Raw genomic sequence first — 266493 nt, forward strand, 5'->3', positions numbered from 1 at the left:
ACAGTACTGCATAGGCTTCTGCAGTGAAGATACTTGTTTCCGGGTTCAATATATCACATTTAGAAAAAGAGGGACCAACAGCAGCATAAGATACACCAGCATGTGATTTTGACGCATCTGTGTAGAATTTTGAGCAGGAGTACTTCGATTGAAGTTCACGGAAATGCATAGCGATTTCGAGGTCAGGTGCGTGTTTTGTGACCTCTACAAAGGATACGTCACAATCTATCACCTACTACTCCCAGGGCGGTAATAGCTTAGCTGGAGGCATTAGGCGATGTTCGAGAATTGGGACATCCATTTCCGTGCTAAGTTCTCTGGCACGCAGTGAGAAAGGAAGTCTCATAGAGGGTCTATTCCGAAAAAGTGTTTCACACGTCAAGTCGTTAACGGTTGCCAAACACGGATGTTCCTTATTAGAGCGAACTTTGAGAAAATAGGTGAAGCTGATATATGTTCTCTGAAAATGGAGTGACCACTCATCTGACTCGACGTACAGACTTTCGACAGGGCTTGTTCTAAATGCGCCAGTGGCCAGGCGGATACCGAGATGGTGAACGGAGTCTAACATCTTAAGCGCGCTAGGGGCGGCAGAGTGATATACTACAGCACCATAATCTAATCTTGATCGAACTAGGCTCCTGTAAAGATTCAGTAAACACTTCCTGTCGCTACCGCATGTTGTGTGGGATAGGATTTTAAGTAAATTCATTGTTTTTAGACATTTTGCTCTGAGACATTTTATAGGTGAGATGAAAGTAAGCCTCGAGTCAAGTATTAAACCTAGGAATTTGTGTTCATTGTTCACAGGTATTTGTCATCCGCCCAGTTCTACGCAAGGATCTGGGACCAGGCCTCTCTTTCTTGTGATGAGAACACAAGAACTTTTGTGGGGCTTGATTTTAAATCCATTTTGGTCTGCCCACTCGGACACCTTGTTTAAACCCTGCTGTACCTGTCTTTCACACATTGTAAGGTTGCAGGATTTGAAGCCTATCTGTATATCGTCTGTGTAGACGAAATAAAAAATGGCTGGTGGCAGTGAAGAACGAAGTGTTCATCTTAACGATAAAGAGAATGCAAATGAGTACTCCTCCCTGGGGTACACCTGTTTCTTGTATAAAAGGTCGCGATAATACGTTGCCGATTTTCACGCGGAAGGTACGATTTGACAAATAGCTTTCAATTATGTTCAGCATATTTCCACGGATGCCCATTTCCGACAGGTCTCGCAAGATCCCGTAACGCCATGCCGTGTCATACGCTTTCTCCATGTCGAGGAATATCGATAGGAGAAACTGTTTATGTATAGATGCATCGCGGATATTTCCTTCAATGCGCACAAGATGATCGGTTGTCGACCGCCCTTCTCTGAAGCCACACTGATAAGGATCGAGCATATTGTTGAGCTCAAGGAAATGTGTGCGATTTATCATTTTTTCGAAAAGCTTACACAGAGAATTTGTTAGAGCTATCGGACGGTAACTTGCCGCCAAGGAAGGGTCTTTTCCCGGCTTCAGAACAGGAACTACGATCGCTTCCTTCCATGTGGATGGAAGGTATCCCGCAGCCCAAATTGTGTTAAAAAGTGCGAGTAGTGTGATTTGTGTGTCAGTATGTAAGTTTCTGATCATGTCATACATGACCCTGTCAGGTCCCGGTGCAGAGCTTTTGCATGTGTTCAAGGCAGCTCTCAACTCGGCAATACTAAAAAGTCGGCTATACGGTTCATTCTGTCTGCATTTTCTTATGATTGGCTTACGTTCCTCTATTTCTCTATGTTTAAGGAAAGATTGGGAATAATGGATTGAGCTCGACACACGCTCAAAGTGCTCCCCTAGGGTGCCTGCCTGCCCTTCTAAGGTACTTGATCGTTCACCAAAGGCAATGGATTTATTTGCTGCCCTTTTAGCTTCCTTACGCCATTCCAAACATTCGCCTCCTGTGTGTAAGAACTGATACCTGAGAGGAACCTCGCCCAGCTTTCTCTCTTCGCCTGACGCCGTATGCGCCTTCCCTGCGACTTTATGGGTTTAAATTCAATAAGATTTTCTGCATTCGGCGACCTACGCAATATTCCCCATGCCTTATTCTGCCTCTTTCGGGCATTTCTACAGTCATCATTCCACCAGGGAACACGTCTTTTAGGTGAACCATCATTTGTTTGCGGGATAAACTTTTCAGCAGCATCAATAATAAAAGCGGTAAAATATGCGACAGCTTCATCTATACTAAGATTGTTTATAACGTCGAGTGGTAAATGAGTAGTTTCTTTAAAATGCTCCCAGTCAGCCGATGCTGATTTCCATATGGGAAACCGGGGAGGGTTGCCATGCTGCGTTATTGATTTTAAAGTTATAGGGAAGTGGTCATTTCCAAAAGGATTCTTGACCACATTCCATTCAAGATGAGGCAGAAGGGAAGCAAAGCCTATTGCTAGGTCTATGGATGAATGTGAATTGTGTTGAAGGCTGTAATAAGTTGGTTCCTTCTTACTATATAGGCAGGCACTAGAGGTCAGAATAAAATTTTCAACAAGTCGGCCTCTTGCGTCGGAACGCGCGCCTCGCCACAACGTGTTGTGGGCGTTAAAATCACCCACAAGTATGTAGGGTTCCGGCAGCTGATTTATCAGGTTATAGAAATCAGCTATTTAGAAGTGATAGCATGGAGGTATATAAATAGAACAGACGGTTACCAACTTATTGAAAATAATCTCTCTAATTGACACTGCCTCGAGGGGTGTCTGTAACCCTACCTGGCGACAAGCTACGGACTTGTCTGCAAGGATTGCTACACCGCCGGACGAAGTGTTAGCCTCATCACGGTCCTTGCGGAAAATGGTGTACTGGCGAAGAAAGCTTGTTTGCGTGCGTTTTAGACGTGTCTTTTGAACACGCAGCAACTTGGGATTGTGTTTGTGTAGTAGTTCTTTAATGCCGTCGAGGTTATGTACAACTCCTCTAGCATTCCACTGTAGTATTTGTGTATTCATTATGCTATATGTGTTGGGTGCTGTGTGTTGAAGAGACGAGGATTAGCTCACGGGCCTCTTTCAGGTGCCGTGACGGGAGTTTTGTCTCTTTTGGATTTATCGAGAGGGCCTCGCCGCTCCTTAGGCGTTGGTGGCGCCGTCTTGCTGGTGGTTGTGTCTATCGCCTCGTGCGAGGCGCTGGACGCGCGCTCTTCAGAGCGCTTTGTTTGGCGTGAAGGCCCTGGCACGTTGGACGAGGCCTTTGAGGTCACCTGCCCGGAGGTAGATGGCCCCTTCTGTTGGGTTGGCGTAGCAGCGCTAGCTGCAGCCGCCGGTGGGAGGGGGGGGGGGTGGATGGCGTCACTGCCGCCTCACTGGGTGTGAGTCGGACAGCCGCCGGAAGCCGTTGTGTCGCTGCCCCCTGACGCGTCACATCGTCAAAGGTGTTCTTGGGCAGGTATGAAACCCGCCTGCGTGCCTCCTTGAAAGTTATGTTTTCCTCGACTTTGATTGTAACAAGTTCCTTTTCTTTTTTCCAGGATGGGCACGACCGCGAGTACGCGGCGTGCTCCCCATCACACTCTACACAATGGAGAGTGTTCTCGCAAACTGCAGAGGTATGTTCATGGACACTGCATTTCGCATAGGTTTGGCGTCCTCGGCAGCTCTGCGAACTGTGGCCGAAACGTTGGCATTTGAAACATCTGAGGGTGTTGAGCACATGTGGCCTAACACGGAGCTTGATGTACCCTGCCTCGATTGACTCGGGCAGGACACTCAAACCGAAGGCGATTATCAATTGTTTGGTTTGGATTTCTTTGTCATCTCGCCTCATCTTAATTCTTTTGACATTTATAACATTCTGTTCACTGAAGCCCTCCAAGAGTTCATCCTCAGTGAGCTCCAGCAAATCATCGTCCGAGACAACGCCGCGGGTGGTATTCATAGTGCGGTGCGGGTTTACTACTACTTGGGTCTCCCCAAATGATACCAGTTTAGGCAGCTTCCCAAATTGCTTCTGATCGCGGAGCCCCAAGAGGAGGTCACCGCTAGCCATCCTCGACGCCTTATAACCTGGACCAAAAACTTTGGTAAGAGACTTCGATACAAGGAATGGTGAGATTGTTCGCACTGGTTTAGCTGGTTTTTCAGAGTGGATCACGTTGAAACGAGGGAAAGATTCTTTTTACCGACCAAAAAATTGGAATACTTCATCGGTGCGCCCTCTTTTCTGAGGTCGATCAGGGAGTTGGGGGGGGGGGGCAAGGAGCAAACCATAAAGATATGCGAGATTTTGGCAGTAACGCCAGCCACCCACCGTGAAGTCCTACAAGGGGACGCTGCAGGACCTGTGAAACACGGCCTGCAAACGCCAGCTGTACATTACCGCTATAACGAAATAATAAATAACCTAGGTTGGCTATTCACACAAAGTTAACCCTTGATGCCTCGAAAAAATGGAAGCAAAGGGGAAGCCAGAAGAAGACAGGAAAGGTGGAAAGTAAGGGAAAGACGAAGGCTGTATGGAGAGAGAGACAGGAAAAGGCAACTACCGGTTTCCCCCAGATGGGTCAGTCCGGGGGTGCCGTCTTAGTGAAGCAGAGGCCAAAGAGGTATGTTGCCTCCGCCGGGGGGCCTTAGAGGTCCGAACACCCGGCATCGGCTCAACTCCCAAGATCCCCCTTTCCCCGGACATGGCTAAGCCGCGCACGGCTACACGTGGGCGGGTCCAACCCTCGTGTGCTCGGGTACGTGGTGTCGCAACGCACCGAACGCCTGCTGTCGCAGACGCCGTTGCGGGGCAGCGGAGCCTTGGACTAGGGACCCCGACCATTAGCAATTGTTTTGATTATTCTTTTAATAAAGTTTATCTATCCTATCCTATCGCAGACCAATCCAAGGCTACCTATCGAGAAGATCCAGCGGTCTACGTTAGGCACTCGGGCTACACAACAGCTTAAATACGTAGTGGCTGCCCACCGTTATGTACTGCCGCCTCCCAAAAAAACTAATACACCGTGCGAAGCGCCCATATGTTGATCCTGAACGACAACGGCTAGCCCCCCCCCCCCAAGCTATGATTCTATATTCTTCTAATCACTTCTCTCCACCTTGCGGGTTTCCGCAGAACTATTACGTCAATCTGCTTCTACATATATCGACTGGGGCACATGAAGCACGGGACATTTAGTCAAACTCATTTTAATCGCCACACCTGCACATTCATACCACACGACTTCAGCTAACCCGCTAACAGTGGCGATTAATCCAGGCCCTGTATCTCTTCGCTTAGTTGATGCATTCCTTATTTGGATGAATCTTCTCCTCAGAAAGAATTAAGTTTCGGGCCAGGCATTCAGGGCAGGACAGCATGGTTCTCCAGCGTATGAGTAGTCGCCTACTTCCTCTGCCCATGCCACTTAACTCTATCATATCTCCCCAAAATTTTGCAAGGTTTCATGAGTGAACGCATGCAGAGACTCAACCGCGCAGATTTATAGTTGCACATACAGAATCATAGTCTACCCAGAGTAACCCACACAAAGAACAGAAACCTGTAAACGCCTTTTACGAAGAATTACGAAGATAGCATCGGAGGCCTCTCAATATGGTATAGGTTCAGCTCTCTGGCAACGTTACGCGGAAACCCATTGCTTATGCCTCACGCGTCCTAACTGAAGCACAAAGAAGATGCTCTCAGATGGAAAATGAGGCGATGGCTGTCCTCTTCAGATGCGAAAAGCTTCATCATTTTGTGTACGGACGCAATGTTGCCCTTGGTTCCGTCTTATTAAACAGGCAGGCAGCTGATGCAAGGACAAAATTTCCAATGCGTCACCCTCCTTCATCGAAACGCGCTTCTCCCCACAACGTGTTCTGGGCGTTCAAATCACCGACAAGTATGTAGGGTTCCAGCAGGTGATTTATCAGGGTATAGAAATCGGTTTTTTGGAGATGATAGCTTGGAGGTATATATATGGAACAGACAGTTACCAATTTATTGGAAATAATCCCTCTAATTGACACTGCATCAAGGGGTGTCTGTAACGCTACCTGGCGACAAGCTACGGACTTGTCTGCAAGGATTGCTACACCGCCGGACGAGGTGTTAGCCTCATCACGGTCCTTGCGGAAAATGGTGTACTGGCGAAGAAAGTTTGTTTGCGTGCGTTTTAGATGTTTCTCTTGAACACATAGCAACTTGGGATTGTGTTTGTGTAGTAGTTCTCTAATGCCATCGAGGTTATGGAGAAGTCCTCTGACATTCCACTCTAGTATTTGTGTATCCATTATGCTATACGTGTTGGGTGCTGTGTGTTGAAGAGACGAGGATTAGCTCACGGGCCTTTTTCAGGCGCCGTGACGGGAGTTTTGTCTCTTCTGGATTGATCGAGAGTGCCTCGCCGCTCCTTAGGCGCTGGTGGCGCCGTCTTGATGGTGGTTGTGTCCATCGCCTCTTGCGAGGCGCCGGACACGCGCTCTTCCGAGCGCTTTGTCTGGCGTGAAGGCCTCGGCACGTTGGACGAGGCCTTTGAGGTCACCTGCCCGGAGGTAGATGGCCTCTTCTGCTGGGTTGGCGTAGCAGCGCTAGCTGCAGCCGCCGGGGGGGGGGGGGGAGGGGGGGCATGGCGTCACTGCCGCCTCACTGGGTGTGAGTCGGACAGCCGCCGGAGACCGTTGTGACGCTGCCCCCTGACGCGCCACTTCGGCAAATGTGTTCTTGGCAGGTAGGATACCCGCCTGCGTGCTTCCTTGAAACTTATATTTTCCTTTACTTTTATCGTCACAATTTCTTTTTCTTTTTTCCAGGATGGGCACGACCGCGAGTATGCAGCGTGCTCCCCTTCACAGTTTACACAATGGAGAGAGTTTTCACAAGATTCAGAGGTGTGCTCATGAGCACTGCATTTCGCGCAGGTTTGGCGGCTTCGACAGCTCTGTGAACTGTGACCGAAACGCTGGCATTTGAAACAACGCAGGAGATTAGGAACTTATGGGTGAACACGAAGGTTGATATACCCGCCCTCGACTGACTCGGGCAGAACACTTGTGCCAAAAGTAAGCATCAGGTGTTTGGTCTGTATTTACTTATTATCACGTCTCATCCTAATTCGCTTAGCGTGGATGACGTTCTGCTCACTGAAGCCCTCCAAGAGCTCAGCCTCAGTCAGCTCCAAGAGATCATCATCGGAAACTACGTCACGGGTGGTATTCATGGTACGATGCGGAGTTACTGTTACTTTGGCGTCACCAAATGAAACTAGATTTGGTAGCTTTTCACACTGTTTCTGGTTGCGGAGCTCCAAGAGGAAGTCACCGCTTGCCATCCTAGATGCTTTCTAACCTGTACCAAGAACTTGGGTAAGGGACTTGGACACGAGGAATGGTGAGATTGTTCGCACGGGTTTGTCTGGTGTTTCGGAGTGGACTACATGGAAGCGAGAGTACTTGCGACGCTTACTCACATTTGTTCCTTTAATCCACACAGGACACGTTCCTTAAACAAACAACCAAACTTGCGTAACTTACGCAACACAGAGGAACCTTTGAACAAACGTGTCTTTTACTAACTAGCTCTGCGCACGCGTACTAGAGAAGTCAGAATACGGCTGCCCTCGACACACACGAGCAACCCAGTCATAAACCTTCTGCTTCCGTCCGTCCGCACAGGACACGCGCTAATGGACCTAAGAGCTCTTCTCAGTGCAAATGATGCACTTACTGAAAACCTACGCTGTTAACCATAGAAAATAAAGAAACGCTTATAAAAAGAAAGGTTAACTAATACACACGCGCGTTACCATAGGCCTCTCAAAGATAACCTTGACACTCAGGTTACTTACACACAAAAAAAGAAAGCCTATTTACTCATTAACTAACAACTCGCTAAACTACAGGTTTACTTAAAACGCGTCTTTCAACTCTCGGAGCTTTTCAAACAAAACATAAACAAAGCTCATACCTTACATACTGAAAGAAACTGCAGTCTTAAATCGCGAAAATTATCCGAGTGCTCAAAAAAAATAAAATAAAACAAAACAACATGGTTTACTTCCACGGAAGCTCTCCCGGCCTCCCGTTCCAAATGCTTACGTCTGACTCATACTTTGAGCCGTACCCGAGGTGGTCGAGGTCCGAAAGCTACTCTGGCTACCGGGGAACAACAAAAAGGCTGACTCACTATCAGCTCCCCCAAGACGTTACAGTCCCCTGCCAATTTGCGCCCTGGCGCCCCGCTTTCATCATGACCTCAATTGACCGCGTCGCTACTCCCCACCTGGTCTCGTCTTGCCACCTTGCGCTTCTTCGTACTGCACGCTGAGCTTCGAAAAGAACGACGGAACGACGAGGAATTTAACTGCCCCGTGCCCTTTGTCCGCGTCCGTGCAGAACATGCTTCTCGGACCCCCTTTGACCGGTGGCTCGAACGTGTTTGATGCGTCAACATCGTCCGTGACGACCGCACCTTTCTTTTCACTGCGCCCTGCCTTTTCGCGCCTGTCGCCGTCTTTGGCTTCGCTACATTAGCCACCGCATTCCGATGTTTTCGGCGCTTCTTTCTGCGGCGCTTTCTCCTCGAACTCTCTTAGACGTTCCCGGACACTCGAAGCGAGCGGTCGCATCGCCCCTCGCTCCGACGACTACGGCTCGCCCGCCACTACTCGCGCGCGCACGTCTCCGCCTTCGACCGCGCTCATGAGCGCAGCCCTTTTCAGGGCTCGCACGGCAGCTGGCACGACCTACTGAGCCACGCTTCCGCACGGAGGCCCCATTTCTTATGGGTGACCCTCCGAAGAAGCAGCAGAGGAAGAGGCCGAAGAAGCCATCTCCTGGCTTCGACGACTCGGAGTCCCGACGAGCCCTGCAGCACCACCCGCGTGGACGGCAGCCGCGCACCGGCAGATCGCCTCCTGCCTTGCGATGGAAGCGCGGGCTGAAGGCACGTACGCTGCGTGCACTGTCGGCCGACTCGGCGAGCTCCACGCCGTCATGCCCACCTTCGCAGGGGAGTGCGACGCCATGCGCGCGCGTTCCAATACCCCTGGCCCCCACTTCGGTTGCCTCCACCGACGACGATGCCAGCTGCCCGTCGACCGGCGACACCGACGAGAGTGCCGGCACCTTCTTCTTGCCAACCGCAAGCATGATTGGTGCCGACACTACGTCCTCCCGCACGGACGCGACCACCTCGCCCGAGGCAAGTCCTGTCCGGCCGGATTTTCCATCATTGTCGTCGCCGACGGCCTGCTCTTCGCCCCCGCTCACCAACACCAAGCCCACTGCACCTGCGGCGGACGAGGGATCGCTCCCGGCGGCGGTGGCCGCTCCTGTCGATGACGACACAGCTGACGGCCCCTCGTCCAACAAGAGCCGGCCGAGAGCGCCTACCCCTGCCCCAGTACCTGAGGGAACAGGGGAGCTCAACCCGCGGAACTCCCCGCAGCTGCTCGAGGCAGCCAAAAACGCCCAACCCTGCCAGCCCGCAGCGTTACAGCCGGAGAAGCCCGCAAGAAGGTTCGTCGACTTCGAGCCGCATTCCCCACCCGCTGACGGCGGTGTCGCTCACGATACCTCAGTCACGGTTCTATACCGTCCCACCGGGAGCAAAGCAACCTTCCTGGCACTCTCGCGGGATACTATCGCGGCCCAACTCTCCTGTGTTCCAGGTGTGAGATGCGTTCGCGTGAACTTTCGTCGCAATGTGGTGGCTGCGGATGTGACGCGCGGTGCCGACTTGGCGCCCCTCCTCGCAGTGTGCGACATCAGTGACGTGGCGGTGCACTCGAAGGCACTGCACAGCAACTCCTGTGTGGGTGTCATTTATGGGGTCAACCCATCCTTCGACGCCCGCACTGTGAAAGAAAACATCGAAGCCCCCGTCGCGGTGCTGTCATGTTCACGGAGTGGCGCTAGCGTCACTGTTACCTTCGCCGGGAGCGTCGTACCCACAAACGTGCGACTCTTCAAGCAGCTCCGCGCGGTTCGTGCCCGTCTGCCTCGACCACTACAATGTGACCGCTGCGGCGTTTTCGGCCACGCCGGCGCCACCTGCTTCCGCGACGCCCGCTGCCTTCGCTGCGGTGAGTCGCACACCACAGGAGACTGCCCCGCCGAAAAGCCACGCTGCGTAAATTGCGGTGGCCGTCACCCCTCAACTGAACCGAGCTGTCCTGAGTGGCAGCGCGAGACAAGGGCGGCCGTGTTTCTGTCTTCGTCTCAGCGGCTCCTATCGCGCAAAAAAGCGCTTGAACTAGCCGGCGCCGCACCGACCGAGCCGCGTACGGCCGCTCCGTCTACGTCTGCTAGCTCCCCGCAGGGCCGATCGTACAGTGACGCCCTGCGCGGCCGCAACAACCACACAGCCGCAGCTGAGCCGTCATGCGGCCCTCCAACCGCTGCGAACAGCGACCCCAGAGACGCGCTAATAGCCGCTCTCGCTGCTGCACTCCGGGCCCTGCTCGTCCAGTGCCCAGCCATCGACGGCAACGTTCGTCAAATGTGTGACGCGGCTCTCGCCGCGCAGGAAGCACTGCTCCGTCACGACTAGGCGCGTCACCGCGCCTCATGGGCGAAAGCCACCGACTTGCCCGCGCACGGCGTTCTAGCCGCCGCCGCCCCTCTATCTATTCCCCTTCCCCCCTGTGCAGCGCGGTTGAGGTGCCCTCAACTGAGAGGCAGTTACTGCGCTGCACTTTACCCCAATTTTCTCCTTCCATAAACAAGAATCTCTATCTCTCGAACTCTCTTTCATGCCGTCATCTCGCGTCTCGTGCTGGCCGTTACACCTCTCGTGGGCCCGGATCGGTCTCTTACCCGCACAGTCTGAATGATCCTTAACTAAATCATTCCTCTCTTGGCTACCTAGACTGGCGGAGAGCCGCACCGATCCCTAAACAATGCAGTTGTTCTATCGTGAGCTACGGAACTCGCCATCCCGAGAACTACTCTCAACTGCATCGTCCAGCTCGCACTTCTCTTCGGCATGCAGATCTGACTCGACATAGGTGCTCGCGTCTGTCAAGTTTGTAGTATTCTGTACCTCGCTAACGACCTTGCTACCATGAGATGCGACGCACACGCGCGGTAACTGTGCCAATTTGTTCGCAGCTGGCCTAACTGTCTCTACAGTCCTCTGTTGGCACAGCACCTCGTCGCTCACACTCCCGCCTTTAACGGCCTCTGTTGCCACTAAGGCATCGTTAGCTGCTAGCACTACGAGTTCACCTGTGAACGTGCTGCCACTCTCACAGGTACTACTACTCTCGGCTTTCGACTGAAGTCTGCTGTCTACTTCCTGCCACTTTCGCTGCGTCCAGCCTACAGATTTTTGAAGCCGCTGTTGACTTTGCTCGGTTAACTGCTCAAAACCTTCAATCCCTATGTTCAGTGCATCAATGTACTGACTCGTAACTTCTGTTAGGCTTTCTTCCTGCGAAATACTTCTTAGTTTCTGCCTAGCTTCTTCCTGTTTTTGTCTAAATTCATCCTGTTCTTGCCTAACTGCTTCCTGTTGCCGTTTCTTACTTAGAATTCGTTTGCCCATTTGTTCTATGAATTTCAAATCATTCTCACTTTCGAGAATTGTCTTGCGAATTTCTGCTTCCGTCAAGTCCTCCGCTACGTCTACCTCGATCTCCTCACACAACCACAACAGGTCAGCTCCCGTCAAACACATTAGGACCATGGTCGCTACTTTAAGCTTTGGCTCTGCTGTCACACAATACTTGCTGCGATACCCACGCAAATCAAAATACAACTAACAGATCCCGGCGAATCAAATTCAAAAACACAGAGAAATTGAAGCCTGGTAAATCTTACAGCCAAAACCAAATGCTTACCCACTGAAGCAGCACCATATCACCAGTCCTTCTCCGCCGTATCCAGTCAGTTACAAGAGGTGGTCAATCCCAAGTCGCCTCCAACTTGATCAGGATACCGGTCGGTCACCATGTGTCAACGTCCGTCAGCTGCCGTTGCTGTCTCCGAGTCGTAGGCCGATTTACGAGCTGTAGGCCTAGGAGCCGTAGGGCGATCTCACCGCTACAATTCAGTTGTAAGAGTTTGCAGTCGTAGCTGTAGGAAGGAGCTTGACTCTTCGTCGGGACTTAGGCGAGCAGGATTTATTGGCAGTATTTACATTTTGAACAAGACATACATCGACAGTCTAGCGTGACTTCCATATGAAGCCCGCAAGACTAACATACAGCAAACAGCTTACGAGCACACAGCTCACGAGTACATTTCTAGCATGACAACGAGCACGCAGCTCACTATTACATTTCTAGCACGACAACGAGCACGCAACGAGCACTCAGCTCACTACGACGAGCACACCCTAGCAGCCGGCAACCGCTGCTTATAAGCACTTGGTTCCCCCCCCCCCTTGATTCCAAGCGAACGGAAACGTTCGTCCAGTCATCTTTTGACATCACCGTTCGACGTCGCCGAAGATGACCCGCCCTTTTGGAGGAGGCGGGCTCACATACACGTGTTGCACAGGTCTCCGTGCCGCACACACCCACAGGTGTAAAGGTCCGGAGCCGACGTCAGAGGGGCTTCGTAGAACTCTGCTCCGTCCCGGGTGGCGCTGGCGGGTAGCACATTCCTGAGCTGACCCCGCGCCACGTGGCTGCCGGTTATTCGCAGTTCTCTGAAGTGCGCCCCATCCGGTTGGTTGGGAACACGTGCAGCGGGCTGAAAGCTGGCACGTTGACACCCCGTACGGCCATTCCTAACACTACTCACACCTTGCTGCCTAGAAAAATTGGAAGCAAAGGGTAGACAGGAGAAGACAGGAAAGATGGAAAGTGAGAGGAAGACAAAGGCTGATGGGAGAGAGAGAGAGGGGAAAAGGCAACTACCGATTTCCCCCGGGTGGGTCAGTCCGGGGATGCCGTTTACGTGAAGTCTAGGCCAAAGAAGTGTGTTGCCTCCGCCGAGGGGCCGTAAAGGTCCAAACACCCGGCATCGGCTCAACCCCCAGGATCCCCTTTTCCCCGAGCACGGCTAAGCCACGCACGGTTAAACGCGGGAGGGTCCAACCCTCGTGTGCTCGGGTACGTGGTGTCGCAACACACCAAACGCCTGCTGACGCAGACGACCCTGCGGGGTGGCGACGTCATAGAGCCCTGGCCGAGCGCGGAGGGGGAATCTGGCGGTGGGCGATGGCGGCGTATGTCATCGCTTCCGGCTCGGGCGAGGCGCTGACGGTCGCACTTCAGTAGCCCCAAGTGATCGCGGAACCTCTTCTTTGACGATGTCGGCGATTGAGGCCGCTTCAGGCTTCCACCATGGGAAGTTCTCTCAGACCATGGACCATGGGATGTTCTCTCGCGAGTCGTCACTGCCGAGTGCTTGAACATGGGTGTAGTTTCAGCGGTTATATTGCGTTGTCCGCTTGTCGAGAGTCTTCTCAATGGCTGAGCCTTCGGAAACAAATCCAGCAACAGTCCTGCGCGGGTTGCGTATCAATCCGGTGAAGAGCTCGTGGCCTACCCACGCATGAGGAACCGAATTCTCTTCTCAGGCATATCCGGATCAGCGTGGCGGAACAGGCGCGTCATCCCCTCGGTGAAGATCGCAATGTTTTCATTGGGTAGTTGTACTCGGACATTTAGCACAGGTTCGGCTCTTTCCCTGCGCACGACGCTCGTAAAAGTCCGCAGGAAGCCGCTACGGAAGAGGTCCATGTTGTCAGGCTCGAGTCCCGGTTCTCAAACCACGTTCTGACGGCGTCTTCTAAGGCGATGTATACACGCCGCAGCTTGCCCTGGGAGTCCAGTTGTTGAAAGTCGAGATTTGTTCTTAGGTCTCCAGCCAGGCTTCTGGGTCTTCAAACGATGATCCATAAGAGGTTGGTGGGTCACGAGGTTGTTGCAGAAGTATGGGGGACTCTGGGGCCACCATTGGGTTTGCTGAATCGGGCTTGATCCCTCTGGTCTTCTCGGGAAGAGGCCCGTATTCCGGCAGGAGCCCTTGCTGCCTACGGTTCGATCACTGATCCTTGGCGACGTTGGTGTCGTTCTCGCGTTTCGGGCTTGGATCGCGGCTTTGCGGGGGCGCTCAGTACATGAACGCACTAACACCTCTACCAGATGTCAGGTAGTAGTGACGGTGAAGAAAGCAGCAAAACTGGGAATGACGAAACTAGCGTTTCATTGAGCGAACATGTACCCTCAAAAACACGCTACACTCAAAGAACGACGATATCGGTCAACGCAGTCGGCGATCGTCGAAAATATGAACTGTCGGTCGAGCGCGTCGGCTTTTAGGCACGAGTCTTCGGAGGTTCCAGAGTAATCGGTGGTGCCCGCGTGTCTTCCAGAGTTTCTACACAATTCGCGTCACACGTGCAATCAGATTACATAAGCTTCGGTGACAGCAGAACCATCGATAACATTCGAGAAACTTCCGATACATGCGTGTGCGTCCTGCGCTGTGCGATAACATTTGTTAGACGGTGAAAAGCGCTCACCCGTAAAAGATAAGTCCACGTGTCAATATTTTTTCACAACGGTTATATTAATCCCAGAAAATGTTATATTTTCACAACGGTTATGTAAATCCCAAAAAAACGTACACAATATACCTAGCTATGCAGCCTCACGAATTTTTATTTTTTTAATAACAGCGTGCGAAACGCCAGTGCAAACCGCACTTTGCCACGCTGTTTTCTTCACTAATGAAAACAACTTGCTTTTGTTATCCTCGAGGTTCCATTGTTCAAACTAAGTTCCTCACACATCACGCAAGCTGATAAACTTTCTGTGTAATTTTCCCGCCGCTAAGTTCCATTATTACGGGGGAAAAACTGGGGCCTGCGTCGCAGATGACGCACTATAGACTTGCACGCAACACTGGATGTAAAGATGTTGTAAAGATGTTGTGTAAAGATGTTGTGAAGATGTTGTAAACAGATATACGCAGATCAAAGCTTGCGGGAAGGGCGTGCGTACTCAAAAGGAAGTGTGGGATCATACAATGGAATGGAATGGAAAACTTTATTGACTTTTTTAAGGTTTTAGCGGGTCGAGGCCGAAGTCTTCATTCTTGAAGCTTGAGTCCTCTTCAGCCATGGATGAGCCCCTAGTCCAGGGCTCCACTGAGCCGGGCCGCCTCGCACGCGTGCGCTATTAGAACTCTTTGAGCCTCTAGCTCGCGGCTGGTGAGCCAGCTCTCCCATTGCTCCGCACTTGGTGTTTTGTGTTTGTGGAATGCCTGGTTTCTTGTACACTCCCATCTAATGTGGTATAATGTTGGTTTAGCTCCACACCACGGACAGGTTGCGCTATACTGCGTGGGGAACATCCTACTTAGTATGTGTAAGTTTGGGAAGGAGCCCGTTTGCAGTCTCCGCCATCCTGCGGCCTCCTCCTTTGTTAATGCTTTATGTGGTGGGGGATATTGATATCTTAGCCCCTTATAGAGGTTTAATAGCTCTGAATAGCTGTTCCCGCAGTTGATCTGTGGCCCCTCTGGGGCAGTTGACGTTCCTGCTCGGCTGGTCATCCCTCGAGCTAGGCTGTCTGCCCCTTCGTTGCCCCTGATCCCTGCGTGGCTTGGTATCCAGATAATGTTATGTGTGGGTTGTCCAATAAAACATTGAGCCGCAGTTTTGTAGATGCGGCCCTTCGCCCGGGGAACAGCGTCGCTCTGACGACACAAGGACGCTCCAGAAGTGGGAGAAATTTGCATTGAAAAACGCATCTCTATGAAATCGCGGCCTACGTTATAGCGTCATTTTTTTTCTCGTTCCCAATGCGCCAACTAAACGAATCTGCCATCTTTCACATAGAGTAACAAGCACGAAAGTACAGCGGTTTAGCTTGAGGTACTTGCGGGAGATGCTCAATATGTTCCCAATATCCGTCCATGCGAGGACCTTCTTGTTACAGTGTTTGAAGGAAAGGTGCAACTTGTTGTAGAGGTAAGAGAACTGTTTTATAACGTCTACGAATGGCTCCGTCAAATGGTCAACAGCTACCATGGTGGCGCAGACGTTGCATTTGGCTTGACGCAGGTGTACGCCTGATGAAAACAAAATGATAACATCACTTCCGGCGGGCCAATGATTGGTTTAGCAGTTTTGCGACCACGGTAGCGCGACTCAAAAATCAAACAGCAAGCGACTATCCCAAAATAGTCGCTTTTCGAGGAAAGTGACCATTTGGGACCATATGCGACTGGTCGCTTTGCGACCAACTTAGTCGCGCCACCAATGTCAGTCGCCGGTGTGAATAAGCCTGACGAGCTGCGCTCTAAAACACACCGGCGCAAATATTCGCAGCAAGATGAGGCATGTGCATGCTACATCAAGAATCCGGAGACCACTCAGCCCATCCTAATGTAGTGCGAAGGTATTCACGCAGTGAGACCCGTAGGTAACGTACACTTTCCAGAAGCGCTTGGAGTTAAAGTGGACGGAAGCATCAACCGATCAGCAGTCGAGATAAGCAAGAGACGTTTAAAGTATTGACGGGAAAAAAGCAGGGAAGAGATTCATGCGACCAGATCGTTCCAGGCACAGGTAGCGGTACGAGGTAGAGAAGTTTTGAGGAAGAAAGATTAAAGAGATGTATACAAAAATGCTAGAGTGAGAAGCATGTATAGCATAACTGAGTAACTCACGCAGGCTGGGGTGACTAATTGTCACCACCCCCTTTCAAACGGGATGCCAATAAAACATCATCATCAGTTGAATCTGTTGTAACATTTCTGTTAACGAGTCGGCCAAGGAATATGTGGACTGGACAAAATAAATCAGGCTGCCCTGTGCACCCTTAAGTTCATTTTATTGCGATAGCAATTATATGGACACTCCAAGCGAATTTTCGCCGCCGTCATCGCAGCTGGCGTCGGCGTTGCCGTGAGGTTCCGCTGGTACTTAAGTATATGTATGCTACATGCCTTCCCTTATTTTTTCTTTTATTATCTGAGCGACAACAGATCACTTTGTGCTAAACAATATTAATACGTCATCTTGCTACTGTCCCATGCTATATGGCATGCTGCGTTTGCGGGCCATATTGCCACGCTATTCGACCAATAAAGTTGATCATACCAGGTCCCACATTTCTGACAAAATTCTTCCTCAGAATTTCGAGCATGTCAACCCCCAAACAAATGTCATGAATCATAGCACTGGCAGTTCACGGCTTTTGTAGTATTCTCACAGAATCAAATATTGCAAGTGCGAAACAATATCAGAGATCTAATCTGAAAGTGATGTAATGTTACTGGGGCAGCCCTTTTTAGGCCTCTCTATCTCGGGAAAAAGGTTTATAACATACCCAATACGGAAAAAGTGGTGGTGAGCACCAACGAAAACTTTGTCTTTAATAAATAAAATTTTCCGATGGCAGGATTCGAACAGACGGCCCCTGGCATAACTCGATCCTCTAACCATGACGCCACGAGCCTCAGCGAGGGGAACAGAACACACGTAAGAATTTCCCGCGTCGAAGCCAGCGCGTTTTATGCACGCTTCACGCAATTTTTCGGCATCATCCGTAATTTCGCAAAAAAATATTGATTCCTTTAGTTTTATTATATTTGCTGAAGAAGATTACTCACATACCTCAACGATTTCCCTTTGCGTCCAAAATTGAACACCACGTGGTGAAAGATTTCTAGGCGTGTCCCAGTCGCAGAGACGGTTCACAAAGTAAGCTGTATTCTAATACCTCAGGTTAGACAACGTTGCTTGCTGGAACGAATTGTAAAACAGCCTACGCAGACTATGCAGACACTGTCGTAGTACACGTTGTGGGGCTAGTTGGTTCATAGCTTTCAAAAGATGAAGCGCTAACAGAAACAGAACAGCAATGAAGCAACAACAAAAACAGAACAAGGCGCTACTTGCAATTATTTATTGAGGTCAAAAGCGGCTGTATAGCCATTGGGGGAGGGGGAAGAAAAAGGAGAGAGCACTGAACATATGAATGCACACGCACGAGAACACATAAGATGTATAGGAAGGAAATCATAAGATTAAACAATATATAAAACCTATCTAAGAACATGCTTTCATTTCTGTATATATATACATTCAGAGACGGGATGTTTCATTCATTGGTACCTGGGTACTTCAGAAGCGTGCGTTTAATTTCGGTGCCTGGCCATAAAGGACTAATCATAAATAAAATTGCAGATTCTCTAGCCAAGGCATAAGAGCATAAGTAGCCCGGCTCTCACTTATTGCCCTTTGACTGCTCATGTTACTTCTGCTACATTTCGCAGGAGTGTCATGCAGGCACTATCAGGCTCCGCAATTACCAGCCCCGTGAATTACCGACATCTTCTGTACCCTTGGCACAGATATTTTTGCCAAACTCGAAAAGTTGAAGCGTCCATCACGAGTCTGCGCTGCCATATACATACGTTGAACTTCTATCTATACAGGTCTGGTCTGGTCCAGTCACCATTATGCTCATTCTGTGGTGAAGCGTAGACAATAGACCAATTCTTGTTGTCTTGCAGGCGTTTTTCTGTTACACGAAAACGACTACTCGAAATCACGCTTCGCAATATTGGCCTGAATTTGTCAGTGCCTGTGATCCTATATTTTGGAGCCGCCATTATAAGGTTCAGCCACGGAAATGTTTGCTTGGCAATCCAAAATTACCTAACTGAAACCAATCAATGTTAGACTGATCGCCTTCCCTCCCCTCCATACCTTTCTTTTATTTATTATCGATTATTATATTTTTATACACGGTTTTATTCTGATTGCTTTTTTTTCACACATACAAATATTACTTTTGAAGCTCCAACGTTCAAACTGTTAATTCCCTTGTTTTTATAGACCTAATTGAACCACCTGATTCACGGCCAATCCCCCACTGTGGGTATGTGCCACAGCCACTCAGAACGACATCATGGAGCCATGTGTTGAGGCCACAGCAATAACGACGACACGGTAAGTTTTTGTTGCAGTTCAGAGTGCACATTTCCGATAACGCTAGTACGATCAGGTAAGACTTTACGCCGCATACGTTACACGCAGCGCGCACTCGTCCAAAATAATTCGACGCCACTCAAAGTGACTGAGTTTATGCCACGCGGAATGAGAAGTGCGAATATAATTGTAGATGTACGTTTATAAGCCTTCAAAGCATGCTTCAAACCATGAGCACTTTCCTGCTCCCATTCTTCGTGGGATATGATTTTCTTATACCCGCTATGCGTGAAGAAAAGCGCATGGCCAACACGTAATTGTCTTGTCTCTTATTGGAATAAAGCGTAGACCAAGCGGGGAATATTAATAAAACATTGATCTTGCTACGATTCTTTAGTTAAGAAAAAAAAAAGAAAATGGCAATTTCTGATGGCTTCGACGCACGGCAAGTGCGTAATGCGGCGAAGCATTCAGTCTATTGCAGTGAAGCGAGTGAGTGAGTGAGTGAGTGAGTGAGTGAGTGAGTGAGTGAGTGAGTGAGTGAGTGAGTGAAAAACTTTATCAGCTCTAGATTCACTGGTCTTCTGCGGTCTTCAGATGGAATCGTCCATCTTCTAGCACAACGGTCGGTTGCCCTTAGTCCAGGGCTCCGCTGGATGCTGCTGCCAGTTGTGCTCGCCGAATCAGACTTTCTTGGTCGACCTGGCGATCGCTGGAGAGCACTCCCTCCCATTGCTCCGCACTCGGGTTTGGTATAACGGGTACCACGTCTATCTTCTGGCATGCCCACGTTATGTGATACAGCGTGGGTGTTTCGTGGCACCAGGGGCATTTGTCATTGTATTGTGTGGGATAAATTTTGCTGAGTACGTTTAGGTTCGGGTACGAGCCCGTTTGTAGCTGCCTCCACGCGACAGAGTCCTCTCTGCTAAGGGAGTTGTGCGGTGGTGGATACCGCTTTCTGCAGCCCTTGTAGTAATTTAGTATCGCCGAATAGTCTTGGGGTACAGGTTCGGTCTCCTCGAGGTCGCCTATGTTGGATGCTCGGTAATAAGTGTACCCTCGAGCTATCCTGTCCGCCTCTTGGTTCCCTGCCACTCCCGCGAGTGAGAATTTTCGCGCATACGCAGTGTAAGCAACGCATTATTATGCAAACTGTAAACCTCACTCGGCCACGCTTCTAGCCTTCATTAATTCAGGTGCTAACCTGAGGCCTCCGCGATGAAGCACACAGTATGTTGCCGTGAAGCGGAGAGAAATTGTTAAAAAACTAGAAACCCCACTGGGCCACGGTTGTAGTCTTTATTATTATCTCAGGTGCGCACGTGAGGCTATTCGTCTACCGGTATTACTGTTCTTTCCGCTTGATGTACAATGTCACCGCAGTACATATAAGTATGGTGGAGAAGCTTTTTAAACCGCATTCGTCATCATGAAATTCGTTTCTTTTTGTACGTTTTTATACGTCTTTTTATACTTTAAATCGTGAAGTAGGCTTGATGGCACAATAACAACATGGAAGTCTACTGTTGCTCATGACGACAAGGCTCTGTAATGTTATACGTTTGGATGAAAGCATTTTCATTTACCGCACTTCTGCGCGCACATATAATTACCTCAAGCTTAATTCAGCATGTCTTGAGAATTAAGAGCAAATTAAGAAGTGCTTCCCTGTCAGTACACTGTTTCTTCTAAGCTAGTCGAGTCATCTCCGAGTTATAAGACCAAGTGTAGATACAATATGCTAACCTTCAAGTGGTTAACCTCTCCACTTGCTTTGTTTTGTCAGATGGTTTCTCCGAGGCCTCTCGTTAGCGTACCAGGTGTGAGACACGTATTTCCGCTTGCGGTCGTCACTGCAAGGCATTATAGAATCCTCTACACTTTTTCAGATTATATGCCTTGTTTGAATAAGCATTGTCTTCAAAAAAATGGTTTCTACCACCGCTACTACCCTGACCTTTACACGGATAGATGTAGATTCTGTGAAGAAAGGGCGGACCTACAACATATTGTTTGGGCTTGTCCTCGTACACCCATACAGAATAAAATAATTAAGACCAGAGAGCAGTGGGAGACCGCGTTGCTCAGCTGTGCACCGGAAGACCAACTCAAGGCAATCCAGCAGGCCGAAGATGCCGCCAGGGCCCAAGGGCTCGAGGCCGTCATTTAGGTAGAGGCCTAGGTCTCAAATCTGCTGTGCACAAATAAAGTTTATTCCTCCTCCTCCTAAACAATGCAATAAAACCAAAACATGTTCGTATATATACAAGATGAGGGATGATTTGTGAAGACTACGCTCCTGTTTCTGCTTCCATTTCATGGACGCTTTTTGCGTAATTTGTGATCAGGTAGGTATTGTTCTAGTATCCTTTTAATTTAGGGTGGAGGAAGGGGGGTTATACGCATTTCATGATGGTGAATGTGCTTTAAAAAGCTTCTCCACAATACTTGTATGTACTACGGTGAAATTGTATAGCAAGTGAAAAGAAAGCTAATACCGGCAGACGGAGGCCTCAGGTGCCCATATGAGATAATAATAAAGACTCCAACCGGGGCCCAGTGGGGGTTTCCAGTTTTTATAACATGCTGCTTATACTTAGTACGCGCGCAAATTCTCTCTTCACTGCAACACACTGTCTGCTTCAGCGCGGAGGTCTCAGGTGAGCACCTGAGATAATAGAGTTTTAGAATAGGGGCCCCAATAGTTTGGGGCCCCGAAGAGCTTTGCGGGTGTTAGCGTTGCGGCACGCAGGAGTGAAGAGCTTTAGAATAGGGATTTGCGCTTGTGGATAGCGCCTTGAGCTGACAGCGCCACTACGGCGTCAAAGAAAAGCTATTAGAAATAAGTAAATAAAGTATACCATTTTATGATAGGAATAGTAATTTTGACTTGCGTGTGTTGGCGTTTAATTGCGGTTTAGAGGTTATTCTGTAAGTAGCAAACAATTAGTTGCGCTTAGTTTTGAGCAAACCAACTTTACGTGCCTTCACCAGCCAAGCTAGCTTAGCCGTGTTAGGCCTACGAGCTCTAATATCCACAATCGAATTCGGAATCAGCAACGTCTAATGAACAGGCACGTACCACGGGGGGGGGGGGGCGGGGGGGGGGGCCCGCCCCCCCCCCCCGAAATCATGTGGCATACCCCCCCCTCCCCACCCACGCCACCACTCCTCACACATTCCTAAAGCGTCGCCAGATCAATGTTGAGACTTGGCAGCTGTTCATCGGTCAGCATTATGCTGCCTTGTTCACTCCTTTTAGATGGCGGTAGTTATCGGCCTCTCTTGCAATGTGAAGGACAGTTTTCTCATAGATTCCGCACCCGCGCAATTAACTCGAGAAGCGTTCAGTTGTCACCGTCTATTCAACCGTCACGCCCATAGCTGTTGCTTTTGTTAGTTCAACCTTCTTTGTTTAGGCTGATCCTGGGACCAGGAGGGGGATGCGGCTGTTACTCAGCTGGTCTGTACTCTCATGGAACAAGTTGCGGCCCGATAAAACGCCAATTGCATTTAACTTTTCCCTTTGCTTCATTATTTACTTGAGTTACGGCTCGCCGCGACGCTGGCAGATGCCCGGAACCATCTACACGTGATATGGGTTAGATAAGGTGGGAAATAAAATAATGTGAAAGAGAGTCCATCATGAAACCCTGCAATAACCCTTAACCCATAAGCAAGATGACTGTCGCCCGTTACTTCGTCTGTTTTTCCCTAATTGTATAGCACTTTTCGTGCAAAATTGGCGACTGGAAAGAAAAATCGCAAGGAGTTGAGAAATTAAGCGATCTACTAAGGGAGAGAGCCAAGGCAACAACCAAACTGCAAGCAAAAGCGAATAATAAAAAAGTTAACCGTTGTTTATGAGAATATTTATGGATCAACATCTTTTTATTTAAAAAGGAAGTAGAGAAAACGCCGCCGGAAGTGGAGAACAATTACTTGTTTTGAATGGTGCTTCTACAATTATCGGTCGAACCGCCTCACCTAGCCACTTCTCTGCTGTGCTTATGTGGGTGTTTTTCTAACCTTTCGCGGTGAGCGCAGTACGTCTAGAATCGCAGAGTCCTGCGCTCTTCGCGGTTGTGTGGGACTGGCGGCCGCACAGCGTTACGCAATTCGCAGAACTGTCAAAACTGATCAACAAGGCGAAAATAACTGATATTCGAAACTATAACATGAGAAAGACTGAAGAAGCCGTAAAAAATGAACGCAGCCTGAAATCAGTAAAAAAGAAACCTGGCATAGGACAAACCATGATGTATGCACTAAAAGATAAGAAGGATAATATCATCAGCAATCTCGAATATATAGTAAAAGCAGCGGAAAAATTTTAAGCTGACCTGTATACAGTACCTAGAGCAGTCACGATACCTCACTTAGAAACAGTAATGAACAGGATACAGAAACTCTTCTATAACTAGCGATGAGGTCAGAAGGGCCCTGCAAGACATGAAACGATGAAGATCGGGAGGAGAAGGTGGAATAACAGTCGACTTAATCAAAGATGGAGGAGACATAATGCTTGGGAAACTGGCGGCTCTTTATACGAAGTGTCTATCGGCTGCAAGGGTCCCAGAAAACTGGAAGAATGCAGACATTATACTAATCCACAAAAAAGGAGACGTTAAAGAATTGAAAAATTGTAGGTCTATTAGCTTGGTCCCAGTATTACATAAAATATTTACCAAAATAATCTCCAATAGAATAAGGGCAACACTGGATTTTGTCAAACAAGGGAACAGGCTGGCTTCAGGAAGAGATACATTACAACGGATCACATCCATGTCATCAATCAGGTTATCGCGATATCTGCAGAGTAAACAAGCCTCTCTATGTGGCTTATATAGATTACGCAAATGCATTTGATTCAGTAGAGATACCAGCAGTCATAGAGGCACTACGTAATCAAGGAGTACAGAACGCTTACGTAAAAAGCTTGGAAAATATTGCTACATGCGTGTGGTATTTGTTTGTTTGAACGAGGCGCGTGGGCGCCATCACTCCAGAAAAGAGGAGGAAGAACGAACTGGGCTCGCGCTGTGAATCTAACCGGTCAGCGCTGCAACCGTTGTTGTAAATATAATCTGTAAATAGCTTCTCGTCTTACTGACTCGTCCTTCGCGTAAGAATATCTACAGAGGTTCTACAGCTACCTTAATTCTACACAAGAAAAGCAGGGAGATACCTATAGAGAAAGGGGTCAGACAGGGAGACACAATTTCTCCAAAGCTATTCACTGCGTGCTTAGAAGAATTCAAGCTATTAAACTGGGAAGGCCTAGGAGTAAATGTCGACGGCAAATATCACAGCAACCTTCGGTTTGCCGATGATATTGTTCTATTCAACAACAATGCAGACGAGTTACAACAAATGATTGGAGACTTTAACAGAGAGAGTCTAAGAGTGGGGTAGAATATTAGTACGCAGAAGATGAAGATAATGATAAATAGCCGGGCAAAGGAACAAGAGATCAGGATCGCCAGTCGGGGACTAAAGACTGTGAAGGGCAACACTGGATTTTGTCAACCAAGGGAACAGGCTGGCTTCAGGAAGAGATACTTTACAATGGATCACATCCATGTCATCAATCAGGTTATCGCGAAATCTGCTGAGTACTACTGCAATGTGTACGTGTACCTAGGTCAATTAATCACAGGGATCCCTGATCATGAGAAGGAAATTCACAGAAGGATAAAAATAGGTTGGATCGCATACGGCAGAAATTGCCAGCTCCTGACTGGAAGCTTACCATTATTACTGAAAAGTAAGGTGTGCAATCAGTGCATTTTGCCAGTGCTGACATATGGGGCAGAGTGTTGAGAGCCAGTTAAGGAACGCGCAAAGAACGATCGAACGAAGATTGCTAGGCATAACGTTAAGAGAGAGAAAGAGAGCGGTTTGGATCAGAAAGCGAACGGGTATAGACGATATTCTAATTGACATCAAGAGGAAAAAAATGTACCTGGGCAGGTCATGTAATGCGCCGGTTAGATAACCGTTGGACCATTAGGGTTACAGAATGGGTACCAAGAGAAGGAAAACGCAATCGAGGACGACAAAACACTAGGTGGAGCGATGAAATTAGGAAATTCGCGGGTGCTTGTTGGAATGGGTTGCCGCAGGACAGGGGTAATTGGAGATCGCAGAGAGAGGCCTTCGTCCTGCAGTGGACATAGAACAGGCTGATGATGATGATGGTGGTGGAGTTGTTGCCCCCCCCCCCCTGAAAAAAAATCCTGGGTACGTGCCTGCTAATGAATCTATCTTCACAACACACGCTGGTTGAGAGAAAGCGATAACCGCACTTCTCCTAGCTTAAGCCGAGACCACACGTACGCTTGCGGACGCGCGTAAGCTCGCGTCCGCGCCCCTAGCGCCTGCCGCGCCTCGCGAGTAATGGCGGTTTGCATCCACAAAGACGCGCTCACTGGGCTCACTCAAAGGGCCGTGTCTGTTGTGCCCGGGGCACAGCAGACGAAAGGTGCCCGAAATGTCTACGTTCACCCATGACGTCACGTCCGCTATAACCCATGATGTCACATCCGCTCATTTTGATGGCGCCTGTCTTACGGAGCCGGCTGCACTGCGAAGCGGTTCGTATTCCGTGCCCACTTAGAGCGTGAGTAATTCATCTTTCCACGCTATATGCGTGTAATAAAAGATTGGGGCTGTGAGCTGTTTGATGCGTTACCATTAGGTACCTTGTGCGCATATTTTGCCTCATGGCCGCGTCAAATTGCAGCCGGCATGTGGAATGGGCCGTGGCATCTTATATGGAGCTGCTCATGTGAGTGGTATTGCCTTCGTCAGGATCGTCAGTGCGTGCACAGAACCATTCAGTAGTCTGATTCAGGGGAGGGTGCGCGTAAGAACGAGGACGTAAGAAAACACTGGCATGACGAGCAGTTCCGTCAGATCGCGTTACATCGCGCTTTTTTTCTAAGACTATCTCGCTCGAGCGAGAGGATCTTAGAACAGCATTACTACTGCTTTTTTACAGCTTTGCTGCGGCTCATTTAATCATCACCTGCATTCTTTTAATAATACAAATGGCATCGCTCCGCGGGAGAGCGTCTCTTGAAGTTTCCAAACAAGAGCCAATGCCGCCGTGCCTGCTGCATACACGCTTACCTTTCCTAACGCAGCTAAGACGCGGCACTAGCTCTGCTACTGCGTGATACAGGGTCACTGTGATAATAAAATTAAACAGAACAAATGAAATTAATGCAGAAAATGTCGAAAGTTGCCAAGCGTGATAAACGGACCTGCCTCGCTAGATGAGTTGAAGAAATCGGCGTCCTGAAGTCAGCTTCGCCGCAGTATACTAGTGTTACGCGGTGAAGCATGTCAGAACTGAAGAGTGACCGCTTTCACCGACATATACGTGTTCCTTAATGATGTACTTGTGGACCTGCCGTCTCCTATTACATTACGCGCGCCGAGGCGCGTAAGTGTACTGGCCGGCCTTCAGCGCTATTTCGGACGTGGCTGTGATGCTTTGAACCGTTGGTTTGTCGACCTCGTAAGCCAGTTAATGTTTACACGGCCATTTTTTTCTGAACTGTTGATTTCTTCTATAATAGCTACGTAATTTCGTAGTTTCCTGTTCAACTGCTTTGGTCATATGCGAGTCAAGGTGTTCTCTTTAGCCGAGCGCAGTTTTCGAAAGCGAAATGACGCTTTTGCATCAGCATATAGTGCCGTCGCCCATTTACAACACAGTCAATCAATGTCATTTTGTATGTCACTGGGAAACCGCCGAACGCAGGGAACTCACTCGCATGCGGGGAACTGCATAACTAGCCACTGGATTAGCGTGCCTCTTGGGAAGCTGCTTTGCATCAAAGGCCAGGTACCCTTGCTATGATTCACCGCAAAACATGTATGTCTAACTGCTTAACATATTTGTATTGCGGTGAAGTTAACCTTACGGAACCGAATTTCGCAACGCTTTTTAGACTCCTGCATCTCTACCAGCCACTACCAAACACTTGTCGGTACGTTTCTTGGCAAAGGTCCAGCTAAATCTCCCCTGTTGGAAGTGGGGGGGGGCGGGGGCTCACGTATATGAAAACTGCCAAGGAAAGCAGTTGCCCTGATGAAGGCACGCTCCCCTGTCGAAACATTTGCACCAGCCTGTTCGACCACCGTTATCACCGCAACATATTTGTGTGTTGCGGTGAATCATGCTGATATTGGGAAAGATTTACGTGAATCTGGAATGTATGGTTTCTGTCAGCGACGAACCTAATGTTCTACTCTCAACAAAGCAGATTTTCGCGGCAGGATGCATCATGATGTCTTGAGAACTTTTGTTGGCTAAAGCCATACATGCCAGGTTAGCTCTTGTCACAATAATACGCTTTACCGCAATACACAAGAGGCCTCGCTGCAGGACACGCCCGCCATAGTTAGCCAAAACCTTACGTGACCGTTCACTGCAAAACACCTCCTGTATTGCGGTGAATCGTAATAAAGCACATTTGTCAGTTTAGAATGTAAAGACCCTTGCCCTTCGCTTTTGTAATATTATGACTCAGTTTAATGAGAACATGTATTCACTGCTAAAAACATCCACATTGAAACAGAGATATGAACACTGATGGCAGCCTGTGTGATGTTTTATCCCTTTACTTTTTTGTGTACCTGTCACGCTGCCATTATTAAATTTTCCTGTACTTTGTAAGGTGCTGACGTACATAACATTACATCACAAGGAGCCACTGTGTAATTAGGGTTCAAGGACCAGTGTGATGGCTTTTCTCAAGAAAGGTTTGGGTTATGTTGTTGTGCAGGTTTTTTTTTAGAGAGGTAGCTTTCTGAGAAGAAACCAAATGTCAGGAAATAGACCTCAGTGGCACAGTAATCTTGGCTGCCTTTTGCTCAAACGTGCCCTAGACATAATTGAGTAATTTGCACTTGCAACTGGACAGCAGCCTTAGCTTGGGAGACCAGTGATATGGCATATTTTATCAAACTAGGTGACACATAGCATTACCAGTCCGAATAGAGACCTGTTTAAATGTTTGTCACCTTAAACACCTAGATTTTCGACCATGAATTCAGAAAAATCTGTAGCACATTTAAAACCTAGATTATAAATGCTGTATAATTTGACTTCTTGTTCACTGCAGCTGTGCTCGGCTTCTGTCCAAACGGGAGAGCACTTATGCACAGCTTATTAGGGAACATTCTGATTTACATACCTTCTTTTTATTTATCTCGCCTACAATAACAATCAAATGTTTATAGCACATGAATGTGCTGTGCATGAATCTTAACTTACAATGCCATGTTCAACAGCACAGTGCATGTAGCTTGCGTAGGTTCATTCAAGCTAAGCATTGCTACAGCCTTTAACTGCAGGTATCATGGTATGAGAGCAGAGAAATGGATATGCAGAGACAGTTGGGCACATTGAGACATCTTTGTTGTGTGTGAAAAGGTGACAGATACACAATATGGGGAGAACGCATGCACTTTCATATTTTCTCGCGCACAAAAAAAGCCGGAGGAATAAGGTTTCTTCACTGTGTCATAGAAACTATATGTTTGCTCTCAAAGGTAATTCTGATTCATTGGATATGTTCCTGTGCTGTGTTTATTTTCTTGAGTGTGCTTTAGTTTTTGCACATTAATGTTTCAAACTCGTTTTTATTTTCACAGACTGAACATCCCACGTCTTGGTTTGACTTCTTGGTACAGGATACTTGCACTTAGCATGGAGTGATGAAGCAGAGCAGTGTACTTTTATTAAATGTGCAGATTTTAGCAGTATAACAGCCGTTCATTAAAAAAACATGTGTGCTGAAAATAAAGTGTTCTTACCCACATTCCTCGTTGTCTATTTATTTATTTATTAATACTGTCAACCCTCATAGAGGGTATTTTAATCGCACCGCTGGTACGAGTTGTTGTGGTCGTACCCGCTGGTACGATTTGTTGGGAACTCGGCGCTGACGCCCGTGGTTGTACCTGGGTCGCAAGCCCCAAGGGTAGCGTTGGCCTGGCGGCCTGGGGTACAACTGGAAGCATCCGAAGGTCCCGGCAAAGCATGAGTCGACTGGTAACAACAAAACAACTTGTTTATTTTAACATCGCAAAGAGTTGGCGGTCAGGTTGACCGAAGTAGAGAGACGGGAGAGCACTTTACTCAACAGAAGAAATCGGAGCCCTCTCCTTTTGGCGTCCGGGGGCAGCTGTTTTTATACTCTCGCAGTTGAGGGCAAGAAGGAACCCCTCAATAGACGAGCACGTGATTGTACAATGGGCTAAGGTGACGCACACTGTCGTAGCGCCGCCGGTCGGGCACAAAGACTGGGAGGAGAAGGTAACTTCGGCTCTCGTAGCGCCTCTGGTCGGGCACAATGACTGGGAGGAGAAGGTAACTTCGGCTCTCGTAGCGCCTCTGGTCGGGCACAATGACTGGGAGGAGAAGGTGACCCCCTGCTGTCGCATCGCCGCCGGTCGGGCACAATGGCACATACACTCACACACGCACATGAAGACACGTGGCATCGGAACATGCCTGGAAACGCCTGGAAACGCCTGGAAACGCCTGGCGGGGAGCGTAGCGGCGACGCCGAACGGGCCAAAATGTCTGCCGCTTTGTTGCAATCGCGCCGGCTAAACCGCGCGTCGTAGGCGAAACGTAACAGACCGCCCCGCCGGGGGAAGGAGATCCCGATGGACAGGGGACTGCATCCGCTGTCCGGAGGGATGTCGCTCGATGATGCTCATAACAGAAGTCGGGCGTCCCTCGACGTTTCTTGAGCGCAGCGCACAGAGAAGGCCTCGTTCTCTCGTTCAGGTTCGCACAGGACACTGCAAAGTGACTTCGGGAGAGTTCACATTCTTGTTCTCGTTCCCGGCAAGCGTTAGAACTACGCTGAAACTCAACCGCTCAGTCAGCAAGCACGGCACAACCCTCACTAAGCCCTGCCAGGCTCTTTCCCCTTTTATACCACTGCCTAGTTCCTTACAGTAGTCTAGCATCACTCAGAACGCGTCCACAAATTGGAAAATTGCACTAGAAAGCATATCATCACTTTGAAACACTAAACAAAAGCAATATGTTAAACAATCCTGCCTCAGGAAGAAAAACATCAGTAACAAACAATTTTGAGGCTGATTCCTACGTTAGGGGCTTCGACTTAAGCCATCGGCGTTACCGTTGAGACTCCCCTTTTTGTAACGCACCTCAAAGGAATATTGTTGCAAAGCGAGGCTCCAGCGCAGGAGGCGGCCATTTTTGGGAGAGATGGTCTGCAGCCATTGGAGAGGGCAGTGATCCGTCTCAATGATAAACCTCGAGCCGGCTAGATAGCATGACAATTTCTGAACGGCCCACACGAGACATGCACACTCTTTCTCGGTGGCGCTATACGCCTGCTCACGACTGGTCAGCTTACGACTAGCATACAGGACGGGGTGTTCTACTTCTCCCTTTTCCCGTTGGCACAGTACAACGCCCATGCCTCGCTCACTAGCATCGCACTGAACGAACCCTTTTGTATAGTCTGGCGATCGTAGCACAGGCTGGCTTGTTAGGGCACTCTTTAGGGCGCTAAAAGCTCTTTCCTTTGTCTCGTCCCAGACGACTGTTTGAGGCTCTGACTTTCTTAGAGCATCCGTCAGGGGAGCCGCGATATCAGAGTACCTGGGGATGTACCACTGATAGTAGCCGGCGACACCTAAGAACGACCGAATATCGGTCTTTGTGCGCGGTTGCGGAAAGTCTCGCACAGCGGCCACTTTTATTTCAGAGGGGCGGCGACGACCCTGACCAATCACGTGACCGAGGTAGACAACCTCGGCCTGTGCTAACTGGCACTTAGGAGCCTTTACTGTCAAGCCCGCTTCGCGCAGGCGGGTTAGCACTGCCCGAAAGTGTGCCATATGCTCAGACCAGGATGCGGAGAATATCGCTACGTCGTCTAGATACGGTAAAGCGAATTCTTGCTGTCCCCGCAACACTTTATCCATGAGGCTTGAAAAACAGTATGGCGCGTTCTTCAAACCAAAACTCACTACTTTAGGACGGAATGTTCCCATTGGTGAAATGAACGCCGCATACCTACTAGCCTCTTCTGTAAGTGGAACCTGCCAATAACCCCTGACAAGATCTAGGGTGGAAATAAACTGAGCGCTACTAACTTTCTCAAGGCGCTCCTCGATGTTAGGGATCGGATAAATTTGATCCTTAGTGATGGAATTAAGCCTGCGGTAGTCGACGCAAGGACGAGGTTCCTTGCCCGGTACCTCAACTAAAATCAAAGGGGAGGTATAATCACTCTCACCTGCCTCAATAACACCGAGCTGTAGCATTTTCTTTACCTCAGCCTCCATAATCTCGCTCTGGCGGGGTGACACCCGATACGCCTTGGATCGTACTGGCTCTGGGGAGGTAAGTTCTATATCATGAGTAAGTACAGAAGTCCTACCAGGCCTCTCAGAGAACAGACCTTGAAACTCTTGTAAGAGCTGGTGTAGTTCGGTTTTCTGCTCAGGCGACAGCGGTGCTGTACTGATAAGGTCACTAATGACTTGACCGGTGTCTTCCCTGTTCGTCACTGAGCCTAGTCCCGGAAGCTCGACCGGAAGCTCTTCAGGAACGTTTACCATCATGCACACCACTGCTTCCCTTTGTCTATAAGGTTTGAGCAGATTACAGTGGTAAACTTGCTGTGCTTTCCGCTTTCCTGGCAGACTTACCACGAAGTTAACGTCCGACAGTTTCTGAACAATTCGTGCTGGGCCCTCCCACTGCACGTCTAGTTTGTTGTTTAGCGATGTGCGCAACATCATGACCTCATCGCCCACCTCAAAACGACGGGCCCTGGCGGTCCGATCATAATAAACCTTGGCCCTCTGCTGGGCCTTTGTCATTGCTTCACCTGACAACTCCTGTGCCCTTCTTAAGCGTTCGAGGAGCTTAAGCACGTACTCCACCACGACTGGGTCGTCGCCCCTGCCTTCCCATGATTCTCGAAGCATGCGAAGCGGAGACCGAAGCGAGCGACCGTACACCAGCTCAGCTGGCGAAAACCCCGTAGCTGCATGCGGCGCGGTTCTTAATGCAAACATCACCCCAGGCAGACACAGCTCCCAGTCAGTTTGATGTTCAAAACACAAGGCTCTCAACACGCGCTTCATGACGGAGTGGAGCTTCTCAACGGAATTCGACTGTGGGTGGTACACTGAGCTGTGTAGCAGCTTTACCCCACACCTTTCGAGAAAAGTTGTCGTCAAAGCGCTAGTAAACACTGTGCCCTGATCTGATTGGATTTCTGCAGGAAAACCAACTCGCGCAAATATGGACAGTAGTGCATTGACTATCTCAACTGAGCTGAGTTCTTTAAGCGGCACTGCTTCAGGGAACTTTGTCGCTGGGCAGATCACAGTCAAAATGTGTCTGTACCCCGTGGCTGTTACCGGCAGAGGTCCCACTGTATCAATAACGAGCCGTCTAAAAGGCTCCGTAATGATAGGTACCAATTTCAACGGCGCCCTCGATTTGTCCCCTGGTTTGCCCACCCGCTGACAGGTGTCACATGACCTCACGAAGTGGTCTGCGTCCCGAAAACACCCTGGCCAATAGTACTCTTGCAAGAGACGGTCCTTAGTTTTCTTAACTCCTAGGTGTCCGGACCACGAACCCCCATGCGTCAAGCGCAACAGATCCTGACGATAGCATTGAGGCACGATCAGCTGATCGAACTCCACTCCTCTGCGGTCTAGATACTTCCGGTACAGGACTCCACCTCTTTCCACAAAACGCGCATTTTTCCTGGCGATACCTTCCTTGACATTGCAGCGTATGTTTTCTAGGCTACCATCCTTCTTTTGCTCGGCTATCAAAGCCGACCGGCTGACTTTTAGCAACCTATCAAGTCCGTCTGACGTAGGCGCGATGAGCAAATCAGTAGATAGCTCTTCTAACTTTCCCGTGTCGGGCGTTTCCTCTCCAGTATCTGGCGCCTTCAACGCTACAGGCTCAATTTTATTCAGTTCGGGCGTGCTCTGAATATCGGCTTGCTGCGCCTCTGACCCTTTTTCGTTGTTTGATAACGTCGGCCCCGCAACTACCGCCTTTGCAGCGAGCTCTCGAACCTTCGATCTGGTTAAGGCCTGAACACTAGCTTCACCAAACAAAAGCCCCTTTTCGCGCAGGAGGTGATCGGACCTGTTCGAAAATAGGTACGGGTACTGGGGTGGCAGCATAGATGACACTGCCGCCTCCGTCTCAAGCGCTCCGAAAGGTCCTTCAATAAGCACCTTTGCTACTGGCAGACACACGCTATGAGCTTCCACGGCTTGCTTGATCCATGCGCACTCGCCCGTGAACATATGGGGTTCTACGTAAGACGGGTGAACTACATCCATTGTAGCTGCGGAATCGCGAAGCACTCGGCACTCTTTCCCGTTCACGAGGAGGTCTCGCATGTAAGGCTCGAGAAGCTTCATGTTCTCGTCAGTGCTGCCTAATGAAAAAAACACAACTTTTGGTGTTGTTTCCGGACACTGCGCCGAAAAGTGACCCGGCTTCTGGCACGTATAACACACGCGCGCTTGCCTCATCTCGAACCGCTTTCTGCGTTCGGCTTCGGCTGCCGCCGTCTCTTTACGTTTGGTCGGACTGCTTTCACTCGCATCCTCACTACGCGTGTTCCCCTTTAATCTCATGGGTGTGAACTTCGGCCTCTCAAACTTCGAGCCAAATTCACCCTTTTGACCGTCCTTAGCTCCGCGAGCCCGACGCGTCACAAACTCCTCGGCTAGCTCAGCGGCTTTAGCCACCGTACAAACGTCTGGCCTATCCAAGACCCAGTACCGCACGTTCTCCGGTAACCGACTATAAAACTGTTCTAGCCCGAAACACTGCAGAACTTTCTCGTGGTCACCAAACGCTTTCTCTTCTTTGAGCCACTCCTGCATGTTTGACTTTAGCTTGTAGGCAAACTCTGTATATGACTCATTCTTGCCTTTCCCACTTTCCCGAAACTTCCGACGGAAAGCCTCCGCAGACAGCCGGTACTTTTTTAGAAGACTCGATTTCACTGTGTCGAAATCCTCTGCCTCCTCTCTATCCAAGCGAGCGACTACGTCGGCCGCCTCGCCGGGTAACAAAGTGAGCAAGCGCTGTGGCCACGTTTCCCGAGAGAACCCCTGCTTCTCGCACGTTCGCTCAAAGTTAACCAGGAACAAACCAATGTCCTCTCCAAGCTTAAACGGCCGCATCAGGTCAGTCATTTTGAACAATACGCGTTCTCCTGCACCGTGTGCCTGACTTCCATTACGAGCGCGTTCTATCTCTATCTCGAGACGCTTCATTTCCAAAGCGTGTTGACGGTCGCGCTCTTCTTTTTCTTTCTCTTTTTGTTCTTTAAGTTCGTGCTCCTGTCTTTTTGCAGTCTCCCTTTCCTCAATGGTCTCAAGGCATTCCGACAGCTCGTCATCCTCAGCTTCTAACTCAAGAATTGCCCTTAGCAGTTCTGGTTTTCTGAGTTTGTCCGAGACATTCAGACCCAACTCTCTTGCAAGCTCCAGCAATTTCGGTTTGCGCAACGACTTCAAATCCATGGCTGCTCTGAATGCTGCTTTCTCTACTGCTTACTATTGTCTTGCCGCAAACTAACCCGGCAGCAACGACAACCACAATTACCAGCTCTGTTTCTAACACTAACAAAAGCCTGGCAAAGCTCAGAAGAAGAAAGTCCCGCACTCACCAAACCTCGCAGGCAGGAATTCAGCGCAGTCGTTCCGCTGCAGGCAACCAGTCATCACACAGGGCTCGTTGCACTGCTCCCGGATCGTCGTTGAGCTGCTCAGCATACAGTCAACTGCATCTCTTCGCTGCTGGCCTCCGTTGTCGCGATCTCACCGCTGGCAGACAGTTATTTGGATCCCACCGATGGCAACGGTTGTTTGAATCGCACCGCTGGTACGAGTTGTTGTGGTCGTACCCGCTGGTACGATTTGTTGGGAACTCGGCGCTGACGCCCGTGGTTGTACCTGGGTCGCAAGCCCCAAGGGTAGCGTTGGCCTGGCGGCCTGGGGTACAACTGGAAGCATCCGAAGGTCCCGGCAAAGCATGAGTCGACTGGTAACAACAAAACAACTTGTTTATTTTAACATCGCAAAGAGTTGGCGGTCAGGTTGACCGAAGTAGAGAGACGGGAGAGCACTTTACTCAACAGAAGAAATCGGAGCCCTCTCCTTTTGGCGTCCGGGGGCAGCTGTTTTTATACTCTCGCAGTTGAGGGCAAGAAGGAACCCCTCAATAGACGAGCACGTGATTGTACAATGGGCTAAGGTGACGCACACTGTCGTAGCGCCGCCGGTCGGGCACAAAGACTGGGAGGAGAAGGTAACTTCGGCTCTCGTAGCGCCTCTGGTCGGGCACAATGACTGGGAGTAGAAGGTAACTTCGGCTCTCGTAGCGCCTCTGGTCGGGCACAATGACTGGGAGGAGAAGGTGACCCCCTGCTGTCGCATCGCCGCCGGTCGGGCACAATGGCACATACACTCACACACGCACATGAAGACACGTGGCATCGGAACATGCCTGGAAACGCCTGGAAACGCCTGGAAACGCCTGGCGGGGAGCGTAGCGGCGACGCCGAACGGGCCAAAAATGTCTGCCGCTTTGTTGCAATCGCGCCGGCTAAACCGCGCGTCGTAGGCGAAACGTAACAAGGGTCATAACAGAGATGACAATACAATTACATAAATCAAATATGGACAATGTCAATGTACGTAAAGTTGCTTAACACTAGTCAATTCACAGTGAATAAGATGTTCACTTGAATGCTGTTCAGCACACTTCTGACATTTATCAAAATACGTACAATGAATATCAAGTTGCACATATCACTTGGCACTTCAAAACTAAATCGAAAACTCCCATAAATATGCCTCAGCAGCATTTTCAAACTCGGTGACATCTTTTAGGCTAACAATAGCGTTTGGCAATTGGTTCCACATTTCTATCGCATCCAGGAAAAATGAGTATAGATATGTATCACTGTTGGTACGGTCCGGCTTTGTGACGTAGTCGTGGTTAGTTCGCGGGTATCGTTTGCCTGGAGCATGTAGATATTTGAGCTTATCAATCTAAAGTTGATCCTGCATTATTTGATAAAGCACCTCCAGCCTATATTTTTTCCTAAGTACCTCAAGAAGACAGAAGTTGCAACACTGTAACATAAGCGTGACCGATTCCTTCCTTTGGTATGTCGAACAAATAAAACGTGCCGCCAGACTCTGTATCCTTTCTAACTTCCTCTTAAGCGTCACTTGATGGGGACTCCAAACAACGGCTGAATATTCTAGTATCATCCTAATGAAGGCGGTGTATGCAATAAGTTTTACATTACGTGATGCACGTTCTAGTTTTTTTTCTCAGAAAATATAACTTTTGATAGGCAGTCATGCAGACGTTATCTATATGTTGGTTCCATGTCAATTTTGCTCGTATTCCTGTATTCTCATCAGCAAAACCACTTATCTGGGGAACTGATCATGATAAGTGCTCATGAGCATTTTAAAGAACAGCCTTGAACCCTACTCATGCACTGGTAAAATGTATAGATGCAGTGAAATTTAAACAGAAGGCAAAATAGCAAACATGATGCAGTATTTGTCAGACAGTTATGTCAGCAATTTTTGCATAAAACAATTTACTTAGAGCATACTAGCACTTCAAAGTACCCATCTTTCTTGTTAGGCATACATTACCACAAGCTCTTTAAATGTGGTCACAAGAGAGATGCTGGCTTTAATGAGGAACTATAGAGGTTAAAGGCAGCCATGAAAATGTATTAAGAAATAATGCAATGCATAGCATTTACTCAGTTCAGAGAGCTTCCAAAGTTGCCATAAGGCCTTGATAGCTGTGGATGAGGGAACAGTTGTAGTCCAATTGGAGTATGAGAAATGAACATTAAGATCGAAACAAGTAACAACTCGTAATGCAATTAAAAAATCTTACTATACCTTTAAAAAGACAGTGAAATGAAATTAGTGTGACAATTTCCTTTTCTTTTTACTTCATTTAGGTTCAACATACTTATTTTAGTAACAAAAAAGCAGAAGCGTGAAGCACATAAGAAAGATGCTAGTCTGTTTTTATATTCTGCCTTCTCTAAATTCAAAGTTCAGTAAAGTTAACTTAGAAAACTACAGTGAAGCCATTGCGTCTGCCTGTATGGTGCATAACAGCAGCAATCGCCAGCCTGACTGCTTGGGTTTACAGTGCCTTATTTGTATTGTATACCTTTTAAGTGCTGAGCTATTGGAAGATTGATTAAGGTGGCCAACATGCTGAACCAGTAGTTTACTCAGTAAAATACATGGAGAAGGGTGGAAAGATAGGACAGAGCACAGGGGATGTATTCCGTGTCCACCTAGTGGAAATGTCCATTTCATCCGCTGCTGAAGTTCTGATTGGCTGGGCTGGGGTATGCATGAGAAGGAGACATGCTCCCCCAGCTAATTCAGAAGAAGAGGATATGGAAATGTCCACAAGATCAATACGTACAAAGCTATTTAATAAAGTACTTCTGTAACCAAGATGCCTGCTATGCCATCCTTGCTTTCAATGTCTGTCTTAGTAAAAGTGTGAAAGAACCAGGTTTGTGCATGAAAAGTCTTCCTGAGGGTGTGTGCCTTGAAGCCCGTAGTAGTGATCACAGGAAACGGGGGTGGATCCAGAGTAGCACCAAAGGGCAAGCCTTCATCGAAACAAATATGGAGGGAAGTGACTGCATGCTCAAACTTGTCAGCTCACAAGTTTGCCAAGACCAAGTGATGTCAGAAGTTGATGAAGCCTACATGGTTAATGTATAACCGCTTAGGCCAAAATTATTTAGATACTTTTTATGAGGACTACGTATTTACTGGAAATCTCAAAATAATTATGTTAGTGCAGAATACCTTCCACTAGTTGTGACGTCCTTGAAAGAATGAAAATGTTTGAGTTGTACTTGTGTGGTGCATGAAGTTACTTAAAAAAAAAACTCAGCGATGGAAACAAAATGCAAAGAGTAGTATTCAAAATAAATTGCCACCTCTTTAGGGCTAGATGAATTCAAATAATAATAATAATAAGCAAATGAAGATCGGGCATACAAGATAGATGCTTCGGCTCCCACTTGAAAGCCTTGTTCGCAAAGATTGTGAACAAAGCTCCAGTTGAACTAGTTCTTATTTTTCATTTTTATGGTTAGCATCTAATTTTAAACTACTTACCGTGCCTCTTTTGACCAAACCAGACAGGCTGCCGTCAAACTCTTCACTACTTCAATGCAAATAATTGGAGGTTGGCAAATACATTTTTCTAATAGGAATAGTAGGTAACGAATAGTCAAACACTGATGCATACAGTTACAACAGGCATATTTATGTTGGAATTAAGCACCATGCTTATATTGCTAGTAAAAAAAGGACAGCTATCAAGGAAGATTAGGATTATGTTTAAGCAAAATCAATTATACCACATATACTTGAAGCAGATGTAGTGCTTCTCAAGAATCACATCCAAACTGCACACACTAAAACATTAAGCTGGAATATTAAAAAAGACAAGTACATGTTTTGCTCGCCAAGTGACTTTTAATGTGTTCAATTATGTAAAGTGTGCTATTATATGATTAATGTAATTTGCTAATGTAAAGAAAGAACAAGCCAAGATCTCTTGCTTCATATATATGCACTGAATCAAGAAAATAATTAAGGAAGAAGAACACCAGAAATAAACACAAATATTTGTGTGCTTTCTGGCATAAAATAATTCTCATGTAAGCCACATAACATGCTTTCCAAAGCATCCCCTACCTTAACTTACAGCTGCATCACATGAAGGCACTTTCTAAGAACACACATGCTTCATGATCATTCACTGTGTTAGTGACTCCCACTGAAGTAGACTGAGAACATATCTGGGCATTACATTCAATAGCTGATGTAAAGTGAAAAAACTGCTGCTTGTAGGTATGAATGAACCAAGTGAATAAGAAATATAAGTTCTCAAACTTCTAGTAGTAAGTGTGGCAGCACTTGAGAAGAACATATCGCAACTAAACATTGCAACACATGATGAAATAACTTAAATAGCTAGGGAGAGTTTAATAAACCAATAAACAGGAAACTGCAAATTCCCAACATTTCTGAATACTTTTCTTCCCATGTACTCACCTCATAAGTATGACTTCCCTTAATGCTCGAGCCTCTGCCTTAATTTCATAATTCCCCATTCTCGCTGCTTCGCTCATGCTGATTGACATCTAGCACAAAGGTTGGCAAAAGTAGCTGAGCATGTACATGTGTTGTGAGGCAAGCTGCCCACATCTGGTAGCCGAATGCCAATTTCTCAGAGTAGATGAAAGGGAAGCCTTGAGGGTAAACCATAGAGAAGACGGATACCTTGGTTCAATGATAACTGAAAACACCAACATGGAAAATTTGGACAGCCCACAGAATCAGCAGAATTGACATAGTTTGGAAAAACTGAAAGGGTGCAGGATGCATTATGATATTTATGTTATGCAGGTTCCAGTCAAGTTGAAGATTTTCACTGTCTAATAAACTTATAAGACAATACATGACCAGCAATACTGTATGGAACCTAAACAACTTTAATGAAGTCACCTAGAAGTCAGGATGGAGAAGTGACTGAATTGAGGATGCTATAATGGATGAGGTGGAGGCAGATTGTGAAGACAGGTCTTAAAAAATTAACATTCAACACACACTTAAGTTGGCAAAGATTGGACTCAATGTTCAAGAAGAAATTGACTAAGATAATTGATTGGTATACATACATGAGAGAGCAGCAACAATACAGCAGAGATAACTGTCATGCAAGAGGAAAGGACGTCAGTCTAAAAATTAACATTTGATCAGAAGAATGGTTATGCATGGGCTCAGGCTCATGTACAATTCTGTATGGTACGCATGATGTCAGAGCTGCATCGCATAAGGAACTGTGGCCTTACATGCCTCGATTATGAAATGATGTGGGCAAAGAGTGGAACAAGGATAGCATCAAGAGGGGGCCTCCTCCAAAATAAGAACGGTAGGGAAACGGGGCGAGAGAGATTTTCTATGCAACAGATACAGAGTTATATGAGTCATAGTCATAGCAACCATGACCCAAGGAGCTGAACAACAAGGTATATAAATTCAAATCTCTATACAGTTAAGCCCCAGTATAACGAAATTCTCGATAAAACGAAGTATTTAACTTTTCATAACCTCTTCTCCATAGAACACCATGCATTTAGAGCCTCAATATAAAGAAGTGTGTTTGTGTGCAATTTCAATATAACGAAATTTCGCTTCTGCCGCAGAGGAGTGTCAAGACAATCAATGGTAACTTCCGCGGACGCAGATAGTCAAATGATTGAATTACAAGCGGCTGCTTGCAAACGCACCTCTCAAACTGCGTGCAGCGCGACAAGAACAACAGCTTGGAGCCGCATCATGTTCCGTATAAATTAAGTCCAAGTGCGATCAGATCCTATCGCGCCCCGCGCACTTGTGCTTTAGGTGCGAGTGAAAGAGTGCGAGGGTGAGACAAGAAAGATGGTGGCTTCGTAAGTGCGGCATTCCCACGCGAGCAATGGCAAAGTGGAGAAGGAAAGCGAGCTCGCGGTAACGCGATCAAGCGCGCGCGAGGGGGCGGAGTGGGGGGGGGGGGTAAGTAACCAAAGTATAACCATAGTACTGATCTCGAGTTTTGATGACCCGTTGAAACGAGAAGCAGACGAAGCATTCGCTCCCAGCTGCTGGCGCTTTTCATGATAGCGTCGTCGCAGTGCGACCGGGCGACGCTTTGGGGGCGGAGTGCACGCGAAAGCATATGGCGTCACTTAATTCGTACGTACCGCTGATGTGAAGATATCAACGAGGCATGAAACCGTATCATTCATCGCTGCACTCCTATATTCGTCAAAATAAAATGTTTTCTCATTCAAACTTGCTTTTTTTTATTGCCCAATAATTCGGAAAATTGCATGGCCCCTTTCCGTGCAACAAAAATCGATCGGCGACTGTACTCATTTGCATAACAGATCGAATTTCAATACAAGGAAATTTCTATATAACGAAGCGAATTGCCGATTTTACCTACTTTGTTATATCAAAGTTTAAGTGTATGACGAAATTTCCTGTTCTCAACACGGGGGCGGCAATGTGGGCTTGTTCGTTGATCATCATGGAACAGCATGTAGTGTAGCGCAGAAAAAACAAGAACACAAGAAGAAATGAAACACACATACAAGCGCCTAATTATGTCTGTGTTTGCTTTTTCTTGTGCCCTTGTTTTCGTTGCATTACACTACATGACATTCAATACTTTCACTGTCACATTCATGAGCACTGAAAACCTAGAATCAACTAATATCTTGCCTGATTTGCCATAATTGAAAAAAAATATGGGTATAGTAGGTCAAATTGAGTTCTGGTGATTTTAGTATCACTGACATATAGCTTTTAAGAATGTTTAATCGTTTCTTCTGTTAAGGCAGAGTACATGCTCAACTGCTACAATAAGTGTGAATGTAGGCAAAAACTACATTCATGCTCTTGCATCAATTTTATGGCATGTTGCTTGATCTAATCAAGTGGTTTCAATTTGACGAAGTTCTCGATTTAACAAAATAAGACCTCACATCCGAATAAAATTTATCAACTAGACTTACTGTACTTTATAACCAAAGTACTGTATAACTATAAGCAGCTACAGCCGCCATGAGTGGCTAGCAGAATTGAAATGAAATTGCTTTAGTCAAAACACGCCGAGCGCTGCTGCTAAAGTACGCGCCACATGCATTGGGCAACTGCGGAAACCGCGGTAACACACGCAGTTATTCAAAGCAGCACATAAAAGTGCCGCGGACTCAAATTGGTTAGTAAATGCATTCGGAACCAGTCTTTCAATTACTCAATTGATATATCAGCCACACACACGCATAGCACGGCCACGTGGCAAACGCAGCCATGCGGACGCTTCACAATGCACGGATCGGCTGGTTGCACTCTATGGCACTCTATGGATGCATGTTTAAAGCACAGCATTTATCGCCTATTGCCTGATCGTTGCGGGTGTTCCATGGCTGAGTGTATTGCATGATACAGAATTGGCCGCAGTACCAAAAGTACACAGGTAGGGTGGTCAGTGTAGACGAAGCGTGAACGCGAGCTCAACATAACCACGTCGTCATTATTCTGTAGCGATTATTTCTGCGAAAGCGTCAAATGGCCCATTGAGCAAAAAAGCCGGCGTCTGTCGTCTCAACGAAACAGCACCTCAAATCCCATTGGCTGCGACCACGTCACGAGCGCCCCTCGACGAAACAGAGTGGGTGAAAGGGTACACCTGCTGTCGCTATAGTGCACCAGGTGTTGCGTGAGGGGAGAGGGCGTCGCCGCGACGCCACGTCATCCTTGCTCTCGCAAGCCGCCGCCCAGTCCGTATCTCCACCCTCCACTGGGCTTAACTGCTGCGCGTGCCTGCCGGCCTTGGTGGCCATTGCTGTATCCTGGTCTCTGGTCATGCAGCACGTCGGTGGCATGCGGTGTTGGCACCGCAGGCTGCTGCTGCTTGCTAGCTCGGGCCCAATGTAGCTCTAGGGTGCATCACTTGCAGCGTAAAACTCGAAGGACTGCTCAGCGGCGTTCAATTGGGCATTAATGCTTTCGTAATCACAACTCAGATAAGACATGCTTTGCTCTCCTCATATGTTTTTCTTTAGTTGCCAAGTGGACGCATCATTGTTCACCATTCACAGTCTTCAATCTGTCGTCATCATTGCAGTGTCATTTCAAATTAGTTGTAATAACACGCCGTCGGATGCTGCCGCCTTCACGCTGTGTAGTAAATACGCAGTCATTGCCATGCATGCACTCATCATCCCAAAGTCGTTATGCCTCAATCGTGATGACTCTAGAATTGTCATCCCATCGTCGATCATGCCATCGCTGTCACCGTATCAGCATCATACTGTTGTCGGCATTTGACAGATGCATTACACAGATTAGCATTACCTTTTCAGCTTCTAGAACAGAATGCACGTGGTGATCTACCGCAATAATATTATGAGAGACACTTTGGCGGAACAATTGCTGGCCTCAATTGCCAAGCCTCCCTGTAACATCATTTATTTCAATCTCCATAATAATCACACAAAACTTCTACAACAAATGTCAACATGGTTTCCCTGCTAATCCCCATCAGCGGCCTAGAGCCGTCCCCTTCCTTAAAATAAAGGCTTTATTCATTCATTCATAAGACCTTGTCTCTCATGAAAAACACAACTATATTGTCATGTTCATTAACTTGATCTCCTCCATTGAACTTAGTTCTTGCGTTGAATGGATGCTTTTAGCGTTTTAAATTCTGCTACTTTGTGCCACTGCCTCCTTCTCCTGAATAAGCTAACTTAATATTGATCCACATGCAATTACTAAAATTCACTGAATGCTTTCTTCATGACTAAACACAATTTGTATGTTAACAACTCCAATTCACAAATCTGTCTTTTGTCACTTCTGGCATGCCACAATGCTGAGTGTTTAGGCCCTTGATTTTTCTCATTTTAGATCTCGCACTGAACTTAACGTAGAAAACTAAACTTTCTGTTGATGACTGTGTGTTTTGTCGTGTAACAACCAAACTCTGGCAGCTCCGTATCTGTTCAAACAGACTAAACAAATGGCCCACTGAGTAAAAAAGGCAGCGTCTGTCGTCTCAGCGAAATGGAACCTCAAATCCCATTGGTTGTGACCACATTGCGAGCGTGCCTCTATGGAGCAGTGCGGGTGAAAGGGTACATCTGCCATCGCTCTAGCGCGCCAGGTGTTGCGTGAGGGGAGTGGGCACCGCCGCAATGCCACGCCATCCTTGCTCTCACAAGCCGGCGCCCAGTCCATATCTTCCCCTCCCCCCCCCACTGGGCTTAGCTGCTGCACGTGCCCAGTGGGGCAATGTCTCCGCTAATGTCTCTCCGGAGTGCCATCACTAGTTAAAAACCTAACATCAGTACCCTAGCAAAAAAAAACTGATAGAAATTTCTATAGTATCTTAGGAATATGTATAGGTTGTACGGGTCCTTATAAGAGTGATATATATTCCCACCTGACCCACGGAGCTCTTTACCAGACTGGCAGGCAGCAGATAGATCTCACTGTGCTGCCTACAAGACCAAATAGCATGATATACGTATCAGTCTTTTAAACCCAGATAGAGATAATCATACGACATACAGAAATCTGATTCAGGCACTGATAAAGCATGTTAGAAATAGCACACATGCCGGTGCCCACACGCCTGAAGAGACGTTTTTAAAATGAACTGAATATACAACCCTGAATGCATTGCCTGCCACGTGAACAGATTAACAAACACAGTTGGGATATAGGAGTATCAAATAAAAATGAAGTGTGTAAACTGTGCAATTATCAAAACTTTTTACAGCTTGTATGCAGATATATTATCCTAAACATGTTTCAACATAAATTAAAGCACACGTTTTCGAAGCACAGCAGCGTTACTTAGCCTGTGAAACTACATTGGGGAAGTTGCATGAGAAAAGTATCAGTCCATCTTTGTAGCAGGTGTGCTCCAGTTCTTTTAATACAAAATTGCATTTACAAATTTTGCGAGACGGATGTGCAACATTTAATGCATATCCAAAACAGAATTACTGTCATCATCATCATCATCATCATCATCATTATATTTATGTCCACTGCAGGACGAAAGCCTCTCCCTGCAATCTCTAATTACCCCTGTCCTGCGCCAACCGATTCCAACTAGCACCCGCAAATTTCCTAATTTTGGCGCACCACCTAGTCTTCTGCCATCCTCTACTGCACTTCCCTTCTCTTGGTACCCATTCTGTCACCCTAATCTACGCATTACATGACCTGCCCAGCGCCATATTTTTCTCTTAATGTCTATTAGAATATCATCTATACCCAGCTGCTCTCTTGTCCAAACTGCTCTCTTTCTGTCTCTTAAAGTTATACTTAGCATTCTTCATTCCATCCCTCTTTGCACGGCCCTTAACTTGTTCTCAAGCTTCTTTGTCAGTCTCCAAGTCTCAGCGCCATATGTCAGCACCCATAACATGCACTGATTGTATACTTTCCTTTTCAATGATAATGGTAAGCTCCCAGTCAGGAGCTCACAATGTCTGCCGTATGCGATCCAGCCCATTTTTATTCTTCTGTGAATTTCCTTCTCATGGTCAGGGTTTCCTGTGATTAGTTGACCTGGGTAGACGTACACCTTCACAGATTCTAGAGGCTGACTAGCGATCTTGAACTCTTGTTCCTTTGCCCGGTTATTTATCATTATCTTTGTCTTCTGCATATTAATCTTCAGCCCCACTCTTACACTCTCCCTGTTAAGGTTGTAACTCATCCGCAGTGTTCCTGAATACAACAATGTCATCGGCAAACCGAATGTTGCTGAGGTGTTCGCCGTCGATCCCTACTCCTAAACCTTCCCAGTTTAATAGCTTGAATACTTCTTCCAAGCACGCAGTGAATAGCACTGCAGGGATTGTGTCTACTTCTCAGACTCCTTTCTTCATAGGTATCTTCCTACTTTTGTAATAAAGTTTATTTACAAAAGCAAAACAAAGCACTTTCAAGACTGTGGATACTAACTGTAGCTCTAACATGTCCGGCTGAGTTTGTGAATGCCATAAGTTAGACACTACCAACGTGATTTCATTAAAGCTACTTTCTGGGCTAGTTTGTGCATACTTGATTTGAAAATTATAACAACGCTAATGCATCCATCCACAAAGGAACAAGGACAAGACACAAACAACATGACTACAAACATGACTAGGGTTTATTTTACACGCCACTATCTAAACAATAAGCAAGCAACTTTAGCCCCATTTAAACAAACACATAAGAGGAAGAACACAGACTGAAGTACCAACTTCACCATGCCCATTTGTGCTCACAGATGCTGTATAGAACACCAGGTCTAATTGGCATATGCTTTTATAATATTACAACTTCATATGAAGCTATTTTCTCTAGACTATGCATTTTTGCATTCACCCCAAAAGTGTTGTGACATGTGACAGAACACAAGTGAGCTTGTGCAAAAGGAACAAACTGGCATGGCACACTGACAGGAAGCAAGGAAACAGGACAAGCATCGCTATTGGTACAAGATCTACAGCAATGTATCCGAACATGACAATACAGCAATATTATCTAAGCAAAAGTGAGTACAAATCTGAGAACTTATTCAAGTAAGAACATGGATTTACCATTTTTAAAACCACATAATCATGAACAAAAACAGCTAAACATCAGTGCACATATTGCAAAATCAGAAGACACAATTCTTCACTGGGTTCTAGTTCAACCACCGCACGTCGAAATGTGTAAAACTAGTTTAACCTGTGCAGCCTTCAGCATGCGAAAGCAAGGAAGACTATCGGAACAGGCTTCATATATAGTGTTTGGAGTCTGATTCAAACCGTAATACACTGTGAAAATAAAATTTCAGTTTGCTTGTTTCATTCAGAAAAAAGATAGTGTCTTAGTCATGCTGCCACAGTTAACGGATAAACTTGCACCAGCTACATTGAGTCAAAGGAGTAAATAAAGTGAGGCATACAGATGCATGGTGTGAAAATGATGCTGTTGTATCAAGTAGCATAACTGCTCACTTAACATTCAGCTGCTTTCCATGCCTCTGCATACAGACTGAGAAGCTTTACCTCTTCACCATCTCCTAGTGAAGCACTGTTTTTTCACTGTGATCACCCACTCAAGGCAGTCACGTGGTTAATTAGGGCCCTTCGCTACATGTAAGGACACTGACCCGAAACTGTGCATAAGTCCTGTAAAATATTGTCATTTTTTGGCTACTGCAGCTGTTCATCAGCAGCTGCATCACTAGTGCCAACATGCAGACCATGCAATTCCCGAAGCACTTAATCAACAAGAGTACAATAATGAAGAGTGGCAAATTGGGCTAGCTGGTTCATTAGGAAAACAAGAAGCTAATGCAAGAAAAAATAAACACTCTAGAATTTTGATGGCTCTGGCTTGGTTAATATATTCAAACATCAAAAAGCTGATTATTACAGAACGCCATAAAGTGTGGTGCACTGTTACCAACTGTTTTTTTAAAGCTATAACCTGTTATTACCAGACATTCATGTACCATGGCTGAAGACATACTGTTCATCATTGCCATGTCTTGAGCATGGGAATTAGTCTCTTTCATAAAGGTTTCGTATTGTCCATTAAAAAATATTGTTGTCTATTTCTATAAACACATCAAGGCGCATAACTTCGCTGGGTGTTAAGTAAACTAGTGGCTCCTCTCTTCTGACGCAGACTGAAAGGTGCTTTGCATGGAGAATTTCAACAGGAAATAGTCTCTTGCATTTCAGAATTAAAGAATTCGCTCCAGTAAGAATTCTACATATGAGAGAAAACGCACCTGAGAAGCTGAAGAATGCACTGTTTTTAGTCTTTATAGTTCAAGTGTACTGGAGAGAGTGGAATGTTTGTTGGTTGATGACCATTCGCTAATATTCAGTGACACTTGTTGAGTCACAGCCACGGTTGTGGACTACAGCCTGTTTTTCACTTTCATCCAAGTTCAGGCACAGCTTTCCAGTGCCTAACAAAACTGTCTGCTGACCAGCTCTCCTCTCCTGTACACCAAAAAAACTCACTGCTTCTGGTGAAAGATTTAAACTAGCTTTAGCTGCCTGTAACTTTCGAGCAAGTACATAACATTCCAATATTTGTAAAGGAACATCATTAGCTCCGCTGACCAATTTCACAAGAAGTTCATTTCCGCCTTCAAATACAAATGAAGAATGCGACCAATGAGGTCCTAGTTTAGCCGCACCTTTAGGAAGATGCAGGATTTGGTGTACATTGTATGTCATTGCACGCAATCCAAACAAACACTGTGCTCTCACAACAATCTCCGAGAGAAGATCAGATGATCTCATTATGGTCATCTGAAGTGACGGTGTCTAGTAGAAGTATATAGACACCCTCCACAAGCAAACTGGAACGTCTCACATACTTATCTGGCAAAAAGCCATGAAGGCATGGTAATGAATAATGAAGAACCCACCACTTCCATTCACTAGCTTTCAAGATTGTGAAGTCTAATAATCTTTGTGGTGTACGTGTGAACCAATTCGGTGGCTTGATTGCCAATAACCTCCTGTTTAAAGAGGCAAACTTTGTTGTGAACCAATCTAAACATCTTTTCTCTTTTAAATGTGATCAATTTTTTATTCTTTTTAAGCTGTTGTATGGTGTATATTTGTTCCAACAATCTTTCCTTTCTGAATCCTGGGCTTCATATTTGATTTATATGTATTGTCTTTTCTGATAATATCAATGCATTATTTCTGACTCATTTTTTGGGCAAATGAGGAAGCTTGCTTCTCCTTGAAGCACATTACACCTATACAACACACATAGATACTGATAGACTACAGATCTGGCAAACTAATATGAATACACTATTACACTAATAAAAACAATACACTAGTGGACTTGTACAAGCAGAATAGCACAGATACGTCCGGAATAGAACTAAAAGTAATTTTATCAGTGTATCATTTGTATCGTTTCATAATGCAATAGAAAAAAAGCTGATATAATTTTTATTAGGTTGCCCTACCAGATTTTTTGCTAGTGATCATTCACTGTAAATGCATATCAACTTTTTGACTAATGCTAATAACTGAACACATGGCTTTTTTTGCTGCAAGTTTTCTTGGACTCTTGCTTCCATTAAACTTATACCGTATAATATGCTTGCAAGATCAAAACTGGAGTTGCTTCATCGATCCGGGATACACCGACAAAAAACACAACTCTCATATTTAGTTGAAGCCATACAAAACCAACCTGTACATTTTATTGTAGCTGCTTATTCCCATACCGCAAGCATATCAACAATTAAAACTTGCCTTGATTGGCCAGGCTTGTCAACAAAAAACTTACGCATTTATTTCACAAATTCTCAATTGAAACATATGTTATTACCTCCTTGTATCTCATTGAGAATGAAGTACATCCTCAAGGTACAGGTGCCAACTTGCCAAACCAATCTTTACTATTCCTGTAAAAGGCAGCCTCAGAACACACACACGCACACACATATATATCAATGAGCTACAAGGAGGTAATAAAACATGTTTCAATTGACAATTTGTGAAATAAACAGGTAAGTTTTCTTGTTGCCTCGCCAATCAAGGCAACTTTTAATTGTTGATATGTTTGCGGTGTGGGAATAAGCAGCTACCATAACATGTACAGTTTGGTTTTGTATGGCTTGAACTAAATATGAGAGTTGTGTTTTTTTTAGGTATATCCCGGATTGATGAAGCATACTCCAGTTTTGATCTTACAAGCATATTATACAGTATAAGTTTAAGGGAAGCAGGAGTCCCAAGAAAACTTGCAGCACAAAAAGCCATGTGTTCAGTTATTAGCGTTACTCAAAAAGTTGATATGCATTTGCACGGAAAGATTATTAGTAATATGAATACCTATGTACAAGGTGCTTAATTAGAACAGAGTGTTTAATTTTGAAGGTAAATGTGTTAAAAGGACTAGTCATGATGTGAAAATCTCTTCCTTTTACTTTACCACCCCACCTTACCACCATTTTACCTTTACACACACACACACACAAATATATATATATATATATATATATATATATATATATATATATAAACCATGGCACCCATTCCGTAACTCTAATGCTCCATACGATAGAAAATACGATAGAAAATTGGGCAAGTTGTTGAAGCTTCATGGCAACTACTGCATGACAGATGCCGACAAAAGTAATAGAATGGGACAGGATACATCACTAACAAATGAAGTTTACTGAAAGAAAACAACCAATATATAACACACATCACGTGACCAACACCCGGCCCCATAGCATATGTAGATACATACCAAAACGACCTTCACATCACCGAATGCACATGTTTTGACGGCAACACACATGTCACGGCTGAATAATCAATGCAATAAAACAATTACTAAGGCACAATGCAACTCAGTGGCTTTACTTAAGATCTAACACGGCAACCTCGCTATCTTGCAGCGAGATGGATGGCTGGCTAACACATAGTGAGCCTTTCTAATGTGATAAGCCTCCATTAATTGATGTGAGAGCTTTTCACAGTGTGTGAACAGCAGAATAGTACTTTCAAAAACTGGATGACGCCCAATGCTGCGACAATGCACAGAAACGTGTGGATGCTCAAAAACCCTTTAAAAAACTATGGTACTTCCGTAGTCGAATGTTTAAGCACCTTCCAGTCTGACTGATATATATTTTGTAGGCTTCAAGAAAAAGGAATCGAATAAACAACATTTCGTGTGCAAGAGACAAACTGTATGCTATATTTCACTTTGCAGTCCTCCCTGCTCAGACACCCGTTGTGAAGAATGTGCTTGTTTATTGCTTCACATATTCCCTTCAGCTTATCTTTAAATGAAAACCCAATCCTCTCCTGGAACTTAGAAGCCACCTTTTTCTGCCTGTGCGACAATTAATAGAGGGGATAATGGCAACTTTGTTCCGCTCTTGCTCCTTAAGCTTCTTCCACCCTGGTCGCACCATAAGTTCCTTAATTAACGTGCTTCAAGATAAAAAAACCACTGAAACTGAATAACCTGCCTCATTAACCCTTGTCACCAGATTCCTTACACTTTCAAGGATAAGGTGAGGATAGCTCTTGGTTGGGGCATCTCTAATTGCATGAGTGGCAATACTGTACTTAATAAGTTTTGAGTGGCTAGACCTATAATCAAGAAGGAGCTTACAAGTTCTCAACTGATATCCCCAGCATACGTGATCCCACATAAAAGTAAGCCTGACATAAGAAGTTGCAGCACATTTTTTTTCTGGAACTTCTAAAGTGAAGTTGAAACCTTGCTATTGTTCTCTATATAGCTTCAGTACTTCGATGACAGCTCTGCGAAAGTTATCATTTGCTCATGAAAAACAAATAATCATCCACGTATCTGAAAATTTTAAGAGCAAGCCCACTCAGGTTTTGATTATTTTCTGGTCAACATAACTTACAATATTACTGAGCACTGGTGCAACACCGGAACCTATGCAGATGCCAGCATTCTGAACACATATTTTATCTTCCCACCAGACCAAAATTGACCTTAAATAGAAATCAAGAAGCCCCAGAAAGTTTGCAACAAGAATTTTACACCTTTCAGCAAATTCCAGCTAACCTGTTTGCTTGTGTATGCAGTCCTTAAGAAACTGCAAGAGACGCACCTGCGGCAAAGAATTGTTTAAATCTTCTGCATCTATACTAAAGCCTGCCCATTTTCCCAGATTATGCTCCTGCAGGAAGTGTACAACAGTCTGAGAGCTGACAGCAAGGAATTGGTCATTGATTCCCAGCCTGTCAAGGTGTGTCTGCAGAAATTCTGAAACATGAAGCCATGGTTTATATTACGACACAATGGTTCTGAAATGGATTCCCTAAGCTTGTGTGTTCTGCACTGAAGAAGGCGCATAAAAGAAGACCTTTTTCCACCTTAACATCATTTGAGACTGTTGTCAAACCAAACTGATTCAACTTCGTGACAGCTCAACATTTTATGTAAGCTATATTGGTATAAATTTTATTAAAATTTATGTCAGTGGCTGACACACCCTCCTCCTGAAGAGTGCTTTCCAATATGACAACACAATGCCCTTTTTTGTCTCCAAGAAACCTCCAAGTTTCTGCCCCATACGTTAGCTCAGGTAGAAGGCAATGATTCTATGCTTGATTGTACACAATTATATATATATATATATATATATATATATATATATATATATATATATATATATATATATATATATATATATATATATATATATATATATATATATATATATACTTTGTATTCACCATCCAGGGCCAGGGAACAAGAGCAGCCAGACACCACTGACCAATTTCTGACTAAAAGAATTAATTTCTGACTTTATACATCTTGTTTTTACTGTACATGTCCCTCACCTCCATCCAGGTTCCCAACATTTTTATCTAAAAAGCTTGTCTATCACCACATACAGGGTCTGTCCTGAAAGTAATGTCAGTAAATTTATTGTGATGTGACTGTATGTCAGAGCGGTCTAACTGGTTGAAACTAGCTAGTAGTGACGGAATCCACCTAAGCAGCGGTCCGTCAGTCAGTGTGCTCCGACCATCGGAGAGTGTCGGACGGGCCCGTCCATGAGAGCTGTTTTTTATTCTTGTGCAAGTGAAAATGCAGCGCTCATTAGAACAAAGATTTGCGATCAAGTTTTATGTGAAACTTGGCAATACCGCTGCGGAAACTGTTACTATGCTCAAGACTGCTTATAAAGAACATGCCTGGTCAGATCGGCAAGTGTTTTGGTGGCACAAGGCCTTTTGGAAGGCCGGGAAGAGGGCGATCACAAGGACTGCGCTGGATGGCCATCCACGACCACTACGACTGACAATGTGACACGAGCGAGGGAACTGTTGAACTCAGACCAACGATTAAGTGTTCGTTTAATGGCCGACATGTTAAACGTTTCGAAAACTCAAGTTCATGAAATTGTTACAAACGATATCGGCAAAAATGGTTCCAAAAGTGCTCACTGACAACGAAAAGTCAGGCCGCGTCGAAACATGCCAAGAAAATCGCAACATGTGCAAATGTGAGCGAAAATTTTTGGACAACGGCATTACAGAAGACGAGACTTGGGTATTTGAATATGACCAGGAGAGCAAAAGGCAATCATCTGAGTGGCACACACACTCGTCCCCTCCCCAGAAGAAAGCCAGGATGAGCAAATCAAAGATCAAGATCATGCTCATTGTTTTTTCTTGACATCCACAGACTGGTTCGTCATGAGTTTGAAGAACCTGGAACCACTGTGAACTCCAAATTTTATGTGGATGTCCTCAAAAGACTGAAACACAGGGTTCAACATATCCGGCCGGACATTGCACACAACTGGAAGTTGCACCACGATAATGTGCTGGCCCACAGTGCCTTCATCGTCACCGACTACCTGGTTAATGCAGTGGGGCCAACGATCCCCCAGCCCCCGTACAGCCCGGGCTTGGCTCCCCCCCGACTTTTTTCTGTTTCCATGCATCAAAACACCCCTGAAAGGCAATCAGTTTGGGACAGCGGACGTGATTAAAGCAGCTAGCACCACAGCATTAAAGGCCATTCCGTAGGAGGACTACCACAACGCATTCGAGGGCTGGAAGTCTCGCTGGAGCCGATGTATTGGCGCAAAAGGAGAGTATTTTGAAGATTTTTAAACTTTTTGTAACAACAAATTCAATAAATAATTTTTAATCGCCTTACTGACATTACTCTCAGGACAGACCCTGTACATATGCACCTTGAAGGTATGTATGTAGAAAGCATTTCAACCTCTGCTTGCTTTTCTGGCATGGAATAAAACGGCCTTTTGTCTCTAAACCACTTACTTTTAAGCTATTCCGTTTGGTTCATTTTTCTAACTTCTGCAGAGTTGCATTCACAACTTTCATAGTTAACCGGCTCCGTTTTTATTCTTGCTTCCTAAAATATGCCCTCCAGTCATGCATAACTTGGAAGGCCTTCTGTTAGCAATGGGTATTGTATTTCAAAACTATCAGTGCAATGTTGCATGAAGAAACCTATTCTTGGAGTGAATTATTGTTCAGCTTGATATCATGATACTGCTGCATGGTTGTTATTTAACTCTCCAAGAGAATGGTCCTGCCATCCTACCAAGAGTGCATTTCATGGGTATTACTCTCTTTCTTTTGACATTAGTTTATGAGGCTCACAGATATGTATCTGTGTCAACTATAACACCTGACATCTAATTTTGTGCAACATGCACTACATTTAATCAGATAAAAGTTGCATGTTCTGTCTCGTGGACCAGTCTGCTCAGTGGTAGGAGGTTGAGACCACAAATGAGAATGGCTGGCCAAGATCTGTGGTGTGTGTCCCGTGTTATGCATCTGACAAGATTTCATGGTGGCAAGAAGACATGTCAGACATGATGTGATCTTTCTATTTATTATGCAGAGTTATCAGCATGATAATATCCTTAATGCTATAACGAGTACCTCCAGCAAGCAGTCTATATGCTTATGCCTTTTTGTTGCTTATGGCAACAAAATCCAACATCCTTTGAAACATGCTCACTTGCTGTCTGATGCACAAAATGAAGAACGCTGCCTTCTCTAAATTTATTAGCAACAAGAAAGCCACTCTGGAAGCATTTATATACATACACAGCAACACGCACTAAAACCTACAAATGGGAGAAAAAACACAAACTAGGCTAACAATTAAAGAAACCTGACACCCAACAAGTGTTACATGTTACTCAAGTATGCACATTCAACCTGAGTTAGAGAGATAGATGGTCGACTCCCGCACTCCTGTGCATGCATGTGGATATGTTAAGCCTCAGCTACTCTTTCTATATCATAACTATCCCCATGTTTGTGAAATCTGGTGTACAACTACAAGAACAATGATGGCTTGACAGGTGGTTCACCTTTCAATGAGTTCTATAAGGAGGATGCATCAACTCTTCCAGCCAATGTACACATTAACACATGAAAGCAGCAGCTTATAAACAGCACAACACTATACAGCACAAATTATACATTTGCCACGTGTTATTAAACTTACATCATTAAAGTACATTAGAATTGGTGCTAAGGCTGGTGCACAATATATGAATATACTTTAAACAATCATAAATAATGCAGGAGCTTGGAATATGATTGACTATTTTCGGAACTGCTTTGATAATACAAAAGTCAAGGCTTTGTTTTTGGCATCACCCACTCCAATTCGTTTTCTTTCTTTTTCCAATTGAAGCATTGGCAAGGTTTGTGCCATGCGCTTCGACCGTGGTTTCTCCTTGTTCGCGCACGGCCATGACCATAATACAAGAAAATCGCCCCAGTAACGCAGTGGTCCCTGCCTACTTTTTCATATACTTTACCGCAATACATTACGTATGCTTCACCGCATAACATCACTGTAATGCGGCAAAGCTGATTTTATGGAACTGACATTATGTAACGGATCTTTTGTCCTTCTGCTGCTCGCATGACCATAAGCTCGAAAAACCACAAAATAAAGACTTGGCTTGCTGCTGGTTGATTTTTAGCTAACATTTCGAGACGTCCACGTTGTTTACAAAAAAAATCGGTGAAGTTTCTCGCGCTCGGACGCGCTTCAAAAGGCAGCGTGACCACCTATAATTAAGGCAGTCATAAGCGGCAACGAAATCCACACAAGGTACATCAACTTCCACAAAGCTACTGGGCAACGCCATCAATAACTTCACAAAGACTTCAGATTTCACAAACATGGGGATAGTTACGATACAGAAAGAGTAGCTGAGGCTTAATATATCCAGATGCATGCACAGGAGTGCGGGAGTCGACCATCTATCTCTCTAACTCAGGTTGAATGTGCCTACATGAGTAACATGTAACACTTGTTGGGTGTGTGGTTTCTTTTATTGTTAGCTTAGTTTGTGTTTTTTCTCCCATTTGTAGGTATTAGTGTGTGTTGCTGTGTATGCATATAATTTCTTCCAGAGTGGCTTTCTTGTTGCTCATAAATTTAGCGAAGGCAGCGTTCTTCATTGTGTGCATCAGACAGCAAGTGAGCATGTTTCAAAGGATGTTGGATTTTGTTGCCATAAGCAACAAAAAGGCATAAGCATATAGACTGCTTGCTGGAGGTACTCTTTATAGCATTAAGGATATTATCATGCTGATAACTCTGTACACAATAATTAGAAAGATCACATCATGTCTGACATGTCTTCTTGCCACCATGAAATCTTGTCAGATGCATAACACGGGACATACACCACAGATCTTGGCCAGCCATTCTCATTTGCGATCTCGACCTCCTACCACTGAGCAGACTGGCCCAAGAGACCAAACATGCAACTTTTATCTGATTAAATGTAGTGTATGTTGCACAAAATTAGATGTCAGGTGTTATTGTTGACACAGATACATATCTGTGAGCCTCATAAACTAATGTCAAAAAATAGAGAATAATACCCATGAAATGCACTCTTGGTAGGATGGCAGGACCATTCTCTTGCAGAGCTAAATAACAACCATGCAGCAGTATCATGATATCAAGCTGAACAATAATTTACTCCAACAATAGTTTCCTTCGTGGAACATTGCACTGATAGTCTTGAAATACAATACCCATTGCTTACAGAAGGCCTTCCAATTTATACATGACAGGAGAGCATATTTTAGGAAGCAAGAAGAACCAAACAGAATAGTTTAAAAGCAAGTGGTTTAGAGACAAAAGGCCGTTTTATTCCATGCCAGAAAAGCAAGCAGAGGTTGAAATGCTTTCCACATACATGCCTTCAAGGTGCATGTGCAGGGTCTGTCCTGAGAGTAATGTCAGTAAGGCGATTAAAAATCATTTATTGAATTTGTTGTTACAAAAAGTTTTAAAATCTGCAAAATACTCTCCTTTTGCGCCAAAACATCGGCTCCAGCGAGACTTCCAGCCCTCGAATGCGTTGTGGTAGTCCTCCTCCGGAATGGCCTTTAATGCTGTGGTGCTAGCTGCTTTAATCACGTCCGCTGTCCCAAACTGATTGCCTTTCAGGGGTGTTTTGATGCATGGAAACAGAAAAAAGTCGGGGGGGAGCCAAGCCCGGGCTGTACGGGGGCTGGCGGATCGTTGGCCCCACTGCATTAACCAGGTAGTCGGTGACGATGAAGGCACTGTGGGCCAGCACATTATCGTGGTGCAACTTCCAGTTGTGTGCAATGTCCGGCCGGATATGTTGAACCCTGCGTTTCAGTCTTTCGAGGACATCCACATAAAATTTGGAGTTCACAGTGGTTCCAGGTACTTCAAACTCATGATGAACCAGTCCGTGGATGTCAAAAAAAAAAACAATGAGCATGATCTTGATCTTTGATTTGCTCATCCTGGCTTTCTTCTGGGGAGGGGACGAGTGTGTGTGCCACTCAGATGATTGCCTTTTGGTCTCCAGGTCATATTCAAATACCCAAGTCTCGTCTTCCGTAATGACGTTGTCCAAAAATTTTCGCTCACATTTGCACATGTTGAGATTTTCTTGGCATGTTTCAACGCGGCGTGACTTTTCGTTGTCAGTGAGCACTTTTGGAACCATTTTTGTGCACGCCTTCCGCATGCCGATATCGTTTGTAACAATTTCATGAACTTCGAGTTTTCGAAACATTTAACATGTTGGCCATTAAACGAACACTTAATCGTTGGTCTGAGTTCAACAGTTCCCTCGTTCGTGTCACATTGTCAGTCGTAGTGGTCGTGGATGGCCATCCAGCGCAGTCCTTGTCGTCGCCCTCTTCCCGGCCTTCCAAAAGGCCTTGCGCCACCGAAACACTTGCCGATCTGACCAGGCATGTTCTTTATAAGCAGTCTTCAGCATACTAACAGTTTCCGCAGCGGTATTGCCAAGTTTCACATAAAACTTGATCGCAAATCTTTGTTCTAATGAGCACTGCATTTTCACTTGCACATGAATAAAAAACAGCTCTCATGGACGGGCCCGTCCGACACTCTCCGATGTTCGGAGCACACTGACTGGTGGACCGCTGTTTAGCTGGAGTCCGTCATTACTAGTTTCAACCAGTTAGACCGCTCTGACATACAGTCACATCACAATAAATTTACTGACATTACTTTCAGGACAGACCCTGTATGTGGTGATATACAAGCTTTTAAGATATAAATGTTGGGAACCTGGATGGAGGTGAGGGACATGTACAGTAAAAACAAAATGTATAGGGTCAAAAATTAATTCTATTCGTCAGAAATTGGTCAGTGGTGTCTGGCTTCTCTTGTTCCCTGGCCCCCTGGATGGTGAATACAAAGTTATATATATATATATATATATATATATATATATATATAATTTTGTACAATCAAGCATAGAAGTTGGAGGTTTCTTGGAGACAAAAAGGGGCATTGTGTTGTCATGTTGGAAAACACTTTTCCGGAGGAGGGTGTGTCAGCTACTGCCATAAATTTTAATGAAATTTATACCAATATAGCTGACATAAAATGTTGAGCTGTCACGAAGTTGAATCAGTTTGGTTTGACAACAGTCTCAAATGATGTTAAGGTGGAAAAAGGTCTTCTTTTATGCGCCTTCTTCAGTGCAAAACACACAAGCTTAGGGAATCCATTTCAGAACCATTGTGTCGTAATATAAACCATGGCTTCATGTTTCAGAATTTCTGCAGACACACCTTGACAGGCTGGGAATCAATGACCAATTCCTTGCTGTCAGCTCTCAGACTGTTGTACACTTCCTGCAGGAGCATAATCTGGGAAAATGGGCAGGCTTTAGTATAGATGCAGAAGATTTAAACAATTCTTTGCCGCAGGTGCGTCTCTTGCAGTTTGTTAAGGACTGCATACACAAGCAAACAGGTTAGCTGGAATTTGCTGAAAGGTGTAAAATTCTTGTTGCAAACTTTCTGGGGCTTCTTGATTTCTATTTAAGGTCAATTTTGGTCTGGTGGGAAGATAAAATATGTGTTCAGAATGCTGGCATCTGCATAGGTTCCGGTGTTGCACCAGTGCTCAGTAATATTGTAAGTTATGTTGACCAGAAAATAATCAAAACCTGAGTGGGCTTGCTCTTAAAATTTTCAGATACGTGGATGATTATTTGTTTTTCATGAGCAAATGATAACTTTCGCAGAGCTGTCATCGAAGTACTGAAGCTATATAGAGAACAATAGCAAGGTTTCAACTTCACTTTAGAAGTTCCAGAAAAAAAATGTGCTGCAACTTCTTATGTCAGGCTTACTTTTATGTGGGATCACGTATGCTGGGGATATCAGTTGAGAACTTGTAAGCTCCTTCTTGATTATAGGTCTAGCCACTCAAAACTTATTAAGTACAGTATTGCCACTCATGCAATTAGAGATGCCCCAACCAAGAGCTATCCTCACCTTATCCTTGAAAGTGTAAGGAATCTGGTGACAAGGGTTAATGAGGCAGGTTATTCAGTTTCAGTGGTTTTTTTATCTTGAAGCACGTTAATTAAGGAACTTATGGTGCGACCAGGGTGGAAGAAGCTTAAGGAGCAAGAGCGGAACAAAGTTGCCATTATCCCCTCTATTAATTGTCGCACAGGCAGAAAAAGGTGGCTTCTAAGTTCCAGGAGAGGATTGGGTTTTCATTTAAAGATAAGCTGAAGGGAATATGTGAAGCAATAAACAAGCACATTCTTCACAACGGGTGTCTGAGCAGGGAGGACTGCAAAGTGAAATATAGCATACAGTTTGTCTCTTGCACACGAAATGTTGTTTATTCGATTCCTTTTTCTTGAAGCCTACAAAATATATATCAGTCAGACTGGAAGGTGCTTAAACATTCGACTACGGAAGTACCATAGTTTTTTAAAGGGTTTTTGAGCATCCACACGTTTCTGTGCATTGTCGCAGCATTGGGCGTCATCCAGTTTTTGAAAGTACTATTCTGCTGTTCACACACTGTGAAAAGCTCTCACATCAATTAATGGAGGCTTATCACATTAGAAAGAAAGGCTCACTATGTGTTAGCCAGCCATCCATCTCGCTGCAAGATAGCGAGGTTGCCGTGTTAGATCTTAAGTAAAGCCACTGTGTTGCATTGTGCCTTAGTAATTGTTTTTTTACATTGATTAATCAGCCATGACATGTGTGTTGCCGTCATATATGTGCATTCGGTGATGTGAAGGTTGTTTTGGTGTGTATCTGCATATGCTAGGGGGCCGGGTGTTGGTCATGTGATGTGTGTTATATATTGGTTGTTTTCTTTGAATAAACTTCATTTGTTAGTGATGTATCCTGTCCCATTCTATTACTTTTGTCGGCATCTGTCATGTAGTAGCTGCCATGAAGCTTCAACATCTTGCCCAATTTTCAATCGTATTTTCTATCGTATGGAGCATTAGAGTTACGGAATGGGTGCCATGGTATATATATATATATATATATATATATATATATATATATATGTATGTGTGTGTGTGTGTGTGTGTGTGTGTGTGTGTGTGTGTGTAAAAGTAAAATGGTGGTAAGGTGGGGTGGTAAAAGTAAAATGAAGAGATTTTCACATCATGACTAGTCCTTTTAACACATTTACCTACAAAATTAAACACTCTGTTCTAATTAAGCACCTTGTACATAGGTATTCATATTACTAATAATCTTTCAATGCAAATGCATATCAACTTTTTGAGTAATGCTAATAACTGAACACATGGCTTTTTGTGCTGCAAGTTTTCTTGGGACTTCTGCTTCCCTTAAACTTATACTGTATGATATGCTTGTAAGATCAAAACTGGAGTATGCTTCATCAATCCGGGATATACCTTCAAAAAACACAACTCTCCTATTTAGTTCAAGCCATACAAAACCAACCTGTACATTTTATTGTAGCTGCTTATTCCCACACCGCAAGCATATCAACAATTAAAAGTTGCCTTGATTGGCGAGGCAACAAGAAAACTTACCTGTTTATTTCACAAATTGTCAATTGAAACATGTTTTTATTACCTCCTTGTAGCTCATTGATATATATGTGTGTGCGTGTGTGTGTTCTGAGGCTGCCTTTTACAGGAATAGTAAAGATTGGTTTGACAAGTTGGCACCTGTACTTTGAGGTTGTACTTCATTCTCAATGAGATACAAGGAGGTAATAACATATGTTTCAATTGAGAATTTGTGAAATAAATGCGTAAGTTTTTTGTTGACAAGCCTGGCCAATCAAGGCAAGTTTTAATTGTTGATATGCTTGCGGTATGGGAATAAGCAGCTACAATAAAATGTACAGGTTGGTTTTGTATGGCTTCAACTAAATATGAGAGTTGTGTTTTTTGTCGGTGTATCCCGGATCGATGAAGCAACTCCAGTTTTGATCTTGCAAGCATATTATACGGTATAAGTTTAATGGAAGCAAGAGTCCAAGAAAACTTGCAGCAAAAAAAGCCATGTGTTCAGTTATTAGCATTAGTCAAAAAGTTGATATGCATTTACAGTGAATGATCACTAGCAAAAAATCTGGTAGGGCAACCTAATAAAAATTATATCAGCTTTTTTTCTATTGCATTATGAAACGATACAAATGATACACTGATAAAATTACTTTTAGTTCTATTCCGGACGTATCTGTGCTATTCTGCTTGTACAAGTCCACTAGTGTATTGTTTTTATTAGTGTAATAGTGTATTCATATTAGTTTGCCAGATCTGTAGTCTATCAGTATCTATGTGTGTTGTATAGGTGTAATGTGCTTCAAGGAGAAGCAAGCTTCCTCATTTGCCCAAAAAATGAGTCAGAAATAATGCATTTATATTATCAGAAAAGACAATACATATAAATCAAATATGAAGCCCAGGATTCAGAAAGGAAAGATTGTTGGAACAAATATACACCATACAACAGCTTAAAAAGAATAAAAAATTGATCACATTTAAAAGAGGAAAGATGTTTAGATTGGTTCACAACAAAGTTTGCCTCTTTAAACAGGAGGTTATTGGCAATCAAGCCACCGAATTGGTTCACACGTACACCACAAAGATTATTAGACTTCACAATCTTGAAAGCTAGTGAATGGAAGTGGTGGGTTCTTCATTATTCATTACCATGCCTTCATGGCTTTTTGCCAGATAAGTATGTCAGACGTTCCAGTTTGCTTGTGGAGGGTGTCTATATACTTCTACTAGACACCGTCACTTCAGATGACCATAATGAGATCATCTGATCTTCTCTCGGAGATTGTTGTGAGAGCACAGTGTTTGTTTGGATTGGGTGCAATGACATACAATGTACACCAAATCCTGCATCTTCCTAAAGGTGCGGCTAAACTAGGACCTCATTGGTCGCATTCTTCATTTGTATTTGAAGGCGGAAATGAACTTCTTGTGAAATTGGTCAGCGGAGCTAATGATGTTCCTTTACAAATATTGGAATGTTATGTACTTGCTCGAAAGTTACAGGCAGCTAAAGCTAGTTTAAATCTTTCACCAGAAGCAGTGAGTTTTTTTGGTGTACAGGAGAGGAGAGCTGGTCAGCAGACAGTTTTGTTAGGCACTGGAAAGCTGTGCCTGAACTTGGATGAAAGTGAAAAACAGGCTGTAGTCCACAACCGTGGCTGTGACTCAACAAGTGTCACTGAATATTAGCGAATGGTCATCAACCAACAAACATTCCACTCTCTCCAGTACACTTGAACTATAAAGACTAAAAACAGTGCATTCTTCAGCTTCTCAGGTGCGTTTTCTCTCATATGTAGAATTCTTACTGGAGCGAATTCTTTAATTCTGAAATGCAAGAGACTATTTCCTGTTGAAATTCTCCATGCAAAGCACCTTTCAGTCTGCGTCAGAAGAGAGGAGCCACTAGTTTACTTAACACCCAGCGAAGTTATGCGCCTTTATGTGTTTATAGAAATAGACAACAATATTTTTTAATGGACAATACGAAACCTTTATGAAAGAGACTAATTCCCATGCTCAAGACATGGCAATGATGAACAGTATGTCTTCAGCCATGGTACATGAATGTCTGGTAATAACAGGTTATAGCTTTAAAAAAACAGTTGGTAACAGTGCACCACACTTTATGGCGTTCTGTAATAATCAGCTTTTTGATGTTTGAATATATTAACCAAGCCAGAGCCATCAAAATTCTAGAGTGTTTATTTTTTCTTGCATTAGCTTCTTGTTTTCCTAATGAACCAGCTAGCCCAATTTGCCACTCTTCATTATTGTACTCTTGTTGATTAAGTGCTTCGGGAATTGCATGGTCTGCATGTTGGCACTAGTGATGCAGCTGCTGATGAACAGCTGCAGTAGCCAAAAAATGACAATATTTTACAGGACTTATGCACAGTTTCGGGTCAGTGTCCTTACATGTAGCGAAGGGCCCTAATTAACCACGTGACTGCCTTGAGTGGGTGATCACAGTGAAAAAACAGTGCTTCACTAGGAGATGGTGAAGAGGTAAAGCTTCTCAGTCTGTATGCAGAGGCATGGAAAGCAGCTGAATGTTAAGTGAGCAGTTATGCTACTTGATACAACAGCATCATTTTCACACCATGCATCTGTATGCCTCACTTTATTTACTCCTTTGACTCAATGTAGCTGGTGCAAGTTTATCCGTTAACTGTGGCAGCATGACTAAGACACTATCTTTTTCCTGAATGAAACAAGCAAACTCTGAAATTTTATTTCAACAGTGTATTACGGTTTGAATCAGACTCCAAACACTATATATGAAGCCTGTTCTGATAGTCTTCCTTGCTTTCGCATGCTGATGGCTACACAGGTTAAACTACTTTTACACATTTCGACGTGCGGTGGTTGAACTAGCACCTAGTGAAGAATTGTGTCTTCTGATTTTGCAGTATGTGCACTGATGTTTAGCTGTTTTTGTTCATGATTATATGGTTTTAAAAATGGTAAATCCATGTTCTTACTTGAATAAGTTCTCAGATCTGTACTCACTTTTGCTTAAATAATATTGCTGTGTTGTCATGTTCTGATATATTGCTGTAGATTTTGTACCAATAGCGATGCTTGCCCTGTTTCCTTGCTTCCTGTCAGTGTGCCATGCCAGTTTGTTCCTTTTGCACAAGCTCACTTGTGTTCTGTCACATGTCACAACACTTTTGGGGTGAATGCAAAAATGCATAGTCTAGAGAAAATAGCTTCATATGAAGTTGTATTATTATAAAAGCATATGCCAAATAGACCTGGTGTTCTATACAGCATCTGTGAGCACAAATGGGCTTGGTGAAGTTGGTACTTCAGTCTGTGTTCTTCCTCTTATGTGTTTGTTTAAATGTGGCTAAAGTTGCTTGCTTATTATTTAGATAGTGGAGTGTAAAATAAACCCTAGTCATGTTTGTAGTCATGTTGCTTGTGTCTTGTCCTTGTTCCTTTGTGGATTGATGCATTAGCGTTGTTATAATTTTCAAATCAAGTATGCACAAACTAGCCCAGAAAGTAGCTTTAATGAAATCACGTTGGTAGTGTCTAATTTATGGCAATCACAAACTTAGCCGGACATGTTAGAGCTACAGTTAGTATCCACAGTCTTGAAAGTGCTTTATTTTGCTTTTGTAAATAAACTTTATTACAACAGTAGGAAGATACCTATGAAGAAAGGAGTCAGAGAAGTAGACACAATCTCTGCAGTGCTATTCACTGCGTGCTTGGAAGAAGTATTCAAGCTATTAAACTGGGAAGGTTCAGGAGTAGGGATCGACGGCGAACACCTCAGCAACATTCGGTTTGCCGATGACATTGTTCTATTCAGGAACACTGCGGATGAGTTACAACAAATGATTGAGGACCTTAACAGGGAGAGTGTAAGAGTGGGGCTGAAGATTAATATGCAGAAGATAAAGATAATGATAAATAACCGGGCAAAGGAACAAGAGTTCAAGATCGCTAGTCAGCCTCTAGAGTCTGTGAAGGTGTACGTCTACCCAGGTCAACTAATCACAGGAAACCCTGACCATGAGAAGGAAATTCACAGAAGAATAAAAATAGGCTGGATCGCATGAGCTCCAGACTGGGAGCTTACCATTATCATTGAAAAGGAAAGTATACAATCAGTGCATTTTATGGGTGCTGACATATGGCGCAGAGACTTGGAGACTGACAAAGAAGCTTGAGAACAAGTTAAGGGCCATGCAAAGAGGGATGGAACGAAGAGTGCTTAGTATAACTTTAAGAGACAGAAAGAGAGCATTTTGGACAAGAGAGGAAACGGGTATATATGATATTCTAATAGACATTAAGAGAAAAAAATGGCGCTGGGCAGGTCATGTAATGCGCAGATTAGATAACCGTTGGACCATTAGGGTGACAGAATGGGTACCAAGAGAAGGGAAGTGCAGTAGAGGATGGCAGAAGACTAGGTGGTGCGCCAAAATTAGGAAATTTGCGGGTGCTAGTTGGAATCGGTTGGCGCAGGACAGGGGTAATTAGAGATTGCAGGGAGAGGCTTTCGTCCTGCAGTGGACATAAATATAATGATGATGATGATGATGACAGTAATGCTGTTTTGGATATGCATTAAATGTTGCACATCCGTCTCGCAAAATTTGTAAATGCAATTTTGTATTAAAAGAACTGGAGCACACCTGCTACAAAGATGGACTGATACTTTTCTCATGCAACTTCCCCAATGTAGTTTCACAGGCTAAGTAACGCTGCTGTGCTTTGAAAACGTGTGCTTTAATTTATGTTGAAACATGTTTAGGATAATATATCTGCGTACAAGCTGTAAAAGGTTTTGATAATTGCACAGTTTACACACTTCATTTTTATTTGATACTCCAATATCCCAACTGTGTTTGTTAATCTGTTCACGTGGCAGGCAATGCATTCAGGGTTGTATATTCAGTTCATTTTAAAAACGTCTCTTCAGGCATGTGGGCACCGGCATGTGTGCTATTTCTAACATGCTTTATCAGTGCCTGAATCAGATTTCTGTATGTCATATGATGATCTCTATCTGGGTTTGAAAGACTGATACGTACATCATTCTATTTGGTCTTGTAGGCAGCACAGTGAGATCTATCTGCTGCTTGCCAGTCTGGTAAAGAGTTCTATGGGTCAGGTAGGAATATATATCACTCTTAGAAGGACCCGTACAAGCTATACATATTCCTAAGAGACTATAGAAATTTCTATCAGTTTTTTTTGCTAGGGTACTGATGCTAGGTTTTTACCTAGTGATGGCACTCCGGAGAGACATTAGTGGAGACATTGCCCCACTGGGCACGTGCAGCAGCTAAGCCCAGTGGGGGGGGGGGGGCGATATGGGACTGGGCGCCGGCTTGCGAGAGCAAGGATGACGTGGCATTGCGGCGGCGCCCTCTAACACCTGGCGCGCTAGAGCGACGGCAGATGTACCCTTTCACCCGCTCTGCTCCGTAGAGGCACGCTCGCAATGTGGTCACAACCAATGGGATTTGAGGTTCCATTTCGCTGAGACGACAGACGCTGCCTTTTTTACTCAGTGGGCCATTTGTTTAGTCTGTTTGAACAGAAACGGACCTGCCAGAGTTTGGTTGTTTCACGACAAAACACACAGTCATCAACAGAAAGTTTAGTTTTCTACGTTAAGTTCATTGCGAGATCTAAAATGAGAAAAATCAAGGGCCTAAACACTCAGCATTGTGGCACGCCAGAAGTGACAAAAGACAGATTTGTGAATTGGAGTTGTTAACATACAAATTGTGTTTAGTCATGAAGAAAGCATTCAGTGAATTTTAGTAATTGCATGTGGATCAATATTAAGTTAGCTTATTCAGGAGAAGGAGGCAGTGGCACAAAGTAGCATAATTTAAAACGCTAAAAGCATCCATTCAACGCAAGAACTAAGTTCAATGGAGGAGATCAAATTAGTGAACATGACAATATAGTTGTGTTTTTCATGAGAGACAAGGTCTTATGGAAACCATGTTGACATTTTTGTAGAAGTTTTGTGACACAATTTAGGATTATTATGGAGATTGAAATAAATGATGTTACAGGGAGGCTTGGCAATTGAGGCCAGCAATTGTTCCGCCAAAGTGTCTCTCATAATATTATTGCGTTAGATCACCACGTGCATTCTGTTCTAGAAGCTGAAAAGGTAATGCTAATCTGTGTAATGCATCTGTCGAATGCCGACAACAGTATGATGCTGATGCGGTGACAACGATGGCATGATCGACGATGGGATGACAATTCTAGAGTCATCACGATTGAGGCATAATGACTTTGGGATGATGAGTGCATGCATGGCAATGACTGCGTATTTACTACACAGCGTGAAGGCGGCAGCATCCGACGGCGTGATATTGCAACAAATTTGAAATGACAATGCAATGATGACGACAGATTGAAGACTGTGAATGGTGAACAATGATGCGTCCACTTGGCAACTAAAGAAAAACATATGAGGACAGCTAAGCATGTCTTATCTGAGTTGTGAGCGAAAGCATTAATGCCCAATTGAACGCCGCTGAGCAGTCCTTCGAGTTTTACGCTGCATGTGATGCACCCTAGACCTACATTGGGTCCCGAGCTAGCAAGCAGCAGCAGCCTGCGGTGCCAACACTGCATCCCACCGACGTGCTGCATGACCAGAGACCAGGAAACAGCAGTGGCCACCAAGGCCGGCAGGCACGCGCAGCAGTTAAGCGCAGTGGAGGGGGGAGATACGGACCGGGCGGCGGCTTGCGAGAGCAAGGATGACGTGGCGTCGTGGCGTCGTGCGACGCCCTCTCCCCTCACGCAACACCTGGTGCACTATAGCGACAACAGGTGTACCCTTTCACCCGCTCTGTTTCGTCGAGGTGCGCTCGTGACGTGGTCGCAGCCAATGGGATTTGAGGTGCTGTTTTGCCGAGACGACAGACGCCAGCTTTTTTGCTCAATGGACCATTTGACGCTTTCGCATAAATAATCGCTACAGAATAATGACGACGTGGTTATGTTGAACTCGAGTTCACGCTTCGTCTGCACGGACCGCCCTACCTGTGTACTTTTGGTACTGGGGCCAATTCTGTACCATGCAATACACTCAGCCATGGAGCACCCGCAACGATCACGCGATAGGCTAAAAACGCTGTGCTTTAAACATGCACCCATAGAGTGCCCCAATATTGCAACCAGCCGATCCGTGCATAGTGAAGCGTCCGCATGGCCGCGTTTGCCATGTGGCCGTGCTATGCGAGTGGGTGGCTGATATATCAATTGAGTAATTGAAAGACTGGTTCCGAATGCATTTACTAACCAATTTGAGTCCGCGGCACTTTTATGTGCTGCTTTGAATAACTGTGTGTGGTACCGCGGTTCCAGCAGTTGCCCAATGCATGTGGCGCGTACATTAGCAGCAGCGCTCGGCGTGTTTCGACTAAAGCAATTTCATTTCAATTCTGCTCGCCACTCATGGCGGCTGTAGCTGCTTATAGTTATACAGCATACTTTGGTTATAAAGTACAGTAAGTCTAGTTAATAAATTTTATTCGGATGTGAGGTTTTATTTTGTTAAATCGAGAACTTCGTCAAATTCAAACCACTTGATTAGATCACGCAACATGCCATAAAATTGATGCAAGAGCCAAAAATGTCGTTTTTGCCTACATTCACACTTATTGTAGCAGTTGAGCATGTACTCTGCCTTAACCTCTTCTAGCCTGAATTTAGCATACTGCATAAAAAAATTATTTTTGCTGTGGCTTTTTATGTTCTGGTTGAGGAAGTTACACAGCAACTTTTATGCGTGTCGGGGTTTTAGGAAGAAAGTTACAGCTATGTCGCGAAAACGCGACAACAGGTCGTAATGGATCAAAAAATGTTTATTTTCAAACACACTTGAGAGCTCATTTCTTTGAGTTTAGCACATTTGTATCTCAGTTCTTATGAAAAGAAATGAAACAATTTGGACTTTTTTTTATACACAGATGAACTTTGCACTTTGTGCAGAAGGAAACAGGTTGGCCTTTGCAGCCAGGCATCTTGCATCGTTGTCGTTGCTGCGACACTTCAGGCCAGTGGCCAACATTGTCTTGACGGACTTCAGCATTAGGTGTTGGAGCTGCTGGTCCTCTTCTTTTCTTCTTCTCAAGCTCTCCTTCCACGGAAAGAGACGGCCGGCCCCTCTTCTTCATCACGTCCTTGTTTTGATTGCACAGGCAGCTGGCTAGAGAAGCCTTGAACGCTAGAAGATCCAGTTGATGTTTCTTTGGGATTCCTAGAGCATCACAATCCCTCCGGTAGAGCAGCCAGCTGCTCACAACAGCCATGTCCACAAAATGAAAAAGAAATCGCAGGTAGAATTTCTTCGACTTCAGAAAAATTCTGTAGTACGCCATGAGCCCATCGAGAAGGTCGACTCCACCCATAAAAGTGTTGTAAGCCTTCACAATGGCTGGCTGCTCAACTTCACATCTTTCTTTCTTTTTGCGGTCATACCGCTGGCAGCTTCCTAGAGGCTGGGCACTCCCGAATGTGCTAGCAATATTCACTCCCCGGCTGTCGTACCACTTCACTACTCGGACTTCGACCCCTTCAATAGTAGCCTGCCTCTCCACGTGGCTTCCTCTACCGTTCTTCTTCATTTCTGCATCGCTGGGCAGTCGGCATCCAGAAATTCTGTTTGCGCGTGCAGTTCCCATTGCTGGAATACCACGCTGATGCAAATTTACCAGCAGTTTTATGGATGTGAACCAGTTGTCAAAAAAGAGCAAGTAGCTCTTGTTCTCTGGGATGGAGCGCGAAAGCTCGAGCACAACATTAGAGCTTGCTCCAAGGTCAGGTAATCCAGGAACAGGGCGGATGTCCCCTGTGTATATAGAGAAGTCAGAGACAAGTCCGTGGGTGTCGCAAAGTACAAAAATCTTGTAGCCCCACTTGTGAGGCTTGCTAGGGACGTACTGCTTGAGTGAGGAGCGGCCTTTGAACGGCACAATTTGCTCGTCGACCACCAGCATCTGTGACTTTGGAAGGATTTGAAATTTGAGCAGCAGATTGTCAATGAGTGGTCGCATTTTGAAGAGCCTGTCTTTGCCAGCATTTGCTTGTAGGAGATTGTTGTCGTTGAAATGAAGGCTGTTCTTTATCGCTTGCCACCTGTCACGTGACATAACTTCTGCCACTTTTTCTACTCGCATCTCGCGGTTCCAGTACATGCGCGATCGCGGAAGCCTGTATATGGACATATACATTGTGGCCCCAAGAAACTGCTCCAGTTCAGCGCGTGTTAGGCACAATGCTTTGTTGGCATTCTTCTGCACTGCATAGAGATTGGACTGGTCTGTAATCTCCTCAAGAAGCTTGTCGTCAAAAAAATACCGGAGGTACGCAATGGGAGCTTTCGGCTCATCTGGAGGGTCTGGAAGACCGTCTTCCCATTGAGGGTGGCATGTCCGCGGATGGTTCACTTGCTTCCAGAGGAAACTTCTTGCGCTTGACGTTGACGGCTCTTCCGTTTCACCTTCTTCATCTGCAAACAAAAAAAGAAAAAGAAATCACTGCGAGGTCGCAAACCACATTTGAGAAGCCACAAAAACCTTGGCTTGAAAAAATTGGCTGGGGCTTAGCTAAGGGCCTGGATATCTCGAAGCGAAAAGCTGCGGTGATCCGCGATAAACACGCGCTTGCGGCGAACGTCAAACGATGACGCATAGCGCGCGGCAGCGTGCGCCTGTTCTATGGGCAAGCGCGCCTTATATACCCCTCCTTTCAAATGCGCACGGCTGCGGCGAAAGGTCAAACGGTGGCGCGGAGAAGCGACGGCGCACATGGGCAGTAGCCTGCGCAGTGCGTGACGTCACTCGTGCTCCGACAAACGCGGTGTTGACTATCGTAGTGAAGCTTTTGGCTTCAAAAGAAAAAGACGCGCCACTGCAATACAACACGAAAGAACGCTGACGGCGTTTCACATTGCAGCCGAATGCAACTCGCCCAACAAACAAAAAATTGCGCACCTGTGTCGCTCCCAGACTGCCCAGATTGATCTGATGGGGCAGCATGTACTGTGTCAGGGCTGTATTCCGAATCGCTGTCGCTGAGGCAGCTATCTTCGCTTTCTTCAACGGGTGGAACCCTGATCCCGTAGAACCTTCTGGTGTCCATCACGAACAAAAAGCACCGAATAACTGCAAAAAACAAAAATTACTAGTTTTTTGACCACATGCCGAGGAAGACGAAGTTGTGCACAAATCGGGACGCTACAGCCTGTTGATGCGAAAACGCGACAAAGCGACACACGCTTGAAAACACAACTAATCTTCAAAAACAAATTATTTACGTGATCTGCGTGCATTATTCAACCAAGTGCCTATCATGCAAAATTTTTTTATATTCAAAAAACTTACATACCTTGAATGGAGACGGATGTCAATGGATGGATAGTGAGAAATGTTCTTCGTCGGCATCAACTGGAGAAATGGCAGCCGTCAGCTCTTTACTGAATCGACGATAGATGGCGCTGCCTTTTCCACGTGTTGCCAGACATCTGTGGATTCCCTCTGAGCGCAGGGGTAGCGGCTACAGATGTTTTCTTCTGGTGGTGCGGCTTAAAACCGGTATGATGCGAAATCGCGACAACAGGTCATAAGAGGTTAACAGAAGAAACGATTAAACATTCTTAAAAGCTATATGTCAGTGATACAAAAATCACCAGAACTCAACTACACCTACTATACCCACATTTTTTTAAATTATGGCAAATCAGGCAAGATATTAGTTGATTCTAGGTTTTCAGTGCTCATGAATGTGACAGTGAAAGTATTGAATGTCATGTAGTGTAATGCAACGAAAACAATGACACAAGAAAAAGCAAAACACAGACATAATTAGGCGCTTGTGTCTGTGTTTCATTTCTTCTTGTGTTCTTGTTTTTGCTGCGCTACACTACATGCTGTTCCATGATGACCAACGAACAAGCCCACATTGCCGCCCCCGTGTAGAGAACAGGAAATTTTGTTATACACTTAAACTAACGTACGAATTAAGTGACGCCATATGCTTTCGTGTGCACTCCGCCCCCAAAGCGTCGCCCGGTCGCACTGCGACGACGCTATCATGAAAAGCGCCGGCAGCTGGGAGCGAATGCTTCGTCTACTTCTCGTTCCAACGGGTCATCAAAACTCGATTGCGCAACCTTCAATACTAAACGTGCGGGAAAACAGCTTACATGATGCCACGCCGTCTTGGCATGCCCGCTCTTTCCACACGAAGCAGATTACCTCTAGAGCAGGGTGCGCGGCTGCATATGCGCTCAGCCGCGCTTACAGCCACGCGCAGTCATGGCCGAGACGCGCGCCAACTTACCCCCCCACTCCGCCGTCTCGCGCCCGCTTGATCGCGTTACCGCGAGCTCGCTTTCCTTCCCCACTTTGCCATTGCTCGCGTGGGAAGGCCGCACTTACGAAGCCACCATCTTTCTTGTCTCACCCTCGCACTCTTTCACTCGCACCTAAAGCACAAGTGCGCGGGGCGCGATAGGATCTGATCGCACTTGGACTTAATTTATACGGAACATGATGCGGCTCCAAGCTGTTGTTCTTGTCGCGCTGCACGCAGTTTGAGAGGTGCGTTTGCAAGCAGCCGCTTATAATTCAATCATTTGACTATCTGCGCCCGCGGAAGTTACCATTGATTGTCTTGGCACTCCTCTGCGGCAGAAGCGAAATTTCGTTATATTGAAATTGCACACAAACACACTTCTTTATATTGAGGCTCTAAATGCATGGTGTTCTATGGAGAAGAGGTTATGAAAAGTTAAATGCTTCGTTATATCGAGAATTTCGTTATAATGAGGCTTAACTGTATAGAGATTTGAATTTATATACCTTGTTGTGCAGCTCCTTGGGTCATGGTTTCTATGACTATGACTCATATAACTCTGTATCTGTTGCGTAGAAAATCTCTCTCGCCCCGTTTCCCTACCGTTCTCCTTTTGGAGGAGGCCCCCTCTTGATGCTATCCTTGTTCCACTCTTGGCCCACATCATTTCATAATCTAGGCATGTAAGGTCACAGTTCCTTATGCGATGCAGCTCTGACATCGTGCGTACCATACAGAACTGTACATGAGCCTGAGCCCATGCATAACCATTCTTCTGATCAAATGTTAATTTTTAGACTGACTTCCTTTCCTCTTGCATGACAGTTATCTCTGCTGTATTGTTGCTGCTCTCTCATGTATGTATACCAATCAATTATCTTAGTCAATTTCTTCTTGAACATTGAGTCCAATCTTTGCCAACTTAAGTGTGTGTTGAATGTTAATTTTTTAAGACCTGTCTTCACAATCTGCCTCCACCTCATCCATTTTAGCATCCTCAATTCAGTCACTTCTCCATCCTGACTTCTAGGTGACTTTATTAAAATTGTTTAGGTTCCATACAGTATTGCTGGTCATGTATTGTCTTATAAGTTTATTAGACAGTGAAAATCTTCAACTTGACTGGAACCTGCATAACATAAATATCATAATGCATCCTGCACCCTTTCAGTTTTTCCAAACTATGTCAATTCTGCTGATTCTGTGGGCTGTCCAAATTTTCCATGTTGGTGTTTTCAGTTATCATTGAACCAAGGTATCCGTCTTCTCTATGGTTTACCCTCAAGGCTTCCCTTTCATCTACTCTGAGAAATTGGCATTCGGCTACCAGATGTGGGCAGCTTGCCTCACAACACATGTACATGCTCAGCTACTTTTGCCAACCTTTGTGCTAGATGTCAATCAGCATGAGCGAAGCAGCGAGAATGGGGAATTATGAAATTAAGGCAGAGGCTCGAGCATTAAGGGAAGTCATACTTATGAGGTGAGTACATGGGAAGAAAAGTATTCAGAAATGTTGGGAATTTGCAGTTTCCTGTTTATTGGTTTATTAAACTCTCCCTAGCTATTTCAGTTATTTCATCATGTGTTGCAATGTTTAGTTGCGATATGTTCTTCTTAAGTGCTGCCACACTTACTACTAGAAGTTTGAGAACTTATATTTCTTATTCACTTGGTTCATTCATACCTACAAGCAGCAGTTTTTTCACTTTACATCAGCTATTGAATGTAATGCCCAGATATGTTCTCAGTCTACTTCAGTGGGAGTCACTAACACAGTGAATGATCATGAAGCATGTGTGTTCTTAGAAAGTGCCTTCATGTGATGCAGCTGTAAGTTAAGGTAGGGGATGCTTTGGAAAGCATGTTATGTGGCTTACATGAGAATTATTTTATGCCAGAAAGCACACAAATATTTGTGTTTATTTCTGGTGTTCTTCTTCCTTAATTACTTTCTTGATTCAGTGCATATATATGAAGCAAGAGATCTTGGCTTGTTCTTTCTTTACATTAGCAAATTACATTAATCATATAATAGCACACTTTACATAATTGAACACATTAAAAGTCACTTGGCGAGCAAAACATGTACTTGTCTTTTTTAATATTCCAGCTTAATGTTTTAGTGTGTGCAGTTTGGATGTGATTCTTGAGAAGCACTACATCTGCTTCAAGTATATGTGGTATAATTGCTTTTGCTTAAACATAATCCTAATCTTCCTTGATAGCTGTCCTTTTTTTACTAGCAATATAAGCATGGTGCTTAATTCCAACATAAATATGCCTGTTGTAACTGTATGCATCAGTGTTTGACTATTCGTTACCTACTATTCCTATTAGAAAAATGTATTTGCCAACCTCCAATTATTTGCATTGAAGTAGTGAAGAGTTTGACGGCAGCCTGTCTGGTTTGGTCAAAAGAGGCACGGTAAGTAGTTTAAAATTAGATGCTAACCATAAAAATGAAAAATAAGAACTGGTTCAACTGGAGCTTTGTTCACAATCTTTGTGAACAAGGCTTTCAAGTGGGAGCCGAAGCATATATCTTGTATGCCCGATCTTCATTTGCATATTATTATTATTATTTGAATTCATCTAGCCCTAAAGAGGTGGCAATTTATTTTGAATACTACTCTTTGCATTTTGTTTCCATCGCTGAGTTTTTTTTTTTTAAAGTAACTTCATGCACCACACAAGTACAACTCAAACATTTTCATTCTTTCAAGGACGTCACAACTAGTGGAAGGTATTCTGCACTAACATAATTATTTTGAGATTTCCAGTAAATACGTAGTCCTCATAAAAAGTATCTAAATAATTTTGGCCTAAGCGGTTATACATTAACCATGTAGGCTTCATCAACTTCTGACATCACTTGGTCTTGGCAAACTTGTGAGCTGACAAGTTTGAGCATGCAGTCACTTCCCTCCATATTTGTTTCGATGAAGGCTTGCCCTTTGGTGCTACTCTGGATCCACCCCCGTTTCCTGTGATCACCACTACGGGCTTCAAGGCACACACCCTCAGGAAGACTTTTCATGCACAAACCTGGTTCTTTCACACTTTTACTAAGACAGACATTGAAAGCAAGGATGGCATAGCAGGTTACAGCATGTTGGTTACAGAAGTACTTTATTAAATAGCTTTGTAAGTATTCATCTTGTGGACATTTCCATATCATCTTCTTCTGAATTAGCTGGGGGAGCATGTCTCCTTCTCATGCATACCCCAGCCCAGCCAATCAGAACTTCAGCAGCGGATGAAATGGACATTTCCACTAGGTGGACACGGAATACATCCCCTGTGCTCTGTCCTATCTTTCCACCCTTCTCCATGTATTTTACTCAGTAAACTACTGGTTCAGCATGTTGACCACCTTAATCAATCTTCCAATAGCTCAGCACTTAAAAGATATACAATACAAATAAGGCACTGTAAACCCAAGCAGTTAGGCTGGCGATACAGCAACATATCAATTATCCAGGCATAGGCTACACATATGATTAGCAGTAACTGTTGGTTGGCTACCTCCTCCTTTTTAAGAAGATAACAAATTTAGTCATGTCTATATACTTAAATATACTGTGTCTGTACATGATGTTTACAGTGCATCTTTTTTTTTGCTTAATGTTGAAGTGAGAAAACATGGATGAGGTATCCGCCACTGGTTCTTCTAAAGTGCTTTTCCTCCTATTGTCAGGAGTTGCAGAAATAAAGCGACAGTAGGGAGCTTTAGAATAGGGGCCCCAATAGTTTGGGGCCCCAAAGAGCTTTGCGGGTGTTAGCGTTGGGGCACGTAGGAGTGAGGAGTTTTAGAATAGGGTTTGACGTTTGCGGATAGCGTCTTGCGCTGACAGCGCCACTACGGCGTCAAAGAAAAACTATTAGAAATAATTAAATAATATATACCATTTTATGATAGGAATAATAATTTTTACTTGCATGTATTCGCGTTTAAGTACAATTTAGAGGTTATTCTCTGTAAGCAGCAAACAATTAGTTGCGCTTAGTTTTGAGCAAACCAATTTTACTAGCCTTCACCAGCCAAGCTTAGCCATGTTAGCCCTACGAGCCATAAAATCCACAATCGAATTCAAAATCAGCGGCGTCTAATGAGTCAATCTTAATAACACACGCTAGTTGAGAGAAAGCGATAACCGCACTCACTTCTCCTAGCTTGCGAACTTCACGCGTTACCGCGAATCGAACCCAGTTTTGTGCTAGGTTAGAGCCGTCGCTTCGATGGGTGCCGCCATGTTTGCCGACGCAAAGCTTTTGGGGCCGCTATTTGGGCTCCCGCTAAATCGGTGAAATAGCGTTCCCAACGCAAAACCCAAACGGAGTTTGCGTCTTGGGCATGCGCAGTGGCGTCGACGCTATTTCTTTGGGGCCCCAAAACGTTTGGGGCCCCTATTCTAAAACTCTCTAGTATGAATTGAGAGCCGTGCCCCTCCGTGCCAAAAATGACGCAGTACTAGCTTTTAACCGCAATAAAATTTTAAGTGAAAATGTAGAGGCAGCTCAAGAAACCTCAAATGATGTGGGTGACAGAACTCTGATAATGACTGTAAGGGGAGGGAACTCTGCAGCACTCCCCCCCCCCCCCCCCCCAAATACCTCGGAGGGGGCTCGGGCACGGAGAGCCCCACGTAGTCGGCGCCTACGGACGCACGGCAACAACGCAGGCAGTGGATGCGCGGTTCCGTGCTCTTTCTTTTTTCTTTGTGCACTCGTTTCAAGTACGACGCGCGCCGCTTGGATAAGCTTTTCGCGTCGCTGCCATCTTATCGATAGCTTTTTTTTTTAATCAGGAATGTGCTATCGGAAAGCAGCTGGGGCACTTTGACGAGAATGAGTACCGCCGTTTCTTTTCTACATCGTGCAGCTGACGAATAGGTTGCGCAGACACACACACAAACACACACACACACACACAAAGAAAGATTTATGTGAAAGACAGACCGTGAGAATGCCTGTGTCTGCATAGGGTGGCCTTATCTTCTAAGCCTTCACAGTTAATTTTAATTCTGGAGTTTTGCGTGCCAAAACCACTTTCTGATTATGAGGCACGCTGTAGTGGAGGCAATTTTGACCACCTGGGGTTCTTTAACGTGCACCTAAATCTAAGTACACGGGTGTTCTCGCATTTCGCCCCCATCGAAATGCGGCCGCCGTGGCCGGGATTCTAAGCCTTCACAGTAGCATAACCAGTTATTCTTTCTTTTGCTTCAAGTAATTACAAACTGGACTGATGATGAGTAACTGTGGCATGTGACACAGGGCCCACCCACATTCACCGTCCTATTACATAAATTACAACTCCAAATTTCTAGTCCGTAGGAAAGAAAAAAAGCGAGCAAGTAAATTTTAAAGCGAAAGCCTTAAAGGGAAGCTGAAAGGTTTTCCAGAAAAAATGAGTGAACATCTGTACATAATGGTTTTCAACCCTCCGAATTCGAATATCGTATCGAAATTGAGCGAAAGAAAGCGCAAATATATTTTATTTCAACGAAAAGTGCAGCAGCGGACACGCCCAGCTCGCGCGTCTCGTTTCCGCCTGTGATTGGTCGGTGCGCCTCGTGACGTCAACTCTGCCGCTGCCGACCGCTGCCGCTACACATGAAGCGCGGTGCCAGGTAGTTTGGTGCTGTTTTTCTGAGACGGTAATGGAAAATTTAGAGAGACTGCATTTTTCTGAGGAGTTCGGCGTTACTCCTTACATGTACGAGCCGATTGCGAAGAGCCGGCCTCTCGAAGAAGCAAACGATGCTGGTGCGAGCAGTGCTTTCGACGCGAACGAAAGCAAAGTCTTGGGATCTCCTCGTGTTGGAAATGCTCTTTGGTGAGTATGTTTTTTGCAAAGCGATCTAGTGATCTCGCCGATCTTTCGCCGATCTAGTGAGCTCGTTTCCGGTCAAACAACTGTAGTGTTGTGTTCCTGCATGCCTCCTCGTGGAACGTAAGCGGGGATGCGATCGTCGGCATTTGTGCGCTGTCCAAAGCTGTCGGCAATCCACAAAGACGGTTTAAACGCGTGAAAAGCTTCCCGGTTCATGCAGTACGTGTAGTGACCTTCATCTGTTGACTACCACTCATGTTGACTACCACGCACGTTGACTACCACTCTACATACACGCAGACGCACCAACAAAGGAATGCAGGGTCGATCGAAGCAGATTACGATGGCACGCACGCAGAAACAAGCGTGGTCAGGCACGGTCGCAGACGCTGCGAAGGAACGAAGCAGAGTTGACGTCACAACACCGCGGTTTCCGGTCTCTGCTCCGCTCGCTCACTCAAAGGGGAGCGGAGCTACAGCGCAATTTCAACCGACGATTACGTCGCTCCTAATTGAAAAAAAAAACCCCAAATTTTACCTACATGGTTTATAAGGTTCCCGCATCCGTATATGAGCGTCTTATTGAATTCGACAGACTCTTCAGCTTCCCTTTAAGTGGCTTGTTGCAATGGCTCATACCACAAAAAAGCGAGGTCTTGTCCAGCGATACAAAAAGGTTGACTGGTACAAAAAATATCACCATCAGCAATGGCTCGTACCCCCTGTTACGTCTCAATGCCACAAAGGCCCCACAAACCCCGTAAGCAAGCAAAGATGCAATGGCTGAATATGAATGAAGACACGAAAGAAAAGGAGAACGAAGGAAAGCAAGAAAGGAAATAACAACATAAGGAATAGTTCATACCGCTATAAGCAAGCAAAGATGCAATGGCTGAATATGAAAGAAACAAAAGGAACGAAATAGAGAATGAATGAAAGACAGAAAGAAACAATGAATGAAAGCAAGAAAAAAGATGGAAAGAAAAAGAGAACGAAATAACCTTTAGATAGTGCTTTAGATGCTCGCATGTGTTGGAGATCGACCTACAGCACAATACGTTTACTTCACACTGCAGCTCGTTATGTCTTGCAAGAAGTCTGACCTATCCGATTGGATAACTTAATGCGTGCAGCAGGCTTTTGTCTTCACATGTTACAGGAGTGTAACATGCTGTCGATTTTTTTCCTTCAGTTTAAAGTTCTTCTTTAAAAAAAAGCAGGTAAGGACATTGATGCTTCGGAACGATGAACAAGGACAGTTTGTACTAAACGTAACCGTGATTTTTGCACACTTGCACGTAGCATGGGGCCTTACATTGAATAATGCAGACAAAATAGTCCAAATCGCACAGTGTGCCCCGAGATTGAGTTTCTTTAGAAATTGAAAAGCGTGGTGTACTCTGCTTGGAGATGGTAAACGTGTGCCAAACTATGGCACTCAACAAAAGCAAGTTTCCTGTGCCTGTTAACGGCCATTATCATTGGGCACTGAGATGATGACGACATCCATTAGCGACCACAGTGTTATTCTTACGAGAAGCCGGTCTGATGAACTAGTTGGTTTTCCTGTTTTACATTATCAAAGCCACCATTTTCTTCTGCTTTCTCTGTGTCCTGGCATGTCTGTTTTACTGTTCATATAATAATAGCAGCGAGCTGCCCTAAGGGCCAAACTAGGAGTTTCAACAGAAACAGAGATTCTGCAATGCCCCTGAAACAATGTTTCGGCCACAGAACACAACTGGCATGGCTGAGTTCAGAAATGCAACCGTCTTTGCCGAGGTTGCCGAGATGTACCAGCAAGCACCTATCGTCTACCGTTACCCTAGCACATAATGTAACTCGTGAGTCATAATGATCTTCTCGTGGGGTGCTCCGAATGAAAAGTAATTACTTTGAAGAACTGCTTATGTAATTAGCACCAGTTCACATCCTGTATGCTTAAATTGTTTCGTGCCAAACCGATAACCTGGTTATTACTTTTTGCGGTTCAGGTTCGGGTTCAGGCACGTTCTAAGAATATTTCGAGTTTGGGTGCCGGTAGAATTCTGGTTCGGGTACAGTTTTCGGTTTGGCGCCCTGCTTATATATAAGACATTTTTGATTTACTTTATTTTCTTTGATTTAACCACAAAGTGTGTGTGCATATGTTCGTTCTTAGCCAACCCTCCAGTATGGGTATGTCCTACCATGATTCTTACAGAAACCTCCATTTCGTGTCGGCTCACAGATATCTCTAAGGCACACTGATTTGTTAATGGAATGGTGAATTATATTTCGCGAATTCATTTATTTACTTAACTTTGATGTATTTAGCCATTAAGTGTGTGCCACTGCGAATGTATCTGTTCTTGGACAATCCTCCAGAAAGGCTATGTCCCCCTGTGACACAAGAGGTAAACAATCTCTAAATGTTGTTTGATACGCGTCATACACACAGGTGCATACACCTGTTATCACAATTCTTCCCTAAACAAGCCCAATACATTGCCTTCATCCATGTAACATTGCCGCGTATACGTCTCACAGTGTGAATCTATCTGAAGTGGAGTTTGCATTTTGGCACAGCTTGTGAACAATGCAGTCTGTAAACTTAAGAATTTCATGACCTTTGTTGTGACTTTGTGGTGGATAAACAAAAACATTCCATCAGGTTACTCATTTCATAGAATGAAAGGAAACGAAATTGTGCACATTGCCGTTAGTTGCAAAACATTTAACCACTTCATACTAAGACTTCACACAGATCTCAATATGTGCGTAGGATCTGCATATCTTTTTATTTATATTAACAACCTAACTAACATAGTTCAGTCATCTTTTAAGCTATTGTACTGACGTCGACGGTTTCTGGACATTTCAGTCTTTATCCGTTTTTTTTTTTTTGTATGCTTGAGTATTGACTACAAGTATAGCCCAAGGAAGACGAGATGGACATGATCATGTAGACACACAGCGAGTCTTGTCATTCTTTCACGTTACCTGTAGTCATTAACCTCCAAGAAGCCTAACTTTCCGTTCTATTGTGCAATAGATTGATTTTATTTTAATTTACTATGTCATCTAAACAAATATATGAAGGCAAAAAGAAATTGCATAATTTCTTTTACTGTTTTAAAGCCGAAACAAGCAACTCCACAAGCCACGAATTCCACCGTAACATATTTTTGTGCTGAAACAAAGGCATGCACAGGAAAAATAGGCTTGGCTTTTTTGTATGGAGTCACTTGGTATGCTGGATAAATTATGCTGAAATAATAATAATAAAAAAATCTTGACTTCTTTTCTGGCATCAGGGCAACTAAGGAGGAGCCCTATTTTTAGTAAAACCTTATCAAACCAGCAAAGTCAAGAGCATAGAACACAGACACACACACAGAAAGAGAACAACAACAATTTAGCTTTTTATTTACTACGTGATGTAGTGCACAGTACATCATAAAATAATGCTCGTCACCACCACAAGAATTTTCAAGAGGAGGAAGAGAGCAGCACAATGGAAATGTGTGTGCAAAACTTCCTTGCAGAATTTCCTGCAGTAATTCTACTGAAGATCACCAAGACATTAGCAGCAGTGTCCACCCAATCACAATTTTATGCTATTAAAATGCATGCTAGGAATCTGCAAAGTACTGCGATTCAACTCGATGACACAGGTCAACCAGGTTGCTGAATCCACTGACAATCTGGCCCAGCCGACCATCAACAAGATCAGTAGTCATCAGGCAAAACAGGTGACCAAAGGTCAAAGCATCCAATTCAGTTGGCCTGCAAAAATCACATTTGAGACAACATTGCACGGACAACATTGAAATATTCAACATAGCAAGACAAAATTGCAATATTTCCAGCAGCATGCTAAAATAAATAAATTAGTCAAATCAAATGCGATGAACTTTGGAATGATGAGTACAGGTGCCTGCATAGCGAAATTTGAGCCATTTCTGTTTCACAAAAAGTAGGAGTGTGCAAATGTTGAAATTTCCAAACAGAACTTAATGATTACAAGCCACAGTAAACTTCCAATAATACGAGCTTTACAGGACTATCGGAATGTACTAAATAATCCGGCAGGTCGAATTTAAACAGACAGAAAATATGTGTGAACAGACTAGTGCTTGTTATGCAAATATTAACCCGATTTTAATCTGCCCGCAAATATAGCACATGCCTAGATTTGAGATCAAAGTAGAGCATCATTGCACTGTTCTATCCTGGAGGATGCCACAACTGGCTTGCACTTCAACACTTCTTTAGAAAAGCAACTGGGGTAAAATCTAACACTCATCCGAATTTAAAATGAGAAAAAATGTAGCATGCCTTTGATTTTAGCAATCAGGAAAGATAAAACCTGCAGAGTTTACCCTCACAGAACATAAATTTATTTACATTTAATGTCTACCTTCATCAATGTTAGACAGCTCTTTATCGCAGTGGGTCGAAACATGCATTCCTTTGGGCAGTCCACTGTGTTTGATCATCTGCATTTCATATACGACCTCCCAACTATCGGGGTGCTGAAAAGTTCTTGGCCTGACCAAGAAGCAACAAACCGAAAATCTTGATACTTGGACTTTATTTCACATTATCTCCCCAAAGCTCACTGCAATTCACATAATGCATCAGTAGCTTTTTAAACCACACACAAAAAAAGACAGAATATTTCTGGGGTACCAGGAGTAACAGGGTATCATTACCCTTGCACATTACTAGGTAATTTATATTTAATGGAGCTGAAAAGCCTTTAGTGGCACTGTATTGTGGTATTCCTAAAAGCCTATAGACCAGCGTAGTTAAATTTACAACCACGCCAAGTTTATTAAGAGTTCCATCATTGTACTTTGCAATGGTTATGCAAGATTCAAATGTGAGATGAAATGGCAAGCTGTGAGTATGAGTGTTCACCTACACTTTCTTTACAGTATATTTCAGCACAAACATTAAGAAAGTGGAGTACGATCATTCAGATCACACTCTAATGCACGAACAAGGTGAATAATGGATATAAATTTTTGTTTTTTACCTGTTTCTCTTTCTTTTTTATCAGCAGCTCCAATGAAAAACATGATGCAGCAAAATCTGCCTCTTGTAAACAATTTTCAACTTCATTACCTATTCCCTCTTTCTTATACGCATTGTGTCTCTCTCAGTGGCAGTTGGCAACCTGCTCCCTCCCCATTTCACTATTTTCCTATTGTATATGTGTGTTCCCATATAGAATAACCGAAGAATAATATCTGTGTTCGGCTAGCATCTTCATAATCCCCGAAAACTTAACCATGCTTTGTTTAGGCTCAAGGGATAATGGCACTATCTCAACCGGACCAGATCTGGATCTTTGGGCCTGGGCTGAGTACGGGCCAGGTTTAAAATCACTAGGTCGGGCTCACCTGGGTCAACACATGGCACTTTTGTGCTCGGGCCCAGCCCAGGCCTAGAAAAATGACTTTTGCAGTGCTCTAGCTGGTACCTTCAGTCGAGATCGAATTAACAGAAGTATATTGTGTTTGAGAACTGGCTTCAAACATCAAATCGAATACTATTTCTCCATTTAAAGAAAGAAGGAATCGTACAAACATGGTCCATGCGAGCCATACAAATATGGTGAAGTCTACCAAGGAATTAAAATATTTTAAATTGAGCTAATTAATTAAAAACAGCTATGGAGAAAGCATCCTCCATTAGATGACAAGTATGAAACAAGATTGGGCAACGACTTTCACTAATGAAACCACGCCTTCCGTTTTTTCTTACAAAATTGGCAATAGCCCCATTCAGAACATTAGTGAATACAAATACGTACCTTGGCCATGTTTTCACACCTAGTATGTCTTGGTCCAAACAACTAGATTTAATAACCTCAAAGGCACTGAAAAAGTTAGACTATCTGTGCCACGCATTGACCATGGCCCCAAGGGATACTAAACTACTGATGTGTAAATCTCTAATCTGACCTTTACTAGAATATGCTTCTCCTGTGTGGAATCTGCATAAGCAATGCGACATTAATCAAATCGAGGCCCATCCAAAAGGAACCGGTACACTTCATAAGCTGCAGGTTCGATAGAGATTTTTCACCTTCCACAGTGCTTCCATCCCTAGGCTTGCAACCACTCTCAGATCGCCACCGGACGGAATCGCTCAACTTTCTGCATTGCATTATTAACTCCACTTGCCAGATTTCATCAGATTATCTAACTTCTGCTAAACCATCCAATACTAGAAGTTACCATCACCTAAACATTGAGTCTTATTTTGCCCATACATAGACTTTTAAATAAAATTTCTTTTCCCGTGTTATTGAATATTGGAATTGTCTGCCTGGTAATACTTGTTCTCTGCCTTTAAACTTATTTTTAGCGACCATTCAATAGGTAGTTATTTTCATTGAGTCTGTATTGTTCATATTGCCTTTGTTATTTGTCATTGTTCTGCTTTTCATACAGACTCCTGCAATAGCCCGATAGGGCTGCAGTATGTACAAATAAACGAATAAAATAGCCTACTAATACACATGTAATAATACAATACCACGAAATGACAGGAGGAGGCATTGCCCTGCTAATTAAAGAATGTATATTGTTTAGTATTCGCCCGCATGTCAGTGATGTTTCATTTCATTTCATTTCATTTTTATTTCCTTAAAGACCCCATGTGGGGGTTTTACTAAGGGGCGGGGTTAACATGAGAAAGCAAAACATTTTTTTTTTTCATGATGACAGCTGGGATGTAACTTTTTCTAGCAAGGTTGATGGACAGGTGATGGCTGCAATTTCATGGGGAAGGTCGTTCCAGTCGCTTGCTGTTCGGAGAAAAAATGACTTGGAAAATGTAGTCGTACGGCCACGTTTGTGGGAAACTTTCAGCAGATGACCAATTCGGTGAGATGTGCGTGATGGCGGTGCGCAGACGTATGGCTGCTGTTTGAGCTGGGAATAATAAAATTTATGAAATAGGCACAGGCTAGAAATACGGCGATGGAGGGAAGGACTGTAATATTGGGACTGTAGCTTGAGAGATGAAACACTAATATAGGATGAGTATGAGCGGTGAATGAAACGGGCAGCTCTGTTTTGCACAGCTTCTAATGAGTCAATGAGGTATGCTTGCTGTGGATACCAGATGGCGGATGAATACTCAATTTTTGGCATGATTAATGATTTGTAAGCAAGTAGCTTTACATATTGAGGGGCATCGTGAAGATGACGTTTAAGAAAGCCTAGTTTTTTTATTCGCAGACGACATTAGCTTTGCTACGTGCTCGCACCATGATAAGTCATTGCTTTGCTGATAGTGATGCCGAGGTAAGTATAGGACGGGACAAGTTCGACAGGAGAATCGGAAATCTTATAAGTAAATAAATGCGGGTTGTGACGACGATGAAAAGACATGAGCTTGCACTTATTGGGATTAAGTGTCATCAACCAGTGATAGTACCATGATTCAATGCGGTTAAGATTGTCCTGGAGGGATTCTTGAGCAGCGGTATTAGTAATTCGGGCATAATGCAATCATCTGTGAACAGACGGACATGACATGGTAAATTTTGTGGCAGATCATTATTATAAATTAAGAATAGGAGGGGGCCAAGGACAGTTCCCTGACGAACACCCAATGTTACTGGTAGATGGTTAGAGGTGTAGTTGTTAATAGTAACGGACTGTGAACGATGTGTGAGGAATTCTTTTAACCACGCAATAATTTCTCGATGCAAGTTTCGTCTGGAAAGTTTCAAGAGTAGACGTTGATGAGGTACCTTATAGAATGCTTTGGCAAAGTCTAAAAAGATGGCGTCAGTTTGTAAGTTAGCATCAAGGTTAGAATGAAGATTGTTAAGAAAGATGGCAAGCCGTGTCTCACACGATAAGCCTTCTGTAAATCTATGTTGGTATGGAGTGAAAAAATTTATAGAGTCTAGACGCTGCATTATCTGGGAGTAAATGAAGTGTTCCACGAGCTTACAAGGGATGCTAGTCAGGGAAATGGGGCGATAGTTGAGTGGAGAGTCTCTGCTACCTGATTTGAAAACAGGAACGACCTTTCCCATCTGCCAGTTTTCTGTGATGATACCTGTGGCGAGTGACTGAGAACACAACAAGCATAAAAACTTGGATGAAGTGTCCTCAGTGTTTTTCAGAAACATTGTGTTAATTTCGTCGGTTCCGGCTGACGATGAAATGTTTAATTTGTTGATTGTGCATGAAATGCCATTTGGATGAAAATTGATGGCTGGCATTGCCAGTTCAGTAATGAAGGGTATTGAAAGGAATGTATCTTCAAGTTCTTTCGTGAATACTGATGAAAAGGCAGTATTAAATATATCGGCACACTGAGCATCACTAACAGAGTCGCCGTTATCATTAGCAAGGGTCATGTCATGCGATTGCTGGTGATTTATCACATTCCAAAATTTTCTCAGGTTAGTTGTTATCATTCTGGGTAAGTTGTGAAGAAACAAACGTTTCACGCTTTTCACTGCTGCTGTTAAGAATGGCCAGCTGCAGTGCAAGTTTTGCCAACCAGTTGCAACTGTGGAGGCAACATTCCGGGAGCGTCGCCACATGCCTCTAGCCACAGCGTGACTACGTCGACTGTGTGTGAACAACAATACATGCGTCCTCGACTCTCCATCGCTGGAGCCAAGTTTGACGAAGTCGCCATTGCAACTAAACAGGCTCGGAGGACCAACTATTGTTACTGAGCCGCGGGAACGTCTACTGACACCCCTTCCCACGCGCTGACCAAGACGCCAGACAATGGGCGGCCGGCGGGCGCGCTGCAGTTTGGGGAATAAATGCCCCTACGGTGCCGGGTCCTCTCCCCTACGGTGCTTCGTCTCCCCTACGGTGCCTGGTCAACTCGCCTACGGTGCTTGGACGGCCGTTTCCATCACCTGAGTATCCGGGGAGGACCGAGTGTTTAAAAACCGCTGTTGTGCGGCTGCTCAGGACACTCTCTCTCAAGCACTCATGTTAGACTGATGTACTTTCTCAAACAGTCATGTTAGACTGATATAAATACTGTAAATAAACCCATATTCCTCGTTTTCGATGAGAAGCAGTCCTTCCCTTTATCAACGTCCTCAGCGTGGATAAGTTGGACGACGGCAGGGGCCAGCTACCTTCTAATTCAGGCTCGACTCCAATCTTGACAACGGATCACGAGCGATGGGATTGAACCCCCAATCATAACAACTGGCTGACAGCGGTGAGATGGACTTTGCGACGTGGTGCTGTGTCTGCGGTGAGTGCTTGGTTCTTGCTTTGACTCTCTAGGGCTTCATTTTGTGGTTGTTCTGTTTAGAACAGTAGGGAAGCTAGATTGTTGAGTGTTAGCTAGGTTGTGTTTTCCTAGCTAGATTTAGCGAGCAGGATCAAGGCAGTCAAGCAGCAATCATGGAGTTAAGGACACTGCTAAGAGACGAGTTGTTGATTGTTGGTGAGGAACTGGGCCTAGATGTACGCAAAGAAATGCTAAAATCGGAATTATTGCAGCTTATCTCTGAACAGGCCAGTGAGGAAGAAATTTAAATGGGGTTTGAACTTCTGAAAAAGAGAGAACAAGAGAGAAAAGAACAAGAGAGAGAGAGGAACGCGATAAAGATAGCGAGTTAAGAAAAATTCAACTTGAACTCGAAAGCAAACGTTTGGAGTTGTCTCAAGGAAGTGAAGGCGCTCTGGGACGATCGAGTGAGGCAGAATCGTACTGCATGGACAGCATATTAAAGCCATCTGAGATCGGGACCGACATAGGGTTGCTCCTAAGCAATTTTGAAAGGACTTGCAAAAAGATTAACTTCGGCCTGAGTACATGGCCACAGCGGTTGCTGTCTATGTTGCCGTGTGAGGCGGCAGAAGTAACCGCCAGACTGAGTGCACAGGACGCATGTGATTATGCAAAAGTTAAGGCTAGTCTCCTGAAGAAATACCGCTTTTCAGCCGAAGCTTTTCGGCAAAGGTTTAGAAGCACAGGCACGAAAGATAGCGAGGGGTATCCGGAGTTTGCATACGATTTAAAGGCCAACCTAGTCGAGTGGTTGAAAAGCGCGGAAGCGTACGACAGCAGAGGCATGATCATAGAATGCATGCGTCTAGCGCAACTTTACAAAACCATCCCCCAAGCTGTGAAACTGTGAGTGCAAGACAGAGGGAATGTAAACACTGTGGAAAGGGCGGCTGAATTAGCCGAAGAGTATGCGACATGTAGAAAGTTGAACGCTGAGGACGGAAACTGGGACAGTCCAAATGGACCGCGGAAACCCTTTCCGTTCAAAAAGGGTTAGCAGACTAGACGATCGGAGCCTGTAGACGTGGAGGAAAAGCCAGCAGAAAAGAGTGAGGAGAAACTTAACGGAGAAACCGCACAAAAAGAACAGAAAAGAAAATTCGAATTTGTTACTAGGCCAATCCACTGTTATAAATGCCACAAACTGGGACATATAGCTGTAAACTGCTGGAAGCCTAGCATAGTTTTTTCCTACGTAGAGGAAAAAGACGAGAACATGGAGCTTGTAAGCCCCTATCTTCATGACCTGCAAGTTAATGGCAAACCATGCCAAGTGCTAAGAGACAGTGCCGCCACTTGGACATTGTCCATCCGTCTTACGTGACGGTAGATGATTTCACCAGAGAAGTAGCATGGATCAAACAGGTTATAGAAGAACACAGCGTGTGTCTGCCCATGGCCAAAGTCAAAATCAGTGGACCATTCGGGGAGCTAGAGACTGAGTCTGCAGTTTCCAAATTTTTGTCACTGCAGTACCCTTACATCTTCTTGAATCGTTCGACTCAGTTACTGCGTGACAAAGGGCTTATACTGGGAGAGGGCATAGTACAGGCATTGACCCGTGGCCAAGTTCGTAAAATCGCGTCGCTTTTGGCTGAAAATGCACAAGCTGTTCCAGCGGAAGCAGAAAAGGGGATAACTTCAATACCCGAATCTGAGCTAGGCCCAAGGGACAAAAAAATAGTTGAGGAGAGCCTGGCAGCTGACCAGCTCAATGAGAGCGTAGCACTAGAGGGTCAAAGTTCAAGCCTGCAGGAAGAGCAAGCTGACGCCATCGCAAGCGAGACAGGGTCGTTATTATCACCGGCCTCAAAGAACTTTGATCAGCTCGTACGTGTGGGCAGAGAGTCACTGGCAGCGGAGCTAAAGAATGATGACAGCTTAGCTAAATTACATGACACAGCCAAAGAAGGCATTGCTGGGCGCAACGTGACGATACATGGGAGAGGAGGATTGTTGTATCGGCACTACAGAGATCAAAAGGGTAGGATTTTAGATCAGTTAGTCGTACCTACTAAGTATAGGGAGGACCTTTTGAGTCTCTGTCATGGAAACGGGTGGTCCGGCCACCTAGGCATAAACAAATCAAAGGAAAGATTGCTTATGGAATACTACTGGCCTGGCTGTTTCAAAGAACTAGAAAACTTTGTAAGATCATGCGACGCCTGCCAGCGCTCTGGTAAACCAGCAGAGGCATGGAAAGCTCCACTAAAGGTAGTGCCCTTAATAACAGAACCTTTCAGACGACTTGTAATAGACACGGTAGGTTCTCTACCAAAAACAAAATCAGGTTACAGGTACTTATTTACCATGCTGTGTCTGGCTACAAAGTTTCCAGAAGCAATCCCTCTGAGAGAGCTCAGCTCCACCGAAGTAGTAGACGCGCTTTTGACAGTGTTTGCAAGAGTTGGGTTTCCAGCCAAAATTCACGTGGATCAAGGGTCAGTATTCACGAGCGCACTGACTTCCACATTCTTGCAAAAGTGCGGGGTAATATTATTACACAGTTCTGTCTATCACCCTCAGTCACACAGTGTAGAGAGGTGGCATTTAGTGCTTAAGCGAGTTTTGCGTGCGCTCTGTTATGAGCACAAGGAGGACAGGGAGAATTGCCTGCCGGCAACATTGTTTGCTTTGCGAACGGTTCCACATGAGGCTACAGGGTTCTCGCAAGCAGAACTAGTGTATGGGAGGACACTCCGTTCTCCACTGAGAATGTTAAGAAAGATGTGGGAAGAAAGAGGAGAGAGTGCAACAGTGGTTGAATACGTGCTAGATTTGCTGTAACGCCTAAGCGCAAACCGAGAACTAGTCGAAAAGAACATGGGAGAGGCGCAAAAGAATGCCAAATTCTATTACGACAACAATGCGAGGCTTCGTACATTTAATGCCGGAGACCAGGTAATGATCCTCAAACCTTTAAGAAAGAACAAGCTTGAAGTTCACTGGGACGGGCCCGTTAAAGTGTTGCACAAACTTTCAGATACTAACTATGCTCTGAAAATGCCCTGTCGCAGGAAGGAGGGGAGGATATATCACTGCAATTTGATGAAGCCGTATATAGAGCGGAGCAGAGTCGTTAACTATACTATCAAAGAGCAGGATGGCACTAGTACCAAGTTTAAGGAGTATAGGGCGACCTCCAACTCTGAAATCGGCCTAGAAGAAGTAGTAAAACATTCGGTAAGCTCGCACGCTCTAAGACCTGAGCAGCTAGAGGACCTAAAAGAGGTGTTAGGGTAATATATCGACAGGTTCAGCGATCCGCCAGGTAGAACCGAACTAATAACGCATGAAATAGAGCTGACGTCAACCGAACCCGTAACATCAGAGCCTTACAGGCTGTCTCCAAGACAGAGAGAAATAATGGAGGTAGAGATGCAACGCATGCTAGAGTTGGGAGTTATTGAGCCCGCTTAGAGTGACTACACGTCACTCTAAGCGGGCTAACCCTAACAAGGCCCCTCGTCCGCGTGTTGACTACAGGAAGTTAAATGCCATCACTAGGGATCAGTTGTACCCGATACCCAACATTGAGGAACGAATTGAAAAAGTTAGCGCTGCTAAATACATTTCAAGTATAGATCTCGTGCAGGGGTACTGGCAAGTTCCCTTTTCAGAAAGTGCCAGCCGCTATGCCGCATTCATTTCACCTGTAGGCACTTTTCGCCCTCTCGCACTCAGCTTTGGGCTGAAGAACGCCCCGTTTAGCTTCTCTAAGTTAATGGATATTGTCCTAAAAGACTTGCCGGAGTTTGCCTTGCCATATCTGGATGATGTAGCAATTTTTTCAGACAGCTGGGAACAACCCGTATCGCACCTCAAACAGGTGTTCTCACGGTTGAGGGAAGCCAGCTTAACGATGAAAGCGGAAAAGTGTAGATTTGGTTGACCAGGTTACTTATCTGGGCCATGTTGTCGGCCAGGGCACGAGACGGCCGGCCGTGCTGAAAATAGCTACGATTGGAGAATTTTCTCAGCCGCGCACGAAAACAGACCTTCGTTCATTTTTGGGACTTGTGGGGTACTATCAACGGTACATTCCGAATTACTCGCAAATGGCAAGTCCATTAACGGACGCCCACCAAAAGGGAGCACCGTGTAGCGTACACTGGTATAAAGACAAAAAGAACGCTTTCCAAAGTTTGAAAACGCTATTGGTTTCTCGTCCTGTGCTTCGGGCGCCAGACTACACAAAGGAATACATAGTTTAATGCAACGCAAGCGACAGAGGTATGGGCTTGGTACTTAGTCAGGTCGGCGACGATGACGAGGAGCATCCTATCCTCTATGCCAGCCGTAAACTAAATGTAAGAGAGGAAGCCTACAGCGCCTTACAGAAGGAATGCGCTTGTTTAGTTTGGGCCGCCCAGAAGTTGTCGTGTTACTTGTACGGAGCGAAGTTCATCTTCGAGACCGACCACTGTCCTCTGACGTGGCTCGATCAAATGTTACACAAAAATGGCCGCTTGCTCCGATGGAGTCTCACTCTCCAAGAGTACAACTTCTCCGTTAGATATAAGAAGGGATAGTTGCATAGCAATGCGGATGGTTTGAGCAGACTAATTTGAATTCTGTGTTTGAGGGTCCCGCCTGAATTTTAGGGTTACTAGCGTTAATTTTATTAAGCCAAGAAGATCCCCTCTCATTTAGCAGGATTCCTTCCATGATTGCTGGATTTGTCAGCACGAAATTGCTTCAGAAATTGGCATAGCGAAATGCAGCCTTTTTTTGGTTCTGCACTTAACGTTTTTTTTTTTGAAGCCTAGCGGGTGTAAAGTCAGAGCCAAGGTACGTCATCTCGGCGCAGAGCCATGTTGTGGGGTTCATTTTGCAGTTGCCTGTCCTTGTTGGATGTTTTGGGTGGTGACATCATTACACAAGTAGTCGCTGCAAGCCAAGGCATCACCCCCTGGCCACCAGCCGTTCTCTTCCTGCCCAGCAGTTGTCAGCGCTAGACAGTCGAGATTTTCCAGGCCATGGAGGCGCTGTTAAGAATGGCCAGCTGCAGTGCAAGTTTTGCCAACCAGTTGCGACTGTGGAGGCAACATTCCGGGAACGTCGCCGCACACCTCTAGCCACAGCATGACTAAGTTGATTGTTTGTGAACAACAAACAATACGTGCGTCCTCGACTCTCCATCGCTGGAGCCGAGTTTGACGAAGTTGCCATTGTAACTAAATGGGCTTGGCGGACCAACTATTGTTACTGAGCCGTGGGAACGTCTACTCACACCCCTTCCCACGCGCCGACCAAGACGCTAGACAATGGGCGGCCGGCGGGCGCGCTGCAGTTTGGGGAATAAATGCCCCTACGGTGCCGGGTCGTCTCCCCTACGGTGCCTGGTCAACTCGCCTACGGTGCTGGGACGGCCGTTTCCGTCACCTGGGTATCGGGGGAGGACCGAGTGTTCAAAAACCGCTGTTGTGCGGCTGCTCAGGACACTCTCTCTCAAGCAGTTATGTTAGACTGATGTACTTTCTCAAACAGTCATGTTAGACTGATATAAATACTGTAAATAAAGCCATATTCCTCGTTCTCGATGAGAAGCAGTCCTTCCTTTCATCAACGTCCTCAGCGTGGGTAAGTTGGACGACGGCAGGGGCCAGCTACCTTCTAATTCAGGCCCGACTCCAATCTTGACAACGGATCACGAGCGATGGGATTGAACCTAATAGCATAGAATCATAGCACTGCCAAGTATGCATCTTCAGCACTGTAGTATTTGTCTGTCGAAGCTATTTGGTATAAAACTAAACTTAATAATCGTACAGCATTCACTGGTGCTATGTACAGATCACCAAACTCCCCAGTGAACGTGCTTAATAACTTAAGAAGCTTTATGGACGCACACCTAAAGCATGAAGACAATATTATTTTATTAGGGGACTTCAACCTTCCTGGAATTAATTGGTCGACACTTTGTATAGAGAAACTTGAAGTCCGTAATTGTGAACAACTACTTGAGATCACTTTCTGTTATGATTTAACTCAGGTCTTCTCAGCTTGTACACGTGTCAGTCAAACTGCTTCCTCAATCTTTAATCTAATATTCTTATCTGGTTGGTTGCTCCCAATTCTTAACATGTGTGAAATTGATGAAGCTCTCTCTGATCATAAGATGGTTATGATGTCACTAGATGTGTATGCTAATATCATGCGTGAGAATGAGAAACTTGTGATTCCAAACTTTAAAGCCGCCAATCACCTGGCAATACTGGAACATCTGGAACAGTCACATTATTATTTTTTGCAGTTGTAAAGATTATCTGGTACTACTGAAGAACTGTGGAAATTTTTCGATGATATCACAGCGTTTTGAATACAACATTGCATTCCTCAGCATACTAAACGTTCAGGAAAAAGAAACCTCTGGGTAACTCGGGAGATAATGCACACTAAATGAAAGCTTAAATGTCTGCGAAAGGCTTGCACCCTCAGTCCTAGTATTGAATAGAAACATGACATTCATCTTTTAGGTAAAAACCTCCGGCCTAACTTGAAGACCCCCATCTAAAGATAACTTTTATAACTCAACGCTGAAATGATTTCTCAAGGAAGCCCCAGATAAATTTTGGAGGTATTTGAATCCAACGGCTAAGTAGTGTAGCATGCACACAGACAAAAGTAGACAGGATCAAGCGGAGGCATTTAACTGCTTTTTTTCCTCAGTTTTTATCATCGATGATGGTATCTTGCCTACCATCAATGATTATGCGGACAGTCTTCTTATTAAAAATAAAGGGATTACAGAAGAGGGCATTTTCAATCTGTTGCTTCACATTAATATAAAAAAGAGTCCCGGTCCCAACGAAATCCCCAATGAATTCCTTTATAGATATGCCGAATGGACACTAATTTTTCAATCATCCATTTCTAGTGGCTCGTTTCGCACTGCCTGGAAACATGCAAAAATTGTGCCCATACGTAAAGGTGGTCCAACCTGTGGCACTAGCAACTAATGAACAATATCGCTCATGAGCACCTGTTCTAAAATGCTAGAACACATTCTATCAAAGCTCCTGCTCACCTATTTAGATGAACAAAAATTATTTTTTCAGATCAACATGGCTTTCACAAAGGATTGTCCACCGTGACTCAGCTTATTGAACTTGTACATGACCTTTCTAGCACAATTAATTCCCAAGACCAAACTGATATAATATTCTTAAGACTTTGAAAAGACCTTTGACAAGATGTCCCACAAAAATCATTTACTTAAAATCAGTGTCACCTTAAGGAATTCTGCCCTTACGCGGTGGTTCACTTCCTACCTTGCACATAGAGAACAATATGCTCAACTGGGACATCAGCAATCTAGTTTATCTCCCATGGTATCTGGGGCCCTACCGGGTAGTGTCTTAGGGCCCCTTTTATTCCTAGTTTCTATAAATGATCTGCCAAGTGACATCACTACCCAAATAAGAATGTTTGCTGATGACTGCATATTGACACGTGTACTTATCTTTATCGGGCAACCACGTTTCACCGCTCAACAAGTGTAATCGCACTGCGCGGGACGCGCCTGCATGTATGCGAAGTTTCTGGAAAGTTATCGATGCTTCTACCTGGCTGTCTGTCGTCGTCGAACCTTGTGTTATCTGATTTCATCGCGTGACGCGAATGGTGTAGAACTTTGTGGAAGGCACGCGGGTCCGAACGATTAGTCTGGAACATTCGATCACTACTGTATAAAAGCCGACGCGCTGGACCCGCTGATCAGATTTCCGACGATCGCCGACCGTGTTCGCCGCTATCGTTGTGCTATAAGTGCAGCCTGTTTTTGTGGGCACAGGTTCGCCCGATAAAAGTTAGCTTTGTCGTTCACAGTATTGCTACTGTGTTCTTCAACGTCACCACCACGTGACATCTGGTGGAGGTGCTTTTCGTTCATGTACCGGACGCCCCTGACAAGCCGTGATCTAAGCCCGGACCGCGAAGAGAACACCAACGTAGTCCCGGAGCACCGAGCAAGCCGCCGTCTTCAACAGCTGCCCCCGGAGCACGGACTTCTACCTGAGAAGACCAAGAAGATTGTGGCCAAGGCAACCCCAATGGCAGCCCCAGCGTCCCCCATCGTGCTGCAGCAACCCAGGGAACCTCCGACGTTCCGCGGATCAACATTCGAGGACCCGGAAACCTGGCTTGAGACGTATGAGAGGGTCGCTACGTTTAACAGTTGGGACAGCAACGACAAGCTGCGGCATGTCTATTTCGCACTGGAAGACGCCGCCAGGACCTAGCTCGAGAATCGAGAAGCCACCTTAACGACATGGGACCTGTTCCGAAGCGGCTTCTCGCAAACGTTTCCAAGCGTCGTGCGAAAAGAGCGAGCCCAAGCACTACTAGAAACCAGAGTGCAGCTGCCAAACGAGACGACTGCGATCTTCACGGAGGAGATGGCCCGTCTTTTCCGGCACGCCGACCCGGAAATGTCAGAGGAGAAAAAAGTCCGCAAGAGAACACCAACGTAGTCCCGGAGCACCGAGCAAGCCGCCGTCTTCAACAGCTGCCCCCGGAGCACGGACTTCTACCTGAGAAGACCAAGAAGATTGTGGCCAAGGCAACCCCAATGGCAGAACTTTTCGCAGGACTTATTCGTAACCCGCCGAAGACCGTAGCTGAGTTTTCTGCAGAGGCATCAACCATCGAGAAAACTCTGGAGATGCGCACCCGGCAATATAACCACCAGGAGCTCATGCCGCAGTACGCCATCCAAGGACTGGATTTTCCGACGACGTTCAGGAGACCATCAGGGCCATTGTGCGCGAAGAACTGCGCAAGGTCCTGCCTTCGTCGCAGCCCCAAGTGGCTTCGATCGCCGACATCGTGAAAGAAGAGGTGCACCAGTCGCTTGGAGTTCCCGAGCTGCAACCACAATTACCACAGCCCCAGCCAGAAGCGATGACATAGGCCGCCGTCGCACGCCGTCAAGGTCCCCCTCCGCGACCACGCCAGGGCCCTGCAACGACGCAATTCCGTCGTCTGCCGCCACCGCCAGCACGCCCACCTGTCGCCCAACGCACCTACGCGAGGAAGACGGACATTTGGCAAGCCCTAGACCACCGCCCGCTCTGCTATCACTGCGGAGAAGCCGGCCATGTGTATCGCCGATGCCCATACCGGGAGATGGGACTGTGAGGTTTCGCCGTCAACGCTCCGCGCCCGCAGCAAGGTGAACGCCCTCGCGATATCGCCGACTACCTCGCCGCTACTCAGTGGAGCTCTCGACGACCATCGCGTTCGCCGTCACCAGGCCGCTACCTCTCGCCGCAGCGCCGACCATACACTGGCCCAGCCCGGGGCCGGTCAGCGAGCCCATATCCGGAAAACTAAAAGCAGCAACCGATGGAGGTGCGGTTGCTGTTCGTCGAACTGACGAAGATCCTCCGCCGCCGACGAAGACAACGAAGAAACCATCTCGACGACCTAATGATGACACACCGCTGTCCCGACGAAGTCAGGAAGCCAAGACTACACCGACGAAAGACGGCTTGACGACGCGACGTTCCAGCTTTAGTTCAACGCGACGCAGCCGTGATCCGACGCCAAGACCCAACTGCAACGCCAGACAAAGAACCACCAACCTCGACATACTTCTCGACGGCCACGCAGTCACTGCCTTAGTCGACACAGGGGCCGATTACCCCGTAATGAGTGGACACATCGCCGCCCAGTTGAAGAAGGTTAAGACTGCATGGGAGGGCCCCCAAATTCAGACCGCTGGAGGACACCTCATTACGCCGACTGGAATCTGCACGGCAAGAATTACAATTCATGACCGGACTACCCTGCCACCTTCGTTCGTTATCCTCCAGCAGTGTTCACGAGACGTCATTCTCGGCATGGACTTCGTGAACCAACACGGCGCAATCATAGACCTGAAGTCAAAATCGATAACGCTGTAGGAAGATCAAGCGATACCGCCGGAGAGCTTTCGTAGTCACCACGCCTTGAGTGTTCTCGAAGATCAAGTGAGCATCCCGCCTCGCTCGAGCATTGTTATTTCGGTCGGCACCGAAACACCCGCTGACGTAGAAGGAGTCATCGAAGGTGACCAACGTCTACTGCTAGGAACCCGACGACAACGCTCAGGAACCCGACGACGACGCTCGACGCCATGCTGCCGCACGTCACCGACGAGAACCTTGACGTCGCTATCTACCTCCAGCGCGCCGAAGAAGCCCGACAGCTCGCCCGCCTGCGGATCAAGAACCAGCAGAGGACTGACAGCCGACACTACAACCTCCGACGACGCTTCGTCGAGTACCAGCCCAGTGACTGTGTTTGGGTATGGACCCCGATACGCCGATGAGGACTCAGTGAGAAACTACTGTGACGCTATTTCGGACCCTACAAGGTCATCCGACGTATTGGCGCACTGGACTATGAGGTCGTGCCAGACGGCATTTCGCATTCACAGCGGCGCCGCGCACGATCTGAAGTGGTCCACGTGGTGCGCCTTAAACCCTTTTACGGACGCTGACGAACTTTCTTATCTTTTTTTTTGTTTTCTGTGCTACAAGTGCTTTTGTTCATTACTTTCGTTTGTTTGCAGCATCGGGTCGATGCTTTTTAAGAGGGGGGTATTGACACGTGTACTTATCTTTATCGGGCGACCACGTTTCACCGCTTAACAACTGTAATCGCACAGCGCGGGACGCGCCTGCATGTATGCGAAGTTTCTGGAAAGTTATCGATGCTTCTACCCGGCTGTCTGTTGTCGCCGAACCTTGTGTTATCTGATTTCATCGCGTGACGCGAATGGTGTAGAACTTTGTGGATGGCACGCGGGTTCGAACGATTAGTCTGGAACGTATGAAGACTACTGCTGGACCCGCTGATCAGATTTCCGACGATCGCCGACCGTGTTCGCCGCTATCGTTGTGCTATAAGTGTAGCCTGTTTTTGTGGGCACAGGTTCGCCCAATAAAAGTTAGCTTTGTCGTTCACAGTATTGCTACTGTGTTCTTCAACGTCACCACCACGTGACAATATTGTACAAGAGAATGGAGTCACCAGGTAATCCAGGCCGACCTTAATCTTGCAGAAAATTAAGAACTGGTGCAATCGGTGGCAAATGCAGCTTAACCTAACTAAATCAGTTTTTATGTCCATTTCTGGAAAAAGAATATTTTAATTTCTCATACAGTATCAACGGTCATGAACTTGCTCGAGTTAAACAATATAAATACCTAGGTCTTATATTTACAACTGACTTGCGTTGGAATCTTCACGTAAATAAGCTTTGTGCAAAAGCTAACAAAGTATTGTGGGGACTGAGATGTAACCTGCACTGTGCCTCCCTTGAAATCAAAATTTTAGCTTATAAAACCTTTTTAAGATTCATAATTGAGTACACAAAAATGGTATGGGATCCCTACACCAAATGTAGCTGTCTAAAACTAGAGAAGGTCCAGCGCCTTACTTGTAGGTTTATATTTAATAAGTACCGCTGTTTTCACTCGCCAACTGAATTATGTAAACATGCAGAGCTTCCACCTCTACAAAAATGTACCGAGTATGAAAGGCTTAAATTCCTGTCCGTAGTAATTCATAACCATATCAAAATAAGATAAGACGAGTACTTCCAAATCAAGAAACAGGAAGCATCACGGCACAGATACAGTATGTATATACCTCCTTCCACAGTGCACAATATCTGCTTCAGGTATAGTTTTTTTCCCAGGGCAATTCAGCAGTGGAACTCTTTGCCTGATTCAACTGTCCCAATAAAATCATTTAATGCATTCTCGGAAGCAATACGTTGCCTTACGTACCCTGATGCACCCTGATGTTCTGTACTAATATCGTGATATAATAAGTTAAAATGTGCTGTGTAATTATATTGTTAATGTGTTTCCTATCAGTAGTGCTGCTTTATTTTCTGTTTCTTATTTTTAGTGCATTGTTCAAGTGCACTAATGCACTTCTCTGTTTATGTAATTAAGTCCACTCCTGTAACTGCCCGTCATGGGCTGACAGTATCAATAAATAAAAATAAAATAAAAATGTTAGGTTGGAAATCTGTGCCGCTGCTAACAACAAATGCAGTAAAAGCTCGTTAATTCACAATCCATTAGATATTTCGGATAATTCGAAGCAGCCACCGCGGTCTGTCCCACAATGTATTGAAAACAATATGTAACACAACCTGCTAATTCACACTGAAATATGCACCGCCACCAGTAATTTGAACTCCGCGCCATCGTGGATGAGGGCGAATGCTGGTGCACGGGCGTATGTTGGCGACGCCCATCGCCTTTTTGCTCTTTCTATCTGCTGCTGTCTGTAGCAGGTCGGTCCTCTCCCTCTCTCAAGACCTTCAAGATAAAAACACGAATGCGAACGCGGATCTACATTTTTCATTTATTTATTTTTTAATTGCGAGAGCATGCGGCGTCACCGTCGCGGCGTGCTCTGATGTATGTGCGAGTGACAGCGTGCAAGGGTATGTGAGGGGCATAGAGTTTCATACAATAATTACTAGAGGGAACTCTGGCGCTGCTGTCGTTGTACCACCATGGGAATGATGGGAAGTACATGGATTTGTCTATCTTCATGCTTGTGGATTCAGACGTTCTTATGGCTTTGTATATTAAGCTATATAGATCTCATTGTAAATTTCAGCGCTATCTATGCTTTTTGAAGTGCAGAAGACGCCGCGAACACGCACAATTGCTATTAATTGCAACGATTGAGCTTGTCCAGATGGCCAAATTAAAGCGCGCCAAGCGTCTCAAGGCACTGGCATGCCCGCGATAAATTCATAAGGGCGCTTCATTCGCTTGTCGATACATGCGTCCGTGGCTTAATGGTTTCAATATCAGGCTTCTGTGCTAGAGTTCCTGCGTTCGAATTCTGCTGTTGGACAATTTCAATGATGTTTAATTATTTATTACGCAGTACATTGTTGGAAATGACGAGCTTACAAAGTTCTCTCCGGCTGCAACTGCACATGTGGCAGCTGGCCCGTATCATGAGAGCGATCTGCGTTGAGGGCACAGTCAAGTTGCGTCAGTGGCTCGTAGCTTTGTGCATGCTGCGTTCTCAGCGCTCACTTCGCATTGAAGCGATAGACAGCACAAATATCACTTCACTCGCTGCTGTTGCTGCGTTTCTCCACGCCAGCGTTTTGACAGCGAGTGTCCGTAGTAATCGTGTGTAACGTGTTTGCTGTGCATGCCGATGCCAAGCTTAGTATTTTAGTTAGCAAGCGAGTGTTTTAAAAGTACTATCCTTACTTCATACGGATGTCTGCTGATTTGCTGTTGCAATCAATGCTTCGCCTTGGGGGGTGAAACTGCGTCTTTTTCTTTCTTTCTTTCTTTTTCATGTCACATCTTGGAGGGTATGCTCTTTACCTACGAGGTGTTCTGCGAGAAGCGGCACTAGGTAAAGTCTGTTACACGGCGGCCGTGATGTTTATCGGCGCTCGCAGTACCAAAAGCATAGCCGTTGAGATTCATGGCTATTACTCAAAGGAAAACATTGCTGGGATGCGTGTTTGGGCCACCTATGCGTATAGTAGAACTCTGCAGCGTGCTGCGGGTGCGCCTACAAAAGTACAACGGATACCAATATCGCAGCAGGTTGTGATGCGTTTCGAGAGTGCATTTTAGACCGCCGCTCTTGTTCCTGCAGCGAGCGTCAGTGCACGTCACGTGAAGCCAATCGCGCTACGGCGCTTCGCCAGCCGACATGCCATCCCCTCTAAACTTAGAAGCGCGCGCTGTCGGCTGTTCTTTTCGGACAATGCGCAGAACGATCCCCCAAACTGTGAGCTGCTTTGAATGGCTGCCTGCGACCATCGGGGAAGAGACGTGGACAATTTTGCGCGCCATGCATTGAGAGTCAGTGCAGTCGGCACAACGAACGTGCGAATGGAGCAAGAGTCATCTCGACGTCGGGCACGTCGGGCCACGTCCTGTTACGTTTGTTGTGCTAGTGCTTTCGAAGTCAACGTAACGTAGCGTGTGCGCGCTGACACTACATCGGACTATATACGCGCCTTAACCGAGCGAATTTTGCTCTGACTTTCATTAGTTCGAATTTTGCATAATTCAAATTCTCGTTGCACCCCCGCGGAATTCGAATTAATGGGCTTTTACTGTAAAAAATTAAATTATGGGGTTTTACGTGCCAAAACCACTTTCTGATCATGAGGCACGCCATAGTGGAGGACTCCAGAAAAGCTTTTATTGTAGTAGCAGACTTAAGAGTAATAGTTACAGGAATGGCTACATATTCCAGTAGTTAGACTAACAATGGACATTTTAATGACCTCACTGAAGGCCCTAAGAATAATTTTTATCTTATATATTCCACAAGAAAATATTATTCAAGTACTTCCACTACTGAATTTTTGAACTGAATACAAGTCAAATAACAAAAACCATTCATGGTTGACATATTTATTGGGGTGATCATCTTTAAGTATTATAGAATTTTTAAAGATCGCCTGTGACAGATAGCCTAATTCTTATCCTTGAGCTGTATTATACGAAGGGGCGGACATTACTAACCTGAGAAATCGAAACATATATTAAGCTAGGCAACGAAAGTTCACTAATTACCTGCTTATTTAAGGACTTACGGCACATATTGCAATTTACGAATTGTAGCCAGTGATTTGCAAGATGTATTCAGTAGCAATGAATTCCCAGGACTGGACTACTTTCGAGGTATGTTCGAAACTGTGGGATGAAATACATGGGCATTTCACTTACCTTTGTGCTTCAAAGCATAAGAAAGTGTTTTGTTAAAAAAGCAAGTGGAGCAATAGTGCATTTTTACGGTGTTTTTGATGGCATATACCTCAAAAGTGGTGTCATTCTGGAAATTTGTTCCAAGTGCATAGGCCTTGTAAGCTCTAGCAGGGAAGAAGTTTGGGCGTGTTGGTGGGATACATACAAACTGGGATACATAGCACAAGAATGACACAAGGACGAAGCAGTAGCACGGGACGAGCGCTAACTTTCAACAACTGATTTATTGCAGCTGGTGAGCATATGTATACTCACTGGGACGCCACTGCAACAGACACACTGAAGGGAAGAGAAGAATAAATCAATTGTTGAAAGTTAGTGCTTGTCCCGTGTTCCTACTTTGTCTTTGTGTCATTCTTGCACTATGTATCCGAGTTTGCTTGTAAACTCACCAGCTACAATTAATAAATTACAATGTGTGCTGTAAACTTATTAAGAAGATAATTAGTGATTCTTTGTTAATTTGTTGGATGTGTTTTGACTTCCCATGCAAGTAATGTCCACCTCTCTGAATAATCCAGCTAATGACTATAGTTATGTTCTCTACAAGAGCCAATTTTTAAAAATTTTCCGAAACTTAAGAATGATCACCCTTTATCTGCACATTCCAATGAAAAGTGAAGCGAAGGACAAACAAACCACCCTTTCCCTTTGTAAAGGATTTTGCAATGTCATCGTAGAACACAAACGGTCACCAAGTGTCAACTAGGATCTTCCATTGTTAACACATGTACGAGACACACTCTAATGAGTGTACGCATCAGTTGCTACAAGTGAGGTGCACTTCAAGGTATCCAGAGCACGCCCAACTACTTATTTTCAATGAACAGGCATAGATAATAGGGCAAGGGCTTTATTGATACTTGGCAAAGGTTTTAGCAATGGGTGTCAGAAGAGGTCAAGAAGCCAAAAAAATGTGCAGCATCATCAACACCCCCACGATTTCCCTTCATTTCATAACAACCCTATATTTATATGACAAGTTTGTAAGCCATAGTAAACAAATGGTAAACCAATGTACTGGCTGAACAATGTTAGATGAACTATCCCAACAGACAGTCCTTCTGAACATATGTCCAACTTAATTTACCAATTTCTTAATACCTAAGTCAACCTTAAACACGGGAAGAAAAAATAGCGAAACACATGTAGTTGTAACTTTTCCAAGCCTACAATACAACAGATAGTTGCACTAGTTGGTATTTCATCATTGAGAAACCTACCACAGTGCTGGGATGAGAAGAAACACAGAAAGAGGACACAAACAAGTGCTAACCCTCAACTCAATTTTTTACTGCACAAACGAAAAATATATAGGCAGACACATTGCTTATGTCAACAGGAACTAAAACCAGACAACAAAGGTATGCATCTAACAGTGATAAATGTAGTTGTGCTTTTAATCATGAAGTGACAAGGATGGTTGGCTTATACAGAGAACAACGTTCTTGGTAATTGGCAACTCCAGAATCCATTACTTGTGCTGGCAGCGCTGTCCAAATAAATAAAGATGGCTACGACATCCAGGTTCATGGTGGCTCTTTTGCTCGGTGCTGCCCTCACGCATTTCTTGTTCGTAGCATCAAATTGAGGTGTTTTGTCGAAGCCGAGAGGTTCCTTGCAGCTGACTACCTTATTTTGATTGGTCTCGAGGATTTCAGTGATGAAACCAAGGAAATCATTGTGCTGTGCACGCCAACATCTTGCCAGCCGAGCGAGCCACATCAGAGTTTTTTTTTAAAACAAAGAGCCTTTCAAGCGAGCTGGAGGTTTAAAAAACGAAGTGTATGTGCGTAGCAGACCTCCAAAAGGTGCGAGCACTTATTCACGGTGTTGCTCCACTGGTACAGGTACAATAGTCAACTGTCTTTTAATCTTCATAGGCAACTCCACACTGAGACTCGTGTTGTAGTATATCACATATAGTATATCTTACAATGTATAGGCAGTAATGCCTGTCTTGCTCTCAGAAGCTAAATATGGATATTATGCAGTGAAGCTAAAAAATGTAGCATTACCTGGTCAGTGTGTCTTGGGATAAAAACAAATGAGAGTTCTGTTTGTGAGTTGGGGCTGCACCTTTCTTTTTATAGTTAGCTGATACATGTGATAAGGTTGTCTGCGTCCAATAACTGGTGCTTGTTCATGCTTACAGTAAGCAGTGTTCAAGGTAGGGCTCGGGATTGTGAACACAGCAGACACCCCCCGCCTGTAGAAATTCTCATACCGAAGTGAAACGCAAGAAATCAATAACAACTGATGGGACCAAGTTGAGTTTCTTGCAGCAGATTTCCAAAATTTGGTGAAGGTTTCCTTTTGGGCAAAGTCACTTGTGTTAATGTAAATGCATGACTTGGAAATGAAGTGAACCAGTTGCAATAGAATTTAGGTGTGTGCACAGAGTCGGAAAGCAAACTAGCGGCGCTGTGTGCAGGTCGAACGCTCCAAAGCTGGAACGAGTGCTGTTTGCTTTTGCTTCTAAATTTCTTGCGAGAAAATACTGACAACTCAATGTGTTGAATGAGAAAACAGCGTCTTCTGCTTGCACTGCTAAGCTAAAGCAAGCTATGAAAATGATATGTCGCCTCGTGGCATAATATGCGTCCTGATCAACTTCAGACCCTCCAAGGTAGTCATCATTCCTGCTACCGTGTCTGCAGACATTAGCGAGAATATTCCTACTGTTTAAAGCATTAGTAACACTAATTCTGGGGCAGAAAGCTGCAAATGAACAAAACCAAATGAAGCTTAAATGTGCATCACTATAATTTCTCAAAAAGCCTGCCTACACAAAACACACTCCACGATTTGAAATGCCAGCAAGATATCGAAAGAAATTTTCTGCTCGCCGACAAGAAAAGTCCCGAGTGAAGTGTTTAGAACAAACCGGTATAGTATCAGTCACCACCTTTTCCCAATGCAAAGTTTCTTATCCAAGTCGCTCTCCGATGCATGCCGTCTGCTTCTTTTGTGAAAAGATGAAATCATAAATTGCGGTTTTTCCACCGCGATGACACGCATAATGGTACACAGCAAGTCTTTCGACATTCATATATTTTTTTTTTTCATTTTCAGGCTTGAGCGCAGCAGCGTCATGACAATTTGAGAACTACAAGACATTCACTGGGCGCATGCCTTGATGGGATGCTCTCTTTCGCTTCAAGCTTGAACCTGGATGAGTGATTTCTCGGTGCAGCCGCTACAGGGAGAGCATTTAGTAGTAGTAGTCACCAATATGACACTCCTCTGAGGTTTCTCGTGTAGTCTAGTCAGGGTGGCTGTACAACATGGCTATACTTATGACAAATGATTTACACTGGCTCTAATAGGCAATGTGATGCAAGATGAGAGAGTGGTGCACTACGTGTATTTGACGAATTTCGATTTTGCACTGACCTACCAGCTTGTTTGTCCGATGTATATATGTCCACAGGAAAGTGGAATGCTTTAAAAAGCTCCCAAAATGCATGTGGTAAGCTCCTTACATGATCCTGGTGGTATATCCGGCTACCTACTCAAGTGCCCTGTGCAACAAGGAACAGATGCATCTGAGTTGGCGAGTTGTACTAAGATGTTGCATGGACTTAAATATGTGCGCTAGCGGTAGCCTATATCTGCACCCCACCAACCCACATACTAAGCCTGTGAAACTGTGATTTGAAAACTTTGCAGCTGACTTCGGAAAAATGACAATCCTGAGTCCGCTTAGCATGAGAGGACCTTGGTCACTCAACAAAAAGCCCAACAATGCATACTTTCTTTATTAGCAGGATGCGGAGCAGTGCACGGATAACGTCACGTCAGCATAGTGGCTGTTTTTGTATAACCTTTACGAAAACTTTCCCCTCCCTATAATACTTCTAATGTTCACAATTTTAGAAAATGCTCCGAAATTACTACAGCATAGGCTAAAAATTACTTACTTGTCACCGAAGTAGTAATTGCTCTGGCCCAGGCGTTCAGACAGTGCAGCACAACATGACTGTACTTCTTCAAACACCTTGACGTGAAGTAAAACAATAACACATACACCTTACAACAAAGTCACAAAGCAATATACAAAGAATTGTATCTAAAGCGGAAAACAAGATAGGAAAGGCCATCCTCGACTTTCCTTGGCACCATCAATTTCGGAAACGTAAAAAACATATGTTGTTTAGAGAAAGAGCTCACAAATTTCACAACAATTGTCAGACAATCCAGAAACAGCCAATGGGGGAATGTGAAGGCACACTACAGTTGTAAGTACATTAAGGTGCAAGACAGCACAGGCTTTAAAGGGGCCTGAACCACCTGAGCTCAGGTTTGGTGAAAAAACACAATCCATGGATAGCATATGCTGCTGTGAACATATTGGCCAACATTTGCAGCCGTGCGTGGCACGTGGAGCTTGCAAGCAGAGCGCGGTCACCTTTCTCTTAAATGCTCTCTTTTCAACAAACGCCCCTCCTCACTCTTTTCTGGACGCTTTATATCGTAATACCTATTCCCATACATGGCTACCATTGGCCAATAGTTGACATAAATCAAGAAGGGTGTTGGGATCAGTGCGCTTCTTCTTACTGTTACCGTGTATATTGGTCGACGTAGTTTAATATGTATACAGGCTGGGGTAAGCAAAAATCTGCTTTTGAATTTCGATAATAATTACATACTTACAAAAGAAGCCGACTATCGTCTGCTCACACTCGTCCACGTAGGAATTTGGCCACCCTGCTTATCGGTGTTGTAGCCATCGTGTCTAGCTAATTTCGACTAATTTTGAACACTCAACTAGCCTCGAGCCATGCAAAACACAGCCAGACCACACATACTCCTGGCCACTCCTGATTAGACGCCTTGGCAGACTTCGTTTCGTATTGAGCTGTTGATAGTGCTTCAAAATGCGCAAGCTGGATGTGGCTGCTATCCGTTGGTCAGGCTGGTGCAGCTGGTCTGCACCACGTAGCACAGCCACACAGAATTATTAAGCGCGAGCGTGAACTTAAGCTGTGCCGTGCACAAAGCAAATGCTGCAGTAGCACAAAGCAGCAGTCTGCTATGCAGCGTAGATACCAAGCTGCCACAGGGTGCCGCGACAAGTCCGCTGTCTAAGCACACTACAGCTCGCTGCAGATGTCATGAGAAAAGAAAGAAACAAGGAGAAAGAAGAAAACATGAAAAGGACAAGAAAGCACGAGGAGGCTGTGGAAGAGATAAAGAAAAAAGTGAAGAAATACGAAAATGTCTGAAAGAAAAGAATGGAAGCTATGGAAGAAGAAGTGGAAAAATGCATGCGCGACAATGTGGCCAATGCGAAAAAACATCACATAGCAGAGGAAAGCAGTCCAGCTACACTCTGGAACAACGAGCGGGAGAAGGAGCTGGAGGCCGGATGGGACGGATGGTGCATGGGCATGGCGGCAACCCAGTGGACACTATGCTTCAGCTGCCGCAGCTGCAACCTGTGAGCTGAGCGGGTGTCCCACCAGAGGCCACAGCCAAGACTCCCTGCGGCGACAATCCGCAGGCTAGCCCAGTCAGCTGGGCGATCCGAGCGCCTCGGTCACCCCACTGCCCTGGTTGCCTTACCAGGTCAAACGTCGGACACACCAACATCAGATCATCGACACATCGGCATGCCTATCGACACGTCGTCTGAAGCAGTAAAAACGAGGTGGCATGGCCACGTCAATGATGCAATGTAAATATTTTCGAATTGTTCAACAAATCTTGTGTGAAGACTTTGGAGAAGAACCTTGAATTAACCGACGATGTATATAGTTTGCTGTGTGTTAGGACTTTCTTTACTATTGTGTTCGTAGTGTGGTCACTGGTGTTAAATATATTCGCCTTTTATGTTCATGGCCCATAAAGGCTTTTCATAATTCGAACTTTCCATGTGTCGTGCTTAGCACCATAAGACCTTGACAGAGGACAAAAGCATTTGACACTCATAGGCTCCAAATTGGGGGCAGTGGGGTCTACATGAAGATCCAAAATCAAATTGAACTGCATGTCACTGTGACGTTCAGTAGGTGAAGCGTTGTGGGCATGCTCCACACTCCGTAGCCTCGGCAGCGCAGGTCAGAAGCAGCAGAAGCACTGCGAAGGGGCTGTTTGATTGCCAATAAGTCCGGTTCTGCTGAACACATTGAAGTACTTTTTTCCCGCAAAGTATTTCTGACACAGTTGATTTTACCGTCAAATGAATTTCTCGACTTCCATAAAAAGTGGTTGGCGGCCCCCCCTTTAAGGACCACTGTGTGAACGCCATCCTTGCTGTCCAGAGAACAAGAGAGTAAGTGTGGCTCAAAGCCAATGCTGCAATGCTGGAACACAGGTGTCTTCCTTCTTTCCAAGTACATCTTACTGAATTTAAAGAGAAGCCACAGGCCTGTCTTGCCATGGCATGGCAGAGCATCCAGTAGAAACATTTATACTACCTTTCGCTTCCTTATTATTGAAAGGTGTACTTGTTTATCTCTTTCCAGTGATGGCTTTTCATTGGCTAACAAATGTTCGACATTATTGCTGGGCGCAAGATGCGAACATTTTCGATTCTTGTAGCCGATTCTATCCATTGTCTGTTTGTCAGTGAACCTTTTGTAATCAGGTTGCATGTGTGACATGAACAGTGTTGTAAATTCTATAATGTGTGCAAGCACCAGCGATTACACTGAAACGTTCGATGAGCCAAGTATAAATAGTGGATGAGCCTGACCTGCAGATCAGATTTTTAATGATAGCCAACAACTTTCTGCTGCACTTGCTGCAGTAGCTTAGTGACTATGATGTTGTGCTGCTGAGCTCAAGGTCGTAGATTTGGTCCTGGCCACAGTGACCACATTTCAATGGGGACAAAATGCCAAAATGCTTGTGCACTTAGTTTTAGGTGTATATTAAAGGACCCCAAATGGCCAAAACTAGACAGAAGTCCCGCACTATACCGTGCCTCATAATCAAGTTGCAACTCCAGAATTTAACTTTCTAGAGCAATGAAGTGAAAGTTGTCGAGGCGAAGCACGCATGTAACAGTGCTTCTTCTACAGTCGATTTTCATTCATTCAATCCTGATGGAACCGACAAAATTGACTGAATTATCAGGCTAGTTGAATTAAACACGTAAAAAAAATGCCATACCAGATTGCCAATTCATTTGGCAGTATTTGCCAGAGTCTAACACGCTCCCGAATCAAACAAGCACAGACTTTATACCAGTCCAAAGTGGAAAATTAGTGTACAATCTAACGCCTACCACATTTTAAACATCACCAACGATTATGATACTACCTAATGCAAAATTTGAGTGCAGCTGTATACATGTTTTCATTTCACAATATCTTGGCTGGCGCAGACAATCTGTCTCTTGTGGCACGTTGCAACCAAACGAAATGTGGTGTGACTGCTGTGCTAATTGGGAGATCGTGAGACAGCGCACAAGTGACATGTTGGCACGATTCAAAGCGGCCGCCGCAGACAGACTCCCCTCATGCAGCGCTTTGGTTTGACGCGCTCAACACATGCTTTACTGATGGTGTCATTGGTCAACAGACGATGTGCACTACTCTAGCAATCATCGCTGCTGAAAGCCCCATACACACTAGTAGTAAAATGCACGTAGTGTGCCGCCGGCGTTATAACGCAGCTACGGCAGTCACGTGACAGCATGAAAATCTTGCTTCCTCTCTGTAGGGGTGAGATGTCGCATGCTTTTTCCTTCGTCTGCTGTCAGGTCGGCGGTGTGTTTATGTTCTTCGCCCTTCATTTTTAATGCGAGTCATGTCTTATGAACATGACGGCGTCATTGCCAATGATCATAATCACATTGGTGTGCTCTCTTCTATTGCAGTGTCGCCGCATTCTAAAGTGAAGGCGAATGGAGTACTGGGTGTCGCCTCTCCGTCCTTGTATTCAGGGTGCGTCTTGTTATACAGAACTGGATATGGTGCGCTATCTCCAAATACCTTTCCATCAGGACGTCTCAGTTTAGACTCATCACTGTAAAGAACAATTGAAGCAAGTGCGAACAAGACTAAACCAAACAAAGCAAACAAGCGGGAGCAAGAGCTGACGGGAGCAGACGAAAGTATGAAACAAGCTGTCCGGCTGAAGCCAGATACAAGCCCACATCGAGTCGTCAAGGAGGTCTTCATTACACCAGTTTCCTGTGTGCAAATCACTGAAGGGGCCGCTCTCATTCATCTCTACGGTTCGTGGCTTGCGTCTTTCATGTCCCGCGCCGTGTTCACTCTTTCATCCTTTGCTGTTGTGCTCATTGGCTCGGTTACGCCGACACTGAGGCCGACACTCGCCGCAGGAACGGGTGCCTAAGAGCAGTGCTCTAAAATATGTAGCATGCCTCTTAATGTGGCAATCACAAAAAATATGAAACCTCACACACATTATTTACACCGTCATCAATTTCAAGCAGTTTTCTATTGCTGTAAATGGACTGCATGTACTTCGTGAGGTCCACTGTGTTTGATATTCTACATTTCTTAAAAGGATACTGAACCACCTTTTATAAAAGTCAGAAATGCATTTGACATTAAAACAGACTATCTCAGAAAAACTTTGCCCCAAGAAGTACTTCAATGCGATCAGCAGACGTGGAGATATTGACAATCAAAGATGGCCTGTGATCAGTGCTGGGCAGTATCGAAGATGCATGTATTTTAGATACTATTTCAGATACACTTTGCTTATCTTGCATCTGTATCATGTATCTGAAAATACAAGATACTGCTAACATCATAAGAAGCCAATAAACACTGATACCAAGGACAACATAGGGGAAATTACTTGTGCTTAATAAATGAAATAATGAAACGATAAATTAGTGGAAATGAAAGTGGATGAAAAAGCAACTTGCCGCAGTTGGGAAATGATCCCACAACCTTCGCATTTCACATGCGATGCTCTACCAATTGAGCTACCACAGTGCCGTTTCCCCATCCACTTTCTTGGGTATTTATGTTTCCTAGCAGAACCTTGGGAGTGTTAGCCAGCGCCACCACTCACAGACCTTGGCGGCGGACGTGGAACGCCCTTTCTGCCGCAGGCATCACGAGAGCGTGATCTTTTTGGGTGAAGGCAACTGGTCAATAAACCCACACATGCTACCTGAAGGCATCAATGTTGCTGGATTCTGGGCTCCTGTTATGTAATAAGTGAGAAGAATGGGGGTTAACCGAGGGTCTCGATTTTTATTAGTCATATCATACAAAGCCAACAAACACTGACACCAAGGACAACACAGGGGAAATTACTTGTGCTTAATAAATGAAATAAAGAAACAATACATTAATGGAAATGAAAGTGGATATTGGCAAGTCTACGGCAATAACGTAGCCATGTCCACTTTGAGGGGACAGCAATAGAGATGGGCATGCTTAGCTACCAGTGACATAGAAACACATGGCGGGTATGCTGCGGAAACTGCGGCATTTGTCTTCCCTACTATCCTAATATCGCACCTTCCCGCTGAGAGTGGGTAAATATCTTAGCTGTGTTACAAGCGTCAGTGTATGAACAGGGTACACTTCTTATGTATCAGCGTAAACGTGGCTACTATCGTTGCCGCTCGCGATTTGTTGCATACCCACGAGTGCAGACGAGAAGAATCGAAAGGCTCCTTTTTTGTTGTTGTTGTTGACCACAACCATTGTAAAGCCTACAAACAATAAAGCCAAGCCAAATTTGGTTGTAGCTTTTTTTTTTTTCATGGAGGTGTGGAGAGTGATGAAAGGAATAAAATGGGGCATCTGCTTAAGAATGTTTGGTGCGCACAGACCACTTGGTATGTTCTGAAGAGTCGTTCGCGTAGCATTCGACAGCATTCGACAGATGGTAAGCACGATCATCATTAGCTAGACTTGGCACACGGCATATCGCTGCAGAAAGTTCGGGGTGCGATCATTACACAGGAAAGAAAATAAAAGAATTTTGACGACAAAATTCAGGAGTGAGATCAGCAAATTCGGAAAGTGCTATCATTATGCAAGTAAATACGGTAATTCCTGTCAAAACTCAAAAGGCAGATTTTCGCTTGCTTCAGCTCTTCTAATAAACTGCGTCAATAAATGTATACTGTAGCAGTAGAAAGAAGCACACCCATCCAGCACCCTTCTTGATTGATGTCAACTATTAGCCAATACAGTAGCAGCCACATATGGGAATCTGCTATATAACGAAAGATAGCAGCCAGGAAAGAGTGATGAGAAGGCTTCTGCTGAAAAGAGACGGTTTGAGAAACACTCAACTTGCGGGCTCCACGTGGTGCACGCGGCTGCAAAATTTGGCTCAGATGTTCCGTCGCGTACACTTTTCGCAGACTGTTTTTTCACCAAGCACAAGTGGTGGTTCAGGACATATTCCAACAACTCCACAGCCACAGCAAACAGAATAATGGCCCATGCATAAATAACGACTTCACCAGTTAGTCTTGAAATGCATACAAGTAATCTCAGCACCAAAAACATATTATGCGACCCTGTTGGTATTACCTTAGCATGTAAAATAACATATTTATATTGCACTCTTGTAATTTAAAGCCTGAAAGTGGTTCACTGTCATCACCAACCTACATGAAGACTTGTTGTATCGGCATGTTGTTATGACAATGGCGTTGATGTTAGTTCTGTTGATATGGAACTGCTAACGTTGCGAGCAAGGTTTCATTTTTTTATGTGATTCTAATGTGCAGGAAACTTATGGACCACCTTTCTTTGAAAAAGAGATTCATTAGAATAGGTTAAAAATAGTAACTGTTCACTGTGAGCTGCCATGTCTAGCAGGAAATATTGTGCTTTCAACGCATTCCCTGTATGGTAAGCACTGCCAAGACTGCCATGCCAAGTTACAGCACCAACGAGAGCTATACATCATCATCATCATCATCATCATCATCATCATCATCATCATCATCATCATCATCAGCCTATCTTATGTCCTGCAGTGGACATAAGATAGGCTGATGATGATGATGGTCAGCTCTCAGTGGTGCTGTAACTTTGTGATAACGCAGATCGCATGCCTTGTTCTCTTGTATGATTCTAATGCCGAGAACTCTTCTGACTGGTTCCGAGGTGATTAGGTAGAATGCTCTCGAATAATGCTCTCAATTATAGCACCCTGCATTTTTTTTGCCATATCGATTTCTGAGGCAATTTCAAAAAGCACCCCTTTCCCAACATTACTTAAATTATTGCCAACTCTTTAGGGGGCACTTACAGAGTATTTTACAGTAGGAAAGACACTGTGCTTGCCTCTTTTTGCCACACTTTGTGGGCATTTTATGAAACTTCAGTAAAGCTTCATTTGGGCCTAGTTGGTATAAAACTTGCACACATGCCTGAATAAATTCTATGAACGTTGAACCTTTTGCTGTTATACAGAAATAAAAGCATTTATGCACATAGACGCAACAGGAATTATTGTTGTCCAGTGCTGCCTTTCACCGACAGCAGCGATATGGGCTTGTCGGTTGGTCGTCATTGAAAGGTATCTGTATAGCGCAACAAAACAAGGACACAAGAAGAAACGAAGACGAAGACAAGCGCTATCAACAACGAAAACTTTAATTCCGCAATCGATCATACTTACACCCCCAAACAACCACGTGCACACTATGATAGCAACCATGAGGATGCACTTGTGTATATGATGGCATGAAAACAATATAGAACCGATACAACACAAGAAAGTCTAAATGACATTTATGCCACGCGTAAATAATCTAACTCCCTCGCGGACAATGACAGTGACAGTTTGCTGATGCACTAGTCAGCAGCCGAGAGGATCTGCTCAGTTTCTATTGTTAGTCTTACACATTCGCGCTTATCTCTATATATAACAGTGGTATTTTCTCGAAGTGGGGCGGCATGGCCAACATGGACACGTTTTACAATGGAAAGCAAGAAAACCATCGCCTGATAAACTGTGACACTTATTTCTGTGCTTTCTTAAGCGCACATTAATGCATCTTCCAGTCTGGCCTATGTAGCATTTACCACATGACAGCGGTATGCAATAGATCACCCCCACCGCGCATCCTACGAACGGATCTTTGTGATTCTTATCACACAGCAGCTTTTTCATCCTCAATGGGTTCGTGGTTTTGTACAAGGTACCCAGCTTATTTGGAGCTGAAAAAACAACCTAAATGTTGGCGCGACTTCCAACTTTTTTCAGGCTATGTGATACCTGGTGTATGTACAGAATCACTGCGGTTTTCACCTGCCCACGACTGCTAGTGCTGCCATTTTCACCGGGGCAATCTCTCGAGCGTTCCTGTTTTAGTAACCTCTCCGCCACCGCCACCAACACATGGCAAGGATAATCAGCCTCCTTAAGACGCGCAGACTGTTGCTGGAGGCTGGTTTTCATCAGCTGTGGGCATGATTTTCTAAGGGCGTTTTTGAAACACATGTTGGTTATGCCCTTCTTCACCAAATTCAAATGGGCTGAATGAAATTGGAGAAGAGGTTTGTTAGCTTGTGGGCTGTAAGCCCAGCAAGTCTTACTATCAGTAAAGATGAACTGAATGTCAAGAAACCGAAGCTTATTGTCGACAGGCACTTCAAAAGTCAGGTCAAGAAGTCTCAAACACTTGCGAAATATTGTAAAGGCATTGGCACATTTTTCTTGGAAACATTTACCAGGGCAATCTAAGAGCACTAAAAAATAGGCAGTTTTAGTTTCACGTACGTAAAGGCTTTGTGTATGTAGAGCTCTTACGTGTGAGCAGTGCGCCTGCGCAGAACGCAAAAGGGTTTGCGTGAGTCTCACGGACGTACGTGAGACTCAAAAGTTTGCGTGCGTTCTTTGCACACGTAGAGAGCTCCGCGTGGTGGTCTCGCGAGATCTCGAACAAGCGAGAGCATATTGCAAGATGGCAGCCAAACACGGCGACAAGGTAGCTCCACACCTTCGTTTTTCTAAATACGACTTGGATTTGTTGCGAGACGTAAGGGAGTGCAACCCCTTCGAGGGCAACATGCGGTATAGCACTTCTAGGCATTGTGAAGCTCCGATCAGCACAAGAACACACTTTTAAGTGTTTTGCGCGCCAATCCAACTCGACTGGCTTGGCTTTGATTTGTCTTGGATGTCAATGGCTACAGCAGTGTTTATACCTGGCGATAGATGGCGATACATGGTTGCTTTTAGCGTGCGTTGCGTACATGTAGCTAAAAGCCTTTCAGGTGCAGTGCGCATATGGTACGTAGAGCTTTCACGTTTGCGTGCATGAAGTCTCTGCGTACGTGTAACTAAAACTGTCTAATCATCGACACATCTAAAAGCTCCCTGAAACCCTGGTAGCCCTGTGAGGCGCACATACACGAGCCTATCTAAATGTGCTAAGGATGGGAGCTAGGCACAACAACAAGATTGTCTTTCATGTTCTTATGAAATTTTTCTACAGAACTAATGTGGCACCTTTTCTTCCACTTATGGTTAGATAAAGAAGGCTGAAACGGCAGAGACATTCAACCGCACTTGAATGCAGAGAATGACAAGTTAGGTAGGAAATTCAGGGACAGGTGTCTGAAGCATTCCATAAATGCAATGGTCTAATGCAGTCAAACAAAGTTGAGCTTTAGCTGTTCAGGAACAGCAATCCTCAACCTCCTGCCCTGTGCAAGCACTCATAGCAGCACACGTACATCACCTGGCATGCCACCCTTATGACACTAGGCCTGAGAAAAGCCAGCACCACTTATGGCAACAAAGGAATCGTGAGAACGTTGAGGGCAAGTTTCAGTTTCGGCACTTTCAGATTGAGCATGGCAATCTAATACAATCTATCTGATGATCCACACTAGCCAGCCAGCGCTTGAGACGTGTCAATGCTGGGAATTGTATTTTTCCTCATCTGCTTTATGAGCATTGCACGGGCCGCTACTTGTCACCCATTTGGCATAAGAGGCAAAGAAATGTGTTTGCAAAACATTACATAAAAGCTACCACTCTATGTAGTCACGTTTCGCTCATAAAAGCGGCAGCAAGTCCGATCGGCAGCCTTTCATCGAGAACAGTGACATACTAATATTGGTTCTGCATAGTCTCAACACTTCTCGCAGTATGCACACCGTACGAAGTGAGAAGTAGTTCATTTCAAATCACTACGGCCGGAACAGAACTAAAAAGCAGTTTCCTTCGTCCTAATTGGCAAAAGCGGTTTCCTTTGTCCTCGTTGGCAGAAAAACCTGTCACACTACAACAAGTCGTTGTCGTCGGTCGTGTGAGCATCATTGTTATCCTAGTGTGACAAAACGTCCCTCAAAAACACGGGGAGGGCGGGAGATGAAAATTCAAGACGGTGAGCAAAACAAGAACAAGGTGAAAGCAGGAGCCAACGTTTTGGCAAGTGGACTTGTCTTCAGTGGCAACAGGAACATTAAAGACATGTTGGTGCATGCAAAAGTCAGCCAACATCATTCCCCCGTAATAAAAGCATGTTGTTGCCCCAGGTACAAAACCTGCCGGCACCTTCAAAGTGACATTAAAATTAAAAGCGCTGCCAATAATTATACACATGAAATCAAATCTAGGTTCACTTATACAAGCTTGGATGTGATTTATATGCTTGAATTTTCCTTCTGTAAGAAACAATATATCGGTGAAATGGGACAACCAATGAACGTCAAATTTAACGGACATCGCGCGGACACAGCTAAAATGCTTCCCAAAGCCATTGCCGAGCATTTCAACCAACCAGGTCATAATTTTGATGAACTAAAACTCTACATCTTACAGTCAAATTTCCATTCTGAACGAGAAAAAAAATACACAGAATCATACCTTATCATAAGTCCAAGACATTGCAACTAATAGGCATAAATGTTTCAAAGGCAGCTTTAGAATCTAAAATCTACTCGCTATGCTAAATTTCAAGCTATAGGCAACAACACTTAGTTTGGTTGCTTAGTGTTTTTTTTTCTCGCAGCTTTCTTTTCCTTTTATTTATTCCATTTCAGTATTTTCTTTTATTTATTTGTTTTTTTCACGAGCACTGGTTTCTGCCACTCCTTCTATTATCTCTTTCAGAGACACGATAGCCCACGACCACCAGTAAAACAGGTAATACAGGGCTGTTGACACCATTGACACGCCAGCTGACACACGACTGTTGACACGTGATTGACAGATGGCCGTGTCACTGGCCTTGTGCACAGCACTCCTTTATTCTCAATTCTACACCCTCGCCGTTAACACACCTTCGCTCATTGCCGCACCCACCCACCTTACGCCCTCTCTTCTTTAGAAAAACCCCACCTATATACTGTGGCAAGGAAGGCATATCGATACATGCATATTGGATGTTTCTTGTGGCCGATGCACGCGGGCGCCCCAACGAAGACGACGAAAGCTCTCTGGCTCTCGAGCTGTCGGCTGAACTGGCTAGCACTGCATTATCCTTTATAAATACACTTTGTAAATAGTCTCCAGTTATTATTCCTTCGTTCGCATAACATTTTGGTGGAGGGTGCCGTTCCCAGTCCTCTCCATGGAGCTTTGCAGCGGCTGCACCGTCCTGCTTTCAGCAATGGCTCCTGATGACGGCACCTCGTCTGCTTCTACTCCTGGGACCCCACCTACCATGTACGTTATGGTTACCAACCCCAGCGATCCTGGAATATTTTCTGGCCAAGATAATGTCGACGTTGAGGACTGCCTCACCGTGTATGAGCATGTTAGCCAAAACAACCACTGAGGCCCTACCATTATGCTAGCAAATGTCCTATTCTACTTGGATGGAACTCCTCATGTCTGGTTCCAGACACACGAGGACGAGATCTCTAGCTGGGATGCTTTCAAGGAGAAGCTCACCGACCTCTTTGGAAATCCCACCAGTCGGCAGCTGGCTGCTAGAAATGAGCTTGCTACCCAAGTTCAGTCTTCTACTGAATCGTATGTCTCACACATACAAGATGTGCTCGCTCTTTGCTGGAAAGTCGACGACAAAATGGCTGAGGTTCACAAAGTCGGCCACGTACTTAAGGGGATCGCGGACACATTCAACTTGTTGGTCTTCAACAATGTGTCCACCATCGACGTCATTGTCAAGGAATGCTACCGCTTTGAGCTCACCAAAAGCCGCTGCGTCATTCCACAGTTCTCCCTGCTCCCTAACATGGCTGTGACGTTGTCTTGCAATGACCTTACTGCTTCACCACCCTTAAATGAGCGCTTCACCCGTATTGTTCGCTGCGAGCTCGAGGCTACAAGTCCTGTGCCGTTCCATCCACGCCCACTTGACCCCGCCATTGTATAACCAGCACCAGCTATTTCTCTTATTCAGGCAGTTATGCGGCAAGAATTTGCCAACCTCGGTTTTCCTGCTGCCTGCTCCATCCCTCGACCTTACACCCAACCGGTGCCGACATCTACGACTCACAGCGATCGGTTTTCCCCTCCCAGATACCGCAACCCTACTAAGTGGAGAACTCTGAATGACAAGCCCATTTGCTTCGGTTGCCTCTGTGTTGGCCACGTCGCTAGCCACTGCCGCACCTCCTGGATGTCGCCGTATTCTAGCTCCTTTCCCCCTCTCCTAGGCCACATGCCAACCCGTGCCGTTACTTGCCTCGCCGTATGCCTCATACCTCAGGCGTATCCGTCGATGACAGTCGTCGCGCTTGCTCTCCGTCACCTCAGCGCCGTCGGTCCCCGTCGCTCCAGCCACGTCACTTTTTGTCGCCGACCAATTATGCACTCTCCCGAACAGAAAACTAGACCATGCAGCTCCTGGGGGAAGTGCTGCATTATCTTCTTCATGTAGAAATCCTCCATTGCCGCTCCCAACGTACCAGAACTTACTTGATGTTCACATCGACGGTGGCTAGCAGGCATTGGACTACGAAAGGTGCAATAAATGCCCTTGTGATTGCTTGCACGTCAGTGTTGTTGTTCCTTTGTCCCAAGAGCACGGGTGAGAACCCCACACCCTTTGACGGTGTTAATAGATACTGGAGCCCAGGTATCCATAATGAGTTGTAACCTCCGTCGTCGACTGAGGAAGGTTCTCATGTCTCCTACTACTCGAGTCGTACACGTAGCCGATGGTAGCACTGTTGATGTCACTGGAATGTGTACTTCCTGTATCAGTATCGCTGACCACCACATTCCTGTTCTTTTTACAGTGCTGAATAATTGTCCCCATGACCTAATCCTCGGACTCAACTTTCTTACGGCGCATTCAGCTTTGATCGACTGTTCTGCAGGTACCTTTTGCCTCGAACTTCCTCTATTCGCGCATATTTGTGCCGAACTGCCGAACAACTTTAGTACGACCGCCTTCATCCACCTGTCGCCTAAAGCCTTGACTTTCGTCGATTTGCTATCATCTTTTCAAGTGCCTGACGGTGATTACATCGCCACACCTGTTCCTGATGTCCTTTTAATGAGCAATATCATTGTGCCCCACACCGTCACCACTGTCGCCGATAGCCGGACATGCCTCCCTGTCGTCACTTTTGGCCTGACAAACGAAGTTATACCCCAAGGCATATCGGTTGCGATGCTATATGCTATAGGAGATGACCATGTCACAACGTTTTCAGTTGACGTATGCTCAGATTCTTCACCATGTCCACAGGATACTATGTGCCCTGACGCAACATTTCGCCCCATGATTGCTGCGAACCTATTGCTTGAACAAGCAGTAGCTCTGTGCTGCCTTTTGGTTTCCTATCACATCTTCAACCTCAACAATCGCAAAATGGGCCAGACTTCAATTGTTAAGCATCACATAAATACTGGTGATGCCAGTGCTATTCATCGCCGGCCATATCGAGTTTCTGCTTCAAAGCGTAAGGTTATTCAAGATAAGTGGACAAGATGCTTGCCGAAGGTATTGTTGGACCTTCGTCGAGCCCTTGGGCGGCACCCATGGTACTTGTTAAAAGGAAAGATGGCACATGACATTTCTGCGTAGATTATCGTCATCTAAAACGCATTACCAAGAAAGACCCCTTGCCTCGCATTGACCCCCTTGATTGTGTCTACGATGCCAAATACTTTTCATCAATAGAACTTCGGTCTGGTTATTGGCAAATTTCTGTTGATGAAAAGGACCAAGAGAAGACCGCGTCCGTCACCCCTGATGGCCTATATCAATTCAAAGTTATGCCATTTGGTCTATGCAATGTCCCAGTAACGTTCGAACGAATCATGGACTCTTTAGTTCAATGGTCAACATGTCTCTGCTACCTAGACGACATTCTCATATTTTCACCTACATTTGAGACACACCTTGAGCGCTTATCAGCTGTTCTTCAAGTCTACCGCGAGGCTGGGCTGCAACTAAATTCATCGAAGTGTCACTTTGGTTGTCAGCAGATTACAGTGCTGGGCCACCTCATCGGTGCTTCCGGTATTCAACCAGACCTGAAGAAAATTTGTGCTGTCACGTCTTTTCCTGTACCTCAGTTTGTCAAAGACGTCCGAAGTTTTGTAGGACTCTGCTCCTACTTCCAACGCTTCGTTAAAGACTTCGCAGCGATTGCCCGACTGCTTACTAATCTTCTAAAGAAGGATGTGCCATTTACATGGGGCCTCACTGAAACTGCCGCATTTGCCCAGCTCACCAATATTCTCACCACGCCACCTATACTGGCCCACTTTGACCTGTCCTCTCCTAAAGAGGTACGTACTGATGCCAGTGGTCACTGTATCGGAGCCATCTTCGCCCAGCGCCAACAAGGTCAAGATTGTGTTATCGCCTACGCTAGCCGCCTCCTCACAGCAGCGGAGCGCAACTATTCGATTACAGATCATGAATGCCTGGCTCTCATCTGGGCGGTTTTCAAATTCCGCCCGTACTTGTATGGCACGCACTTCTCTGTAATCACGGACCACCACGCGGTCTGCTGGCTTTCCTCATTCAAGGATCCTACTGGCTGGCTTGGTCGCTGGGCTCTGCAGCTGCAAGAATATTTCTATGCAGTAATGTACAAGCTGAGCCGATTACATCAAGACGCAGACTGTTTATTATGCTATCCAGTGGACAGAACACCTGCCATCCCTGACCCCGATGCCGATACTTGCGTTTTCTCCGTTTCTCAGCTGCTACACGTTGTCGATGAGCAACGTTGTGATGTCGCCTTGCGCACCATCATTGATGGCTTGGAATCTTCGTCTCGTGATTCGTCCCTTCACCTGTTTGTTCTCTGGGATAGTGCATTATATTGCCACAATGTATGCCCCGACACTCCTACCCTACTTCTCATCACTGTTAAGCACCTCTGGTCAGCTGTTCTCCAAGAACTTCATGATTTACCAATGGCAGTTCACCTTGGCATCTCCCGCACCTACAACCGGATTCGCCGACGCTTCTTTTGGCCAGGCCTTACCCGCTCCGTCCAGAAATACATTGCAGTGTGTGAGAAATGCCAGCGCTGAAAAACACCATCGATGCTCCCAGCCGAGTGCCTTCAACTGCTCGACATACCTTCGGAACCTTTCTTTCACATTGGCTTGGACCTACTTGGCCCTTCCCCTCTATCCACATCTGGCAACAAGTGGGTTGCCGTGGCGACAGGTTACGCCATGCGCTACGCCATCACCAGAGCACTTCCAACAAGTTGCGCCACAGATGTCCCCAAATTTCTTTTACGCAACGTGATTCTGCAGCATGGCACTCCACACCAATTGCTCACTGACCATAGTTGGACATTTCTTTCTAAAGTCATCGCCGACATCCTGCAGTCCTGTCCAACCAAGCACAGGCTGACTACATCTTACCATCCACAGACTAATGGTCTCACAGAGCGTCTGAATTGTGCCCTAACAGACATGCTTGAAAAGGATGTCTCATCCGACCATACTGATTGAGACCTTGCCCTACCCTATGTCCCTTCTGCGCATAATTCCTCGCGTCACGACACTGCCAGTTATTCCCCGTTCTTTCTGTTGCTCGGCCGAGAACCTACATTGACACTGGATGTATCCCCCCCATCCGCCGCAGCAGAGACCAGCGAGTATGCACTTGACGCCATCACCAGGGCAGCCCAAGCACGCGAAATTGCCCGCGCTCGCCTCCTGACCTCGCAAGAGAAGCAACGGCATTTGTACGATCACCAACACAGAGACATACCCTTTTCGCCTGGGTCTCTGGTACTCCTGTGATCTTCGACTCATCACGCTGGCCTGTAAGAAAAACTCCTGTCTCGGTACACAGGCCCATATCGAGTGCTGCGGGCCGTGACTCCAGTTACGTACAAAATCGCCCCAGCCAGTACCAGTGCCGTATCTGCCCCGATTTCCACTGACGTTGTGCATGTTGCATGCCTCAAACCATATTATCCTCTTGTTATCACCGATATTTAGACGCAACGGGACATGCTTCCGCCACCGGGGATAATGATACATGCATATTGCGTGTTTCTTGTGGCCGATGCACACAGGCGCCCCGACAAAGATGACAAACGATCTCTGGCTCTCGAGCTGTCGGCTGAACTGGCTAGCGCCGCATTATCCTTTGTAAGTACACTTTGTAAATAGTCTCCAGTTCTTATTTCTTCGTTTGTGTAACAATATGTTGCCTTGAAGAAGATAAGTCCACTTGTTGAAACGTTGGCTCCTGCTTTCACCTTGTTCTTGTTTTGCAAAACGTCTCTCAGTGACACGGGGTCTGCTGCTAGTCAGCCGATTGTTGGCATCGATGTTATGTTGGCTAATGTCTTGTCGGCATCATGTCCGCCTAGTGTGACCAGGCCTTTTAGGACCGACATTTGTCTTGGCACTCGCTGCCAATGAACAAGAAGCCATGAGACAAGTGGGCGCTGGAGCGTTGATAATGTGGCCTACAGACACTGAACTAACTAAGACACTGTGATATCTACTGTTTGCAAAACTTGTGGTTTAGCATGGCAGAACATGTAGTCAATGGGGATCTTTTTGCACTTCACCGACATGCACAAGTGTGGGCACTGGTACATGTCCGTTGACTTGCAAAAAGACCCTCAATGACTTCATGTTCCACCATGCTAAACCTACCGTATTTACACGATTCTAAGTCGATCTATTTTTTTTAAATTTGAAAATCTAAAGTGGGGGGTACTGCCAAAAAACACAAGACCAACGAGATATCAGGGGAGCTGCAAGGTAGTTACAAGTTTATGTTTGCTCTATGGCCCTAACCGTAGTTTTCTCTATCCTGCACGTTTGTTTGCTTTTTGGAAGGGTTTTTAAACATTTTTTAGAGTTTTACAGCGTATAAAAGACTCATAGGGGGGGTGTCGATAGTCGATGGAAGTGCCGCTGTTCCATTCGTGGCGACACCCCCAGAACGGCGGCGCTTGCAGGGAGTATCGATAATTCAAGGATGAGCAGACGCCACTCACGTGTTTCTATTTCTCTGTAGCTCTGTTTGACGTGTTCGACTCGACTGCCAGCTACGTGCTACTTCTATGCTTCGTCAGTTGTCATGAGTGCTCGAGGCCCACTAAACATACGACCCTCGTTCACAGCGGCGTTCAAGAGGGCTGCCATCCTTTACACCGAAGAAACAAATCACTGCGCAGCTGGCCATAAATTCGATGTTTCTGAACGGGTGGTGCGAGAGTGGCAACTGCAGCGAAGCAAAATTTTCACCTGTGACGGCAAGCGAAGAATTTCAGACGGGCCGAAGTCGGAACGCTTTCCAGAGCTATAGGCCAAGCTTGCGGGGTACGTCACTGAAATGCGTGATCGGTCCCTGCCAGTGAAGTGCGACATGGTCATGAAACAAGCCCGGATCTTCGCCTTTTAAGGACCTGCTCCGCCGTGAGTACGAGTGGCTGGCGGCAGAAGGCCGCGGACTTACATCAACTGGACCTGTCAAAAGAGCCTCCCTGACGGCTGCGTGTGGTTGGGTGCATGCGGCGTGGGCTGTTGTTTCTCAAGATGTAGTGCAGTCGTTCATAGAATAAAGAACGGTCGTTTGCCAAATGTGGAATTTCGCTGGACGACAACGCGCTGTGGGACCGTAGCAGCGATGACGATGGCAGCACTAGTTAGGATGATAGCACAAGTGAAGATGAGTAGTCCAGTGACCATGCCAGCTACTAATAAATTTCATTACGGAATGCGCCTTCGCGTATACTCTTTTCTTTCTTTCTTTTTTTACTCTTACGCAATATGGGGGGGGGTCGACTTACATTCGAGTCGACTTACAATCGTGTAAATACGGTATGTGATTTAAGACAAGAGAAAAGAGTCTCGACACCAAGCAACCTATGCACACAGCTGCAAGAGAAGCAGATGATGGAGTGCCATCTTTCAAGATTCCTATTATACATCTCGATGACCATCTGAGGGCATGCACCGCTTTCTAAAATCATCTATTCTAAAGTTCTCCCTCAGATGATCCACATGATAATTAAGACATTCAAAATTGAGAGAACGGCATGTCGTCAATTACTCTTCTAGTAAAGACCTTAACTGCCTTATCGAAAACAATAAAGCACAATTTCTGTCACCACTGCGAAAATTCTCAATATTCCCCCATTTTTTTCAAAACTACTATATCCCCCTGGTTATTTCCTGGCCTACTCAGTTTGTAGACACCATAGACAACTGCGAACTTCAATATAAAGAAGTTTATTAGTGAAATTCTGTGACTTTTAATATTGGCCGTAGTAAATTGACAGGCAGGTTATCCTTGCTTGTTTACCTTAGTAAAGGCAAAGTTCCACCTTTCTTCATTTGTTCAAACGAAAAAACAAACAACCAAAGACAACCATGTGAGGGCAGCAAACCAGAGTGTCCTCAAAATATTTGCAGAGAAGTGAAAAGAACAAGCAAAGCCATACGCCAAGTTATACAAACCTCTTCCAATGACTTTTCACTCCACTCAGAAACAGAGAGCTTGGCCAGAATGTGTCGTCTTTTTCGGAAGGGCAGAATATGGTTGAGAGGCCATGGGTAAACTGAACCATAGCGTGGTTTTGTCACCTGTTTGTATGCAAAAACACAAATCGATCGCAACAGATTAAACAGCAAGCTGCAATCAAATTTTGGACCATGCAAAAACCCTGCCGTATTTATTTGAACATAAGTGAACCTTTCTTTTTATTGTTCACCAAGCTGTGCTCTTGACCTATAGTACTTGTGACCAATCAATCTCGACCTATATTCATGAACAAAGCTGCCAAAAGTACCAAGCTAATGGTGTTCCTCAGCCCTGCCTGCTACAGCAAGAAATGCTACATATGCAACATGCTCGACAGTACTGAGGACAATGTCATTTGGAGTGCTGAGAATGCCTGCGATGCATTCGACAAGGATGACTTCGCAAGCAGTTACAATGAGGATGCAGCTTGCGACATCATGTAGAGCGGTTTAGTAGCCAAGCTTTTAGTAAACAAAGGTGTGCCATGTTAAAAGTTTCTCGTTATTCTAAAAAGATGTGCGTCAACCTATATTTAAACTATATATTTCTTTATTTACGAGTCGACCTCCATTTGTGTTCAACCTATTTTCAAGCAAATACAGTAGTTTAACATAGTGTAGGAGAAGAGGAGCCTTCATGAACAATTTGACATTCAATGTATGAATGGAAGCGTCATGAAAAGCTTGGGAAAATAGCCATTTTTGACACCAAAACTGAAAAAAAAAACACGCTGCCATCACCACTCGCCAGAAGTGATGCATGACCTAGAGCGTGCGGTTCCATGGCATGACCTCCGAGATAAGGTGGTGCCTGCGGCTGCTAGTGGTGCACTGAGAAATCTCAGAAGCGGCGTGCTGAGAATTATTTCATAGCAACAACCACCAAGTGCACATGTAGTATGCTTAGATGCTTTTTGAAGGCTGCTAAATAAGAAACTATTCAATTACCAGCCCTGCAGCTTCACCAAGATTGCTTTAGAGGGGTATATATTACTTATTTGTAACAAATTTCATTACAATTGGCTTTTTCAAAAATGATTAGGTTTCGTAATCTGTTCATATGCAAAAACACAAATTCATTAAAGGCCTGTAGCAAATTTACATAACAATAGTACAGTCAAATGTCGTTAATTCGAACTGACACTGTTTTCGCATCAACGCTGTGTGTGTTCCAATGGGTAAAAAGGCCAGGTCATTCGAATGCACAAGCATTTGTGACGATTAATTCTAACGTACTACGCTCCAACAATACTCTCAGCAGCGCGCCAAATCACACGGCGGTGCCTCCGACCAGCATTCCTCTGACCCCGCCACAGAGAAAAAGCTTAGGAGACACTTCTCAATGCCGCTCACGTAGAAAAAAAAAAAAAAAAACGTGGTGGAAATTTGTGCGCATGCGTGCATCACTAATTACTTCGGTTCGTGATGGGTGTGACTTCTGTTAGTGTCGCGGTACCACCATGTATCCTATAGAGTCCATGTATAAGAACGTCTGAAATTTCGGACGCAGGAAACCTTCACTGTCCGACTTTCCGGACTTTTCACTGTGACCCCAGGTTCTGAAATGTCATTAATCAAAGCCACCATCACCTCCACTTTAATTATCGCATTACCTAAAGCCGGGGCTCTCGCACACAGATCCGCTGGATGCTGGTCAAAGTAAACAGGGAAGTGAGAAGGTGTGGTGGTTTCCAACGAGATGGGATCCACATCAATTACAGACTTGCACGAGAAGTGGGCTGCCGACTTGCTGGTCGCGCTGTTACTTCTTTAGTGGAGCCAACGGGCGCTCAAGAGGCCAGAGTAGATAGCAATGAAGAAGGTCGCATAAGGGCACCTCAGTATAGCATCGCCGTCAGTAACAGAAAAAGGAGGAAAGCAAGAAAGAGAGCTCGCCATGCAATAGGCTACATCAACATGCAGGGCGGCAGAAGAAAGAAAAAGTGGGCTGAGGAGGAGTTAAATAGAGAACAAATAGGGGTGTATGTATAGAAACTTGGAAGAGCCGCCAGTGATGGAGAGTTAAGTTTGGGAAGGGTGCAAAAGAACTAAGTCGGAAAGAAAGGGAGGGGGAGTCGGAATGCTCATCCATAAGGGAACCAAATGGAAAAGAGCAAATTCAAAATGTCAAGAGCATCTTTGGTCATCAGGTACAACGAGTGGAAAAAAACTTTACTGGGTGTTACGTAATTGTGGACCGGAAATAATTTCACGGGGAAGAATAAAGAGTTAGTGGGATGCATAAGTGCTGATATTAAGGGTTTATGGAATGGTGCTGAAATTATCCTATTAGGTGACATGAATGTCCACATACAGGATCTAGATGGCTATACCGACAACAACGGGAAGTCAATGCTTGATCTTCATGAGCAACGTAACCTCGTTATCGTGAATACAGGGCCTAAGTATGAAGGGCAGATCACATGGGAAGTGGGAAACCGGCAATCGACCATTGATTAATGTCTGATGACAGAAGGAATTCATGCTAAGTTAAGAGAAATGGTCATTGACAAGGAAGGGTATAGCAGCATAGGGAGTGACCATAAACGCGTCATTTTGAAAACTGGATATATAGTTGGGAAAGAGAGTAAGGAGTGCAAAATGGCCAGTCCAAATTTGAACGCTGAACAAATAACAAATATAGTCACAAGAGTCAAGGAAGAACTTGGCAAACGGTCAAATAAATAGTGGGAATATAGTGAGTTTCTAAGTGTAATAACGACAGAAATATGGAAAGAGAAACAACATGTTCATTGGAAAGGAAAAAAAAGAAAGCTGAAAAGCTGGTGGAACAGGGAGATATGAGAAGTGATTGCCGAACGACAGAAAGCAACCCAAGAACACAGGCAGGCAAAAAAGGCTCAGTTGCCGCAGGATGAAGAGGCCAGTAAATGGGAAACATACCGGGAGAAAAAGTCTATAGTTTAAATACTGGTGCAAGCAAACATAAAAGGTGAAAATGAACGGTGGTTGTCAGAAATACGTGAGAAAAAGAAGGCCGTACCTAGAATAATTTGGAACCACATAAAATTATTAGGCGGGAAGTCAACAACAATACAACAACAAATCCTCGACAAAGATGGAAACAAACTGGAAGGAGAAGTGGCAATAAATTACACCCAAACAATAACAGCCGAATCTTTCGAAGCCAATGACGAGGCTGTATTTCGAGAAAAAAAAGAGCATGAACGAGACCCAGGTGGAAAAGGAGCTGGTGCTGACAAATTTCAACTGGAAGAAAGCCGAAGAGAAAATTCCTAAGCGCACAGACACAGGGCTAGACCAGGTTCCCGTTAGGCTGATTAATGAACTAGGACTAAAAAGTAAGGAAGTGCTGGTGAAAGCAGTGGAAAAAACTTTAAAAGATAGACGAATAGCAGACAGTTGGCGACAAAGTAGAAGGAATTTAATTTATAAAGGTAAGGGGGAGAAAGATAGAATTCACTCATATAGACCGTTGACCAGTACATCGGTAATATACAGGCTAGCAATGCAGCCAATCAAATTAAAGCTGCAAGCATGGGCAGAGAATATTGGCATTTTGGGAGAACTTCAGAACAGGCAGGTGTTCTTACTCAGTGTATTGACATACCAATAGTAGAAAGCAGACAGTTATATATGGCTTTTCTAAACATTACAGGAGCCTATGACAGTGTAGACCGCAACATTTTGTGGGATATTCTGGAAGGGGTAGGCTTAGGTGACGATTGTCTACAGCTTTTGAGAGAGATTTACCTAGAAAATACCGTTTGCGTTGAATGGGAAGGGATGAGGAGCGAGGAGAAAGTTGATATCAACAAGGGACTGAGGCAGGGGTGCCCTTTATCCCCGCTGCTGTTTATGATGTACATGGTGAGGATGGAGAGGGAGCCAGAAGGAAGCAATATCGGGTTTAATCTCTCATACAAACAGGCGGGTACAGTAGTAGAGCAGCAACTCCCAGGTTTATTTTATGCGAATGACAGTGTGTTGCTAGCTAACAAGTAAAGTGATTTGCAACGTCTGGCTAATATCTGTGGACAGGAAGGCAACAATTTAGGTTTGAAATTTAGTGTTAGAAAATTAGGTGTTATGGTATTCAATGAAAACAGTGAACAGACAGTGGAGATACAGGGCCAAGAAATACCTCGGGTAACAGAATATAAATACCTTGGTATATGGATAAATGAAGGCAATAGATATATGGAAACACAGGGAAAAAACCGTAACAGTAAAGGGGAAGATAAATGCAGCCATAACGAAGCACAGAGCGCTATGGGGATACAATAGGTACGAGGTGCAGCGGGGAATGGGGAAAGGTGTAATGGTTCCAGGACTTATTTTGGAAATGCGGTTGTTTGCTTTAAATCAGGGGTTATCGGAATATGAACCTGGCAACGTTTAACGCTAGAATGTTATCTAGTGAGAAGAGTCTAGCAGTGCTATTGGAGGAATTAGAGGGCAGTAAATGGTATATCATAAGGCTCAGTGAAGTTAGGAAGCCAAAAGAAGCATAGACAGTGCTAAAAAGCGGGCACGTCCTGTGCTACCGGGGCTTAGCAGAGAAACGAGAACTAGGAGTTGGATTCCTGATTAATAAGAATATAGCTGGTAACATTCAGGAATTCTATAGCATTAACGAGAGGGTGGCAGGTCTTGTTGTGAAACTTAATAAGAGGTACAAAATGAAGGTTGTACAGGTCTACACCCCTGCATCCAGTCATGATGACCAGGAAGTCGAAAGCTTCTATGAAGAGGTGGAATCGGCGATGGGTACAGTGAAAACAAAATACACCATACTGACGGGCGACTTCAATGCCAAGGCAGGCAAGAAGCAGGCTGGAGACAAGGCAGTGGGGGAATATGGCATAGGCACTAGGAGTAGCAGGGGAGAGCTATTAGTAGAGTTTGCAGAACAGAATAATATGTGGATAATGAATACCTTCTTCCGCAAGCGGGATAGCCGAAAGTGGACGTGGAGGAGCCTGAACAGCGAGACTAGAAAAGAAATAGACTTCATACTTTGCGCTAACCCTGGCATCATACAAGATGTGGACGTGCTCAGCAAGGTGCGCTGCAGTGACCATAGGATGGTAAGAACTCGAATTAGCCCAGACCTGAGGAGGGAACGGAAGAAACTGGTACATAAGAAGCCGATCAATGAGTTAGCGGTAAGAGGGAAAATAGAGGAATTCCGGATCAAGCTACAGAACAGGTATTCGGCTTTAACACAGGAGGAGGACATTAGTGTTGAAGCAATGAACAACAATCTTGCGGGCATTATAAAGGAGTGTGCAATAGAAGTCGGTCGTAACTCCGTTAGACAGGATACCAGTAAGCTATCGCAGGAGACGAAAGATCTGATCAAGGAACGCCAATGTATGAAAGCCTCTAACCCTACAGCTAGAATAGAAGTGGCAGAACTTTCGACGTTAATCAACAAGCGTAAGACAGCTGACATTAGGCAGTATAATATGGACAGAATTGAACATGCTCTCAGGAACGGAGGAAGCCTAAAAGCAGTGAAGAAGAAACTAGGAATTGGCAAGAATCAGGTGTATGCGTTAAGAGACAAATCCGGCAATATCATTACTAATATGGATGAGATAGTTCAAGTGGCTGAGGAGTTCTAGAGATTTATACAGTACCAGTGGCACCCACGACGATAATGGAAGAGAGAATAGTCTAGGGGAATTCGAAATCCCACAGGTAACGCCGGAAGAAGTAAAGAAAGCCTTGGGAGCTATGCAAAGGGGGAAGGCCGCTGGGGAGTATCAGGTAACAGCAGATTTGTTGAAGGATGGTGGGCAGATCATTCTAGAGAAACTGGCCACCCTGTATACGCAATGCCTCATGACCTCGAGCGTACCGTAATCTTGGAAGAACGCTAACATAATCCTAATCCATAAGAAAGGGGATGCCAAAGACTTGAAAAATTATAGACCGATCAGCTTACTGTCAGTTGCCTACAAACCATTTACTAAGGTAATCGCAAATAGAATCAGGAACACCTTAGACTACTGTCAACCAGAAGACCAGGCTGGATTCTGTAAAGGCTACTCAACAATAGACCATATTCACACTATCAATCAGGTGATAGAGAAATGTGCAGAATATAACCAACCCTTATATATAGCTTACATTGATTACGAGAAAGCATTTGATTCAGTCGAAACTCAGCAGTCATGGGGGCATTACGGAATAAGGGTGTAGACGAGCCGTATGTAAAAATGCTGAAACATATCTATAGCGGCTCCACAGCCACCGTAGTCCTTCAAAAAGAGAGCAACAAAATCCCAATAAAGAAAGGCGTCAGGCAGGGAGATACAATCTCTCCAATGCTATTCACAGCGTGTTTCAAGAGGTATTCAGAGACCTGGATTGGGAAGAATTGGGGATAAGAGTTAATGGAGAATACCTTAGTAACTTGCGATTCGCTGATGATATTGCCTTGCTTAGTAACTCAGGGGACCAACTGCAATGCATGCTCACTGACCTGGAGAGGCAAAGCCGAAGGGTGGGTCTAAAAATTAATCTGCAGAAAACTAAAGTAATGTTTAACAGTCTCGGAAGAGAACAGCGGTTTACGATAGGTAGCGAAGCACTGGAAGTGGTAAGGGAATACATCTACTTAGGGCAGGTAGTGACCGTGGATCCGGATCATGATACTGAAATAATCCGAAGAATAAGGATGGGCTGGGGTGCGTTCGGCAGCCATTCTCAGATCTTGAACAGCAGGTTGCCATTATCTCTCAAGAGAAAAGTTTATAATAGCTGTGTCTTACCAGTACTCACCTACGGGGCAGAAACCTGGAGGCTTACAAAAAGGGTTCTACTTAAATTGAGGAAGACGCAACGAGCTATGGAAAGAAGAATGATGGGTGTAATGTTAAGGGATAAGAGCAGATTGGGTGAGGGAACAAACGCGAGTTAATGATATCTTAGTTGAAATCAAGAATAAGAAATGGGCATGGGCAGGACATGTAATGAGGAGGGAAGATAACCAATGGTCATTAAGGGTTACAGACTGGATTCCAAGGGAAGGGAAGCGTAGCAGGGGCAGCAGAAAGTTAGGTGGGCGGATGAGATTAAGAAGTTTGCAGGGACAACATGGCCACAATTAGTACATGACCGGGGTTGTTGGAGAAGTACGGGAGAGGCCTTTGCCCTGCAGTGGGCGTAACCAGGCTGATTATGATGATGATGATGACAATCAGGACTCGACTGGAACCAAAGGTCAGTGGGTCGCCTTGCATTGGGCGCTCACGGGAAGACTACAAATGAAGCTGTGCAGGGTGATATGGGCTGGACTAGTTTTGAAGTGAGGGAAGCTCTCAGTAAAATTGAGTATGAAGAACGGCTGAGGAATATGGAAGAAAGTAAATGGGCTGGGAGAGTGTTCAGGTGTCTGTACAGGAAAAACATTGATTCACAGTGGAGGAAAACAACTAGGAAGCTTACCAGCAAGTATGCGGCCTGTAGGGTGGGCAACACAGCAACAAAGAAGGTAAAGCAGAAAGTCAGAGAGGCTGAAATAATCTCATGGGTGGTGGCAATGGAAAAGAAACCTGCCATGAGTAACTACTTAAGAGGAAAAAACAAAATCAGGAAAGAAACAATTTGTGATAACTCAAAGGGAAGCTCATTACTTTTCGAAGCGAGATCGGGATGCCTTAGAACATGCACCTATAAAGCGATATATAAGAAGGAAGAAGCATGAGCTTGCTGCGGTAAAGCTAGGGAAACTATGGAGCATGTTTTATTAAAATGTGAAGACGTGTACCTAGCGGTCGATTTAGGCACAACTGGCTTCCTTGAAGGCCTTGGGTTCAGCGAGAGTAGTGAAAAAGTAAACATGTCCGCAATAGGGATCAGTAAGAGGCGATTGGAGGACTGGTAAAATAAAAGTAGGGAAACGACAAAAAAGGGAAATGTACAAAAGCACAGTTCAGAATAGGGGATCAGAAAATTTGGTTGCGGGAGTTCATAGTGCATTTTTTCCCCTTTTTCTTCTTTTTTACCTAGGTAGGACATTAGGCAGTATAATAGCAAGAGCTTGGTGGCGCAGCCTACTGCCCCGTTCCAAAGGGGACGCTCATAACATCTGCTGGCAGCCGCACAGCGACACCATGGCAACAATAGGCCTATCTACTTCGCTGTTCGGTATCAAGCTTCTTGCTGTTCGGTGCCGTGTTGTTTAATTGAAAAAATTCACCGCTGTTAGCAACGGCGCAAACTCCGCCTTTGTAATCCTCAGCAATGTCTTCACAGCACGGAAAGCGCATCGCATTGAAATAATGCCGGTTCCCAAAAGTCAACTTCACAGCTCTTGACTGTCTTCCATTTAACCACCTTCATACGTTTACGTCTTGCCAACACAGTGACTCCTACTGCCACTCCATAATGAAGTGGCTTCATGGCTCATCTCATCCACCTAGCACTCGGCTTCGTTGGCAATTAAAGAACTTGAAGATCGAACATTCGGTACTACACCGTTACATGTTTCATCCCGAAGGACACCATTAAATTCCTGTGCTTCCCTGATCACTTTGGGCTCAGACACTAGAGACCTTTCATTATTCCACAGCTGGTCCCTTCAGCTCCCATAAACTTTACGAGCACATCCGCAGTTGCTTCTCTTGGCCTGGCCTTGGCAACAGCATACCCAAATATCTGGCTTTGTGCCCGCTCTGCGAGTGCTGCAAATGACTGTCCTCACATACAGCTGGGCTACTCTAATCTGTACCATGTCCTGAAGCTCTTTTCGCAGTTTTTTGTATCAACCTGCATGCACCGCTGTCCACATCAGTAGGCAGTAAGCAACTGATAGTCACAGTTGGAGACCACTTGGCACAAGACTCCGACACAACTGCACCACCTTCAGAATACATAGCAGAGGGTATTACGAACAAACTTATTTACGAACGTTCATGCCCCATGATGGCCCAGCAATTGGCCAAGAGTCCTAGCTCCAAGCAGGCTTCAGCAATCATAACTTGCCCATTTATTCAAGCAAAAGCAAATACAGCCAAGTGACTACATAACAAATGCATATACAAAGGAATTATCTACGTAACGAAGGATTCCATAATCCCAACTGATCTACGTAACGAAGGATTCCATAATCCCAACTGAATTCCAATATTTTGCATGTATTGTGGACATGTCTACAGCAGAGGCCACTAACTACAGCACATATGTCAAAACAAGAAAGGTAGATACGTGTGTGCATGTGTGCACGTGCATGTGTGAGTGCACACGCACAGACCTTTGACAAACAGCGCTAGCATGCTATACCTATGAAACACAACGCCACAAGCTCGGCTGCAGTTGTATATTCCGTACAGCAAAGTCAGCAGAATCAAATCAGTGGCCTAATTCAATAAATATGTAATGAATTCATGTTAAATAATGGTATTATGCTGACTGTGCTTAGCCCCCTTTGTTATAAGGAGTATGGAACACAATCTTAATTATAAAGAATAATGGAAGTCCCCAAGTGTGTCGTCATTAAGGCAGTTGACTGTACATTACAACCCTGCTGATACATGCCACTCTATTATACATAGATACATCACTGCATTATACACCGCATCTGTACAATCAGGTGCACCATAGTATCAGCGTCCCACTGGCTCTACTGCACCTCAAAGCAATGAATATAAACTTATTCGGTCAGCCATAAGTCAAAGTGTAAAACATATCATAGTCATATCCAAAATCCCATGCATCACTAATTTTGATGGTTTAAGAATGTAAGTGCCTGGTAGCAACATATCTGGCTTACCTCGTAGTAAGTTTCATCATTGGCCCAACAGATGTAAAGCTGGAAAAAATATGCAGATGCCAATAATTAGCAAGTGAAGGACAAGCAGGCATTGTTGTTCAAGTTACAGGTATAGTGAAGTTAATTGCAGTTTTGGATGCACAGTCGGCGTCAACAATTTACCGACTACGGAATGTAACAAAAACCTTAATATTCCCGCAGCTTGGGTATACAGCTTGACATTTGGATTTAGAGCCTATATATGCAAACAACACAGCAGTGTATGGTTTTACTGCTACGGCCACAAATTGCTTGAAATGCGCATACTACCTCCAATCTACCGCTCATATTTTTTTTATTTTTTTTTGAAGACCGCAAGGGACTGGAACGCTCTGCCTGCCAACACCACGCACCCCTCCGACGCACATCAATTCAAGGCTGTTCTCGAATCACTGGTTTGTTAAGCTCAGCCCACACCTCATATTATACCCCATCTCTGGGGCCTTTCAGGTGTAATAAATGATGATAAAAAAATTAACTGCTTCAATTTTTTTGCAGAACCCATGCCCTGTAAACTTTTGATGCTGACTGCATGTTGCAGACCACCATTGTACGGGTCATTAATGTAGCACTCTGCCAAGGTTTAAAGGTCTAATTTATTTATGAAACAAACAAACAAACATGAAAGTAGGTCGGTGATTTTATCAATGCGCACATGAGCTGCTGCAAGCCACAAGTCTACATGCATGTAATTGGCTTACCATGGCATCTTCAATACCACTATAATAACAATATATATTTCAACAGCTTCACATTTCTGAGGACTATGCCATTATTCAATGCAATCATGTTTAATTCCAATGGAAAACATACTTATTTTTGCTTTGTGCCTGTGAGACTGGCAAAAAAAAAATGCATCACCAAACTACCAGCACCAGCGCTCTCTCAAGTAGCACACTGATCTTATCTTAGTAGCTTTTGTATTTGTTCATTACAATCAAATTAAAAAGCATGACAAGGTAACCAATGCTGAATTCATATTCATAGAGCACCCTTAGCCCATTTGCTACCACCCGTTCGGCGCTCTGCTGCACCTGATGTTCTGCAGCATTATTGTGCTTCATTCATCATGTTCCACATTGTAAATCGTTATTCAATCCACATATAGAATCGCTATTAAGTTTGCTACATACATCTAATTTACAAAATGTTTGGTTCATTTAGTTCACAAAGGATTTTCGCAGCAAATTCATTCAAAATTACTTGCAGGTGTGAAAAATCCTAAAACACGCAGGGACATTAAGTGCACCTTTACATTTCTCGCACGGCCCATGGACTTTTTGCCTTAGCTCTTGCACCCTAAGCACAGCCTTGAAGGGTTCTGCTTTACAGTGTTCGGTGGTATGTGCCGAGGCCCATATGAAAGCCTCTGGTTGCAATGGTGAGGGCCGAACAGATGGAATTTGTCGAGCTCGGTACTCGGGTAACACAGCCACATCAAAGGTTCCTTCAGTCAGGTTCACTTTGTAGACAATGTAGATTAGCTTCTTGCTTCTTATCTTTGCCGCTAATGCGTAGCTGTTACACATGACAATATCCACCATGCACAAAAATATATTTTTGCACCAAGCTGCATATCTCCTCATAACAGGAAATGAAGCGAGCTGTTGGTCTTCCCGATCCATTCTCCCCATTCCACGGTTGTAATGGTCGATATCATTGTCACTGTCACAGACAAGCTGTAGAATTTCCTCTTCGCTCAACCCTCGGCTTTGCTGGGCTGCCACTGCTGAAATGACAGAGTGAAGTAGGGCAAGCAGCAAGCTTATTGTTGTTTTGCTATAAATTCCTGCTGAAGGTGTACACATGTACATCTACTGTGCAAACAGAAAAGCAAAAAAAAAAAAAACTGCAATGTGCTGCCTTCTATGAGGAGCGGCTGGCAGACAGCTGGCCACTTGCACTTCACCTTCCTCTGTCCCGGACAGCTCCACGCCAACCATGGAAGTGAAAGGGCTAAAGTGCCTCTCACCAGGATTAGCCTTTGCACACCCACAAGCAAAGCACGCAGATCGTGAGGTGGCAATCGTGCCTGTGATGTGTCGAATGGCTGCATGGCCTGAGAACAGCTGAAATTCTCAAGAGAAGCCTGCACGTGCGAACCTTCCTCTTGGGGGAGTTCAAGCTAGAAAGTCCCGCGCACAACTGCCTCTACATATGACGCACTTCTTGCAACATCACCAGTTACGGCAAGGCTATGAATTACCTGAACACGGCCTCAGAAAGATGATCGTGCAGCACAAACATTTCACAAGAAATTGCAAGATTACTCGTTTTAAGAATAATGAGGCAGGACCAGAAAATTGACTTTGTTACATGTAGCATGTAGCTGTGCGGGCCCCTGTTTAACGATACACACATATTGTTGCAAGGATGACAAAGCCTATCCGACAGCAGTATCTTACCATACTGAAAAAAACTACTGACACAAGCGTAAGTGACGTTTCTAGCAGATGTTTCCTTTTACACAGAACACTTTTTTTTAACTGTCATATTGGAGATAGTCATCATAAAAAGCCAACAAACACTGACGCCGAGGACAACATAGGGGAAATTACTTGAGCTTAATGAATGAAATAAAGAATCGATAAATTCATGGAAATGAAAGTAGATGAAAAAGCAACAGCTCCATCCCATTTCCCCATCCAAGAAAGTGGATGGGGAAAGGGCTCCGCGGTAGCTCAATTGGTAGAGCATCGCAAGCGAAATGTGAAGGTTGTGGGTTCGGTTTCCACCTGCGGCAAGTTGTTTTTAAAGCAAAAGCTTTAGTGGTCGCGAACTTGCTATTTCGCTGTGGCGGTGCTCCAAGGAGGCACATGAAGTCACAATGCACGCCTCGCCGTGGATATTTCTCTCTTTCCCTCGCTCCCTAGTCACTACTGCGCATGCGCCACTAGTAGCACCGAGCCACAGGTGTTCCACCGCCGCGCCTTTCCGCTGCCGCCACTTGGTATGACGTCACACCGTGCTCCTTGTCGTTGCGCTCACCTCCACTCACTTCGCCAGCTGCATCGCATGCCTGATAACATGTCGGAGGATTGAAAAGGAGAGCTCGCGTGCGCCGCAACCACAGTTGAGGCGGCAGTATGGACGGCGACAATTCTGATAAGCAGGAGGAGGCCTGGAATCGACATCGGAACGAGATGAAGAGGCAACGAATGACTCGGGAAACAGACGAACAGTGCGCCGAACGACTGGATAAACGCTGCGACATAGCTAGGCAACCAGACTAACCTGGGCTTGCAATCAAGATTAACCAAGGCTAACCTTGCTATGCCTTAGCTTTCGCTACGTATATCCTGGCATAGCCGAGCTAAGCCCCTGCCAATTTTTTCATCCACTTTCATTTCCATTAATTTATCGTTTCTTTATTTCATTTATTAAGCACAAGTAATTTCCCCTATGTTGTCCTCGGTGTCAGTGTTTATTGGCTTCTTATGAAATGACTAATAAAAAAAAGTCGGGTTCCTTGGTTAACAAGGAACCCTCTTCTCGTATATTGGAGATAGGTTACGTGGCTAGGTGGACATTACAGGAAAATAATTTTCAGCAATTGCTTCGCTAATCAACTAAAATATGCTGCTTAGCAGGAATTGGGGTGTTTAGCAGGTTTTTTTTTTTTTTCAGGATTCCCTGACTTTCGCAGTAAAAATTCCACAACTAAAAAATAAACGTCAGAAGAAAGGAACCATTTTCACAACACAATTTTTTCCAGACGTCCAAAAAATGGAGCATTCCAGAAGAAAACTTGGGGGAAATTTTTCCGCTTACACTGGCAAGAGGAAAAATCTAGGCACAGTAGAATTTCATTAATTTGACTGCGGTTAATTCAATTTTTTTGATTGGTGTTAAAGGGTTCCTGAAACAGTGCGAACAAATTTTGTAGACACGTAGGGTGCAGCTACAGTAAAACATTTGCACAACAATTTGTGTGACGCGTCTCATATTAAGAGAGCGACGGACGATTGCAAGTCACCCTCCTCCATAGCCATGCTTTTTTTCCTCAAATCATTCACCAAGTGATTTGGGCTAAGCTCTGCCTTAACTGGCTCTGTGCCAGTTGTCTTGGAACCAGCATGCGAAGCCTCTCCAACCTCTCTGTCCCAAACGAGAGCTATTGAAGCAGCATGCACTGCAAGCATTCTGTCGCAGCACCGAGCGTGTTCGGTTTTCCAGTAACCACAGGCAAGCTGGGTGTTTTGATGGATGGGTGGGCTCGTAAACTAAAGCCCCTCCATACTGTTATTGGTGTGATAAAAGAGCTTTAGCATAGACGTACCTGAGCGGCCAGATCGTTCTGCACGGTCCAGCCACCAGGTGGTGCAGAGTTTAACCAGCCAAACAAAGAGCTAATATTGCTGTAACCAAGAGTAAAAGATTTTAAACATTTAGAAAAACAATGTTTTCACACTTTACGAATTTACACCAGCAGCAAAGAAGAATACACTTGGTCATAGAGTTTCATACAATAATTACTGGAGGGAACTCTGGCGCTGCAGTCGTTGTACCACCATACGAATGATGGGAAGCACATGGATTTGCCTGATCTTCGTGCTTCTGGATTCAGACATTTTTGTGGCTTTGTATATTACGGTATATAAATCTTATTGTCGTAAGTTTCAGTGCAATCTGTACTCTTCAAAGTGCAGAAGATGCCGCAAGCATGCACAATTGCTATTAATTGCAATGACTGAGTTTGTCCAGGTGGCCAAATTGAAACGCGCCAAGCATCTCAAGGCACTGGCATGCCCACGATAAATTCATAAGGGCATTCCATTCGCTTGTCGATACATGCGTTCATGGCTTAGTGGTTTCACTATCAGGCTTGTGTGATAGAGTTTCTGTGTTTGAATCCTGCTGTCGGACAATTTTAATTATGTTTATTTAATTATTTATTATGCAGTACATCATTGAAAATGATGAGTTTACAAAGTCACAAAGCCATTTGAAGCCAAAAGGACAAAGTTTAGGCAGATCCATGTACTTCCCATAATTACCATGCTAGTACAACCGTTCTCATTGCAGCTCCCATAGACACTAGCGCCAGAGTTCCCTCCAGTAATTATTGTATGCAACTCTATGCACTTGGTTACTGCTAGATTAGTTCTGTGTTTGGTTGAGCTGTGCCACCAGGTGGCTGCACCGTGCAGGGCATTCACGTTTGTGCCTCCACTCATCGTGTAAAATGCCCAAGCCCAGACCGCTTGCACTTACCCGAATACAGGTCTTGTGAAACACTATTGTGGTATATAGTAATCCTTCGGCGTGATGTGACAGCCGCAAACACATAGATATTGGTGCCAAGCAGATACTGATAACCAACGTGGCAGCCACTCCTCTCGCATGTTTGTCTTGCAGAGGGACACGATGTCACAGTATGACGTGTCACCGATCGCTACGTTTGCAACCCACAATGTAAGGGCGAACCATGGTGCTCGTGAAAAGACAGATTGAGACCAACACAGACTGCACAGCAACACGGAGCATGTTGTAACACATGCAGACACTTGCTATTTGCCAAAAGTGCTTGAGTGAAGTGATAAATTGTCCTTGTGCATTCCCTTTCTGTTACTCTCTTCTTCACAGAAACAAATTAACATTACAACTATTAAGAACAACATTTGTTCACCATAAAGTTGGATAAATTATCGATGACGTGCCCTGGGCAACCAATCGGACAGCCCGCACTACTTGTGTCATATGGTCCCCTCGCATCACTTGGTCAGGGGCGGCTGAAAACTCAGGGGAGTGTCGTGCTGCGATTGGTAGTGATGTGCATGTTTGAAACTTTATAATAAATTACACACTTTACATGGGGCGCTTAAATGCATCACTTGATGATCAGAAGGACCAACACTAACGACTCAATACGTTTGTACAAAATCATTTCTGAGTCCCTTTAAGCCGCTCATCTCTCAAACATGCAGAATAGGCAGCATGATGCACAAAGTATACAAGCAATTTCTCAGCTGTCTCTCAGCATGGTAATTGAATGTGCGTGAAGCACTTGAATGCAGTGGCTAATCATCTACTAGTCCCTACCAATGAATGTGGAAGCAATGACATCGTGACCAAAGGTGGGGGGCGATGATTTCGCATGCCCGTCTGTCAGATCTAAATGCCAACAGTAAAGGACCCACAAAGACATGGGCTTATCACGCAGTCTATGACCTGCGCAGACACAGTGCCAAGAATTCCTCAAAGGGAGAACATACCACTTGTCAAAAGCTCAAAGCCTGCATAGTGACAGCGTAGGAGTCAACAAAAACACTCCTTTGAAAGGATTGCTTATAAATTGGCAGTGTGCGTGTCACTTCTGGTATTCTATAGAGCAGGTCTGCAGGCAAATTATGCAGAAATGTGATAACAGGAATAAGAGGCACCCATGCAGCAAGGGATCACTAAGAGTGTTGGGGATAGGAGGGTGATTCCACAAGAGATCAAACATGCATGTTCGCTTGATATTTTAATGTTTTTTTTATATGTCATGTAGGAATATTCAAACTGCATGGAATCAAAAATTTTGTTCCCAAAAAGCATTCCCAGCAAGCCAAAAAAATATTTGAATGTGGTGGTGCAAGCATCCTCCTATTACTTACCACTTTGTTTGGCAGCAGTGCTCCAAAGGTGCATGCACTAATCTGGATGATTGCATCTTGCAGTGGATTCATAATTTGCCTAGGCAGCTGCTTGCTGCCTCACGACTGAGCCATTGGACTAACGTCCTTGAAGCATGCTGTCAATGTATGCGACAACAAGCTGGCATCGCTTGGTTGCACTGCTGCATTCCCGGTCAAGAACGCCACATGCGCAAGAAGTGTCAGCAACATCTACGGCACCCATGTAAAGAACTGTCACATTGACCGGCAACTTTATTCGGCGGCAGTGCTCCAACGGTGCATGCACTAATCTGGATGATTGCATCTTGCAGGTAAGCGCAAGATTTTTCGTGCAACTAGTATTAGAGTAATTTTTTTTTGCACTGCTGCCGAGAAGAGTTATCTTATGTCGCTTGCATTTGTTCTTCCATTTATGCCTTCATTGCCCTTGTTGATCTAAGCATTCTTGAAATGGCTGGCCGAAACGTGCGCAAGACCGGCAAAGATGACACTGATGACAAATGTAGTGATTGCACGGCAGTGCAACACGAAATCAGTCATTTTAGAAAGGAAGTGCTCTCAGAGTTTTGGTCATTGAAGAAAAGTATTCAGTACTACAATGATTCTTGTGACAAGGTGATTGAGTTGAACAGAGACGTAAAAGAACTAATTGAGGAAATGAAGGAGCTTAAATTAAGCAACCAAGCACTAAGAGAAAAAAACTCGAAGTTAGCACTGCGAGCTGATGAACTGGAGCAGCATTTTCCCTCAAATAATGTGGAAATCAAGGGCGTCCCCGTCGAACCAGATGTGAACGATGCAGTCTTGAATCTGGGAGAAATCGCTTGTGAATCGGTATCAAAAAAGGATATTGATGTCTGTCATCGCATCAATACAATGAAACAAAACGAGCCAATCATAATAGTGCATTTTGACCGTTGAGAGAAGTGAAATTCGCTTTTGGTCAAGTCTAGGAAGATACATCTAACGGGTGCATTGCTGGGCCACAACTCCACAAAGCCTGTGTTTGTAAATGAGCACCTGACGCGTCAGAATAAGCAGCTGATTGGGGCTGCTGTGGGTAGGAAAAGGGAGGCAGGCTGGCGATACGTCTAGACAAAGGACGGAAAACTTTTCGCACGCCGAGAGGAAAACTCGCCAGTTCTGCGTCTCAGTTCATTAAACGACTTGGAAGAGATGACACAGTCACTTGATGAGTCGTAGGTACAATAATGTACCTACCCAGTTTCCTTTTCCTCTTTCTTCTTATCCCTTACTACCATCACATCCGTAAAACCTTCTTCTCTAAAGTACCTGGCCGGAAATTCCCAATAGTCATTTCTTCATTTAAATGCGCGATCGTTAGGATCCAAGCATGATGAGTTTGAACTGTTTATTGCTAACATGGGCGTATTGTTTGATGTTATTATGGTATTTGAAACTTGGTACGCAAAAAATTCTGTTCCATTTACTCAAATAGGCTACAAAAGCTTTGTGTTAAACCGCTCCAAATGCAGGGCAGGCGGTGTGCTGTTGTTGACTCAATCTGGACTAAATGGGAGTATCGTTTAAGAAGTTTCTGTTTCAAATGCTGACTTCGCAGTTTTGAGTGTGCGCAGTCGGTCGAATATTTTTTCTGTTGTCTACCATTCACCCGACGCCGATATTAATGCTTTTTTGTGTTTTCTTGAATTTTTTACTTCATTCGGGCCAACGGACACATCCTTTTCCTCGCTGGTGACCTTGACATTGATATGCTAAAGATTTCAAGGGCACAAAATGACTTATCATTCCTCCAGTCAAATGGTTTTGTAAACGCTATTGTGAACTCTACTCGCATTACCCATTCATTAAGTACCTTTGTTGATCTTTTCCTCACGGACGCTGAAAAAATGTTTTCTGCAGCGGTCCGATTGCAAGCAGTGCAAGTGACCACCTTCCCTCTTTGTTTTCAGCGAGAATCAAGCGCCAACCAAGGAACCTTTTGAGCCATCACGGCATCTCTAAGATATAAAAAGTGCTTCCTTAGAGGGTTTTCATGAGGACGTCAAAACTCATGATTGGCACCATGTTTTTGCAAAACGTGACACAAATTCAATGTACAGGACTTACTGTACAAAGAACACTTCCCCTACGTTGCACACTGTAGAAGTAAGAAGTCACGAAAGCTGTGGCTAACCAGTAATTTTCGCAGCCAAATCAAACTAAAGAACCGCCTTTACTGGGATTTTATTCAGAACAAAACCCTAGCAAGTGGGAAATTTTTAGATCATTTCGAAATCGCTTGAATGCCAGACTTAACGAGTGCAAAGGAAGAGTGCTTTTCTACTTATTTCTCAGCCACAGCCAACAATACTGAGCTGCTGTTGAAACGACTAAACACCATAATTAGTCCCAAGGCTGACTGTACAATTTCAGGTCTGTGCATAAATGGTCAAATGAAAGATGTAACAGACTTATCAGATGCAATCGATGACCATTTTGTTGCGGTAGGCCAGTCAAAGTTTTACAACGTAAATCCATATCCTATTTGGGGAACCAGTACATTCTCTTCTAGTATGATGTTTTTTCCGACAACAGAGATTGAAGTTGTTAAGATATTTACCAGCCTAAAAAATTCAAGAACACTTGACGCAAATGACATGCAAATTCGTCCTATTAAATATATCACAGATATCATTGCTCCTATCCTGACGCAAATGCTTAATTTTGTGCTCAAAACTAGCTGTTTTCCGCAAAAGATGCAAACGGCAAGGGTAATTGCGATTCACAAAGGCAGTGATAAAAATGATCTAGGAAATTTTAGGCCGATATCTATACTACCAATGTTATCCAAAGGATTGGAAAAGATTATGCACGTGCGACTTTTTGTATCCTTAAATAAACAGTCTAATTTCCAAGGCCCAATACGGTTTTTTGAAAGGCAAATCTACAGAACAAGCTCTTCTTGCTCAAAAAGAATTTATAATTGATGCCTTTGAGGATAAACACCTTGTCTTAGGTGCAGGCACATACTCAGGATTTTTTTTTTTTTTTGAAGGGGGGGCGGCTCAACCCAAGGTAAGCTTTCTATGCAAGTGAGGGGGGGCACCTTTACTAGTACAAACATAAATAACGGCCACCATTCTCCATAAAGATGCTTAAGCCCGCCAAAGAGAAATGAAATAAGGTGTATCTCAGAGGTAGGCCTTTGAGATACACCTCTCCTTTACTTGGCAAACAAGGAACCACATCAAATGGACTCGCGCAGGAAGAACACTGCCAAAAACAAGTGAAAGTGTAGAATAAAAATTTCTGTAGCAGAATACAAGTTAAAAAAAGACCACACTTAGCAACTAAGGCACACGGACAATGCAGGGTTGTGTTACTCCACCAGCCAATCACAGACGCAAACAAAATCGTTGTCACGTGGCCTTTTCAAAATGGCGTCGTACTTGATAGCTCCGGAGGGTCCGCTGTTGTTGAAGAGTCTTTTTATCAGCGAAAGCAATGAGGTGTGCAACATACATGGACAAAGTGTATGGAGTCCGAGCATTTCACTCTTCAAAAGTCTGCGGTACTGTTCATTTCACTCCTGAGCCCGTTTTACTCATGAAACTTCACTGCCAACTGAAGTGAAACTCGACAATAAATAGTTGCAGCGAAGCAAGCATTTAATTTCAGTTCAATAAAGAATTAGGCTTTCGCCATTCCACTACAATAGGCGAGGGAAAACTTATAAAATTACACGCTAATAATTTTATTCTTGTGGTCACCACCTTATTTGGGCCATAGGAAAAGTTTGAAGCACAAATTATTTGCAGCCTCGCGGAGGAACAGTGGCTGGCGGGTTATGAGGGCATGGGCGGGGCTTCACTGTAGACTTAAGTTGTATCCGACTATAGTAGCGATTCCTGAATTAGCCCTTGGAGAATTATAGAGAAATATATATTTCCAAAACAATCGCAGTTCTTTTGGATCCCTCGTTTACTGCTCTACCAAGTGCCAAAACACACTCGTATTGTTATTTGGCCGTTGCGCTCTTCTTTCCGTCCTTACTTCCCCTTTCCCTTCCCCTAGTGCAGGGTAGCAAACCGGAGGCTCTGGTCAACCTCCCTGCCTTTCTCCCATTCACATCTCTCTCTCTCTATCTGCGTAACGATGCGTGGCCGCCAGTCCCGTACAATCGCGTGGAGCACAGGACGCTGCGGTTCTAGACGCACTGCGCCCACCGCAGAAGGTTAGAAAAAACCCCACATAAGCACAGCAGAGAAGTGGCTACGTCAGGCAGTTCGATTGATAACTGTAGAAGCGTCATTCAAAACACACGGAATCGTTCTCCGCTTCCGGCGGCATTTTCTCTACATCCTTTCTAAATAAAAAGGTGTTGATCCATAAATATTTTCATAAACAACGGTTAAATTTGTTAATGTTCGCTTTGTGTTCCCATTTGGCTGTTGCCTTGGCTCTCTTACTTAGTAGATTGCTTAATTTCTTAACTTCTTGTGACTCTTGTTTCTAGTTGCCAATTGGCACGAAAAGTGCTGTACAATTTGGGAAAAACAAGACGAGGTAACAGGTGACAGTCATATTGCTTATGGGTTTAAAGGTTATTGCAGGGTTTGATGATGGAAGTTGTTTTGCAATATTTTATTTTCCACCTTATCAAACCCATATCACGGTTACATGGTTCCGAGGATCTGCCAGCAGCGCGGAGAGCCGTCACTCAAGGAAATAACGAAGCAAATGGAAAAGGTAAACGCAATTGGCGTTTTCTCCGGCCACAAGTCGTTCCACGAGCATACAGACCAGTTGACTAAGAACTGAATCCCTTTCCTGGTCCCTGGATCAGTCTAAACAAAAAAGGTTGAACTAACGAAACAACAGTGATGCACATGACCGTTGAATACATGGTGACAACTGAACGCATCTCAAGTTAATCGTGCGGGCACCAAATCTATGAGAAAACTGGTCTTCATACCCAAGGAGACGCCGATAACTACCGCCATCCAAAAGCAGGAAAAAAGGCAACAAAATATTGACCGCTGAATAGCTGTGAAGTCTCAAACTTAATTTAATGCCGCTTTAGGAATGTGTGAGGAGTGGTGGTGTGGGCAGAAAGGAGGGCGGTATGCCGCTTAACTTCAAGTGGGTGGGGGCACCCCCCCCCCCCTTAGGTATGTGCCTGCTTAGGCACATACATCGACTTCTCGAAAGCGTTTGACTGCGTGCAGCATAATCTATTATTATATAAACTAGAACAGTATGGCGTGAGTGGGAAGTCGAACGATGTTCAGCATTCATATCTACAGTACCAAAGTCTTTTTTTATTCAAATTGTAACTTCAATTCACAGACATTAACACTAGAGACCCCCAAGGTAGCATACTTGGGCCACTCTTATTCATTGTCTAGATAAACAAGATTTTAGCTATGTTACAAATTTTCAATGGGTTGGCTACGCAGATGATACAGCACTTTTTTTCAGGTTCAGGGGCTTAAAGCCAGATAGGATGGTGTCCTTAGCAAATGATGTGCTTGCGCAGGTATCAAATTGGTCAAGAAGAAATTGCTTCAAAATTAACACACAAAAAAAAGAAACAGGCTTGAATTGAACACAGTTCTTGAATTGACAGAAGCCTTATATCTTGATAATGATGTAGTTAGTATTGTTAACAAGGTTAAGGCACTGGGAGATGTATATTTAGAGACACTATCATGGAACAAGCAAGTGGAAAATATCTGCAACAAATTAAATTGCATCACTGGACTCATTAAAAAGAACTGTCAAATATTACCAGTAAAAGTTAAGCGTTTGATTTATAATGGACTATATTTATCAACACTAAATTATTGTCACCTTATATGGGGCTATAGATCCTTAAATAACACTAAGGAACTCAGTCTATTTCAAAAGCTCACAGTTCGTGCAATTGCTAACGTTTCATATGCTACTCAAACATCTCCTTATTTTAACGCATTTAAAATACTAAAAGTGGAATTTATCAACATTCCATCTTTCCTGCATTTACCGTTTCGCCATTAAAACCAATAACACTGACTTCATCGGTTCCTTTTGTTTAGCAAAGCGACACTGCCTATACAATACAAGAATTCAGGATCTTTGACTTCAGCGATTATGACGCACAAATTATGGAAATCAGTCGCTATCATTCTAACTAGCTGCGCTGTTAAACAAGCATGCCAAACATAGCATAATCGCCAAGACTGCATTCACACACACATTTTATTTGTTCTTATCAGGTCAAGATATGATTTAGTTCACATACCCATCAAGCCGTTTCGCCACCTGCTGCTTGCTTAGTTTCAGCAACACCGTGTATTATTTATTGCAGCAGTCGCAGAACGCTGTCAATTGTACTTGTAGTGCATGTATTTATCAACGACTGTCTTAATCCTTGTTTCTCGAAGGCTGTGTATTTAAATTTTTTTTTTTTATTTTTGGTGGTACTAACTTATTGCTATACGTCACAAATTTTTTCTTTGTATCTTTTTGGCTTTTTCTTGATCTCTATTCTTTCATAACTCTGAGGTTATGTTAATTTTACAGGTGAGAGCAAATCGTAAACTGTTTTCGTTGTCTCTTTTCGTTTTAGATTTCACATGCTCGATACAACACTGATTTTTTAACCTCATATATTGCGCGATGTTTTTTTTCTTCCTTTTTTATTTATTATATGTTTGTTTTTATTTCACAGCTTTGTAATTAGTTTTCATCCTGTACTTCACATATTCCCATGTTGTATGACAAATTAAAACCCATTATGCTCTTTATTTGCGTGAATTATAGGTTATTTGTATATCTTTTGTCAAAGTGTATCTTTTTTCAATAAGTACGTTTAGCTGTTTCCAGTTCACATTTGTTTAGATGTGTACCATGGCTCACTTGCTGCTGGACTTTGTAGAGGGCCAGAGCCTTGTCAAGCTGCAGCTAGCGGCTTTTTTTCCACCCCCCCATATTTCTCGTGCAGAAATTAAAATTTCTTTTGATTGATTGATTAAATTATTATTTGAAAATTTTCTGATTTCATGGCAGAATAAAATGCAAACCGAACACTGTCAAAAAACATTTCTGCTCATTTTAATACGCTTTACAGTAAATTAGTTCCATGCGTATCTTTTTTTAAGCTGTCCACAAGCGAAAAAATGCAACAAAATTCCAAAATATGGGTCAAATCAGATAAATTTCGTAACTTCGATGCATATTGGCGCGCTTTCTATTTCGCACAAGAAGTTGAAAAATTGTCAAACACAGAATGTTCTCTTTGCAACATTTACGCGAAATATTACCTTCCTACATGGAACACAAGAGAAGAAAAAAGAATAGTTAAATGAACAAGTCTTTTCAAAGAAGCTCATTCTCAAAAAATAAAATAACAACTCCAGTTCCAATTTTTGAAAAAAATTTGGATGGAAGTCCGCTGATTTCAAGCAAAATGTGGAGGCGAGATGTTTCCTCGTTTGCTTTATTCACAAAATATAACGGGCCAAAGTGCCCCACGTTGAGCATACCGGAACAACAAAAGTATCAAGCAGACATGCATGTTTGATCTTATGTGGGATCACCCAGGAGAGAGAGAGCCATGATGGGAAAGAGTGCCAAAGGCTTGCCTAAAGTCTAACAACTCTGCTAACAAGATTAGGAACAACCCAGTAGGTGGTTTAAATTCAGTTGTAACTTCCCTGGTTAGAGGAATGTTCAGGCAGGCCAGCAGTTGTCACCTACCCTTTTTTATTGCTTACTGAAGTCTATTTAAAAACTGACTGGAACCCATTCCTTTCAGTCTAGGCTTTAACCACTCAGGATGCAACCCTAGTCTGGGCTGCAACCACTTGGCAGTCGAACAGTGAGATTTGGTTGTATCTAGGAATGCTTGTCCTAGGCTCCAACTTAGGAAAAAGTAGAAGAGTAACGTGTTGTTTACTCATGCATTTTTCATCAGTGCTTTTCTGCAAACTTTGCATTTGACCGAATAAACATTTTTGCTGCAATATATCCTCAAGTTTTGTTGCTTCCAACCTGCCTCCTGCTTCATTAACACTGATTATCATCTTGGATAGACTTGGTAAACTTCAAGTAGAAAGAACAAACTTTACTGTTGGTCAGCATCATCATCATCATCAGCCTGGTTACGCCCACTGCAGGGCAAAGGCCTCTCCCATACTTCTCCAACAACCCCGGTCATGTACTAATTGTGGCCATGCCGTCCCTGCAAACTTCTTAATCTCATCCGCCCACCTAACTTTCTGCCGCCCCCTGCTACGCTTCCCTTCCCTTGGGATCCAGTCCGTAACCCTTAATGACCATCGGTTATCTTCCCTCCTCATTACATGTCCTGCCCATGCCCATTTCTTTTTCTTGATTTCAACTAAGATGTCATTAACTCGCGTTTGTTCCCTCACCCAATCTGCTCTTTTCTTATCCCTTAACGTTACACCTATCATTCTTCTTTCCATAGCTCGTTGTGTCGTCCTCAATTTGAGTAGAACCCTTTTCGTAAGCCTCCAGGTTTCTGCCCCATAGGTGAGTACTGGTAAGACACAGCTATTATATACTTTTCTCTTGAGGGATAACGGCAACCTGCTGTTCATGATTTGGGAATGCCTGCCGAACGCACTCCAGCCCATTCTTATTCTTCTGATTATTTCCGTCTCATGATCCGGATCCGCCGTCACTACCTGCCCTAAGTAGATGTATTCCCTTACGACTTCCAGTGCCTCGCTGTCTATTGTAAATTGCTGTTCTCTCCCGAGACTGTTAAGCATTACTTTAGTTTTCTGCATATTAATTTTTAGACCCACTCTTCTGCTTTGCCTCTCCAGGTCAGTGAGCATGCATTGCAATTGGTCCCCTGAGTTACTAAGCAAGGCAATATCATCAGCGAATCGCAAGTTACTAAGGTATTCTCCATTAACTTTTATCCCCAATTCTTCCCAATCCAGGTCTCTGAATACCTCCTGTAAACACGCTGTGAATAGCATTGGAGATATCGTATCTCCCTGCCTGACGCCTTTCTTTGTTGAGATTTTGTTGCTTGCTTTATGGAGGACTACGGTGGCTGTGGAGCCGCTATAGATATCTTCCAGTATTTTTACATATGGCTCATCTACACCCTGATTCCGTAATGCCTCCATGACTGCTGAGGTTTCGACTGAACCAAACGCTTTCTCGTAATCAATGAAAGCTATATATAAGGGTTGGTTATATTCTGCACATTTCTCTATCACTTGATTGATAGTGTGAATATGGTCTATTGTTGAGTAGCCTTTACGGAATCCTGCCTGGTCCTTTGGTTGACAGAAGTCTAAGGTGTTCCTGATTCTATCTGCAATTACCTTAGTAAATACTTTGTAGGCAACGGACAGTAAGCTGATCGGTCTATAATTTTTCAAGTCTTTGGCGTCCCCTTTCTTATGGATTAGGATTATGTTAGCGTTCTTCCAAGATTCCGGTACGCTCGAGGTCATGAGGCATTGCGTATACAGGGTGGCCAGTTTCTCTAGAACAATCTGTCCACCATCCTTCAACAAATCTGCTGTTACCTGATCCTCCTCAGCTGCCTTGCCCCTTTGCATATCTCCTAAGGCTTTCTTCACTTCTTCCGGCATTACCTTCGGGATTTCAAATTCCTCTAGACTGTTTTCTCTTCCATTATCGTCGTGGGTGCCACTGGTGCTGTATAAATGCGGTACTTGCGGTTAATTCAAACTTTGCTGGTCAGTATGCATGTGCCTAGCCCCAATGGTGACCCCAGAGGTGACTCCAAGGGTACAGTTGATGCTGTTGTAGCGTGCTATTATGTGCCACAGTGATCTGACCAAAAAGACGACGACACACCCAGCATGCTGAGGGTGCGCTAGCAGTGGAATCAGCGGTCACAAAATTGAAGGCCAAGGGCACTTGGTCCCACTCCCGCCTGGCCCTGTTAAAATATAATTTGTGGTCACCAGGTGCCAATGTCTGCCTGGTTTTTCCTCTCCCCCAAATTGGTGACTCCGCTCTCAGCTCTGGCCTTGCCTCAGTCGCTTTGCTGGGCCTACCGCCGCCAGGAGCTCAAGCCCCGCTATCTTTGCAGTGCACCTTCTATCCAGTAAACCATGGCCTCGGATTCCCCTGATCAAGTACTGCCATCAGCACCACCACTTCACCTGTTCAAGGTCTCCACTCTCGAGCTCCCAGAGTTCTGGTCGTCGGACTCGGAACTTTGATTCATTACCACTAAATCCTTGTTCCGTCGCCACCGCCTCGGTTTGCAGTTGACCATGTTCGACCACGTCGTTGGAGCGCTTCCACCTAATACTGCTGCGATTGTTCGCTATGTTCTATGCTCCTAGCCCGTCAACCGATCCTATAACCACTTTAAGGCGACGCTCATCCAGCACACTACTGAAATGGAGCAGCATCGATTACAGCAACTTCTTACATTGGAGGAGCTCAGCGACCACAAACCTACCAACTTATTGTGTCGCATGCAAGCCTTCAATGGAGACCTGTCTCCTTCAACTGACAGTGTACTTCTACAGGAATTTTTTCTGCAGCACCTTCCACAGCAGGTACACCTGATCCTGACAGCGTCTCCATCCTCGACGCTGGAATCTTTGGCTCAGTTGGTCAACAAGATTATGGATGTTGGTTTTCCCGCCATGGCCACAGTTTATCGTCCTCCTGACCCTTTGTGCCACGGTGCAGCCATTGGCGACAGTTATGCGCATTTCCTTGAAGCTAATGAGGAGCTCACACAGCAAGTAGCACAACTGACAGCTGAGGTCGCTGCCATCCGAACACGGCGGCCACATTCTTCATCACAACCTTGCCACCCCAGTCATTCTGGACGCCATTCTCCGCCTCCCGTTATGCTTTACTGGTACCACCAGCCCTGCTTCTATGTGGGAAACGGTTGGGCCGAACACTGATGGCGACCACCGTTCCTGGCCCCAGGTCCAGTCGCCTCTTCCACATCACCGACCGTATCACCAAAGTCCACTATCTTGTCGACACTGGCACCGAGATCTTCGGTCATTCTCCTACGTTGGCTGAGCAATGACATCCTCCCGGCTCACCTCTTCTCACAGCGGTCAACGGACCGACCATCCAGACCTAGGGGCAAAAGTCAGTGACTCTTGAAGTCGGCCACAGACGTACCTTTTGCTCCCCCTTTGTCACCGCGGACATGCACCAGCCAATGAACGGAGCTGACTTTTTCTGGCAATACAAGCTTGTCGTCGATGTGTGGCCATCCGCATCCTGGACATCGAGACCAAGCTTAACCATCCAAGGCGTTTCCAGTCATGCTCCACCACTCCGGCTTTTCCAGGCACACATGGGCATTCCTGACCCTTGGTGAGCCGTCCTTGCCTATTTCTGGATGTCTTCCAACCTCGTTTCATCATCACATCGTCACGACTGGTCCTTCATGTTTGCTTGGGCTCATTCACTCGCGTCGGATCATCCAGCTGATGCCAAAAAGGAGTTTGAACATATGCTTCACCTCGGCTTCATTCGTCCCTCCTCCAGTCCTTGTGCTTCAGCCACTCCATATGGTGCCCAAGAACACCAGTGACAGGCGCCCTTGCAGGGATCACCATGCTCTCAGCAAGGCCACTGTCCCGGATCAGTGCCCAATTCTCCACATCCAGGATTTTATGTCGGCACAGCATGGCTGCAGCATGTTTAGGAAGGTCAACCTGGCGAAAGCCTACCACCAGATTCCTCTGGAACCCTCAGACATTCCCAAGACAACCATTACAACACCCTTTCGCCTGTTTGAATATCTGCGCAAGCTTTACAGTCTTTGTAATGCAGCCCAGACTTTTCAACATTTCCTTGACCAGGTACTATGTGGCTTGATGTGCTGCTTTGCCTATCCTCGTCTTCAGCACCACCGCCGAAGTTCAGAAGCTCCACCTACGTCAGGTGCTTGCAAGACTCAGCAAGTTTGGCCTTGTTAATGGTCTGAAGAGTGAGTTCGGTGTTCAAGGAGTTGGATTTTCTCGGCCATTGCATCAACACACACGGCATTCGTGCGCTCCCTAACGCCATCACAGCCATCCATGAGTTTCCTCAGCCATCCACTACCATGTGCTGCTGTAGGTGTGCTTAGGCAACGCTTCCTTTGGCTTAAGTTAGTGCACCGTCCATTTTCCCATTTTCTGCGTTTGCTCTATCAGCATGGAAGTGCCGACTGCAAAGACCTGCCGAGTTCATCACAATGTCGCAATTAAAAGGAAAGCAATCAAGTGTGTGGAGACGGATAGAAATCAGGCCATGTCAAGGAACTTCGGAGTTCCCGAAACTTGCGTGCATGACAGGCGCAAACAGGAGAGGCATTCTACACTGGTGGCTGCTACGCACGGCGCAGCTGCACGGCCCCTCCCTTGAAAGCGATCTGCGACGGAGGCAAGAGTCTACTCATCTATGCACACCACGCTGTGTTCTCGTCGCTTAGTTTGCGTGGAAGCGAGAGGCCGCACAAAGGTCAATTCCCTCACTCCTGCTACCTCACTTCCTCGGGCCAGCGCCTTGACAAAATTTCCGCGGTAACAGTGTGACGTGTTTATGTTTGCTTATGCGCACGTGACACCATGCTTGTTAATTTAGCTAGTAAGCGAATGTTTACAAGTTTATACGGCCGATAAAACTAGTATCCTTACTTTTTGTATAGCTGTGTGCTATCGTAATCGATGCTTCGCCTTTTGGACGAAACTGCAACTTTATTTATCGCAACTTCAGTGCATTGCGAGTAAATCCTTGTTTTTTTCAAAATGAGATCAAGTTGTATTTCTGTATGAAAGAATGAGGTGCTGTAAAGGACTTTTCTTATTTCTTTAGGTCACGGCAAACAGGTGCGCGTTACAATCGAGAGCTCTATTTCTTTTTTTTTTTTTTTTGCTTTTTGGTCACGGAAAACGGCTGCGCGTTACAATCAAGGACGCGTTAGAATGGAGTAAATATGGTGTTACCACCACTTCATTCCTTGCTGCGCCGATATACTGCAGCCTCTCCACAACTTTCTCTCGGACCTCAAGGTACCGAAAACTACTCCCGTGCCCTGGAATGACACCGCTGATACTGGATTTGCAGGCATCAAAGAAACCATTGCTGGCACGACGCTCCTCGTCCAGCCCAAATGTGACACCCCAACATCCGTCATGGTTGACGGATTGGTTACCGCTGTCAGCGCAGTCTTGCAGCAGTTAGGTGCTGGTACTTGGCAGCCTATCTCCTTCTTTTCCAAGAAGCTTGCACACTCTGAGCACTGCTACAGCACATTTGACCAAGAGCTGTTTGCCATCTATTTGGCTGTGAAGCACTTTCAACATTTACTCAGATGCTCCTTCCATATCCTTACTGACCATAAACCACAGAATTTTGCCTTAGCATACAGCAGCACCTCCTATGCTCCTCACAAACTCTGACAACTCGCCTACATTTTCGAATACACCAGTGACATTTGTCACGTCAGCATAAAATCCAATGCCGTTGCCAATGGACTTTCTTGCACTGCCATTCATGCAACAGACCACAGCCGACTGGTCATTGACTTCACCGCCATGGCTGCCACCCAGAACATTGACGCCAAGCTCCAGCTGCTTCGCACAAAAGGCACCTCTCTGGCGTTTGAAGATGTCTTGCTCCCTGACTGCGACCTGCCCCTCGTTTGCGATATGTTGACCGGACGTCCTCGTCTCCACATGCCTCGCCCATACCGCCAGATCGTCTTTGATGCCCTCTATTCTTTGGCTCATCCTGGCATTCATGCAACACAGCGACTCATCATTTCTCACTATGTATGGCCTAGTATCAACGTAGACGTTCATCACTGGTCATGCATGTGCCTCAACAGTCTTAAGTGCATCACCACACTCAACTCCTCTTGGCACATTCCCATCCATAAACGCCCACTTCAGCAATCTGCACATCGATATTATCAGCCCCTTTACTCCCTGTGGGAACCATCACTGCCTGTTAACTTGCACTGACACGTTCACCAGATGGCCTGAAGCAATGCCCTTCCTAGACATAACGACAGAGTCGATAGCTCTAGCACTCCTTACATTTTGGATTAGCTGCTGTGGTATCCCTTCCACCATTACGACCGACTGTGGTCGTCAATTCGACTCAACATTGTTCGCCTATCTATCTCTGCTCCTTGGCGTCAATTGCATCAAGACTACCTCTTATCACCCGATATCCAATGGGATCATCGAACATTTTCACCACCAACTGAAGGCTTCACTCATGGCTTCGACTTTTTCATCATGGATTGATTGCCTTCCTTTCATAATGCTTGGCAACCGCAGCACTTTTTGCAGCGACACTTCCTCCAGCGCCGCTGAGCTTACGTTTGGCACCACTCTTCGAGTCCTTCACAAATTTTTCAATGACTCACCAACCGTACCTGCTAACATTTCTGACTAGGTTTACTGTTTGCGCAGCGCTATGCATACTGTGCATCCAACGGGATCAAGTGAAACCTTCCAGGGCGTCTGACATTTCAACCACGGTTACAATCTGGCTCTATGGGGCACATAATCGTGCCATGATAAAATTCAAATAATAGTACAATGACTTTAGACAAGAACCACTCATCAAGCAAAAATATCATTTAAAATTGGAAAATGGACAAAAAAAATTCAGTAAATGGTGACCATAGTTCTAACAATTAAGAACCCACCTGCAATCACACATGAAAAAAGTTGTGGCTAACTAGTACACTTGAAACTAATAACTAGTACAAATGCATTCCAAAAATATTTCTGTCAGAAAAAGAAATGTTTGTTTACCTCAGCACCATTAAAAGTTCACAATGCAAGGTGAGACCATGGTGTACAAGAATATTCTCTAATTACGCCTAACTTCACGGGTAAATTAACATTTTGTCTGTAATTCAGAGAAACCGCCTGTTGTTGGCCATCACTTTGTTTTTGTGTATAGTACACTGTTAAATCAAGAAGCACAACTTTGGGCAGGTCTTAAGTTTATAGAACTTTTAGCACTGTACCCTGTCATGCTTTTATCTTATATTGGTAGTCTTCATATACTTGGATAAAAGTGCCTTTTCATGCAACCAATGAAATAGAGGAAAAGAATGGTCCAGAATTTGAGAAAACTGTACTTTTGCCGTGTTTTCTGCTGTAATGGCCCTTTGTGGGCCATTTAAGAATACCAGACATACATCATTAGACAGCAGGGTCCATAGTAACTTTTTCAAAGGAGTTCAGTTACAGTACTTTTTTTATGCAACCAAACATTTTCAATATTGGGTCACTGCTCCACCCACAAGTCATTGATTTGCAGTACATCTTCACTGCAATGCATGCCATAAGCCTGTTTCCCATGCAAGCAACTTCGCAGTAGTGGTCGCTGAGTGGCACTACAATGTACAGACATGGCTTAGTTTCACATGCACCCTCTTCATGTGATGCCCGCTGCTAGTGACAAGTGCTGCTTGTGGAGAGCACCTGTGAGAGGTAGGTTTCCGCAGTCCCCAGAAGTGGTGCTGGAGTTTCACTTATACATGTCTCAAAACATGTGAGATGCAGATTTTGTTCTTCTCCAAGAGCGGCCTCAGTTCTCCACTGGTTTGTGTAAAATACTGTCATTATTACCCATGTTAACTCCAGTGTCAGTTTCTGTTCTAAAGCCTTCCCCAACTGCAGGCAGCTAGAGTAGCTGGAGAGGACAGTATTAAAATTTTGCGTCAAACAAATACAAAAGGGGTCTGTCAGCAGCACTCATTCTCAAATGCCGCCAGGCATTCCAGCTGCCATCCAGGCCACAAGAATGCAAGCATCCGTGTGACTAGGCTTTGCCAATTTTTAACTAACCTCATGTACCCTTCTCTCCTCGAGGCATCCGAGCAGAAGGGCAGCAGTCTCTTGTTTCTAGTAGATCTAGGGTAGGTTTTAACCAAAGAAACGCAAAATCAGACCTTGAGCATGCACGAATATACAGTGAAAGAGAAAAAAGAACAGCTGCGAGCGCCACAAAAGAGAAACATGGACATCAATTTCATCCCCTGCGTCCGTGTCTATATGAGCCCCACCACGCACAAAAGAATGCAAAGGTAAGGAAAGCCCAACCATGCACAGCCCATTTAGCATGTAAATGGAAGCTTCCATCAACTGGTTCATGGCTGGCTCTCATCTGCAAGAAGATGGTTGCCAGCTCGAATGTGTGAGTTCCTCCGTGAGCCGACACCACCCCTGTCACATGCTCCTCATGTCAGTGCTCACGGGCATTTCACCATTGGTTACCACTGTCGCCACTCACAAATTTTTACAAACATTCTGATCCTGACTGCAGCAGTGTGCACGCTGCTCAAAAAAATTGGCTGAGGTTTAACTCTTGTAAACCTAGTTATTACAAGCGAAAGGTCTGTTTGGCTGGGTTATGCAAAGACTTATGCACACAGTGTTTCATTAAAGTTAGGCCACAGTCGTTCACACACATTGCAAATGCTGCCAAACGGGTTGTCCACGAAGTCGCAGCGAAACCTGGCCGTCGCAGTAGAGCTTGCCGACAGCAAGAGGATGTGGTTTGTCAAACTTTCGTTAAGGGCGTCATTGCTTGAATCCGTGGCTTCGTCTCCTTCTTGTTGTTTGTGTTGCTGAACAACGGCAGCAGTGTTAGTAGCTTCGATCTTGGCATGCTTTCGCGCTTGGTAAGCTTCTCTATAACGTGCTGATCTAGCCTCCCTTTGCTCTGGTGTGTCAGCAGGCAACTTTGCCTTTGCTTGAGATTTCACAGCCTGCTGTCTAGCTATATCTACTGGATGATTGAATTCAGCCTGTCGCTTGCGCTGAAGCGCATGCAATGACGGCCCAGCCAGCGTGTCATCCATGGCGAGATTGAGCGACCAAGCACCGGCGAAGCAGCCATTAAAGGCATGTTTGTAGTCTGACATCATTGGCACGTGGGCGAGCGTCGCTCAATGTTGGGAGCGTCGGAGCATGCTGCCTGCATCTGGTTACGTTGGCTGCACCTGTGCATCAAACCGACGGTCGAACTATAGACACTCTTGTTCTCGCCAATGTGACGTAACATGTGCGCGTAGTCACGCTACATTGGACTATATTTAGCCCTTTAACCCTTGCGTAGTCATCCGGAATTGCAGCGGCAAGGCTCCGAGCGAGCACAGCTGTGACACCTCTCCACAGCGGATCACGTGGCATGACATCACACCTGCCACACTTGCACTCCAGCGGCTCAAGGTCATTGCGACACAATAAATGACCTTGCGAGACATAGCGTAGTAGACCTTTCACTCTAAAACAGGTTCTGGGCGAGGAGGATGGTTCCCGTGACAGCCGCCGCTCCATTTCTAGGCCAAAATCGCTTACATGTGAGACAGGCTTTAGTTTGGTGAGCAATTCAAGGGGCAACAGCATTTTTTCCTTCACAAAAGTGCTCAGGAGTGCTAGGCATGTGGTTTTCACTCCACTGCAACATGGTTCTTCCTAGTGCATTTTCAAACTATGCTTTATACAGCACTTGGAGTATGCTGTATACAGGCATTTCTTCAAGAGAATGGGCCTTTTCCTGCGGTGCAGCAGAAACTTACTTCATTGTGGCAGGTTTGGTTTATGCCACACAGCTGCCCAGCAGCAGCCAGTAAAGACACGTTAACACAACCAATTTTTAATGGTGCAACAAAATGCATTTTTGCAGTAGTCGTGGCAGTTCTGTAGTTTAGGCTAATGCTACGTCCAGCCCCTTACTTCATTCACAATGTCCGTATCTGTAGTTGCCCACAATGCAGCCACTATGCAGCATCATTCCATCCGGAAGAAAAAATTAAAAAATACTGCTCGGTGACGAACTAGAGCCGTCGGTTCGTCCCTGGTGTGCGCCCTACGTGTCACTGTCCATATTCTTCAAAGTAGCACACAAGATGCTCACAAGATGCATACAACAAGCTCTGTGTATAAACATCTGTGCTGAGATAGAACCTCAAGCTGTTTTGCAAAGCATGCAGGGGCTAAGCTTGCACTCACGTTGAACCACAAGCAAGTGCTGCACATAATTTAAGAATGAATTTCTTTATTATGCTGATCGAAAAGCAACATCCTTGTGCAAGAAAGCTGACATACACTGCTGCAAAGAGCCTAATAACTTTGCGGGCAACTAATCTACATGAATTTGCAACTTGGGCAGATTAATCTGTAATTTTCCATGACCTTACTCCCTAAAATGAAAAATTCCCCGACTTTTCTAGGTGCTCAAAATTTCCCTTGACATTTCCAGGTTTTTCAAGTCGCTAGACACCCTGAGAAATCCTATAGCTAGCAGCATTTCTGAGATATACGACTTTTTACAAAATACAATCTAAATAATAAGAATATGCTACTACCAATCAACCAACATTTTTATAACATATAATTCTTCTAATAAGTATATGTGAAAAAAAAATGTAAGGAAAGATTTAAAGCCGAAAAATACATTTGAAGTTAAGCTAGACTACTTCAGAATACTAAGAAAGAACTGCGTGAAAAGGACGCCTATGTCAGTCATTTGTTTGCTCGTCCACGTCTTTTTTGCTCAGTTTTTTGTTAAGATGGAATCACACCAACTTGCCCAGCTCTCAGTTTCGATGATTCACTGCATTCAGCAGAAGCAGAATTATTGGCAATCAATAGTCAAAGGCTACGGTGGAGCTGCGTGTGCCCACAACCTGGCATTGATTTGATTTTGCATGTTCATGTAGAAGCCACTATTTCAGATTTTGGCGCCTACGACGCACCAAATGCGACTGTCCTCAGCAAGCCACAGTGTGCTCAGCAAGCAGACTCATCGTGGCACCCTGCGGCAGCCGCGGTATCTCCGCTACATAGCAGACCGCAGCTACGTGCAAATGTAGTGCGAATGCGCAACATTTGCTTTATGCACAACAGGGCTTGAGTGCATGCTCGCACTAATATGCTCCAGTCCGGTCACGCTACATGGCACGGACCGGCTTTATCCTGCACAAGAGCATGACCGATGGATAGTAGCCACATCCAACTTGCGCACCTGGAAATGCTGTCAACAGCTCAACATGAGACGAAGTCTGCTAAGGCATCTAGCCAGGTGCAACCAGGTGTGAGTGCACGCTGGCAAGCGTGCGTGTGCTCTGGTCTTAAGTTTAGCATGGTGCGAGGATAATTGACTGTTCAAAAGTAATCAAAATTTGTGAGACGCAATGGCTACAACACCAATAACCAGTCTGGCCAAAGTTTAGTTCCTATGCAGGCGGCCGTGCCCGAGCAAATTTGAAACCAGATTTTCACTTACGTCAGCCTGTTTATTAAGCTGCGTCAATAAATATATAAAGTAAAAGTAGGAAGAAGCGCACTGATCCAAACACCCTTCTTGACTGATATTCCAATATGTGGCTGCCTATGGCAATATGCTATATGACGAAATACAGTGCCCAAAGAGAGTAAGGAGAAGGCTTCCATTGAAAAGAGAGTGTTTAAGAAAAAGATGACTGCGCTCCACTTGCGAGCTCCATGCACCGTGCACGACTAGAAAATTTGACTGAGATGCTTGCAGCATCGTATGCTATCCACAGAATGCGTTTTTTCACCAAAGCTGATGGCTGGTTCAGAACCCCTATAAACGTTCTAATCTAAAAAGAAGCATGCAACTTTCACTGTTTCAGAGAAAGGCCATAATCTGTCAGCTTTGCATACTTCACGCAAAGCTTGCTGACCTTTGCTCTAGAGCATCTAAGTCAGTGTTTCTCAATCTGCAGGCCATGACCCACAAATGGGTCACGAGTCCTTTTTATGTAAGTCATGGAGGGTCCAACTAGCTCTATCACTATGACATCAATGCCTCTTATCAAAATTTGACATCCAGCTTTCAACTATCTACTTCGCTCTTGGCGCTCCTTCATTTATCAGTGCGAGATGATAAATTTTCGCTTGGTAGGTAGCCAAAGAAATGCTACAGCTCATAAAGTGCAGGCCTCAAGGGTTAAAGTACGTACCTCCTTCTCATTAAAATGTATGATCAAATCCTTCCCTGTTAAGAAATATTACCAAGCATTTTTGGTAGCTCTCTGCAATGTTTAATGTCTTTTAAATATATTGAAATCTAAATGTATCTGTGTCACTCAAAAAAGTAAATTTTCCGAAGGCTTGTAAAGGTGGAGAGTGATGGTAGGTTCAGTATTAATAAAAGGGGTCACTTACTGTAAAAGTCCGTGAAACACCCATCTAAGTGCACCACATAGCATAGTGACAAATCCTTTGCGAAAATGAAGCTCCATATAGACTCAATTATCTATGGCCTCCTGCAAAACCCCAACCGAGGCATGCTGCACTATCATGATGCCATTATAGTTGTCATTGCTGAGGCTCGAGCCCTTGAACTTTCACAGGCAACCCACACAGCTTTTTGCTTTCGAAACTGGCTCACAGCAACCACACCCATTCTTATGACCAATGACATGGCTCGGAAACATTCTATAAACCGTTTTTTCATGCACGCCACCATATTGCGTACGCAGTGGTGCCATCTATCAGCAGTTGGTATTCTGGCTTGGGTGAGTGCTCCGTCTTGTATGTCAGGTATACGGACAGCGCTGGTTTTTGGCGTTTGTTTTGCGGTTGCACGGTCTATTTAGTGTGACATGGCATCTTCTACATGGAAAAGGGTTCTGTGAGACGTACTGAAGCAGTTTAGGTCGGCATGGCCAGATTTCTGCTGGCATTGAGGCAGACACAGCATGCAGCGCGATGTGTGCACGCGTGTTTGAGCCTACAATCAGCCTCAGAGATCAATTGTGTATTTCTGAAAATTCCATTCATTAATGTGACCTTACAGCAGTATTCTCCTTCAGTTCTAAGCTGCGGTTTAGGAGCAATGAAACATACACGACGATCGTAACAGCGTGGGCACCGTTCTGCTATGGCAGAAGCTGTGCCGTTATACTATGAGAAGAGTTCAAACTGTTAGCAGTAGATTACATTGCGTGACTACTTGGTTCGGTGGACGTGGCTTCCACCCATGAATAAAATAGTTTTGGTTAGTAATAACAGCACACCTTACAGGGTGAATTGCACTTGTACAGCAAAGCGACTGTTTATGAACTGCGCGAGCGTCCGAAGCAGTGGTGGATGCTGAATTATAGATATCTTTGCTCTATATAGTGCATGGTCCAAGCATGTGACATCAACGTTTATAGATCTATAAACATTGTTCGGCATGACCATGTGAAGTCTTATTGCGGCGTAAGCCTGTTTTCTCTCTCTCTCTCTTTTCAGAAAGAGGATAACTGAATTTTCTTTCCAGTTTTGTTCATCCCATTCTCTACAATGCACTTACTTATATTACAGAAATTTTGTCTCTCACAAATAGCCGTCGCATTCTTTTTATGCAATTCCTCTCGGATAGAACGGCTTTACAGGGCAAAAAAGGTTATGCTGAAGCACATAGCTTATATATGTATCATTTTGCTTCCCCAGTCGCAGTGATTGCTGTGCTGAGCAGTGCCATTGGCCTCATACAGGTGGCTAGCATAGACATATCATAGTAATTTCAAGTCTATTAGGCTTGAAATGCACAAGAATGATGCCGGTGTATCACAAATACAGTAGCCAACCGATTTTCCGGACCTGGAAGGGACCGAAAAATAGTCCAAATAAAAGAACAGTCTGCACAATCCGTGAGTCGCAAAGCCAAACTTTATTGGACTGAAAAAGTTATGGATGGTCCCTTGGTTTAAATTCCTGCTTTTTGTAACGACGTCAGCTTGCATCTGTGCTAGCGTCATGTTCTCGTCATACATACTAGACAACAATATTAAAGAGCGTTGACAAAGTCTTGCGTTGATGGTTGCGGGCGGCCAGAGATGTCGTCGTCAGAGTCAGAGTCACTTTGTGGCGGTGCAGTCACCTGGCGCACGATCACGTTGCCTGTAAGCTCCGCGCACAACTCCATGTTTTTGTAGATCGTGGCAAACTCGCGAAAAGTAACAGCCACGAGGAGGTCCATCCCATTGCTGCGCAAGTCAGCAATCAGCTGCTCGCCGGTTTTGATGTCTTCAGCGGTGCCGTTTGTCTCTTCAGTCACGGACTCTTGAGAGGTGCAAAATCCAGCATGCCTGAAACAATCTGCAATCGTCGAAGGCTGAACAGCCTTCCAGGCATCCGCTAGCATGCAGAGTGCCACGAACAGATTAACGGAGGATGTCTTCCCACTGTCAAAGCACATGAGTGTATGGCCAAGTAAACGGGCCCGGTAGTCTACCTTAACGTTTTTTATGACCCCTTCGTCCATCGGCTGGAGCACACTCGTTGTATTCCGCGGCAAGAATTCAAGACGAATAGCTTGCAGGTCGCTTATGGTGCCGTGCGCCCCGCAGCTGTCTATGACTATTACACTTGCCTCTTCTGGCGCTAAAACATCCGGTCCAGACGGAGGACGTAATCTTCGAACAAGCTTTGTGTAATCCAGGCCTTTGTATTGCTGCTGTACCACACAGGCAGGTTCTCCACACCCTTAAAGCAACGCAAGTTTTTCGCCTTCCCTATTGCTAGAAGGGGCAGCTTCTCGGTGCCAACCGCATTTGCCTCAACCACGACAGTTACCCTCTCCTAACTATGCTTCCCACCAGTGCAGGCCTCATTAGTAAAGGAAAGTGAACGGTCCGGCAGGATTTAGAAGAATAGGCCTGTCTCCTCACAGCTGAAAATGTCTGCAGGAGCATACTCTTGTAGCAGAGCCTTCAACTTACTTGTCCGGTAATCCATGACAGTAGATTGATCCACGGCACTGCTCTCCCCACAAACTTTCTTGAAAGAGATTCTATGTCTTTTCTTAAACTCACGGACCCACCCATCGGTGAACTTGAAGTCCTGAATGCCCACTTTTAAAGCAAGCATCTCGGCTTTCTGCTTGAGCATGTTGCTCGAAACAGGGACGTTCTTTGCTAGGACTCCTTTCAACCACAGCTGCAGGGCCTCTTCAAGCTTCGGATGTTGTCCTTTCCGGCAATTTTTGTAGTTTTGCAGTGCGACTGGTCGATTGCAGACAAGATCTTTTCTTTGTTTGTCACATAATCAGACAAGGTCTGTTTGGAGATAATAAACTCCTTCGCGACGTCGGCTTGGGTCCGTCCTTGCTCGATAAGCCTGATAATGGCGGCCTCCTTGTCCAGCGTCATGGTGAAATATTTTTCATGTTTCTTCAACACATTCGGTGGAGGCAAGTGAAGAGCAGGGGCCATGGTGTCAAAAACTTGTCAGCGTTGCGCTGAATGAACAGTCACCACACACTGAAATAGCGATGATGTGTTGTACGGTGGCTAGTGATGGCAGGCGATGATTTCAATTGCACTGTACTGGATAAAAGCCGGCGGATCACTGCAGGACGAAAACGTGCATGACACCCCCTACGATACCGAGGCAAAACTGATGATGATGGTGGTTATTGTTAGCATCACCTGGTGTTCATAGGTGGTGTCCAAAACTGGCCATGCATGATCAGTTTCCGGCTCTCAAAATTGCTTCCGCCACAGGCTACAGGCAAAAGCATGGCCTTTAAGATCGGTGTTTCTTACAACAGGCGCCACCGTTGCTGCATGGATTTGGATGCCTCCTATACTTGCTAATCAAATTACTATACCAATCCAAGCCACTTCACGTCCGATCCGAAGCTAGTCAGGCAGCTCAAGATCTAAAATGGCGTTCTCCCTGACTCATAGCGCTGGTCCGTCGTGGCAAATTTTGTCTGGAAAATCGAACTTCTGGCTTTGTGTGGTCCGAAAAATTGGTCGAGAAAATGCGATAGCTCTATGGGAAACCCTGATGGTGCATTTATGAAGTCCGGAATATCCATCAAGTCCAAATTTTTGATGTTTCGGAGTTGCCTTAGGTTGGCCGTAGACGAGCATGTGCTGTTATGTTTCAGTTCCTATGCCAAGCGATTAGAGAGTGAGCAGATTTTCCATTTCCTGGCAATACACAAATGCCGGTTCCCTTCATTGAATTGGAACTGATACACCCAAAATAGTTCGCAACACATACACACACTGCAGCTGACGATTCTCGTCACATGTCTGCACCCCCAAGTCCGCAAACTGTAGTTACCAATGCACCGACAGGCACACACACTGGTTCCCCAATGACCTTGCATGAACGGACATTGTGTAAATTTCAAAAAGTATGAGCTCAAACATCTCCAAATCATTCCACAGCACGCGACAGTGACACTTTCAAGCAGTGCCGCGCCGGATCACACAAGCCAGAGAGGAGGAAGAGCTCACTGCGCACCCTTTCCTCCTCGCCGGATGAAAAGGTCTAGAAAGCAGGTTGTTTTACCATAGAACACATACTAAAGCCAACAGTAATGCTGCTTTTCATTCTGAAATTAGACATATTCTTAAGACCGGTATTCTTGCAAGTGGGTTGGGCTATACATGGGTGTTCCAGTTAGCAGTTTCCTAAAAGTGTGCCTCTAACCATTCGGTATAGCCTTAACTGGAATGCCAATGCATTCTTTAGCAGATTTTGGGGACAGGCATCTAGAAAGCAATACAAGTCTTAAAATCTTTTATAAACAGACATGAATTCACTACTCTCAGCTTCAATTCTACAATTAAAGCAAGCACACTAAAGTTAGTAATTAAAAAGTTAATTAGCAAAATCTGTTTTTTTTTCTGCTAACGTGCACCTAGTCACATACCTATCTGCAAGAATGGCAGAGCCTAGATGTGACAGTTCCTTTTTTTTAAAGAATTTTTCCAGATAAAAGGAATCACCAAGTATGAAGAAATCGATTGTTTTTATGCTTCTAGAAAATTACCTAGCACTTTGCTTTATATGTTTTTACTTATTTATTTACTTATACAAGTACCTGCAGCGCCAGAAGTGCATTATTGTAGGGGGGTGGGGGTGGACATTTGTAGTGAAAAGAAAAACAGAAGCAAAAAAGCTGACAGCAAGGCACAAATGCAACATAAAAAAAGAAAAAGAACAATGAGAAGAAAAAGCCTAACAGGTTGACAGATGCATTCACATCACACAAAAAGAATTGCTTATCGAACAAAGCACAATGATATGCACCAACGAAGAATTAGACAATAAAAACGACTAAAAGTCGGAGTGCATATTACATTAAACAATATTCTTAGAAAGCTTAACCTAGTGTGTTAAAGTAAGTGTGAAAAATGATTTGCGGAAACATGCGGGAACATCAGTGTGACAGCATTTTTCAAGAAGTTTGAACTCGTGATCACATCACAAAGAAATGAAATGGGGCAAAAAAAATTTGCAAGTTCTTGTTTATTCCAGTGAGATCAGAGTAAATTAGGAAAAAAGTACTAATTTTGTTGTTAAGGGGAGTTGTGCTAGTGTTTGCCAGCAAGGTTTTCTTTAATTTATGTAATACTGCTGTGGAAGTTGTTTTTCTAGAAACAAACATGGCAGGGCGGTTTTGAAAGCGTTTAAGTTTGTCTATAATATAAGAGGTTCGAGGGTACCAAGCCACGCAAGTATGCTCGAGTATTGTGTGAACATTTGTTGTAAAGCTGCTCTTTTACATTTTTTGGGGCTTGATGAAAATTTCGTCCAATGAGGATGAGCGTTCTTGATGACTTTAAGGTGAGGTATTCTATATGTTTGTTCCAGGTCAAATTTTCTGAGAAGTAGACTCCAAGATATTTGTAATGTTCAACCTGTTCAAGAGGCAATCAATTCAAATTGTAAGCGCATCTCACAGGGAGGCATTTATGGGAGAAAGACATGAGCTGACACGTTGCATTGTTTAAAGAGATGCCAAAGTTCGAGCACCAGCCTGGGATAGTATTTAAATAACTCTGTAGGCAGTAACATTATGATCATCTTGAATATCTCTAAATATTATGCAATCTGCATACAATCATACTTTGCACTGAAGTCCTTGCACAATATCATTACCATAAACCAAAAACAACAATGGCCCCAACACAGATTCTTGGGGTATGCCAGAAGTTACAGTGATACCAGTTGATGTAGCTCCATTGATCAGGACAAGCCACGTTCACCCAGTCAAATCATTTCTGATCCAATGCTAAGATGGCCACCCCAGAATTGAAATAACACAGCCTACCTCACATGTATGAGACCAATATTGGAGTATGCATGCTCTGTATGGGATCCGATGCAGGCCAGGTCCATAGATAAGCTCGAAAAAATTCAGAATAGAGATGAGTGGTTTGGTTTAGAGCAGTACAAGCAGTCAGACAGCTGTACCGCTATGAAAATGAAATTGGGTTGGGAATCACTTTCATTGCGCGAAAAAAAAAAAAAAAAAACTCCATTTGAACCTTTTCTTTTGTGTTTTTCATGGTAACACTGGAATTGCTCGTAACAAGTACATCGATGAACCCAATTAAATCATCATCATCATCACCCCATTTCATGTCTACGACAAGACGAAGGCATTTCCCTGCGATCTCCAATTACCTCTGTCCTGCGCCAACTGATTCTAACTAGCACCCACGAATTTCCTAATTTCATCACCCCACCTAATATTCTGCCATCCTCGACTGTGATTCCCTTCTCTTGGTAGCCATTCTGTAACACTAATGGTCCAACAGTTATCTAACCTGCACATTACATGATGTGCCCAGCTCCATTTTGCTCTCTTAACATCAACTAGAATATCAGCTATACCCGTTTGCACTTTGATCCAAACCACTCTCTTTCTGTCTCTTAATGTTATGCCTAGCATTCTTCGTTCCATCACTCCTTGCGCGGTCCAACCTTAACTTGTTCTCAAGCTTCTTTGTCAGTCTCCAAGTCTCTACCACATATGTCAGCACCACTAAAGCGCACTGATTGTACACCTTCCTTTTCAATTGCATATCCAGTCGAAATGACCACCGACGCAAAGTGAAAGAGTACCGTGCATGGACAAGCATGTTTTACAATTCCTTTTTTGTGACGACTATTAGAGATTGGAACCGGCTGCAAGAGACACAAGTGTGCTGTATAGATAAAGAATTGTTTTATTCAAGTCTGTAACCTCCCTGCTGTAACGCCTTTTTGGCAAAGCGGGGCACTCAGGAGGGTGCAACTAGCCCAAGGTGGAGCTTGGTTGGTGCTGGGTTCGTTGCTCTCACTGCAGTCATTATGAAATGGCGTGTGTGTGTATGCAGGGTGTCCCACGTAACTTTAGCCAAACTTTAAAAAATATGCGAATGCCATGTAGCTGGACAGAACCTGGGCTATGTTGTTTGCCGTCACTTAGAGATACTCATTCTTTTTTTCATTCTACCTAATTACATAATTAGTCCTTATCATTAATACGCTTCTCAAATATTATAATTAGATGAAAAGTGTCAATGAGAAAATTGTGCACTTGGCACTTTGCATGTATTCGCTAGCTTCTTTCATGCTTGGAAAAACACTTTTATGTGGCACATATTGAGCAACAGAAAGCTGTATTGGGAGTTTTTCATGTCGCTCTACAATTTTTTCATTGAAACTTCTAATCTAATTATAATATTTGAGAAGTTGATTAATTAATTAGTAGTCTAATAAGGCGGAATGAAAAAAATAACTTGAGTATCTGCAAGCGACGGCAAACAACATTACCTTTGTTCTGTCCAGCTATGTGGCACTTGCATATTTTTAATCTTTGGCTAAAGTTACGTGGGACACCCAGCACATGCAAAATGCAACTCATTACCTGTGTGACATGGTAGACCTTCTACACTCAAATTTATTTAGCTTTCATTGTAGTTAAATCATGCAGTCGTGCCGACTCATACACTGACTTGCGGTTCTTTAGTTTAATTATCTGAGGTCCAATTGCATTACTGCCACAATACAACTTAGATCGAGCAATGAGTATTAAATGCTTTACTGGTGCTCCCCCACCCACCCCCTTTCCCCTCTAGAATTTCTTTGTCTCTCTGTCCAAGTGCTTTTGGTGATAAACCACAATGCTCAGCACTCACGAATAATGCCTATAATGCTATTTCATAGAAAGTAAGAGAAATATTATAAATTATGAACCAACTTAACATTTCTACTTCCACAAAATTCAACAATACATGCATTCTGTGGCAGCTTGACTAAAAGCTGTGCAAGAACAACAAGGTCATGTTTTCCTTTTTGCAAGTGTCGACAATGGCATACCTCAGCATTGACCAACACTGTGTTGATTAAGGACATGTAGGCCCTTATGTCAGCCTTTTGTTGCACAGACAAGTTCTGGGTGAGCTGAATGCCCTGCAATGACAGGAAAAAGGGTGACCCGTGAGATACTGGGATGAACTAATGTTTTGAGAACCGTGCACAGGCCACTCTTGATGCTTCACTCTCTATTTTGCTGTGATCAGTTAAGAGAGCCTAAACGAAAGATTGCATGCTACAGAGATTGCAATAACTGTGGTTGCTTACCAGTTTTCAAACTGCAGCATAATCAGCTACCACAAAGATAAATGCAAGCATGGAAACAACAAGGTGAAAGCCATAATCAGCTAAGGGGTCAAGTGTGTCAGTACACCATGAATTTTGTTGTTGGCAAAAGAAATTTGCTTCTTAACTCATCAGCAAGACAGGTAGGATGCATCACGTGACTGTACAGTGATGTATACATATAGGGGCACGGGAAGTTTCAGTAAATATCAGATGTCAGCTGCTTCAGCACTCTCGTATGTTTATCTGTGTGCCTTTCTATTTGTTTGTTTTCAATGCACATCAAATATGTTTTTAACACATTAGACCCTGTCAGACGTTGAAAACAAAAAAACAGTTCACTTGCTTGCCTTGAGATATACACCAGTCTGCATCACGTAAGGATAGAAATTATCCTTATATTGCTCGAATAAATTTGCGAGTCAGGCTAAAAAATGTGCCTTCTAGAACTTTTCCTTCCCCTTATTTCTGAACTATTATGAGCCCATAATATTTTTGCTCTGGAGCTAAACCTAAACCAAACTGTAAAATGTATTACCTTGAACCTGAACCCCAAAACTTTTCAGTTCGATGCCCTGGTACTGCAGTCATTAATAGTGTCTGCTAGTTAGATCATGTGCAATGACTGAGTTAGTCAGGTATGTGGTCCAGTGATCCTCAAATCATGACAATCTCCCTCTCTTTCTTTTCTTTTAAATTGTGAAGCTTTATTTTGGGGGAAATTTATCAGTCTGCTTTGAAGGTTGTGCTCCATTCAGGCACATGCCAAATTTTCCTTTAATTATATGGGTGCTTTTACATGTGCATAGCCACCTCGACCTCTTAACGCTGTCGAGCAGAAACTCCACTTACTTGCACAGCCTTGCTTCTGGCTAATGGAGAATAGATTGTCATTGTGTGAATAAATATTATCATTCAAGCAGCAAGGTTCATTGACAATTACATAGAAACAGGACATACTTATATGACAAAAACAGTCTCTAAAAAAAACAATCACAGGGTCTCTTATGTTATCCCAGCACGATCTGATGGTGAAAGCCCAGGAGCCAATGCATTAAAGGCGACACATGACTTACACATCCCCCTTAGTTTGCTTACTCATCCTCTTAAATCGCTTACTCATATTCTTAATTTGCTTAGTCATCCCCTTGAAATTGCTTAGTGTAGTTTGTTTATACCCCAGTCACACGAGCATGCCAAAGGTCCTTAGAAGTTAAGGAGCATTGAGCTTTCAAAGGCACATTAGTTCAAGGGATATGTGACAGTGCTACACGGTCTCCAGATGGTCTTTGTTGAAGCTTTTTACAGAAACCGCAACGTAACCTTAGCGCTGCCATCGCCTTGATAGCAATAAAAAAATATGACCCAAATGCATCTTATAATAAATTTGTCACATTTTATTCAGCAATATTTATTTTTCCTAATACATAGAAACATCAAAACAAAATGCACACATAGTAAAGGCATTACGTTACGAAATACTGATGTATTTATAGTAATGATGGCCACCCTGTGTACCACTTCGTACACCGCATGTTGGCGTCGATTATTCGTTGTTGCCCTTGCTTCAGCTGTTTTGTTTCATTCCTTGTGGCTAGGCAGCGGTAGGTACGCGTAAACGCGGTAATATAAAGAACAAAAGTGACGAGGGAAGACGCGCAGAAAAAAGCCAAGGAGACTGGGATGCCTAGCAGCCGCTAACCAAAGAACCAAATCGCACATGGCAACAGTGTTGTGTCAATGTTGCTTCTGACGACAGACCGTGCCGGTGCTGCTGTACCGGCGCTTTCATGATGGAGATTGCGGGTGTCCCGAAAGTGATTAGTACTTTAGTAATAATATCCAGTACTCATAAGCTTGTTCTGAAGAGGTAAAAATTTAACTTCCATATTTTTAGAGATTATTTTTTCTGCTGTCGGACGCCCTCTAGGCTCGAGAGTATTCCATTGAGGTTTCAAAGGACGAACGCGCACTCCTTTGACTCAAAGCTCCCTTCCAGTAGGGCTCCTTTGCTGTGCCTGTATTTGGATCTTTGGTTCAAAGGACTTTGAAAGTGCCCATGTGACTGGGGTATAAACAAACTACACTAAGCAATTTTAAGGGGTCATTAGTCATCCCTCTTAATTCCAATGGTCGTAGGTTCAAGTGTCGTAACTCCATCTTAACTACATCTTCACCTTATTTACTACCAAAGACGGTGGGTTCGACTCCCTCCGATGGTCGTGGGTTCAAGTGAATAAACTCTATTGAATTCCGGGTTTAACGTAACAAAACCACCATTTGATTACGAGGCGCGCCGTAGTGGCGGTCTAATGCGCGGGACACGGGAATTCTTGCATATCGCCACCATCGAAATGCGCCCAATGTAGTACACCAGAATGCCGGCCGCATTCGATCCCACGACCTCGTGCTTAGCAGCGCAACACCATGGCCGCTAAGCTACCACGGCGGGTCGCCTTAACACTGTCCCTGAGTTAACTTAGTCTTCATTAACACAAAAGGTAATGGGCTCGAATCCCACCAAAGTTCGAAGATGCGTAGCCTATTTTTTTTTTTTTTTTTTTTGTACCTTTCGTGTCGTCGACGTGTTTTCGCTCAAGGTCGACTGACCGATGAGACATATCGACTCATCTATATCGACGGAGACATATCGGCTATAGGCTTTATAACAATGACGCGCTCAAGCTTCCTACAATGTTTGCATCTCTTACCTTCGTATTAACAAACGCGACGATGGGGTCCATCTCGGCAATGACAAACGGCCCACATTTGAGCACCGGCACATTTCCTGAAGAAAAAAAAAAATGAGCTGCTTAGGGCACATCATAACAACCACGCGTAACAAGGCCTCTGCACATCAGCATTTGGCTGCATTACCTGACGGCGAAATGCTCTCGACGTTGGGGCGCATTTCCACTTCATGATCAAGGCCGGCCATACGAAGGAATGTCTGGACGCCTAGAGAACTCGCACTTTCCGGTAAAAGTACCTGATACTCTGTTTTCCCCATAGACGTACAAAAGACACCAGAAATAAGTTCAGACAACACGAACTTGCAAACAGTGGCTGAAAATTAAAAATAGCAAATTAGCAAGCAACAGCTTACTTTCAAAAGACTGAAATACTTTAGCATCGTCAGGCCATGGCTGGTTAGCTGAGGAGATGCAAAGAAAAATGCAGAGCATTGAAGGCCGAGTTAGCAGCTAAAATGTGTACACGGTGAAAAGCTGCCGACTGTCCTTCCACAGAAGGGCATTTTGCATTCTAAAAAGAAACAAAGTTTACTAGAATAATCAACGCTTACCGCCAAGCTCAACAGCGATGGAGTCAGCCAAAAGAACTGAAGGCATAGTCATAGCAGGCCTTGGCTAAGTACAAAAATAATTATTTAAATTTCGCTCATATCTGCATAGGCTTTCATATGGAAATGCATAGAGACGCACACGACTGCCGTGCCAATATTATTCCCCATTAATTTCATGTCAAGACGTCGCTATTACACAAGAAATGTTCCGACGGGTATCGTCAAGCTTAACGGGCTGTTTGAAAAAACGTTAGTTGAATATTTTGAACATTAAAAAGCTAAAAACTAATTACAATTGCAAACATAGACAAGCAAGTGCATAGTTTGTTCAGAAAAACCTACTGAAAAAGTTTGAGCACCAATTTTGGCTAAAACAGAACCGAAACTCCACATTTGTCGTAAAGCGTCAACATTATGCTTCGTGCTGCGACACTGGTTGGCTGTGGTCGATATGGCGCCCTTGACTATGGGGAAATCCTCCCGTCTCGTCCAAACATTTCGGCTGCTCGCTAAACTACGGTCGTCCCGTGAAATATTTCCGCCGAGGCACAATTTCCACCATACAGCGTACCTGTTCGGCGTCAAAGGCATCGAGCTTCGGATGCCTGCGCTGTCGCCCACCATGACGGAAGGCACGATCATCAAATGGCTCAAGAACGAAGGGGACACGGTCCAGCCCGGAGACGTTCTCTGCGAGATTCAGACTGACAAAGCCGTTGTCGCTTACGAAATCGAGGACTCGGGTATCCTCGCCAAAATTCTGAAGGACGCAAACTCCGGAGTGCAGCCGCTGAACACGCTCATCGGACTCATGGTCGAGGAAGGGCAGGACTGGAAGGACGTCGACATTCCTGCCGAGGAAACAGTGGCGCCCAGCGCGACGGGTGCCGCTGCTTCCCAACCGAAACAAGTGGAGAAGCCGGCTGGTTCGCGCTCCAAGGCATCCATGGTTGGTCCGGCTGTCAAGCACCTGCTAGACATGTACGGGTTGAAAGCGGAGGACGTGCCTGCTACAGGTCCCCACAACGTACTGCTGAAAGCGGACGTTGCTCGGTACGTATCCGCTAAAGGCATCTCAGAAACAGGCGCCGCGCCTGCCGCATCTCCTGCCGGCAAGCCTAAGTCGTTCGTTACTCAATCGATAGCGTTGGCGGAGGAAAACGAATACGAGGACGTGCCGTTGACTAACATGCGACGCGCAATCGCCAAGCGACTGACCGTGTCGAAAACGACGATCCCCCACAGTTACATGAACGTGGTGTGCAACATAGACGAAACGCTAGAGACCCGGAAGAAATACGCCGCTGACGGAATCAAGGTGTCTGTGAACGATTTCATCATTAAGGCAGCAGCAATGGCTTTGCATCGGGTGCCCGCCATGAATGCTATATGGAAAAATGAAAGCCTTGAGCTTTTGGCAGACATCGACATCTCCATCGCTGTGGCTACCGACACTGGCCTCATCACGCCTATTGTGAAAGCCGCAGATGTTCTGGGCATTGACGAAATCGCCACCACAGTTAAAGAACTGGCCAGCCGAGCCCGAGAGGGCAAGCTGAAGCCAAACGAGTTCGAAGGGGGCTGCTTTTCCATCTCCAACTTGGGCATGTTTGGCATCTCGCAGTTTAGTGCAGTGATCAACCCTCCACAGGCTTCCATACTGGCCATAGGAGGATCTGCACTAGTGCCTGGGTGTGATGGTAGGCCGCTGCATGCCATGGCTGCCACTCTTTCATATGACGCACGGGTCATCACCGAGGAAACTGCAGCCGAGTTTGTGAAAACATTCAAAGACCACATGGAACAGCCGCTCAACATGCTGGGAATGCCTCTCGTAAAGCACAGTGAAGCACAAGAGCAATAGGCCACCTACTCAAACTGTAGCTGACAAAGGCAGCTAGCTGCCAGACGGTGTGATATTTATTGTGAACTGCTCAGTGAAAGCTTTTATACACACTGCTAGTCTCTTCGGTGTGTACTGCTAAAAATAAACATTCTCTGCTGTGATCAGCAAACATTCAGCATAATTTATTCAGCCATCAATGAAAAAAAAAAAAAAAAACGAATGGACAGGGGTGACCACAAAAATATTGCAACAGATAAAAAATAAGTGCACTCTCAATTTCCGCAAAACAAGCCACCGGAACTGTCACCTCAGCAGCATGTTGGGCACAGTTGATGAAAACTGCAGGGCACAAGAGCACGTGTGCTTGCGGTAGGCTATTGCACATGAAGCCTGTGCCCGAGAGGCAGGATAGAGGCTGAACAACTTCGATCAACTTATGCGTTTCTTTCGAGCATAAAAGTGCCTCTTGGCCAATGCTAAGGGTTGGCGCAACTGCTCCAAAAGGAACACAGTGCCAGTAAATAATGATAATGCAGAGGCACCTGTCACATCTACCACATCCACTTAAGCTTAGTAAGCATAGATTGCTGCAAGAATTATGAGAGTTGGTAGCCATGCTTGCTGCCAATGCTTTAAGAGCTCGCCAATATTTCGGTACATTTGACCACATACTGCAGCTCAATACCAGCTATTCCTCTTGCAATAAAATTTGTGCACAAAGTGATAGCTAACTAGTAAAGCCTATGGATGGGCCAGCAGCAGTCTTGATTTCAAACAGCCATACAGTCACTTGCAATCTGAGGGACCAAATAATAGCAAGCTTGTTGGCAATAAACCTAGTGCTTGTCCTTTGTCTTTTTTCTATGTCTCTTTTGTGCCAATCCCAATATGCATCCTGAATACAGATGATCAGGTTAAATAACACATGGGAAAATATGCCACTTAAGCCAAGCCCATTTAGACAGAATGGCTTATTATTATTAATTATGAAAACGGACCTATACAAAGGACAAAGATCGAAATCTGGAGGAAGCAGGTTGGTAAATGCCACCAAGGGGGCTTAACGCCAGCCTATTCTTTGAGAAGCAGGGAATAGAAACAGAATTTCAAGATAGAGAGAAGGGAAATAAATAGGAAAGAAAGGATAAGTTTGCTTTCCTCAAAACAAGCAGGATATTTCGTCAAAAAAGTACCTGGAGAATGCAACTCATTTCAATTGAAAATGTGCTTATTGAATCATTTTTCATACATGGTTTAGAAAATGGCTGAATTTTCCTTTAAAAGAAATAATGGCCAAATAACAGCCAATTGTCATCAATAATAATGACACTAGGCACTAAAAAGAATGCCGATAAGCTTCTTTAAAATTTCACTTCATTTGCAACAAAAGATTCATATCGAATTGAAGTGGGCCTAATCACAAACTTTTAATAAAGTAGTAAACTATTAACTGGCCTAAGCAGAAGTGGGCCAGTAAAGCTTGGTGATTTGACAATGCACAGCAGATTACTATTCCCCTATAGAAAAATGTTCAATGCCGACTAGCGCCCCGAAAAAACATAACTGCAACAAGTGACTAAAACAAATGAACTAGCATGCTGGCGAAAGCAACAAGACCAAATCTCATTATGATAAGTTTGTCATCCTGACTGCATCACACAATGTGTTGAGGTGAAAGGTGCCTCCACAATGCACCCGCGGCTGTCCATTTTTAAATTTTATGCACGACTACTTGGTGAGGCCACTGCATCATGCACACATTGATAACATCCCTCTGGGAGCAAGAACACATGAGTATTCGCAGCCATTAAGTGCCGACTGCAATAAAATTTCACTGTCTTAACTGGTTAAAAATGGGTACTATGTGCTAGAGAGGCAAAGCTGGAGAGGTGGTAATTAGCTAATTTTATTATTAACCGCCTTTAAGTAACACCTTAGTGGCCGATGGGTGCACCTGGTAGTTAGCAGATGTGAACAGGTCCTGGCATTTTGCTTCCGAGATTTGCACAGTGTGCGAGGCGACGCCCATCGCGGAGGTCATGTCAAGGAGCCGCACAGTTCGCACTGGATTCAGCATCGTTTCCAGTGAGCGGTAATGCCGGCATCTGTATTTTTCTGCGAGCTTTTTGTGGTGAATGCAACTGTATTTGAAACATAAGATTTTGCACGGAGGCTCCTAAATTATCTACACCATCTGAAACTGGCTTTTCACACGCAGTCGAAATTTTGTTATAGTTCATGTTCACATATTCACAATATTCACATTTCAATTGCAACACACCTGAAGTGGCACATAATGTGGCACCCTGATTATGAGTCGTGCCAACTCTAGGCACATTGTCAAGACTAGAATGTCTCGAAATGGGGATTGTCAGAAGCTTTGTAAGGCTGCATCACAACCATGAGCAAGTGGTCAGTTACTCTAGCCACAGCCTCCTGTATTTTGCAGGGCCTGCCCAGTCATTCCTCAATGCATGACAGCCAGAGGTCCACTCTAAGTACACCACATTCCGAATAATTTTATACCCATCATTGCTAGGGTATGCACAACTTTAGCTGGGCACTACTGCCACTCCCTGTCCGTTCGATAGCTTCCGCATGACACGTGAAGGATAGTTGACATGACCCTAACCATGTTCCATAAACTGTGACCAACTACTGGGAATGTGGTACCCTCTCAGAAAACGCCAGCTTCAGCATCACTAGCCTGGCATTGAATAAATACAGGAGGCTATGCTCTAGCACTGCAGAACAGACTGTATCAACTGTAGCTATGCAACAGAAAACTGCACTTGTCTGTAGCACTACTGCAGCTGCCAAAACAAATGATATGTGTGCATACAAATTGTGCCAGAGTGTCAAAAGACAACTCCACATATGTGCAAACATCAAATCACGCACACTCCTTTCATAGAAGCACGCATACAATATATATACTGTAACATATCTGCACCGGCAAACTCTGTAAACTGGCCAACTATAAAGTAGGCCAGGTTAGTGTCTACATCTGCTTCACTTTTGCTCAAATTTTGCAGCAAGATCACATCACCAGTCTGGACCATTCTATAAAGCAATGGACATCTTTAGCACTCTGAATTTTTATAAGTAGAAGGCTTTCCTTGGCTCTTTCGGCAGTTTTCATGGTTGGTGGTCAGAGGTTGGACTCGTTGCCAATACAAAGGCACTGACACAAAGGATGTGGGCATTCACACAATCGACTTGCGCATTCGTTGTCAAACAGCAGCTATTAAAGCTCTTTGAGACACATGTACTGTTTACCGGTGCTATTGCTACAGATGTGCTGGTTAACGATGCTGTTCTCTGTGAATTTATAAAATGAAACAACAAATGCTCCTAAACTGTCCTCACCGCAACAAATATGCGCCGTGAGGTGCACTGTTCTTTTAATTAAGTGAATAGCTTTCTTGACGCGTTCGACCACTCGTTTACATTAAAAATTATTGTCACTGGTTCTTGTCCTCCTTTTCTCTTGTTTCATCCAGAACAAATAATAAAACACTGCACATTTTTTATCAGCAACACAAGTTGCTGTAGAGACACTGTCTGTTGTCATTTCCCGTTACCAACTTAAAATTCAGACACACCAGGCAAAGAACAATGCCACACATTGCAGTGAATACTGCAAACCAAAAATGCGACTTTGTTGAGATATCAAAGTAAAAATGGCACAGCAGAAGCACAAAACATCCTTTTTAAAGCTGTCTGATTGAAAACGCATGTCTCCATATAGACGCTTCACTGTGTCTGATGTCTGCTAAAGCTAAATCTCTAGTGCCAATCTAAATCACTGGTAGCACACAGTTTCTCCTGACTAGCTGCCAAAGCATAAATTCATATAGCATTCTTAATTTCAAGCAGGGGTGTGCGAATATTTGAAATCGGGAATAAAGATTTGATTTGAGAAATGATTATTCAAAGATGTCAAATGTCCATTTCTGCTGAAACCCAAGAGATAACAGCACTTATTGAAGTCTACACAAAGAAAGCCAGATTTAAAGGGCGACTATTCTACTGCGGGAAAGCCATAGTCACTGCAGAGGGGCACCAGTTGCTGAGTGACCGTGCAGAATAGTTCCTATGTTTCATTACAGTCATTATGATGATGCATTGTATATGGTCGCCTTTCAGATGTTGCTCTTCTACAAGTTCCTCAGCTGACCAGATGTCCAGTTCTGAACAGGTTTGTGTGCATCGAGGCATAAGCCTTCTTTCCATAGCACGTTGACCCTGCACAGCTTATATGTTTCATGTTGCTTAGAAATGAAAATATGCAGTAAACCCTCACTAACTCGAACTCTGATATCTCTATCAGCTAAGTAAAAAAAATTTCGGGCCGTGGTGTCAACCCATGTGTTTTTCGCCTTTTATCTCGGAAATTTTCTGAGGCAGACTCCGGGTATCTCAACATCTCCACTTCGAAAATACCAGGAAAAAGGTGACGGGGAAGCATCTGCAGCAATGCTTGCACTTGCCTCTCACCTGGCGGCAGCTCGCTAGCCGAGCCAGACACCACGCTGGAGCCCCGCTTTCCGCTTATCCTTGCCCCTGCTTTCTGTCTACCACTAATTGCGCCGACTTGCTCGGCTGCCTCCTGCCACTTTGTTGTGGCCTCATGCAGCAGCGGTGAGCTGGGAATCGAAGTATTTTTTTCCCACCCTCTCATTTAGGATGCCATCCTGATTGACACATCAATGCGCAAGCGTAGTAACCGTGAGTTTGAGCAAGATGGTTGGCACTTTTGAGCAGGCACGATCAGCCCAGGTACTGTGCACAAAAGAAGCCAGCATGTGAGTCCACAGCATCTCAGTGACATCACAGCATAAGAATGCTCACTTCATGCTTGCGCACACTCTTCCATTATTTCAGTTTGAGTTTTGGAAGTGAAAGTGTCCCGAATTTATTAAGATGCAGAAAGCAGTAGTGCCAGCTTTTCGGGTGTCTGACCGGTTATGATGACTGGCTTCCAACACTGCACTAGGAACAATCGTCTCGACTCCGTGCCAAGCACACGCTGTCTTGCCATGGTGCCAGTAACTCCCTTGCCCGTAGATGCCAACGTGTGCAGTGTCGATGCGTGTGAAAACAACCAGGGATACTAGTGGCAGCATTTTGTAAAGGCTCTATGTGGAGTATGCACGGCCAGCGGGCTTTTATTTTTGCAATTTCGCTTATCTTGAAATTTTTGTTTTTACAACTTCAAGTTAACGTGGTTTAATGTGCTTGATATCTGACTCAATATTCCAAGGTCACTTTTCTTAGATAGTATTTGTATTTAATTCAATTAGGAATTTTGCAATTCAGACACCCATACTTTCAAGCAAAAAAAATGAAATGCTATAAGCTGCTGGCCCTGCCTAAAAACATCACATTCACATTTTCTTCTCACGAAACATGGAAGAGCTCAACTTTAATAGAGAAATTAAATATCTGACTTGAAAGTGAAGCCCCACTAGCTGCCGCACTTGTGATTTTTCTCTCCAAAAGCAGCAAATTCATTCCAAGCAACGCCACTACTGTCGTGGCTGCTCTTGCAGTTCCGTATTTTAATAGTGTGCTAGGGTAGTAGCTTTCTTTTACGTATAAAGCGAGAAAGGTTCTTAATTTATCAGGCAGTTGATGTCCAATCCATGCAAGTTTAATCCACTTAACTATCAAGCCTTATGCACACCTACGACATGTTCTCTACAACCATGGCAACACATACAAGTTATGCTCGACTCCAAGATATTTTATGATGTGCACAAGATGTATTTGGCGAGCCTAACTTAAGTGCAGTGTTATTTTTTTCCTGTCCTCCAATTATGTATTCACTGCCTTTGTGTAGCATACAAGTCAAACGTATGTCCACTGATGTCCGGATTACGGTTATGTATAGATAGGCAAAGCAATATTGTAACAACACCACATTCAACTGCAGCACCATTGTAGGACAATGTCACAGTGGCCCATGAATAGGTGCAGATGAAGCAGTTAAAAATCACAGCAGGGATGGCTGCTGACAAAATTGCGCATGAGCCTCCAGTTCACTCATTTTTCTTTTTAAAAGACACATCGCCGTCCTTCTAACTGGCCTTTTCACTTTAAGGAATAACCTTACTCTCCATTAGAAAAAAATTAAAAATTGGCCACAAGAAGATAGTTTAGCAATTACGTATAGGAGTAGTGCATTTCACTGGCTCAAAAATGATGCACTGCTGCCAGTCTTGCGCATTTATTAAATAAAACTAAGTAGTTCAGGTGGGCAATTGGCTATATGGAAAGCAATTAAACTTCTAGCACGTTCCAGTGTTACAATTTCAGAAAGCTGTAACCAGAACATGGCCAACCTCTTTTTTTTTTTTTGTCAGACTACAACAATGTCAAAATGCACAAACAAGATGTAACAAATGAATATGATACAGGACTAAGAAATCTCTATCGAAATGTGGTCAAAGGAACAGCCAACAGTACAAACTTCAGTAGACTCGGTCCACTGACACATAGTCGTGACAGTTTTGTGTTCGTTCACTGACGTTATTAAGTATAAATTAAAATCCACAGTTACAAAGCAGCCTGAATAAAACAACAGAGCATGTGCAATAGCAGTTGCAGTATAGCAGCACTGCCCAGCAGTTCTGATGCCTGCTATTTGACAGCGCTTTTGTTGGTAACGTGCAGCAAACATGTGCTGGCATAGCCTGATGTATGTTTAAAACACTTTCCCACACATTTGCAGTAGGGCGTGCTGACCACCACACAGACACTACTTAAAAATCACACTCAAAAGTGAAGGAGAGGGGCCGACTAACAGGAATTGTGTTGGGAGTAGTCACAAGCACAGATGCCTAGTCGAGTGTCCATCCAGACCAGAGCGAAGAATCATCAACAACTCAGCAAAGGAACATAAGTCACACACCTTTACACTAAACTAACAGAAGTTCTGCAGAGTAAGCAACCACACACTTGCACCAGACTAGGTGTTCACAGTGGAGTCACTGGTGTTACGAGGCCACAAGAAATCTTGCAAAAGAACTCGTCGAACTCAACTAACAACTCACAGGATGAATAGCTGCACAACAAGCTGGATCCCGCTCACAAGAAGCAAAGAACCGGGGGAGGAGAGGCCAATGGAAAAGAATCAGATCCTCTCAGCAAGCCTCATAGCAGATGCAGTCACCACTCAGACAGAGAGAGTAGGTGGCAAGGTGACAGCGTCATCTGCAGCGTGGCGAAGGAGAAGACTGCCATAGCACTCAAACTGGCGTGGTAAGAGAACTTGACAGAGGCGATCAGCACCACAGCTCCTGCTTGCACATGGGACAAGTGCTGCGATCCTTGATGCTTCGGCGCAGGCAGTCACCGTGGAACATGTGGCGGCACGGGGTGACACGAGCCAAACTCATGCGCTGCAGGCACACGGGGCAGACGTCGTCGAGGCCCTTGAGTTCCTGCCGCGTGGCGAAGCGGAAGCGCCCCAGCCGAGCACGCTCCTGGAGCAGTACCTTCAGGTGCCTGTCCATGGCCTGCAATGGAGCCAGTGAATGAACCCCTTCAGGCATTGTGTGCTCAATTGTGCATGCCAAGATGGCATGCCAAAGCAAAAGTGCTGATAAAAATGATGGTAGTATTTAAAACATATCGAACACGTTTTGAAACACTTCTGATCAGACAAGTGCTGCAAGTTTGACTAAAATTACTTTGGCAAAATGAGTTGGAAGACTGCATGTTAGCTCACAATGCCAGCTTGCCATCATGTAGTGAGTTTTTCACTGTTTTTCACATTGTTAAAACATCAGGCATATTTTTCAAGTGGTTGGATAGGTTCTTTCTTCATTTATTATTTTATTTTAAATACTGTAAGCCTAAACAGGCTGTTAAAGGAGGGGAACAAACATATAATTTTTGTACAGTACAATATTCACCCTGGAAAGTCTACATCATGTACACAGTACATTGCAACACAAAAACAACTGCAGTTTTTCTTCAAAGCATTGCACTGTGGTTGGATCAACAAAAATGTCTGAGTCAAGGTTGTTCCAATCAACGATTGTTCTTGGTAAAAACACGTACCTGAACACATCAATTTGTGGTACATAAGACAAAATAACATATGTATGTTTAATCCGTGGCAATGTTCGACCTGGTGGTCTCAAATAAACTGCGGACAGCTTATTGATAAACAGCTTATTGTGATATGTTGTTAAAAGAATTTCAGTTTGGCTATTTTCTTTCGAGCGGACAATGTTGGAAGACCAGCCCTGATATCCAAGGCGGTCACTGATTGCAATCAATTATGCACACTGAAAATGAACCTAACGGCTAGTTAGGTTCAATCTGTTTGAGTGTGGTCATCCGACTGATTGATTGTACGGGTCCCAAATCACGCAAGTGGATTTCAACATGGCTCGCATGACTGTTTTATACGCTTATAGTTTGACGTCATCAGGAACATCCATCAATTTCCAGCTTAGCCCTTTAAGGGTCAATGATGTAAATACATGATGCCGCAAACAAGTATAAAAATGGTGGACGCCGTATATTTACGGTGCCGCCTGTATGTTTAAGAAGCGTGCCAATTTCTGAACTTTTTCTTTTCTGTCATACGTGGCCACTATGTGGGAATACAGGGAATTTTTTCCGCGTGCCCCCTCTCTGGGTTTTCGTTGCATGGTTTGTTTTAGCGCTAGTTTGCTCCCGCGCGTCTATATACTACCGCTCGTGCATTGAAGTGCACACACGGGCGGCGGTTTGGGTTTTGTTCCGCGGACGGTTTCGGCTTCTTGCGCTTGCAAAACTGATGGCTATCTCATTACTAATCGCTCGAAGGCCGACTGCCTGTCTCTTGCTCGTTTAGTGCTCACAGGGGTGTGCATAGGAAGGATGCCGCCGTGCATGCATTTCCGCTGCTTTCTTTTCTTTTTGGAGACTCGCGAAAACTAATTGCCTCTGGTTGATGATAGCATGAAGATTAGCGGAAGTTTTTCACACGTTTTGCTTTTTTGACGGGTACACAACCACACAGTTTTCTTGAGTGCACGTACCTAAACAGTTATATTACGCTATGAATGTACATATTAGTGTAAGAGCAGGAACATTTGAGTCCTGCGAAATATTCTCGTGTGCGCATTTTCATAGCCTTGAACTATGTGTATAACAATGAATCAAATTTTAAATTTTTAACAGTTTATTTCCTTTTTATTATTGTTATTCATGAATGAAGAGTACATATATACAAACTCAAAATATTTTTTTCTCACTATGCGGTCACCCCAAAAGAATTACGGTAAATTTTTTTCAATATAAGTCCCTAAGAAGAATTGTAAACTGCAATAAAAAAAATCGGACCTGGGCAGTCGCATATGGTGAAAAAAAATCGGTCCTCAGAAGGTTTTTTAAAAGGCCAAGTTTTTGCTGCACTGACCCACAGATCATTTCAACGTGCTCGTTCCATTTAAGTTAACTTGATAGTCGATGTTATTAAAGTGCTTTATGATTTTATTTGTTACATATGGGAAAAATCAAAGGATCTTTTTGGTGAAAATGCTCATTCAGCTGCTCAAGCTGATTTATAAAAATTAGTTTGCATGTCCCATTTATTCCACCATGAAGAAATTATATATCTTATAAGAGCTTTCTTCCAGATAGAAAACCCTTCACATTTACTTTACTTTAGCTTTTACTGTACACTCAAATCTCATTATAACGATATAATGGATGTAATAAAGTAAATAAATTCCCCTTGAAATCCCGATAGAGATCCATGTATTTAAAACCTCATTTCAGCAAAGTGAAATTGCCCTGCCAATGGATACAACGAACTAGATCCGCCTCTAAAACTAAAGAACACCTGACCGTTGTGCGCCAAGTAAATCGATTTCCGCCTGGTTCGGCACTCGTTCGCCACGGCAGTTCAACACTGGGCTTCTTCGATTTTCCACTTCTGGCTACCCGCCGGCTGCCAGAGCCAGCCAGAGCGTCTTCGTTTTTCTCCGGTTGCTCCGCCCACCGTGCTACGCACTTCCGCCGGGCGTTCGTTTTGCTCGCGCTGGACGGTTCTGGCTACCCGCGGGCTGCCAGAACCTGCCAGGACGATTTTGGTCTGGCTGCTCTCTGGAAGTTCTCTGGCTAGCAGACGACTCAAAGAGGCGATGGGCGCTCGCCGCCATCTTTACGGGGACTTCACGGATTGCAACGCGGGTGCTTGAGGACATAAATTTACCTCGCTCAGCCAACTGTCTACGGTCATCTTCGGATTTCCTTACTTCTAGCGTTATCTTTTTAGGTGCTAACGCACCGTTCCGCATTGCGAAGCGGTGTGATATGAGCCGTGGTGAACCGTTTGAAGCTTTTGTGTGCGTGTCCCCAGCTGATTGCTTCTTCGCGGCGGTGAACAGCGTGCCGCGCTCTCATGCGTGCATGTTATCTGCATCGTGTTCCACGCAAGTTGTAGACGCTCATTCACACATTGCGGTACATTTTGGGTACGTCTTTCTCTGGTGGTGTTCCTTTTTACATATCTCGCGTATGTATATATATCTCCTTTCTCTGCAGTTAGCGAAGGCTTTGCAGCTAGCCCGTGTTCGCTCCGCATCTCCGTCGTATGCTGTGGCAGCTCGAAGCCGATATGTGTTCGAACTGCAGGCCGTTGATCTAACAATACACTGATTGCACTCGGTACATTTAGACACATGTACATTGGCTTATTGCTCTCATGATTGCGACCAACGTTGTTTTTCGTGTGAAACGTTTCGCTCGTCACAGGCGACGTGCATTTTCATGCGCCAGCCGCGTCCCCAGCTCCTTAAATGAGAAGCACCATCAGCCACAACAAACTTTATGAAATCGAAGCCCAAGCAGGTCGGCGCGAAATTTTATGCGTATGAGCTAGATGTACCCGATAACCTGCTTTTTCATGTCTTGTGATGACACAACGCCAACTCATCAAAGTCGCCGGTAGTCGACGTGATCGCTGCGAGCAGGGATCCTCCAGCTATCGTTTTCTAGTATACAATCACGATTTCGCGTCTTGTCATCCGCCGCGTCAGAGGCCATCTGTTGCGCTGCGCAAGCGAGGTTGGCCGAGTACGCGTCCTGCGCCGAGTCGCGCGAAATCGCGCAAAAGTGATCGTATCCCTGAATGCAACAATATATTTTTAAGCTGGCAACGCATAAATGGGCCGACTACGCCGAGCGCGCGCCGGCCTCGATGGGCGCTGCCATGCTGGTAGCATGTTTACATTTCGCCAGCTGTACCGGCGTTCGATTTTGCAAACTTCGGGCAGGTTCGGGTTGTCTTGGGATCCCAGCCCATGTGACTTCCTGTCAGAACGGGAACTAGCTGGCTGCCATCTGGCTGCCAGCGGGCTGCCGGAACTCCGAAAATCGAAGAGGCCCACTCCCGTGTCGTCGCATTGAATATGTCGTCGCACAACACTCGCCTTCCTCATTGCCATGCATAGCTGCGCACCTACGCACAAGCAGCAGCTCACTATGGCACTTCTCCACTGACATCTCTCTTTTGTGCCTGCCTGGCTGTGCAAGTCACATGGCAAAGCACTTCAGTATGAAAGATTAATGCATTCCACACAGGCAGGCGCAACTGAGCCTGGCCTTCGAGATCTTTCCAGCGCAACCTTGGGGGGCCACGCTTATGCCCAAGCCGTGCATTCACTTCTCCCTCTCCGTGCAGCGCGCCACGCGGGCTGGCAGCCACCTGGGCATCGCCTCCGAGATCGCATTGGCGTCGGTGGAGTCTCGGAGGCCACGAGCCAGCCTAACCAAGCCGGCACAGCGAAGTTCGCTTGCCTTCACACAGCGGAGCACTATGTTGTGTACCAAGTGCTGCTAAACCACGACGAGCCAAGTGGAAAGCGGACGCTAAAGACTATCAAAATGCGACGATAATGGATGCAACAAAGTAAGTGATATAACGAAGTACTGCCAGCTCTCCCTTCAACTTTGTTATAACGAAGTTCGAGTGTAGTAGATATTCGATTCACGAATCAAACTATTTGAATGCTCTTTACTCAATTTGATGACATTCAGGTATTTGCGCACCCCTAGCGACAGCTCCTTTTTAAATAGCATTAACATTGGCGCAATTCGTTTTTTGCAGCAAATCCAATGCTGTCAAAGCCCACATGATAAAAACCCGAGTGAAAGCTAGTTTTTTATAAGTCTTATGCTCCTGGAGCTTTCGTTTTTCTTTCTTTTTTTATGAGCATAGCCATGCCACAATAAATGTTTTTATAACTTTCTAGAACATTTTGAGGGTGCTTGGAGCATGCTTGTGCAATGATGTACAGTAAAACCTCCTTATAACAAAGTTAAAGGGGGGGTCGTAATTACTTCCTTATAACCATTAGTTCGTAATAGCCACTATCCATTTCTATCCAAAATTAGCAAGCAAGAGAGGATGTTAAAAGACATGTTTTTTTGCCGCAATTGAACACTCACAAAAGGAAGACACATAAAGACAACACAGGCGGCACTTCCCACTGATTTATGTTGTTATGTTGTTTATGTAATAAATCAGTTGGAAGTGCCGCCCGTGTTGTCTTTATGTGTCTTCCTTTTGTGAGTGTTCAACTGCAGCAAAAAACATGTCTTTTAGCAAGCACCAACTAGGCCAACAAGCAGTTTTGTTGCAAGAGAGGATGTACTCACCACCAAGTCTCACAGCAGCCCGCCATGCGAAAAAGAAAACAACCGTTGCACAAAAAAAAGCAAAAAAAGAAGACAGCAAGGAATTGCTACTTTATTCACGCCCAATGGCTCATCACTGATCGATCAACAGCACACCAGCTGGTGGTTCACTTCGCAGAAAAAAAGTCCTCGATAGATTTTTGCCGCGTCTTCTTCACACCAATGATGCCTTCTTCAGCTGCAATTGCTATTTCGAGTCCATCGTCGCCGTCATCGTGAGCGCCAAAGAAGCGGCACAGCAGGTCTGCCACATCCAGTGCTTCTGTGGGCGTCGGTACGTCGGGTTCGCCAATATTAGGCTCTGGGCTGTTGTCGACGCATTTGACACTGTCGTCATTAGGCAACCCCATCACCCGGTGCAGAATTTCCGCCTCCGTTGGCTTTTCCGTTGTCACCGCATCAGCATCTGGCACTGACGTACATGCAGAAGGCGTTGCAGTCGGGCACAACGCCGGCGTTAAGGAGAGCGTCCCACGATACTAGGGCTTCGTCGCCCGCGGCACCCTTATTGGCGGCAGCACCAAGATCTTCGCTGTAATCGCCGCTGCTGACGCCAAATGAGGCATGCCGGAAGCAATTGGCGATCATGCTTGCGGGTACAGCCATCCAAGCAGCCTGTAGCATCTCGATCGCCATGTACAAGTCAGTTGTGGACTCGCGCTTCATGCTCATATGGAGCAGAATCTGGTCGATCGCATGCTTGCGGTAGCTAGACTTAAAGTTCATGATAACTCCTTGGTCAAGGGGTTGCACAACTGCAGTGTAGTTTGGCGGGAAGCAGCATAGCTCAATGTTTTTGAGCACAGTGACAGTGTGATGGGCCGCCATAGTTGTCCAGTACAAGGCATATCTTCCAATTCAGCTTGCCCAGCCGCTCGTCCCACTCCCGCAGCCATTAGGCGAAAATTTCTCTCGTCATCTAAGCCTTACGGTTGGACACATAACTCACTTGGAGCTTTTGTTTGCCTTTAAAGCATCGTGGTGGCACACTTTTGCCAACCACGAGGGCCGGCACCTTTTCCGACCCATTCATGTTGGCACAAAGCAATACGGTTACACGGACCTTGCTCTGCTTATCACCATGGCAGCGTTCACCTTTGAGGGCCAAGGTTTTTTGCAGCAGCATCTGCTACAACAGGGCTGTCTCATCCACGTTGAACAAATCCTTGGCACTATATTTTTCTAGCAGCTGTCCAACATTTGTCTCCACCCACGCCACTGCAGCTTCGCGGTCGACAGACTGCGCTTCCCCGCTGACAGCCCTGCCGACGATGTCGTGGCACTCCTTCAAATGCTGCAGCCAGCCGACACTCGCCACAAAATCGTCATTCCCCATGATGCACGCGAAGTCCCTCGCTTTGAGCTGCAACAGTACCCCACTCACAGGAGTGCTGCTTGCTCTTGCGTCCAAAAACCAGTTGAAGACCGCCTTCTCTACGAAAGCGGGGTCTCACAGCTTCTTTCTGTCGCCTTTTATGCCACGTGCGACAGCACTGGTGACAGCTTCTTTGCTGCTCAACATCGTCGACAGCGTGCTCAACGCCATGCTGAAATCTCCGGCCACTTTTTTCTTCTTAAAGTTGGATTCGACGGCCTTCAGCATAGCCACCTTCTGCTCGATTTATATTGTTTTGCCCTTCTGTTTGCCGTCCATCTCCTTTCTGGCGGCGGGAACTCGCACGAACGAACCGATAGGAATACTGATATTGTTGATGCTCACTAGAGTGTACTAGACTATGGTCGAGTGGGTCGAACCTGAGGGCCGAACAGCGATCTGTCGCTGAGGCGCCGCGTGTGGAAAAATCTTGTGAACGCACTGCGAGCGAATTGGATTGGGGCGGAGACGCACTTTGCGGCACGTTCAGCCAATGCCTTTGATTCAATGAAATTTCACGACGGACCCTCAGACCAATTGCGCGCTACGCTTTTATAATAGTGCTTTATTTCCACAGCAAATTTACATTGACACGTTTTTGCTACGTATAAATATTTGAGGCATGAGTTATACAACACGACGTCTTCAATTTTGCCATCATTGTCCAGTGCATTGTCTGCTAGCGAGCACGCATTCGTTGCGCAGACACTTGCAGACGCCCAGTTTTTCTCGCAAGAAGTCTGTGCAGTAAAATTTTTTATGGTTTTAGTTGCTTTGGTGTGCCCGCAACTCTTGTCAGCCGGTATCAATTGTGGTTTTAGCCAGGTAAACTGCTATTTTTAACACTGTTTCCTAAAAGTAACACCTTATTTTTGCCACAGAAGCCGCCTATCAGCAACATGAAGCTACGTAAGAACATTTTATTGGTATCGTGTTATTTTTTATGCGTTTCTTGTTGGTGGAATATTGACCAGGGACAATGACCAAGGAAAATGATATTATAGTGAAATAAACCAGGTTTATTAATTCCGTGGCACAAAGAGATGCAGATGACCAATGCATCTAATGCATTCTAGGTTAATCTGAGGGTACATAGACATATATATCCACGACAAGTATGTAAGGCAACAATTATCAAATATCCTGACTGCACTGATTAAAAAAGTGAGAACTCCTCACTGGAATAAGCATGTTTATTTCAAAACCTGCACTATCCCTACGTGAACCGATTGACTTTCTGAGAAAAGGAATCAAGGCAATAATTGGACATTAATATGAAGAACAAAGTTAGGGACGACATATTGTCTATGTACTCAGACTGAATCGTGGAGACAGGGAAGTCCTTACCAAAGTAATCTCCGCAGCTTGTTTGGCGATCTCCTTCAACGTGCCAGCAGATGAAATGAAGTAGAAACATATAGTCTAATTAAATAATATTTGCCATTCAGATCATATTCGACTTCAGAATTCACTATTAAAAATTATTGAATAGCCGTTGAGGTTTGAATGTAATGACGGATAACATCACTTTTGAAATCTCGAAGGTGAGAAGCCAATGCAAGTGAGGACTTATTCCGAATGATTGTGCTGCTGGAGAATCGTGGAGAAGCACACCAGTTTCTGAGAGAGAATTAATGCACTGGTGCTAATCAGTTCTGCTGAACAAGTTCCTGGCTGTCATTCAATAAACGTGCCCCGTTTTGGGAGAGCCTGTAAATCTGCAAACTTGATTCGGGCAAGGAAAACATTTTTTTGACATTGCCACCATGTCTGCAAGACTGCAACCCATTAAAGCTGGGTGCCCAATGTGGTACAGTAAAACCTTGTTAAACCGTACCCGCTTAAACAGTAGTTTCGTTTTAAAAATAGTAGTCAAATCCCCGACTCAGCGGCCATTGAACATAATGTGTTTCGTATCCACATAAACCGTACCAGCTTATTGTGCACATATCGGTTAACATATAGTGCGTTGTGGCGTTGCGCAAGCGAGGACTCGCGTCATGCCGAAGCTCGGATAAAGAAGACGCCGGATGCTCAGCATAGATGAAAAATTCTACATCATTCACGCTATTAAACGTGACACGAAGAAGTCGGCACTGGCACGCGACAGGGATCTGCTATTGAGTACGGTGTACGCCATCTGGAATACGAAGAATTGCTCGACAGCGCTGCTGCGACCGCGAAGAGATGTCGGCTACAAGGTTTGATTTTTCGCCATCGTTGCCTCTGTTGTTACCGAAGTGTCAGCTAGCAACAGTGATGAGGACGACACGGAAAGCGACAGCACGGGCGATTCAGGCCCGACAGAGGCAGAAGCTGCGCGTTACATCAGCCTCATGAATGCAATCGACGCGACGAGAACAGCACCCCGCAATGAAAAAGGCGCCCCCTGCCACTTCTACAGTGCTACCACGCGGGTGCACAGAGAATACGTAATGGCAACAAGTAATCTGCCATGCGAGTGTTTACCGAGAATAGGGGGCTGGCTGAAAAGCTGGCACGCAGCTTCAGTAAGTTTGAGGCCACTGTCGTCGCTGCTAGGCCGCCGTGGCATCAAACGAAAATAACACTTTTGTTGCACGAAGTGAATAAATACTGCATGTTTATTTCCTCTTTCATCGCACTCTCTCTGAGTCCCGTTTTTGACAGGTAAGGGGGTGCAATCTCGTGCTATTTCGGTTAAACAGTACTACAGTTAAGTACATATTTTTTCCGAGCTCTGGCCAACTATGGCTTAACGAGGTTTCACTGTATAAGGTAAGCATAACATGATTTTTCTCAGAAATCAGACTCAAGAATAAGCTCTTTCGCTTACACCCCTAGAAAAAAGACAAAGGACGCAGCTACCCTGTTTTCTTCTTGTTTCTTTTTTTTAATTAAACCAATTCTACCGTTTTACGTCTGGCGATATGCTTATGTGGCACCCTGTTCAGTTCTCACCACCTAGGCTTCTTTAGCTTGTACCGAAACAGAAATACACGAGTGTTTTTCCATGTCGTTCCCATCAAATTCCGCAACCTGGTTTGAACCCTTGAGCTCAAGTTTAGCAGCGCAGCACCATGTCCACTATGCAGCCATTAATTAAGCTACCATGCCGCTTTCTTTTTTTTTCCTTTTAAAGGGTACCTCACCAGGTCTGGCCACTTTGAGCTAACAAGCGCACAGCATACATTGCACGATAACAAACGTGTCTGCAAAGTACTTGCTAGGCGTCGCGGAAAGATCTGAAATTTCAAACCGAATGCCGTTTTTCCTTCTCCTCACGGCCGCCATGCTCCAAGCCGGAGGATGACGTACTCATATGCCTGCGCCTACGTACTGGTGTCAGCAGTGTGATGTCGCTCGTGGTTACACGTGACTTCGAGTATTATTCAAGACAACATCTGTTATCTGTGCGCTGTTGCTTGAATTGACGAATTGAAGTTTAGAGACATAATAAAACACACAAACCAAATGTCTGCGTGTTCCTACTTTTACTTCGCACAGAAGCAAGAGAGAGGTACTTCCGCTTCGTCTGCTTGTTCCCACAGTCGTGCGGTCACATGCGCAGGTAACAAAACTATGCCATTTTCCACCGTGTTCCAGCGAGTGATAATGCTCTGCGGTCTGCTTGTTCTGCCTCAGTATTCGTGTAGCACTGAATTATACCGCTAGTCATGTTTCCTTGTGCACAGCACGCAATATTGTGCGCTGCACAAACGAGACAACAGCTCATGCGTGAAGCCGTCGGTGGAAATGCGTAGTGCCCAAAAAAAAGTGAGGAGAAAAAAAAATGAAGGCAGGGCCTGTGACGTATGCGTCACGCGATCCTCGAGGTCCAGTATGGGAGAACACAGGGAAGGAATTTCGCTTGCGGAGGCTAGACAGGGCGAGTGGAGAGAGCGTCTTGCATGAAAATGGAGCCCGCCTGCTGAAATCATGGGTTTGCGGCACTGAAATATTCATATCTCGGCTATTAATGAGCTGATCTGAAAAATTCTTGCAACAGAATGCTCCCTAGAGGACACATAACAACTTCCAGCGTGTAACCAAAACTTGCTATGGGGCATGGTGAGGGACCCTTTAAAAGCGAAGCTTTTAAGTGCTACTTTCCTCACTATAGTGTCCGCGTGTAGACAAAAATCCCGAAGATAGTGCAATGCTGGGCCGACATGCAGCGGAGGTGACGCAGGCGTTAACAGGGTGTCTACCAAGTTGACATTTCTAAATTCCCTGAGTTTTCCAGGTTTTCCCCGAGTGCTTTCGCAAAATTCCCTGAGTGATGCAGAACTATGTTTTATGTCAAGACGGGCTGAAACCATATCGCCCGATGCTGTCACACTCTAGTAAACATATAAAAAAATTTAAGAAAAAAACAATTTAATCCAATTTGAATACTAAGGAGAAGTGTTTATGTCATTCAAGAAGAGAATAGAAGGGAGAGGTTAATAAAATGCGCAGCAAATAAAATGTCTTCGAAAAAAATTGCAAATCGAGTCGGACATTCTTAAATACGAATGAAAAGGAGATGTATACAGAAGCTAATATTTTCGAATATGAGCCATTTCTATTAATTGATAGCGAGTGCAGTCGTATGAGGCCCAAACTTTTTCACAATTGAGATGCTGTCTCTACAGCTCGTAAGTCAACCGCAACTGTCCTGACATACTCTCAGCCCGCGCACGACGCCTCAGTGTTGTGTTTCACTGCTTTAAAGAGTTTATCTTAGTTTTGATGAGGGACACCAGCACCTCGGCATCAGCCAACACTGTTTCTTGAGCTCAAGCTCCTTCAAAACGGCGGCAGCACGCTTCCTTTCCCGTTCATTCCTCAATGCGTAGGTCGTTTCTGTTCTTGTCCTCCTCCCGCCACTCGTTCACCCCACGGACCATTTGAAGCATCTTCTTGGTCAGTTGCACAGTCCACGTGCGATTTTTCTAACTCCCTAGGGGTCGCGAAAACGTCCGAAAAATCGGCCAGTTGGAAAAAATAAATGCATGTCATTTACTGCCCTTAAGGGCTCAAACCGCCACAGGCACATTCGAAAACGCTCTGAAGGCATGTAGGTACATGTATTAGGCATATCGGTGGTCGTTCTGTCACAAGAGATATCGGGTGCGCGCATGTATAATTAAGGAATACATATTGTGTCCCGTGGTAGTAGCCCCATCCAACGCTTGTTATGCTTCACTGCAATACTTTTGAGCATGCTTCACCCAGTAACATTCCTGTAAAAAGGCGAAGCTGACTTTCGGGAACCGGCATTATGCAACGCGCCGTGCTTTCCAAGCTTCTAAGCCAATCGTGAGGACCACAAAGGCGGAGTCGGTGGCTTTGCTGACAGCAGCGAATTCTTTCAAAGAAAAACACGGCACCCAACGGCAAGAAGGTAAATAGCGAACGTAGAAGCAGCTAGGTCTAGCGTTGCCGCAGTGGTGGCTGGCTGCCAGCGGACCTGCGTGCGAGAGCGTCGATTCGAGGCGGCGAGGTAATCAAAACGGCAGCGGTGGTTTGATTAAGGCAGTTTCGGACCTGTGGTCACAGCGAAAAGTCCAGAAAATCGGACGGGGAACGTTTCTTGCGTCAGAAATTTGATACATTCTGATATATTGACTCTATGGGGTACGTGGTCGTGCCGTGAAGCCGTCCAAATTATCGGGCATCCGGAAAGTCAGTCGTTGACTATACACTGGCAACTCCTCCAGCCAACGACAGGGCGTCAAAGACAATTCAATACGATTCCTGTCTGCTGCTCGAGCCAGCATTACCACGACTTTTGACCCCTTCAATACAATCACAGCTAATTTTCCCTGATAGAGGCACAAATTCCGAGTTTTCCCTGAGTTTTTCCAGATTACCCAAAATCCCTGAAAATTCCCGGTTTTCCAGGTTTTCCCGGTTGGTAGACACCCTGGTTAAGCACTCTCCATACCTGGGCCGATCCAGAAGGTAATACAATGCCGGGGCCACCCGCGGCAGATGTGCGGTTCACTATTTAGGGGCCCACATACACAACTTCGCTGGTCATCCTTCGCCACAGTGTGGAAGGGCACTTTGTTTTGTTTTGATGTTGTTGTTAAGCATAGACTGGACAAAAAAATTCACACGGTTTGTGGGCCAAAGATTAGCATGTATAACAGCTATCTAAAACTGTTTTCGGCACCCGAGTGCTGACCACAATGAAGAACCCGGGTCAATTACTCCGTGTTCTTGTTCCGCGGGGAATACGGAAACATGAATTGAATGTTGCACTGCAGTTTTTTTTTTCTTTTTCTATAAGAATACTTCTGGTAAATCTGAAACAGATGGGGCCAATATGTTTGTTCGAAGCAGCAAGCAGGATGTTTACATATATTTTTTTCCGTCCGCATTGTGCAAGACCTACTGATGAAAAACTATATGTGCAGTAATACACACAAGATATACGTGCTGCTTGAAGAACACGAAAAATATTTGTTCCCCAAAGGGAGCCGTACAATAACATAGTACAATGAATACCGACACTGCGGCCGCAATGCACGTGCAGTCGCCGAGCAACATTAGATATAAATAATATGAGATCAAGAAGAGAAAGAAAGGCATCTATTCCTAAGGCACAATTACCTGTCATATCCAATTATAAACACCATTTGAGCGGTCTGATCGTAAACAGCAGTGCACGAAGCAGTACGAACGACCCTACCGAGCAGAATCGCCAGCAGTTTCCAACAGCGCGACCTTGATGCGGCCCAATCCACTTCGATCGCAGCACCGCCACAGTACTTTTCATTGTCGTGTGCCTCACTGCAAAGCATGCACTGACCCAGCCGCTCGTTCCACTCAACCATATTCTAGTACACTCTAATGCGCACGGAGGCAGCGACAAGCAACAACAAAACCGCAGTCGGCACTGCCCCACGCATGCAGCGCAAGAGCGGGTGGATCCACCAGTTCCACGGGAAAGGGGAGGCCGGAAGACGTGAACGTCGCGCACTATAGGACATTGACCTGACGGGTACCAAAACGATCAGTAAATGCTCATTGCGAAAAAAAGAAAGATTGCCGACGATTGCGTTGCTTCCTAATGCGAAATTTGAGCGCAGCTCTTCAGCTGGTTCGGCTTTTCTATATACTAAGGCAAATAATTCGAGCAAGACATGTATGTACAGTTCCAACTTTTTATTCTTCACTTCTTCAAGAAACACTCTACTCCCAGTTACTCCCAGTTTTTTATTGTCATGAAGGTAGTTTTGTGGTCAGAGAAATAGATGGATACACACTAGACTTGCAGCACCAATGCACCAAGTTGGGCGTAACGCACCAATGGATTCTGGCGGCGACGGCGCTGGGCCTCTGCTCGGGCAGCTCGTTTAGCAGCAGCAGCAGATGAAGGACTTCCACCGGTTGCCTAGCTCATGGCTCAGAAAGAACGGGCTGAGAATAAACTACTTATATAGGCAGGCGGATTATATTATAGTACAAACCATCTGTGAACCTCGGAAAATTCGCCTGGTGCGGAACATTTTGCACCAGCCGCCACAAATGGAGCGTTGCTTGGTGCAGCTGCCTCACTTATCAGGAGGTTGCGGAAGGCAGCGCGTAGGCACGTAGGAACAGTCAGCAACTGACTGATGCCGCTGACACTGCTAGCGAGTCAACTGAAGGTGGCTTTGCATTTTAGCTTCGGAAGCGCGCGCCGTGATCTGCTCATATCGAGCCGGCGCTTTGGCAACCGGAGAACACTGCGCGCTCTTACGCGGTTGCTGCCACAGAGGAGAGGAGGAGGGGAAGGGGTGCACGCAGTGACAAACGGTGGCGGCTATGTGTTTCGGCACGGGCAGCAGCACATCATCGAGATCAGCCGCCACTGAGCCGGCACTCTGATTGCTGTTGCACATGAGTGGCATTGGAGAAGGAGCGATAAGACCAAAGGTTGCGCTGTGCGCAAGAGAGATGGCAGCAGGAGCGCACGCAGCTAGAGCAGCGCGCTGGTCCAGCTACGGAGCTGGCTATGGCGAGGCACGACAGCGCCGCGAAAAGCCGGAACGGGTGCCAAAGAGCTGCGCTCTAAAAAAAGGTTCGTTATACCCATTGCGAGGAAATTTTAGCTTCGTTAAAACGAGGTTTTCAATACATGGGCATCTATTGGAATTTCAAGGGGAATTATGATTGCTTCGTTATACCTATCAGTTCGTTATATCCCGTTTCATTATAACAAGGTTTTACTGTACTTTGCTTTTGCTCTCTGTGTCGGCTGATAAACACGCATGGTTTTCCAAGAATAAACTTTATGTTTGAAGTAAGTGCTTGTCCTGCCTGGCTTTCCTTCTCGTGTCCTCATTTCTTGCACTTTTAGTTAAGTATAGTAAAGCATACGAACACGGCAAAAGCGGTTTTGGCCTTGTATGTGATTGTGCCATGCAAGCAATGTTTGGCCCAAGTTTATTGAAAAATTAAGAAAAAGGAGCGCATTATAACTGGGTCAATGCTGTCATTGGTTGTTGTGAGCTACAGTTAATGCTTGAAAATCTTCCCAGGGCTGGCAGAAAGTAGCCATTTTCTACCAGTGACGAGTGCGTTGAACGCATTCACTGTCCTTTAAGCTTCGCCAAGACAGACACTGCCACTAAAGGGGTTGCTATCGGTATCACCATACTGGTCAGTGAAATGTGTGTGCTGACTGTCCAAGTTTCAATTATCCAGCAAAGGTCGAGTTCAGGATCGAAATAAGCAAATAACAAGTGTTTGGGCCCACAAAAATGCAGGGGCACAAACCAGGACCTTCGGTCGGGATCGAATTAATCGAAAAATCCAGTTAATCAGTGTCGAATTAACAGAAGTCTAACATCTAAGGAAGAACCAGCAAAAAAAAAGACGCACACAGGAAAAACAGAAAAAAACAGGAAAGAGGCTGGAAATCAGCCTCTTTCCTGTGTTCTTGTATGTTTCCTGTCAACATCTTTCTTTAGCTGGTTTTTTTCTTAAATACAATGCACCAACTAGCCCAACAACATGTTTTACTACGAAGTCTGACAGCTCAATGGCTTGGAGCATTTTGCTGCCGAGATTGTAGATTTGACTTCTGGTCGTGACATATGCATTCTGATGAGGCCAAAACGCAAGAATGCTTATGTACGAACGAGCACAGGGTACCAGAACTCCGGGTGGTTGAAATCAATCTGCAGCTCTCCACTACAGTGTCCCTCATGGCACTGTGCTGTATCTGCACAGTACAACCCTGTCAATGTGTCTATCAGTGAAATGATCAACCAGTCCATGAATAATTGATCATTCAAGTGACCATTCAAAAATTCAAGGGGCACTCAGTAGTTATTTCTACATGGATGAATGTGAAAGTATTGTGGCTATGTCAGCAGAAGCTCGGCAACGTCCGGTGGGGCCACTGGCAGAGTCGCGTGACTCAAGTGGTCACGTTGGCAGAAGCGCTGCAACGTGATGAACGGTTAAGGCAATCAAACCCACGGCCCCCGTAGGTCGTGGTTTTGACTGCCTTAATTGACTCTACCTGAATTAACTGTGCCTTAATTAATACCAAAGGCGAGTTCAACTCCCACCAAAAGTAAAGGGTTTGTGGCCTTTTTTGGACTATGGCGTGGTCACGCCAACGGCATAAACGGTGTATTTTCCCCCTTGTGAGCCACATAATGCTTTTGCATTAACAAATAAATCAATTAATCATTCAATTAATCAATTAACAATTGGATGTCTCTCCACCTCCTACATGGCTCACCATGAACACTCCAGCTCTGTATTGCAGAGGAACTTGAGAAGGTGCCGTAGCACATTCCTTCTACATATGGTGTGCAGCGGATAGAGCACTTTGGTTTGATCAATTCAGTCCTCGTCGCTTATTTTCCCCATGTGTGCTGTGATGGGCTCTACCTGACAAGGGCACTCTGCTGGTAGTAGCAATTGCAAGGCTAGCGCTGCCTGCAATGAGCAACACTCATCATCCTCACCTTAAGGCCCAAGTAAACGTTGAAATAGCTGGCGAGCAAGCAGAGGCCCCAGGCGCCCCCACCATGGCCGCCACCCCAGAAGGAGACGGCCACTACGAGCAGCAGGGTGGCCAGGGAGGAGGCTAGGCGGCACAGCACGGGCGCCCATAGGGGCTCCAGGTTCTCCAGGGAGGCCAGCTGCAGCCAGCCCAGCACAGTAGGCAGCCGCTCCTGACACGCACGCTCGGTCAGTGCAAAGTAGGCGCTCGTCAGCACCAGGTAGGGCCAGCTCGGGCTGAAGTGCTCCAGTCCCTGCTCTAGGCCAAACACGAGCAGCATGAACACGCCCGTGATCACAAATGTCACACCCTTGGTCAAGTCCAGCACCACCTGCACACACAAACAGAGTGAGCTGGAGAGAAACAGGCTGCTATTGTACAGAAGCAAGGTTTGGGTACGGGCTAGTTGGTATTCCATGGTATCAATCGTCACTTACAGCGCATACATAGACGAGGAACAAAAAAGGACGACGAAGACAAGCGCTGACTTCCAACTGATTTTTATTATGAAAAACATGCATATATATACTGGGACACCAAGACAAAAGCGCCCCCTACAAAGCAACAACCCGACATGAGTATGCATTCAAAATTCATGACCTAAGAACAACGAGAGCACATGTGCGACCTCAGAAAAACCAGTTCTTTGTCAGTTAATGCAATTGATGGCTTGCTAACTGAGTCACCATCGGCAATCGCTGCTGCTTTGATGATAAGTCTGGTGCATTCATTAGAATGCCTCGCTAAGATAGTGGTTTCTTCGAAAAGCGGGATACAGCCGCACTGTGCGCAATGAACACCTAGAAACCCTTCGCACACCTTGCGCACTTCATTGCTGTGTTCTTGTAACCTGACGTTAAGACATCTACCTGTCTGCCCTACATAAGACCGACCGCATTTCAAAGGTATCTTATACACAACCCCTTTCGAACAAACAGTATACTTTTTTCTATGATTAACACTGCAAATCCTACGTTCCTTAGCAACAGGATTGGTTCTGACACAAAGCTGGGCAAGTTTCTTTTGGAGCAGAGAATACAACGTCGATACCTGCTCTTTGTCCTATTTTTTTTTAAGTTTGTGGGAGATTCCATGAACGTACGGGATAACAGCTGTTTTGTTTCTTTGATCATGTACCTGAGGCTCAAAGCTGTAAGGATCGGTGCTGAACTTACTGGGCAAGTTCTCCAAGACTGAGACAAGAAGGTTGCTCGGGTACCCTGCCGCCCTCAACCGAGCTATCTGCGAACGGAAACTAGGTTCTGTCAAATGATAACAGGATTTGGTTAGTGCATTATGCAAACAGGTCTGAACGATACCTCTCCCAATGAGTATTGAATGGGCAGATGCATAGGGCAACAGTGGCTTGTTGGCTCGCGGCTCGTACATCCAGCATACATGTTGCCGGGTGAAAGATAACTTAAAATCTAAAAACCTGAGTGACCCACTCACCTGAAGCTCATGTGTGAGTGTAAGCGGAGATAAACATTCTTGAAACAGATCTAAGGTTATCATTTGACAGAACTTTATCAGTGGGTAAAAAGAACCACATGCCGTCCTCCGTACAGTCCGTAGCATGTTTGATATTCTGCATTTATCAAACGACTCGGCAACAGTTGCAAATGATATGGAGGCCCACGCATAGAATAACCACTTCGATAATTTATCGTGCAACACAAGCGATTCTCGAGAATGGCGAAATAAATGTGATGCAACTTGTTGCCACTAGCTTAACATGTAAAATAACTTACAGTGTGAATGTGCTTTTGTGATCAGACTGACAACAGCACACCGTCATCGTCATGTTATGCGGGTATTAGAGCGTACTAAAATAAGGCTGAGTGGGACGAGTGGAAGGGGCGGCGCACGCTTTGCAGTGAGGCGAGCAATGACGAACAATACTGTGGCGGCACTGCGATCGAAGTGAAGTGGGCCGCATCAAGGTCGTGCCGTGGGAAACTGCTGGCGACACTCCTCGGAAACCTCGTTCGTACTACTTCATGCGCTGGTATATGCGTTCAGACCGCTCAAACGGTGTTCATAATTGCGTATGATGTGTATTTATGCCCTAGGAATACGTGCCTTTCCTTCTCTTCTTTATTTCATTATATATTTTTTTTAATGTCGTTCGATGATTGCACGTGCATTGTGGCTGCAGTGCCGGCTTATGTTCTACTATGTGTGGTTCCATTTGTAGAACAAATATTTTCCTTATTGTTCAAGCAGCATGTATCTCTTGTGGGTACTTTTGTGCATATAGTTTTCTATTAGTAGGTCTTGCGAAACATAGACAGAAAAACATATGTAAACTTCCTGCCTTGCCGCTTCAAACAAATAAAACATATCTGCCCCATTTGACACCCTGTACTCATATTTATTGGAAGTATTCTCACAGAAAAAGAAAAAAAAACTGCAGTGCAACATTTCATTCATGTTTCTGGCTTCCTCGCATAACAGAATGCAGAGTAATTGGTACGGGTTGTTCCATTACAGTCGGATCTTGGGCGTCGAAAACAGTTTTAGGTATATCCATTATATACGCTAATATTTGACCCTTAAGCTGCGTGAAATTTTTGTCCAGTCTATGCTTAATAAAAAAAACTAAATAAAATAAAAAAGAAGCGGTGCGGTAGCCTAACTAGTGGCTACATAGTGAATTTGGCGTTGCAGTGCTAAACTCGAGCTCACGGTTTTAAACCAGGTTGCATAATTTGATGCGAATGAAATGGAAAACACTCGTGTACTTCTGTATAGGTGCACTTTAAGGAACCCCAGGTGGTGAGAACTGAACAGGGTGCTTCATAATTATATCACCAGACATAAAAAGCCAGAATTTGTTTAATGAAAAAAAAAAAACGAGAAGAGAAGGTAGCTGCGTTCGTGTTTTTTTTTCTAGGGGGCGTAAATGAAAGAAATTATTCTCGAGTCTGATTTATAAGAAAAACATTTTGTGCTTATTTTATATTTCATACTTAAATGTAATGCTGTTCCCAACTGTACGTCCACTCAACTAAGCAGCTTCTCTATTATAAACGACTGCTTTCAGTTATCCACTGCACTATTTTAAGGACAATAATGAAGCAATTAAAGGAATAGCATGCCTCACATACACATAAGAGATATTTGTAGATCTGCTGTGTTCATTGAAGATAAGTGTGGTACCACATTGGGCAGTCGGTTTTAACGAGTTGCAGACATGGTGAGACTGTAAAAAAATGTTTTCCTTGCCTGAATCAAGTTAGCAGATTTACAGGCTGCCAAAAAGCGAGACGCTTATATTGAATGACAGCTGGGAACCTGTTCAGTAATACCGATTAGCACCCGTATATCTGTGCAACAGCCGCAACTCTCCAGCACCACAATCATTAGGAATAGGAGTCCTCACTTGCATGGACCCATCACCTTCGAGACTTCAAAAGTGCTGTTATGCGCTACATTCAAACAGAAATGGCTATTCGATAATTTTTAATAGTGAATTCTAAAGTCGAATACGATCTGAACAGCAAATACCATTCAATTAGACTATATGTTTCTACTGCACTTCGCCTGCTGGCACGTTGAAGGAGTTTGCTAGAGAAGCCACGGAGATTACATTGGTAAAGACTTACCGGTCTCCCCGATTCAGTTTGAGTGCATAGGCTATACCTCTTCCCTAACACTTGTTCATATTAACGTTCATTAGCTCTTTCGGTACCGCAAAAAAATGGTCGTTTTTATAGGCCTGCAGGACGTGAGCACGTAGAGAGAGTGGCAGGACAGGAACCCAGTGTTGACCGTCAGGGTGATAGACATGGCGATACAGAATGCGGTCGTCAATCTTAAATTGCGTCAGCTGTCGACGAAGGCGGGCATTAGGCGGGCGTGAAGCTCCTTGAAGGTGGTCTATGATGTGCCGACAGTAAGAGTCAGCAAGTTGGTGAGATTGGAATAATCTTTTGTCATGTGGAAGCATCTCGTCTACAGTGGCCAACGAGAAAGCATGTGAAGAGGGATCGTGCGAAAGCTTGTCACGGAAAGTAGTTGGAGGCCCATTGCATGGTGTAGTAGGAAGCAGACAGCGAGAAAGGGCACCTGCATCCTGGCATTCTTAGCGCACTTGAAGGTAAAATCGTATTCTTGCAGACGAAGAATCCACCGACCAAGCCGTCCAGACAAGTTTTTCAGCATTGAAAGCCAGCATAATGCATGACGGTCTGTAACGATGGTAAAATGGCGGCCGTGAAGATAAGGTCGAGACTTCTGCACAGACCAAACAATAGCTAGGCGTTCCTGCTGCGTGATGGTGTAATTCTTTTCGGCATTTGTCAGAATGCGACTTGCGTACGCGACAACCCTCTCACCTTAAGAGTCGTCTCGCTGTAGGAGAATGCCACCAATGCCGTGACCACTAGCATACGTATGCAGGAGGGTAGGAGCAGCTTCATCAAAATGGCGAAGTACTGGTTCAGATGCGAGAGCTTGCTTCATCAGATGGGCGAACCCTGATTCACATTCGGGAGACCCCACAAAGGAAACATTAGAACCCAGTAATTCATGCAGAGGTGATGCTATTGAGGCGAAGTCACATATGAATCGACGAAAATAGGAAGCGAGGCCTAGGAAACTACCCAAATCTTGGGTCTTTTCGGGAAGAGGGAAGTGCCGAAATGCCGAAACCTTGTAAGAATCAGGACGAATGCCATCTTTGCTCACTATGTGACCTAACACCTTGATTGTCTTGCTCGCAAAATGACATTTCTTGGTGTTTAGCTGAAGTCCAGCATTGGCAAGGCATGTGAAAATTTCGTCCAGACATTTCAGGTGCTGAGAGAAGGATGACGAGAAAACAATGATATCGTCCAGATAGCACAAGCAAGTCTTCTATTTCAGGCCACGAAGAACGGTGTCAATCATGCACTCGAACATTGCGGGCGCCACATGGCATGACATTAAACTCAGAGAGCCCATCTGGTGTTGAAAACGCTGCTTTCTCTTTATCGTCCTCATGCATAAGTATCTGCCAGTAGCCGGAATGCAGATCGAGACTCGAGAAGTACTCGGCACCCTGCAGGGAATCCAAGGCATCATCTACTTGCGGCATAGGGTATACATCCTTGCGTGTGATCTTGTTAAGTGCTCGGTAGTCAACACAAAATCGAACAGAGCCATCTTTATTGCAAACCAAAACAAAGGGGGATGACCAAGAGCTAGTAGAGGGGCATATTATGTTTTGTTGGAGCATGTCAGTGACATTCTCGTCAACGACTTTCCTCTTGGCTAGCTATATGCGATACGGTCGACGGCGCACGATGGACGTACCATCTGTCTCTATCCGATGCGTCGTAATCGAAGTCTTTCCCAACGAAGCTGAATGTGTGTCAAACGAAGCTTCATGTTTTTGGAGCAAAGCAAGCAATTGTTGTGACTGCGAAGGTGTCAGGTCGGAACTGATGGCAGCTGCAACAGCAGAAGAAGATGCGGTCCGTCCGGTACAAGGAACTTCAGAGGAGGCTGGTTTAAAGGAAACAACAGAGATAGACTCCGATTCAGTGGCGCAAGCCAATGTAGTGCCTTTAGGGATGAGAATCTTTTCGGATGTCGGGTTTGTAGCATAGAAAAGTGAAGGGCCATTATCAAACCGGACCAGCCCTCATGCAAAGGCTATTCCTCTTGCGAGACAGGGTCCAGATGGTAGTACGAGCACGTCCCCGCGGTCAATGATGCCAGACATGATAGTAACAATTCTCTGATGGATGGCGAAGAGGTAGCATGGTATCTTCTGCAGTAAGCAAGTGAAGGGGTGCGTCATCTGCATGAAGTGAATAGGTCATGTCTGTCATGTGGAGAACATGTAGCCGGCAGCAGATGGAGACAGAGGCCGTAGAAGGAAAATCCCATACCAATATGAGCTGCTGGGGCACACAAACTTAGCACCGTAAATTGTACATAATGCAGAAGTCCATCGATGGAAATACAAGCAGTGCACATGGCGGTAGGTCGAACGGCGGGCCCTTGAGCAGCGAGTAGTGTAGGTCCATCACAGGGGGTCGTAACTTTCCGGAGTCGCAAACACAATTCACGGTGAATAACTGAAACACTAGCACCAGTGTCTACCAAAGCTTCCACTTGTACACCTTCTACTACAACCAAAATCATATTGCCCGGATGCGATGGAGGAATTTCTGTCTTGTCGTTCGATGCAGCTTTCCCTCCAAAAGGTGCATAATTTAGCTTTCCCGACGACGTTCGGCGAATTGAGAAGCAGGTTTCAGTGGGGACATACAGCGGCGAAGGAGTGACGGCGAGCGGCGTCTCGCAGGACGGTACATCCGAAGAGTCTCGGATGCTACAGTAGGCGATCGAAAGCGGCCGCGCGGTGGACCATAAGGACGGCGTTGCTCATGGAAGCTCTATAGACGTTGGAAGGTAGCTCCAGGCGAAAAGTCATCCCATTGGTATACGTCATATCCGCGACGCTCGTCTTGCTGACGCTTGCGGCAAAAGCGTGCTATGTGGCCACGATAGCCGCAGTAGTAGCAGATGGGACGAGGAGGACGCCACTGCGGATAGCTGGGTTGGGTAGGTGCTCTGGTAGTCATAGAAGCCATGTGGGCCGGCATTGATTTTGGAGGCATCGGTGGAACAGCGAGTGGGGAAACTGTGGCTACTTGTGCGTACGATGGTGGGGCCTTAGGGGTTAGAGGATCCATGTACGCTGCACCAGCCACGGACGCCAATTTCTCCTTTACAACGTCTCACAGATTGGTATCTGAGGCATGAGGAGGCATAGGCCCTGCAACGAAGACAAGATAATGTAGTTCTTTTCGAATTATTGTGCGGATCATTGCCCGTAACGTGGGGTCATTGGCGGTAGTGTTTGCAGTGGTGTCTGGCTACAACCGTACTAATTCGAGTTCATCAAGGTGCTGGCAAGTAGTGACAATATCAGCGACGGTAGCAGGGTTCTTGATGGCTAATGCATTGAAAGCGATAGCTCCTATGCCTTTCGAGGATGTGGCGAACCCTGTCTGATTCGGTGATGGCCGTGTTCCCATGTCGACAAAGAGCAAGCACATGCTTGATATATGACATATAAGATTCTCCGAATTGTTGCTTGCGAGTGTCGAGCGTCTTTTTTGCTAGAGCGGAACGAACCGCCGGTGTGCCGAAGATTTGTCGGAGCTGCTGTTTGAAAGTGCCCTAGCTCGTGAAATCAACCTCATGGTTGAAAAACCAAGTCTTTGCTACTCCTGTGGGAAAAAAAGAGACGTGACGTAGCTTGGACGCATCGTCCCGATGGTTAGCCGAACTCACTCGGTCAAGGTCGTACAGCCAATCCTCAACGTCTTCTCCGTGAAGTCCAGCAAACAGATCAGGATCACGCTGGTGCCCACTGACAATCCAATACGGAGAGGCTGGAGTAGTCGAGGCCGAGATGGTTGATGTAGAAGTGCCTGTTGGCTCGTCCTGCGGCATGCTGGTGGACAACTGGCACAATCGGCGACCTGATCGAAGCTCCAGGAGGTTTAGCAGGGAGTCAGAGGATGGAGGACCGAAGAGCACACTCCACCACTTGTGATGCAGCACTCATCACGACATTTATTAGGCATCGGAGATGCAGCGAATCGACCACGCTCAAAGCACAGATCACGCTCAAGAGAAAGCCCCACTAGCGATGATGAAGAACCCCATGTGAACGCCATGTGATGATGGTCATGTACAGATGACAAAGAACAGCTTAAGAAATGCCCACAGTATTCTCTTTTTTAATTTACTTAAGAAACAGTTTGCTTACGAATTTGTGGACAACAGATTACTCACTAATACCACCTACACTAGGTTTGCGCATAATTTCAACTTTTTACAACCGAAATGTAACACCAACTATAGAAAAATGACATCCTTGTTTTCAGCATTAAAAATATGGAATGACCTACTACATTCACTTAAACTAACATCATCTATGAATGTAATCAAACATGAATTAAAATGTTTTATTTTTAATAAGTACTTTCATGCCCTATTACATGTTCTCCTGTATAATTATGGTTTTTGATATAGGTGCTTTTTTGTTTGTTTTCTCTTAGCAATGTATTGCATTACGTGCATTCATTTGTTTTCCTTGTAGTTCTTTAATTTTGCTGCTTTGACCCACATTTTGTATACACGTTTTCTTTTTCTTTTTAGAACTGAGGGTCCCATTGCAGCCATTCACTTTGGGACCCTCGTCTGCATACTATCTGTTACTATTCATTGTTATTTAATGGAGAATAAACTGAAACTGAAAACACACTACTGATTCTTTTGGCAGTATCTGCCCAATGTAACACACCCGCAAATCAAGCGCATGCCCACTATGTGTGCAAAGTAGAAGACTAGCGTAGAAATGACATTAGAGCTTATAAAGAAAGCAGAAATATAGCGCGCCCTGATTTTTTAGGCATAAAAATGGGCAAGGGTCTCAGATACACTCAGCGGCAGTAGCACCAACGAGACACTTCTTCAAGCAGCTAACCATAATCCCTTGCTACGCAGGAACTTCGAAAACCTTTGGAAATGGCCACCACCACACTGCAGCGCCAAGAGGGACCGTCATCGGCCCTCAAGTCAACACGAACCATACGTCACTGACGAGAAGATACAAAAGGCTGTGCCACCGACGTAGAATCTACATACACTCAGCGGCAGTGGCACCAACGAGACACTTCTTCATGCAGCTAATAGTAATCCGTTACTATGCAGGTTGGTTTTTTCACCTTTTCACACTTATTCTTTATTTATGTTACATTCCACTGCTGCTGAGTGATTCCAGTGATACCACTGCTGATTTACTTTGATCGCACAAGAGCATGTGCCTGAGTTTAAGCCTGTACTGCTGCTTCAGTGCCACATGCTTTTCCTTCCCGGGTGCGATGGCTAGTTCTGCTTCCGATATATGTCTGGTTTGTAAGCAATCGCTTCTAACAGATGGCTTGTGCCTTGTCTGTTCAGAGTGCGGGTATGGTTATCATTTGGGTGCCTGTTCTGGTACGAACAAGACTACCTACAAAGGAATGGCAGACACTGCTAAAAAATGGTGGCGATGTCAAACATATGTAATTTCAGCTGCTCGAGGCCCCCCAAAAGTAACGAAGCAGGTGCAGAACGTGCAGTCGTTCACTGAAAAGATGCTAATAGAAATCAACAAAAAGCTTTGTGAACTGCCAGATATTAAAAGAAACTAGATGTCCTTTTCCAGGTCAAAGAAACTGTGGAAAGTATGGAAATGTCTGTCCAGAGTCTTTCAGATCAGTACGATCAAGTACTAGCAGAAATGAAGCTTCAGTCAACTAAAATTGTTACTTTAAAGAAAAGAGTTGAAAAGATTGAGTCAGTGAACACTGATCAGGAAGTCGTGGAACTGCAACAACAAATGAACAGCTTGGAACAATACAGTAGAAGGTATAATTTAGAAGTACATGGACTTGTGCAAGCCGACAATGAAAATCTGTTCCAAAAGATCAATGCTATTGCCCAGGAGTTAGGCCTGGCTCAGTTGACTAAACAGGACGTAGAAGGTCTTCATAGACTGCCAACTAAATGTGGTAAAACCCCGGAAGTTCTGGTTAGTTTTTCTTTGCATGCAATGAAGGATCAATGGATGGCAAAGAAGCAAAGTATGAGGGAAGCTAAGTCCACGGTATACTTTCTTGATAATTCAACAGCGCAGAACAAAAAGCTCATGTGGATGATGAGGGCGAAGGCTACAGAGAAGCAGTATGAATATGCATGGCACAGTAATGGGAAGCTGTTGGTGCGCAAGAGCAACAGTGAACCGGCAATACAGATTGCATGTGATGCCGACCTGGAAAAGATAATCCAAACGTATGCCACTGTTCCTACGTCTTATTTATCTGTTCGCCTTCCTTTTCTTTTTTCGTGGCATCACAAACTAGGCCCTTTTACTACGATGCTGTATCTTTTAATCCTGCTGTGCGCTGTTTGCTTGTTCACGAAAATGACAGGATGTCAGTTTTTCATGTGGACACTAGAAGCCTAAAAAATAAGCACTTTGAAATACAGACGGCCTTTGGTTACCTAAATCATAGATTTGATATACTTGCATACACATTTGCAATTTGAAGAGATGTTCAGAAAAAACTGTAGAGGTGGTGGCGTAGCATTTTACGTTAAAGAAAATCTTCAATATGAATTTTTGTCAGACTTTTCTTTTGTTCGTACGCACTACGAATCAATTGCTGTGAAATGTTGTGGAACCCTGGTTGCCTGTATTTATTGACCCCCATCTAGTGAAATTACTGAATTTGTTCAGTTTGTATGTGATCTGCTTGAATATGCATGTATCCTAAATATGCCTGTTGTTTTAGTGGGAGATTTCAATATTGATATGTTAACAAACAGCTGCCCACAACGTTTTTTTTATGAAGCCAGCGATACATTTCACTGCACCAATGTTATCCAGTCATCAACCAGAATAGCCTTAGAGAGCAACTAGTTAATAGATTTGTGTGTCACAAACCATGAGTTGTCTAGTGTTCGATCTGGTGTTTTCACATTTGATTTAAGCGACCACCTACCTATTTTCTGCTTTTTTCCCCGGTTAACAAGAAAACAAAAAAAAACTGCCAGCTCAACAAATTGTATACCAAAGTTTCAATCAAGATAATCTGGCTACGTTTAGATCTATGATAGAAAGCATTGAATGGAGCGATGTTTACAATGAGAAAAATCCTAGTATAGCGTATAATATCTTCCTTGAGTTAGTAAAAAGCAAATATGATAGTGCATTTCCATTGTTAGTAAAAAAAACCTACCAAAAGTCTCGAAAGCCATGGGTAACAAGGGAGTTGTATAAACGAATTGTAGCACATGACAAACTTTTTGACAAATTCATCCTATTAAAAGACCCAGTCATACTTAAGGAATATAAAAAAATTAAGAAACAAGTTAGGTGCTGATATAAAAAAAGCACGGAAAGAATACTACAAGAATAAATTTGCCGCAATTTCAAACTGTCCTAAAAAAATCTGGAATTGTCTTAGTGACCTTATGGGAAGGGCTACTTGTCATGTTCCTAACACATTAACACTCAATAATGTTGACTACAGTGGCGTTGCCTTGGCAGACAAACTTAATGCGCATTTCTTATCCTCTAGTGAATCGGTTCAAAAACAAGATAGAAAGCATGAAATTAATCAATACATTGCCTCTCCAGTTGTAAGTTCTATATTCTTAAAGCCGTGCAGTAAACATGAAGTGTTCACGTTCCTTCGAAACCTAGATAAATTCACGGTGGCTGGAGCAGATGAAATTAAGGCTGAACCAATTATTGCTGTTGCCGATCTAATCAGCTTGCCACTACAACATATTTGTAATGATGCTTTAGACCAAGATGAAAATTGCAAGAGTAGTTGTTTTGCACAAAGGTCGCCTCTATGACAACATAAATAACTATAGGCCTATATCTGTCCTTCCTTTGTTTTCTAAGCTACTCGAATATTTGATAAAAGAAAGACTATGTAAGTTTCTCGACACCAGACAAATTCTTGTGAAAGAACAGTTCGAGTTTCGGGAGAGAAAGTCAACTGAAATGGCACTACTTAGTATAAATGAAAAAATACTTTCTAATACGAATGAGTTCACAGTCTGACTTTTCTTAGATTTCAAAAAGGCACTTGATTCTATTAAACACGATATTTTATTTTATAAGCTACCGTTTTATGGCATTCGAGGAGTTGCCTTAAGTTTGATTCGCAGTTATCTTTCCGGTTGCGTTCAGTATACATGTTTGAATGGCCATCTGTCACAAATGAAGCTATTAATATATGGCATACCACAAGGGTCTATTCTAGGTCCAATATTCTTTATTATCTATATAAATGATATAGTAGCCATCCCTAGAACTCCTGCAATAATTTTTTATGCGGATGACACCAGTGTATTTTTTTCTGGTATGCATCTCGATAATATACATGTCGAGGCTAATGCATGGTTACAAGAATTGTCATTATGGTTGAATGTAAATAAACTCGAATTAAATGTCAATAAAACAAACGTTATTGTATTTAAAGCATGCACCAAACCTGATGATTCTGAACTTCAACTTACATTTAAAAACAATGCAATTGAATGTGTTTCATTCTACAAGTTTTTAGGTGTCCTTTTAGAAGAACACTTGGGCTGGTCCCAGCATATTAACAAAATTAATTCCAAAGTATCAAGGTAACTCTGTGTGCTCTACAAGATTAGAAACCTTGTTCCCAAATGGCTGAAACGGCAGTTATATTACACTATAGTACATTCACATCTTCACTATTGTATACTGATATGAAGGTCTACAACCAAAACTAATCTTATGAGGTTGATAACGTTACAGAAAAAAGTGATACGATATGTTGAAAATCTCTCGTACAACAACCATACAGGTTTGCACTCGAACACTCTGATCTAAAAGTGAATCAACTATGCAAGTTGAAATTGCTTTCTTACGTCTATAAAAGCTCGATCCTTCTAAATATGTTGAATTGCAATCTAGTAGTAATGTGCCTTACAAATTAAGGCATGACCATTACAGAACTCCACTTGTGAGGACCAACTACGGAACCCAAATGCTTTCATACTGAATTGCCAGTCTTCTCAACAGACATACACGGGCGATAGAAATTATTCAGAAATGCATGTCCCTGAACTCTTTCAAAAAGAATGTTAAAGCTTACATCCTTTCCTGTCCTAATAATGAATAGGTTGTGTATACAGAATTTTTTTATGATTCTAGGGTTCCTTATTTGTACGAATTTTCCTTTAAGAATTTAAAAGCTTCTACCTTGTTCAGTTCTTTACTTTGCATAAAACTGTGTTGTGTATGTGACGGTAGTGTATTATGTTCTTTCTGTTGCTGCATGCTCTGAGTGTGTGTATTCGGGTGCTTGGGTCCCGTCAGGCAGAGCATACTTGCCTTTTGCCCTTGTATCCGAGACCTTGTTGTGTGAAATAAAGATTATTATTATTATTATTATTATTATTATTATTATTATTATTATTATTATTATTATTATTATTATTATTATTATATGCGTTCCACACTGGTGGCCAGTTTCCTACGTGGGCTTCGCCGCAATACAGCCGCGTTATGCGGCAAAGCATACGAACACCACTAACTAGGTTTTTGCCCTAATGCTTTAGGGGAGGGGGGAGGGGGAATAAAGGCAAACACTAGAATCGAGCAAATAGTGTAATCAGGCATTGTACACTACCGTTATTGCTTGAAAATCTTCCTAGGACTGGCCAAAAATAGGTGTTTTCGACAGGAGATTTCACGTGTGTTCACTGCATTCCCTGTCCCCTAAGCTTTGCCGAGACAGATAACGCCACTAAAGGGATCGCTGTTGGGATCACCATAGGGCCCACCACAGGCACATGCATACTGACTGATCAAGTTTGAATTATGTGGCGAAGGACAATTTTAGGATCGAAATAACAAAAGCTTGGGCCCATAGAAATGCATAGGCGCCTTTGGTCGAGATCGAATTAACCAATGCCAAATTAACAAAAGTCTGCTATACGGTAACAATTCAATCTGAGCTTCCACTCTCAAGTTTAAAACCTTCTGCTGGCAGGCCGAAAATAGGCATTTTTGAATGGGAGATGACTGTTGCATAGCACGCCCTAGGACGGCGATAGTGGCACTGTTGCTCTCGCACCCACCCGTCACCCTTGCCCTTGTAGGTAAGGTGGCTGTAAATAAGGATGAAATGTTCATTTGAGGGATTGCCAGCTGTTTTTGCGCAAGCGCGAGTAAGAGCGGGCATAAGAGAGAAAATCTGGGGGCTTTTGCTGCTTGAATATATCATTCTGCCTAGGCACTATGGACGAGGTTTCTTAGCACTTGTTGTATGCATTTGTTCCCTAGACATGCCGGCATTCCCGAATGCCGTCGAGTTTGTTTACACTCCACCGCTGGCTGCCCGCACGTTGAGGCAGTGGGTACGAACGTCCCATTTGGTGATCGCTGTGTCTGAAGGGGCAAGGTTCTGACTGGTGTTGTATAAGTCCCGGGTCACTTTTTTCGTCACGACGATAGATTGCATTTTTTACAAGCGCTGCTACAGGACGGCATATGTAAACAGCAAACGGAGGCCTCAGGAAAGCATCTGAGGTTATAATAAAGCAGGCGGCGCAGGATCTATAGGGCAGCCAAGGGGTAGCGGGGGAACCAAAGCTGGAAGCAAGGTGGCCCCGTGGGTCGGGGCCGCGGAGGCCGAAGCGTGCCAGGGGATGTTCGCATAAAAAACTTATCTTATACACCCCTGGCACGTGCCACCTCGGCGAGCCCCAACCCACGGACCAGTTCGTATTCTAGCTTTGGTGTTTGCGTTGATGCTTTGGTGTCCTGGAGGTGCCACCAATAATGCGAAATAATGACACATTGTTACAATTACTAAAAAACATGATTGCATTAATTTAATTACGTCCAGCTGCCAACTTGTGACGCTAAGTTCAGCACTACCTCGGCCCGCGACTTCTGCAACGCAAGTCAGAACTTAGCCTCTGAAGGTACATCAGACAGACTTTCTCACTCCTGCGGTGTCGGTGCTGAGTCAGTCATTGTTTCCCAGCACCCTTTCAGCCACTTGCGTTCAACCGCGGTTGCTAAGGCGCTCTGCTTTCTAGATTTTCAATATACGTGGCCCGGGCTCTACTACGGTCGCGACTGCTCCCACAGAAACATCTGTGATGTTATCTACAAGGTACATCACCGTAAGGCGCGAGAAAGCTATGATCTGCCACGACTGACTTAGCAGGAACGCCGTAGGTGCGAGACAGACAGACAGACAGACAGACAAAGAACTTTATTAATGGTCCTGAGGAACCGGCGTTAGGGTACCTCCCTTTTCAGGGAGTCCCCGTAGCCGTCGTGGGCTGCACCCACGTCGGGGTCGGAAGATCGTGGTCCTCCGCCCTGTCGCAGGCCCTGTGGACAGCCCGTAGTTGCTCTGAGAGGTCGCCGCTCTTAAGGGCTGCCTCCCAGTCGATTAGAGTGGTTAGCGATGAGCTGCGTAACGCAGGACATTGCCAGAGCATATGGGACAAGGAGCAGTACGCCTCCCCACAGTCTGGACAGTGGGGTTCTACATCAGGCGCGAAGTGACTGAATCTGCCCCTGGAGGGAAATGACCCCGTTTGAAGCATGCGAAACGCCGATGATTGTGGTCTATTAAGTTTAGGGTGTGGTAGCGGAAAGGCCCGCCAAAGTTGATAATGTGTCAAGATTTCATGGAAGGTGAGAAGCGAATCCCTGTACAGCCCTAAGTCGCCGCCCGTGAGTCCACCTGAACCGCCGCGGTGTGTAAGACCTCGCGCACAGTCATGGGCCAACTCATTGGCGTTAACAAGCTCAGAGTGTACGTTGATTCCCATATGGGCCGGGAACCATTTGATGCTATGAAAACCAGCAGCACCCTCGCTGCCGAGGATGGCCGCAGCCTCCTTTGAGATCGAGCCGGAGGCGAAAGCTCGGGCTGCCGATCTGGAGTCTGTAAAGATATTGGAACGTAGAGGGTCCTTCAGTGCTATAGCTATAGCAACCTGCTCGGCTACTGTTGAAGAAACCTTCCGCACGGATGCTGAATTAATCAGAGTGCCATTGGAGTCAACCGAAACTACGGCATAGTGGTCAGAGAACTAGTACTGGGCGGCGTCAACGAAACATGCCAGATTCGGAGTGGCAGCAGCCGCTTTTAACAGGGAACGAGCCCTGGCTACCCGGCGCCCTACATTGTATTGAGGGTGGACGTTACGTGGCATGGGATCTACCTTGAACGTATCTCGGACCATGGGTGATAGGGTCACGTTGCGCTCCGTGATTTCCTGGTGACCGCATACAACGGATTCGAGGATGCGTCTCCCCGCTCGCGATGATGATAGTCGAATTATTTGAGCCACTCGTTGGGCCTCGATCACCTCTGATAGGGTGTTGTGCATGCCTAGTTGCATGAGACGCGCGGTGCTGGTAGTGAGTGGTAAACCCAGCACGCGCTTGATGCTTTTGCGTATGAGGGCGTCGATTTTGGCCTCATCCCGTTTAGACCAGCGCAACGCAGAGGCTACATAGTTAACGTGGCTCATCAGAAACGCGTGGTAGAGTCTGAGTAGATTGCTCTCGCTTAAACCCCCTCTGCGGTTCGAGACCCTGAGGATAAGCCGAAGCATATTCTCCGTCTTCAAAGTAATGCGGGCTATAGTCTGTGAGTTGCCCCCGCGAGATTCCAGCAAGAGTCCGAGGACCCTGATGGTATCCACTCTGTGAATTTGTTGTCCGTCCCTCGTGTAGAGCACTATGGGAACTTGATCTAAGGGTGTGGAGCACCTAACCCCCCGTCGGGTGGGCCTATACAATAGAAGTTCGGACTTGGTTGGTGACAGACTCAGGCCCGTGTCGAGTAGGAAGTGTTCTGTGATGTCGAGCGCCTCTTGGAGCGCTCTCTCAACTGCAGCGTCAGACCCTCCCATGCACCACACGGTAATATCATCCGCGTAGAGGGCGTGACCCGTTCCTCTTACTGTGGCCAGTCTGTCTGAGAGGCCCTTCATGGCGATGTTAAACAGTAGGGGAGAGATGACCGCCCCTTGCAGGGTGCCTCTCGCTCCCAATGTAAATTCCTTCGATTTGATTTGCCCTATTTTGACAGTGGCCTTGCGATCCCTGAGGAAGGAGCTAACGTACGCATGGAATCGTGGCCCCAGGCCCAGATCTGAGATGGCGTCTAGTACGAACCGGTGCGAGATGTTATCAAAAGCCTTGGACAAGTCTAGAGCAAGGATGCCCCGAGTGTCTCTAGTGTCGACATCAATGATTTGCCTCTTTATAAGTAACATGACGTCCTGTGTGGAGAGTGCCGGCCGAAAGCCGGCCATGTTGTGAGGGAATAACTCATTATTTTCTATATGCCTAGATATATGGTTGTGAATGACATGTTCGGCCACCTTACCCAAGCAGGATGTGAGCGAGATGGGCCGCATGTTCTCCGGCGCAAGAGGTTTGCCTGGTTTCGGGATGAGCGCCACTGAGGCTGTCTTCCAGGAGTCGGGGACTAGGCCCGTTTCCCAAATTTTATTGACCTCCCCGGTCAGCAGCGCAACTGATTGTTCGTCCAAGTTCCGGAGGAGCTTATTGGAGATGCCATCCGGGCCCGGTGCAGAGCGACCGTTGAGCGTTTGCAGCACCTCCCAGATTTCGGATTCCGTGAAGGGGGCGTCGAGATCCCCCACCGCTCCCCCCTGATAACAAGGATAATCCCCGTCACCGGAGTGGCCCAGCGGAAGATACTTTTCGGCCAACTCTTGCAAGAGGACGTGTTCAAATACGCCCGCCGCCTTTTGATTATGACCTATGCGATCGATGGCTAGTCTCTGATTGCTTTTGGTTTGCGAATCGTCGAGTAAGTGTTTGAGCAGGTTCCATTTGCCCCTCGTTCTCATCTGCCCATCAACCGAGGAGCACACTTCATTCCATTGTTGTTTGGACAGTTCGATGGAATGAGTTTCAATTGTACGATTGAGCTCCGCAATTTTCTTACGAAGCCGGCGGTGGAGTCTGTGCGTTCTCCAGCGGCGCAGGATGGAGTTTCTGGCTTCTAGGAGGTGCGCAAGGCACGTGTCCATACGATCTACCTTTAGGTCGATCTTAACCACCTTGGTCGCAGCTTGTACGTCCTTCTGTAGTCTTGTGAACAGACTATCGAGATTATCGTAGTCGGTCTGGTCCGCCTTCCGTATTTTCCGGAAGGCATCCCAATCCGTCACTTTAAATTCCCTGGTAGGGGCTGTGCTAATCGTTAGGGTAATCTCCACAATGAAGTGGTCGCTGCCCAGGTTCTCTTGCAAATTTTGCCATCCTGCTCCGGGGGCGTTCTTGACGAACGCCAGGTCCGGAGTGGTGTCTCTGACTACCGACGTGCCGGTTCGCGTCGGGTATTGAGTATCGTCGTATTGAGACAGTCTGTCCGACACAGCGATCACCAAATCGGGTGTCAGCGCCCACTGCTTCACCTATTTTACCGCGTCGGCAGCCAGCATCCGAGCGTAACCTCGGCCCAACTCCGCAATGCCGACACGCCTAGGCACAAACGCCTACAACACGCGCTAAGAAACCTCCTCCATAGTGCCTAGGCAGAGTTATATTGTAACCCCGTAAGAATATATTCAAGGAGCAAAAGCCCCCAGACTTTTTCTCTCGAGCCTACTTATACTCACAATTGCGCACAAACGGCTGACGATTCCTCAAATGAACGTCTCGTTAAATAAGGCACTTCGAGCGAGCCACCGCACTCACTTCTGTTCGTACAACCATAGCATCAACAATTCATTCTGTCAGTGTGGTTACCTTGCCATGAACACGACATAATGGTGATGAGGATGCCAAGCGTACCCCGAGATAATGCACCCTGAAGACGTTCAACACCTGCACTCAAATGAATGTACACCCTTTGGGGTGTATATTTGCCACACAACAATTATTGTCGTCTGTCTTGCCAGCATTTCCTTTCTTGAAAATGCTGCGCTCACTACTTTCCTGTCGAGAATGCTCTGCCATGGTGATAACGCACATGCCATTTGTGACTTGGAAGTACCGGGCTCGCAGCATTAAAGAAAGGAAATGCGTACAAGACAGAGGACGATTATTGTTATGTGGCAAGACACGACCCAAAGGGTCTAAGTTTGTTTAAGAGTTTGGAGCAAGAACCGTGCCGACACTGTCGTCAATGCCTTAGTCATGGCAAGTGCTAGGTAAGTTGAACATTTTGATGAGTCTATAAATGACTGGCATTCATATGCAGAGCGATTACTATCTTATTTCCGTGCAAATAACATAACGGAAGAACTAAAGTTTGATGTGTTTGTCAGCTTAATTGGGCCAAAAACTTACACGCTTAAGATATCCTTGATTACTCCAGAAACACCTTCAAGCAAGGCGTTCGAAACGCTACTTTACTTACGCTGCTTCATAACCACTTGTCTCCAGAACAATCCTTTATTGGTGAACTGGTCAAGCTTCCATCGCAAGTCACAGAAAGAAACCGAGACCATACAAGATTTTGTGGCCAAGATACGATGTCTTGCTCAAACATGCGACTTCAGCAAATTCTTGGATCAATCTTTGTGTGACTGGTTTGTTTGTGGCCTTCAGTGCATCGATATTCAGCAACATTTGTTCTCCGGAGGAATTTTTTTTCAATGCTGTTAAGTCAGACACCCATGTAACCCCCATTATGGTGCCTGTTCTTGTTGACAGCGTACCGTTGCAGATGGAGCTGGACACTGAGGCTGCGGTGTCGTATCTCAAAGAGCCTTTCTCACCATCCTTTTCCGGGCCTAGAGCCGGAATATACCAGTCTTCGTTTGCAGACGTATACCAGTGAAGCCATCAAGCTGACAGGCGTGCTCCACATCACCGTCAAGACCGACGCTCAGAAGCAGCTGCTTCCGCTCTAAGTCATTCCACAAGATAGGCAAGCATGTCTAGGACGAGAATGGCTTCAGCACATTTAGCTCGACTGGAGCGGCATACGGGAATTGAACGCCATCGAGCCAGTGCTGCCTGCATCAAAGGAAGCTCTGCCGGAACTGCTGTAGAAGCATGAGCACTCATTCAGTGACGAACTTCGTCAGATCAATGGTGAGAAGGCTACTCTTTACTTTAAAGACAAGCAACAGTCTTGATTTTTGAAAGCTAGACCTGTACCATTCGCGTTGCGTTCAGCTGTCAAGGAAGAACTCCTAAAGCTAGAAAAGCTCGGTAATATCTAACCTGTGGCAAGAAGCAAGTTCGCGATGCCTGTTGTTCCAGAGATTAAGAGTGACGGCTCGATCAGGTTGTGCAGTGATTACAGTCACCCTCAACCCCATTTCGGACACTGAATACTATCCTCTATCGAGAGCAGACAAGCTTTATGCTAGCCTAGCAGGAGGAAAAAAGTTCTCAAAATTGGACATCAGCCAAGCATACCAGCAAGTAGTGATGGACAAGTCTTCAAAAAGCCGCCTAACGTTGAACACTCACAAAGAGCTGTACATCATGAATCATTTCCCATTGAAATACCCTTGGCTCCAGCACTGTTTCAAAGAATAATAAATAACTTACTACTGAAAGGACGCGAATGTGTCGCATGTTACACTGATGATATAGTAACAGGAAATATCAACAATCTCGGAACCATGCTGAAGTGCTTATCAGAAAGAGGTGTTAAGATTAAACGGGCCAAGTGCAAATTTTTCAAGGAGTGCCTACACTACTTGTGTTACATTGTAAGTGCCAATGGTAGTCGTCCAGCCACAACAGATAAGGTCGAAGCGACTAAGAAGATGCCAAGGCCAAAAGACAAATAGCAACTCAGGTCCTTGTTTAGGCTAGTAAAGTGCTACATGAAATTCATTCCAAATTTGTCCAGTGTGCTAAATAGGCTTTTTCACAGCGACATGCCGCGGTCCTGAACCAACGAGTGCGAAGCGGCCTTCCTTCGTATGAAAGGCCTGCTGTCTCAGCCTCCTATATTGACCCACTACGACCCCAGCCTGCAGCTACAGTTGTCTTGCGATGCTTCAGCGTACATAATTGGTGTGGTGCTAAGCTACATCAATTCAAACGGTCAGTGTCGCCCAAGTGCTTTTGCATCGAGAATGTTATGCAAGGCAAAAGTTGAGTACAGCCAAATTGAGAAGGAAGTACTAGAATTAATTTAAGAAGTTTCACTGTGTTCTTTATGGATATAACTTTGTGCTAGTAAGTGACCACAAACCCCTGCACATCATTTTGGGACCCAAGAAAGGCATTCCTACAATAGCCACCACAAGATTGCAGCATCGTGCAGTTCTTTTGTCTGCATAAAACTTTACTCCGAAGTTGTAATTGATGTCCCAAAATGCAGATTCCGACTACCTTTCCCGTCTTCCCCTTCAGGCCTTCGGTGAAGCATAGGGAAGGAAACATTTAGGTTCTATGCTTTAATATGCTGTGTGCGAATTGCCGGCAAATATCTAAAGAGAAGAGCTGCGAACCATTGGTGGAAGTTGTCTCACAGTGTATGCTGAAGGGATGACCTAATCGCACGCCAAGTAATGAACTAAAGCCGTTTTTCAGCAGACGCAGCGAACCTAGTACATACTTAGTACAAAAATTGCGTGCATGTTAGAATCATGTATGATCCTAAATCTCCATTGCCATATCACCATCGGCACTTCAAAATGGCCGCCTCGTACGCACTTCGAGCTTAGCTGCTGTAGCTTCCTCCATGTGCTGCAGTACGTGTGCTTAGGCAATGCTTCCTTTGGCTTAGGTTAGTGCACCATCCGTCTTCCCGTTTTCTGTGTTTGCTCTATCAGCATGGAAGTGCCGACTTCAAAGATATGCAGAGTTCATCACGATGCTACAATTAAATGTGAAGCGATCACATGTGCGGAGACGGACGGAAATCGGGCCGCATCACGGGCGTTCGGACTTCCCGAAGCTTGCGTGCAGGACTGGTGCAAACAGGAGAGGCATTCTACACCGGTGGCTACTACGTAAGCGGCGGCTGTGCAGCCCCTATCTTGAAAGCGATCTGCGGCAAAGACAAAGAGTCTACCCATCTAGGTGCACCGCGTTAGGTTCTCGTTGCTTAGTTTGCATTGAAGCGAAAGGCAACACAAAGGTAAATTCCCCTCGCTCCTGCTACCACACTTCCTCGCTCCAGCGTTTTGATAGAGTTTCCACGGTCATTGAGTGAGACGTGTTCATGTTTGCTTGTGCACGCATGACACCGTGCTTGTTAATTTAGCTACAGTCGAACCTGGCTATATTGAACCCGTTTACATCGAATTATTCTATATATCGAACAATTTCTGGACACGATATAGTTACAATGAGTATATATCGCAAGAATTACGCTTACATCGAACAAAAATGGTAGCGACACCCGATATATCGAACGTCAAGCGGCAGAAAGTGCCCCCGGAAGTTGGCTTTCCCTCGCGGTGGCGGAGAAAACCTGGCTGAGCGGCTCCATCCAACCGCTCTCCCTACCGTGACCGCGCCCGACCACGCTGCCTCGGACGAGCCGTCGGCACCCCCCTTGCAAAAAATGATCCTGGCCCATCCACAGCGCTTGCTCAGACAGCCAATCAGATGCTCTTGTGCCCTCGTCATGCAAGATGGCAAAAGTGCGACTTGTCTCGCTGTTTTTGTGTGCGCCTTGTAGGCCTTCTCCCGCAGTGTTGCCGTGATGAAGCGGAAGAATTTGCCTTTCGTCGTGAAGCTCGCAATCATAAATCGTGTCGAACGCAGTGAGAAGTCGGATGTCCCCGCAGAGCACAAGATTCCGGGGAGCACTCTCGGCACGATCTTGAAGAATAAGGGGGAGATTAGGGCTAAAGCGTCCAAACTCGCGACCTGGTGCCTGTGGCGCCCGACCCATACGCACGGCCGTGTACGAGTGGTTAATCTGAAATTGCTTCAGCCGTGCCGACTTTCGCGTGCTCGGTGATGACTAAATCCCTGATGAATGCGAAGAAGCCGTTGCTGATGTTTCCGAAGTTCGGAGCGAGCTCTCAGAATTTCCGGAAGCTGTTGACGAATCAACAGTGGATGAGTTTGTGAGCGCAAATGATGGTGTCGCAACCACGGGAGAGCCCAAAAACTAAGACTACATTGCCAACATCGTACCGAGCACAAGTGAAAGTGGGCACAATGAGGATAGCAACGACGGTCCTTGGCCCACATCCTCCGAAGTGATTGGTGCGCTCGCACTAGTCCGGTGCTTCTGCGCGAATGCGGAAAGTTGCGGCCTCAGCTGCTCAGACTCCTTAATGTGGAAAAGTGCGTGCGTCGCAGGCAGCGAAATTGCCAAAGCAGAACAAAATGCAGGACTATTTCGTGCGAAACTAAGCTAGTTTAATCAATAAAGTGATTTTATAAATGGTATGTGCTTTTATGACATCCAATTATTTAGCAGGCTTATATCGAATTATGCTCTATATCGAACTGATAGGCGTTTTTTTGCGAGTTCGATATAGCCGGGTTCGACTGTAGTAAGCGAATGTTTAACCCTTTGAGGGTCAATTTTTTTTCGCCATATGCGACCGCCCAGGGTAAATTTTTTTATTGCAGATTCCAATTTTTCTTAGGGAATTATTTCGAAAAAAATTTACCGTAATTTTTCTAGGGTGACCGTAAAGTGAGAAAAAAATATTTTGCGTTGGTATATATGTACTCTTCATTGATGAATAACAATAATAAAAAAGTAAATAAACTTATAAGAATTTAAAATTTGATGCCTTGTTATACACATAGTTCAAGGCTTTGAAAATTCGCACACGACAATATTTCGCAAGACTCAAATATTCATGCTCTTACACTAATATGTACATCCACAGCGTAATCGAACTGCTTAGGTGCGCGCACTCAAGAAGACTGTGTGGTTGTGTGCCCGTCAAAAAAGGAAAACGTGGGACAAACTTCCGCTAATCTTCATGCTATCGTCAACCAGAGGCAATTAGTTTTTGCGAGTGTCAAAAAACAAAAAGCAACAGAAACGCACGCATGGTGGCACCCTTCCTATGCCGCCCCTGTGAGCACTGAACGAGCGACAAACAAGCGGTCGCCCTATGAGCGATTAGTAACAAGATAGCCATCAGTTTTGCAAGTGCAAGAAGCTCAAGCCGCCCGCGGAACAAAACCCAAACCGCCGCCTGTGCGCGTGCGCCAATGCGCAAGCAGTAGTATATAGACGCGCGGGAGCAAACTAGCTCTAAAACAAACCATGCAACGAAAACCAAGAGAGGGAGGCGCACGAAAAAAATTCCCTGTATTCCCGCGTAGTGGCAGCACATGACAGAAACAAAAAAGTTAGGAAATTGACGCGCTTTTTAAATGTACAGACAGCGCCCTAAATATACGGCATCGACCATTTTTGGACTTGTTTGCGGCGCCGTATATTTACGTCATTGACCCTCAAAGGGTTAAGAGTTTTTATGGCTGCTAAAACTACTATCCTTACTTTTCAAATAGCTGTCTACTAATTTGCTATCATAATCGATGCTTCTCCTTTCGGGAGAAACTGCAACTTATTTATTTATAGAAAGTTTGGTGCAAGGGCGTAAATCTTTGTTTTTTCCAAATGAGAGAAAGTTGTATTTCCGTATGAAAGAATGAAGTGCGCAGTACTCTAAAGGACTTTTCTTTGTTTAGGTCATGGCAAACAGGTGCGTGTTACATTCGAGAGCGTTTTACCCCCCCCCCCACTTTTTTTTTGGTCGCGGAAAGCGGGTGGTGTTGCAATCAAGGGCGCGTTAGAATCGAGCAAATATGGTATGTGTGGTGGCCAACCACAGACCACAACATCAAACATCAAGTAAGCACCTGCCAGTCTTGTCAGTCGCAATGTAACTTGCCCCAGCCTGCTGCACCCATTGCTTGGCCGACCCGTCCTTGGGAACGAGTTCCCATAGGCTTTGCAGGTCCATTTAAGGGTGTCATACTATTTCTTGTTATAGACGCAGACTCCAAGTGGCCGTAGGTGTTCGTGATGAAAGACAATTCAGCTGAGAAAACAGTAGACTGCTTACACAGTTTGTTTTGCTGTTTTGGTTTTCCAGTGACCCTCATGTCAGATAATGGCCCTCAGTTTACGTTCAACACTTTTGCTAGCTATATGCAGAGCATTGGTACTCATCATGTGTGCATCGCACGGTATTATCCTAGCAATAATGGTCACCCAGAACACTTTGTGCAGTCAGTGAAGACAGCATTACGCAACAATTCTACATTGCTACTATCCACACTTAGGGACTTCCTGTTAGCTTATTGTAACACTCTGCACACCACAGCAGGCGAAGTTCCAGCGGCCCTGTTCCTTCTCAGATGTTTGCACACACAGTTCGATCTGGCATTGTCCTCGGTTCACAAAAAGGTCTGCACGAGGCAGTCCGTGCAAATTCTACGACAGTGCCCAAGACAACAAATTCAGAAACACTTTAGTGTTAGTGGTTCGGAACTTTAGGCCGGGTGAGAAATGGTTCTCAGCTACGGTGCTCGTGCAGGCAGGTCCAGTAGCATATAAACCAAGTATTGTTACTCCTCGAGGCGTGTTTCAGTGGGTTCGTCACATGAACCACATCCTGTGTGTGCCACTGGAAGATGACATTATGGCACATCTAGCACCATTCCTGGAGCCGAAGCCACAGCCTCAAGTCAACCAGCCTCCACGCCAGGGTTCCAGCCCTCAAGGCTACCCTGGAGTCCGTACTGCCCGATCATCACAACAGTTCACGACATGAGACCCCCAACCACTACGTTTCGTAGTTGAGTGTTGTAAACAAAACAAGTCTGGAGGCATGTTGCATAGCACACCTTAGCATGGTAATAGCCATGCTCTTGCTCTCACAACCTACCCTGTCACCCTCGCCTTTGTAGATAAAGTGGCTCTAAATAGCGCAAGCCATCGCACTCACGCCTGTCTGTGTAATCACGGATAAACGGTTCCATTCTTTCAGTGTGGTTGCCTTGCCATGACACACGTGTGCTGCTGCCATGACATGGCAATGACGTGCATTTGATGCATACACTGTAGCCTAACCACCGCAATGATAGGCACTGCCACTATTGCAGTCACCACTGGAATCACTGTTGGGGTCAGGAACGTGTGTGCTGGCCAGCTAAGTTCAAATTAATCTGTCAAAGGCCAATTTCAGGGTCAAAATATGAAACCTTGGGCCCACAGAAATGTATGTTGGGATTAAATTAACCAAAAACGGTAATTAGCCAAAGTCAAAGTGACGGAAGTATACTGTATTGGCTTTTTTTACATGTCAGCTTCAGTTTCATTTACCAGGATGTTTATGCATAAGGACATCACAATGCAGAAGGTGGTCACATGGGTGCAGAACTCGGGACATTTTGGAACTCGCTCTGGCCTGCTTGGTCGTCCGCTATGCTATTATACTCCTGACCATCTTTCGTGTCCTGACAAATACAACTCCCTCAACAACCTTGTACGTAGACAAGTTATCATGCTAAATTACTTAGGGCTCTCCAAGGCTTGCCAGTGTATTCTCATCCAACACAGAAAATGCAGTACAGTGCAGTCCACTTATAACGATATCTAGAAGAACGAAAAATCCGATAGTTATAACCAATCATCGTTATATCTGGACTGCCACAAAGAAAGAAAAAAGAAAGCTGCCGAACATATCTTCCTAACTCCAAAACCAAATTTTCCACTTACAATAAAGAATTGACGTTGTTGAAAGAAGGCTGCGAAAAATAAGATGTTTATTTATACTTCTAAACAGCGTGTCAAGTGTTAGGCGCACTGAAATAGTCAGAAATCTGCACTTGCTTTCGCGGAAGGTTCAAGTTCACAACCGCGGTGTGCATCGCGTCCAGCAGCTGCGCGAACAGTGGCGGCTATAATTTAGTGTGCATGAAATCAATGAGTGACTATCGACGACAGCGCACTTTGCGTGAACCTTAGGGTCGGTTTCAAAGGCAGGATGCGCTGCGTGGTAACGGCGGAAGATATAAACTCACGTAGGCAAACTTTTTGCCCCCTCTCGGTTAAGGGGAACTTCGCAAAGCTAATTTCAAGTTTATTGTGCATGGAAAATGCCGTCCAAAAGGCATAATTTCGATTCATTATATCCAATATACGGTGAATAACATATCGTTATATACGGGGGTTTTTTTCATAGCCCTAATGCATAAACTGATACTCTGAAGTCAACTCATCGTTATAACCTATATATCGTTATATATGTGGTATCATTATAAGTGGACTGCACTGCATAACTTCCTGGAACACAGAAAACAAAAAGTTGAAGATGTCTTGTTCTTACACGTTTTTTGGTTGGAGACCCTTGAAACTGCTAGCTTAATGCATCTTCCTTGCAAACAATGTTCATTTATGTTAAGGTCTGTCTGTCTGTCTGTCTGTCTGTGTGTGGGGGGGGGGGCTAAATCTGATTGCAGCTGTATCAAGAGTGTTTCCCAGTATTTTTGAAAATGCAATGAACAGAGACGAAAAACCGAAAGTGCACATACCTTAGTGACACTCATGGCAAGGTGTCGTATTTTCGACTGGTCCGACACATGGACGTAAGGCGTGTAGTCACGCAGGCTGAACACATTTGCTGCATAGTGGCACAGATAGCACAGGATGTTGTAGAAAAGCAGCGAGTAGAGGCCCGTCAAACGATCGTCTGGACAGAACCACCGGTCACACAACATGAAGAACAGCACCTGAGCGAAGAAGCCATAGAAAAGAATACATTTAGACAGTGCCATTCACATGCCTGTTTCCCGTATTATACACACATACAAAACTGGCAACTACAGCAGTATACTGCTCATCCATAACTTTAATATATTTGCTGCTTGCTTGTGTTCACAGACTCGAAAAATGTAATGCATTGCAGAAAAGGACACATGAAGACAAAACTGAATGCACTTGGTGCTAACTTACGGCAATTTATTTCAAAGTTTAAAACATATTAAACCAGGCAAGGAAGTCACTGTCATGTTAAGCAACAACAGCAACAAACATTGGTTTCCCAGTTGCTCAAAATTAGAACTTGTCGGTAAAGACATGTGCAGGATAAGAAGGGCGACTGTAAGAGCAATTTGTTATTTTGTCAAAGCATTGGCACATTTGTTAAATTTAGCGTCAATTTTTGTCAATGGACACAAACTAAAAGGACAGTGGCAACCAGTAGAACACATGCCAGCGCCTAACTTCAGTGTAACTACAACAGACTTTCATTAATTCAATCTCAATGAGACCACCAGAATTGATCGAATTACCTGGTGGGTTGAATTAAAAAGAGACAAATATGTACAAACATGCTGCTGCTTTATTAGATAGCATTTACCAGAAGTTGGAAGTGACTGAATGGTACGCAACAACTACAACAACTCAATTTCAACATGTCTCCAAACCTAATACGCACCCACATTTTTTTATAGGCTCGAAGTGAAAAAAAATTGCAGCAGGTCCAATGCATCTTGTTGGAATCTATATACAATGAAGCTTTGTTTAAATGCATAAAGAATGCTGAAAGCTTTGTTAGTCTCTATGCTATTGCAGTGTCAGTGCAAAGCCATACCAAAAGCGCTCATCCAAACCACATCATCCACGTTACAAGCTGTCCTAGTGCAGCCCCTTCACATCTACTCAGGTGCACTTGCATGTGTTTTCGCACACCTGTGCTGAGCAACGTGACACAGGCTGCGATTATTCCAAAGAGCTGCTACAGTGAACTCTCACTTGAGTGAACTTCAAGGGACCGAAGGAAATAGTTCACTTAACTGAAAGTTCACTAAACTGAATATTCACTAGACCAACATAAGGCATGGCATACAGAGTCAAAAGTTTGAAGTACAATTCATGGAGCAAAAGACATGTCATCCATAGTGTCAGAAATGTGTGAAATGGAATTTGTACATATCAACAAGTACAAGGTTCATAACAGTTATAATGCTGTCTTTCTCACTTAGAAAAAAATCTGTAATCTTCTTCTGCACTTGTACTTTTAAAGGACAGGAAGTAACAAAACTGTCCAAAGAGTCAATGTTTTTGTACACTTCTTCTGGCACAGCTTGCTGTTGAGACACAAAGTCTCTCAACTTTCCAATGTATCCTACAACCTCAGCTAGAGTTATAGGGCTTGAAACTGGCTCGGCAGTTGCCTCTTCTTCGTCGCACTCTTCTTCTTGTTCAGGACGAACACTGGAAACAATCTCCAGATCCGTCTGTCCAGCACAGGTAATCAGTGCACTGTCACACTGTGCATAGTCTTCAAACAAAGTATTGCTATCGACCTCCAGCTGATGACAAAAATAAGCCTTTGTCCTTTGAGCAAGTTCATTCACCTGAAATAATGACTGTTCCGAAATTCGTTTAAGTGAAACATTTTTGCATAGAATCTATAAGAAAACTGCCAGGGATTTTTAAAAAGTTCGTTATTCTGAAATATTCGATAAACCGACGTTCGTACAACTGAGAGTTTACTGTAGTTGGCATTGGCACGAGAGAAGTCCGCCTGCGATTTCGCCTCCCTTCTAGAGAACTGTTTATTGTAATAATTGTACTGTGAAGTGTTTGTTTTCAGCTTGTAGATGCAGCTATGACTGTTTTGGCCACTTTGTAAATACCATAGGCAAGCACATACTACATTCCTAATAAATACCATAGGGAAAAAAAAATGATTATGGCCTAATGGTTAGAGCATCGGATTGCTGTGGTGGGGGACCAAAGTTCAGTCCCACCATCAAGCAAGTAATTCAATTTTCTTTTTTTAATTGTGAGCAATTCATCAGGAAGGCAGCAGCACCTAGCAGCCACAGTCATGGCAGTCCAGGGGGCTTCACGAAGAAAGCTGCTCCTCAAAAAGCAATGTGCACCCATACCTAATGCATACCCAATTTTAGAACAAGAAAAATGTAATGTGCCTCGGATTGTGACAATCAGAAAGAGATGAAACCCAAAGAGTTTACCTTTCGCAGAATGGCAATTTATTTATGCTCAATGTTCATCCTTGTCGCTCTGAGACAGCTCTTCATCGCTATGGGCAACAAGAGGCTGTCCTCTATGCGGTCCACTGCATTCAATATTCTGCATTTCTTGAATGACTCCACACCTATCACATCTGGGACGGTGGTCCATGCCTAAACATTTTGCTGTTCATCCTGTGATGGATGCAAGTCACTAGCACACCAAAAATGTGATGCATGAAGATTCTAAAAGAAATAATAAGATGCCAAGAGCTACCTAAAGCTACGTCGCATGGACCCCAGGCCACAAACACCTTGCAGAAAACAAAGCAGCACATGCTATCGCCCGAGAGCATACCAGCCGGGATTTCCTGCCGCACAGTCTCCGGAAAGCGACGAGGGTGGAGGACATTTCCATCAACTACGCCGTAATATTGCAACATTACTTACTGGAAAGAAGACAATATCCTCCACCGCATCCAAAATTAAGCAAGGAAGAAGCCACCGCCCTCCGGAGACCACAAATGAATATGTATGTCTATGGAATTATCATGCACCGGATGCACCCCATATCAAATTCTCATACCTATGTCGATATTGAGATGTACTAGACACCCTCCAACACATGATGTTGGTGCGTTCACCCCGCGAGAAAAACAGTCAAGATGATGCCTCAGAACCGCTACAAGCGATCAAAGAAATATGGGAGGCAATGTTAAAGGCACAGAGCTTGGAAGATCAGCGAAGTCTGGTGGACTAGGTCCGGGCTGCGGCATTAGCCAACGGCTTTCTGGACTAAGAGAGCCGCCCACCTAGGGCGAAGAAAGAACACTTTCTCACTGTTTCTCACAATACACGTTCATTCCTCCGCTTCCTCTCAGTTGCCGTTAGCTTAGCATGCAAAATAACTCTTCTGAATGTGCTTCCACAATAAAAGTGGCATGTTGATGTCTCCAACCAACGTGAAAATGTGTTCTGTCGTCATCTTGTGATGATACTGACGAAGATGATGGATTTGATGGTAGGTCGTTGCTAATACTACAGATGTGATTTAGTGTACGAATAAAACCTGCTGGCAGTTCTCAGACAAATTTTTGGGGAAATAAGGCACACATCAAAATCAGATAAATAAGGCTTCATGGTTAGCCCCGTTCTTGCCTAAACATTTACGGAAGGCAAGCCAGAAAGTGGTGCATTCAGCTGGAGGTAGCATGTATTTGACGCATTCACTGTTTCCTACCACTGCCAAGACAGGATCCATGGACGCTGAGGTCACACCATTGTGGACACACGTGTGCTGACCAGTCGTGTTTGAATTATGGCAAGGTGGTGAAGTAAAGACCTGACCCATAGAAATGTATGGGCGATAGTTGGCACCTTCAATCGGGATTGAAGTTAACTGTTAAACTTGAACATCTATATAAAGAATACAGCTTTGCAGAACAATGATTCCAGCTTGCACTGCCTACGCTCTGGAAATCAACTGCACATGTGACAATACAGTTTGACATAATAGTTAATGGATTCAACTTCACCCTACCATCTACTAGCCACCTGGTTAGCTCAGATGGTAGAGCAGCTGCCCCAAAAAGGTGGTGGTCCCGGGTTCGAGCCCCGGACCAGGACGAATTTTTCCTCAACTGCGAGGCTTTTCTTTCAAGGAAACTGTATGGGTTTCCTTTGTAGCTTTTTCTACAAACGGGTGCATGTCTGATTTTCCCTTTATTAATGACAATACAGTCGCACCCATCATATTGAGTAGCACATAGCACTGATTGTTGTGCTGCTGCAACTGCGGTAAGCCTTATGTGACCTACCAGACAATCCATAGTGTATATAAGAGCCACTGATAGAATGAAATGAAATGGATAATGCTGCTTATTCAATGCCAGTACTGTTGTTTTAAGATCAAAATCCTCCTTTCGAACAGAAAGCAAGTATTATACTTAGCTCCTTCAACAAATACAACACCCTACTAAGTGCTTGTGGTGGGTGACCTTTACATTATTAATATCAGTGTCAATGCATTGGATTTAATCAGATACAATTGTTTCTGCTGTACGAGCTTCTAAGTTAACCTGACTTTCAGTTGTTAATCGAATTACATCATCTTTTGCAAATATTTGCATATGATTTGGAAATTTAGCTATTCGAACACCCCCAAGTTTAATATGTTCAGAAACATGCTGCAAAATTAACAAATTCTGTTGCAGCAGAAGGAACAGCATAACTGGGCACTTTTGACAGGCATTCTGATGCACAATGTTGTCTAAGACAACAAAAAAATTGTGTGCAGAGAAGGGTAGAGATCAGAACCCATCAACTGCAGTTCTTGAACAAGGAATGTCGCTGTAGCAATGATCAGACAACCTGACCTGTCTTCATAAATTGTTGCTCAAATGAAGACAAGTGCCCTTGTTGAAACAATGGCTACAGCCTGCGATATCCCTCGTTCAGCCGCTGTTGATCACTTCCTGTGAGACTCTGTCTTCTAGCACAAGAGGGAACACAATAAGTGGGTGCATCAGGCACACAGTACTGTAACACAAGACTTACGTTGTGGAACAAGACCACAATTAAAGAATACAAAGCAGTGCAAACTTAAGAAGCACGAAATATGGAGTTACAAGTAGTGCTGCGCGAATAGCAAAATTTTGTGTGCGAAACGAATTCGTATATTAAAGTGTGAGCGCAAATTGAATCGAATATTTTTCTAATACTTCTAAGTTAAATTGCCAAAACAATATACTGCAAAACAAGGCCAATAAAGCTTATTACACATCTAGTGTACTCCCACATAGTTGTTCCTAGAAAAAAGAACAGTCCAATACAGCTGTTCAACAGAATGGATGGCTACAAGTGGAATCACAGAATGTTGTCATGAAGAAAAGCGAGCTGCTCAACATTTACCAGAAGTAGACAACAACTCGACCAGACACTGAGAACAGGCGCTCGCTAGACACGCTTGTTGCTGGTATGGCCAGGTATGGCCTTGTAAGATGAGCCAGCAGAGGATAAGCTCTTGCTCCTGCCACCAGCGAGATGGGTCTTCCCTTTGGCGCAGAGTCGCATCATGCAAGTGCCTTTATGCGTCTGCTTGTGAACGCTGTGTTGCTTACTTAGAAGGGTGTCAAAATTATTCCACAAGGCTGAGGTGGATTGTAAATGTTCCTGGACCGTAAATGTGTGGGACACCTGTGTACTCTTTTGTGCATTAGAATTCTTTTGCGCACCTTCAACTACTAAGTTCCGGGGCCAGTTGCCCATTGTTCTATCATCTTGGTATACCACAAGCTTGAAACGAGGGTGCAAGAACATTGCCAAGCTTGCTGCTTCATCAAGTTTGTAGTTAGGAAATCTTGTTTCCAGGCACTTGGTCAGATTAGCAGGAAATAAAGATGTTGCAAAACATTGACTCATAGTATTGCTCAGGTGTGTGAGCAAGCAGTACAGGATCGGTATGACAACTGAAAGTGCTGGATAGCTATCGGCTCCAACTGTAGTTGCCGCTTGTTCAAGTGGCTTCAAAGCAGCAACATACTCATTCATTTGCCTCCATTCTGTTACTGAAAAGCTTTCAATGTACTCATCTTCAGAAGGAAGGTCGATGGTTATCGCCTCTCTCAGCTCTACAAGCGTGGAAAACATTGTAATTTCACTATTCCACCTCGTTTCGACATCTTGTACAACTCGAAGAGGCAGCTTGTTTAGGTTTTCTTTGGCAACAGTTCAGCCTTTCATGTGCTTTCGGGCTGTGCTTGTAACGTCCAACAATGCCTCTTGGTTTCTTACAAAGCGCAAAAAAGCCTGCAGTCATTTCCTAGGCTTGATATCCAGCTGCAAGGTGTGTGCAAAACAAGCTCTTTCAAACCAAGAAACAGCATTAGTGGCTGCCTTGATGTTGCGTGCATTATCCGTCACAACATAAATAGGAAATATGTTTTCTGGGATTTCCCATCCAGCAACAAGCTCTTCAAGGACTGAAGTTATTCTACTTGCTGTGTGCTTTCCCGGAAAGTGTCCGGTGCTCAGGCTGTACTGGGTCAGCTTGAACTGAATGTCCACGAAGTGGCATGTCAGGCTGACGTAACTTTCATTTGCTCGTGATGTCCCAATGTCAGAGGTAAATGCAAGTGATGCCATGCCATCACTGTATGCTTTGTGTAGCTCCAGACGAACCCGCTCTCTAGTGTCATCGTATGACTTTGGCACCAGCATACGAGACAGTGTCATTCTTGATGGTAGCCGATAACCAGGGATAGCCTCATTCAAAAGGTCCACAAAACCATCGTCATCGATCGCATACAGCTGCAAGTTGAGTGCTATCATTCTAGCAATCCTCAGAATTCAAGCCTTCTGTTTCAAATCAGGCAATGTCGCTTTTCTTTTCAACACATCGGCAACAGTTGGTTGACTGGCATCCACCTTTGAAGCTTGAAATTTAACATACAGAGTTTTGTGCCGCTTCAAATGGTTCAAGAGAGTGGCGGTGATTACCACTGGTGTCTTCAGCGTGTTTCTGAAGGAGCGCCAGAGTGCTTCAGATTGGGATCTTTTTTTTTACAAAAAAGTTCCAAATTGCGCTTCTTGTGGCCAGGTGCAAACTCTGTTGGGGCTGTTCAGTAGCTTCTATTGCGAAATTGCAGCTAGTGTAAGAAACCGAAGGTGCAATAACGAAAGCACACGCAAGTTGCACGCTCACACAGGACTCTGCAGATATAGCGCACAGGTGAGAAAATAATGGTAGGTGACATGATAAAGTGCACAAAGGCATCCGCAACTTTGTGGAGGTAATGCGCACAGCCAACGGCATGAAAACAACCATATGTCGCGTAATGATGCGCACGGATATGCTCGTAAAGCTGGCGCACACAGGCAATGGCATGAAAACGAAAGTACGTAGGCACAATGTTGATAGTTTTGAAAGTGCGGGACTCTGCAGAGTTGAGCATGCGGCCAAAGGCATGAAGACGAAAGCACAGAGCACCTATAGCCAACGTGGTAAAAGCATGTACATCACATGACAAACAAATGCTTCTGCACGGTACCCCATAGACCTGGTGGCAGTGTGCTGTTCCGTCCTGTGAAAACGAAACTGTGCTGCACAGTGAGACCGGTTAACTTGATATTTCGCCATTTTTAGAATGATGAACGCTCATACCAAAGGAAGGTTATTTTGCACACTGAAGATATCTACGTCATGCCTTTTTTGCGTGCCCGAAACCTGTGGCTGTGAGTGGGGCAAACAAAGGGAGGAGATCTCCAGCTGCATGTCCACCAGGAAAAGTTTCTATAGGCTGAAAACTGGAAAATATCCGAACCTTGATGACAAGCTTGCAGACCTTCTGAAGCAGCTCTGTGTAGTTTGTCAAGGGGCCCACAACTTGAGTAGGCACCCCATCGGGGCATATCCTGAAGTGCCCAGCAAAACTGGATCATGAAGGAAAGGAACTATCAGCAGAATAAATTTCACATTCTATGTGGGTGTATTGCACTTGTCTTTTCTTTTTTTTTTTTTCTGATTATCAAGCTAGAGACATGCCATAGTTTTAAGAAAAACTTTGTAGCACTACGTCCGGGTGCATTTTATTTCGAGCTCCCGGAAATTGGGTGCACGTTGCATTCGATTAAATATGGTACAAGCAGATGCTGCGCTTTGCACTTTTACGCTGCATGCTTTCTAAGAAAGTCTGTGGGCACTGATCAAGCTACCTTGTCTAAAACAGCATCAAGGTGTGGTGACGGCCGTTAACCTTTCCGATAAGTCAAAGTTCCCGAGAAGAATTGGGTTTGCATGCATCATTTAGAAGCACTGCAATTTGAACTTTAGCGAACGACACTGTCGTATTTATTTTCCGGAACTTCGACTACTTCTAATAGTAAAAGTCCGGTGCAAATCAAATTGAATAGCAAACACTCTTAGAAAAATATTAGAAAGTTCGAATATTCACACGCCCCTAGCTAAAAGGGCAGGTGACACATAAGCTTAGAATGACAGAAAGCTGAGCTAGTTGGTAAGGAATCATTATGAAAAAAAAAAGAAGGTTAGGCATGCAGACAGGACACAAGAGAAGTGGCGTTCGTGTTGTCCACTTCTCTTGTGTCCTGTCTGCATGCCTCACCCTTCTTTTTCTTTTTTTGCATAATGACACATAAGCGTACTGAAAAAGTCAACCTGGGGTGAGAGTGAGAGCACAGAAGCCCCACCTGGTTAAGTAGGAGCAGCATGCCTTCACAGCGCTGAACGACGCCTTCCAGCCGGTCTCTGAAAGACTCTAATGTCTCCCACTGGGAGCGAAGCAGGCTCAGGAGCTCCATCTCGATAGCCCTCTCATGGGTGGGTGCAGCTGCCAGACAGCAGCATTCTGTCAAAAAAAGAAAGAGAAAACAATAAAACTATGGCATGTGAACTAGATGTGCATAAAGTTCAAGGGCAAAACGAATGTTTAAAATTATGCAAACGGATTAAGAAAGAAAGGACATGCTACCGAGGGCACCTAGACCTTCCATATGCTCACACAGACCTGCTGACTTCAACAGCAGAAAATACTGCAGTCAAAGCCAGAAAATACTATTTGGTGAGAAATACTATAAGGTGTTTCATTACTTAAGATGTCGACTGTTCTTTTAAGAAATTAAAAAAGTATGTTCTGTAGAGATGCTGTGAGCAGGCATTCTGCACTATAGTCGCAGCAAGAGTGATCTGCACCACTGTTCATGATTTCTATTCATGAAGCATTGTAACAGCAGCCGATAATTTGGTTCCCGTTAAATCAATAAGGGGATGGCGCTAGCAAATGTAGGTCCAATCAATCCAACAGGTCCATGAGATCTGGCTGAGAAATAGGTTGAGGACTATGTTTTGCTTGACTACAACAAACCGTAAATTTATAAGCGTCAATACTACAGTAGTACCTGAGCTCTAAGAACCTGGCACTTCATGATAGAATTGTAAAACTTGGCAGGTATGGCTCATGACTTTGCAAAATACAGAATAATTTCAGCAATGTGTTGGAGAGGCTTCAACAATAGTGGCATCTTTATTCTTTGAATGTGCCCCTTTTCAACATACCTTTCCTTTATCATACTACACACCGAAAAAAGCTGCAACACCAACAAACACCATTATTGCCCTTTTCAGGAAGAACCCAAAATTCCTTTTATAATAGCTATGATATGAAACAATTTCTGATCTCATAAGGGAACACCAACATAGTAGGGTGTCACTTTATGAAAATTTTGCACGAGACTGTGTCAATTTAAAATTACAATTTTTCTCTGAACCACTAATATTATGTTAGATTCTACTAATATCTTGGATCACAGTAACCTTTCCACAACGGTCTCATGATATGTTTTGGTTACTTCTCAGTCTCTGCAAAGCTTTTCCTTTTTACAGCGAAGCTGTACACCTCTACCGTCCAAGGAAATTTACATGTCGTTGCAAGCAAAAAACTCCACATACGTGGGCCGATCCCCGAGATAGTGCAATGCCGGGCCGACCCACCGCGGAGGTGAAGCAGGCGTTAAGCACTCCCCATACGTGGGCCAATACCGAAGATAGTGCAATACCGGGCCAACCCACGGCGGAGGTGAAGCAGGCGTTCAGCACTCCCCCATACGTGGGCCGATCCCGAAGATAGTGCAATACCAGGCTGACCCACGGCGGAGGTGAAGCAGGCGTTAAGCACTGCCCATACGCGGGCCGATCCCGAAGTTAGTGCAATGCCGAGGCGACCCGCCACAGAGGTGAAGCAGACGTTAAGCACTCCCCATACGTGGGCCGATCCCAAAGAAAGTGCAATGCCGGGGCGACCCGCCACAGAGGTGAAGCAGGCGTTAAGCACTTCCCATACGTGGGCGGATTCCGAAGATAGTGCAATGCCGGGCAGACCCGCGGCGGAGGTGCAGTTCGCCATTAAGGGGCCCACATACAGCTTCGCTGGTCATTCTTCTTCACAAAGTGAAAGGGCACCGAGTTTTTTTTACTCTCCTACAATATTAGCTAATAAATGTTAAAGAATTTTCTGACTAGCTATTTTCTATATTTCCTTTGTTCAACAAACCAGATAATGGGTGACATCTTAACATATATCACACTATGGCTAGCATCACTAAAAAGTACAACAGTTATGCTCATAATCACAGAAAGTAAGTATTATTTGTTGCAGCTAGCATTCTACATGTATTAGTGTCAGCCCTCTGGCTATGTTCAGCCATGAAGATGCACACAATGAAGTCTAATTTTACAGAGTACAACAGCAATCTAGTAACAGAGTTCTGCCTACTTTGTAAACAATCAAACTTTGTGAATAACGTATTGTTACGTGCAGTTCACAGAGGTGCAACATGTTTATCATGGATATGGAGGCTTGTGACAATATGTTACACTGAAAGAGCCACAAATCAGCAATTATTATCATATATTGCAAGTTCACTCTTAAATCAATATGAAAACATTAATACTACCACCTTAAGCAGAAAAGAGATGCAGCAGCATTTTCTTAACAAAAACTATCACGCTATATGTTTTCTTTTGTTTTTTGTGCAAGTATGTGAGCACACGTGGAGGCCATTCTTATTAATCCTAGTTAAAGCATATTGTCTTTAACATACTTGCTATGTGTGTTGTTTCATTAACAGTGGTGTGAATTTATAACATGGATAATTATTTTTATCTTCATAAAGCTAAATGTAATTAGCTTTTCTTTTGCAATGAAACTCCAAATACATTTGCATTCTTTTATGGGATGTACGCTATACTCCGAAAACCTGCACCCTCTTACTTTCTGTATGCTGACTGTGCTGCTGTCATGAAAAGTCTTCAGGCACTTTCAGACTGTCTGAAACAGCTTTTCACCTGAAGGGCTCCAAACAAACTGCTGGTTCTCTAGTCCCTTCAAAGGCATCCCAAATAAGAGTGCCGATTCTTGGGTAAGTTGGAATTGCATACTGTCAGTTCAGCTTCCAAGAAAACCTGCCTTTACCCAGCTCAACAAGCACAATGTCAAACATGTGGATTTTTAATATTATCCTACATAATAATACAGACATCCATCCTCAATACTTCAAGTTACTCAACATTAGGTGTCCATGCAAACGCATGATTAGGTACCATACATAATTAAGCTCTCACAATACTGGCATCACACTGCATTATTCCAACAGTGATAATTGCTGAAATTTTCTGGTTGCATTTCCCAAATGCTGTTCCCTTACTCTTGCCACTTCTAAACGTTGCCCTGCAGAAAGTGCTGAGCCCACAGTCCAACTTTTGCACAGTTCAGGATCTGGATGTAGGTTCAAATCACGTGAGAAAATAACATAATTTATCCCATTCTATGCTGTGGTCATATAGCCACCACACAGCAGCAATATTATGTACGTACTTCCAGGTTCAAGTTAGCATGTGTAGCTGAATGCTTATAACTAACCATATCGGAACATATTATGTTGAGTGTCTTCATGTGTTCTGTCAGAATTTTTCAGAACAATGTACATAGTATACTTCCACTAAGAGGAACTCAAAGGAACCTGAAAAATATAAAAAAATTATTATTCCTAATGCCCCCAAAAATGCATGACTTAAAGCTGTCAAATGAAACGTAATTAAAACCAAAATGGTTGGAATAGTGAAAGCAGTGCAAGAAAACACACACAGACAGCATGGCAGAGAAAAGGACTACACAAGAGCTGTGTGGCTATTCTACTGAATTGCACTGGGTACAGTTGGAATCATGTCAATGTCAAAAAGTGTAGCAAAGTTATGACGGGGCAAGACAACAGGTACAACAAGCATACCTAGCATATGCTTAGTGACTTAGCAATAAAGTGATATACCAAACAAAAGCTGCTGTCTGTGCCACAAATGGCATCATTTCAAGAAACAGTGCACATGCTACAGTTAGATGACAGCTGACAAGAGCAAAAGCTAACTACGAAAATGAAACTCCCGTAGCAAAAACAGATAGAGAAGCAAGCCAAGCTTGCCTGCTCATTGAGAAGAAGGCACTGTTGCTCTGTAAGGCTTACCTTTCATATAGCAGGGACACAAAATCATCCTTTCAACCATGTTCAGCAAACCTTCATATACATAATTAATCACTAACGAATAATTAGGTTTTAAATAAGTCTGGTAATTTTGCCACAGAGCAGATAAATATGAAGTTTCATTTCGGACCTTACACAACAGCAATGCCTATGTGTGCCTTCCACTTATGCCCGAGCACCTGCCACTGTCACTTATCCTTATCTGCAACTGTGTAAAAAGTGCTACAAAGTGTACGGACAAGCTGCTGTGATGACATCACGTGCCAGCTATCTGGGCCCGTATTGACAACAGGCGAGTGTCGTGAGCAGCAATGCAAAGATGGGGACCGGACGCCAACATCAGCACATTCTAAAGAAACAAACGTCGATCACTCATAACAGCTTTACGTGCAAGAGTAAGCATTAAAAGGAAAAATAGAAAGCAACCACAAGACGCGTGTGCTTTATTGCGTGGCATGCCGCGAAGGGATAGCGGAGACTCCGCCCGGCAACTCGAGGCTTCTTCAGAACTGGCACCCGTTCGCTCCGCAGCTAGGTCGGGTCAAAGACTGATCATAAGCTTGTCCTTCAGCGAACGGCCAGTATTTCAAGCTCGGCGCATAGCATCCAAACAACCAAACCTGTTGCCGTGCAGCTGTGAACGAACTCTGTACGATCTTATCACTGCGCTCGCTCGCCAACCGGACAAACATCCAGACGCGCTTTCCGTTCTCTCTCCGAAGCTTGTATTTCAGCGTGACGCTCATATGGACCGCAAGAAAAGAGAGAGTGCCGTTGAACGTCCGTTCAGCGTGAGTCACACAAAAGCGGAAAACACTTACCGGCACAATGAGCACAGCGTCGCACGCACGCCTTCGGCTGTCACGCCTGTGGTGACAACCCCAGCTCCCAAGTGTGGGCGAAGAGAGGCCGCAGCGCCTGAAATAGACGATATTATTAGTGTCTCAGAGACGTGAAACCTAACGTCCGCTTCCCGGGTCTGGTTTTGACAGAACGTACGAAACGACGTTGCGAAAGAAACCCCCTTCTCCCTCCACTGACACCACCGTAGAGGAAGGGATCACTGAAGATCCAAGACCCCCGCAACAGGTCACGTAAGAAACAACTAAACAAAAAAGGCTGCCCATAATGCGTATTATGAAGCGACGACCGCGCTTCCGAACACAATAAACCGGCCCTTCAACGATAGGCGCGATCACGCACGGTGTACGCCAGTTCACGTAGTCACCGCTTGACGTACTACACTGACTGAAATATACACAGTCGTGCTTGTCTCACCTGCTTACATCACCGATGGCGCGAACTTGCAGCGTTCTCTCGGATGGCTCGGAAGTGCTCGCGGAACTGAGTGAGTGCTGCTGACGTGCCCTGATCAGAGGCGCACTGGAAGTTTTCTACGGTGTCTCACGGTTTTGCGAAAACAACTGAAGAAGTACAAGAACGCACCACACGCACAACTTTCACCGCGTTCAAGATCAGCTACCGCAGGCACGAGTGTTGAGAAAAACTAAACTAAAATAAGTGCGTTCTCGGAATTGGTTGCCAGCTCCTTCTGCACTTTCCAAATTGTCCTTTCTTCTAAGTTTTGTTACTGCAGTGGTGACATTAAACATCCTATTTTTTATAGAAGTACAATTTTAGAAGCAACAAGGAGTATTCAAAATTTATGCGTTAAAGAAAAAGTTGTAATTGTTTCGGTTTCGCTTGTTGCCGACGCGTATGCTTGTATTCCTTATAGTGCATGCATGGCCTCCGTCACCTCGTCGTCTCATCTCGGAGTCTCGGAGGTCACGAGTGGGGCAACCCGGTGCGATGAACCGACCGCTGCAGCGCTCGTCTATCGTCGTTCCAAAAATACTCGATGTTTTCCGCTCTGTCGAGTCGACGATCTAAGCGGCTGATTCACGATTTTTGCCCAGCCCGTCCCTGCTCACCAGGTTGCAGACAGTCAAGCAGGTGTGGTTGGGAAAGTGTCTTGGAAGTACGTAATTACTTCGCCTCAGTGCCTTGTGACATTCGTCGCATGGCGGTGATGCTCTCCGCGCGGCCTGTGAGTCGAACGGGAGCTGTTTGGTACTGGAGAAAACTATACTATAACATGTAAGAGAGTATGTGGCTTTAATTTATACTAACAGCATCCAGATTTTCAACCTTTGCTTTTGGTAGCGATAATTATCCGTGAACAACGTGTAATAACGCTGGACAGCTCGATGCGGGGAGTGCACTCTCGTCAATCGCGACAAAGGACAAACTGCACTTTGTCGTTTCGATTTATTAATGCCCTATTTTACTCGTTTTTTTTTTTTTTTCGTGAAGCCTTACCCACGATAACAAATTCAGACGCCTTTGCGGTAAAACGTGTTTCATGTATTTTTATATACTGAACGCATTTTTTTTTTTTTTTTAAGGAATCCTGCCTCTGAAAGCGCAATATGGCGCAAATAAGTCAGTTCAGCCTGGGGCCGAATCTTATAACGGTTCGGTTGGAGAACCGTTCCTTTGGCCTCACCTGATTGGCCAAAATTTTGATTACGTCACAGGTCGTCAGAGGCAGCGGGGCGGTATCGCAATTTTCGAATACGTCACGCATCTGTCAATCATCTTCAAAGCGAACCGGTCGTAGGAACCGGAGAAGGGGCACACTCTAAGAAAAGTTTGCACCCTTTGGAGTGTATCTCTGCCACACAACGATAATCGTCGTCTGCCTTGATGCGTTTCCTTTCTTGAAAATGCTGCGCACGCTACTTTCCTGTCGGAAATGCTATGTCATGCTGATAACGCGCATGCCGTTCGGTACTGGAAAGTACCGGGCTCGCAGCGTTAAAGAAAGGAAACGCGTCAAGGCAGACGACGATTATCGTTGTGTGGCACACCCCAAAGAGCGCAAGCTTTCTTTAGAGTGTAGTCCGCTTTGGGGTTCCGTTGCTGTGGCTTGGCTGTTGGCTTGTGACCCTGGCCGCGCGCGCCGGTCGCGCGTCCCCGGAGACGTGCGGGCGTCGCGCGCGCGCGTGCGTTGCTTGCCTTCGTCGTCTGCTTGGCGTTGCTCTTTCGGTGTCGACCACGGCTGGAAATGCGATACGCTTTCGAAGAAGTGACGGATAATGAGTTGCACCGCCCTTTCTGGCTTTCTAAGCAGACCTTTTGCAGGCTACGCTATCAAATGGAGGAGACTCGGGTGCAAGCGTACGAGTGGCCATTCCACGCAGAGGAAGGGATATTGCGCGCTGCGGTTCATCGGCACCGGCCTGCAGCTCCCAGAGCTCAGTCGGACGCGAAGCATTAATCGGAATTGCCTAGATCTCTGCTGCCGGCATTGTCCACAAAGTTGCTCTCGCAATTACTGTGTTGGCCGGTTGAAGGGCTGGGTCAGCTTTGCCGTGACTTCAGCTTCAAGGTCAATGCCATGGAGATATTTGCATAGTGAGATCGAATTCCCAGTGCTATCGCCAGTGCGAATAGCTCGCAGATCGCCGTTCAGCAGTCAGAAGGGTTCAACCTAGGCTGGTTCAGCGCTTCCTTCGTTCGGCTGATAAAACTATGCAGTCAGGACGGGAAGGTATTGTGCATGGAGCTCTCTTATTTGGCTGCCCTTTTTTCTCTAGTTCGGGAGTGCCATACTTTGTTTCTACATTTCACGGCACAGCGCGCACCGTCAGCACCACACTCTTCGATTTGACTTCGCGCAGACAATGCAGGGTCCGTATACCGTAATATTCGATTTAAGTTCCACTGCTTCTATCACGCGACGCGCCGTGGGGCAGATCGCAGGGATAGCGGCAGCGCGGCGGCGAGCGAGTCATGTCCGAGCCGATGACGAAGGGCGAAAAAAGAAGGAAAATTGATATAGTCGGCTAGTAAAGGTGTCCCTAAGAACCAGTTCACGGTTTTGTCGTGCTAGCTACTTGAGAAGTGCTGGTAGTGCGTTCCTGTTGCATGCATCGTGCGAGCTCCTGGTAGCAGGCGACATAGCCTAGCTGCGCTCTGCCAACTCCGTGGCCAACTCATTTACACTTACGATACCGCCTGTGGGCTGAGAATGAAAAAGAATGACGTTAATAAATTACTTCTGCATTGCGTAAACGCCCGACACCACAAGTTTATACTTCAAAACTTGGCGTATAATATTTAATTTATATTTTACATTCATTTAGCAAGCAGAAACATTCTGCGATTCCTCGATTAGCTCGTCATATAACGACGTACACTTCAGAGGTGGCACCAGGCCCCGCACACTCTCAAGTTCACCAAATGGCCACAGAGGGCGAAAAATCAATCGAGGCGTGCAAAAGGGGAGCATCTTATTTGATCAACGAGAAAATCAAGACAAAAGGGTCCCAATGGCTGTCAAAAATAAGCAATAAAAAAGATAAACAGGCAGCTAGAAAATTCTGGCAACATCTGAACTCCTTGGGTAATAGGACAAGCCTAGAACAGAGGTATATAGTAACAGCTCAAGGTACTCGGTTAGAAGGAGAGGCGGCAATGGAGCATATAGGAACTATAGAGGCTAGAAGGTTCTAGCCTCTATATAGTGTTTGGATCGGACTGCTGGTACGATCTGTTGGGAACTCGGCGCTGACGCCCGTGGTTGTACCTGGGTCGCAAGCCCCAAGGGTAGCGTTGGCCTGGCGGCCTGGGGTACAACTGGAAGCATCCGAAGGTCCCGGCAAAGCATGAGTCGACTGGTAACAACAAAACAACTTGTTTATTTTAACATCGCAAAGAGTTGGCGGTCAGGTTGACCGAAGTAGAGAGACGGGAGAGCACTTCACTCAACAGAAGAAATCGGAGCCCTCCTTTTTGCGTCCGGGGGCAGCTGTTTTTATACTCTCGCAGTTGAGGGCAAGAAGGAACCCCTCAAAAGACGAGCACGTGAATGTACAATGGGCTAATGGTGACGCACACTGTCGTAGCGATGCCGTAGCACCATGACGAGCACGATCTCGTAGCACCCTGTCGAGCACGATCTCGTAGCACCCTGTTGTAGCGCTGCCGGTCGGGCACAATGACTGTAATGAGAGGATGGTCCCTGCTTTGGCATCGCCTGTTTCGGGCACAATGACTGGAATGAGAGGATGGTCCCTGCTTTGGCATCGCCTGTTTCGGGCACAATGACTGGAATGAGAGGATGGTCCCTGCTTTGGCATCGCCTGTTTCGGGCACAATGACTGGAATGAGAGGATGGTCCCTGCTTTGGCATCGCCTGTTTCGGGCACAATGACTGGAATGAGAGGGTGATCTTTTGCGGTCGCATCGCCGCAGTCGCGCCTGGAAACACCTGCCGATGAGTGTTGCGGCGACGACGATCGGGCCAAAATGTCTGCCGCCCCGCCGCAGTCGCGCCGGCAAAACCACGTGTCGCAGGCGAAACGCAACAATAGGAACCATGATGAGGGGAAAATTTACAAAACAGACAAATGGTACATGCAGTACGTCGGAGAGGGATAGCCCGGTCAACCCACTGCTTTCGCTTGGACAAAAAGAGTGGGAAAGGGCGGAGAAGAGGGTACCAAGTAGCACATCGGCAGGCCCCGATGGTATTCCAATTATGTTAATAAAGAAATTGGGCCCGAAATCTAAGAAAGCATTGAGGGAGGTGGTGAGCAAAATGCTAGTGGATGGTAAAGTACCTGACGAATGGAGGCTAAGTAGGATGAGAATGATATATAAGGGAAAGGGGGACAAAGCTGACATAAATAACTACCGGCCTATAACAGTGACGTCAGTGGTTTACAGGGTGGTTATGCAGATTATAAAGGACAGACTGCAGGCATGGGTAGAGAACGAGGGGGTACTTGGAGAGCTACAAAATGGGTTCCGGAAGCATAGGAGGCTAAAAGACAATCTGTTCTCGCTAACACAGTGCATTGAAATAGCTGAAAAGGAGCACAGACCTCTATGGCTGGCTTTTTTGGACATCAAGGGAGCCTATGACAGTGTACTTCAAGAGGGCTTGTGGGGCATTCTGGAAACTTTAGGAGTGCAAGATGGAGTAACCAATTTCTTAAAAGATATCTATAAAGGTAACCGGGTGATTTTACAATGGGAAAAGCAGGTTTCGGAGCCTGTGATGATTCGGCGGGGGCTTAGGCAGGGGTGCCCATTGTCACCTCTGATGTTTATGCTGTACCTACAAGGTCTAGAGGCCAAAATACAGCAAAGCGGACTCGGCTTCAACCTATCATTTCTCAAGCAAGGAAAATTGATTGAACAGTCATTACCAGGACTGATGTACGCGGATGATATTGTATTAATGGCTGACAATGCAGAAGAACTGCAGGAATTAATGGACATATGTGGTACAGAAGGAGACAGGTTAGGCTTGAAGTTTAGCAAAGAAAAATCAGCAGTAATGATTTTTAATGATAACAGTTGCGGCGAGCATAAGATACAGGAGGCCACGCTGGAGATAGTCGATAAATACAAGTACCTTGGGGTGTGGATAAATAATGGCATTGAGTATCTGACAGAGTACGAAAAATATCTAACGACTAAAGGTAACAGAAGTGCAGCGATTATGAAGAGTAGGGCACTGTGGAACTACAATAGGTACGAGGTAGTACGAGGGATATGGAAGGGGGTAATGGTACCAGGCCTGACTTTTGCCAATGCAGTTCTATGTATTAGAACAGAGACCCGGCAACAGTTGGAAATTAGGCAACGTGGTGTGGGAAGGCTCGCTCTGGGAGCACATGGCAAGACACCAAATCTTGGAGTGCAGGGGGATCTGGGATGGTCTTCTTTCGAGGGCAGAGAGGCTAGTAGCAAGATAGCATTTGAGGAGCGATTGAGAAAAATGGGGGAAATTCGGTGGGCTAGGAAGGTTTTCAGTTACTTATACACGAGGAATGTTGACACGAGGTGGAGGAAGCGAACTAGAAAATTGACAAGCAAATACTTGGGCAGTAGCGGGGGAACAAGTAAGGAATCATCTGTCAAGAAAAAGGTTAAGGAGGCAGAGAGGGGTATGTAGAGTTCAGAGATGCAAACCAAATCGGCAAGACATACAGGACGTTTAAGCAAGAAATAGCCAAAGAAAATATTTACGATAACTCTAAGGGAAGCTCATTGTTGTTCGAAGCCAGGACAGGTGTACTGAGGACTAAAACGTACCGAGCCAGATACCAGGAGATATATTTGGTGTGCGAGGCGTGTAGAGAGGAGGAGGAAACGGCGGAACACCTGATTGTAAACAACTTCACCCTGCAGTTGAATCTAACGGGGAACTATTGAAAGCCTTGCCTTGGGTTTTAAAGACAGTGAAAGTAGAATAGACTTTGAACAGGTAGAAATAACTAAACGGAGGCTATCTGATTGGTGGACAATATCAACGCAAAAGTAAAGGAGTAAATACATAGGTATGCATGCATATAGAACCATTAAAGGCTAGGTGGCACGCGCCGCCGCCGCCCGATTCAAAGGGTTGAGCCACAATCATCCATCCATCCATCCATCCATCCATCCATCCATCCATCCATAGAGTTTCTCACAATAATAGTGAGAAACTCTATGCATCCATCCATCCATCCGTGTTTCAGCGTAAGCGCGCAAGTGGAGCTACTGTAATTTTGTTGCATACTTTAGTTTGTGCTTTTTCTGCTAGGGGCGCAGAACAAGCTGAATTTTTTACTTTACACAAACCATTGACATAAACAATCGAGGTGTCTAAGAATGTTTTTTTACCTCAAGCAAATAGGCAGTTGATTTTTTTTAAAAATTTGATTGTTGAAGCTGCTTTTCAGTCATAGCGTCAAGGTTTTCGTACTTGATTAACCACGACCTTGATTAACCACCGACAGCCGACAGCCTATTGGTATCGATGTGTTTCCTGGCCGTTGGCGTTCGCATACTACGGCGGTAAAACATTTTCGAAAAGGATGCTGGTTTCGTCTGCGAGTCATTACATAGACTTACTATAAAGAGGTCTACTCTTGGCAAAGAATAGTGCCTCATTTTGTTTAGGCGTTGATTATCATAATGAATGCGGCGGAGGTTGAGGGAATACGCTTGAAGGTACGTTTTTATGCCGTTGATCTCCATAACACCGCAAGTACGCAAACCGATGTCACAGAACACCCGATGCATCATTGTGTGTTCTCAGTCATCGCTTGTTTGCTGTACACCTACTAATTTTTCATTTCTTCTTCAAGTGTTGTATCCTCCTCTTGTCCTTGTTCTCTTGTGCTTCACTTACAGTATGTCGTTCCGTCAGCTGTAATGCGCATTTGCAAAACCAATACGTTTGATAAGACGCAGTGGTTATCATAATTTCACTACACATGTATTAAGCTGGCACATATGGTTCAGATACAGATACCTGTATGCGGACTTGCACGACGTTGATGCGGAGATTAGGATAATTATGACACCCGTAAAGAAGAGGCAGCTGACGGCCGTAAGCTGTTGCGTTCTTTCCGCCAAACTACCCGGCCTGGTAGTGCTGTATAGATGCTGTATAAAAGTGACACGTGGTAACAGGGAAATTATTATACTTAGCAGCCGACCGTACGTTTTGTAGTTTAGGTCTTCTTTCTTGTGCGTTTGTGCTACCCTTATTAATGAGCCGTTTCTTGACTATGTTCTTGACTATGTAACCGCGTTTGTGTGGATGCGTAGACGTGTGCTTTTTGTTGTACTTTTAAAATGCAAATAAAATATTTTCAGGCTTACTCAATCTTTGGTGTCGTGTGCGTTTATTCCAGTCGAGGCCATCGTGCACCTGGAAACCGCATTCTGTCAGTAGCCCTGCACGATATGCAACAGCTGGAGTGCGGCGGCACAGCTCGGGGTAACGGCGGCGTAATAAACGAAAAACCGCTCGGGATGCCCTTAAAAGTCAGTTCAGAGTGTGCCTTAACTCGATATGACTCTGCGCTACATGCTTTTATCCCGTTGCAGCAACCGTAGCAAAGTTTCCTGCGTGCCTGGTGAAGTTGAAACACACAAATAAGCATACCGGGGAGAAAATGCGCGCCGCGTAATATTCGAAGCTTTATACTACTGCTGCAGCACTACGATCCGCCAATATTTTTAATTTTTGGCGTCTTGCTGACTAGCTGGTAATAAGTGTTAGCAGACGACTGCTGTTGTCTGCTGAAATCTCGGCGCAACGAAAATTAATCGGAGCGGAATAGTAATAGTGGAGGTGGAGCTACATTTTCAGTCTCCTATTTTACCTTCCCACAGATAGAGGTAGACGGCCAGGTAGACTCATCAGCGTATGAAAACAATGAGACGAGCGTATGAGACGACCGTGTACATGGTGTCAGAAGTGGTCGCCGTTCGCTCTCTAATGGCGAACAAGCCGGACGCTGTGTTTTCCGGGGTACCTACACTCCAACAACCATCGAGCTTCGACTTCGCCGACCCAAGTGCATGGTCTACCTGGATTGAGCAGTTCGAGGACTATGCCTAGCTACAGGATTGCACCATAGATGACTGCACCAAGCTACCGACGAGGTTCGCGTACGAACGCTTCTTTATTGCATGGGTGTTCAAGGTCGACGCGTGCTGGCGTCTTTCAACTTATCGGCCGAAGAAGTTCAGCCGTACAGCGTTGTTAAAAGCAAGTTGACCTCGTATTTCGTGCACCCGCTAAACGAAGTTCACGAGAGTTATCGTTTTCACAAGCGGACGCAGCAAGGAGACGAGAGCGTCGATGCCTTTTATTCCGCGTTGCGAAACATGGTAAAAAGATGCAACTACGGCTCAGCGTCCATTGAGGACAGGCTCGTTCGAGACCGATTTATTGTTGGTCTGCTGGACAGCAAACAACTCTGCCGTACTTCTGACTTGACATTCGATAAAACGCTTCTGCATGCACGGCTGCACGAAGATGCGGCACGAGAAAAATGTGAACGAGAAAGCCAGTTATCTGGGCCAGTCGCCGTTGATGTAGTGAAACACAGGCCAACGAGAAGGCCGTCACGTAATCAAGCGTCGGCAGCAAGAGAAACGGTCCTCGCCGGCGCGCATAGATCGTGTCACTTCTGCGGACGAGATGAGCATCAGCGAAAATTTTGTCCTGCCAACAAAGCTGTTTGCAAGTTTTGCAAAGAGAAAGGACACTTCGAAGCAGTTTGCTTAGCCAAACAGTGCTCGCAAAGCCGACAGTCACATGCCATCGAGATGCATGCTGTCAAGAGCAGTCATGCGGCATAGGCTAAGTTTTTTTGGGTCCCCTTGAATGGAGTCCCACTCCAATTCAAGGTCGACTCAGGAGCGGAACTTACCGTCATTCCAAGCACTTTTTCCGGAGTACCGTCGCGACTCGAAAAACCGGAGGGTCTTCTCACCGGACCAGGAAATCGCCCTTTGAAAGTAACAGGCCAATACACAGCTACGTTGGAGTGTAAGAGCCGCACCTCTGTACAGTCAGTATACGTCATGCCTTCGCAGTCTACACCTCTACTAGGCTACCCCGCTATCCTCGCATTGGGAGTCGTGAAGTCCATCGACGCCGCACAGCAACCTGAAAAGCAAGCTAGCTCTGCAAGCGACGCAGACCCTGGCCAGGACATCTTCGTAGGGCTTGGTACTGTAGGGGAGGAGTACACTATTCGACTCAAGCCAAATGCCAGGCCATTTGCTCTCAGTGTACCTCGCAGAATTCCCATTCCTATGTACAACCAGGTAAAGGAGGAGCTGGACCAGATGGAAAAACAAGGTGTCATCAGGCGCATTACGGAGCCGACGCCATGGTGTGCCGGTCTGGTCGCAGTACCGAAGGCATCAGGCGGAATCCGAATATGTGTGGACTTAACGAAGCTCAACAAAGAAGTTCTCCGTGAAAAGCATGTGCTTTCAACGGTCGAATGGGTACTCGGGCAGCTGGGCGACGCTAAAATGTTCTCAAAGCTCGACGCGACAGCAGGATTTCACCAAGTGCGATTGTCCCGAGAATGCCAAGAGTATACCACATTCATCACACCATTTGGACGCTACTGCTACTGTCGTCTACCTTTTGGCTTGACTTCAGCACTGGAATATTTTCAGAGAGAAATGGCTCGAATTCTGGAGGGGCAACCGAACGCCGTCAACATGATAGATGACATTCTGGTTTTTGGCAAAGATCGAGAAGAGCACGACAAGCGACTTGTGGAGGTTCTTGAACGTCTAAAGACAGCCGGAGTTAAACTCAAGTCAAAATGCTTCTTCGGTCAAGACAAAGTAGAGTTTCTGGGTGTGGTGATTGACGCCAACGGTATCTCGCCAAGTCCCAGCAAACTCGAAGCACTGCGCAACTTGGAGCCACCCAAGGACGTCGCCGGGGTTAGGCGATTCTTCGGCATGGCTAATCATATTGGTCGCTTCCTGCCCAACCTTTCGCAAGCAACCGCCCCTATTCGCGCCTTGCTAGGTGAGCAAATTAAATGCATGGCAATGGGGACCGCTTCAAGAGACCGCTTTTAATCGGGTAAAAGCGATGCTCACCTCGGACCTGTGCGTCGCTAAGTATCATCCCGGTCGTAATACCACTGTATCATGCGACGCGAGCTCATTTGGATTAGGCACGGTTACTCTGCAGAAACAACCATCAGGCGAGCGACGCGCGGTAGCGTTCGCATCTCGCTTACTGAAGCAGAACAGCGCTACAGCCAAACAGAGAAAGAAGCGTTGGCGGTAGCATGGGCAGTGTACCGTTTTGACCAATATTTGCGTGGCCTAAACTTCACGGTAGAAACCGATCACCAGCCACTGGTAACGCTACTTGGAAACGCTGACTTGGACACGATGCCCTTATGTATTCAATGATTTCGCATCAAACTTATGCGCTACCAGTTTAGCGTGGTCTACGTTCCTGGCAAACAGCTAGCCACTGCGGATACTCTTTCAAGGGCTCCGCATGAGAAGCCATCGATCAGTGTGGTGGATGTGGTAGAGGAGATTGTTGAATTTTAAGTTGCTATGGTCACAGACACGAAGCTGGTTACTGTAGATGAGGTTCGCAGGCACCAAGAACTTGACTGGGAATGCAACCACCTCGTCAAATACTGCACTCAAGGCTGGCCTCGTCGTGACAGGCTTCCGGAGCGCCTCAAGAAGTAGTGGAGCCATCGAGGCGATCTCTCTTTGTGCAACGGCATCCTGCTAAAAGGTAATCGCTTTGTCATCCCAGCTTTGCTGCAAAAGGATACGCTCGAACTTATCCATGAAGGCCACCAGGGAATTAACCGATGCCGACTAAGGACGAAGGATTCCGTGTGGTGGTATAGACTATCAAGTATTTGCTGCGAGAGTCATTCGCTGCAGACAGTGTACAGTCACAAGAGCGGAAAGAAGAGAGCCTTTGGTCGTAACGAAGACTCCAGAACAACCGTGGCAAGAAGTAGGAATGGACTTGTCTAGTTACCAGGGACACAACTATCTACTAGTAGTTGATTATCGTTCTCGATACCCTGAAGTCATCTACATGCGAAGCACGAACTCTGAGGCGGTCATCAATGCAGTCAAAAGCATTTTTGCTCGTTTTGGCATTTCCGCCGTAGTACGAAGTGATAATGGACCGCAATTTGCTTCACGTGTCTTTGCAGCTTTTGCGAAGTGCTATGGCTTCCAACACATCACCTCAAGTCCAAACTACCCGCAGTCAAATTGGGAAGTGGAAAGGATGGTGCGTACGATCAAAGAGTTGTTTGCGAAAGCAGACGATCCTTTTTTGTCTCTTAGACACTGCAGGCGTCACAGGGTTCAGTCCAGCGCAGCTACTGTTGGGTCGCAGCTTGCGAACCAGGCTTCCCAAGACAGTGGACCGCCTGGAACCGAAGTGGCCTGCGCCAGACGATGTGAAGTGCCATGATGAAGAGGTGAGAGGGCGGCAGAAGAAAGACTTCGATCGCCGTCATACCGCGACCGCACTTTCTCCGCTGCAACCGGGAGATACGGTATGGGTTCGAGACATCAAGGATACGGCGTGTGTTCTCAGCCCAGCCTCCAAGCCCCGCTCGTACGTCGTGGAAACACCCAACGCGGTGCTTGTGCGTAATAGGATACATCTAGTGCACTATTCAGACACAAGGATGAGCCAGCTCAAAGAGCCAGCTCGAAGTGAAAACCGCGAGGAGCACGAAGAGCAGACCACGGCAACAGACGCTACGGCAACAGCAACACCGCAAGAATCCAAAGATTGTATAGTGAGTCACCAGGTTTGGTCGTCGAGTCAGGACTCCAAGAAGACTTGACTTGGGAAATGTTTGGTGTTTCTTGTATGCATATGTCGGGGGAGAGATGTAGAGGGCGCTACGCGCCATGCGTTCTATATATGTGGTTGTCGAATAAAGGTGTGGAGCATTCATTCGGTCAAGGCGGCTCCGAGTCACTTGGGTAGACGCAGCTAGCGTCTGTCAGCACCCCACATCGTACAGGCCCAGAAACATGAAAACATTTCTTGCTATAAGTTCTTGCACCTTTGCATGTGAAAGAAATTAAGATATAAAATGTGAACAGCTATGCAGCTGTCGAGACACTCTCTTCGTTGTGAAAGCCTATTCTCGCACTACTACGTTTGTCGTTGCATTTATTGTGAAAGTGTTTGCTGCGAGTGCTTACGTGCCACGGAACACATCCTCATAGCCCTTACACTTTAAACAGCCGCTTAATTTCATTGTTGCACATGCTGCTACACACACACACACACACACACACACACACACACACACACACACACACACACACACACACACACACACACACACACACACACACACACACACACACACATATATATATATATATATATATATATATATATATATATATATATATATATATATATAGTAAAGGGGGTTTATTCGGGTCGTAGAGAAGCAGCGACCAACGCGGCAACAGCAGGTAGGGCGCAGCCAGCGAACGAACTGGGTACGAGCCACGCGATGGCAACGGCGCTTAATTTTCAGCCTGCCGATCTTCTTCGTCACAATCACCCCCGGAATTGAAGAGTAGCCATCCTGGCGACCTGGGGAGAGGTGGGCGGATCGTAATACTGCTTCAGCCGGTCAATTTGCACAGTCTTTGGGTCCCGCCTGTTGCTGCTCCTGGCCTTTCGTCCAAGCTCCTCCCGAAGTACCACGGGCCCTACCACGTGGTTGCACAAACATCACCAGTGAACTACGTGGTCGAACCCGTATCGCCATCTCCCGATCTGCGTCGTCGGGGGCGAGAGACTGTGCACATCGACCGGCTGAAGCAGTCTTACGATCCGCCCACCTCTCCCCAGGTCGCCAGGATGGCTACTCTTCAATTCCGGGGGTGATTGTGACGAAGAAGATCGGCAGGCTGAAAAGCGCCGTTGCCATCGCGTGGCTCGTACCCAGTTCGTTCACTGGCTGCGCCCTACCTGCTGTTGCCGCGTTGGTCGCTGCTTCTCTACGACCTGAATAAATCCCCTTTACAACATATATATATATATATATTTATATATATTGTGAGCATTACTTCACCCCTTCATCTTCTTCATCTCTATATATTCATCATCATGGCCAGCGTCATCGTTTTTTAGCGCACGACCTGCGAAATAAACCGTTGAGGCTGAACAGCTGTCTCGCAAGTGCTGGAGGCTGCTTTCGATCCCTTGGTCCTCTACGCCTTCGAGTTTCCCTGGACCTTCGTTCAGGCCGCCGCTTGCTCCGCCTTTCCAGCAGGATGCCCCAAGAAGATCCTCCAGGAGCCGCTGGCGTCACCTTCTCTGCCACACCGGCCGTTCCTTCATGGACCGTCAGCATGCGGCAGCGCGATCCCACCATGTTCGCTGGCCTTCGTAGTGACGACGTTGATGACTGGCTGGACAATTATGACCGCGTGAGCGAGTCTAACCGGTGGGATGATATGCACAAGCTTCGCAACGTCGCATTCTACCTCACTGACGTTGCCAGGACTTGGTTTCTCAACCACGAGAGCACCTTGCCTAATTGGGCGGCATTCAAACACCAGCTTCGGCAGATTTTTGGCTCTCCGAACGTCCGCTCTGAAGTTGCCAAGAAAAGGCTTGATGGATGCACACAACTTCCCGGGGAAACATACACCTCTTATATCGAGGACGTCCTCGCCCTTTGTCGCCGTGTTGACGCCACGATGACGGAATCTGATCGTGTCCGTCATACCGTAAAGGGCATTGCCCAGGTCGCGTTCAACGCACTAGCGATCAAGAATCCAAATACCGTTAACGATGTGATCGCGACTTGCCAACAACTGGACGCACTGCAGGCCATCCGTTTACAACCTGCCACCGGTGACGCGCCTCCTTCTTCGGATACCGACCTGCGTATGCTGATTCGGACTCTCATACGCGAAGAGCTCCAAGCATGCGGCCTGCTGAGTCCTCCCGTTCTCCAGCCTCAGCCTTCGGGTCCTGGCCTGCGCGACATCATCAAAGAGGAGCTGTCCTCCATGACCTGCACTGCGAGCTGTGGCCCGCCTTCGCCATCCACCTCGTACGCTCAGGTTGCGGCTATGCAACCAGCGTTCATTCGGACAGCGCCTCCTGCTGCTGCTACTGCCCCCAACCATCTGGCGACTCTACCACCCTGTCCGCCTGCCACAGCATATTACACTACCCGGCCTACCCCTCGTCCCATTTGTTATTATTGCGGTATTCGGGGCCACATATCGCGTTTTTGCCGAAGACGACAACAGGACGAACGCCGTGGCTACAATATTTATCAGAGAGACCCGTTGCTTCCTCCGAGTCCTTACCAGCGCCGGCTCTCCCCACGCTCACTTTCTGCACCTCCCGAGGCACCTCGCAACTACCGTCCAGGTCGCCGCCGCTCGCTCGACGCTCGACTTCACCCCTGCAACCGGCCACCCGCACTCCTGATTACCGTTCGGAAAACTAGATGGTGCAGTTTTTGGAGGGAAAGCTGCATGGCTCGCACAGACTACAATTCCTCCAGCGTGCCCGGCAAATACTTTATTCGTGTGTGCAGAAGGTGTACCAGTCCTAGCATTGATTGATACGGGAGCAGCTATTTCTATTATTCACGCTGGCTTGTGCTCTCGTCTACGCAAAGTCACTACACCTTACAGTGGAGCTCTTCTTCGTGGTGCAAATAATGTTGTGATTCGGCCATCGGCGCAATGCACCGTTAGAGTTTCGATCGACGGGATACGCCACCATATCCAGTTCGCAGTGTTGACTTCCTGTGCTCACATGTTTATATTAGGGTGGGACTTTCTCTCTTCGGCGTCTGCTTTCATCTCGTGCCGTCAACGCCTCGTTAACTTGACAGAGACTGACAATTTCGACGACGTGCACGAACAGCGCCTTCGCTTACGAACTGCTGACGATTGTATGGTGCCCCCTGGTCGTGAACAACTCCTTGCAGTGAACTCTGACATCACCGATGGTGACGTTTTAGTTGTACCATCAGCCCGTTGCTTATCAAAAGGGATTGCTCTGGCACCCAGCCTTGTTCGCTTCACCAACGGCACGGCCATTTTGGCTGTACTTAGCACAACCAATGAGCCAGTCCTGCTTTCTAAAGGCGCCGTTCTCATGTGCGTCTTGGACACTCAGCCTGTCTCTGTGCTTACCTCAACTACTGCTGTTTCACAACCACCCACAGCTATGGATCCGGTCCCTGCTTCTGGTCTTGCTAGTACCATCAGCTCCGATCTAACGCAATAGCAGACGGGGGAGTTACTGGCGTCGTTATCCAAGCATAAAGACTCCTTCGACGTCCACTCTCCTCTTCTGGGACAGACTTCTGCGACGGCTCATCGCATACACACAGATGGAACTTCCATCGTGCGCCGGCGGCCATATCGCATTCGGAGCCGCTTCTCCTGGCCTGGACTGGCAACCAGCGTAGCGAAATACATGGCTTCCTGTTCGCTCTGCCAACACCGCACACGACTGACCTCACCTCCGGCTGGACTGCTCCAACCTGTCCCGTGTCCTGAAGCTCTTTTCGCAGTCCTTGGTATCGTCCTCTATGGACCGCTACCCTTAACCACCGGCGGTAAACGATGGGTCGTCACCAGGGGCGTAGCAAGGGGGGTGGGGGGGGGGGCTTATGGGGCTTCAGCCCGCCCCCCCGAAATATTTTCGTGCCGTGATGCACCGCCGGCCAAAACCCCAGGCGCCGGAAATCATTCTGGATTTTCTCTAGAATATATTTTTTACGCTCGAAAAGACATTTCGGCGCGAATATTGTGAACTCAGGCTGAATTTCGTGGCAACGCCCATGAACCTTGAGTCCCATGACGCAAAGAACGCCATCCTAGCAAAAGTTTCAAGGGCGCTTTGATGGCGAGCGGGCTCGTCGCGACATCTCGCAGAGGCCGCGGAATGTACGGAGCGCATGGATTTCAATTCCGAAACTTTATGGGCATAAACATCACTAAAGTTTTGATGCGAAAGGGGCATTGACATTTCCAAAGTCGTGCTTTACATTTTCAATTCCAGATCTTTGTGGGTTTAATGGTCCTGTAAACATTTGACGCCGAAGCTGCATAGACTTTTCTAAAGTTGTACATCGTACCATACAACGAAACAAGCCAAATCAGCACACTATCAGACAAGTTGACAGAGCACGCAGCGAGGTCCGATGAGACGATACGTCGTGATGGCTCATTTGCGCCATCATGTCAAAGAATATCAACATTTTTTCACCTGCGCGCCAAAGCATTAAATGCACTAAAGCCAGAAAGATAAGTGCGTTCTTATTTATTTTTTCTACTTTGATTTTTATTCGCGAGGACACATTGAGCCTCTTCAATTTTCTTGTTCTCGCTACCCGCGGCTACCAGAGCCAGCCAGAGGTCATGCGTTTTTACGTGTTGCCCTGACAACCACGCGGCGCACTGCGGTGCGCGTTCGTTTTTCTCTGGCCGAGTGGACTTTGGCCTCAGAGTTTTGGACACTTTCTGGCTAGCAGCCGTCTACGGAAATTATTTTATCTCGCCAGTGTAGGATAAAGAGCAGCATGCATATTTTTCTTAGTGGACCAAGCGTCTCACGTTTTCTTCGATTTCCATAGGTAGCTACATTAGGTGCCCAAAGTAGGCATTCGATCATGGCCAACGTGCTTTACTTTGCGTTTCTTCATTTCGGTGTCCCCCCCCCCCCACACACAAATAGACATTGTTGCAGCGCAGTGAATTGTCGCATGCTTAATGTTCGATTTTGTTACTACTTTTGCGAAAAGTTATGGGCCACGGCACTCTTCACTTGCCGGATATTATTAATATGCCGGATATTATGCTTAATGTTATTTCGATAGCAATTATATGGACACTCAAGGCGCATTCCTGTCGTCGCCGTCATGTTCCGTATGAAGTCCAAGTGCGATAACATCGTCAGCGCGCGCCGCATGCTGTATGTGCGAGTGAAAGCGTAGAGGGGGGTGGGGGGGGGGTTGGGAGCCGGTGATGGTGGATCAGTCTTCTGCGCGCAACGGAGAAAAGCGGGGAGGAAGCGCGCCGCCTTCTGTCGCGCGCGATGCATCGGGGTAGCGGAGGGAGGGGAGCGTGCCTTAGGATTCTGTGATCTGTGATTGCGTAACATGTTTGTTTGCCTTGTTTGACGCGTTATACAGAGTGTTTTAGCTAACTTTAACCGGAGTTAAAAAATATGCCGATGCACTCTAAGACGACGCGACCAAATGCATGTTGCTCACTTTTGTATGCAGTGTGTCACGCAATTTTTGTATTTTGTTTAATTAGATAATTAGTCAAAATGAATTAACTAACTTCTGAAGCAACGAAGCTAGGAAAAAATTTCCAATTAGAAAGTTGCAGCGCGGTTTCCAAAACGTCCGAATAAGCAGTTTCTGTCTATCTATCTATTAAGTATTAGTGTATCATGTCAAAGAATCACTGCGGATGCCCGCGAAATACAAAAACACAACGGGACATGCCCGCTTGCGCGTCGTGATTGCACTACTCCCAAGCGTTCCGCGCACAAGCAGCCATAGGTGCGCTGCCGCTTGAAAAGCGGCAGGGCAGCGACGCAAGCGTTGGCTGTTCGATTTAGGCTAGCAGCCGTTATCTCCTGCGCTGCGTAAAGCGACTGACGGTGGTAGTAAGTGGTAGTTCCAGACAGCGATAAAACAGACTATAGTGCATGGGCTGTTAAAGCGCGAGCAATTTCGTGATGCCTTTTTCCAGCGAGGAAAAAGCAGACATGATCCTTGCCCTAGGAGCTCTAGGCGGACAGAGGTGGCAGGCTGCAAGAATATTTCGAAGCTGGCACCCAGGCACGCGATCGAGCCCGAGTCGCTGAAGCAAACCGGCAGCTTCACAAGAAAGAGGCAGATAGTTTCAGTCATAAATAATGAGGCTCGCTCCGACGTTTTGTCTGTCATGGCGGCTAATCCACACGCTAGCACTTGCAGCGTGAGCGCACAGCTCGGTGTGTTCCACTGAACTGCCTGGATGATATTGAAAACAGCTGGACTGCACCCTTATCACCTGCAGTTGCAGCAATGCCTGGAGTGAAGGGATCTTCAAAAGAGATTCGATTTTGCGAATTGGATTTTGATTCAGGAGGAGCAGGATTCTGACTTTCTCACCAAAGTATCCGGACTGACGAGGAGAACTTTTCACGAAATTGCCAAGTAAATATCCACAACGCATACTATTGGAGTGAGCAAAATCCCCACTGGCTGGGAAGATCCCGCCACCAATATCAGTGGTCTTTTAACGTTTGGTGCGGAATATATGACACCACAGTCATTGGCCCCGTATTTTTTAACAACACTCTGACCGGCAAGAGGTATGTGAGTTCTTCAAAGGGCCGGTAGCAGACTTCTGCTGCAACATGCCACTAGCCCGGCTTGACGCAAATTGGTATGAACACGACGGGGCCCCAGCCCACAGCTGCAGTCAAGCACGAGCATGTCTTGATGTTACCTTCTCAGGGCAACGGATAGGGAGAAATGGGCCTGTCCTGTGGCCGGCAAGGTCACCCGACCTCAACCCTCTTGACTTTTTCTTGTGGGGTTATATTAGGGATCACGTATACACGACGGAAACGACGACTCCAGAAGCGTTACAGGAGAATATAACTGAAGTCTGCCACAGCATTTCACCGACGGTGCTCAAGGCAGCGACAGCAAGCGTTCTCAGAAGATCCCAGTCTTGCATCGCTGGAGAAGGTGACCTCTTCGAGCGCTTGTGTGAAAGCGCATGAGAAATAAACGTAAATTCGGTGAAAGACTGCGTCTGGTCATTTAGGATGCTCTTATTCTACCATTTTCAGCCTTCCGAAAACTGGTTTTATTTTTTTTATTTAGGGATGTTCAATTTGTTTACAGGTATCGCGAAATGACGGGCCTGTTGCTTCCAGCAGCACAAGCGATAACCAATGCGTCTGCTTACCGCTATAAGGAACTTTCGCAAGGGGAGCACATCACCGGTGTAAATGGCACTGCCAACGTGTACGTGGTTGCCCTGTCGCCTTTCAAGCGTCTGCGCGCCTATGGTTGTTTGTGCGCGGAACGTAGGGGAGCAGTGCAATCACAACGCACAACGGGCATGTCGCGGGCATCATCAGTCAGCTGAAATACACTATGTGACGAAGAAGATCGGCAGGCTGAAAAGCCCCGTTGCCATCGCGTGGCACGTACGCAGTTCGTTCGCTGGCTGCGCCCTACCTGCTGGTGCTGAGTTTGTCGCTGCTGCTCTACGAGCCGAATAAACCCCCCTTTACAATTGGTGGAGCTTCTGGGTACAACCAGAATTCTGGAACTTTGTAATCGGACACTGCAGCCCGCCTTCATAATGCCGGAAGAAGGACCACCACAACCACAATCCGCTGCCCCGGTGACTACCGTGGTCTGCCCCGGCCCGTTGCGGCAACGTGACCCACCCATCTTCAGTGGTACCGAAGACCATGACGTAGAAGACTGGCTCGCTGACTACGACCGGGTGAGCATCCACAACCACTGGGACGACACCAAAAAACTTAATTACGTGTCGTTTTATTTGAGCGGTGTCGCCAGCGTGTGGCACCGCATTCACGAACGTGATCTGACGACGTGGACGGCCTTCAAGGCTAACGTGACAGAGGTATTTGGGCTCCCCGCGGTTCGCAAGCTTCGCGCCGAGCAACGTTTGCGTGGCCGTGCGCAACAGTGCGGGGAGACATTTACCAGCTATATAGAAGATGTTGTCGACCTCTGCAACCGCGTTGACGTCGCAATGGCTGATGCCGAGAAGATCCGCCATATCTTAAAAGGCATTGATGACGACGCCTTCCAGATGCTGTTGGCGAAAAATCCTTCGACAGTCTCTGAACTCGTCAGTCTGTGTCAAAGCTTCGACGAACTGCGCAAACAACGCGTAGCCACCCGCCAATCTACACCTCAGGCTACTTCAATGTCGAGCTTGGCTGCTGTCCCGGATAACACTTCGCTGCTGCTACAGATCAAGGAGTTCGTCCGTGAAGAGGTGGCCCGTCAGCTTTCCTTGATTCCGCTTGCACACGGCCAGCCGAGTACTCCATTGGCGCCCGCTCTCAAATCTGTCATCAAGGAGCAGGTAGCCGACCACATTTGGCCTTCTCTTCAGCAGGCTACGGCGGCTCCCCTGACGTACGCCGAAGTCGCGATGAGGCCTGCGCCACAGACCTACGGCCCCCTTCGCCAACCTTAGCGCCCACCCGCATCCCCTCCAGTCCGTCCACTGGTGCACTATGCACGACCTCAAGACCATTGGCGCACGGAAGACAACCGTTCGATTTGTTTTTATTGTGACCGTGCTGGACACGTGGCACGTCACTGTCGCCTGCTTACACCGAACGTCCCGAACAATGTGCGTCCGTATGCGCCACGTTTCCAACAACGGCGCAACTATTCGGACGCCTTTGAATCTCCTTCTGCTGTCGACACCGCATTCTCCGCCGCTCGCCGTTCACCTTCTCCTCGCCGCCGCTCGCTTTCCTCCATGCACCGGCGGCGGAGCCCTTTGTGCCAGGAAAACTAAATATCGCAGTTCAGGAGCCGAGAACTGCGGTGCCAGCGAAATGTATAAGGCCTCACACTTCTCCGAAGAACGTTATTGAAGTCGCAATAGAAGGAACATTGACGCTAGCACTTGTCGACACCGACGCTGCACTTTCAGCGATAGATGCCCGTATTTGCCGCAAGATAGGAAAAGTGACGACGCCGCTTTCTGGACTGTCTCTTCGAACTGCCAACGCGCAGCACGTCGAGCCATCCGGCGCCTGCACTGCTCGCGTCGTAATTCAGGAGGTCCTCTATATCATAGAATTCATCGTGTTGCCATCGTGTTCACACGACGTCATATTAGGTTGGGACTTTCTCTCCACACATCATGCGATCATTGACTGCGCCCGCGCTGAAATCGAGCTGTTTCAGTTTTCGGCCGATATTATCACTGACCATAGGGACCATTGTCGCAAAATTGCTGTTTCAGAAGGCACCGTTATACCTGCCTGGTCTTCCACTCTTGTCAGTATCTCTTGCGACTATGTAGATGACGGCAGAGTACTCTTCGCTCCGTCCGAACTCTTAGTTCGCCGCCGTTCACTACCACTGCCGTTCGCCGTCCTCGAGTTCAAAGCTGGCGCCTCTCTCATGTGCGTCTCAAACCCATCGGCTGAACCAATTACTTTACGCCGCCGTGAAAGCCTTGGCAGAGCAGAACCACTGACCTCATCTTCAATATTTGACACGATGGACGACTCCACTTGTCTTGCTGCTCTCGAGGCATCGCCTCCTCTGTCACTGCCGCGTTCTTTTACGCCAGCTATTGCCAGTGACCTTACGACGACGCAGCGCGACGAACTTCTTCGCTTGCTTCAAGGCTTCTCTTCGTCTTTTGTCTGCCAAGCAACATCACTCGGCCGCACAACGACTGTTTCGCACACTATTGACACTGGGAGCCATGCACCAATTCGACAGCGTCCCTACCGAGTATCGGCGACTGAAAGACGCGTTATCAATGACCAGGTGAACGATATGCTCAATCGCGGTGTCATCCAGCCTTCTAGTAGTCTTTGGGCATCACCAGTCGTCCTAGTTAAAAAGAAAGACGGCACCATACGATTTTGCGTCGATTATCGAAGGCTTCACAAGATTACCCGAAAGGATGTATACCCATTGCCACGTATCGACGACGCCCTTGACTGTTTGCAAGGAGCGTAGCTTTTTTCCTCCTTAGATTTCCGCTCTGGCTACTGGCAGTTGTCCATGGCTGATGCTGACTGTTCGAAAACCGCGTTTGTAACACCAGACGGCTTGTATGAATTCACTGTAATGCCGTTCGGTCTCTGCAATGCGCCCGCCACTTTCGAACGCATGATGGACGGCATCCTACGCGGCCTGAAGTGGCATACTTGCCTCTGCTACCTCGACGACGTTGTCGTCTTTTCTCCTGATTTTCCGACCCATCTTCGGCGTTTACATAAAGTTTTGACCTGTCTTCGGGATGCTGGTCTCCAGCTTAACTTAAGAAAGTGCCGATTTGCAGCTCGAAAACTGACTATATTAGGCCACGTTGTCTCCAAAGAAGGCATTCTTCCTGATCCTGCTAAACTTCGCGCCTTATCCGAATTTCTGAAGCCCACTAACTTGAAAGCACTACGCAGCTTCATTGGTCTATGCTCTTATTTTCGACGTTTCGTTCGCAATTTCGCTACTGTGATCGCACCACTAAACCAACTTCTCCAAGGCGACAATGAACTTTCTGCTTGGTCGGAAGCCTCTGATGATGCCTCTACGACTCTTCGTCACCTGCTCACGTCTCTGCCAATATTGTGCCATTTTGATCCAAGCGCACCTACAAAACTTCACACTGACGCCAGTGGTGTCGGCCTTGGTGCCGTGCTCGCACAACGCAAGAACACTAATGCCGAATACGTAGTCGCCTATGCCAGTCGTGCCCTCAAGAAACCTGAGGCGCCAATTACTCAGTAACAGAAAAGAGTGCCTGGCTATCGTATGGGCTCTTCAAAAATTTCGTCCATATCTCTACGGTCGACGCTTTGACGTGGTGACGGATCATCACACTCTTTGCTGGTTGTCCAACCTAAAAGACCCGTCGGGCCGCCTCGCTCGGTGGGCCCTCCGAATCCAGGAATATGATATCCGTGTCGTCTATCGCTCTGGACGCAAACACGCTGACGCCGATGCCTTCTCGCGCTCCCCAGTTACTTCAGACAGCAGCACCTCTACCGACAGACATGACATCTCACCACTTGACATCCTGGACATGGCATCGGAGCAACGAAAGGACCCATGGATCGTCCTGATATTCGACTTTTTGTCAAATCCTCCGGCAACTTCGGCACCTCGAGCGTTACGCCGACAGGCGCAGCATTTCACAATCCGGGACGGACTTTTATACCACCGCAACTACCACAATGACGGCCGCAAATGGCTCTTAGTAGTGCCTCGCCATCTACGACAAGAGTTCTGCTCCGCTTTTCATTCTGACCCGCAGTGTGGTCACGGCGGAGTGTCAAAAACTTGCACACGGCTTCACCTACAATATTATCGGCGAGGGATGTACACCTTCGTCCACAAATACGTACGCTCCTGCATTGCCTGCCAGCGACGCAAATATGTCCCGCATCTCTCCACCGCACCTCTCCAACCACTTCCCTGCCCAGCTCAGCCATTTGACCGTGTCGGCATTGATATATACGGGCCTCTTCCATCTACTGGCGCTGGTAACAGATGGATTGTTGTCGCCGTAGATCATTTGACACGGTATGCTGAAGCCGCCGCCTTGCCTGCCGCATCAGCAAAAGACATCGCCTCGTTCATTCTAAACAACTTCGTTCTCCGCCATGGCGCACCTCGTGAACTGTTGAGTGATCGGGGCCGCGTACTCCTCTCGGATGTCCTGCAGTCACTCCTACCTGAATGCCAAATTATTCACCGCACTACTACTGCTTATCATCCACAGACCAATGGCTTAACAGAACGATTCAACAGAACTCTTGGTGACATGCTATCAATGTATGTTGCATCTGACCACTGCAACTGGGATCTTGTACTTCCGTTCGTCACTTACGCATATAACACTGCCTCTCAAGCCACTACCGGATTCTCACCATTCTTTCTGCTTTACGGCCGCCATCCCTCCAGCACCATTGATACGGTTTTCCCGTACCCGCCGGACCCTGCTGAATGATCACCTGTTTCTGCGGTTGCTCAGCACGCCGAGAAACGCCGAGAAACGCCGACAACTGGCCCGTTCTTTGACGTCTGCTCAACAGTGCCGCCAAAAAGAACGCCATGACCTCAATCCTCCCCCTCACCCCTTCCCCGTCGACTCACTCGTGTGGCTTTGGGTCCCGCCTGTTGCTGCTCCTGGCCTTTCGTCCAAGCTCCTCCCGAAGTACCACGGGCCCTACCGCGTGGTTGCGCAAACATCACCAGTGAACTACGTAGTCGAACCCGTATCGCCATCTTCCGATCTGCGTCGTCGGGGGCGAGAGACTGTGCGCATTGACCGGCTGAAGCAGTATTACGACCCGCCCACCTCTTCCTAGGTCGCCAGGATGGCTACTCTTCAATTCCGGGGGTGATTGTGACGAAGAAGATCGGCAGGCTGAAAAGCCCCGTTGCCATCGCGTGGCACGTACCCAGTTCGTTCGCTGGCTGCGCCCTACCTGCTGGTGCTGAGTTTGTCGCTGCTGCTCTACGAGCCGAATAAACCCCCCTTTACAACTAATACTTATTTTTATGTATACAAAGACAGAAACTGTTTATTCGGACATTTTGCGAACCGTCCTGCAATTTTCTAAATGGAATTTTTTCCTAGCTTCGTTACTTCAGAAGTTGGTTTAATAAACTTGATTAAAAACCTAGTTAAGCAAAAATACAAAAGATAGCGTGACACATTACGTACAAAATTGAGCAACATGCACTTGGTCGCGTCGTCTTAGAGTGCGTCGGCATACTTTTGAACTCTGACTAAAGTTAGCTGAAGCACCTTGTATAGAGACTATTGCTTAGATACTTAGATTTATTGAATACTTATACGTTTGTTTAAATAGCTTGTTGCGAGGTTTTGTGGATACATGCAGTGAACTTCGTTTCCAGAGACACGTTTTGGTTTTTATCAAGCTTTATCTTCGCATTTGTGTATGCCATTGTACTTCGAATTTCTAACGTGTATGTTGCAGAACCGCTGCTTTTTTATGTGATCTCTGTTGCGACTACGATTTCGGTGCAATTACAATACACGACAGCTGACAGCTGCTCCTGTGCAGTGAATTGCAATGAAGGACAGCGGCACAGAGAATTTTCCCTGGCAGTTGCATATGTACAAAAATGTAAACAAGGTTCTTGAAGGACAAAGTTTCATTAAAATATTTGCCCTCAACTGTATTCGTCTCAAAATATTTGTCCTCAATTTTTGGGACACAAGAATATATTCTTTTATAAAAAATATATTTTCCTAGTCTTGACAGTGCGTAGCGTCCAAGAATTCGTTTGCAGCATCTTTGGCAATGCCAATGCAGTTATTATTCATGTATTTGATCCTTCGACAAATTCTGTGAGGAGGCGGAGCTCCAACGTGAGCCCTCCCCCCCCCCCCCCCGCGAACGAAATTTCTGCCTATGCCACTGGACACAAGAATATATTCTTTTATAAAAATATACATATTTTCCTATCTTGACAGTGCGTAGCGTCCAAGAATTCGTTTGCAGCAACGTTGGCAACGGCAATGCACTTATTATTCATGTATTTGATCCTTCGACAAATTCTGTGAGGAGGCGAAGCTCCAACCAGACAACGCGGCCGGTCTGAACAGGCGCGGGCGCTCGCCGCCTCGCCGCTTTGAAAATCCGCTTGTCCGCTTAGACGCTCCGCTTTCGGTGTGAATGTGCCTTTTCAGGCACGTTCACACCGAAGGCGGAGCGGACAAGCGGATCCAGCCAAGCGGCCGCGGATTTTCCGCTTTGCGGAAAATACGCGGCCGCTTGGCCGGATCGCGCCCGGACCGATTTTTTCCGCGCGGATAAGTTGGCCGCTTTGGCCGCAGCCAATCAGAACCCGACACTGCGGAAGCGCTGGTGAATGAATGTAAACGAATGTCTTTCTCTGGGCTTTTCGCTTCTGTTATTCAAAAGCGTCAAAACGGCAAGTTGGGCCACTTGGTTGGGATTCATAGTAAGGTTTGTTACAGCGCAACAAAAGACAAGGACAAAAGAAGGTATAAAACGACGACACGGCGCCGTGTCGTCGCTTTATACCTTCTTTTTTCCTTGTCTTGTGTTGCGCTGTAACAAATCTTGAAAATCGACTAGACAAGTGACGAGTAAAATGCCAACGATCTCGTCTTCTTCGTCTGAGCTTATTTTGCAGAAGTAGATAGCGGACGGGAGCGCGCCGACCCACGAAGAAAAAATATCGAAAGTGCGCGCACAAACCCAAAGTGCCGCGAGATGGCGCCACATCCTTGAAATTGCTAAAGAAAAATCGAGATGCCCCTCCTTCCCGGCGGCGCGGATAGCCAGACAACGCGGCCGGTCTGAACAGGCGTGGGCACTCGCCGCCTCGCCGCTTTGAAAATCCGCTTGTCCGCTTAGACGCTCCGCTTTCGGTGTGAACGTGCCTGAAGAGATCGTCAAGCGGCGCGGGCGCCGACCCATGCTTTTGCGAGACCGTCTCGCGTGGCCGCCTTCGAACGCGCCACCGTTCGCGTGACCGTACGCGCGAACGACCAGGCGTTGGGATCCAGCGTGGGGGCGAACATATTCGCTCGCTATCCGGTCGCGGCGAGTCGGACTTCTAGATTTGTCGCGCGCCCATCGGCATGTTTTGTGGATAGGAACTCGGCTAGCAGGCATTGATCTATGAAAGGTGCAATAAATGCCCTTGAATTGTTTGCACTACTGTGTTGTCGTTCCTTTGTCCCAAGAGTACGGGAGGAGAACACCACATATCTGATTATGAGGCACGCTGTAGTGGGGCACTCCAGAAATTTAGACCATCTGGGGTTCTTTAACGTGCTATCGTTACAAACAGAAGTACACGTTGCAAAAATAATGTCGCTTCGTCGTGATGCTATATCTGGTCTTGATATATTTTCACTAAATCAGTATGGTCATGGCATTGTTTGACAATTATCCTTAACTGGACATTAAATATTGGCATGGCTGAACAAAAAGTCCTTTTCCACTGCAATAGTTACCAGGTACATCCCAAGAACAATGAGGAGACAAAGGGATTAGGTATGTGTAGGTATGTGAATTAATGTATGTGTACAATAATTAGGTACATTAAGTATGTGTGTCATGAGACAAGAATGCCTATCTGTCTTCATGTCATGTCTGCACTCTTAAGGCACTCAGTCATGTCTGACTGGGCACGGCAGCAACAGCACGATGCGGATTCTTAATCCTTTCGTCTATCTTGTGCAGCTGATTTCTACTTTCCTGGTGA

The 266493-nt window shown here is 45.4% G+C and overlaps 3 protein-coding genes and 2 long non-coding RNA genes across 7 annotated transcripts; 3 read left to right on the forward strand and 2 right to left on the reverse strand.

The window, feature by feature from the left end:
* The first annotated feature begins 25439 nt into the window (after positions 1 to 25439).
* On the forward strand, positions 25440 to 28711 carry LOC142583399 (uncharacterized). Its single transcript, XR_012828612.1, has 2 exons — positions 25440 to 25497; positions 28545 to 28711. It is a non-coding gene; the product is annotated as an uncharacterized LOC142583399 (long non-coding RNA).
* A 52332-nt stretch (positions 28712 to 81043) lies between these two features.
* LOC142583402 (metaxin-2-like) lies at positions 81044 to 172865 on the reverse strand. Of its 2 annotated transcripts, XM_075693854.1 has the most exons (9): positions 172681 to 172856; positions 172483 to 172530; positions 172254 to 172373; positions 172088 to 172164; positions 169095 to 169187; positions 134345 to 134383; positions 124516 to 124641; positions 105642 to 105718; positions 81044 to 81433 (listed from the first exon to the last, which is right to left on the reverse strand). In XM_075693854.1, the coding sequence occupies exons 1-9, from the start codon at positions 172730 to 172732 to the stop codon at positions 81280 to 81282; spliced, it is 786 nt and encodes a 261-aa protein (XP_075549969.1). In that variant the 5' UTR covers positions 172733 to 172856; the 3' UTR covers positions 81044 to 81279. The 2 variants fall into 2 exon arrangements, with proteins under 2 accessions (XP_075549969.1, XP_075549968.1); XM_075693853.1 differs by lacking the exons at positions 81044 to 81433; positions 105642 to 105718 and adding an exon at positions 121534 to 121854 and having other exon boundaries at positions 172681 to 172865.
* Positions 172866 to 173090: 225 nt separating this feature from the next.
* LOC142583400 (pyruvate dehydrogenase protein X component, mitochondrial-like) lies at positions 173091 to 174697 on the forward strand. The gene has a single exon (XM_075693850.1). The coding sequence runs from the start codon at positions 173132 to 173134 to the stop codon at positions 174542 to 174544; it is 1413 nt and encodes a 470-aa protein (XP_075549965.1). The 5' UTR covers positions 173091 to 173131; the 3' UTR covers positions 174545 to 174697.
* On the reverse strand, positions 174683 to 239658 carry LOC142583401 (uncharacterized). 2 transcript variants are annotated; one of them, XM_075693851.1, is made up of 6 exons: positions 239408 to 239658; positions 238951 to 239047; positions 234287 to 234444; positions 225632 to 225829; positions 198545 to 198913; positions 174683 to 182049 (listed from the first exon to the last, which is right to left on the reverse strand). In XM_075693851.1, exons 3-6 carry the CDS (start codon positions 234395 to 234397, stop codon positions 181816 to 181818), a joined length of 912 nt encoding a protein of 303 aa, XP_075549966.1. In that variant the 5' UTR covers positions 234398 to 234444; positions 238951 to 239047; positions 239408 to 239658; the 3' UTR covers positions 174683 to 181815. The 2 variants fall into 2 exon arrangements, with proteins under 2 accessions (XP_075549966.1, XP_075549967.1); XM_075693852.1 differs by lacking the exon at positions 239408 to 239658 and adding an exon at positions 239129 to 239371.
* LOC142583404 (uncharacterized) lies at positions 186219 to 211424 on the forward strand. The gene is made up of 2 exons (XR_012828613.1): positions 186219 to 186443; positions 207097 to 211424. It is a non-coding gene; the product is annotated as an uncharacterized LOC142583404 (long non-coding RNA).
* Positions 239659 to 266493: the final 26835 nt, after the last annotated feature.

Source organism: Dermacentor variabilis, chromosome 5 (assembly GCF_050947875.1).
Source record: "Dermacentor variabilis isolate Ectoservices chromosome 5, ASM5094787v1, whole genome shotgun sequence".
Lineage (NCBI taxonomy): Eukaryota > Metazoa > Arthropoda > Arachnida > Ixodida > Ixodidae > Dermacentor > Dermacentor variabilis.

What these genes read in the sequence shown, in the direction of transcription:
- LOC142583402 (XM_075693853.1), bottom strand. Translation starts at nt 172,732, where the DNA reads ATGACTATGCCTTCAGTTCTTTTGGCTGACTCCATCGCTGTTGAGCTT. An exon ending in CATCGCTGTTGAGCTTGGCG is followed by an intron (nt 172,531 to 172,680) that starts GTAAGCGTTGAT and finishes GCATCTCCTCAG; the next exon opens with CTAACCAGCCATGGCCTGAC. An exon ending in ATGATGAAACTTACTACGAG is followed by an intron (nt 124,642 to 134,344) that starts GTAAGCCAGATA and finishes GCATACAAACAG; the next exon opens with GTGACAAAACCACGCTATGG.
- LOC142583400 (XM_075693850.1), top strand. Translation starts at nt 173,132, where the DNA reads ATGGCGCCCTTGACTATGGGGAAATCCTCCCGTCTCGTCCAAACATTT.
- LOC142583401 (XM_075693851.1), bottom strand. Translation starts at nt 234,397, where the DNA reads ATGGAGCTCCTGAGCCTGCTTCGCTCCCAGTGGGAGACATTAGAGTCT. An exon ending in TTGCCATGAGTGTCACTAAG is followed by an intron (nt 198,914 to 225,631) that starts GTATGTGCACTT and finishes TTGTGTGTGCAG; the next exon opens with GTGGTGCTGGACTTGACCAA. An exon ending in ACGTTTACTTGGGCCTTAAG is followed by an intron (nt 182,050 to 198,544) that starts GTGAGGATGATG and finishes GCTCCATTGCAG; the next exon opens with GCCATGGACAGGCACCTGAA.